The following is a 274,750-nucleotide window of genomic DNA, read 5'->3' as shown; positions in this document are numbered from 1 at the left end:
TTCTTAATGAGGGTGAATGGCTCACCTATGTTTTTTGTAAATTGTTAGCCAGTCACATATCCCTGTGCCATAGTTTTAGATCTGCTGTCTTTTTTTTCCTTCTGTTTTCTTCCCAGGTGTAGTATCTGCCGCTATTTCTCCTTTGTTTTACGGCATGTGATATGAAGTGCTTGTGTGGATCAACACGAGTGCTGGAGTGAGTGAGTGTGCCAAAGGTTGTAGCACTTTTATCCATATTCAATTCTGTTAATATTTGTGAGGTCACTGACAACTTCCCCATTTACATGCTTCAATCCACAGTGACAGATTTGTTATTTTTATGATTATGATATCATTCTGTTTCATGCATGGAGATTTGAAAGGAGTGACTATTTTACCTCAGGAATATTTTACCCAAGGCATTGCCATGATGTTTAGACCATACAGTAGAACTGCATGTCCCCAGGGCCTAAAATCAGCTGCCGTTCTCCTATGCAGTTAGTTGGTTAGTTACTTGTTCCATAAATCAATAGAACAGCTATTCACACCATGGGTGGTTGCTGAGTTATGGGAATATTTTAGGCCATTGCGGAGAGAGTAGATGTGAGAGAGGAAATGCTGACATAATCCACGATTGGTGTTGCCAGCACAACCATTACTGCTAGGTTGTGGCAGCAAAGGAAAAACAGTAAAGTCGACGTGAAGTATTCCAGACTGAGCCAATATGTGACAAAGATGCCCAGCTGCCACCTTTTCTTGCATAACTTATAACTTGGTCTCATTTTTTGAATGTATTCCTGATGTACTGTAATCAGCAACAAGATTGATTGTCCACCTTTGAAATTCAAACACTGAGTCTCAAAGAGTGTGCTTGGTCAGAATTAAGGAAATGGCCATTTACAGCTAGTGAGCTTTTATTGGCTGGCGACTTGCTATGTTATCCAACAGCCAGCGCACTAACACGTAATAAGTTTACAGACCAAAGCCTATGAAACATTTGAAATTCATAAAATATTGTATTATAAAGTATAAACAGGCACAGAAGGTATAAATCAGTCGGTGTGAGAATTTCATTCCTCTCCTCCTAAATAGCAATTTTACCAACACTCATAACATCAACTGAAATAACCAAATCGCAAATCCATAAACAAATGAGAAAGAAATTTCAAATTTTTATGTTGTATAATAGACATATTAGGAAAAGTAGTGGGTTTTGCCACTAGTAATACTGTAGGGTATGTAATTTAAAAGACTGTAACTTTTGCTAATGATGTAAGGGGTTATTGAGCTATTCCCCAACACACTACGGCCTCAAATTATACCTTAAAACACATAGTTTTGAGAGTTCTTTTATTTTATGTCCGCCTCATAAATAACAAAAATTTATAGCCTACATAGTGAAATAAACTGAAAACACTGGAATACGGTGAAAATTGCCAGATGGTAAGATCTCAGATGTTTGTAACATCTTGCATGTTTGTTTTCCACTTGCAGCCAGACATAACACTAATGCAGTGGCTTCTAGCATATACAGTGATAAACAACAAACTTTCTTGGTGCCATGTTCCAGTGTACAGCTAATGTGACCGGTGTGTAGAGAACTGAGTGACCACGGCTTCCACTTATGTTCAGTCTGTATAGTTATACCTTGTACGCCCTTTACTACTGTATATTAATTTTACTTACAGTAGATCTGCTCAGAGCCTGTCGACAGAATCTGGAATGTATCGTGCCTCTAACAACTGCAACCGACATAGGCTTCTCCATTTGCTATGTGTGGAATCACAATTAAAAAAGACGTGTTCAGTAAACATATGTGCAATGGATTTTTCGTATATTATTTGAATGCATGATGTCTGTTCCTTTGAAAGAACAGACACCACACAGATCCCACAGCCGTGAAACACCATAAGTAAATTGAAGGGGGACACTGCCAGCAGCTGCATGGGACATTAAGCGGAATCTGTGGCGATGAGCAAAAATGTGTACTGGACCGGGATTCGAACTCGAGATCCCGTGCTTACTAGGCAGGTGTGGTAAACACAGCGCCATCCAAGACACAGTGTTATCGCACTTCACGGACTATTTCAGTACGATTCCACAAATGCGTCCGACCTCCTGTGGGAATCTCTAAGTAGCGATCAGGAGTGTAATGGACATGGCTGCAGATAGGTAGCGCTCGGTGGGAGTGTGGATCGGCCGTGAGGTGTACTGTGATAGTTTGTGCAGTTGCAATAACGCTGTGTCCTGTATGGCGCACTGGTTACCGCACCTGCCTAGTAATCATGAGATCCCGGGTTTGAATCCCAATTCGGCACACATTTTGATTCATTGCCACTGATTCTGTTTAATGTCCAGCTGCAGCTGATAGCAGTGTTCCCCCTCCAATTTTTCGTATCCATTGCAGTCCTGAATGGTGTTTAATGTGTTGTGATGGCAGACAGATTCTTATAAATGTAACAGATTTCTGGGACAGAGAAACACTAAAATCACTGCAGACTTAACGTTATTTCATATTAATTGTTATAAATAAGTACCTGTTGTGAAGGAAAACCTGTGTGTATACACATGCTTTCACGAAACCTGCTGTTTTTACACTAGAGCAAGTGACAAGTTTGACATGTAAACAATGCACATTGGTAATACTACAGAATGGTCCACTTTGACTCCTCAGCGCAGTCACAATCTAATAACTATGTGTCTGTCTAGGGACAGCAAATCTTGGTGCCAATTGGGTGAGCCAATCAATTGCACTCGGCTGACTTTGGGTCTGCAGCTCGTAGCGCTTTCTGGTGGCAGACAGTGAAAGCTCACAAACAGTAGTCTATACTGCTGGGTTGTTTTGGTTATTGTTATTTGTTTATGGGAAGACAACTCTCATGTGAAAAATGGAAAAATATAGTTGCAGTCTGTGCACTGCAACATATGGCATTAATAAAACCATATATCAGCTAGTTGTCCAAGATACAGGGGCGATAATCAAAATTTTCCCAATGAATTTGAAACTCGCTTATGCAGAAAATTATGGAAAGAACGATGTTGCCATGACGTTCTTCTCCTCTCATACCAAATATATGTGTAATGTATTCCAAATTACATCAAAATCGGAACTGATGAAATAAAAATACTGTATATGTATTTGAACAATCTGATACGGAATGCCTTAAATGTCTCATTTGCTGCATGTACAGTTTAACATCTCATTTCTGAGACATTTATAAGTTTAAAACCTGTCTCAAAGAAACATGTCTTCATTAGCAATGAAAATTTTCTTTGCTTTTTATTTATCAGCAAAAACACTAATGGCAATCAGATGCCATGGCAGTTTTATTCAAAAGCTCACAATGATGTACAGTACTAAAGTAATCTTCATAATCAATAATCATGAATTTCTGCAACAAAATTTGCAACTTACTAGCAATTTATGCGAAATATCTTTACCAAGAAAATTTCCTAGGTCACTACCACTGAGGGCACTATGAAGACAGTTCACCCAATTTTCAAAATGTTAAAATGTTTCGTACTCTAAGAAAGCTATGTACAGGATTGCCACAAGTTCTAGAAATCGGAATTTCAAATATGTCAGGGAAATTGGGGAAATATCGGGTGGGGGGAGCAGAAAAATCTAGTTTTTGTCTCAGTAGATATAATGGTTTGTTTACTGAGATATCGTGCATCGTCACTGGTTGGGCGCAACTTAGTACGCGCATGACTTCCCTACTCCCTCATTCTTACTACTTCTCCCCTTTCTGCCATTCCCCTCAGCTTGCAGTCACTGCTGCCACCACTTCTTGCCGCTAGCCTAGCAGCTGCTGATTAGAAGCAGGGAGGCATGAGGAGTGGTTTGTTTGGACCTGAGTCTCAGAGACGGTTGACGCAGCGGCCAGAGATGGCGGTCATGTGTGTACAAGATGTGTCTGAGTGATTGTATGAATATGTGTGTGCTGTTGTTTTCTGACAAAGGCAATAACCAAAAATTTAGTTGTTAGAGAGTGATTGTCTTTTCTATGTGCCTGTCTGCGGCTCAGCGATCATCTTTACGGTGAGCAGCTACTTATTTTTATTCCTACTGATTCTCAGAGTATTTGCGCAACTTACCTGTTGCATGGAGTGATCACCATGATCTCATTTCATTAACATGGTGTCTGTGGCATGAGTGGACTTCCATAACAGCCCAAAACTGCAGGTCATTTCTACAGATATCTCTATAAAGGATATGGCGTGCTGATCTGAAGCCATTCGGTTCCCATTAATGTGCAGGCCCTGCCCATCGAATCTAGTCTCACCGATCTGCCCGCAGTCCGGGTCTGTCCATATGTCGCATAATGCATCGGATTTTTGTGGTTTCCCTGGACTAAGGACTGCAGTGCTCCTGGACAGGCCAGAGGCCACGGGCGATGGATTTCAGGAATTGCGACTGTCTCACCACAAGTACATTGTACAGAGTGGCATTTCATAGACATTCTATTTATTCTAGTACATTCTGACACTTCAGAAGTAGTTTATATATTAGAAAGTATGGAAAATAAGAAGAAGAAAATTGTGCCAGTTGCTGGTAGTTTGCATGCTATGTACTCGTGTCTTGAAAGAAAAACCATACAATATCTGTAAAATAATAGACGTAACACAGTGGGTAGTAACTCACAATAACGAACATAGTAGAATCAACATTTTACTGGCAGTCACCTATAGTGTTTGTTTAGACAACTGTTCCCTGTCTTATACGCTTCTTTCAAGAGGCCTACTTTTTTCCAAGGTTATTTCTGAAACTAGTGAAGGTATTTTAAATCTGTCTTGCGGCTCCAACGAAATGCGTATTTTTGTCACCAAGTGAGTTTCGCTGTATTGAAATAAAATAATATCAGTGGTCTTAATGAAACAGATATACCATTTCCCTTGCTTTCTCCATCTGAAAATAGTTCATTACAAAAGATGTTGCAATGTTAGTACTTAAGATTTTTGCGCACACCTTTGGAAATACAGAAGTCCTTATATATTTTTGTTAACTTACGCTGTTAGTTACCCTCGATCTCAAAATTTGTCAGGGAAAAATGCTAAAACTTGTCAGGAAATTAGGGAAATATCAGGGAGTTTCACTTGGGGAAACTTGTGGCGACCATGATGTATAGACCATCCTATAGTAATAGACTCATTAACCTAACTAGCTTGTATCACAAAGACTGTCCACTGAATTTGATTCTTCACTCCAGTGCAATACACCAGTAAATACTTCTGCACCTCCAGGGTTTTGAAATATAATTACAAGGCTTTATGTTATTGGCAGATTCAACCTACAGAAAGGAATTTTACATAAAAATACAAAGCTACTTGTAAACTGCTGTAGTTGTATACTAACTTCTCGAGAGAAGTTACTTAAAGGTCAAATTCAGCTCCAGGTTAATGAAAGAAACATGTGTCCATGACATTTGTGCAGCCATCAGTGATAAACATAGGATTCAGACCAATCTATTTATGTAGTCTGTAATCTGAAACTTATAGTTTTAGTTAAGGTAATAAGAACTGGAACACTTTCCTTGTGAAAAACTGCTTGTAGTTTGGAGAAAACTTTCATTTGCTTCTAGTTATGGGGTATACTGTTGAGAAAATTTTGTTAAGTCCTTCATTACTGTAAACTGTAGGTCCTAAAAACTGCATAAGCAGCCTAGGAACTTCGATACATCTTCAGTAATTAACATACAATTTTGAATTTCACGTGGAATGAATCAAAAGCTCCTTGTCCTAAAGGCCACTTAAGCCTTGACTATCTACCATCACGAAGTTCTACGAGCTGCTGATCCATAAAACCCGAAGTCAGCCGACCACAACTGATCAGCAACGAGATTTGCTGTACCTAGACACAAATAGTAGATGGTCACGACATTCTCTGATGTGAAAGTTGTTACCGTTTGACAGTTAGAGTGATACTAGCGCTCCAGGCGGTGAGAAAGCAGTCAGTCACATGTATCGTTAGGATAATGGTTGTTTCTAATTATTTTCTACTTCATTAATGGAGTAGTTACATTTTTGTATTCTATGCATTAGTAAGTCAACAAGAGACACAAATTATTGTGAAATACATCTAAAAATAGCCGAATCCGCTGACACAATGACATAAGTTGCAACTCGTTAATGAGGAAATACTTTTGAGTATGTGCGTGTATACTGGCAGGTTATTCCACTGAAAACAAGAGAATGTAAACACATTTCATGCATGGGAAGCATATATTTCTGTTGTTGTCTGTTGTTATTGTCTTAGGCACTTTCCTTGATTCTTGAAAATTTTTTATGGAGTTCTCCCGTTCTTACACCTAACTTGACTTTTTAATACGTGAGTGTTTTTGTATATGTAATTACTTTTGCTTCAAAAGTGAACGTGTTAAAGATTTTCACAAGTTGTGGCTCAGGTTTAGCAACAATTGTGAGATTGGTTCCTCCTGTGTTGGGAAACAGTTTTATGACTTTTGACAATTTATCATCATGTTTGTTAGGTTTCCCCTTAAGCTACAGTTCTGGTGGCTTATTTGATATGTCAAATAATGTGAGTATTACATTCCATATAAGTTTCCTTCTTTCCACCGATTTGGCTGAAAATGTAGTGAACAAAACTGTACTTCGTTGGGTAGGTATACAAGGTCTTTCTGTAAAAGGTCAGGTCTTCTGGTAGTTACTGGCAATTCGGTGTTGTTAAAGGAAAATGGCATTATTCAGTAAATGTCTGTATGTTACAAGAGAATAGTATATAAACCGTCCTGTAATGCACCATTTCTGATCTCCGAGGGTCCTTACAAAACTAAATAATCACAGATGTGGTGTAATTTTGTAGTTACTATCGATTGTTATGGCACCACGTACATTCCTTATTATAATAACTATGTTACAAATCAATGATGCACTCATGCGACATCGTGTTCAGAAGTAACATTTGCTGCCTGCTTGGGGCACCATTATCAGTGGGGATAACAAGATAGAGATGGAGTGGCACAGTGAATAAGGAAAAGTTTACAAGCAATACACTAGAGGTCACTGCACTCATATATTACCAGAGTATGCTTCACTGCCATTGGCTACAGTAGGAAAATGCACACCCCCACATGTTACAGTCTGACGCCTTTCACTGTACTTCACAGTTTTCGGTTTAATTACCAATGTTGGTCAATTTTTATTTTTTTTATGGGTAAGGACCAAGGAAATATCTCTCAAAAACATGCATGTTGATGTGTAATTTGTTCTCGTAGCATGTCAAAAAATAGCTTGATTACCTTGTACCCAGATAACAGCGTTAATTTCGTGACGAGTTTTGATTTGCTGTTACATATCTATGATTTTTTAAGAGCTGATGAAATTTATTACCACAAATTATTGTGTAAACAATGTATTGCATGTTTAATTTCCTTCACTTACACAGATTTTAAACAATTTATTGCTGAACATTAAGATTTTTAATCATATATGCCAATTACACATGGTTTTGCTCATATTTAGGTTTTAATGTTTTCCTCATTTCTGCATTTTTCTCAATTTGTTGTTTTTTAAGGCTGGACCACACAAAATCTATTTTAAGTTTTTGTGTAGACATTTGTCAGTGGAACATGAGGAGTTCCCCAGGAGAGATTATTTTGGGTTAGATTTGAAACTTGCTTTGCTACCTGTCAGACATTTTATGGTATTGGACAAATGATAATAAATTTTTGTTGCTGAATGTTGACCTCCTTTCTGAACCACTGACATCTTGAGTAATGGGAAATAAAGATCATTTTTGCCTCCAGTGTTGTCTGTATGGACATCACTGTTCTTATTAAATTGTGATGGATTATTTATGATGAATCTCATTAGTGAATGTATATGTATTGGATGGCACAGTTAAAAATACCTAGTTCCTTGAAGTGGTACCTACATGACATTGGTTTGGGAACACCACACATTATTCTTATTGCTCACTTTTGTGCAATCGGTACTTTGTTTCTAAGTGCTGAGTTACCCAGAAAATTATTCCATAAGACATTGAATGGGAATATGCAAAATATGTCAGGAAATTAATTAATTTGTTTCGACATTTGACAATTGTGTGAAGAGAAAACGTAACTGAACTTAATTGTTTGAGAAGCTCAGTAATACACTTCTTTCAGTTAAAATTTTCATCAATATACGCCCAAAAAATGGGAGCATTCTACCCTATTCGCTGACTTCTGCTCAGGTGCTACATCAATTGTTGGTATGACTCTGTATGTTGTAACAAAACTGAATATACTGTGTTTTTCTCAAAATTTAGGAAGATTCCATTTTCTGAGAATCACTTATAATTATTTGTTAAATGTCACTTACAATTTCTACTGTTGCTTTCTATCTGATGGGAATTATTATAACACTAGTATTGTCTGCAAAAAGTACCAATTCTGTTTGTTGGGTGTTAAGTGGAAGATTATTCACATATATGAGGAATGGGAGTGGACCCAAAATTGAACTTTGTGGGACTCCCATTGTGATCTCTCCCCGGTCGCTCAAACTTTCTACCCTTCCGACATGTTTGAATCATTCAGCACACTTTTTGCATTTTGTTTTCTATGTATGATTCAATCTAGTTGTGTGTATGCTCATCAGTTCTATAAAACTTGAGTTTTTGTAAGAGAGTAACATGATTTACACAATCAAATGTTATGGAAAGTTCACAGAAAATGCCAACTGGCAATATTTTATTACTTGAGACTTTTACTATTTGATGAGTGAAGGTGTAAATAGCATTCTCATTTTAGCAACTCTTCTTGAATCCAAACTGTGATATGCTAAGTAAACTGTTTCTACTCAAGTGTGAGACTACTCTTGAATACATTACTTTTTTGAGTATTTTGGAAATATCTGTCAGTAAGGAAATTAAACAATAATTCTTTAAGTCTGTCTTGTTGCCTTTCTTATGAAGAGGTTTAACAGCTGCATATTTTACCCCGTGTGGGAAAAATTCCCTGTTCCAGTGATGCATATTGCATATGTAAATTGAATTTGACAGTAATATCTCTTTCTATATATTCATCATCTCATGTCACCTCTTTTAAAACAATGTATCCTATTCTCATTAATAATTGTATGAACCTGCCTCAGAGTGGTGAAGTACAATATTGTTTATTTACATTAATTGTGCATCATGAGGTAGAGCATTAACAATTGGGTAAACATTAATTATTTCAGCCTGAAAACTGTATACAAAAATGTTATCAATCAGTGTCCTACTATCATGCTGCATATGAGTTGAAAAATTGACTACAGAAATTAAATTGAAACACCCAAATATTGATGATAGGTCATTTTTCCTGTCCCTATCTTTTAAAAAATCTACTTTGAAATCTACCCAAACTGCTAACTGTTCTTATCTGACAGGTAGCTCAATAATGCATCTAGATTTCTCATAAATAACTGAAATTTCCCATAGAGGACATCTGTAGGCTGTTAAAAGTGTCAGAGAAGTATTCTGCAGCAGGAACTCGTAAGCACAAGCGTGTAGATTGTGATCAACAAAAAACTATTTGTTTCAGTGATTGTTGACTTCGTGTCCAACTTTTACACACATTGCAACTCCTACATTTTCCATGATAGTATTACTTGGAAGTGATACTAGTCTATAGCCCCTGATACATAACTTTTCGATCCCAGTTATTATGTGATATTCAGAGACGCACAGAACATCTAACATTCAGCTGTGCTGCATGACCATTGTAGCAAGACTATGTTGGCTAATGTTAAAAGGCCAGCTAAATGAACCATCCAGACTGTTGTTCCCACAGTTACTGAAAAGATGTTAATCATCTTTAAGAAGCTCCACCAATTACCCACCAATGTTGTTGAACCTACTCTATGGCTATCTGTGTCATTTAGCCACACAAGCCAAGCCACAAGTTTCGGGGGATGTGTTATTTAAGCCGTGTAAAGTGACTTTGCCTCCAGTGGTATTATTAGGCTTAAAACTTAAACATTTATGAAATTCATTTGACCCCAGTTCCCGGCCTGGTATCCCCACTCCATTTTCTCAGTTCACGCACGCCCTCCCACAGAATTGGCTGGCACAACCTGTCCCAATGCCAGTGTCTCTGGCAGAAGTCCATGTTGGGGATTTTTCTCTCTCATACATTCTTGAGCTTTCCGTGCTTGGACATGGTATATTAGAGTATGAATGCTTGGAGGAAGCAAGCTGTGGTTGAATGGAGAACTGTGGGGTTTGGAGGGCAGGGCCGCCCTGTCATGCAGCAAAGCAAATTTGGAAACAGTTAAAAATTTCTCAGAAAAACCAAGCAACCACCAACTTTTGTAATAATGGTCAGTTTGCAGCATCTAGAACATGTCAATAACAGAAAAAATGTATTGTAACATTTAAAAACTATGTCCAAATTTTATATCAGTTGATGTCACTTAATGTTAAAGTAAATGTTAACTCACTTTCCAGACACTCATGAGAAGATATCATTTTCTGAAAGCTGCTGGACGTACTAAGTGTATGCCCCTTACTCGTTATGTTTCGAGTCATTCTCAACCAACTGTAGAAACTTTTTGGATTAATAATTAATTCTTCTACATCCCAGTTATCCAGTACTTTCACCTTTCCTGCTGTCTCAACTTTCGCTTCAGCAAAAGAGAATTGTCTTACAGGCAGGAATCCATTATGTCACCTAATGTACATCCGACAATCTGATGAATACACATGCTGTGTACGAGCTCAAGTTGCTTCCAGTGTTGCATGCAGACTTAGAGTGGACATTTGGGCCATTCAAGTATGGGGTGATTGAATGAGCGTGACAGAAGTCGAATGCAGGTGCTCCCTGCATCCAAAATGAATATATTACTATCTGCCGGACTTTTGTGTAACAGTATGCTGCAAGCATTTCAAGCAAGCATAAAGGCCGGATGCAGACATCTACTGCCCCCTCCCTCTTCCCCCCTTCCACCTCTACATACCCGGAAACTGCCCCCCTCCCCTCCCCTCCCCTGCCGTATTATGTCACTGCAGTATCATCTCCAGTTTTTCCCGTCCACTCCTATCACCACAATTCCCACCTCCCCATCCTGGCTAGGCATGTGTCATCCAACCCCCACTCGTTCCCACCCTTCAAACTATTCTCTCGAGCATTCCACTCTCTTGCCATCCATTTGTGCCCTCTTTCCTTGTTTGGTTCCCTCCCAGTATCATTAGATTTAATCACTCGTCCTTTTCCTCCTTGTGTGTGTGTGTGTGTGTGTGTGTGTGTGTGTGTGTGTGTGTGTGTGTGTGTTTTCCTTATGCTGTTTGTTTCTTGTGTTGATTTTACTGTGTAAGTCTGTATGTACTGTCCATATTTAGATAGACTTCTTTCAACATATTTTGCAGAGTTCCTAATTTTGCTGTAAACCTACAGGTGTTGCAGATGTCCACCCATCTTCACGTGAAAGATCAGTTAGTGTGTCAAAAGAAGCTGAAGATGTGAAATACAGGCCTAGTAAGTTTTATACCTGAGAGTATTTTATGATCTGTAACTGTCACTTTGCAAGCAGAGATGGACTAGAAAATGTGGCATCTGTTTTTGATGAAGTTAACATCAAACTTTTTGCTTGTTTGTAAATAAATGATTAGACTTATAAATTTAAAGGGTTGTTGTGCTAAGAACATAAATGCAAAGCCTCAAAGTTTACTTATTTTCTAAAAAAGAAGTGGTGATTTGGGAGTTTTTTGACTCTAATGTTTGCTTTTGCAAAAATTTCGCTCCCCCCCCCCCCCCCCCCCCCCTCCCCCAAAGGTCTCTCCTTGTTTCCTTCTTTTGGCTGTGTTTAAGCTTCCAGCCGATGATGGTTTATTTTGAGAATCAGCGGTATTTTCCCACTGGTGAACAGAGTGCTTCTCTGATTTGAAGTGTTTATCAACATTATTCTTCTTTGCCCATCCAATTCGATAATTATGAAATCTCCAGAATTTTGATTATGACCTTTCATTGCCATTCATAGCTGTGTGACCCATGCTTGACAACTCTACAGATAGCACTGGGAAAATACTTGGCGTAAGTAGAACCAAAAATATCTCTATTTACACAGCTAGGGGAAGAGTTTCAGTGTGGTCTAAAAATATTTATCGATTTTGTTTTTCAGTCACTGTAATGCAGAGTTCCAGACTAGAGTATTGCACATGTGTTCCATATATGCGTGCTATTTACACTGCTTTTTTTTTGTGTGTGTGTGTGTGTGTGTGTGTGTGTGTGTGTGTGTGTGTGTGTCTACGACCCAGCGACCCAGGACAACTGGGAGATCAGGGAAGAACCCAGGAATTTTTTCATCTGGGAGAAAACCGGGAAAAACTTGGGAATTTTTTAGAATTCTGGGAATTTTTCATTGTTTTAGTCTTCAGTTACATTTTTGTAATTTTGACTGGTAAGAACCGATACTCTAACAAAGGATATTATTGTACCCCACTACTGCAGAATAATACTTCAACAATAAAAGATAAACGAAAGAAAAAAATGAAAATAACTTAAATTGCAAAGGAAATGCGCCATATACAACAACGACACACACTGCTCATGCAAGCATCTGCCAACAGCAAAATGTGTCAAAGGCTTTAGGAAGACTATACAATGCTTCATAACAACAAGTTGCCTCCGATGAACGTGAAGTCACAACAGTTTACATTAGATTTGTCTTAGCAGTTATGAGCGGGCTCATGTGCATGTGCAGTTGAGTCTTGTTTGAGCAGGAATGTGGCTGTTGGCTGTGCAATCAGTTGCAGCAAGCAGCTAGATGCTAGCGGGAAAAGGGGGTGCCAAATTCATATTCTTGAGGAAAAAACACTTGTTTCACAAAGCGCCTAGCATTCAGCGCATGTTTGTCTGTCGATTATTCATATGATTTTGAAAGACTTCCCTGTTGGTTTTTGAATACATTTTAAGTTGATTTCGGTATAAATCATTAATCTATTTTTGAATGCGTGTATAGTGTGCGTGATGTCTCTGTTAGGAGAATCCTTGTCACATCTAGAAATGAACTTTCCGGAGACACAAGGGGACGGGGCTATACGAGCTGAGCGGAGTAAAGCCGAATGGATGAATGCCAATCACTGTTTGATTATGTGGTTGATTGGGTTTGTGAATGATCCGCATTGTTATAATTACTAGCGAAATCCATAGATTCAGACTACCAGAGTGGAAATAAACGACTGACAGGAATAACAGGTGAGAAAGATTACGTATTATCTTCTCAGTGTATCCAAGAAAACGTATTTATGACAGAGAACTTTTGGCCAGATTGCTACACTAGTAAGGACCAGTTATACAGTCCCTGGCTAGCAGCCACGTAAGTTCTGTTCTGTAAGTAACGCAGAAAATGTGTTGTACGAACTCGTAATAATGCCTAACCGGAAAATAATCATGGGATAAGTAAACCTGTGATTCTGGCAGGCTTGGTGAAGTTAATCGGTGAACAAATTTTGACAATGACAGGAATAGCTGCAGAATTGGTGATGACAAGATTGTTTGTTAGAACGAGGAAGAATAAGATGATTCCAAATTTGTATAAAAATTTCTTAATACTGTTTTTAGATCTCATTCTTGAGAAGCTGGTGTGTATGAATGAAATGTGAAACTATTTCCTAACATAAAGCTTTTTTCTTGTAGCAGGCTTAACAAGCATTTGATATTGGTACTTCGGGAATTATATTCTGTCATATTATAAAAATGTCCATTTGTGCCAAAGCAGTCTCGTTTATTTGGTGCGTGTTACAAAATTGCTGCAGTATTAGAAAGACCTATTTTGTTTTATCTAGCAGACAGTGACAAAATAGACGTAATCAGTTCGAGAAACCACACCAGTCTTGGGTACTATTTGTGTTAACAGCTTTTTGAATATTAGATAATGATATTTCGATTTTTCTTGTAGCAAAACGTTTGACGATCTTTCACAGAAAGGAAAGCACGCCATGTAATGCTGTAGCAAGATTAGAGAGAAAAAATGCTACAAGCTAAGGATTGAAGAAATTTGTACTTTCTTGCTTGTCTCTTGTCTTTATTGGTTTTATGTATTCTATATTTCATTTCACAGAAAACAGCAAGTTATTAGCTAATAGGCAGTAAAGAGTGCAAATTTTCTGAAGAGTTCTTGTTCTCCTGTTTACAAATAATCCCATCTGCTATCGAGGTGGTGTTGTTTTTTTATTTTATTTTTTTATTTTTTTCAAAAAAAGAGGAGCAGGCTGCTACTACCAAACTGGCCGACTGGGAGCAGGAGAGGCACCACAGGACGTTTCAATTTCCACTGTCCAGAACATAGTTTGATGGCATCCATTAGAAAATATACACATTTCCATTCCACAGAGCGAAATACAGTGACGTGCGATAGAAGAATGCTTTATGAAGAGGTGTGGCACTACACTTTTGCATGCATGTCGTACATTTCCTCGAATACACGCTTCATGTTTCAGACTTTTCAGAAAGATGTGCACTACAAGATGAACATATTTTTGAAAATTCGATAATTTTTAGTATTTACCCGGTTCGCAAATATCGCAGATCCGGGATTGTCTGAGTTATAGTGGGTAGTCTCCATGTGACCCGTGTTTACATTTAGTGATTTTGCTGTTTTCTGTTTGTTTACTCTCATGTCAAATGAAAGCAAAATGGATATCTGTATCCGGGAGCTATCAAGTGAATTAAAATACATTCACATAATTACGGAAGGCTAAAATATGTCATTAGTTTCATATTCTATTTTATTTCCACATTTCTGACAATCAAGCATTAATCGCCTTCAGAACAATGAAGTTATTTTTGTCCGTTTGCTAATGAAATTTGGCTTTTATTAACCTGTTCCACAGAGGCAGTCAATGTAGTTGAAACGAAATGTGTAATTCCACACTAATGGCTAGTTTCAACTGTTCGCTGCATTCCAAGGGCACATTTTCATCTTCTAGCACAAAAGGCATTATGCCATAATAAAGAACCAAACATGATATAATATAGTACTGGTGCTTCAAGAAAATTTACATCCCGAAAACCACACTGAAAAGCTTAATATCAGGTCAGGGTCTACTTCATTGGGAATCTGGACATACAAATGTCCCATTTAAATGTGCACACTTTAGTATGGTTCATGAAATTCGAATGCTCTTGGAGTATCCTCTGATGTCTTGTTTCTTTTATGACATAATGTATGATCATTCAATATTTTTACACGTACGTATATATGGGCTTCCTATGTCATGGTAGCTGCACAAGTTCGGTGTCACCTATTATCTGCGCTCTCTTGCAACTGCTGAAACAAACCTATTTCTATTAGGTTGCGGGAAAATATTGCAAATGGTTGTTTGAAAAGCGTTACTTTCAAAGTAAATATCCTTTTATGTAAGTTGAACTATGTGCGAGAATCTACCATGAATTTCTTAAATCACAGAGTGTTTGACTCTCATTTAAAAATCAACTCTTTGATGACGAGCCATTTAGAAGAATTTTGAACCCTGAAGATAAGACATTTGTCATTATTAAAAATTTTACTGCCACATTTGTGTGATATATCTTGAAGTGTAACACACACAAAAAAAGATCAACATTATATGCGAAAGCTTAGCTTCTCTTGCAGCTTATTAACCTTAGAGCCCAACATTGTATGTGGAAGCTTTGCTTTTCTTGTAACAACACTATGTGTATTAATTTAAACTATTAACTTTCCCTGTTTGTGTGTTAGTGGTACTTAACAGTGTGTTGCTGTTGGCTGACTACATCACGTGCCCTATGCTCTGAATATCTGCTGTCATCGGCTGGCGAAATCACATGACATGAGCTATAACTGGCTTACAGAAGCGCATCGCAATCTCGATTTCAATGATTCGGAAAGTAACATGCGGTGTTTGGTGGAATTCCAATGTATACTTTCGTTATACGAAAATATGCAGCGTACATGTTGCTGCACATCAAAGATATTTCCAAAATGTGTCTTTTTCTCTGAGTTTTGTTTTCTAAAGTGCCAGGAAATTCTACACCTGTGTCTAAAACCATAACTATTTAGAGGATTAACAAGGGAAAATTTAACACAGAAAAAGCGAGTTTTCACCCTGGAGAAAGTGTATTTTTAACCTGGAAATCCAGGAATTTTTTTTCCTTGTCCGTGTATACGCCCTGGTGTGTGTGTGTGTGTGTGTGTGTTAGAGAGAGAGAGAGAGAGAGAGAGAGAGAGAGAGAGAGAGAGAGAGAGAAAGCTGTCTCGCTCCGTGAAAGCTGGGTGAACTTATTTACATGGCCACTTGGATCCCAAAGCCAAGTGAGTGGACATCACTGGCTTGCAATCTCTCCCACATAGGCTGTGAATTTGCAGTGTGTGCATGTGTGTTACAGTTTGCTGCAATCAGGGTTGGACAAAATGTACACAAATGATGAACAATGAATGAAGATAATTTTGTTTGTTATTTGTGAATGACAAATAGTATTCAAAACATTATTCAATTACATGGATAAGACATTTATTTCTCATCTGTAAATAAAAAGTGTTATGAACCGTAGACGAGTTTGCAATCAAATTACATTTATTGCTCCAATTCTTTGTCAGCTATGAAACAAATGTGCCTTTTACTTTTAAATTAGTTTCGAGAACAACTCTTTATTTAAAATGCCTCAGCAGAAACTTGATTCGATGTTTGAAGATTTACCGCTGTGACACTAAAGGAAATATATGGTCCAGTCACATTAATGTTACCACCATCTGTTAAAATGTCAGTGTGCAATAACTGTTCACAGATGGCATGTGGCCGCACTAACAATGGAGGGTATATAAAGTGGATCAGGGGGATGCAGAAAACAATGCAGTCATTGTTGAAATGCAGAAATGGAGTGATGTATTGGACATCCAAAACGGTATGGTCATTGACTTTCAGGTCAAGAGTGAAAGCATTTCCAAAATGGCTAAGTTTTATAAACTATTTGCGTGCTGCTGCAGTGAAAGTATGGCATGGATGGCAAAATGCCCCTGTCCAAAACTGGTGTTGAGGCAGGCCACAGATGACAGGTGAAAGACAGCAGCGGAGGCACGTACGGGCAGACAGACATGCAACTGTTGAACAACTGACTGCCCACGTGGACCAAAGGGCTACCAACAGTGTTTCCTTAACGACCATTCAGTGAATGTTACTGCATACAGGCCTGCGAAGCAGATGTCCGATTCATACAGCCATGCTAACTGCTGTTCATTGGCAACGAAGAGTGGAATTTGCCTACCAATACAACTCTTTAGCAACAGAGTTCTTACGTTGTCCGCACATTTTGTAGAACTACAATCACAACCCAATTGCATATTTATACCAACAAGACACCAATATCTGATAGTGTTATAGTTCAATTCTTTCATCTTGGCGGCTCGCGCATGCCCGCCCAGACACGGGAGATTGCTGCGTTGCCAGTTGCACACGACGCACGCGCCAAGAGAAGCAGCGCCATAGTATAGTATAGTTTGCAAACTTACGTTTAGGGGGGAGCACGCAGTTCAAGACGTAAAGCCACCACCGCCGCATTAACCCTTTCGCTGCTACAAAGACGTGCTCCCTGCATTCCGCACTGTGCGCGATTTTGTCACTGCGCTGCTTGCCTGTGCAGATACATGGTGTTCCGACTGCTTTGACACACTTATCATTTGATTTCACAAAAACTATTTGGCCCAAAAATTTGATTTTTACACATCTTCTTGACTGATACCTTCCCCTGATAAATGACTTAATTTTGTTTCGATGTTCAACACAGTTATTATGCAGCATTAAATGTGGTAAACCATTGCACGAAATTTTGAAGAGTTTGCAGAGGTAAAAGTCCATAGCGTATACTTTCCGTATGGTCGATTTTAGTTGCCACAATGTTCAGAAAGAAATGTGGGCAAGATACCTAAATTTCATATAAAATTTACTGTATAACAATATCTCATTTAAGTACCACATAGGTGTCGTATGTAATATTGAGAAATATTCCATCTTTCGCGACTGTAACAAAAGTTTTATTTACACCAGCGTGATGAGCTCTGACACCACATTCAATCACATCCCAGATGTGTTAGATGGTTTCAGATCTGGCAAGTTGGGGGGCCAGCATATCAATTGGAACTTGCCACTATGTTCCTCGAACCACTCTATCACACTCCTCACCTTGTGACATTGTGCATTATCTTGTTGAAAAATGCCATTGCTGTCTGAAAACATGATCGTCATGAAGGGGTGGATGTGGTCTCCAAACAGTGTATGATTCTCTTTGACTGTCACGGTGCCTTGCACGCACTCCGCTGGAGCCATGGATACCCACGTGAATGTTCCCCACAGCATAAAGGAGCTGCTACCAGCTTGTATCCGTCCCACAGTACAGGTGTCAAGGAGCTGTTCCCTTGAAGCGACGACGGATTTGCACCCTCCCATAGACACAATGAAGAAAGTATCAGGATTCATCAGATTGTGCAATGCTCTACCCCTGTGCCAACGCCCAGTGCCAATGGTTACGTGCCCATTTCAGTCATAGTTGCCGATGTCATGGTGTTAACATTGGCACGTGCACGGGCCGTCAGCTGTGGAGGCCCATAGTTAGGAATGTTTGGTGCACTGCATGTTCAGACAAACTTGTACTCTGTGCAGCATTCAAGTCTGATGTTAGTTCCACTATAATCTGCTGCCTGTCCTGTATTTCCAGTCAGTGATGTCCGACATCTGTAATGACGGGTGGCCGCCCAACCCAACAACGTCTGGATGTGGTTTCACCTTGGTTTTGCCATGTGCTGAAGACACTCACCACAGCAGTCCTTGAACACCCGACAAGTTGTGCAGTTTCTGAAATGCTCATGCCGAGCCTCCAGGTCATTATAATCTGCCCTCAGTCAAACTCCGATAGATCGAGCGCCCTTTCCATTCTACTCACAGTCGGCATGCTCACTGATACTACGAGGTGCATTCAAGTTCTAAGGCCTCCGATTTTTTTTCTCCGGACTGGAAAGAGATAGAAACATGCGCATTGTTTTAAAATGAGGCCGCGTTCATTGTCAATACGTCCCAGAGATGGAAGCACCGTATGACAGATGGAATTTTACCGCCAGCGGCGAGAATGAGAACTGTTTTAAACACTTAAAATAGCGACATTTTCCTTACTTGAACAGCGTGCAATCATTCGTTTTCTGAATCTGCGTGGTGTGAAACCAATTGAAATTCATCGACAGTTGAAGGAGACATGTGGTGATGGAGTTACGGATGTGTCGAAAGTGCGTTCGTGGGTGCGACAGTTTAATGAAGACAGAACATCGTGTGACAACAAACCGAAACAACCTTGGGCTCGCACGAGCCGGTCTGACGACATGATCGAGAAAGTGGAGAGAATTGTTTTGGGGGATCGCCGAATGACAGTTGAACAGATCGCCTCCAGAGTTGGCATTTCTGTGGGTTCTGTGCACACAATCCTGCATGACGACCTGAAAATGCGAAAAGTGTCATCCAGGTGGGTGCCACGATGCTGTCGGATGACCACATGGCTGCCCGTGTGGCATGTTGCCAAGCAATGTTGACGCGCAACTACAGCATGAATAGGACTTTCTTTTCGTCGGTTGTGACAATGGATGAGACGTGGATGCCATTTTTCAATCCAGAAACAAAGCGCCAGTCAGCTCAATGGAAGCACACAGATTCACCGCCACCAAAAAAATTTCTGGTAACCGCCAGTGCTGAAAAAATGATGGTGTCCATGTTCTGGGACAGCGAGGGCGTAATCCTTACCCATTGCATTCCAAAGGGCACTACGGTAACAGGTGCATCCTACGAAAATGTTTTGAAGAACAAATTCCTTCCTGCACTGCAACAAAAACGTCCGGGAAGGGCTGCGCGTGTGCTGTTTCACCAAGACGACGCACCCGCACATCGAGCTAACGTTACGCAACAGTTTCTTCGTGACAACAACTTTGAAGTGATTCCTCATGCTCCCTACTCACCTGACCTGGCTCCTAGTGACTTTTGGCTTTTTCCAACAATGAAAGACACTCTCCGTGGCCGCACATTCACCAGCCGTGCTGCTATTGCCTCAGCGATTTTCCAGTGGTCAAAACAGACTCCTAAAGAAGCCTTCGCCGCTGCCATGGAATCATGGCGTCAGGGTTGTGAGAAATGTGTACGTCTGCAGGGCGATTACGTCGAGAAGTAACACCAGTTTCATCTATTTCGGGTGAGTAGTTAATTAGAAAAAAAATCGGAGGCCTTAGAACTTGAATGCACCTCTTACATATACCATGCGTATGTCTGACTAACAGTGATTCCTCGCCAGGTGACGTTGCTATCTCCTGGATGGGTTCATATTGATAGTAGGTCGATGATCAAATGTTCTGGTTGGTCAGTGTGGATAACTCACATTATTCGTTGGACACAAGCTACACAACTTAACACTTGTTTCTTTGTCATCTTTCACTATTCCTGGACTGTATATAAAAACATCTAATGTGGCCCTCCTTGTTACATCAAAAGCATTTCACGCTCGATCTCCCGAGTACATTCTGCCAGTCTCTCCCGTTTCCATAGGGATCTCTTGACAATTGACCTTGTCTTTGGTCATTGTACTCCACACTCTCATTTTGCCTGACTAAAGGTCAGGTGGCTGGTCTTTGACATAAGACGGCTCTTTATATGTTATTTAGGATTAAATGTTCAGTAACATCGTCAATGACTTGCCACTCACTAGATATGAGACTCAGGGCCTTAATGCTCTGCTTCAGTCTGCAAATATTATCAGCAAGTAGTTCTTTCAACCCTTGGTCTTTACTGTAATGAGAATTGTATCCACAGTAATACCGGCTTCCTAAGATTGCCTCTTTCGGTAAACCGCAACAACACCTCCTAAACTTGTGTGACAGTTACAGATAACAATTCCTGGTCACTCATTCCCAACATCTAACTCTTATTCTAGAGAACCACCACCATAGACAAGAAGTCAACTATATTTGAGTTGTCATTAAAGAATAGTGTAATTGTAACAAAATCCTGAAGTGGGTTGGCAGTTTTGTTTAGTATCATAACTTTGTCACTCAGTTATGATAATTGGTCCACATTTGGTCTTTGTACTCTGTCTTGCAATTTACCTTTAGCCTCCCCCACATACTCATGTATCTGCTCCTGTAATTCATCAACCCAACCAACTGATCATTCACTTAGGAGTCTGTTTTTCTGTTCCTAATTAACACTGGCTACACACTTAATGCTTGGCAGCTAATCCATCCTTGACCTTTGCACTCAATATTGCAATTCACCAAACCTTCCCCCACACATGCATTTACCCCTTCACTCAACTCATTTAATTGATATCTCATTTGTTCGGTACAGAGCACCTGTTCCTGTCGACTAAATCCTGCAGTCTATTTTGATAATGCTTTATTCTAGCTTCAAGTCTACCATTAATCTAGCTTTAAGTCTGTGCTGACATTGGGGCCACTCCACTCCCACCCTTTTAACCATCTCATGTGGGATCATGATCAGAACTACCGTCACCTGTCTTAGCCACTAAAGTTACTCAGTTATGGTGCCATCACCGTTGCCTCCCCTGATCCACAACTCATACTGTAGCTCCTGTCTTCTCAGTAGCTGGGGATTTTGTATGAATCGAACACATGTACTGGAACACACCAGATAGCTTTAGACAGGTTCCTAAGAGTCTCTCAGGACAACCCACCCCAGTCTCCCATTATGAGTAACCACTCTCTACAGCTATCAGTCCTGTTTTGCAATCCAGTGTAATGTGATTTGGGAGTGGAGCACTAGGATTTTTCTATTATTATTATTACGTTCCTTTCTATGTTAAGGACTTCTAATTCCCAAATCTCAAACCTGCGACATCCGTGGAAGTAGGCTGTACACCAGGTGCCAGAGCTAGTCACTGCTTGCGCGACGTGACTGTGACAGGAACAGCAGGACTGCCAGAGCACTTGTGGCAGAATCAATTGGAAACAAACAACCTTGCTCTGTAACAGAAAACTAAATAAGTAATATGCTAGGTTTCAAGCACTGTCTGCTTCTGTCAGCATTGCTAAACTGGCAGACTGGGTGTTTACAAATGCAATCAGTAAAACAATAAACTGACCAAGCTTGTAAATTCCCTAAGTAAAATAAACATTATAAGCTCTTGTTAGGCACACTATTGAGTGATTTTAAAAATTATTAGACTCAGAAAAGTCCTCTGATAATGAAACATTGCTTAGAATTCACTATTAGGTGATGCCACATGAAGATGTGATATTTACAGCCAATAATTCTTCGATGAGCAGTATACTCCCGTGTTACACTTAACTGAACTCTTTAATAAGTGAACCTTAGGCACCAATCTTAACTATGTTGGACATGAAGCTTCACGGGCTAGGGACACACCACACAAATAGCAGGATTAATTACATGTGAAATATGTACCACCAAACACCAAGTTAGCAATGATGATTTCTAGCACAGACAGGTTAGTGGCCACTGATTCAGCCACACCCAAACCACTGTCCATATAAAATGCTCCTTGACCTATCTCGTCCAAATGACTGTAATGTGACTTAAGCCTTCCACTGCTACAGACATTCCCTCTACATTCACCGCAGAGCGTGGCTTTGTTAGGGCTGTACTTCTTGCGAGACGCTGTTACCTGTACTGAGAGACGACATTGTGGGCACTGTGAAATACTTGTCATCCGAATTTAAGAAAACTATTGAGTGGAAAAAAAAAAATATTTTTGCACAGCTTACACTCTGACATCTTTGCTTGATAAAGGATTGTATTTCTCTTTGTTATATACCATAGTTACACCAAATTAAGCAAAACATTGCATGATATTTTAAAGAGCTTGCAGAGGTAAAAAGGCATTGCCTAAACTTTGCTAATGATTGATTTTAGCTCACACAATGCAGTGTATGAAATGTAGGTATGAGGGTGGTTTGAAAAGTTCTTGGAAAAGAATAGAAAAAAGTACTTACATCACTGAAATTTTTTTTTATTTTTCAATGTAGTCCGCTTGTAGATTAATGCACTTGGTCCAATGATGTTCCAGTGCCTTGATCCCATCTCGAAAATGAGTTTCCTCCAGGGCTGCAAAAGTAGTTGTCAACTCCGGCTATCAATTGTTTGTTTGAAGTGAATCTTCATCTACCAAGAAACATTTTCAGTTTTGGGATGAGATGGAAGTGTGACGGAGCCATATCAGGTGAATAAGGCGGGTGTGGCAACAATTCATACCTTAGTTTGTGTAATTTTGCCATGGTGACGACGTGTGTGGGTGTGCGTTGTCTTGATGAAAGGTGCTTTTCTTTCTTGCTAAACCTGACCTTTTTTCACGTATCTTCAGTTGCAGTTTGTCCAGGAGGTTAGCATAGTAATCTGCAGTAATTGTTTGCCCAGTTGGGAGATAATCTACAAACAGAATCGCGTTTCGCATCCCATAACACTGATGCCATGACCTTTCCCGCCGAAGGAATTGTCTTTGCTTTCTTTGTTGGTGGAGAATCAGCATGTTTCCACTGCTTTGACTGTTGTTCTGTCTCTGGGGTATAGTAGTGCAGCCATGTTTCATCTGCGGTCACTAACCGACGCAAAAAAATCTTGTTCGTTTCTCCTAAAACGGGCCAAATATTGTTCCGATGTGTCCATTCTCATGCATTTTTGATCCAGCATCAAGAGTCATGTGGCTAGGGCCTCCCGTTGGGTAGAGCGGTCGCCTGGTGCAAGTGTTTTTAGTTGATGCCACTTTGGTGACTTGCGCATCGATGGGGATAGAACTTGAGGATGATAACACAACATCGAGTCCCTGAGCGGAGAAAATCTCCGACCCAACTGGGAATCGAACCCAGGCCCCCTTGCACGGCATTCCGTCACGCCAACCATTCAGCTACCAGGGCAGATACCCTTTCAGATGACATCTGGCAAGTGTGAGCAATTTCACGCGCTTTCAATCGGCCATCCTCCATGATAATTTTGTGCACATTTGCAATGATTTCTGGAGTAGTGACACATCTTGGCCGACAACTGCGTGGATCATCATCTAAGCTCTCCCGACCAAATTTAAATTCATTTGTCCATGTGGCAACAGTTGAATATGAAGGAGCAGAGTCTCCCAGTGTGTTCTGGGAATTGGCATGAATGTCCTTTGCTTTCATATCTTTCTTTACGAAGTACTTAATCACTGCTCAAATCTCGAGTTTTTCAATCTTTGCAAATCACTACGCGGGAACGACAACAGAGTCACGTCACTGCCAAAGCTCTCTTGCAAGAGCACTGTCATGGCACGTGTTTACACACAACAGTCCAATGAATGTCACGTGAACAACTCGCGTTAGTGCTGACCTGTTGTGGTGATTTCGAGAACCTTTCAAACCAGCCTCGTAAGATATTGAAACTTTACTTAAAGTTGAGATCAGAATGATATCTCCTTTCATTCATGAGTTACTGATTTTTATATCCAACGGACAGATGTGCACATGTACCCACTTCTGTCGCTGCACATTGCGAATAGTGTGGTCACAACAATCATCACATTTCATAAATGGTTCAAGATATCGAAATGAGGTTTTTCACAAATAATATCATACCAAGAGGCATTTATGTTGAAATGTGGAAGTAAGATGTATGCAGCGGTGAGAGGTTGGCATAACACGACATGTAAACACGTGGAGTAGAGTGGAGCATGACACATCAACTCGTCCACAACATTTAAGGGGTTAAATGAAGGAATTAGCCCCTATGAGATCTTACGACTTATACTCAACAAGTGCTAACCTTTTCATGCTATCAGCTCTAACCATAGTTTTAGATCTTAATTCTTGTTGGGGGTTAGCCCTTTATCACAAGGCTGGCACTAACTAGCCCAAATAACCCAAGGTGGTTCTGGCACATGGTGGTAGCTTACCCACGAGCAGGGAAGCAAGTCTAATTTATCTCTTATTTTAATAATCATAGATTAAGAGACACATTCACTAGGCAATGTGATGTACACAGTGATCATGCATTACCAGAGAACACAACAATGAGACTAAAACTGCATTGCACCACCCGCAGTTACAGTCGAGTATAGAGGGAGCAATATGTGCATGAAATCCAACTAAAAGCCCCAAATGAAAGCTCTCCTCAGTCATTTACAATGAAACAATGGAGCAAATGCGGTTGAAATCAATCAAGAGAACTTAAACTAGGTATGGCAAAAGTACGTTCATTATAGGCCATTCAAGGAATACAAGGACGAGCAGCAAAAAATTAATGTTTGCAGTGCAACTCAAAAAGTTCACACTGATTCTATTCTGGCACAGTTCACGTCATCGACCACTACAAACAAGACAGCTTGACCATGAGACAAAGTTAACTCAGCCAACCTCTCACAAGGTGGTGAACGAAAACTTTAAATACTAAAACACAGCAGACTTACTAATAATGTCCTCTGAATGATTTGCCAGCTTCACTCGATGTCACTTGACTGCTTGCAGGGATATCACATTCCTCGTGTAACGAAGCCAGTACAAGTCTTGCCTCGATTCCATGACACTAAACTCTACAAATACCCCTGACTGAACAAGATATTAGACCAGCAACTATAGCTCATGGACTCAACAACAGTTTTGCACACACAGCAGATGTGAACGTCTCCCAGTTAGCAGCAACGTGTTAATGTGGAAACACTTATATAGGAGCAAAATCCACTTTCCAAATTCATGATACAATTATATATGGAGATAGTAACTGTTCTCGAAAGAACAGATACCATTGATGACTGTGCAGCTTCTCTAGAATAAATGATAATTAATCGAAACCCCTCAGCTGCCGAAAGATGATGTTGATATACCTCAATGGGGACAGCTGAAAATGTGCGCCCTGACTGGGACTGGAATCCGGGATCTCCTGCTTACTTGGCAGATGCTCTATCCATCTGAGCAACCGAGGAGAATAGCGTGACTGCAGTGACTTATCCCTTGCACGCTTCCCATGGGACCCACATTCCCAACTGTCCACAGTTGACATATGTAATGTTCCTAATAGATATTTGCCCATCTACTCATTACACGCGCCAACTAAGGTGATGATTCCCATAAGAGTTCAGACAACCTGTACCCATTCGCACGGATGGAGGTCAGTGGCCGGGTAGCTTGTGGTGTAGTGGCTAGTGGTGCTGCCTCTGGATCAAGGGGTCTCGAGTTTGATTCCCAGCTGGATCGTGGATTTTCTCTGCCCAGGGATTGGGTGTTTGTGTTGTCCTCATCATTGCATTATCATTTGGGAAAGTGGCGAGACTGGACAGTGAAAAGATAGGGGATTTGTACGGGCACTGACAATCACGCACAAACCAAATATAAGCAAAAATAGTTCCTCAACACACTCTCTGTCAGCCGATGAGAAGAACATTGATGTGCACAGAAGCCAGCTTTAGCAGTGTGAGAAGAATTTGAAATTTTCTCTCCCTCTTAGCCAGACTGTATTTCACCCTCTTGTCTTCCAGTCCAGGCCTCTTTTTCCAGCTCACTTCATACCCACTGGTAATTAATTTATTTCTATGTGCGTATGTACTTACCTTGTATTTTTGGTTTCTTGTTTAGTTTCTACCATTAAGTGTATGTTTATTTACTTTCTAATTTTGTTCCCAATCAAACAGGAGTTGCAGATATCCGCTCCTCTCCATTTAAAAGAACAGATGATAAGTTGTATAGCTGAAATTGTTTGATGATATGCAGTTATCACCGGTAACAGACAAGGTGCAAGCTCATTGCTCACCTTGCCCACAATCCCAATTCCCCAAAGTACCCTGCACCACCTAGATCTCCCCACTCGCCACACACCTTGCTTTCCCCATCCCACCCCATACGCCGCACTCCAAACTTTTTCCATCCCACCCCACTGACACCTGGCCCACACCACCTCGGCACTCTGTTTTATGTCGTCTCTGCATTGGTTATATTAGTTTAACCCAGAGTTTTATTTTATGTTACCAAACCATCCTCATGTTCTGGTTGTGGAGTCTTACAGACAGTAGCGCACATCGTGGTGGAATGCCCCTTTCCTCTGGAGCTCTATGCTAGGCATGGTCTTTTGGGTTGTTTGCTTCTAATATTGGTGGGTGGCTAGCAGGCAATTGAACTTGTTCTCAATTTTCTTCATGAAAGTGGTTTTTATTCTCAGATATAACATTTTAAACTACCTTCAGGGTGAAGCTGATGTGTCTGGGGTTGGAGCACATCTGCTCCTGTGCTGGATTTGGAGGACCTTTGACACTACCTCCTTTACCAGCTGCCTTGGTCATACCTCTTTAACCCAGTTTTAATTGATTTTAAATGCATTTAGCTGCTTCTTTATCTTGCACCATATTTTCTGTTTCTGTTTCTCATCTGCTTGATCAGTGTATCAGCCAGACCTATGTATTTTTACTTCTCCTAAAATTATTTCTCAGCTTTCACACCAATATTGCTTTCAAAGCCTCAATATTATCACTCCTACATACTTTCATAACTCAATCTAAATTCTAGTTGACATCACTAATGATTTTGCTGTTTGGTCCCCTACAACTCTGTCCTTTGATTCATTCACTCTCTCACTTTCCAGGAATGTATACTCACACTCGTTTTGTTCCTGCCCTCTTAGCCAGAATACATTTCACCCTCTTGTCCTACAGTCCAGGCCTCTTTTTCCATCTCACTTCTGGCCCACTATTACTTACATCTACATCAATACTGTGCAAGCCACCTGACGGTGTGTGGCGGAGGGTACCTTGAGTACCTCTATCGGTTCTCCCTTCTATTCCAGTCTCGTATTGTTCATGGAAAGAAAGATTGTCGGTATGCCTCTGTGTGGGCTCTAATCTCTCTGATTTTATCCTCATGGTCTCTTCGCGAGATATACATAGGTGGGAGCAATATACTGCTTGACTCCTCGGTGAAGGTATGTTCTCGAAACTTCAACAAAAGCCCGTACCAAAGCCCGAGCATCTCTCTTGCAGAGTCTTCCACTGGAGTTTATCTGTCATCTCCGTAACGCTTTTGTGATTACTAAATGATCCTGTAACGAAGTGCACTGCTCTCCGTTGGATCTTCTCTCTCTCTTCTATCAACCCTATCTGGTACGGATCCCACACATGTGAGCAGTATTCAAGCAGTGGGCAAACAAGTGTACTGTAACCTACTTCCTTTGTTTTCGGATTGCATTTCCTTAGAATTCTTCCAATGAATCTCAGTCTGGCATCTGCTTTACCGACGATTAATTTTATATTGTCATTCCATTTTAAATCACTCCTAATGCCTACTCCCAGATAATTTATGGAATTAACTGTTCCCAGTTGCTCACATGCTATATTGTAGCTAAATGATAAAGGATCTTTCTTTCTATGTATTCGCAGCACATTACACTTGTCTACATTGAGATTCAATTGCCTTTCCCTGCACCATGCGTCAATTCGTTGCAGATCCTCCTGCATTTCAGCACAATTTTTCATTGTTACAACCTCTTGATATACTAAAGCATCACCCGAAAATAGCCTCAGAGAACTTCTGATGTTATCCACAAGGTCATTTATATATATTGTGAATAGCAACGGTCCTATGACAATCCCCTACGGCCCTCCTGAAATCACTCTTACTTCGGAAGACTTCTCTCCATTGAGAATGACATGCTGCATTATGTTATCTAGGAACTCTTCAGTCCAATCACACAATTGGTCTGATAGTCCATATGCTCTTACTTTGTTCATTAAACAACTGTGGGGAACTGTATCAAATGCCTTGCCTAAGTCAAGAAACACGACATGTACCTGGGAACCCTTGTCTATGGCCCTCTGGGTCTCGTGGATGAATAGCGTGAGCTGGGTTTCACACGATCATCTTTTTTGAAACCAATGCTGATTCTTGCTGAGTAGATTTCTAGTCTCTAGAAAAGTCATTATATTCGAACATAATACGTGTTCCAAAATTCTACAACTGATCGACGTTAGAGATATAGGTCTATAGTTCTGCACATCTGTTCGACGTCCCTTCTTGAAAACGGGGATGACCTGTGCCCTTTTTCAATCTTTTGGAATTCTACGCTCTTCTAGAGACCTGTGGTACACCGCTGCAAGAAGGGGGGCAAATTCCTTCGCGTACTCTGTGTAAAATCAACTGGTATCCCATCAGGTCCAGTGGCCTTTCCTCTTTTGAGCGATTTTAATTTATTTTCGTATGTGTATGTACTTACCTTTGTACTGTTGGTTTCTTGATAAGTTTCTACCATTAAGTGTATCTGTATATTTCATTTCCAATTTTGTTCCAAATCCACAGGAGTCCCACATACCCGCTCCTCTCCATTTAAAGGAACAGTTACTGTGAAGAGAGAGCCTGAATTTGAGACAGGCAGTAAGTTGTATAGCTGAAATTATTTGATGATCTGCACTTATCAGTGCTAACAGGCAACATGCATGCTCATTGCTCACCCTGCCCCCAACCCCAATTTCCCAAAGCACCCTACACCATACCCACCTAGAACTCTCCACACAGCACACACCTTCCCCATCCCACCCCACATGCTTAACACCTAACTTCCTCCATACCACCCCCATACTACCTAGCTGTCCCTAACCTACCCCACACGTCCTTCCCATCCATGGCCCAGTCTTTCTGTCCCCGGCCCACACCGCCCAGCAGTCCTGTACAGTGCCCGCCTCACTCGCCCAGCCATTCCATCTGTGGCCCACGCCGACCAGTCGTCCTGTCCATGACCCACCCCACCCTGCGGTGCCGTTGTCGGCCTGCGTTGCCCTGCTGTCCCCTTACAGCCTCGCCATCCCACCCTGCCCTGCCCCCAATATCCCAGCTCAACCTCCCTGCACCTAATTAACCAGACCAACCTCTATGCCTCGCCCTGACCTTACAATTGGTCCCTGCCCCCACTTTCCCATTCCACCCAAGCCTCTCGTGCCCCAGTTTCCCTTCCCATCCTTGCCTCATTTGGTCCCAATAACCTTTCCTGCCACCACTTGGCCTCCCACCCATGCTTCCCTTCATGTTACTCCCACCAATGCTGTCCTGTCATGCTACCTCTAGCCCTGCCCTGCCCCAAGAACCAGCCTGGGCCAACTCTTGCCCCACCCTCCCACACTGCCCTGCCCATGCCACCACTCTCCCACACTGCCCTGCCCATGCCACCGCTCTCCCAGCCCACCCCACTCTCACACTCTTCTTTTTCTCAGGATCCACAGATCAGGTCTCTCTACCTACTCCATTTTTCCTCATTCTTCATATCCCCTTTCATTCTGCACTTTTCCCTGTACTTGCCAATTCTGTTCTATCTCCTCCCACTCTTCAGGTATATCCTCCCACTCCCACATTCTCCCATCTCCCTTTTGGCTGAAACATGTTTCACCCTCTTATTCTTCTCTCTGGGCTTCTTTTGCTCGCTTCTGGTCCACTATTATTTCGTACTTCTCAAGTGTGTTCGTATTTATTTTCCTTGTACTCTTGGTTTCTTATTCAGTTTCTGTGAAGTTGATGTGTCTATTGCTTTACTAATTTTTTTACAAATTTGTAGGTTCTGTAGACATCCGCGCGTCTCCTTTTACAAGATCACTTAGTGTGACGGGAGAGACTGAAGCTATGATAGACAGTAAGTTGTACACTTGAAATAATTTGGTGAACTGTGATTATTATGCAAGTAGACAATGTGCTAGCGCATTGCATCTCGTGTTATTAAACCTGTTCAGAATTTCTGAAATTTCATTATTAAGATCGCATTAGTCAAGCGACATAAAATAAAATAACTTCCATCTCAGGAGAAATCCTTCGTTGTTTTTGGAACAACTCATGAAATTGGTACTAGCTATTTTTTAATTGTGTGTCTGTGGAAATTATGATACTGAAATACTACATATGTATGTGGGAAAGCACTCCGCACATATAATCTTTATAGCAATTGCATGTCATTCTGAAATGAGCATGGTGAATTTATAAATAGAATCTTTACCAGTAAAATGTTATGATTGTCTTCATCTTCTAGCCTGCCCCTTCGCCCTTCCTGATTTCTTCCACATCTCTTCTCCTTTCGTCCCTCCTGTCCCTTTGTCCTAATGTGCATTCTACCTTTCTTTTTGTACTCATTTCACCACACAACGAGATTGCTCAGCATGTCCTCTGCTAACTAACCTATTTCATTTTCATTTTCCTTCATGTCACTGTTTATGCTTTCACCCTTCTTTTGCATTTGATATATATTTTTTTTAAGTAGATCTCTCTGTTATGTTTATTTGTTTAGAAAGAGTTCAACATTTGCAGTGTTTAAAATTTTGTTACATATCCACAGATACTGGAGATGTCCGCCAACCACCATCTAGGGCATCAGTTAGTGTTACAGCACAGACTGAAGATATAAAAGGTGGTAAGTTGTGTTCTTGAAATTAGTTGTTGACCTTTAATTTTGCTGTGTTTAAAGACACAATGTGTTTTTAAACCTAAAGCAAGAAATGCATTGGTTTTGACATGTAAAATAATCTTTTGTAATGTATGTATAGTCCCAGCTCATATCTTAAGAATGAGCATTCAATGGAAATCATGATATTCCCTTAACACGAAATGTTATTAAAAATTACTCATTTGGTATCACTAGAACAGCTTTGCTTAATTGATAATAATCAAAATTAGTTTCATAATGATTTTGTACTGTTTTAAAGACATTTCTAATTTGTGTTCAATTTGTGATACATTAATTATAGAATAAACTAAGAGAGTTGACTGAAAAGTAATGCCTCCACCTTCATAACTCTCCAACAGTTGGCAGCATTGGTATGTTCTGTAACCTCTTCTCTACAACTCCAGTTGGCGGGAAGCCTTAGCATTGAATGGTTGTGTTGTTACAGTGTAAAGTATAGACCCCTGCGCAAACTGTCGGTCAGTGCGATTTAAACAACGTGCAGTCATTGAATTCTTGACAGCAGAAGGTGTCACCCCAAACGAGATTCATCAGAAGATGAAAGCAGTTTATAATGATTGTATTGATGTGAGTAGTGTACATCTTCGGGCGAGTAACTTTAAAGATGCTGAGGTGGGAACATGTGACCTGCATGACAAATAAAGAGTTGGACATCCTGTGACAGCAGCCACCGAGTTTCACAAGCAAAATCTTGACAGATTGATTCAGGATGATCGTTGTATCACTCAGAGAGAAATTGCAAGCGCAATTGGCATTTCACAAGAATGTGTGGGTCACATTATTGCTTTGCTTGGCTATCGGAAGATTCGTGTACGATTGGTACCCCAGATGCTGACTACTGAAATGAAAGTGCACAGACTTGAAATTTCCCAGGAACTCCTCTCATGTTATGAGAATGAAGGTGATGCCTTTCTCCATTCAATTGTGACAGGAGACAAAACGTCAGTCTATGGAATATCGACTGTGAGACTGTAGTTGCAGAAACAAAGTGTCGACTTCGTTCGTGACGACTTCAGAAAACTTTTCCATCGTTGGCAGAAATGTATCCAACTGGCTGGTGATTATGTGGAAAAGTGAATATTGATAATTAAAGTTCACAGTCTAAGGATTATTTCTGCGATTGATTTATTAAACTATTCCCATTCAAACCCAATTAATGAAGGTGGATGCATTACTTTTCATTCAACCCTCATATATATAGGCTGCTCCTGCTTATCACTAGATTAGATAAAAATTATTGGAGAGGTCAGTGATCATTCATGACATTCACAACCACTGTTGTCTAGATCGCATATTAATTAATCTTAGTATGACCCCTTTCAACATACTTCAGATCAGAAAAAAATAAAGGATACACAAGGAGCACTTTAAATAAGCTGATGTTCAAGCTGGTTATCAGAAACTTCCAAAATCTGGACATATACCAAAGCAAACAAAGATGGACAGTGTGTATCTCGTCAAACATAATGGTAAGTGTCAAACCGAGCTCTGTGACAGGTGACTATTGAGAGGTTGTCGTGAGGTGGTGCTTCAGCCAAGTATGGACTGACATACTAATAGAACATTAAACAGGTGTAGTCGTAAAATGAAACATTACAAAGCATTTATGAATTAAAAACACAAGAACTTACTCTCTCCATATACAAAATAAGAAGTATTAAATGTGATTACACATTAAGGTGTTTGGTAGGTCTCTTGTCTCAATTATTATTGTTAAAAACAGAATTGTGAAAAGTAATATTCACAATCACATTCCAAAAGGAAAGAAAGAGAAAGGGCATGGGATGCATCTGTTTTGTTAATTAACGTATTGTAAAAGTCAAATGTGAATTCACTCATCAGAAGTACTGAGAAGCACTATGGCTTTAAATTAAATGGAGATAAAAATATATACCTTACAGACACTGTATATAATACAGATATCATAACAGATGGTTGGAAAGCCATTTATGTTAGATTACATTTGTTAAAAAAATTGGGTGAAAAAAGAGAGAGAGAGAGAGAGAGAGAGAGAGAGAGAGAGAGAACAGGGCAGCACCAGTAGACAGTCCCCCTCTGTAGTTACAGTACAACCGTCTGGTCAAACAAACTCTGATCGGACTGTGCTCTCATTAAAAAGAGAGAGATAGAGATAGATAGATAGACAGATAGAGAGAGAGAGAGAGAGAGAGAGAGAGAGAGAGAGAGAATGACTTTGGTATTCGATTTTTGGCAAGTGTGCTTTTTTAGAACAAGGAGATTCATTGCTTTTCGATTCGGAACTTTCCATTTTTGTCTCTGGGTCATACCCATATACCTAAGTTTTTTCTATGGTTACACTTGTGGACATGAAGCCCGGATCTGAATGAAGACGATCCTTCAAACTGTGTGCAGACTGACACACGATTTTTCTTCTATTCATCACTCAAAAGTCTGGAAACAAATTTTACACTTACTCTTCACATTTGCAAATTATCAGTTAAAATGCTTTGCATGGACCTGTACAAGATGCTAAGTTTTTTGGTAAGCTCTGGAATAGTTATTAGCCTGTTTGAACGAACAATTTTTGCCACTTCTTACACATTTTCTTCTGTTTTTGAGGTTGATGGATGTCCTCAATGTTGCTCATCTAATACCGACTCATTTGTGTATTTAAATAGGTCATATCACTGGCAAACTGTCTTCAGAGTTACAGCATTATTGCCATACAATACTTTCAACAATTCATGTGTTTCTTTGACTCTTTCTTGAAAATTGAAACATAACTTAATGTTCACACATTGTTTGAAATCCATAATGTGCATCAGACACAGTAAACACAACCTCATTGTAGCTTCTCTGGGTGCTGACTGACAAGTCAGAACATTTTCCAACTTGATGCTGTCTATCTCAGTGGATCAGACTAGCAGAGAAATTACATAAAATGGTTGTAGTGTCAATTGTGGCTGCTAAAAAGAAATATATTCACCATATTTTTTTCTGCCGGCCTTTTATGTGTTGTTTTATTACTTTGGAGTCATGGTGTGTGTATGTTATCGTCTAGTAGATAAAAACAAAACATTATTTCAGAGCATGGCTCTGTGGAGATCTGTGACTAAAGATTGAACATAAATGTAAATTTGAAAGTAAAATAACTAAAGTAGAATACCTCCAGTGGTCACAGACTCCTTTCTCTATCATGATACGTCACATATAAACCATCTCAGTTTGTGACTACTGGGTGAACAGAGATGATGTCTATAAAGAAATATGTGCAAAGAATGTATGAGGTGTGTTCAAAAAGTATTGGGAATTTTCATTTTTTGGAAGTAAGTTGTTTTATTTGTCTGTATGAATGTAGCCTCCTTCAGAGTAGTCCGAATCAGATATTACACATGTATGCCAGTGCTTCTCCAATCCCTGAAACACTTCTGCAGTTCGATCCTTGGGATACTACTTAGCTAGTTTAAGCAATGTGGTTTTTATCCCATCTATGCTTGTAAAATGAATGCCCTTTAAGATTGTCTTTACTTTCTGGAAACAGAAAAAAATTATGTTGGGGCCATATCTTTCAAATGTGAAGACTGCTTCATCATTACAGTGTTGTTTCTGGCCAAAAATTCACGAACAAGCAATGAAATTAACATTAATGAACAGTTGCATTTGGCAGTAATTTTGTGATTACACATTTCATACCCACAACATCTGAAAAGACTTCATGGTATGAGCCAATTGAGCCAGTTAATACACCATCATCAGCAACTTCTCCGATTGTTATTCGGCGCTCGTTCATACTCATTTCTTTCACTTTTGCCACATTTGCATTGGTTGTTGCTGTTGTGTGGGGGTGTCCAAAACACTTGTCGTTTTCAGTGTCATCAGTGTCTTCATGGCCATCTTGGAAATGCTTACACCACTTGTAAACCCTTGTTTTACTATAGCAGACCCACCAAAAGCAATATTCAACATTTCTAATTTTTTTTTACATTTTTCCCATTTTTTATAGCAAAATTCTCGAATACAGTTTTAAAACAAATCAATAATTGATACTCGCAACCCCACATATGTAACCTTTTTGACAACTAATGACGTACTAGACGTCTAGTATGGCTACCATTGTATGGCTACATTTCAGACATATTTACCAAAACAGCAACGAAACATCTGACTAATACAACCCTAAAATTAAAAAATATTACCAGTGCTGTTTTAATGCACCTGTTATAACAAAACAAAAGACTATTTCAGAGCAAGTCTTAAAGCATTGTAGAAATCTTTGGTTGTGTAGATGAATAGATGTGTTGGTGTAAATATCTCCAGAGGGAAACACATTCTTTTGTGTCAGGTTTTTATAGCATAGTACTTTGTACACATTTATATAATCAGGTGACATGCTGAAAACAATATGTGTAATGATTACGTTGCAAACAGTGGCAAAATTGTACATAAATAAGTTTTCTTTAATTACTATGTTACATTGTGTGTGTGGGGGGGGATTCAGAGAAGAGAGAGGATGAAAGGAGTGACAGAAGGAAAGCAAACACTTTTGTATGTCAAAGCAGTGGGTTGTTAAGATTAAATCTGTTACATATTATAGCTGAGTAAAAGTTGAAGTACTACATTGGTTACCGAGCGACGTGTCGCAGTGGTTAGCACAATGGAATTGCATCTGGGAGGATGATGGTTCAAGCCCCACGTCTGGCTATCGTTATTTATGTTTTCTGTGATTTCCCTAAGTAGCTTCTGGTAAATGCTGGGAAGGTTCTTTTAAAAGGCCACTGTCGACTTCCTTCCCCATTCTTTCCTAATCCGATGGGACCGATAACCTCACTTTTTGGTCCCCTCTCCAAATCAACCAACCAACCAGTATGAGATTTTCACTCTGCAGAGGAGTGTGCACTGATATGAAACTACCTGGAAGATTAAAACTGTGTGCCGGACCGAGACTCGAACTTGCCTTTCATGGGCAAGTGCTCTACCATATGAGTTACCCAAGCATGACTTGCGATCCGTCCTCGCAGCTTAAATTCTGCCAGTACCTCGTCTCCTACATTCCAAACTTCACAGAAGCTCTTCTTGCAGAACTAGCCTTGCAGAACTAGCATGCCTGGAAGAAAGGATATTGCAGAGACATGGCTTAGCCACAGCCTGGGGGACGTTTTCAGAATGAGATTTTCGCTCTGCAGTGGAGTGTGTGCTGATGTGAGTATCCTTTCTTCCAGGAGTGCTAGTTCCGCGAGGTTCACAGAAGAGCTTCTGTGAAGTTTGGAAGGTAGGAGATGAGGTACTGGCAGAATTGAAGCTGTGAGGACAGGTTGTGAGTCGTGCTTGGGTAGCTCAGATGGTAGAGCACTTGCCTGCGAAAGGGACAGGTCCCGAGTTTGAGTTTCGGTGCAGCACACAGTTTTAATCTGCCAGGAAGTTTCAACCAACCAATACATTGATTATGGTTTAAAATAATATATGCATATCTGTGTACTGACAGGTGATACAAACTGTTGGTATGATGGGTCTGTTAGATTTTGCAAGTCAGGCTGTTCCATTGTTCATTTAGAAAATATCATAGAAACATGTAAATAACCAATTTATGGTAATTGTAGGTTTGAATGTTTATGAATGAAACAGTTGCAGTCCAAACATTCAATTTTGTATACACTTGTATTGTGTAGTGGGTTTCTTTGTGTTGTTGTTATAAGTTACTCACTGGCCAGTCTTGCTGTCAGTAGTGAAAGATACATTTAGGACTTTTGATTTGAAGACATTACAAATCTGATGTGAAATGCTACCCAGAAATGGGATTGTATGGAAGATCTTTCTTTGTGTTTGCATTTTGTGCTTTAATTGTTGGGCTACTATAGCTATTTGCAGTGGCTGTTTGTTGTATTATTTCCATTTCTTGTTTGTAATTAACTTCAGAGAGTGGCAGTTCGACTGCTCCATTGACCATGTAGTGGAATGCTACTATTTTGTGGGCTGTGGGGTGACGAGAGAGGTTTTATGAATGGTAGTCTGTGTCGTGATAGGTTTTTGATAAATTTCAAGTTGTTGTATTATCCATTATTCTAATGGTCAAGTCTAGAAAGTTTATGGTGTCACCTACTTGGTGCTCAACTATGAACTTTACATTTTCATGGAAGCTGTTTAATAATTGGTTAACTCATTGATATCATTTTCTGTGCCTTTGGTTAAAATGATGACATCATCTACATATCTGTAGTAAAAAAATATGTTTTTGAGGGTGTGGTACTAGAAATTTCATTTGTTTGCATACTTTTCATGTTTTTCACTTGTACATGAACCATGACTCGGGTTGCCAACTTTTTAAGGCAAAAATGTATTTTATTTCAAGGAGAGGTAAATAAAAAGTATATTTCTAAAAATGCAGTATTTTCAAAATTGTACGTATTTATTTACTGAAATACAAATTTCTCGTAAATGTGAATTTTTTGTTTGTTTCAAAAGTTTAATAACTGGTGCTAAATTATAAATGAAGAGTTAGTGGTGCTACATTATGAATAAACAGTTGCTTTTTTAATTAAATTTATTGAAGCTCTGTCTCCCTCTTCTCGCTGGTGTGCACAAATGACCATTAATTCGATTTTGTTCAATGCTGAGGTGACATGAACGGAAAGCATATAAGATAAATTATTTTTAATTTTTAGGTGACTTAATCACTTGCTTTTTATGTAGGTACTGTCACTTTTCAGAAGTATTTTGTTTGGCAAGAAATATTTGTCTTCATTCATTAATTTTCTTAACTTTATTTAATTAATGTTGTTTCATAGTGTGAAACATCCTTTCAATATTTTATATGATATTGAATTTATCTTGAGGATCACTTTTTATTTAGTCATATGATTTCTTTCATTCCCACACCACTGAGCATTTAGGCATTGTGGTCACGACATAAAGATCACTATTAAGAAAGCACCTATTCATAGACATGGATGAAGAACTAAACTAAAAACTACTTACTGGCAGTCAATAGAAAGCTGGTATCAGAATTGCAATAAGAGTGACAACTGGTGATAACAGAATGCAGTAAACAATAATGACTTAACAGGGTCAAAACAATTGAATGTTACAGATTAGTAGTGAATGTGTCAGATTGCTTCTACAGTCTGGTTTCACTCCAAAAGAATGAACGAATAATAATCCTACAGATATGTACAGCTATCACCATCTGAGTCAATTGTTTTTAATTGTTTGTTCCCATCACTAGTCCTCCGCCTCCTCTCCCACACCTCTGGCCACCTCCACACATGCCCTCCCTCAAACTTTGCTGGTTGTCCACCCCTCTCCCTCACTGCTCTTGCCAATGTCTAACCTACTTGTGCTATATTCTCTTTATTGTTGGTTTCTTCTTCAGTATTTATTCTTTATCTGCCCTGTTTGTTGTAGTATTTTGTATTTACTGCTTAAATATATTTGTGTTGTTTTTTTTTTAATTTATATAAACTAAATTGAACAGTTTTGCCTTTTAAAATTTTGTTACAAATCCACAGGTGCTGAAGATGTCCGTCCTTCGCCATCCCGAAGATCAGCTACTGTGGAAATACAGAAAGAAAGTTTCACACGTAGTAAGTTGTGTTCCTGAAATTAGTCAATTATTTATTATTATCACTATATGAATACCCAAGCTGCTAATTCACTGCATCTAGTTCTTGTAAAACAGTCAAGCTTTCTAAATTTTCGCTACTGTGCGGGTGTGAAACAGAGTATGAGACGACGGGCACCACACCAGAGAATGGCCAAGCTGGATGCGTACAGCGGTCGAAGCATCTGTGGCATGAGAGAGGAATGAGAGCCACTGCAGGTGTGCATGGCCCGTAGATGGAGCGCTGGAGGCGGCGTGGACTGCAGACAGAGTGCTCGATGAGGCGTTGATTAAAAATGGAGTGCAAAGCACCATCCCGGCTTAAATACTGGACCTGAGCCACCTGATCACCAATCTCAGGGAGTGCCTGAAGACGACATTGAGTTGACCGTCAAAATATCGTGAGAATGATGCGAATAACAGGCAGAAGACCCAATTATTCAGAGTATTGCTGGGAAAACCGGAAGAATTATGTGATAAATAACTTTATACAATACTACCAGGAGAGTAATTTCCATAAGATTGGAGCATTCGATTAACTTCATACCTGTGCTTTCATTTGTATGAGTATTCATATAGAAAATATGAGAGTCACAAGAATGCTAAGAACCTTGACTGGCAGCCTCTGGATCAACTGCAAGCACCGTTATTGTGTGAGGCTTATTCAGGCCAGCAGTTCTCTGCCTGGGTGGATTTTTTTATGTTCATAGCAAACTGTGGGGTCGGAACAATTTTTACAGCTCAAATTTGGCCTTCTGGTAGAAAGGAGTGCTAACACTCAACTAATAAAAAACAGCTCAAATGGACAGATCTCTTGAGGAAAACACCGTAAGAATGATGGTAAAGAAAGTAACAGGGCATAAAATTGCCAAAATTCATTTATAGTAGTAAAGAGAGGGAGAGATATTTCAAAAACATTCACCCTTTCTACACATGTAAAACTTTAGAAGCAATAGCCCATCTTTGAAAGGAGTCAGACAACTTCGAAACAGCTACACTGCAAATTTCAAAGCTTTTAAGTTTGAAAAAAAATTGGTGAATACCCAATTGTAACAGAAACGCATAGTATCCTTAATTTCAGCATGCGGGTAGTCATCTGCCTAGGTATAATGGCTATTGAATGAAAGGAAGAGTGGTGAAACGTTGGCTTCTAAGCCACGAAGAAAATTGTTAAGAGAGATTATTGGGTTATTAGAAAAAAAAAATAAAGCGTATGTTTTGACATTTAACTCCCCTGTATTACCAGAGGATATCAAAGCTTGGTTTATCTGCCCCGAAGTTAGAACATGTATGCCAAACCCTGTGAGATCCTTTAAACACCAAAAGTTTGGATATACAACTCTTGGTTGTAACAGTGGGCTCATATGCCATAGATGGTGCCAAAGGCACTTAAGGCAAATTAACCCTGTACATCTATAATGTGTGTCAGCTCTTGAGGTGATCATCCCATATGAAACAAGGACTGATGTGCATTAATGCCGAGAAAAGCAAAAAGCAGAAACTGAAGATCATCAGAATCCCAAATGGTGAGCCGAGAAAGTCTTTAAAGTTATATAACGTCTAGCATTCACCAAACCTTTTATTATATCAGCTGCAGAAATCAGTACCATCGGATAACTGAGCAGTGCTACTTTCCATTGCTGAAGTCAATGTTGTGGACATGATGTTACCGTGGACGAACTAAAACACACTACTACCCTTTCTTCTAACACTTCCTGTTCATCATCACGGCAGAGGGAAAGGGGAAAAGAAAACTCTTACTGAAAGATGGTTCTTGTAATACAGTGAAATGTGAATGGGTTCAAAAAACATATGGAGGGGCTCAAATTCCTAGCACAGAAAAAGCCACTCTGCAGGAGAGACAACTGAAAATGATTGATGTCCTTGTGTTAAAAACTTCTCTCTTCAAAGGGAAGATGACATCAGTGGCAACAGAGCTAAGATTAGGGTAGCATTATTTATTATTGATACATGCACAGTTCACCTGTTCCACTCTCAACCAGCTTGCTTTAAGTAGCTGTTGTCATCCATCTGTCACTGAAAATTAATGTCTGCCCAGAGTACTTGCCACCATAAGACTCACTTGATAAAGATTCTATTGTAGGTCTCATTGGGCAACTCCCTAAATCATTCCTACTTGTGTGTCATTTTAATGCACCTGCCCCGGGATAGAATTACTGAGAGCCCGATTGTGTCAGAAGATATCTGTCTTCTGAAGAGAGCGACACAATTTAGCTCTGCCGTAGATTTGTTCTTTGCAATTGAATTTTTCTTCTGTTCCCTGCATTACAGATATTGTAGTGTGGCAAGTGGATATCAATACACACTCAAGCTACCACTTCCCTACCTGGACACACATTCTGAATAGAAGAGAACACAAAAGAAGCCACCAAAATTGATGCTCAGCAAGGCAGACTGGATTCTGCTGGGCGAAGGGGGTGGGGGTTGGGGTTTGGGTGGGGGTGGTCATGTGCCCATTTCAGCCGTAGTAAGATTGGAACACATTGATAAAGATCATTAGCATCTGTAAATTGTGGGATTATATTGAATGCATGATTCACCATATTGCTGAGACATCCACATGAAATACCTCAGAACACCCTAAAGCTGTCCTCTCACGGTATGTGAAAATGTATGTGGATGAGGAGACGGTGATGTCACAGTGTGGTATTCCATGTTCCACAACACTGCGAAGTGTGAAATGAAGAATCTGGCATTTCACATTTATATCCCATGAAGAGGAACACAGCCAATGAGAGGCATCATCATTTTCGCATCACAAGCAGAATGTAGGAGTCACTGAATTTTCTGAATTTAAACTCCGTATTTTATGTTTTTTTAGTATTGAGTATGTGGTTGAATATAAGCTGCTTCAAAGCATCAGCAAATTGTGAACTCTCAAAAACGGGTCATTTTAGGTACGATTTGTTACAATGAAAGACAGGATACTTTATATCAGTAGTTAAAGGCTTCCTGTATTTGATGCATTTAATGTTATAATTTGTGTGCAATGAAAGTGTACTGTTTCATTGCTACAGCACAATGATGATCTATCAAAAGTGCACGGTTTAGTAAAACCTAATGGAATTTTTAGACACAGCCTTTACACAGTATATACCACATTGAGGAGCGGTGGCCATATCGAAGCTGTAGCGAAGGTTACAGTACCATGAGTGTGAAAGGTAGCACGTTTGTGTCCAGCTCCTTCCAAATCCCCCCCCCACCCCCCCCCCCCACCCCCCACCCCCCCAAAAGGTTGAGGGGCTTTCTTATAAATGTAATAGAAAGGTTATTGGCAACAGTCAAAGTTATTTATTAGAATCAATGTATTAGCTGCAATTCTTGCTTCATAGGCCATCGACTAGAATGTTTCCCCAGTGCATAGTAATCTTAACATGACTGACAGTCTGTGTCAGAAAGTTAACACAAGTTACACACTGAAAGTTTTCGCTGTTATGAAACTGTTTGAAATACACACTGATCAGCCAGAACATTATGACCACGTACCTAATAGCCGGTAAGTTCGACTACATCTGCACACACAGATCACCTCATTTCTGTAAATTCCAAGGACACCATGTCAATCACATCCCCGATGTATTCAATAGGGTTCAGGTCTGATGAATTGGTGGCCAGCACATCAATTTGAACTCACCACTGTGTTCCCCAAGCCACTCCATCACACTCCTGGCCTTGTGAAATGGCGCATTATCTTCTTGAAAAATGCCACTGCTGTCGGGAACCATGATTGTCATGAAGGGGTGTATGTGGTCTGAAACCAATGTATGATATTCTTTGTCCATCATGGTGCCTTGCACAAGCTCCATTGGACCCACTGATGCCCACTTGAATGTACCCCAGAGCATAACGGTGCTGCCACCAGCTTGTCTCTGTGCCACAGTACAGGTGTTAAGGAGCTGTTCTCTTGAAAGTGACGGATTTGTGTCCTCCCATCGGCATGATGAAGAAGGTATCGGGATTAATCAGATAATGCAGTGCTCTGCCACTGTGCCAACATCCAGTGCTGGGCGAAGGGGGTGGGGGTGGGGGTTTGGGTGGGGGTGGTCATGTGCCCATTTCAGTCGTAGTTGCCAGTGTCATGATATTAACATTGGCACATGCACAGGTCATCGGTTGCAAAGCCTGTTATTATGAGTGTTTTGTGCACTGTGTGTACAAACAAACTTGTACTTTGCCCAGCATGAAAGTCTGATGTTAGTTCTGGCGTAGTTCAGCGCCTGTCCTGTTTTATCAATCTGCCCAGCCTATGACAGGCGACATTTATAAAAAGGCGTGGCCTCCAACCGCATGATGTCTGGACGTGGTTTCAGCTTTGTTTCTCCACAGTACTCCTTGAACACCTGAGGAGTCATGGATTCTTCGAAACGCTAGTGTCAAGCCTCTGCATCATCATAACCTGCCCTTGGTCAAGCTCAGATGAATCACCCGCCTTCTCCATTCTACACAAGGACAGCCCACTCACTGATACTACATGCACTGTGCATGTGTCTGACTAGCAGTCATACCTTGCCAGTTGGTGCTGCTATTGCCTGGATGGGTTTAAATCGATAGTAGGTCGGTGGTCATAATTTTGTCACTGATCAGTGTATATACCTATCTCTTGGTTTTATGAACTGTCTCGTGTTAGTGTCTTGCCAGTAGATATCTTTGCCATTGATGGTGAGCAAATCGAAAATTTCTCCTCTTCCTTTCGAATGAAATTATGAAACTAATCCCAATCTTGAAATCTGTGCGATGAAGTATGTTACTTCAATGTCATGATAGTCAATATAACATCGAGAATATGGATATTATATATGTGCAATCTGACAATAGAAATGAGACTAACTATATTCGGTTTAAAACTGAAAATAGGATGGAGATTTAATTGAGTTGACAATTACTTCTGCTAGTATGTATCTCAGATCGTTGTACAGCATTATATAGTGTTCCTGTATCAACTGTTCATTGTTCAAGCTATCAAAGAGTCCAGAATCTTCTTTGGAATTTTCTTCACTATTATTTCACTGTTGCTAACAGAGTTAATGCAGCTATTTTATGCGCATCTATTTTTGTAGAGAATCTGTTAGATTTACGTGCCAGATGCAGCTGGGAATAGCTACTGGAGAGTGCTGTAGTCACAAATCATGATAATGACAATGTTGGTTTGTGGGGCACTGAACATTGTGGTCGTCAGCACCCATGCAAGTTCCAAATCTTTCCATTTCCAGTCTTGACACTTCCCAAATGATGAGACAAATCATGATGCGGAACATATTTTGTGAGATGTTGCATGTTGCTTCAGAGCATGCAGCAACCATGACAGACACGACATCTGGCATATTTCATGATGAGAAACATGTCCCTTGTGAGGATTGCTTAAGAGGCAATGGTGTAATGGAAAATGCCGTAGTGCAGTCAGGGACAAGTGGGTGGCACAGTGAATGTTCAGAGTGAGAATAACAGGAGAGAACCATTTAGTCTTCAAAGTTATGAAAGCACAAGCATGGTGAATAATTAAAGCAAGCAGAAAAGTGTCAAGGCAAGAGTTTTGTAAAACCATTAATCATTCCACACCAGCTCCTATAATATGCGAATCAATCAGATGGGTCACTGATAAAGGTTGTGCTACTCTCATCCCTGCCTCAGGACCATGGACTGTTTTGTATAGCATGTTGGGACAGCTGTGTAAACAACTATGTGTTGTGCAGGTATCAGACCGACAAAAGGAGCTAAAAGAACAATGCCTATCCCTCGCCTCTGCGTCAAAGTTAGTGAGCCACCATTTCTATCTGACAGGGGTCCTGACTGTGCAACATGCCTTCAAAGCTAAGTCAGCCAAGAATCTCCAACATACAAACATTCCAACAGAGTGACTGTTGCTGACCATATGTGAGCCACAAAGCCATTACGAGTCCAGGCAAAACAGCTTTTAGTGGACAACAGTATAGGACATCAAGGTTCTCCTAGAGCAGTGGAGCATTCAGCTCTTGGATGATAGACATACCCAGGAAGAACTTTAAATTACTTTCGGGGGGGGGGGGGGGGGGGGATATTGGTATGGCATATTTTGTCAGCAAACATTCTTTTGTATTTTAAACAATCACTGTAATGATTCAGTGGTTTATGCAGATGGTCCCAAGCAAGGGACTTAGGTGACTTTTCATTAGCTTTTCCAGGCAGCATCCCAAGCATTCACTTGCCAACAGACTTCAGTGTCTAGGATGCATGGTTGTATGCAATCTGGATGGCTCTTATGCAAATGAGATGTATGCATATGAAGATTTTCCTTATCTGTTCCAACTCACAAAGTGCTATGCAAAGCATCGAGAGAATATATCTAGCAGAAAATTTTCTACAGAAAATTTTGGCTACCCTGTTTTCTGTACCGAACAGGACAGGTCAGATTTTGGGGTAACGAGATGACAGATACAGTCAAACAAGTTTGTGATAAGAATTCAGTGACATCAGTTAAGTCACTAGTGAGAAGGACAATCATGGGTACGTGGGGAAGAGTGTGACTTGAAATGAGTGGAAATAAAATTCAGACACTTAAAACAACTTACTGACTGTGACGTACTACTCACTCAACAAAATGAGACCATTTTTACTGGATCTACACTCCTGGAAATGGAAAAAAGAACACATTGACACCGGTGTGTCAGACCCACCATACTTGCTCCGGACACTGCGAGAGGGCTGTACAAGCAATGATCACACGCACGGCACAGCGGACACACCAGGAACCGCGGTGTTGGCCGTCGAATGGCGCTAGCTGCGCAGCATTTGTGCACCGCCGCCGTCAGTGTCAGCCAGTTTGCCGTGGCATACGGAGCTCCATCGCAGTCTTTAACACTGGTAGCATGCCGCGACAGCGTGGACGTGAACCGTATGTGCAGTTGACGGACTTTGAGCGAGGGCGTATAGTGGGCATGCGGGAGGCCGGGTGGACGTACCGCCGAATTGCTCAACACGTGGGGCGTGAGGTCTCCACAGTACATCGATGTTGTCGCCAGTGGTCGGCGGAAGGTGCACGTGCCCGTCGACCTGGGACCGGACCACAGCGACGCACGGATGCACGCCAAGACCGTAGGATCCTACGCAGTGCCGTAGGGGACCGCACCGCCACTTCCCAGCAAATTAGGGACACTGTTGCGGCGAGGACCATTCGCAACCGTCTCCATGAAGCTGGGCTACGGTCCCGCACACCGTTAGGCCGTCTTCCGCTCACGCCCCAACATCGTGCAGCCCGCCTCCAGTGGTGTCGCGACAGGCGTGAATGGAGGGACGAATGGAGATGTGTCGTCTTCAGCGATGAGTCGCTTCTGCCTTGGTGCCAATGATGGTCGTATGCGTGTTTGGCGCCGTGCAGGTGAGCGCCACAATCAGGACTGCATACGACCGAGGCACACAGGGCCAACACCCGGCATCATGGTGTGGGGAGCGATCTCCTACACTGGCCGTACACCACTGGTGATCGTCGAGGGGACACTGAATAGTGCACGGTACATCCAACCGTCATCGAACCCATTGTTCTACCATTCCTAGACCGGCAAGGGAACTCGCTGTTCCAACAGGACAATGCACGTCCGCATGTATCCCGTGCCACCCAACGTGCTCTAGAAGGTGTAAGTCAACTACCCTGGCCAGCAAGATCTCCGGATCTGTCCCCCATTGAGCATGTTTGGGACTGGATGAAGCGTCGTCTCACGCGGTCTGCATGTCCAGCACGAACGCTGGTCCAACTGAGGCGCCAGGTGGAAATGGCATGGCAAGCCGTTCCACAGGACTACATCCAGCATCTCTACGATCGTCTCCAAGGGAGAATAGCAGCCTGCATTGCTGCGAAAGGTGGATATACACTGTACTAGTGCCGACATTGTGCATGTTCTGTTGCCTGTGTCTATGTGCCTGTGGTTCTGTCAGTGTGATCATGTGATGTATCTGACCCCAGGAATGTGTCAATAAAGTTTCCCCTTCCTGGGACAATGAATTCACGGTGTTCTTATTTCAATTTCCAGGAGTGTATAAAGAGCCTGGCACTTTGACCACAATTTCCTCCTGCGTCAAAAGTGAAACGTGTGGCGTAACTGTAACAATGTGCCATATTTTATGTATATGTTGTTTGTATGCTGATATGAGAGCATTAAATGGCTTGGCTAGAGATTTGCATTTTATTTTAAGCAGTGGTTGAATGACTATGGCACGTGTTTTAAATTTTGTGACTACATAATGAGTTTTTTCGCTACATAAAATACACCCATTCATACTCAGCAAGGGTGCTGATAACCAAGCCATCGAGCACCGAGTGGTGGTGGTGGTGGTGGTGGTGGTGGTGGTAGTTAATGTTAAAATAAGGCCGTCATGAGAAATGTACCAGTAATATCGGACCATTTTAGTATTATCTTCAGAGCAGCTTCACCATCAATAATGAAGGGTTTAATTACTTTTTTGTTTATTTATTGAATATTATGTAAATTGTGATTTTCAATCCAAAGTGCATTTGTGACACCTCTCATCTATTACAATTGCAATGCACAAATCACTTAAGTGGAGAAGAAAAACTTCTTTCCTTGTTGTATCTTTACAATAGAGAATTAAGTTATCATCTGCATTTCACACACACCTTGTGCTATCAGAGCAGTTTCTGCAGGACAGAATCTTTACTTGTGAAGTGTAAGTGTTGGGATGCAAAGGTGGTTTGTTCTTGACCATATACACTTTTGGGCCCTGTAGACTTATCTAGGTTGATGTGAGATAGTGTTAATAGCTAGCCCTTTCTCTAATGTTATGTAAGAAATGGCACTGACAGGATTGCAGCTGGAAATGGTGGCTGAATACAGAGATTGGACTGCATGCTGAATACAGAGATTGGACTGCATCTACATCTTTCACAGAGTTACACCTGTGGATTGAGAGCACATGTTGCACAGGAACATGCAGGGAGACTAGTTAGATAATGTGGATAGTGGAGTGCTGATGTGGTAAGAGTGAGGAGGATGATTTTGGAGGATATTATCATTTCAGGGATGGCAAGAGATGTCTGAAACCCTTTTGGAGTATTTTGTTTGGTTCGTCCTGCACTGATTGATACTGTGTGACAAAGGAAATGCTCTTACGTGTCTGGTTAGCAATGTGGGTGGCATATTAGTTTTACACGGGAATCAACATGGGAGATCCATTCCCATAGTAAATGGAAAGTGTGAATTCATTATGTGAAAACTAGTCAGATTTTCGACTTTGGGGGAAGTGAACTGCTTGTCCCATGGGTTCAAACCTTTGCACACTTATCACACTTGTGTTCTGACTACTTAAGTCACCATTTTTGCACCTACATAATTTCTTTTCACAAACATTTCCAACCAATCAGGTTCCAACAGACAATAATTCTCATAAGTCTAGTCTTCCAAAACCATGTCAGCCAACCAGAACCATCTTTAAACTACTTGTGCTCCCCTTGTTAAATATTCCTTCTCTGGAATTCCAAACTCCTACATCCCATCTGCTTGCCACAAAATAATTAGACAAACACACTTGACACAGAATGTGTTATCATCATACTGTGATCATGAATCACTCTCAATTTAAAACATTACATGCAGTTTATTCATATTTAAGACTACCCACAGTTGCTATTGGTGTTTTAGGTATGAATTAAAATGCTAATTACTGAGAATAAATGAAAAATTTGCATGGAAAGCATGTAACTGTGAAATAAATGTTTTTGCTTTTAATACTAGGAAAATTAGTTTATTCCACAGTTTTGATGATCTTCCATGTTTTACATTACATACTTCAATTTGTACTCTGCTACAGTTTTATTATCCTCAGACAACTTACACTACCTGACTAAAAAGTTGAAGCACCTAGAAGGGAGGGAAGCAACAAAACGAAACTCCTAGGTTTGAGAGGGTATGTGATGTTATTCCAGTGGTTACAGTATTAAGTCAAATTTACAAAGAACTTGGATGCCTGAGTCCATTTATCAGTATGACATCGTATCCACTCTGGCCCTGATGAATGCTTTGATTTGGACGAGAAGGGTTTCTTAAAGCCATATTATTCTCTCCTGAGGTAAGCTAGCACACAACTGTTGTAACTAGTCCTTTCCCATAAGTGTTTTATTGGAACAGATGTGGGGATATTGCTGACCATGAGAGTAATTCAACACCACGTTTGCACAGTTCGTAGAGACATGTTGCATGTGTGGATTAGCATTGTTCTGTTGAAAAATGGAACCACGATGCTGTTGCACAAGAGGTAACATGTAAGTACACAGGATGTTCGTGACATAACATTGTGTTGTTAAAGGTCTCTCAGTCACTACCAGCTGCAACTTGAAGTCGTACATGATGGCTCCTCATACCATGAATCCAGGAGTAACATTGCTGTGCCTCTTCAAAACATTGGAAGAATTGGAGCTTTCTCCCCAGGTCATGTTGCAGGTACATTACATGTTTTCAGATGGCAGGTGAAGAGGTAAAGGAGTTACAGTGTGCTTAGTGCTCAATACAGTGATCCTCCCTTTTGATGGTCAGATGTGGTTGACTGGAACCTTGACATTGAGTATCCCTGGTTCGTGTTCCAAAGCAGTCCAACCTTTGGGACCAAGCCACACCCAAATGCCACACAAATCAGATTATTGAATGATTCAGCCAGCTGGCCAAATGTATATACCAACAGTGAGGTCCCTTTCAAAATCTGTCAGGTCTGGCCTTTCTACTTGTCATAGAGAATTGCAACTCTTATTCATTTCCATACCGACGAGTGGTGTGTACCTCTGCGAAGTTACATTGACATATGACCATTAGTTATTGTAGCAAAGCCATAAAGGTAGTGGCGTGGCATCTTATCTAAATAAGGACATAGAAGCTTAAAAAAATTTCCTTTCTTGAACACCACACCAAAGAAGGATCAATTGAAATGACAGGTATTGTACTCCCACAGTAATGATCTTAAGTTACCAAAGCATAAAGTGATTGGAGTAGATAGGCCACCAAATGCTATTGTAATGCTGTTTATGGATAAACTTAGTAGTGTTGTTGGTCAGTCCAGTTCTAATGACCTTATTATGTTAGGTGACTTTAATATAGATGCAAACTCAAATAGTATAGTAAACTTGAAACTCAGTGATATACTGACCTTATACAGTCTTGTAAATATAGTGAACTCAGACGCCAGAGTGACGGACACATGTTCCACTAGAATAGATCATGCTATAATCAACAAAGATGTTATAGATAACGTAAATTACAGTAACTTAGATTTTCTTTATTCTGACCACTTCTGTCAGGTGTTAGAATACAAAAATTCAGTTGTGCCTAAAATAACAAAAATTGTGCTACAGAAACGAATGCTGAATACCTCAAATATTAATGCTCTTAAACACAAACTAGCGAATGAGAGATGGGATTCTGTGTACCTGGTAAAACGGTCGGATGAGAAATGGAATGAATTCTACTCAACCCTACTGCATCATTATGAATATAGTTGTCCAATCAGAGAAATCCAGAAGGTAGTTAAACACTGTCAAAATGGAAGTAATCCTAGACTAAAACTCCCAACAAATCTGATTAGGCTCAGGCAGCAAGTGCATGATCTAAACCAGCTTTATAAAGCCATTACTATGCCGGTTTTCAAGGAAAAATACAATAGGACCAAGCAAACTTTTAAAACTGAAATTGTTAACCTAAGGAAGCAGATTAACAACAAAACAATAGAACAGTCTGACAACATAAGCAAAGCATCTTGAAGCTGTTTGACAAATAGTGAAAAGGTCCCAACAAGATGAACATGGAACCACTCAGCATAAGACAGATGGTAACATTATAAAAAACCCAGATACTATATTAATATTTTTAATACCAACTACATTTCTGGTGAACAATCAACTCATATTATAGATTCACAGTTAGAGACCCGATGCCATCTCACCCAGTGTACCGAATTTGAATTTGTGGAAGGGAATGAGCAGGAGGTTTGCAGGGCAGTATACATGCTAAAGAAATAATTTTCATCTGGATGGGATGGCGTATCCAGTGCTATTACTAAAGTGTGCTTAAAAGAAATCTCTAAACCTCTTACCTGATTAATTGCAACATTAGAGAGAACATGTATCCAACAGTTCTAAAAATAAGTGTAGTGAAACCAGTGTATAAAAAGCGAAGTAAGGAAGATGTCTCCAACTATAGACCAATATCATTAATTCCCACTTTTAGTAAGATATTCGAAAGCATTATCCTTTCTCAGCTAAGTGCCTTTTTCACAAAACCTTGTAGATTCTCAGCATGGCTTCAGAAAAGAGCTAAGTACAACCACAGCAGTTACACAGTTCATCCATGAAGTTTACTGTCTGTTGGACCAGAATATGCAGACTGCAGGTATATTTTTGGATCTGATGAGCATTTGATACGGTAAACCATAGGGTACTTCTTAAAAAGCAAAAATCTTGTAGTATTGGGGATAAAGCCATGAATCTTCTAACCACATACCTGCTGAATTGTAAGCAAAACACTAAATTGTCATACAAACTAGATAATAAAATCATGCACTCCCAGACCACCAGTGAACCTGTGTTACAAGGTGTACCACAGGGCTCAATCCTTGGACCCTCTGCACAACCCATTAACTCCCATATTGTAAGCTATGCAGATGACATGTGAATCTTATTGTACGCGAGTGAATGTAATGAGCTAGAATCTCTTGCTACTAGTGGTGTCACAGAAGTGACAAAATACTTCAGTGATCAGGGACTCAAGGTGAATGTCACCAAATCTCAACTACTGACATTTAAAACAGGCTGTTCTCACCACAACAATATGAATAGTGTGTGTAATATCTCTGCAACAGAAAATGGTAACTGTAAATTCCTGGGTGTGTATGTTGATGAAAATTTGCGGTGGACATACCACATTAATTTTGTATGCGGAAAAGTCAGTAGTGCCATATATCTCCTCAGCCAGCTCGCAAAGATAGTTCCTAGCCAAGCACTGAAATTAGTATATTATGGAACACTTTCACCCCTTTCTCAATTAAGGAATTGAACTATGGGGCTGTGCAGCTGATGTACATTTAAAAAGAATAATACTACTACAGAAAAGAGCAATAAAACATATACATGGGATGGGACATAGAGATTCATGTTGTGAAGTGATTGTGCAGCAGAAATATCTGACAATATATTCTCTGTACATCTTCAATATAGATGTATATTTTTATAATTCAACCAACAGAAGCTATCAAGGGCAGTGATGTACATGATCACAACACTAGAACAAAGTGTAACTATTTCCGTAACAGAACAATGTTAAAAATGACTGATAGAAGTCCATATTATCAGTGGTTTGATTTGGTATAATAAGTTACCAAACTCTCTAAGAATGTACAGGGGAAATGTTTTTAAAACAAAATTAAAATCTTTTCTAATAGAAAAATGTTTGTATTCTTTCAACGAATTTTAAGACAGTGATTGTAACATGAGGCATTAGCATATCAGTTGTAATGTGATAAATGAAAAAAAAATACACATAAGAAGCAACAGCTACAGAATATAGTGTTTGTAAATGTAACCATAGTATTAAGTCTGACGTTTGCAAAAGCCATCATTACGATGGCTCCACGCAAAGAAAATGTAAATAAATAAATATCTTCTGGGTATTTCAATTTCTTTGTCAAACAGTGTATATCAAGCATAAGGGATATTTCTAATGGAAAATTTGAGCACCTGGTGTCTGAGGTACTTCATATACCTGATTCCAGAGGTTATGTACACTCTCATGAAAACTGTTGTTCATACTGTACGGCTATTCACAGCTGCACCATGGAGCAAAAATGAAACAATATTGAAGTGGGGGAGGGGGGTAGAAAGCTCATCATTTCAAAAACATTCTGTAAGATACATACATCCCCTGATATAGCTAAGTAGTTGTCAGCTGAGGACGCTTACTATCAAAGGAAGTGTGTGACCACGAACGCTAAGAACCACACCAAAATGTGCGTAGAATATAAATTTCTCACCCAAAAAACTGTGTTATTGGCCATTCACATACAAAATGCAGGTGTTGTCTGCTAACACCATCCAATGGTGGCACGTGATACCTGCACTAAAAAGTATAGGGTGTTTCATGTAAGACTCCTGGGAGGAGTCTGCAGGTAGCACAGCACACTCACTGGCTGCTGCCACCGCATCTGCGTCTCGGACACTAATTTTCTGGTAGTCGGCTGCAGGCGCACTCCCCCTGAGTTACGCATAAAGAGTGTTGCCATATTATTAACTGAAGCTTGCCTTTATTTACAGTAGGTGCTCAAAATGATGTCACTTTCTGGTAAGACCAGCCTGACATTTCCTGAACACATTAGCAAACACTCGACAAATTTCTGCTGCCAGAATCTGGGAAATGACTATCCGAAACCCTGTCTTCCAACTCTTCGAGTGTGGGGAGATTGGTTGCATACACCTTGTCTCTTAACATTCCCCAAAGATAAAAATCACACGAATTTAGATCTGGAGAACGAGGAGGGTGGACAACTATCCTGTCGTAAAAAAAACCTCCGATTTGATGCATTGACGATGTGTGGGCCTGCATTGTCCTTCATGAAATATCGGTACATCTTTTCGTTAGGTGTTGGTTCTTGAAAAAAAGGATACATTATATTGTTCACATACGTTTACATTTACACTCTGCAAACCATCGCAAGGTGCATGGCAGAGGGTACATTCCACTGTACTGGTTATTAGGGTTTCTTCCTGTTGAATTCACATTTGGAGCACGGGAAAAATTATTATTTGAGTACCTGTCCAAACTTATTGTTTTATGGAAAAAGATTGGTCCAGTAATTCTTCTTGCAGTAATTGCATACCAAACTCCTGTTTTCAGCTCATGCAGAGGTTGTTGATGTAAGTCATGATGATTTTCAGAGCTCCAACGTCGATTGTTATGAGAATTAACATACTCTGACAAATGCAGCCATGCTTCATCAGAAAATAAAGCATTTAAGGATCAACTTCCCCATCGTGCACAGACTGTAACAGCCAGTTGCAATAACGAGATCGAGCAACTGTATCTGAGTTCCTCAGTTGATGCACTACTGTGATTTTGTATGGTTTCAATTTCACTTTGTGCACAGCACTGTGAAGAGATGCTCTTGACACACCAGTCTTAAGTGCCAAACGGCACAGAGACTTTCTAGAGCTTCTTTCCAAGGCCTCCCCTGTTTTGTCTAATTTATTTTCGGGTAAAACACTAGGTTCTCTAGACATTCATTTGTGTAACCAGATCCAGTATCTTGAAATTTTTTCACTAATCTGTGTATTGTCGAATCATTGGGAACATGCGTACTGGGAAATTTTTGTATGAATTCAAGCCAACATTCCACATACAATTCTATTTCTGTGTAGTTCAACAAAAGAAACACTCATTGATCCTTCATGTACACCATACCGAATGGAAAGACGACAGAAAACACTCAGTCACACAGCATAGAAGACACACACATGGTGTTCTGAGGATGAGGCCCAGCTACACACAGACAAGGAAAGCCCCAGATTCGGTGCAGTGGCAATAATGACATCTAACAACAATATTTAAAGCAATTAACCTTAAAAAAACATCGAAAGAAAACACCAGTACACAGAGTCGCACAACGTAGGAGGCACACGCTAAGTATTGGTGTTCGAGAACTACGCATATTGACAGCCGGCAGACACGGCGGCAACAGACAGCAAACGCACCACACAAACTGCGGACCCCCTCCTGGGCATCTTTCATGAAATACCATCTGTATTGGTTGTGTGAATAGTATAGCTGCAATAGGGGGCTGTCTTTTAGTGTGTTAGGTTGTGGGGTAGAGACTGAAGAGTATATATTGGTATCATTAGGTGAGTTATTCCCATAAATGGTGTCAAAATGTTTGAGACAAAGTTGTAATGTGTTGTATGTGTAAATGTGATTGGAGTTGGGGATGTGGTGTTCACTAATATTTTATATAGCATAATAATTCACAGATAAAATTGGGATGATGTGGAAATGCAAGAAGATATACTGGACAGGTGTAGAAAGACAGGAAGAGCCTGTACCCAAAGTTTGCTTGTCCAGTAGTACAAGACTTTTATCTCCAGAGCAATAGGCCCCTTCAACTAGAAGTGAGTATGAACCATCACCACCTAAAATGTCTAGTGCCAGTATACTGATGACAACATACTGGAAAATGTATATGGAGACAGTTACAGTCGTGGCTTGAACTCCTATAGTAATCTTACGAGGCACCGGCAGATTGCAGGGTAATATTAGATTATGCCTAGCAGAAGATGACATCAGGGTCACTTCGAGGGAAACAGGCTGTCACAATTAAAAACTTTAGAAGAGTATGTACTCTTAACAGTTTGATAAGGACAAGACCATATGGTACTGCTGTTCATTATGGGCATCTGCAAATGTGGACATTAGAAGCATATAAAGTGGTTGGCATGGACAATTTCACAGGTTCAGTTACTGTTATTAACAAACCTTACACTGAATATAACATTCCTACCAGATATATTATTGTGTTCATCACTTGTAAGAACATAGAAGTGTTGTGGCGTAACAAGCTTGCTACGCCACACTGGGAAGGGAGCCGAAAGAAAGGCACGCGTACACACACGCCGACTGGCGTCAAGTCTGGAACAGGATAACTATTGAATGGTAGCAAGAAAAGTACGTAGCTGCTTTATACTTAACTTTTAATCTTTGTTGGTGTACAAAGTTCTTCTTGTGACATTTATACGATAACTCTCAAACTAGGTAAGGCTAATGGCGCCTTGCTAGGTCGTAGCCATGGACTTAGCAGAAGGCTATTCTAACTGTCTCTCGGCAAATGAGAGGAAGGCTTCGTCCGTATTGTCGCTAGCAATGTCGTCCGTACAACTGGGGCGAGTGCTGTTTCGTATCTCGAGACCTGCCTTGTGGTGGTGCTCGGTCTGCGATCACACAGTGGCGACACGCGGGTCCGACATGTACTAAACGGACCGCGGCCGATTTAAGCTACCACCTAGCAAGTGTGGTGTCTGGCGGTGACACCACAAGAAGATCATCATAGTGTTGTCCAGAAGGAACAAAAATCTGTGGAAGAAGTGAACAAATAGGTAACAGACTTGAGTGTGGATAAATAAAATGTTTGGAACAGTGATAAAAATCAATGTAATTATGAAATGTCTTCATTGTCCACACTGTCTCCCAGAGGAGAGAAAAATACAGATATTGTATTACAATTTATACGTAGCTCTACACCCAACCATACAATTAATGTGGCCATATCAGTGAGAGGTAGTTAGCTAACAAGTCCTATTATCTGATTTCAAGAGCTGCAAGGCATTTTTGGCCCAGATGTTTCAAACAAATTTGAAGCAACATGCCTATGAAACATTCATGTGGAGGCAAGCAAAAGTGGGAAAAAGATGGAAGAGCATATGAAAAGATATCTAATTATAGTCTTGGTGCAGATGTACATGATTATGTGAAGAGCCTGATGCTGTGTGTTTGTTGGTCGGATCATAAAAAATTGTACTCTGTTGGATGAAAGTTTTCTGAACAGTGAATTTAAACCCAAGACGACAAAATATTACCATCCTCTTGACGTGTACTTCGTTAGGCAGTATAAGCTATACATGAGGAGGATTGTTGATTCTTGTAAGACTACAATGTGAAAAACTGCAAGTGAAGTTGCACAATTGTCATGTTATCATCAGACTACACTCTGTGCTTTAAAACAAGCTTTCTGAACCGAAGTAAAAGCCTATCTTGTAATATGCTTGCCAAAAGGCAGGTTATGACATAGACATACTGATATCATCATTTAAAAATGGCAATATTGCAGTGTTTGATATTGGACTGCTTTAATGCAGGAGGTAAGTTTGATATGAAGAAAGTGGCTTTAGGGGCTGTGAATATTGTTCTGATCCACTTTGTTTGGACAATTTGTTTGAAATCCTACACTTGTACTTTAAAGTTTGAATATCTATGCAACAGTATCAGGACAGTAGAAAAGATTGCTTTTCAAATAGTGTGATTATTTTAAGCAGAGGCAAATATGGCATTTGAAGTCACAGCATTGAAATATCTGTGCTTTTGTCTTGTTGCATCAATATTTTGTTTCTTCGTGTTACCAGATTTCTTCTCTTAGACCTTGAATAGGTGATCGTTCAAATGTGTCTTATGCTAAGATGCCTAATTTTGCATGCAAATGGCTCATACCACTGTTTCTGATATGAACAATTTATACTCTAACCACATTTTTGTGCAGTTCAGAGCGTTCAAGGTCACAGCTTCCACTGCAACAGCAAAGGTGTGTGGCCACCCTCTACCACTAACATTACCAAATGTGAAAATTAACATGTCAACCTCATAAAGATACGGGAGAAAGAACAGGGAAAAGAAGAATAATTATTAATGACTGTGGACACAAGTCTCTCATTCATCATGTTTATGACATGTATTTACCTGAAGAAAGCAATAGTTCGTAATTTAACTTCATTAACATGTTGAAATTTGATACATAAATAACTCTGTTCCCAAAATTGCAGGTGTGAAAACGTATGCTGCATCATATCTTGACAGAGATTTGCGCCACCTGTCATATCTGGACAGAGATATCCCCAGCCGACTTTTGAAGGAAGGTTCTGTTGGTGAGTAAATTTGGTTAGTCCAGTCACTGAATTAAGCATGTTGAAATCACTCGTCGTATTTTCACTTTGAATCATTCGAGTCACACTAGATTTAACCTTGGACCAGCCTTTGAGATGTCAGTTCATTGGTTTAAGTACACAGCTTGTGGTCATTATGAGAAAACATTATTGATTATGAGTGGAGAGTTCACATGCAGAATGAAAACTCTGTTATGGTTTGATATTTCAGTTTATACAAACCTGTATCTTGTGTAAACTACCAGACAAAAGGTGTGCAACAATGTAGAGGAAAAGGAACTATCGTACAAAGTTTGTGGCCACATGTGTTTCATTATTCATAGTCATAGGTAATGGTTTACATTTAATGTGGAAATTAATTAAAATAGTTGCATAATAATGACACTTAATTCTTTCACAATTCAAGAGATTTTGAAAATTATACTGCAAGAATATTAACTGGCATTTGGTTTAAATAGTAACATTATCTGCTACTTTTGCTGAATTTCTTTGTTGTCATCGCAAGACATGAGTCACTAATGGAAGGAGAAGAAAGTTGTCCGAAATTAAAAACACTAAATATTAGGTGTAGTAAGTGGCCCAAGAAAAAAAAGAAATGAGACAAGTCCAATTTTTAAGGAACTATTTGTTATAGAATATTGGTGCACAATGTTGTTGTGGTGTTTACTTTGAACTGTGTCTTTATTGTTTAACAAGTTCATTTTGCTGGACTGCGTCTTTGGTTGTGGCCAAGCAGTTTACCATAGATGAGCGCTTGTATTCGGATGGAATCTGTATAACATCTTGGCAAACAATATGCAGAGTGTTTCTAAGTAGTGGAATGAGGAACAGTTGACAGTTGAATTCAGATACGTGTGTGTGTGTGTGTGTGTGTGTGTGTGTGTGTGTGTGTGTGTTGGGGCGGGGGGGGGGGGGGGGGGGTGTTAGAGAATTCGGATGCAGGCTACCATCATAGTGTTGGGGACATTAATACATTCTACTATGCATTATGATAAAGATACAGTGATACATATGTCATAAACAGTAAAGGATAGATTGAGAGTATAATTAAATGATGCAACAGCTGCCACCAATATTCCCAGGTAATTGCTGATAAAAATTTAGAATCATATACCCAAAAGCAACTAATATCTACACTCCAAGGGGGAAAAAAGACACACCAGAAAGGAATTATCCAAATGGGACAGAAATCGGTTGATGTGATGCACATGTACAGACAAACAAATGATTATAATTTCAGAATAATTGGGTGATTTATTCAAGTAAAAGGGTGTCACAAATTGAGCAAGTCCTTAATGAGTCTGTGCACATCGGGTCCATATGGAAGCAGTTATTCAGCTTAGCATTGATTGATGGAGTTGTTGGATACCCTTCTGAAGGATATCTTGCCAAAATCTGTCCAGTTGGTGCATTAGATCGTCAAAATCCTGAGATGGTTGGAGAACCCAACCCATAATGATCCAAATGTTCTTAACATCGGGAGAGATCTGGTGACCTTGCTGGTCAAGGTAGGGTTTGACAAGAATGAAGACAATGAGGGTGCCATTTCTTTTCATAGCAGGAGCCCTTTGGTTGTCATCTGCAGCATCCTCATAGCACAGCAGTATGTTGATGATATTAAATGCCCTATTTTGTTGCCCTTCATGGCAAGCCATCCTGGGCTTAAAATTTTAGCCAGCACGGGGCGAGAGTTTCTGCTGCTTGTCTTAGTGCTTGCCAAATCCTTCCTTGGCCAGCAAGTTCACCAGATCTTTTCCCAATTGAAAACATTTGGTGCGTTATGGGCAGGCCCTCCAACCACTCCTGGGTTTTGATTGTCTAACATGCCAATTGGACAGAATTTGATGTGATGTCTGTCTGGATGATATCCACCAACTCTCTCAATCAATGCTGCACTGAAAAATTGCTTGCATAAAGTGCCAGGGGTGGACCAACGTTTTACTGACTTGCTCAATTTATTAAGTTCTTTTTAATGAATAAATCATCCTATTTTCGCGATATTGTCATTTGTTTGTCTGTAGGTGTACATCACACCTACTGAGTCCCACCCATTTGTATTATTCTTTTCTGGTGAAAAGAATCTTTTGTTTTAGAGTGTAATTAAGGTAGTGTTATAGGTTTTCAATCTGCAATAATTTAAGAAGATGAATTGTTAGCTGAAAAATATCATAAGTAATACATGGCAGGAGGCAAAACAAAATTAATAGGTCAAGATAATATCTGGGTTAAAATGAAATTGCAGACAAATGTACTAGTGTCTAAAAGGAAAATGTGCTGTAATTTGGACCATATTAGTAAACATTTTAAAGGGCTATAACACTGTGTCAAATGTGGTTTGATGCAGGAAAGTGTAAGTTAACATTATTTGTGTGTATTCACTTTGACAAGGGAAATTTAACAACATACTGAAATTGTCTAATGTTCTTCATACTATGCCAAATATATGCACATGCTGTGTGCAACAACTTTTTCTTTAAAGATGCTGTCTCTTTCACTAGGGTACATTCACAATGGAGCTTCACTGCTAGCCATTTCTGTGGCATTCGATAAGCCACATGTGACCCCCAGGTCATGCTAAATGGTAAGCACCTCAGCGAGCTCAGTATTTGTTTGCTGGGTACGGGCTTCGCAAATCAATTTCCTGACCTGGGGGCTGGTAAGTGCTGCAAGTCCTCTGTAACTGTGTAACAGTGAGTGCTGGGCATGCTTCAGCAAATACCATGTAGCGTGGCGGTGGAATATTGTGTGTCACAGGGACTGGGGATCTTGGCTTAGCTGCCTGGATTGTGAGAATAGTTAAAACCTCAAAAACTCTTAATTTCAAGGTGCGACAAGGAGGCTCATGGCTGTTTAGGTGGAACAGTCAATTGTCAGCAACCTCTGAGGAACTTGCTACATCTCAGTTGTACAGGGTTTACTCAGGAAAGCAGGGGGTCTATCTGAGTGGACCATTATTTCCCTAGCTGCTCGTGGTACCAAGATAGGACCCTCAAACACAAACTTATTGACTACTAGTGTAGATAGGGGTACCGCCTGGGAGTAAACAGCTTTCAAGGAATCACAAATACAAGGATGGTTTGAAAAGTTCTCGGAATCACCACGAGAGGTCAGCGCTAGCGCACCGAGTTGTTTACATGGTATTCATTGGACTGTTGCCTGTAAACACGTGCCACGTCAGTGCTGTTGGCAGAAAGCTGTGGCGGTGACGTGACTCTGTTGTTGTTCCCGTGTAGTGATTGCGAAGGTGGAAAAAATAGAGATTTGAGCAGTGATTAAGTACTTCGTAAAGAAAGGTATGAAAGCAAAGGACATTCATACCAATTTCCAGAGTACACTGGGGGACTCTGCTCCTTCATATTCAACTGTTGCCAAGTGGACAAATGAATTTAAATTTGGTTAGGAGAGCTTAGATGATGATCTGTGCAGTGGTCGGCCAAGACGTATCACTACTCCAGAAATCATTGCAAAGGTGCACAAAATGGTCATGGAGGATCGCTGATTGAAAGTGTGTGGAATTGCTCATGCTTGCCAGATGTCGTCTGAAAGGGTATATCACATTTTAACTGAAGAATTAGAAATAAAAAAGTTATCTGCAAGGTGGGTGCCGCGACTCTTGACCCTGGATCTAAAACGCGTGAGAATGGACATATCGGAACAATGTTTGGCCCGTTTTAGTAGAAATGAACAAGATTTTTTGCACTGGTTTGTGACCAGAGATGAAAATTTGGTTCACTACTATACCCCAGAGACAAAACGGCAGTCAAAGCAGTGGAAACATGCTGATTCTCCGCCACCAAAGAAAGCAAAGACAATTCCTTCGGTGGGAAAGGTCATGGCATCAGTGTTATGGGATGTGAAGTGGATTCTGTTTGTAGATTATCTCCTCACTGGGCAAATAATTACTGGAGAATATTATGCTAACTTCCAGGACAAATTGCAACAAAAGATTGCGAAAAAGGTCAGGTTTAGCAAGAAAGAAAGTCATCTTCCAACAGGACAATGCACGCCCGCACATACGTGCCATCGCCATTGCAAAATTACATGCACGAAGGTATGAATTGTTGCCACACCCACCTTATTCACCTGATATGGCTCTGTCGGACTTCCATCTATTCCCAAAACTGAAAATTTTTCTTGGTGGATGAAGATTCACTTCAAACGAAGAATTGATATCCGGAGTTGACAACTATTTTTCAGGCCTGGAGGAAACTCATTTTCGGGATGGGACCAAGGCACGTTGGACCAAGTGCATTAATCTACAAGGAGACTACATTGAAAAATAAAAACAAGTTTCAGTGATGTAAGTACTTTTTTTCTATCCTGTTCCAAGAACTTTTCAAACCACCCTTGTAAAAATGTGTATCTGTTGATCAAGAGGAAGGAGGGGATGTTTGAAAAAGTGTCCCTTTCTATATTCATAAAGGTTTAGAAGCACTTACTGGTACCGTAAAGCGTGCTAAGTGGACGCGAAATGGTTCTGTATTGGTTGAGACTAACAAGACAAAGCAGGTGGAACTTCTTAGGGCATCACAAAAGTTGCATAACACACTTAGGTCAAGCAAGGGTGTAGTCACGTGCCATGATATTCTGGACATTGACATTGCAGAACTCAAAAAAGTATGGGCATCACAGGGGATAGTGGATGTGGAGCTAAGGATGTGAAGGAATAATGGAGGAGTTGAGATGACTACCACCTTCATTGCGACCTTCAGTTCTCTGACACTGCCTGAACACATTGTGTTCTGTAAATCTGTGGAATCAGAAAACTCGCCCTCGCCCTCGCCCTCGCCCTCGCCCTCGCCCATCGCCCATCGCCCATCGCCCATCGCCCCTCCCCCTCCCCCTCCCGCTCCCTGCCGGTCTGGGGGTTAGGATAGGCACCTGCCTGTCGTAATAGGTGACTAAAAGAAGTCTCAAACTTTTTGGCCCTGTAAGTTCAGGTCCCATATTATGGTTTGACCTGCCACTTTCCAAATTCTACAGAAGTGCGGGCCATATGGGGAAGGATGCCGCAGGTAGCGCATGAGTTATCCCTAGTGCCCTTACATGCGATCTCTGGAACCTCTTGTCATGGCTTTGCATCTCCATGTGCAATTCAACTACACTCCTGGAAATGGAAAAAAGAACACATTGACACCGGTGTGTCAGACCCACCATACTTGCTCCGGACACTGCGAGAGGGCTGTACAAGCAATGATCACACGCATGGCACAGCGGACACACCAGGAACCGCGGTGTTGGCCGTCGAATGGCGCTAGCTGCGCAGCATTTGTGCACCGCCGCCGTCAGTGTCAGCCAGTTTGCCGTGGCATACGGAGCTCCATCGCAGTCTTTAACACTGGTAGCATGCCGCGACAGCGTGGACGTGAACCGTATGTGCAGTTGACGGACTTTGAGCGAGGGCGTATATTGGGCATGCGGGAGGCCGGGTGGACGTACCGCCGAATTGCTCAACACGTGGGGCGTGAGGTCTCCACAGTACATCGATGTTGTCGCCAGTGGTCGGCGGAAGGTGCACGTGCCCGTCGACCAGGGACCGGACCGCAGTGACGCACGGATGCACGCCAAGACCATAGGATCCTACGCAGTGCCGTAGGGGACCGCACCGCCACTTCCCAGCAAATTAGGGACACTGTTGCTCCTGGGGTATCGGCGAGGACCATTCGCAACCGTCTCCATGAAGCTGGGCTACGGTCCCGCACACCGTTAGGCCGTCTTCCGCTCACGCCCCAACATCGTGCAGCCCGCCTCCAGTGGTGTCGCGACAGGCGTGAATGGAGGGACGAATGGAGACGTGTCGTCTTCAGCGATGAGAGTCGCTTCTGCCTTGGTGCCAATGATGGTCGTATGCGTGTTTGGCGCCGTGCAGGTGAGCGCCACAATCAGGACTGCATACGACCGAGGCACACAGGGCCAACACCCGGCATCATGGTGTGGGGAGCGATCTCCTACACTGGCCGTACACCACTGGTGATGGTCGAGGGGACACTGAATAGTGCACGGTACATCCAAACCGTCATCGAACCCATCGTTCTACCATTCCTAGACCGGCAAGGGAACTTGCTGTTCCAACAGGACAATGCACGTCCGCATGTATCCCGTGCCACCCAACGTGCTCTAGAAGGTGTAAGTCAACTACCCTGGCCAGCAAGATCTCCGGATCTGTCCCCCATTGAGCATGTTTGGGACTGGATGAAGCGTCGTCTCACGCGGTCTGCACGTCCAGCACGAACGCTGGTCCAACTGAGACGCCAGGTGGAAATGGCATGGCAAGCCGTTCCACAGGACTACATCCAGCATCTCTACGATCGTCTCCAAGGGAGAATAGCAGCCTGCATTGCTGCGAAAGGTGGATATACACTGTACTAATGCCGACATTGTGCATGCTCTGTTGCCTGTGTCTATGTGCCTGTGGTTCTGTCAGTGTGATCATGTGATGTATCTGACCCCAGGAATGTGTCAATAAAGTTTCCCCTTCCTGGGACAATGAATTCACGGTGTTCTTATTTCAATTTCCAGGAGTGTATTTGGGCGAGGATACTTTCCGGAGTATGTCATCTTCTTCCATTGTCCCATGTCCTCTTTCACCCCCATGACAGTATTGGATATCTCTGCACCCAATATCCAGCACGGTAGCCAGTCCATTGTGGTGGGGCCGTCATGTACCCATTTGGTGGTAGCCCCTTGACAACACAAGAATGACACTGCTGATGCCTGAGCTGTAAACTCCCCACATATGCCAAGGAGTAGATGCCTATCTTCCTGGGGTATTAGGACTCCCAGCAATGGCCATCATGCCAGGTAGCCTTTGCTGTGGCTGGGTGTTGCCCGTGGCGGGAGGCCCTGGTCGGAGTGGGTAGCATCAGGGCAGATGACCCACAATGAAGTGGACTAAGTCATCTCATGCTGGTGACCGTACAGCACCAGCAGTCTCTAAGAAGGGCAAGATCGAATACAATGCCGACTGGTATGACCCTAAATCGTTTCCTTTCCTCGCTACACCATGGGAGGAACATAGGTCTACAGAAAGAAGAGAGCCATATTCGCCTCAGTATTTAGTCTGTAGCAGAATGGATGGGGATTCGTGTCTACCTATGAAGCCTCAGTTTTTTGTTGAATATTTTGAGAATAAGTTTGGGGAACTGACAGCACTGTCCAAGATGAGAAAAGTGGTACAGTCTTGATTCAGATAGTATCCCCTGCCCAATCCCGAGCATTACTCCCTTGTGACCGGCTAGGTGATATTCCTGTTTCTGTCACTCCCCATAAAAGCCTCAACATGGTCCAGGGGATTATTTTCTATGGCTACCTCCTCTTGCAGTCCGACGATGAGCTCCATGGTAATCTAGAATGGTGGTGTGTTCATTTCATCCGGCATGTTTACAGGGGACCCAAAGACAACAGGTTTGCTACCAGTGTCTTCATCTTGGCCTTTGAGAGTGATTCATTGCCTGAAAAGGTCAAGGTGATGGTTTACCCCTGTGATGTTAAAGCTTCTTAAGTTCCTCATAAGTTAATAACAACAGGAACTGTCCATATAGACTGTTCCTGCTGATGATCAGAACCTACTGTGATGCTATATTTGTGGTCATCATCTGCTTCACAGCCAGTGTGTGAGGGCATCACCTCTACTATGCTCCATATGGCAATATTGTGTGTGGTGTGCAAGATTTTGCCCTTAAGGCTAATTGAAGGAGAGTGGATTTTCGCTCTGCAGTGGGGTGTGCGCTAATTAGAACATTCTGACATTCTGATACATTAAAACTGTGTATTGGATTGAGTCTTAAAACTAGGCCTTGTCCGGCACACCGTTCCAGTCTGCCAGGATGTTTCTTACAGGAGTAATTGGGACCACCCCATTAGAGTTGTTGTTTGAGATTTTATGTATATTTCCAAAAGATACTACTGACAAGTGTGTTGAGGCCTCATCTTGGATCAATAAGAGCAAGCAGGATGAATGTAGATGTTAATCACTAACAGAATTTCCTATTAAGTCTAGGAAAGTTACTGGCATAAGGAAGTATGTGGTAAAATGTTTGTGACGCTTTGGTTATAGTTGGTGGATATAAAATCTTCTCTAACCTTCAGGAAAGGCCAAAAGTTACATCGTGCTGCACCCAGGCAAGGTTAGCTTGCTGCGTATGTCCTGTATGTTCACCCCAATGGTACGCAGTGGATTACAATGTAATATATTGAAGATTTCTTTTACTTTAAAAGTACAATGAGTGTAGAGCATCCTATGTTTATAGAAGCCATAGTTTGTTATAGAAAACACATGGGAATTCCACCAACGTGTTTTAATATATGGTTGTTTGTGCGCATAATTACTGCTAACAATAACTATAGTCACTGCTACCAATACAACGAGTGCTGGTGAGAGAGCAGCCCTTAAGACTCTCACACAGGCCATAGCTAGCAGTAATATGTAGGTTAGCATCTTGTTCTCTTGTTTTCATTTCATATGGTTGTTCACTTCATGTTATCTTGTTTTGTTTTTAGTTCATGGTGTTTTTCTCTTTGTTTAGCATTTATGTTTCTAAAGCACTGCTGGCTGTAATTTGTAGAGATAATGAAAAAGATTTCATGATGAAAGTTAATCAGCCACATTGAGAGCAGTATCAGTGAAAGTGAGACATGGCTTGCTACCTGCCTTTCCTAACTAAATGTCAGTCCCATTTGAATAGATATGTGTCCCAAGTGTTAGCAGCCACTATTTCAGCAGTGACTCTTCCGTTTCACCAGCTGAAACTAAACTTATGTGTAGTATTAATAAAACCAAGCAGTGATTCATTGAGATGTGAAGTGGCACTCAGTTCACTTAAGCCACATCAGTTGGCATCTCACCATGTCAGAGTGAAAAGCTGTATGTCATGTCAGACTCTGTAATGGTGTTTCCTTCACAAAGAAGAAATTATTATAAAATATGTAGTTATGTGGAGACCAAATTTTTAAAGAGCTTCACAGATTCATGGAAGACCAATGGCTTAGTGATTGTCTCCTTGTCGAACCAACAGAAAGCAAGATTTCTAGCTCTGAGAGTGTTACAGCAGCTTGCCAGCTGGGGTGGCCAAGCGGTTCTAGGTGCTACAGTCTGGAACCGCGCGACCACTATGGTCACAGGTTCGAATCCTGCCTCGGGCATGGATATGTGTGATGTTCTTAGGTTAGTTAGGTTTAAGTAGTTCTAAGTTCTAGGGGACTGATGACCTCAGAAGTTAAGTCCCATAGTTCTCAGAGCCTTTTTGATTTTTGTAACAGCAGATTAACTCTTGTCACAACAAGCTGGAGACTCTGGTTCTCGATCTAGAGCGTATGTGCATTGTGCACAGTTCAGAGTGAAGGTTTGGGTGTGAGAGGTAGATAAGGGAATCTTGTTAAGGGTTAGTTATGATAGAGTAAGAAAGTATAGCAGAAGGGGTTATGTTTTGGTGGGTGAGGGGTGAAGTTATGATGAGGGCAGTAAGGTTTAATGAGATGGTGATGGGCATAGAGGTAGGTGAATGAGAGGATTGGTTATCATGCAGCAATGAAGTTTGAACCTAAAGTAATGTGTTCATGATGCAAGCAAGAAAGTGTATCGAAAACTGGTGGTACTGTGCCAATTATGGGAATGAAGTTTTTCATGTAAAAATTGTTACTATTTCATTGTGCTATTACTCTTCAAAAGTTGGTGGAAATGTTTAATTAAAAATAATTGTGGACACAACTCTCTCATTCAACATGTTTATGAAATATATGTAACTGAAGTGAGCGGTAGTTGAAAATTAAACTTTGTTAGCATGTTGAAATTCGATACATAAATAATCCTGTTATCAAAATTTCAGATGTGCCAAGATATGGAAAGTCATACTTTGAGGGAGATTTCCAAAGACGACTGTCGAAGGAAGGCTCTGTTGGTGAGTAAATTTGTTTAGTTCAATCACTGAATTAAGCATTTTGTAATCACTCATGGTATTTTCACTTTGAATAATTGGAATCATGGTAGATGTAACATTGAATCGGTCTTGAAATGTTGTTTCATTGGTTTAAGGACATAGTTTGTGGCAGGTATAAGAAACTATTCTTGATTATGAGGAGAGGGTTCACTTGCAGAAAGAACTCTGTTATGGGTTGATGTTTCCATCCGTGCAGGTCTGTATCTTTAGGTAAAGAACCAGGCAGAAGGTGTTAAACAGTGGAGAGTATAGAAAGCTATTGTACAAAGTTGTGGTGACATTCTTACTCATAAGTATAAAACTGTTCCATAAAGAAACATTTTAATTCTTTGTGATCCCAAAGATTTTGGGAGTTATACTGCAAGAGCATTAACTGACATTTAGTTTAAATAGTTATGTTATCTGCCAGTGCTTCTGAATTTCTTTGTCATCACAAGACATGATATTTTTTAATGGGAAGAGAAGGAAGTTGTGTGAACTTGAATACATTGAATGTAAAGTATTTTAAGACGCCTGGGGGTTGGGGGGGGGGGGGATAAAAAGCCACTTCATTTTATCCAGTGTTTCTTTATCTACGTCACTTTTTTATATTTAGATTGCTTCTGGTCCTTGTAGGATTACAATGGTGTATTGTAAAGTGGTACATTGTGAATATAAATTTACAAAATTAAGAAAAATCGAAAAGTAACTTAGGTTCCAGTAGTGATGACATGATTTAAAAAAGAAATGAGACTACTCTCATTCATAAATATTTGTTGTAATGTAAATCTGTGTAGCCTCTTGAAGGATGACAAGCAGAAAGGTTATGAATAGCAAGGACAAGCAGAAGGGTTCTATGTAGCAGAAAAGTTGAATTCATTCTCTCCTCCCTCTCTCGCTGCCTGCCTGTGTCAAGTGCAGTGCAGTGCAGTCCAGTCCATCAGTCACTTACTCTACACCTTCTTCCCCTTCCTGCCCCCCCCCCCCCCCACCGTGCGCGCGTCCTTTTGTGTGTGTGTGTGTGTGTGTGTGTGTGTGTGTGTGTGTGTGTGTGTGTGTGTGTGTGTGTGTGTGTGTGTGTGTCGGGGGGGGGGGGCGGGGGGGGAAGGCGGCAAGTGGCCCTACTTTTATCTTTTATGCTAGTTGTAAATGTTTTGTAAGCAGACAGATTTACAACATTTATCAAGTTTGTTTTGTACCATGCCTCATAGATTATTTTTTCCAGCAGAGTGCAACATAATGAGTGTAGTAAATTGTTTGCCTACTGCCACAGATTTGACTGATGAACAATAAACTTGTTGCAGCATAGTGACAGAGTTCAGGCATGGACTAACGTGCTATGACAGATAGTACCTTAATAATGGGAGCAATCAAGTATAGTGTAATAAGAAGATACAGAACTAGTAGTCTACATTATGCCTGAAGTCGCATGGACAAACGTGAATATGTCATTTATTTAGGAATAGTCAAACAAGAGGTTTTGGAAGATTTTTCCTTTTTATTTCTGTATCGTACAAGAGCCTTCATTGTTTAAACAATTGCTTGTATCTGGTCAGTGATAAATCAAAAAATATTTCAAACAGTGACATCTGACGAGCTTTTTTAGGTGTCGCTTTGTAAAGGCCTTGGGGTTTATGGCTTTTATGCACTTTACTGGCATTGTAATGTGTCTTGGGTTTGAGCTGGAACCAGAATTTTTAACCTGATAAAATGTATTCACAATAGTTAACAAATATTTGCTGCCAGAAGTCAATTACATAGCACAGCTTATCATACCATTCAGCAGAACATACTCTTATACTGTGACGTTACTGTTAAAGTATCTTTGAATTCCATGTATGTAAAGATTCATTGCAATTTAACAAAATGATATTCTCTTGAAGTAGGAAGTTTTGAATTGAATAACTGTGGCCTGAAAAACAACATTTGCCACTTCCAAGGGAGTTGTAATGACGAAGAACTTAGTACAAAATTACATGGCTATTTGTGTTGCCCATTAATACTGACATTTTGAGTGCTTACGTGTTTAATGCATCATTTGAATACTTTTCTTTTCAGAACTGCAGTATTAGTATTTATGACTGAGGCAGGGACTAGTACATCTCACATTTAGAAATTCTTCCTTTGCATCTGCTATGTAAAATTGGTTGCTAGGTCCAATAGCCTTGTGCTGTTAGAATCAATCATGTGAAGATCACTGGGGCAATGGTGCAGTTTAGGTGTCTTTTTCTTCAGGTATAAGTTGTTACTGACAGTCAATGTTTGAACTCACATACATGTAATGTATTTAATATTGCAATATGAACATCATTAAAATTTTAAATTGCAATTCATTTTGCCACTTTTGTGGAGAGACATCTGATCACAAAGAAGAAATTACTATAAAATATGTAGTTATGTGGAAGCCAAATTTATAAAGAGCTTCACAGATTCATGAAAGAAACACCGGAAGTAAGATTTATAGCTCTGAGAGTGTAACAGAAGTTTATCTCTTGTCACAACAAGGTGGAGACGCTGGTTCTTGATATAGAGCGTGTGTGCATTGTGCACAGTTCAGAGTGGAGATTTGGGAGCGAGAGGTAGATAAGGGAATCTTGTTCAGGGTTAGTTATGATAGAGTAAGAAAGTATAGCAGAAGGGGTTATGTTTTGGTGGGTGAGGGGTGAAGTTATGATGAGGGCAGTAAGGTTTAATGAGATGGTGATGGGCATAGAGGTAGGTGAATGAGAGGATTGGTTATCATACAGCAATGAAGTTTGAACCTAAAGTAATGTGTTCATGATGCAAGCAAGAAAGTGTATCGAAAACTGGTGGTACTGTGCCAATTATGGAAATGAAGTTTTTCATGTAAAAATTGTTACTATTTCATTGTGCTATTACTCTTCAAAAGTTGGTGGAAATGTTTAATTAAAAATAATTGTGGACACAACTCTCTCATTCAACATGTTTATGAAATATATGTAACTGAAGTGAGCGGTAGTTGAAAATTAAACTTTGTTAGCATGTTGAAATTCGATACATAAATAATCCTGTTATCAAAATTTCAGATGTGCCAAGATATGGAAAGTCATACTTTGAGGGAGATTTCCAAAGACGACTGTCGAAGGAAGGCTCTGTTGGTGAGTAAATTTGTTTAGTTCAATCACTGAATTAAGCATTTTGTAATCACTCATGGTATTTTCACTTTGAATAATTGGAATCATGGTAGATGTAACATTGAATCGGTCTTGAAATGTTGTTTCATTGGTTTAAGGACATAGTTTGTGGCAGGTATAAGAAACTATTCTTGATTATGAGGAGAGGGTTCACTTGCAGAAAGAACTCTGTTATGGGTTGATGTTTCCATCCGTGCAGGTCTGTATCTTTAGGTAAAGAACCAGGCAGAAGGTGTTAAACAGTGGAGAGTATAGAAAGCTATTGTACAAAGTTGTGGTGACATTCTTACTCATAAGTATAAAACTGTTCCATAAAGAAACATTTTAATTCTTTGTGATCCCAAAGATTTTGGGAGTTATACTGCAAGAGCATTAACTGACATTTAGTTTAAATAGTTATGTTATCTGCCAGTGCTTCTGAATTTCTTTGTCATCACAAGACATGATATTTTTTAATGGGAAGAGAAGGAAGTTGTGTGAACTTGAATACATTGAATGTAAAGTATTTTAAGACGCCTGGGGGTTGGGGGGGGGGGGGGGGATAAAAAGCCACTTCATTTTATCCAGTGTTTCTTTATCTACGTCACTTTTTTATATTTAGATTGCTTCTGGTCCTTGTAGGATTACAATGGTGTATTGTAAAGTGGTACATTGTGAATATAAATTTACAAAATTAAGAAAAATCGAAAAGTAACTTAGGTTCCAGTAGTGATGACATGATTTAAAAAAGAAATGAGACTACTCTCATTCATAAATATTTGTTGTAATGTAAATCTGTGTAGCCTCTTGAAGGATGACAAGCAGAAAGGTTATGAATAGCAAGGACAAGCAGAAGGGTTCTATGTAGCAGAAAAGTTGAATTCATTCTCTCCTCCCTCTCTCGCTGCCTGCCTGTGTCAAGTGCAGTGCAGTGCAGTCCAGTCCATCAGTCACTTACTCTACACCTTCTTCCCCTTCCTGCCCCCCCCCCCCCCCCCCCCACCGTGCGCGCGTCCTTTTGTGTGTGTGTGTGTGTGTGTGTGTGTGTGTGTGTGTGTGTGTGTGTGTGTGTGTGTGTCGAGGGGGGGGGGGGGGGGGGGAAGGCGGCAAGTGGCCCTACTTTTATCTTTTATGCTAGTTGTAAATGTTTTGTAAGCAGACAGATTTACAACATTTATCAAGTTTGTTTTGTACCATGCCTCATAGATTATTTTTTCCAGCAGAGTGCAACATAATGAGTGTAGTAAATTGTTTGCCTACTGCCACAGATTTGACTGATGAACAATAAACTTGTTGCAGCATAGTGACAGAGTTCAGGCATGGACTAACGTGCTATGACAGATAGTACCTTAATAATGGGAGCAATCAAGTATAGTGTAATAAGAAGATACAGAACTAGTAGTCTACATTATGCCTGAAGTCGCATGGACAAACGTGAATATGTCATTTATTTAGGAATAGTCAAACAAGAGGTTTTGGAAGATTTTTCCTTTTTATTTCTGTATCGTACAAGAGCCTTCATTGTTTAAACAATTGCTTGTATCTGGTCAGTGATAAATCGGAAAATATTTCAAACAGTGACATCTGACGAGCTTTTTTAGGTGTCGCTTTGTAAAGGCCTTGGGGTTTATGGCTTTTATGCACTTTACTGGCATTGTAATGTGTCTTGGGTTTGAGCTGGAACCAGAATTTTTAACCTGATAAAATGTATTCACAATAGTTAACAAATATTTGCTGCCAGAAGTCAATTACATAGCACAGCTTATCATACCATTCAGCAGAACATACTCTTATACTGTGCCGTTACTGTTAAAGTATCTTTGAATTCCATGTATGTAAAGATTCATTGCAATTTAACAAAATGATATTCTCTTGAAGTAGGAAGTTTTGAATTGAATAACTGTGGCCTGAAAAACAACATTTGCCACTTCCAAGGGAGTTGTAATGACGAAGAACTTAGTACAAAATTACATGGCTATTTGTGTTGCCCATTAATACTGACATTTTGAGTGCTTACGTGTTTAATGCATCATTTGAATACTTTTCTTTTCAGAACTGCAGTATTAGTATTTATGACTGAGGCAGGGACTAGTACATCTCACATTTAGAAATTCTTCCTTTGCATCTGCTATGTAAAATTGGTTGCTAGGTCCAATAGCCTTGTGCTGTTAGAATCAATCATGTGAAGATCACTGGGGCAATGGTGCAGTTTAGGTGTCTTTTTCTTCAGGTATAAGTTGTTACTGACAGTCAATGTTTGAACTCACATACATGTAATGTATTTAATATTGCAATATGAACATCATTAAAATTTTAAATTGCAATTCATTTTGCCACTTTTGTGGAGAGACATCTGATCACAAAGAAGAAATTATTATAAAATATGTAGTTATGTGGAAGCCAAATTTATAAAGAGCTTCACAGATTCATGAAAGAAACACCGGAAGTAAGATTTATAGCTCTGAGAGTGTAACAGAAGTTTATCTCTTGTCACAACAAGGTGGAGACGCTGGTTCTCGATATAGAGCGTGTGTGCATTGTGCACAGTTCAGAGTGGAGATTTGGGAGCGAGAGGTAGATAAGGGAATCTTGTTCAGGGTTAGTTATGATAGAGTAAGAAAGTATAGCAGAAGGGGTTATGTTTTGGTGGGTGAGGGGTGAAGTTATGATGAGGGCAGTAAGGTTTAATGAGATGGTGATGGGCATAGAGGTAGGTGAATGAGAGGATTGGTTATCATGCAGCAATGAAGTTTGAACCTAAAGTAATGTGTTCATGATGCAAGCAAGAAAGTGTATCGAAAACTGGTGGTACTGTGCCAATTATGGGAATGAAGTTTTTCATGTAAAAATTGTTACTATTTCATTGTTCTATTACTCTTCAAAAGTTGGTGGAAATGTTTAATTAAAAATAATTGTGGACACAACTCTCTCATTCAACATGTTTATGAAGTATATGTAACCGAAGTGAGCGGTAGTTGAAAATCAAACTTTGTTAGCATGTTGAAATTCGATACATAAATAATCCTGTTATCAAAATTTCAGATGTGCCAAGATATGGAAAGTCATACTTTGAGGGAGATTTCCAAAGACGACTGTCGAAGGAAGGCTCTGTTGGTGAGTAAATTTGTTTAGTTCAATCACTGAATTAAGCATTTTGTAATCACTCATGGTATTTTCACTTTGAATAATTGGAATCATGGTAGATGTAACATTGAATCGGTCTTGAAATGTTGTTTCATTGGTTTAAGGACATAGTTTGTGGCAGGTATAAGAAACTATTCTTGATTATGAGGAGAGGGTTCACTTGCAGAAAGAACTCTGTTATGGGTTGATGTTTCCATCCGTGCAGGTCTGTATCTTTAGGTAAAGAACCAGGCAGAAGGTGTTAAACAGTAGAGAGTATAGAAAGCTATTGTACAAAGTTGTGGTGACATTCTTACTCATAAGTATAAAACTGTTCCATAAAGAAACATTTTAATTCTTTGTGATCCCAAAGATTTTGGGAGTTATACTGCAAGAGCATTAACTGACATTTAGTTTAAATAGTTATGTTATCTGCCAGTGCTTCTGAATTTCTTTGTCATCACAAGACATGATATTTTTTAATGGGAAGAGAAGGAAGTTGTGTGAACTTGAATACATTGAATGTAAAGTATTTTAAGACGCCTGGGGGGGGGGATAAAAAGCCACTTCATTTTATCCAGTGTTTCTTTATCTACGTCACTTTTTTATATTTAGATTGCTTCTGGTCCTTGTAGGATTACAATGGTGTATTGTAAAGTGGTACATTGTGAATATAAATTTACAAAATTAAGAAAAATCGAAAAGTAACTTAGGTTCCAGTAGTGATGACATGATTTAAAAAAGAAATGAGACTACTCTCATTCATAAATATTTGTTGTAATGTAAATCTGTGTAGCCTCTTGAAGGATGACAAGCAGAAAGGTTATGAATAGCAAGGACAAGCAGAAGGGTTCTATGTAGCAGAAAAGTTGAATTCATTCTCTCCTCCCTCTCTCGCTGCCTGCCTGTGTCAAGTGCAGTGCAGTGCAGTCCAGTCCATCAGTCACTTACTCTACACCTTCTTCCCCTTCCTGCCCCCCCCCCCCCCCCCACCGTGCGCGCGTCCTTTTGTGTGTGTGTGTGTGTGTGTGTGTGTGTGTGTGTGTGTGTGTGTGTCGAGGGGGGGGGGGGGGAAGGCGGCAAGTGGCCCTACTTTTGTCTTTTATGCTAGTTGTAAATGTTTTGTAAGCAGACAGATTTACAACATTTATCAAGTTTGTTTTGTACCATGCCTCATAGATTATTTTTTCCAGCAGAGTGCAACATAATGAGTGTAGTAAATTGTTTGCCTACTGCCACAGATTTGACTGATGAACAATAAACTTGTTGCAGCATAGTGACAGAGTTCAGGCATGGACTAACGTGCTATGACAGATAGTACCTTAATAATGGGAGCAATCAAGTATAGTGTAATAAGAAGATACAGAACTAGTAGTCTACATTATGCCTGAAGTCGCATGGACAAACGTGAATATGTCATTTATTTAGGAATAGTCAAACAAGAGGTTTTGGAAGATTTTTCCTTTTTATTTCTGTATCGTACAAGAGCCTTCATTGTTTAAACAATTGCTTGTATCTGGTCAGTGATAAATCGGAAAATATTTCAAACAGTGACATCTGACGAGCTTTTTTAGGTGTCGCTTTGTAAAGGCCTTGGGGTTTATGGCTTTTATGCACTTTACTGGCATTGTAATGTGTCTTGGGTTTGAGCTGGAACCAGAATTTTTAACCTGATAAAATGTATTCACAATAGTTAACAAATATTTGCTGCCAGAAGTCAATTACATAGCACAGCTTATCATACCATTCAGCAGAACATACTCTTATACTGTGACGTTACTGTTAAAGTATCTTTGAATTCCATGTATGTAAAGATTCATTGCAATTTAACAAAATGATATTCTCTTGAAGTAGGAAGTTTTGAATTGAATAACTGTGGCCTGAAAAACAACATTTGCCACTTCCAAGGGAGTTGTAATGACGAAGAACTTAGTACAAAATTACATGGCTATTTGTGTTGCCCATTAATACTGACATTTTGAGTGCTTACGTGTTTAATGCATCATTTGAATACTTTTCTTTTCAGAACTGCAGTATTAGTATTTATGACTGAGGCAGGGACTAGTACATCTCACATTTAGAAATTCTTCCTTTGCATCTGCTATGTAAAATTGGTTGCTAGGTCCAATAGCCTTGTGCTGTTAGAATCAATCATGTGAAGATCACTGGGGCAATGGTGCAGTTTAGGTGTCTTTTTCTTCAGGTATAAGTTGTTACTGACAGTCAATGTTTGAACTCACATACATGTAATGTATTTAATATTGCAATATGAACATCATTAAAATTTTAAATTGCAATTCATTTTGCCACTTTTGTGGAGAGACATCTGATCACAAAGAAGAAATTATTATAAAATATGTAGTTATGTGGAAGCCAAATTTATAAAGAGCTTCACAGATTCATGAAAGAAACACCGGAAGTAAGATTTATAGCTCTGAGAGTGTAACAGAAGTTTATCTCTTGTCACAACAAGGTGGAGACGCTGGTTCTCGATATAGAGCGTGTGTGCATTGTGCACAGTTCAGAGTGGAGATTTGGGAGCGAGAGGTAGATAAGGGAATCTTGTTCAGGGTTAGTTATGAAAGAGTAAGAAAGTATAGCAGAAGGGGTTATGTTTTGGTGGGTGAGGGGTGAAGTTATGATGAGGGCAGTAAGGTTTAATGAGATGGTGATGGGCATAGAGGTAGGTGAATGAGAGGATTGGTTATCATGCAGCAATGAAGTTTGAACCTAAAGTAATGTGTTCATGATGCAAGCAAGAAAGTGTATCGAAAACTGGTGGTACTGTGCCAATTATGGGAATGAAGTTTTTCATGTAAAAATTGTTACTATTTCATTGTGCTATTACTCTTCAAAAGTTGGTGGAAATGTTTAATTAAAAATAATTGTGGACACAACTCTCTCATTCAACATGTTTATGAAATATATGTAACTGAAGTGAGCGGTAGTTGAAAATTAAACTTTGTTAGCATGTTGAAATTCGATACATAAATAATCCTGTTATCAAAATTTCAGATGTGCCAAGATATGGAAAGTCATACTTTGAGGGAGATTTCCAAAGACGACTGTCGAAGGAAGGCTCTGTTGGTGAGTAAATTTGTTTAGTTCAATCACTGAATTAAGCATTTTGTAATCACTCATGGTATTTTCACTTTGAATAATTGGAATCATGGTAGATGTAACATTGAATCGGTCTTGAAATGTTGTTTCATTGGTTTAAGGACATAGTTTGTGGCAGGTATAAGAAACTATTCTTGATTATGAGGAGAGGGTTCACTTGCAGAAAGAACTCTGTTATGGGTTGATGTTTCCATCCGTGCAGGTCTGTATCTTTAGGTAAAGAACCAGGCAGAAGGTGTTAAACAGTGGAGAGTATAGAAAGCTATTGTACAAAGTTGTGGTGACATTGTTACTCATAAGTATAAAACTGTTCCATAAAGAAACATTTTAATTCTTTGTGATCCCAAAGATTTTGGGAGTTATACTGCAAGAGCATTAACTGACATTTAGTTTAAATAGTTATGTTATCTGCCAGTGCTTCTGAATTTCTTTGTCATCACAAGACATGATATTTTTTAATGGGAAGAGAAGGAAGTTGTGTGAACTTGAATACATTGAATGTAAAGTATTTTAAGACGCCTGGGGGGGGATAAAAAGCCACTTCATTTTATCTAGTGTTTCTTTATCTACGTCACTTTTTTATATTTAGATTGCTTCTGGTCCTTGTAGGATTACAATGGTGTATTGTAAAGTGGTACATTGTGAATATAAATTTACAAAATTAAGAAAAATCGAAAAGTAACTTAGGTTCCAGTAGTGATGACATGATTTAAAAAAGAAATGAGACTACTCTCATTCATAAATATTTGTTGTAATGTAAATCTGTGTAGCCTCTTGAAGGATGACAAGCAGAAAGGTTATGAATAGCAAGGACAAGCAGAAGGGTTCTATGTAGCAGAAAAGTTGAATTCATTCTCTCCTCCCTCTCTCGCTGCCTGCCTGTGTCAAGTGCAGTGCAGTGCAGTCCAGTCCATCAGTCACTTACTCTACACCTTCTTCCCCTTCCTGCCCCCCCCCCCCCCCCCCCACCGTGCGCGCGTCCTTTTGTGTGTGTGTGTGTGTGTGTGTGTGTGTGTGTGTGTGTGTGTGTGTGTGTGTGTGTGTCGGGGGGGGGGGGGGGGGGGGAAGGCGGCAAGTGGCCCTACTTTTATCTTTTATGCTAGTTGTAAATGTTTTGTAAGCAGACAGATTTACAACATTTATCAAGTTTGTTTTGTACCATGCCTCATAGATTATTTTTTCCAGCAGAGTGCAACATAATGAGTGTAGTAAATTGTTTGCCTACTGCCACAGATTTGACTGATGAACAATAAACTTGTTGCAGCATAGTGACAGAGTTCAGGCATGGACTAACGTGCTATGACAGATAGTACCTTAATAATGGGAGCAATCAAGTATAGTGTAATAAGAAGATACAGAACTAGTAGTCTACATTATGCCTGAAGTCGCATGGACAAACGTGAATATGTCATTTATTTAGGAATAGTCAAACAAGAGGTTTTGGAAGATTTTTCCTTTTTATTTCTGTATCGTACAAGAGCCTTCATTGTTTAAACAATTGCTTGTATCTGGTCAGTGATAAATCGGAAAATATTTCAAACAGTGACATCTGACGAGCTTTTTTAGGTGTCGCTTTGTAAAGGCCTTGGGGTTTATGGCTTTTATGCACTTTACTGGCATTGTAATGTGTCTTGGGTTTGAGCTGGAACCAGAATTTTTAACCTGATAAAATGTATTCACAATAGTTAACAAATATTTGCTGCCAGAAGTCAATTACATAGCACAGCTTATCATACTATTCAGCAGAACATACTCTTATACTGTGACGTTACTGTTAAAGTATCTTTGAATTCCATGTATGTAAAGATTCATTGCAATTTAACAAAATGATATTCTCTTGAAGTAAGAAGTTTTGAATTGAATAACTGTGGCCTGAAAAACAACATTTGCCACTTCCAAGGGAGTTGTAATGACGAAGAACTTAGTACAAAATTACATGGCTATTTGTGTTGCCCATTAATACTGACATTTTGAGTGCTTACGTGTTTAATGCATCATTTGAATACTTTTCTTTTCAGAACTGCAGTATTAGTATTTATGACTGAGGCAGGGACTAGTACATCTCACATTTAGAAATTCTTCCTTTGCATCTGCTATGTAAAATTGGTTGCTAGGTCCAATAGCCTTGTGCTGTTAGAATCAATCATGTGAAGATCACTGGGGCAATGGTGCAGTTTAGGTGTCTTTTTCTTCAGGTATAAGTTGTTACTGACAGTCAATGTTTGAACTCACATACATGTAATGTATTTAATATTGCAATATGAACATCATTAAAATTTTAAATTGCAATTCATTTTGCCACTTTTGTGGAGAGACATCTGATCACAAAGAAGAAATTATTATAAAATATGTAGTTATGTGGAAGCCAAATTTATAAAGAGCTTCACAGATTCATGAAAGAAACACCGGAAGTAAGATTTATAGCTCTGAGAGTGTAACAGAAGTTTATCTCTTGTCACAACAAGGTGGAGACGCTGGTTCTCGATATAGAGCGTGTGTGCATTGTGCACAGTTCAGAGTGGAGATTTGGGAGCGAGAGGTAGATAAGGGAATCTTGTTCAGGGTTAGTTATGATAGAGTAAGAAAGTATAGCAGAAGGGGTTATGTTTTGGTGGGTGAGGGGTGAAGTTATGATGAGGGCAGTAAGGTTTAATGAGATGGTGATGGGCATAGAGGTAGGTGAATGAGAGGATTGGTTATCATACAGCAATGAAGTTTGAACCTAAAGTAATGTGTTCATGATGCAAGCAAGAAAGTGTATCGAAAACTGGTGGTACTGTGCCAATTATGGGAATGAAGTTTTTCATGTAAAAATTGTTACTATTTCATTGTGCTATTACTCTTCAAAAGTTGGTGGAAATGTTTAATTAAAAATAATTGTGGACACAACTCTCTCATTCAACATGTTTATGAAATATATGTAACTGAAGTGAGCGGTAGTTGAAAATTAAACTTTGTTAGCATGTTGAAATTCGATACATAAATAATCCTGTTATCAAAATTTCAGATGTGCCAAGATATGGAAAGTCATACTTTGAGGGAGATTTCCAAAGACGACTGTCGAAGGAAGGCTCTGTTGGTGAGTAAATTTGTTTAGTTCAATCACTGAATTAAGCATTTTGTAATCACTCATGGTATTTTCACTTTGAATAATTGGAATCATGGTAGATGTAACATTGAATCGGTCTTGAAATGTTGTTTCATTGGTTTAAGGACATAGTTTGTGGCAGGTATAAGAAACTATTCTTGATTATGAGGAGAGGGTTCACTTGCAGAAAGAACTCTGTTATGGGTTGATGTTTCCATCCGTGCAGGTCTGTATCTTTAGGTAAAGAACCAGGCAGAAGGTGTTAAACAGTGGAGAGTATAGAAAGCTATTGTACAAAGTTGTGGTGACATTGTTACTCATAAGTATAAAACTGTTCCATAAAGAAACATTTTAATTCTTTGTGATCCCAAAGATTTTGGGAGTTATACTGCAAGAGCATTAACTGACATTTAGTTTAAATAGTTATGTTATCTGCCAGTGCTTCTGAATTTCTTTGTCATCACAAGACATGATATTTTTTAATGGGAAGAGAAGGAAGTTGTGTGAACTTGAATACATTGAATGTAAAGTATTTTAAGACGCCTGGGGGGGGATAAAAAGCCACTTCATTTTATCCAGTGTTTCTTTATCTACGTCACTTTTTTATATTTAGATTGCTTCTGGTCCTTGTAGGATTACAATGGTGTATTGTAAAGTGGTACATTGTGAATATAAATTTACAAAATTAAGAAAAATCGAAAAGTAACTTAGGTTCCAGTAGTGATGACATGATTTAAAAAAGAAATGAGACTACTCTCATTCATAAATATTTGTTGTAATGTAAATCTGTGTAGCCTCTTGAAGGATGACAAGCAGAAAGGTTATGAATAGCAAGGACAAGCAGAAGGGTTCTATGTAGCAGAAAAGTTGAATTCATTCTCTCCTCCCTCTCTCGCTGCCTGCCTGTGTCAAGTGCAGTGCAGTGCAGTCCAGTCCATCAGTCACTTACTCTACACCTTCTTCCCCTTTCTGCCCCCCCCCCCCCCACCGTGCGCGCGTCCTTTTGTGTGTGTGTGTGTGTGTGTGTGTGTGTGTGTGTGTGTGTGTGTGTCGAGGGGGGGGGGGGGAAGGCGGCAAGTGGCCCTACTTTTATCTTTTATGCTAGTTGTAAATGTTTTGTAAGCAGACAGATTTACAACATTTATCAAGTTTGTTTTGTACCATGCCTCATAGATTATTTTTTCCAGCAGAGTGCAACATAATGAGTGTAGTAAATTGTTTGCCTACTGCCACAGATTTGACTGATGAACAATAAACTTGTTGCAGCATAGTGACAGAGTTCAGGCATGGACTAACGTGCTATGACAGATAGTACCTTAATAATGGGAGCAATCAAGTATAGTGTAATAAGAAGATACAGAACTAGTAGTCTACATTATGCCTGAAGTCGCATGGACAAACGTGAATATGTCATTTATTTAGGAATAGTCAAACAAGAGGTTTTGGAAGATTTTTCCTTTTTATTTCTGTATCGTACAAGAGCCTTCATTGTTTAAACAATTGCTTGTATCTGGTCAGTGATAAATCGGAAAATATTTCAAACAGTGACATCTGACGAGCTTTTTTAGGTGTCGCTTTGTAAAGGCCTTGGGGTTTATGGCTTTTATGCACTTTACTGGCATTGTAATGTGTCTTGGGTTTGAGCTGGAACCAGAATTTTTAACCTGATAAAATGTATTCACAATAGTTAACAAATATTTGCTGCCAGAAGTCAATTACATAGCACAGCTTATCATACCATTCAGCAGAACATACTCTTATACTGTGACGTTACTGTTAAAGTATCTTTGAATTCCATGTATGTAAAGATTCATTGCAATTTAACAAAATGATATTCTCTTGAAGTAGGAAGTTTTGAATTGAATAACTGTGGCCTGAAAAACAACATTTGCCACTTCCAAGGGAGTTGTAATGACGAAGAACTTAGTACAAAATTACATGGCTATTTGTGTTGCCCATTAACACTGACATTTTGAGTGCTTACGTGTTTAATGCATCATTTGAATACTTTTCTTTTCAGAACTGCAGTATTAGTATTTATGACTGAGGCAGGGACTAGTACATCTCACATTTAGAAATTCTTCCTTTGCATCTGCTATGTAAAATTGGTTGCTAGGTCCAATAGCCTTGTGCTGTTAGAATCAATCATGTGAAGATCACTGGGGCAATGGTGCAGTTTAGGTGTCTTTTTCTTCAGGTATAAGTTGTTACTGACAGTCAATGTTTGAACTCACATACATGTAATGTATTTAATATTGCAATATGAACATCATTAAAATTTTAAATTGCAATTCATTTTGCCACTTTTGTGGAGAGACATCTGATCACAAAGAAGAAATTATTATAAAATATGTAGTTATGTGGAAGCCAAATTTATAAAGAGCTTCACAGATTCATGAAAGAAACACCGGAAGTAAGATTTATAGCTCTGAGAGTGTAACAGAAGTTTATCTCTTGTCACAACAAGGTGGAGACGCTGGTTCTCGATATAGAGCGTGTGTGCATTGTGCACAGTTCAGAGTGGAGATTTGGGAGTGAGAGGTAGATAAGGGAATCTTGTTCAGGGTTAGTTATGATAGAGTAAGAAAGTATAGCAGAAGGGGTTATGTTTTGGTGGGTGAGGGGTGAAGTTATGATGAGGGCAGTAAGGTTTAATGAGATGGTGATGGGCATAGAGGTAGGTGAATGAGAGGATTGGTTATCATACAGCAATGAAGTTTGAACCTAAGGTAATGTGTTCATGATGCAAGCAAGAAAGTGTATCGAAAACTGGTGGTACTGTGCCAATTATGGGAATGAAGTTTTTCATGTAAAAATTGTTACTATTTCATTGTGCTATTACTCTTCAAAAGTTGGTGGAAATGTTTAATTAAAAATAATTGTGGACACAACTCTCTCATTCAACATGTTTATGAAATATATGTAACTGAAGTGAGCGGTAGTTGAAAATTAAACTTTGTTAGCATGTTGAAATTCGATACATAAATAATCCTGTTATCAAAATTTCAGATGTGCCAAGATATGGAAAGTCATACTTTGAGGGAGATTTCCAAAGACGACTGTCGAAGGAAGGCTCTGTTGGTGAGTAAATTTGTTTAGTTCAATCACTGAATTAAGCATTTTGTAATCACTCATGGTATTTTCACTTTGAATAATTGGAATCATGGTAGATGTAACATTGAATCGGTCTTGAAATGTTGTTTCATTGGTTTAAGGACATAGTTTGTGGCAGGTATAAGAAACTATTCTTGATTATGAGGAGAGGGTTCACTTGCAGAAAGAACTCTGTTATGGGTTGATGTTTCCATCCGTGCAGGTCTGTATCTTTAGGTAAAGAACCAGGCAGAAGGTGTTAAACAGTGGAGAGTATAGAAAGCTATTGTACAAAGTTGTGGTGACATTGTTACTCATAAGTATAAAACTGTTCCATAAAGAAACATTTTAATTCTTTGTGATCCCAAAGATTTTGGGAGTTATACTGCAAGAGCATTAACTGACATTTAGTTTAAATAGTTATGTTATCTGCCAGTGCTTCTGAATTTCTTTGTCATCACAAGACATGATATTTTTTAATGGGAAGAGAAGGAAGTTGTGTGAACTTGAATACATTGAATGTAAAGTATTTTAAGACGCCTGGGGGGGGATAAAAAGCCACTTCATTTTATCTAGTGTTTCTTTATCTACGTCACTTTTTTATATTTAGATTGCTTCTGGTCCTTGTAGGATTACAATGGTGTATTGTAAAGTGGTACATTGTGAATATAAATTTACAAAATTAAGAAAAATCGAAAAGTAACTTAGGTTCCAGTAGTGATGACATGATTTAAAAAAGAAATGAGACTACTCTCATTCATAAATATTTGTTGTAATGTAAATCTGTGTAGCCTCTTGAAGGATGACAAGCAGAAAGGTTATGAATAGCAAGGACAAGCAGAAGGGTTCTATGTAGCAGAAAAGTTGAATTCATTCTCTCCTCCCTCTCTCGCTGCCTGCCTGTGTCAAGTGCAGTGCAGTGCAGTCCAGTCCATCAGTCACTTACTCTACACCTTCTTCCCCTTCCTGCCCCCCCCCCCCCCCCACCGTGCGCGCGTCCTTTTGTGTGTGTGTGTGTGTGTGTGTGTGTGTGTGTGTGTGTGTGTGTGTGTGTGTGTGTGTGTGTGTGTGTGTCGGGGGGGGGGGGGGGGGAAGGCGGCAAGTGGCCCTACTTTTATCTTTTATGCTAGTTGTAAATGTTTTGTAAGCAGACAGATTTACAACATTTATCAAGTTTGTTTTGTACCATGCCTCATAGATTATTTTTTCCAGCAGAGTGCAACATAATGAGTGTAGTAAATTGTTTGCCTACTGCCACAGATTTGACTGATGAACAATAAACTTGTTGCAGCATAGTGACAGAGTTCAGGCATGGACTAACGTGCTATGACAGATAGTACCTTAATAATGGGAGCAATCAAGTATAGTGTAATAAGAAGATACAGAACTAGTAGTCTACATTATGCCTGAAGTCGCATGGACAAACGTGAATATGTCATTTATTTAGGAATAGTCAAACAAGAGGTTTTGGAAGATTTTTCCTTTTTATTTCTGTATCGTACAAGAGCCTTCATTGTTTAAACAATTGCTTGTATCTGGTCAGTGATAAATCAGAAAATATTTCAAACAGTGACATCTGACGAGCTTTTTTAGGTGTCGCTTTGTAAAGGCCTTGGGGTTTATGGCTTTTATGCACTTTACTGGCATTGTAATGTGTCTTGGGTTTGAGCTGGAACCAGAATTTTTAACCTGATAAAATGTATTCACAATAGTTAACAAATATTTGCTGCCAGAAGTCAATTACATAGCACAGCTTATCATACCATTCAGCAGAACATACTCTTATACTGTGACGTTACTGTTAAAGTATCTTTGAATTCCATGTATGTAAAGATTCATTGCAATTTAACAAAATGATATTCTCTTGAAGTAGGAAGTTTTGAATTGAATAACTGTGGCCTGAAAAACAACATTTGCCACTTCCAAGGGAGTTGTAATGACGAAGAACTTAGTACAAAATTACATGGCTATTTGTGTTGCCCATTAATACTGACATTTTGAGTGCTTACGTGTTTAATGCATCATTTGAATACTTTTCTTTTCAGAACTGCAGTATTAGTATTTATGACTGAGGCAGGGACTAGTACATCTCACATTTAGAAATTCTTCCTTTGCATCTGCTATGTAAAATTGGTTGCTAGGTCCAATAGCCTTGTGCTGTTAGAATCAATCATGTGAAGATCACTGGGGCAATGGTGCAGTTTAGGTGTCTTTTTCTTCAGGTATAAGTTGTTACTGACAGTCAATGTTTGAACTCACATACATGTAATGTATTTAATATTGCAATATGAACATCATTAAAATTTTAAATTGCAATTCATTTTGCCACTTTTGTGGAGAGACATCTGATCACAAAGAAGAAATTATTATAAAATATGTAGTTATGTGGAAGCCAAATTTATAAAGAGCTTCACAGATTCATGAAAGAAACACCGGAAGTAAGATTTATAGCTCTGAGAGTGTAACAGAAGTTTATCTCTTGTCACAACAAGGTGGAGACGCTGGTTCTCGATATAGAGCGTGTGTGCATTGTGCACAGTTCAGAGTGGAGATTTGGGAGTGAGAGGTAGATAAGGGAATCTTGTTCAGGGTTAGTTATGATAGAGTAAGAAAGTATAGCAGAAGGGGTTATGTTTTGGTGGGTGAGGGGTGAAGTTATGATGAGGGCAGTAAGGTTTAATGAGATGGTGATGGGCATAGAGGTAGGTGAATGAGAGGATTGGTTATCATGCAGCAATGAAGTTTGAACCTAAAGTAATGTGTTCATGATGCAAGCAAGAAAGTGTATCGAAAACTGGTGGTACTGTGCCAATTATGGGAATGAAGTTTTTCATGTAAAAATTGTTACTATTTCATTGTGCTATTACTCTTCAAAAGTTGGTGGAAATGTTTAATTAAAAATAATTGTGGACACAACTCTCTCATTCAACATGTTTATGAAGTATATGTAACTGAAGTGAGCGGTAGTTGAAAATTAAACTTTGTTAGCATGTTGAAATTCGATACATAAATAATCCTGTTATCAAAATTTCAGATGTGCCAAGATATGGAAAGTCATACTTTGAGGGAGATTTCCAAAGACGACTGTCGAAGGAAGGCTCTGTTGGTGAGTAAATTTGTTTAGTTCAGTCACTGAATTAAGCATTTTGTAATCACTCATGGTATTTTCACTTTGAATAATTGGAATCATGGTAGATGTAACATTGAATCGGTCTTGAAATGTTGTTTCATTGGTTTAAGGACATAGTTTGTGGCAGGTATAAGAAACTATTCTTGATTATGAGGAGAGGGTTCACTTGCAGAAAGAACTCTGTTATGGGTTGATGTTTCCATCCGTGCAGGTCTGTATCTTTAGGTAAAGAACCAGGCAGAAGGTGTTAAACAGTGGAGAGTATAGAAAGCTATTGTACAAAGTTGTGGTGACATTGTTACTCATAAGTATAAAACTGTTCCATAAAGAAACATTTTAATTCTTTGTGATCCCAAAGATTTTGGGAGTTATACTGCAAGAGCATTAACTGACATTTAGTTTAAATAGTTATGTTATCTGCCAGTACTTCTGAATTTCTTTGTCATCACAAGACATGATATTTTTTAATGGGAAGAGAAGGAAGTTGTGTGAACTTGAATACATTGAATGTAAAGTATTTTAAGACGCCTGGGGGGGGGATAAAAAGCCACTTCATTTTATCCAGTGTTTCTTTATCTACGTCACTTTTTTATATTTAGATTGCTTCTGGTCCTTGTAGGATTACAATGGTGTATTGTAAAGTGGTACATTGTGAATATAAATTTACAAAATTAAGAAAAATCGAAAAGTAACTTAGGTTCCAGTAGTGATGACATGATTTAAAAAAGAAATGAGACTACTCTCATTCATAAATATTTGTTGTAATGTAAATCTGTGTAGCCTCTTGAAGGATGACAAGCAGAAAGGTTATGAATAGCAAGGACAAGCAGAAGGGTTCTATGTAGCAGAAAAGTTGAATTCATTCTCTCCTCCCTCTCTCGCTGCCTGCCTGTGTCAAGTGCAGTGCAGTGCAGTCCAGTCCATCAGTCACTTACTCTACACCTTCTTCCCCTTCCTGCCCCCCCCCCCCCCCCCACCATGCGCGCGTCCTTTTGTGTGTGTGTGTGTGTGTGTGTGTGTGTGTGTGTGTGTGTGTGTGTGTGTGTCGGGAGGGGGGGGGGGGGGGGGAAGGCGGCAAGTGGCCCTACTTTTATCTTTTATGCTAGTTGTAAATGTTTTGTAAGCAGACAGATTTACAACATTTATCAAGTTTGTTTTGTACCATGCCTCATAGATTATTTTTTCCAGCAGAGTGCAACATAATGAGTGTAGTAAATTGTTTGCCTACTGCCACAGATTTGACTGATGAACAATAAACTTGTTGCAGCATAGTGACAGAGTTCAGGCATGGACTAACGTGCTATGACAGATAGTACCTTAATAATGGGAGCAATCAAGTATAGTGTAATAAGAAGATACAGAACTAGTAGTCTACATTATGCCTGAAGTCGCATGGACAAACGTGAATATGTCATTTATTTAGGAATAGTCAAACAAGAGGTTTTGGAAGATTTTTCCTTTTTATTTCTGTATCGTACAAGAGCCTTCATTGTTTAAACAATTGCTTGTATCTGGTCAGTGATAAATCGGAAAATATTTCAAACAGTGACATCTGACGAGCTTTTTTAGGTGTCGCTTTGTAAAGGCCTTGGGGTTTATGGCTTTTATGCACTTTACTGGCATTGTAATGTGTCTTGGGTTTGAGCTGGAACCAGAATTTTTAACCTGATAAAATGTATTCACAATAGTTAACAAATATTTGCTGCCAGAAGTCAATTACATAGCACAGCTTATCATACCATTCAGCAGAACATACTCTTATACTGTGACGTTACTGTTAAAGTATCTTTGAATTCCATGTATGTAAAGATTCATTGCAATTTAACAAAATGATATTCTCTTGAAGTAGGAAGTTTTGAATTGAATAACTGTGGCCTGAAAAACAACATTTGCCACTTCCAAGGGAGTTGTAATGACGAAGAACTTAGTACAAAATTACATGGCTATTTGTGTTGCCCATTAATACTGACATTTTGAGTGCTTACGTGTTTAATGCATCATTTGAATACTTTTCTTTTCAGAACTGCAGTATTAGTATTTATGACTGAGGCAGGGACTAGTACATCTCACATTTAGAAATTCTTCCTTTGCATCTGCTATGTAAAATTGGTTGCTAGGTCCAATAGCCTTGTGCTGTTAGAATCAATCATGTGAAGATCACTGGGGCAATGGTGCAGTTTAGGTGTCTTTTTCTTCAGGTATAAGTTGTTACTGACAGTCAATGTTTGAACTCACATACATGTAATGTATTTAATATTGCAATATGAACATCATTAAAATTTTAAATTGCAATTCATTTTGCCACTTTTGTGGAGAGACATCTGATCACAAAGAAGAAATTATTATAAAATATGTAGTTATGTGGAAGCCAAATTTATAAAGAGCTTCACAGATTCATGAAAGAAACACCGGAAGTAAGATTTATAGCTCTGAGAGTGTAACAGAAGTTTATCTCTTGTCACAACAAGGTGGAGACGCTGGTTCTCGATATAGAGCGTGTGTGCATTGTGCACAGTTCAGAGTGGAGATTTGGGAGCGAGAGGTAGATAAGGGAATCTTGTTCAGGGTTAGTTATGATAGATTGGCTTGTGGGGTGGGGGAGTGAAGTTATGATGAGGGCAGTAAGGTTTAATGAGACGGTGATGGGCATAGAGGTAGGTGGATAAGAGGATTGGTTATCATACAGCAATGAAGTTTGAACTTAAAGTAGGGTTCTCTGAATAGTAATTCATTCATGGTGCTTGCAAGAAAGTGTATCGTAAACTGGTGGTAGTGTGCCAATTATTGGAATGAAGTTTTTCATGTTACATTGTTACTATTTCATTGTGCTATTACTCTTCAAAAGTTGGTGGCAATGTTTAATTAAAAATAACTGTGGACACAACTCTCTCATTCAACATGTTTATGAAGTATATGTAACTGAAGTGAGCGGTAGTTGAAAATTAAACTTTGTTAGCATGTTGAAATTTGATACATAAATAATCCTGTTACCAAAATTTCAGATGTGCCAAGATATGGAAAGTCATACTTTGAGGGAGATTTCCAAAGACGACTGTCGAAGGAAGGCTCTGTTGGTGAGTAAATTTGTTTAGTTCAGTCACTGAATTAAGCATTTTGTAATCACTCATGGTATTTTCACTTTGAATAATTGGAATCATGGTAGATGTAACATTGAATCGGTCTTGAAATGTTGTTTCATTGGTTTAAGAACATAGTTTGTGGCAGGTATAAGAAATTATTCTTGATTATGAGGAGAGGGTTCACTTGCAGAAAGAACTCTGTTATGGGTTGATGTTTCCATCCGTGCAGGTCTGTATCTTTAGGTAAAGAACCAGGCAGAAGGTGTTAAACAGTGGAGAGTATAGGAAGCTATTGTACAAAGTTTGTGGTGACATTCTTACTCATAGGTATAAAACTATTCCGTAAAGAAACATTTTAATTCTTTTGTATCCATAAGATTTTGGGAGTTATACTGCAAGAGCATTAACTGACATTTAGTTTAAATTGTTATGTTATCTGCCAGTGCTTCTGAATTTCTTTGCCATCACAAGACATGATATTTTTTAATCGGAAGAGAAGGAAGTTGTGTGAACTTGAATACATTGAATGTAAAGTATTTTAAGATGCCTGGGGGGGGGGAAATAAAAGAAAAAGCCACTTCATTTTATCCAGTGTTTCATTTGTGACTGTATTACATTCGTAAAATAAAGAACAACCGCCTTAAGTCACAATCATGCTTTTATATCAATGCACAGTGCGTTTCGTTCCATGGGTGCTCATCTATAGCTGTTTTGACAGTCCACATCAATTTTTTTTCAGATTTAGATTGCTTCTGGTCCTGTTATGATTGCAATGGTGCATTACGAAGTGGTGCATTGTGAATATAAATTTACAAAATTAAGGAAAATTGAAAAAGAACTTGGTTTCCAGTAGTGCAGACATGATTTAAAAGAAAAAGAGAGAGAGAGAGAGAGAGAGAGAGAGAGAGAGAGAGAGAGAGAGAGAGAGAGAGAGAGAGAGAACTCTCATACTTAAATATTTGTTGTAACGTAGAAACAGCAGAGCTCCTATATATCCTCTTGGAAGATGACAAGCAGAAATTTTATGAATGGCAGTGACAAGCAGCGGATCGCTAGACTACAATTCAAGCAAGTCGTATTAATGAATTTTTATTACAGTAAGATAAATGACAATACTTAACTGTGAAAAATTTACAATGAGATATCGCAAGCAAAGGGTGACATGAAACACAACCAGTCTCTTTAGTATATACAATTTGTAACACAAGAGAAGAAATACAGTTCCTAAGTCACTGCAATAGAGCTCGTAGAACGGCTAGTCTTTAACTGGGCCATGGCCAGCCCGTGGCACTTATGTGCTCTTTGTGTAGATGCCGCTGCTGTCTCGTCGTCGTCCTAGACAGGGGTCAGTCAGCGTACTATTGGCTGACGTCTTCTCCACAGCCCTCTCTGCTCTAACATTCTTGACCACGTGTTGTATTGTCGCACAACATCAGCATGCCACATCTCGTCTGCTGCATCAGGAGTTATCAGCTGCAGACAAGAGCAATGGTAACGTTACCAGTGACAGTGCCACGAAATCAAAGTACCTGAACACGGTTTTGTTGTGTCTTACCCACTCGTCAACTATGGGGTGCCTTGGAAACTTGCTTTGTTGGATCCCTAGACAACAATTCAAGCAAACTGTATTAATGAATTTTTATTACAGTAAGATAAATAACAATACTTAACTTTGAGAAATTTACAGTGAGATGTTGCAAGCAAAGGATGACATGAAACACAAGCAATGTCTTCAGTATATACAATTTGTAACACAAGAGAAGAAATACAGTTCCTAGGTTGCTGCTATAGAGCATGTAGAATGGCTAGTTTTCAACTGAGCTGCGGCCAGGCGGCGTGGCACTTATGTCCTCTTTGTGTAGTTGGCGCTGCTGTTTTGTTGTCATCCTAGACAGGGTTCGGTCAGCGTACTATTGGCTGACGTCTTCTCCACAGCCCTCTCTGCTCTAACGGTTTTGACCAACATGCTGATACTTGACGTTACGCCGCAACATTCCACCCCTCAAAGCGATGGACCATCGTTGTATTCATAGCTCGACAATGGCAGGAGAGCAGTAGTGTGGATGCTGTGCTGGACCGGAATCTGTGGCTACAGGCTACATCAGGCTTCCGGTTGTACACTGCCATCTGGCCTTTGCTCTGTCAGAAGAGTCCCCCGGAAAATGACCAGCAGGGTACGCGTCCACCTCCTGAGGACCATAACCAGATGTAGAAGGTGTCAGCTGCAACGGCGTCGTCAGGTCTAGCTCCATTGGTAGGCCGAGAGGAGGCAGAGGCTCAGACTCCATTGGGGGATCCCGCGGTGTTGTGATGACACCTTCTGGTGGCTGCGGTGGCCGCGCTGTCCTCGAGATCCATGAGTCTGGGGGGAGAGACACAGATGGATCACCGTGCACATGACAGTGACGAATTTGATTGTGATGTCGGCGCTGCAATCTGTCTGGGTCTGATAGGAGATAAATGCATGTGCTGCTTCACGCGCGCCTTCTGCTACTGCTAAAAACCTTGTAAAACACAATATCATGCAGCGCGAAACGTTACTTGTGGCCTTCCTTTGGTACCGGATGCTGAGGAGGGTGGAGCAGTGTCCGATGGTGGCGGCCGTGAAGAAATTCTGCTGGCGATGGTCCATCTCATGGATGCGAATGATAGGAGGCAATAAAAAGTTGCAATTCATGCTCCCTGATTTGTGCAGTGTGAAGTATGGCCATCTGCTGCTTGAAGGTCCTGACGCAAACCTTCAGGGCAAAAAATAGAGGGCAACACCTGAATTGTGCTGCATGATGCTGTCAAGGTCATTGGCACAGCAAAGGGAAACTTGCGATAAGAGTCTACCACAATCATCCAACGAGTGTTCTGAAAAGATCTCGCAAAGTCTATGTGCACACTTTGTCATGATGATTGCCACTTAGGCCAGCAGAAAATTTTTGTGGTGGAATGGACTGATTTTCCTTACAAGTGTGACACTGTGATGTCCTCTGTTCTTTTTGGGTGTCCATACGCTGCTATGTACAGTGGCGATGCACTAACTGTATTGTACGAACAATCCCCCCGTGTCCTTGGTGAAGTAACTGCAACACTCCGCCCCCCCCCCCCCCCCCCCCAAAGCTTTGGGGATCAACACACATGACTGTCCACTGTCATTTCAAACAAGAATCACACCTTCCTGTATAGCGAGGCTATGCCGAAGTCCAAAGTATCGGCGCACTACAGCATTCTTCATGCTATACAGTGAGCGAGACCAAGTTGTATGAATGTGTTTTAGCAAAATGTTCAAACCTGAATCAGTTTCTGTGGCCTGTGCAATTTTCCTATAGTTCAGAGGAAAGGATTGAAGCAATTCAGAATCCTGAGCATTCCATATCAGGGCCAACCAGAAGACATGAAAGTGCATCTGCATTGCCATGTTGGGCTGTCTGACGACATACAATCTCGTACTGGTATGGAGACAACAACAAAGACCATCTTTGCAATTTTAGGGCAGTTCATACAGGAACTGGCTTGTGATCTATTACTAAGTAGAATATCCTGTCATACAAATAGTGGTGGAATTTGGTGACACCATACACAATAATCAATGCCTCTTTCTCCATTTGCGAGTAGTTACACTGAGCTTGGGACAATACTTTTGATGTGAAAGCAGTAGGTCTGCCGTTATCACCAGTTCTGTGCAAAAGTAATGCGCCAACTCTATAAGAGGAAGCATCAACTTGCAACACAACTGGTTTGTCGGGATCAAAGTGCACCAAACATCGATCACTAAGCAATGCATCTTTTAAGTTTTTGAAAAGCTTCTTGGCACTCATCTGTCCAAAAAAAGGGGACATTCTTGCGATGCAAGCGAGCTGCAATTTGTGGAGCATTCGGTATGAACCGAATGTAGTATTTAGTTTTCCCTAAGACTGACTGCAATTCTGCGACATTGGGAGGGACTGGCAAATCTCGTATCGCTAACAAATGCAACTGAAGAGGATGTACACCTTAGCTGTTTATGAGATGACCAAGATACTACAACTCAGGTTTAAAAAAATAACACTTGCCCAGTCTACACTTTAGTCCTGCATTAGATGACACACGAAACAAAGCACTTAAATTTGCAATGTGTTCTTAAGATGCACGACCTGCTATGACAATACTGTCCAAATAATTTCAGCAGTTTGGCACTTGAGCAGTCAGCTGTTCCAAATACCGTTGGAAAATGACCAGTATTACAAGCAGACAGATGGAGTTATGATGGGTAGTCCGTTGTCTCCTGTGATCGCAAATTTGTTTATGGAAGACTTCGAGGAACGTGCATTGGAGTCGACGCCTTCGAAACCCGCCTGTTTCTTTAGATATGTTGATGATACCTTTGTTGTTTGGCCTCATGGTAGGGAGAATTTGAATGCCTTTCTAGAACATCTGAACTTGATCCACCTGAACATTCGTTTTACGATGGAGGTGGAAGAGGATGGTTGCCTTCCCTTTCTTGACGTGTTGGTTAGGAGGAAGGATGATGTATCATTGGGACATGCTGTCTACAAGAAACATACTCACACCTATTGTACTTACAGGGCTAATAGTTGTCACCATCCGGCTCAGAGTGAAGGGGTACTTCGTACCTTGGTACACAGGGCACATGTCGTTTCTGACACTGAGACTTTGCCAGCTGACCTGTCCCATCTTGAAGTTACATTTCGTCAAAATGGTTATAGTGATAGACAGATTGAACGTGTGTTGCACTATCAACCAACTGTACATCGGATGATTAATGGTAATTCTGAGTCGACACCTAAGTCTACTGCCTTTTTACCATACATAGGAAACACTTCCAACAAGATCGGTTGTATTTTACAGAAATATGATGTGAAATGTGTTTTCTGACCTCCACTTAAAATTAGAGCATTTTGAGTTCTGTTAAGGATGATCTTGGTCTGCATGAGACCAGTGTATATCGCATTCCTTGTAGCTGTGGCATGGCATATATTGGTCAAACCATCAGGACCATGGAGGATCAATGTACTGAGCATAAATGGCACACACGATTACAGCAGCCAAGTAAATCTGTTATTGCTGAACATTGCTTGTATACTTGTCACCCCATGTTATGTAACAACACCGAGATATTGGCATGCACGTCCAGCTATTGGGACAGTGTTATTAAGGAGGCAGTTGAGATTAAATTAGCGAGCAACCCCGTTAACAGGGATGGAGGTTTTTGTTTAAACTCTGTTTGGAATCCGGCTCTCTCCCTTGTCGAAAAACAGAGGGACAGAGCCAATGCTACCTCACCTCTGAGTTCATAGTCTATCGATAGCTCTGACTTTGGTCATCTTTGGTGGCACTAGTGTTGAGCGTGTGTATTATCTTTCATGCATCAGACCGAGAACTGAGGATTTTAATTTGCATATACATCACCTGTCCATTGCAGTTTGCCTTGTAAATGGCGCGGGGTGTTCTCCCACTGAAATATCGGCTGTCGCTGAAAGTGTTACCTGGCTGAATTCCCAGAAGTTATTTGAAAGCCTAAATGAGTGTTCACAACACACACTTCTTGAACTCCTTCATTTAGTGGTATTTGAAGATGTACATCACGAAAATCAATTTTTGAAATGTAACGACCAACACCTAATCTGTCCATGAGATCCTCTGGGCATGGCAATGGATAAGTATGAATCATAGTTCGTTGGTTGACTGTACACTTTAAATCAACACAGAGACGAATGCGGCCTGAAAGTTTGGGAAGCAAAACCAGTGGAGTCGCTCATTGACTAGCTTGTGTGGGCGCAATAGCTCCACTATCTTGCAATTCTTTAAGTTCAGCAGCAACGTTGTCCCATAATGGAATGGGAACATTTGTGGCCTGGAAAAATTTCGGCTGAGCAGTGTCTTTCGTAGTAGTATGTACAAAAAAATTGTTAGCCTTGTCTAAACCTTCAGAAAAGAGTTCAGGGAATTCCTTCAGCAAGCTAGGTACTCCATCTTTTGCATTAAATGCAGACACTGACAAGACATTGTCCTGAATTTTAAAGGCAAACAAATAAAAAGAATCAAGGCCAATATGTTCTCACACTCACATGAGTGTAGCACAGTGAAAGTCACAGGTCGCATATGCGATCGATACATAGCAGGCAAAGTACATTTTCTGAGAACGGGAATGTCTAGTCCATTTTATGCTATCAAATGCATGCTAGTTTTAGAAGAGCCTAACTGTTCTTGTGTGTTACGATCCAGCAATGTAACAGAGGCACCCATATCCAACTGAAATTTCACACACTTTCCACTAATATGCAAATGTACAAAAAGCTTGTTGGGCTGGCATAGCACTAAAGAAATCGTTCGGAAGCTAGTTTTGCTAATGCCTGTAGCAGGCTTTGAATACATGGCATTGATGACATGAACATTGTGACTAGATTTGTGTGAGTGTGTGGAATTGTTAAGTTTGTTCTGTTGCAAACATACGGATTGTACATGTCCTTTCTTTCCACAAGCATAACATTGTGCTTGTTTGGACGGGCAGTCTTGGCATTTGTGTCATAAATAGCACCGAGGGCATGATTTAATTTTGTTCGCCTGTGTAACTGCCTGTTTAGAGAACTGTTTACGCAGCGTAGTGTGTGCAAGGTGTTGCTGCCTAATGGGTCGGTTGCGAGCAAGGAATGACGTGACCTGACAAATTGCTGGCTGCTCAAACTTACCGGCCTACGAGGCATCGGAATCATACTGATCTAGTATTTGCACTGTGTGCTGAGATGATGGATCGGACTGTTTGAAAATCTGTTCCCTCAGTTTGAAATCAGTTACATTGTATACGGTCGCATCACACAACATAATGTCTGAATATAAAGCACCACAAGCACATTTGAATTTACATTTCTTCGTCATACCTGCAAATCTGTTACCCACATGCGATAAGTTTGTTCTGACTGTTCCTTGCAACTAAAGAAATAGTACCAGGCTGCTACCACATTCACTTGTTGGTCATAATAGTTAGTTAGCGAATCTACAACTTGATCATACGAAAGTCCACTCGGAGTGGCATTAGGAAATAGTTTCTGGATGAGTCTAAACACTGCACTTCCTACCGTGGACAGTACCTGGTTTGTTGTGAGCAATTATGTGGCTTCGAAATGTTGCTACCATTCGAATTGGATCTTCTAAAGCGACTAGGTTCAGAAACTTTTGCAATCAGAATAATTGCCAATTTTGAGAATATAGAAATTAGTAAGCTAACATACTTTCACTTTCTGATGTCATACGGAATAATATTTTGGGGTAACTCAACCCTTAGACAAAAAGTTTTCACTGCTCAAAAGAAAGTGGTTAGAATAATGTGTGGAGTTCATAGTCGCACATCCTGTAGGCGTGTTTTTGAAAGGTTGCGAATTCTAACAACAGCCTCACAGTACATTACTCACTAATGAACTTTGTTCTCGACAACATGGACCAGTTTAAAAACAACAGTGACAGTCATGATTATAGTACTAGAAAAAAGAAAGACTTACACTATCCTGTACTCTACCTGTCTTTGGCACAGAAAGGGGTAAAATACGCTGCTATAAAAATTTTTGACAAATTACCAGATGAAATAAAATGTTGACAGACAGCAGCAATAGCTTCAAAAATAACTGAAATTATATCTCCTTGACAACTCCTTCCATACCATAGATGAATTCTTGAATAGTAATAAATAAATCTATTAATATAGTATGTGCATGTTGTGCAATTTAAGGTCATGGGGTATATATATGAAGGGCTTATTTCAATAGTGGTACAAGTCAATTTTTGCTCATTCTGAGATACAGAGTCCTAAAGTTAAATGAGCACTGAAAAATCTGCAGTTGAGATACCAGAAATATTAAAGTACATATACTTCAATATTTCAGGTATCTCAACTGCAGATTTTTCAGCGCTCATTTAACTTTAGGACTCTGTATCTCAGAATGAACAAAAATGGACTTAGACCACTATTGAAATAAGCCCTATGCGTGGCGTGGCACACATTGTGCTCTAAACTATTGTAACCCCTTCTTCTATCCCAGGCTGCATTTCCTTTCCTGTGCCCCTCCCTTTCTGTCCTCTTTCCTTCCCTTCTGCCCTACCTTTCCCTCTCTCGGTGTTCTTGCTTGTGTCGACCTCTCTATCCACACAATGCCAAAAATCTCTTTTCATATGTGCATTTCTTGTGCACTTGACACATTCCACTTCATAACAGCTTCCGTACCATGCAATTGATCAATGGAACATGCAACTAACTGTATGCAGTGTGTTGTCAGGCATTAAGAACAGGCTCAGTATGCACAACATTGATGCTACTTGAGGTATGGTGCACCTCTTAACAGATCATGGTCCATACCCTAAACATCTACATGGAGTTGTGAATGTGGAGTGGAAGGTTCTGCTAACCGTGTCATTTTAAATTGCCCTTGTTTCAAGGTTGAGAGGGAATACAGACAATTAGACTGTAATTCGCAAACAGCTGTAAATGATCAAAATTTTTAGGCTAGAGTTAATTTGCTGCATTTTGAATATCTAAAAGATTGTTCAAATAACTTACGGGATTGCTGCCGGGTGACGTCGTTGACCACCGCCGATATTTCGACAGGAGCACACCCTGCTATTGTTGAGAGTGGCAGGGTCTGCTCCTGTCGAAATATCGGTGATGGTCGACTACGTAACCCGGCAGCAAACCCGTAAGTCATTTGAACATTCAATTCGCCGGGGAAAGTTAAGGTCTCACATGTAAAAAGTTGTTCCTCAACTTTAAAATCAAGTGGACACTCTCAATATCAAAATGATGTCAATGGATCTGAAGGGCAAAGTAGAAGACTAAGAAGAAATGTTATCTTTCTGCATGATTGAGAATGATATCCATGGCTAAAAAATGGTTAAGAGAAAGATTAAAGAAGTTGCAGTGTTCACCCAAATGGGTATACATAGACTTGAGGATTGCCAAGGTATTCACATACCAGTGAGGACAATATAAAACAGTGTAGTAACAGTAGGTCTAAATGCAGATATAGTTGTAGTTAGTTGGCAAACTCGGGTGGTTCAGAGGCAGCCAATAACAGATACAGTAATATAAGTTGAAAGTAATTCAATCAGAATTTTAATTAAATTCCTTTTGGTTTAGTGTTTTATTTAATCATATTTTCCACACACTGTTTATTTCTACATTATAAACCACCTGACAAAAGACAGTGAAGCATGCAGGAGGGAGGAGGAAACAAATTGAAACTTTAAGGGAGGACAGGGTATGTGATGTCATTTCAGTGATTACAAGACTGAGTCAAATTTACAAAGAACTTGGCAGTATGAACCAGCTTATCAGTATGACATTGCACCCTGTCTGGCCTGGATGCATGCACTGATTCATTTGGGGAAGACGTCATCAAGACTGTTGTATCCACTTGTGAGACATGCTGGCCCACAACTGCTGTAATTGGTTTGTGTTATCCTGGATACTGGCTCTGGGGTGGAGTTGACATCTGTGTTGATCCCACACTTTCTATCAGGGACAGACTTGAGAATCTAGCTAGCCACGGAAGTACCATGAACATTGTGAAGACAATTCATAGACATATGTGGCATGGATGGATGAGCACTATCTTCGAGAAAAGTCACACCATAATACTGTCATATGAAAGGTAACACATGAGAATGCTGGATGTTCATGTCATACTGTTCTGCCATCAGAATTCCCTTAGTCACTACCAGACATGACCTGAAGTCATTCCCAATGGCTTGCCACACAGTAACACCAGGAGTAACACAACAGTGCCTCTCCAAAACATTGGAAGAATGAGACCTATATCTAGGTTCCCAGGTTGCCGACATTATTGCTTACAGTGGTCATCCAGGAATAGTGCAGATCTGCGATTCATTACTGAACACAATGCAACACCATTCATCTGTAGTCACAGTATCGCTCCAAGCACATCCAATTGTATTGTGGTATCACCAGCAGTCTACACATGAGATAGTAATTCCACAATTCGGTGGCTACTAGTCTCTGACTGATGGTCTGGGATGACACAGAATGTTGCAGGGAGTACACTACTAGTTCTTGGATGGCAGGTACAGATGTGGTATGGTTTATGATGTGCTTGGTGCACAATACAGTGATCCTCCCTTGGGATGGTCAGACGTAGTCAACCAAAACATTGTCAATGGGTATGGACACCCTGAAGATAACTGTTCTTCCGGGAGTTTGTGCGTGGCATGGCACACATTGTGCACTAAACTATTGTGACCCCTTCTTCTGTTCCGGGCTCCTGTGGCATGGATCTTCCCCGCACCCCCTCCTTCCCATCTTCCTTCACCACCGTACCAGCATCTCCAGTATCGCTAGGCTACCAGCACATGTAACCAGTCCGTGTCTTGGGGCTGTTATGTACCCATCTGGCTGAGCCCCTTGACAACACAGGGATCATACGTCTGATACCTGTTGCCTCCTCATGCATGCCTAGGAGTGGTTGCTTGTCATTCTGGAGCATCGTAACATGCCAGACGGCCCTTGCTGTGGCTGGATGGCGCCTTTTGAGGAGGGACCCTGATTGGAGTGGTTGGTATCAGGATGGATGCTTTGCGTATGAAACATATTAAACTCCAAAAAACTAGCCATTCTTCTATGGCCATCTCTTTTGTTGGTAGTGGCACATTTAATGCTGTTTCTTATGACCCTGCAGCCTTCCCTTCCCTGACTACACTCTAGGAAGAGGGACAGGCTTGCCGGCTTGAAGTGAAACACTTGTCCGATACCCTGGCTGCACTAGGACTGATGGGGACACGTTCACTGCCATCAAGCCAGTATTTTTTTGTGGAAGATATTGAAGACAAGTTCGGTGAAGAGGAATTTCTCAGTGATGTGCGGTCGGGTTTGCTGTTGATCATAATTACTACTGCCATTCAATCAGCAGACCTGAAGGCGTGAGACCATCCTGGTGATATGCTGGTGTCCATTACTGGTCCTCAGTCATTGAATATATATTTACATCCACATCTACATGGATACTCTGCAAATCACATTTAAGTGTCTGGCAGAGGGTTCATCGAACCACCTTCACAATTCTCTATTATTCCAATCTCGTATAGTGCACGGAAAGAATGAACACCTATTTTATCGTGGTGATCGTTCCTCCCTATATAGGTCAGTGTCAACAAAATATTTGGAAGAGAAAACTGGTGATTGGAATTTCGTGAGAAGATAACCGTCACAATGAAAAACGCCTTTCTTTTAATGGTGTCCAGCCCAAATCCTGTATAATTTCTGTGACACACTCTCCCATATTTCGCGATAATTCAAAACGTGCTGCCTTTCTTTGAACTTTTTCGATGTACTCCTTCAGTCCTATCTGGTTAGGATCCCACACTGCGCGGCAGTATTCTAAAAGAGGACGGACAAGTGTAGTGTAGGCAGTCTCCTTAGTAGGTCTGTTACATTTTCTAAGTGTCCTGCTGCCAATAAAACGCAGTCTTTGGTTAGCCTTCCCCACAACATTTTCTGTATGTTCCTTCCAATTTATGTTGTTCGTAATACCTAGGTATTTAGTTGAATTTACGGTGTTTAGATTAGACTGATTTATCATGTAACCAAAGTTTGAGTTCCTTGTAGCATTCATGTGGATGACCTCACACTTTTCGTTACTTAGGGTCAACTGCCACTTTACTTCAGGGAATCATTTTTAATAAGGCCCTTGTGTTTCAAACTGATGAGAAACTCCAGGCCAGTCTCGAGCAATGGGATGTTCATTTTGTTTGGCGTGTTTAGATAGGTTGTAAGGACAATTGTACCCATACCAGCACCTTTATTCTGGTATCGTAGGGAGATAACCTCCCAGAGAAGGTCAAGGCTATGTGTTATTGGTGAACAAGAAGCCGTACATCCTGCCACCCATGAGGTGTTTTCGGTGCGTGCGTTTCAGGTGCATGTCTTCCAGCTTTACAGCAGACCCTCTATGTGGTGAATGTGGATATCCACTTCATGAGGGGAGCCCCTGTATTCTGCCACCCGTGTGTGTTAATTGTCAGAACCGTCACTCTCTGTGCTCACCAGACTGCTCTTTTTATAAGAAGGAAAAGAAGATACAGGAGTATAAGTCCCTTGATAGTTTATCCTATGATGAGGCCAACAGATACATGACTCACTTCACCCTGTGTCGCTGACATCTAATTTTGCCTCTTTTACATCCTTTCCCCCCTACTCCCTAACCCAGTTCTCCCCCCATCTCCCCTGCAGTTCCCATGCCTTCCCCTCTGGGTGCCGCTTCCCCTCCCTGGCTGGAGAAATGTCCCTCTTCTTTGGCACCCACTGGTGATGGGGCTTCCTCCCAGGGTCCTTCCCCATGGTGTCTCCCGGGCCAGAGGCCTGCTGCCACAGCTCAGCTGTAGGACCCACAGTCCATGCGCCCCGAGGTTTCCTGCTCACTTTCAGTTCTGCATCTTGCAGAAGCCTGCTCTCCCATTGTGGCCTGCCCTCCTCGACCTATGAAAGAGGAGTAGGAGGAGGAGGAGGTGGTGGAGGAGGGGGGGGAGGGGGAGGAGAAGAAGTGACCCCAAAGCTGCCACCTCCCCCCTCGCAACCTGAGTCTGGTTGCTTATTTATGGATGTCACCCTGTCCTTGTTGGTAATGGATGGTGACCAGGCAACTTGATTGGATCCTGCCCTTTCACCTCCCATTTGGATCATTGTTGCCTTCTTATTCAGTGGAACTGTAATAGACACTATTGTCATGTCCTGGAGTTGCACTCCTTTATTTCCTTTTACTCAGCAGTGTGGGTCATTCTCCAGGAATCTCATTTTACTGATGCTCACTCACTGCTTCTTTGTGGGTTGTGTGCTTTCTGTTGGAACCAGGTTGGCTCTTTGAGGCTTTTGGTGGCTTTTGCACTTTGGTCCGCACAGGCGTTGCTAGTACATGAATCCCCCTTCATACCACATTGGAAGCAGTTGCCGTCTGGGTTCACTTGTACTCTGCGGTCACTGTTCGCAATCTCCATATCCCTCCTGACAGGCCACCTATCCCGACTGCCCTAACTGTCATTCTTCAGCAACTGTCCCCTCCTTTCACCCTCCTTGGGCTTTTAATGCCCATCATTCTTTGTGGGGCAGTGCTTTTTCATCTAGTCGGGGGCTCCTTAGGGACCAATTTCTTGCGGACCACGACCTGCGGCTTCTTAATGATGGTTCTTGTACTCATTTTAGTGCCACATACAGCACTTTCTCTGCCATTGATTTTTCTCTCACTTACCTTCCCCTTCTTCCATCCTTATAGTGGTCACCACATGATGACCTCTGTGATAGTGACCACTTCCCATTGATTCTCACCATCGTGCCTTGCAACGCCTTAAGCAACACTTGTCCTCTGCCAGTCTTATTACCTTTAAATGCCTTCATGTCAAAGCATGTTACTTAATAAAATGGATCAAGCGAGTGTGTTGGGAACACTTTGTTTCCTCCCTAGATTCTTCTGTCGGTTCCTCACAAGAGTGGCCTAGACTCAGCACCCTCCAAGGTTGTCAGCGGCAGTCTTTTATTCTGAGCTTTGCCTTTCCAGGTAGCCTTTGCACAGATCCATCAGTTCTCATGGAACACCTCATGCTCCATTTTGCAAGGGCATCGACATTGGCCTCCTATCCAGTCGCCTTCCTCACCCGGAGCCGACAGGCTGAAGCTCCCCATTTATGTTTTACTCCTTGTCAGGTGGAATTCTATAATGAACCTTTTACTGGGTGGGAACTTTTTCTATCCGTCTCTTCTTCCCACAATACTGCCCTTGTACTTATACCTGATTCCATCCAGGTGTGTAACTGTATTTGACTCTGAGGCATTTTCCGTTCTGAATGGGGAGACGGTATTGTGGTTCCTGTCCTGAAACCCAGCAAGAACCCGTCCTCCCTTGACAGTTGTGGCCCGTCAGTCTGACTAATGTCCTCTGGGAGTTACTTGAAGATATTGTGGCTAATCGACACAGTTGGATTCTCAAATCTCAGAACCTTTTATCTCCTCACCAGCGCAACTTTCAGGAGGGATGGTCTCCAATCGATCATCAGCTTTGATTGAAAACCTCAGTTCAGTTGGCCTTCTCTCAGTACTGCCATCTTCTCACAGTCCTCTTTGCCCTTCATAAGGCCTACGACACAGCTTGGCACTATCCTATCCCATGTATTCTCTGTGACTGGAATCTCTGGGACCCCCTCTCAATTTTTATTCACCATTTCTCTCCCTTCAGTTGTTCAGAGTTTGGGTTGGTTCTGTTCTCAGAACTAGGAGAATGGTGTTCCATAAAGCTCTGTATTAAATGTCCTTATTTTTCTCATTGCTGTTAATGGAATTATGGCCTTTGCTGGACTGTTGATCACCTGTGCTCTATATGCAGATGATTTCTGTATTTGGTCTAGCTCCCACTCAGTGGCCTCTGCACAACGACAGCTTCATGGTGTCATCTGGGACACTTCCATGTGAACACACACAGTTTTCAATTCTATCCCCTCAAGTCGAGGGTGGTGCATCTCTGTTGCCTTATTGTGGTCCATCTTGATCTGGAGGTCTACCTCTATGCCCAACAACTGACTGTGGCACCCCAGATGCGTTTCTTTGGTGGTCTTTTTGACAATAAGCTTACTTGGTTGCTCCCTACCCTCCTTCTGAAAGTTGGCTGTTTTCGGGTTTTAGCCAACAGGGCCTTTCGCACTAGCCCTGTCAATAGCCTTCCCTCCTCCTTCAGTTCGGCACTCCCAGTTCCTGGTTTGCAATGCAGTCACTATCCACTCTTATCCTGCCCCGACCCCCTCTCTCTCTTCTTCTTCTTCTTCTTCTTCTTCTTTTTGCAGCTTCAGGGCATCACCCACCCACCCTCATGTGAGTTCAATGCTTTTGTTCCACCTCGCTTCTCTTTGCAGCAATTTCCATCTCCCCTCCTTGTTCTCTTCCCAACTTCCTCTCCCAATCACCACCGCTTGGTTAATCCAGGATTCGATTGGGTCTCTTCCAGGGTCCAAAAGCCTCCGTTGCTCCAATTAGTGTTCAGTTGTTTGTTCCATACGCTCTTAAGGAAGTTTTAGGATGCCACTGTTTTTTACACTTATCGCTCTAAATCTGCTGGTCACGTGGGATATGCCTTCATGTCTTTTGTTGGCACAGAGCTCCCTTGCCTGCCACATGTGTGCTGTTTACTTCGGAATTAGTGATGAACTATTGGGCCCTCTGCTTTATTAAACAGTTCTCTGTCACCCAAGTTTTATTATGTACAGACTCAATGAGTGGCTTTCAGTCTATCACTCGGTGTTTTTCCTTCCACCCCTTGGTCTCTGCCATTCATGACCTCCTTGCTGATCCTAGTGATGCTGCTGCTTTGGTTGATTTCCTCTGGTGTTTTTTTTTTTTTTTTTTGGGGGGGGGGGGGGGGGGGGGTTTGGTATTCCAGGTAATGAGCTACCAAATTGTGTGGCTGGGGCTGCGGCCACATAATGCCTGTTCTCTGTGATACTTTTGGGGATGGATTTGTGGCTTTATGTCAGATCCCTTTTGTTAAATCATGGGCCAACTCTTTGGGACCTACCCCTCTGTCTAATAAACTTCATGCAATCAGGGAGACTGCCACCATATGGCATTCTTCCCTCTGCCTCTCCTAGCAGGAATCAACCACCCTCTGCTGTCTTCGTATTGACCATACTAGGGTGACCCATGCTTTTTTTCTCCACAATGAGCTGTGCTCCCCTTTGTAGCTGTGAGGCACCCATCACAATGGTCCATATTTCACTGGACTCCACCCGCCGTTTGGCCCTTCGCACTAAATATGCTCTCCCTGGGTGCTAGTGGATGACCCTCATGTAGTTAGGTCTGTCATTGGATTTCTTTGCAAAAATGGATTGTCGTACTAGGTATATGTCCTTGAGTTTCCCCCTTGAACTGAAGTCCCTCAGTTAGCGTTGACGTTGGTTATGGAGGCCTTGGCTTAGCCTCCACACTGGCCAGGTACCCCACTGCCTTTTCCTCTTTCACTACATTTTGTCTGGTCTTTAGTGCCATTTTGTTTCCCTTTTCGTGTGCCATCTTCCCTTGGTGTTGTTCCTGTTGTGTTGTGGTCATGGTATGATGCGGGGATTGGGAAGGGTTTTAGGTGGTGCTGTTGCCATATTTGTTTTACCTCTTTGTTTGCCAGCTTTCCCGTCTCCTTGACTGAACTTTGCAGTTTATGTTGTTCCTTCCTTGGTTTCTGCCACATTGGATCATGGGATCAATGACCTCACTTCTTGGTTCCCTACACCAAACAACCAGCCAACCAGGTTTGCTGCCCTCATGTTACCATGCAGTCCATCATCAGTGCAATGCCACATCCAAATGCCCAATGGATCTGGACATTGCACAATACAACGAGCTGGCCAAATGGAGACCCACAGTGAGGCGCCTTTCATAGTCTATCAGGTTCTGATGACTCTGTCTTACAAAAGTATTTACCAGCTTTGTGTCCTTGACAGTGATTACTCAACATTTGATTCTGTTCACACTCCTTATATACCCTTTCAGGCCTGGTAAAAACACTAATGCACACAATTGGCCATTCTATCTGTCACAGAGAATTGGAACTCTAATCATTTGCCTGCTCTCTGATGGTGTGTACATATACAAAGGCCCAATATCATGGCATCATGGCCACGGATGCTAGCAAAGACTCGGAGTGAAATTGAATATTGTGTAGACATTCTACGGACAACAAATGCAGCAGATGTGGGAGTGTATCCATAAAAAACTTTGCTGAACATCTAAAAGGTTTTTAATTATTATTATTTTTGTTAAATATACATATCTGAGTTAGTAATAATTCCTATCCTCCACCTTTTGTACATTACAATAATGGAAATTCCCCTACAGAATAAAAGGAGTTGTCAAGGAGAAACTTTTTCAGTTTGTTTTCAGATTCTACCTTTTTGTGCTAAAGACAATCTTAAAGTGGAGTAATTAATGTCATTTTTCCTTCTGGTATTGTAACTGTGTACATCATTGTTCCTTTGACTGTTAGCATTTGGATCATTATAAATTTCATCCCAGGTTATCTCTTATAAGCTATTCAAAAAAACATTTGTCCTGAAGTCATTAATTACTCCAACCATTTCCACTGATTAGTATCTATACTCTGAGGCACTATAGTATTTATTCTATTCTTATTCCCTCTCCTCATGTTGGAAAGTTAATTACTGAGATCAAATTGTAGGATCCAAATAATGTTTCCAGATCAGTTTTGCTGTGAGAATCCTTTTGAAAATCGACATTGAAGTCACCACAAAGTATTAGCTGCTTGCTGCTGTCTGACAAATTGCTTAGTAAGGAATCCGGATTCCTCATAAACAGTTCAAAATTTCCCACTGGTTATCTGCATATAGTTGCAATTAAAAGTGAACTATTTTTCAATTTGTTGTTGATGTTTTCTTTCATCGGCTTTTTTTTTTAATTTTAGTACGGACCAAGATGGTGAAATAAGCAGTGGGTCTCCACATTTATATTAGCACCAGACATCTTTCCTCATTATAAAGCTTGGTTAAACTTTTATGTATAGATAGCATGACAACTGAATCAGTTCAGAATCTGCAGACAAATCCTTCATAAAGTAGCTACAGATTAGCATTCGAGTGAGTACTACTGAAATTTGTGGCCCTTGTGGTTTGATCACAAACTAGCAAAGCTAATTTTCACTTTCATTTCCACGTCAAAGTTGTGTAAGTTAAAGTGTTTCAGTGATGTTAATACTTTTGTCATTTTATTGCAAATGTATTTCACTAAAAAGTTTTCCTTATACAGAATGCTTTCAGTTGTTAAGGATGCAGAAAGAGGATGATTATCTGAAAAATGTGTGTCTAAATAACTACAAATAATATGATGAGACTATAACAAACACATTTATACTCTTTTTATAGTATGAGAAGCAACAAAACTAAAAGAAGAATGATCTTGCCTTATCACAGCTGAAAACTAATGTACAACTTCCACACTGCAAATTGCAGCATTTTTAAATTGTCTAAATCTAACCACGCCCTGGCTCAAAATGATTGTTCAGTGGTTCCCAACTCATAGCATTTCCATTATACTAAATTTGGCTATTTTTTACCAGCTTCAGTATGGTCTGCTTACCTCATTTTTCTTCCATTTGTGCCAATTTAATATTAATGCTTCTGGAATTGCGGCAGTCTGGCTTTCACTGTCATACCACTGCAACTGTTTGAAACTGACTTAGACGATGGCTAAATAGTAACTGACTACATTCTACTTGCATATCACGACGCTCATTCTACCTAAAACATTTGTTCTTACCCTATCTTGTGATAGAAGACCACCTAGGTCAGGTGTCCACCTAGGTCAGGTGTCCACTATACGCAGCAGGCGGCTACACGGGTAGCAGGGGGCTGTGTGGCATGGAATGGGCAGTTTTTTAGGTTAGAGGGTCTCGGGAAAACACTAGAAGGGCTTCAGTCACAAAGGGTGCAAGCCGAACACAGGAACAACGTAAATACGGGAACCATTGGTATAACAGTTGTAAATTGTCATAGCTGTGTTGGGAAAGTACCAGAGCTCCAAGCGCTTATAGAAAGCACTGATGCTCAAATCGTTATAGGCATTGAAAGCTGGCTAAAGCCGGATATAAGCTTAGCCGAAATTTTTGTGAAGAACCTAATGATGTTCCGAAAGGATAGGCTAAACACAGTTGGTGGAGGCGTGTTTGTTGCTGTTAGAAGTAGTTTAACGTGTCACGAAATTGAAGTAGATACTCCCTGTGAGTTTTTATGGGCAGAGGTCACTGTTGGCAACTGGACTAAAATAATAATAGGATCCTTTTACCGACCTCACAATTCAGATGATACAGTTTCTGAAAGGTTCAAAGAAAACTTGAGTTTGGTTTCAAACACTTACCTGACTCATACGATAATACGTGTGGTTACCTCTTCTTGAAGCTATGCGTCATCATCAAAACGCTGCATAGCCAACCACTTCTTCATTGCTGGGAATAAGTGGAAGTCGCTCGGTGCCACGTTGGGACTGTGAGGCGGATGAGGAAACAACTCCCACTTAAAAGATTCGAGAACGTCACAAGTGGCATTTGCCGTGTGGGCCCGGGCGTTGTCGTGAATCAGCAAGATTTTTGAGCCCAACTTTCCCCTGCGCTTGTTTTGTATTGCTCTTCTGAGGTTGTGCAGAGTTTGGCAACACCGTTGAGAGTTTATTGTAGTGCCTCTTTCCAGGAAATCCACAAAAATCACACCTTTTCTGTCCCAAAAGAGGTAACCATGTGGTTGAAGGCGCAGGCGGCCGAATTTTACGATGAAGGAATTTCCAAGCTCATCCATCGCTACGATAAGTGTCTTAATTTAAATGGGAACTATGTAGAAAAGTAGTATTTAAGTGTGGCTTTCATCTGTATATAATAAAAAAATTTCCAATACTTTATTTATTTTTAATTCCAAAACGTAATGTACTTTGTGGATAGCCCTCGTAGTTGGTGGTGACTTTAATTTACCCTCGTTATGTTGGCAAAAATACACGTTTAATTCCAGAGGTGTGCGTAAAATATCATCCAAAATTGTGCTAAATGCATTCTCTGAAAATTATTTTGAGCAGTTAGTTCATGAGCCCACACGAATAGTAAACGGTTGGGAAAACACACGTGACCTCTTAGCAACAAATAATCCTGAGTTAATAACGAGCATCAAAACTGATACAGGGATTAGTGAACACAGGGTTGTCGTAGTGAGATTGAATATTGTAATCCCCAAATCCTCCAAAAATAAGCAAAACACATACCTGTTCAAAAAAGTAGATAAAAATTAATTTGACGGCTTCGTGAGAGACAATCTCCACTCATTCCAAATTAATAATGTAAGCGTAGACCAGAAGTGGCTTGAATTCAAAGAAATAGTATCGGCAGCAATTGAAAGGTTTATACGAACTGGTACTGCGAACTGGTAACAGTAAACTTGTTGTTTCATTTAAACCAAATAAATTAACAAACAACGGAGCTGATCCTCCTTGGTACACAAGACGAGTTAGAAGACTGTTGCAGAAACAATGAAACAAACATGCCAAATTTAAACAGATGCAAAAATCCCCAAGATTTGTGATCTGTTACAGAAGCTCGAAATTTAGTGTGGACTTCAATGCGAGATGCTTATAACAGTTTCCACTACGAAAATTTGTCTCAAAACCTGGCAGAAAATCCATAGAGATTCTGTTAGTATGTGAAGTATGTTAGCGGCAAGAAACAATCAGTGCCTTCTCTACGTGATGGCAATGGAGATACTATCGAAGACAGTGCTGCCAAAGCAGAGTTACTAAACACAGCCTCCCGAAATGCCTTCACAAAAGAAGACGAAGTAAATATTCCAGAATTCAAATAGAGACCAGCTGCCAACGTCAGTAACGTAGAAGTAAATATCTTCGGTGTAGTGAACAACTTAAATCGCTTAATAAAAGCAAGTCTTCTGGTCCAGACTGTATAGCAATTAGGTTCCTTTCGAAGTATGATGATGCATTAGCTCCATATTTAATAATCATATACAACCGTTCACTCGACGAAAGATCGGTTCCCAAAGACCGGAAATTTGCACAGGTCACACCAATATTCAAGAAATGTAGTAGTAGTAGTCCACTACATTACAGACCCACATCGTTAACATTGATATGCAGCATGATTTTGGAGCATATATTGTGTTCAAACATTATGAATTACCTCGTAGAAAACTGTCTATTGACACACAGTCAACATGGGTTTAGAAAACATCGTTCCTGTGAAACAGAAGTAGCTCTTTACTTACGTGAAGTGTTGCGTGCTATTGACAAGGGATTTCAGATCGATTCCGTATTTCTGGATTTCCGGAAGGCTTTTAACACTGTACCACACAAGTGGCTTGTAGTGAAATTGCGTGCTTATGGAATATCATCTCAGTTATGTGACTGGATTTATGATTTCCTGTCAGAGAGGTCACAGTTCGTAGTAATTGATGGAAAGTCATCGAGTAAAACAGAAGTGATTTCTGGCATTCCCTGAGGTAGTGTTATAGGCCCTTTGCTGTTCGCTATCTATATAAACGATTTGGGAGACAATATGAGTAGCCGTCTTAGGTTGTTTGTAGATCACGCTATTGTTTATCGACTAGTAAAGTCATTAGAAGATCAAACACAAATTGCAAAACGATTTAGAAAAGATATCTGAATGGTGCGAAAATTGGCAGTTGACCCTAAATAATGAAAAGTGTGTCATCCACATGAGTGCTAAAAGGAATTTGTTAAACTTCGGTTACATGATAAATCAGTCTAATCTAAAAGCTATAAGTTCAACTAAATACCTAAGTATTACAATCATGAACAACTTAAACTGGAAGGAACACACAGGAAATGTTGTGGGGAAGGCTAACCAAAGACTGTGTTTTATTGGCAGGACGGTTAGAAAATGTAACAGATCTACTAAGGAGACTGCCTACACTATACTTATCCGTCCTCTTATAGAATACTACTGCACAGTGTCGGATCCTTACCAGATAGGACTGCAGTGGACATGGCAGTAGAGTGTCAAGCTGTCATTGTTGTACCAGGCTGACAGCTGCTTGTGGAATATATGAAGAAAGTAGTAAAAGAACAGCAATAAAACTAGATGCTCTGCAGAAAACTGCTGCTACATTTGGTAGAATACTGAGAAAGACTGCATAGAAGACAAAATAAGGTGGATTCTCCTAGCGTGCTTCCAGATGTGAAATATATACTCATGGCTGTGAAATTCATATCCCGTTGACAAAAAACTAAGACTAACAAGATGTCTGGTTGTAATTGCTTTCCTAACATTTCTATCTTTTTCTAAATAACAGTGGTGCCATATTTTCCAGAAAACCAGGAAGTTTCATATCAGTACACACTCCGCTGCAGAGAGAAAATTTCATTATAGAGCTCTCTTACATACTCAGTTCCCATATGACGCAAGCTTTTCCCACCAGTTGTTCTATGGTGTGTTTTCGCTCACCAAAGATGATGATTGTATGCAACCAAACAAATAAATATCTTACAACTAATGTTACCAACTTTTATACAAACTACATATATTGCCAACTATATTACCAACTACTATACAAACCATCCATAAGATAATAATGTAGTTTTAAAACCAATTACGAAATTCTTTGATAAATGCAACCTTATTCTGTTAAAGTACGGAACACTGATAGATGCTTACGGCCTTCAGGTCACAAGTCACAATAAATAAATAAAAAAATAATGAATGGCAATGAAAATTCACTAAGAAATCTCCACACCGTAAATATGATGTACAAAAAATAAATGGCAATGAACAATTTACAAAAGAAATGCAAAATTTAAAACCACAAAATTGGCAACAACTGCAAGCAGGACTTTTAAATGCAGCTGAAACTGTAGCACCGCAAACAAGAACACGTAAACACCCATGGTGGACAGATGAGTGTGACCAACTGATAAATCTCAGACAACAGGTGTGGCAAAATTGATTGTGCAACAAAAATCAAAAGACCCTGGAAGATCTCAAAGATACCAGGAAAACAGTCACAAAAGCAATACGTACAGTCCGTAAACAACACGAAGACAAAAGATTGCAAGACATAGAAAATGATTTCAAGAAAAACAATTCCCGTAATTTCTACAGAGTATTCAAACAAAAATTAACAAAGTACTCTCCTCCATCACTCCAGTTCAAAAATGACCATGGGGAAATTGCTCATACCAACACCGAAAACTGTGAAATTCTTGCAAAATACTTTTCTAAATTACTGAATTGTGAAAAGCCTGCAGAAAAATTTGAGTTCCATCATACACAACGAAACCCAGACTCAAAGCCACCAAGTTTACAAGAGATTAAAGAGATAATTCAGTCACTGAAAAATAACAAAGCATCAGGAGACCAAATCATCGCAGAATTATGGAAAAATGCAGGAGAAAATCTTATTGCAAAACTCAAAGAAATTATACATGAAATCTGGAAAACTGAAAAGATCCCCACAGATTGGAAGACTGCAATCATACATCCTCTGTACAAAAAAGGAAGTAAAACAGACCCCAACAACTATCGTGGAATCTCTTTATTGTCAATAACATACAAAATTCTGTCTAAAACCCTACTAAACCGCGCAGAACCTCAGCTGGATTCAAAACTAGGCGAATACCAAGGTGGGTTCAGAAAAGGTCGATCTTGCGTAGAACAAATCCTTAACTTGAAAAACTCAATGAAATATTTACATAGTACTTCAAACAAAAGTTATGTCATCACGTTTGTCGACTTTAAAAAAGCATATGACAGTATAGACCGAGAATCCCTTTTTGAAGTATTAGCAGAATTTGGACTAGATCAAAAGACAACAAACATCATAAAAGAAACACTCACGGAGACCAAATCCAAAGTAAAATTTATGGGAGAATTGAGCACAGAATTTGAAATAGACATAGGAGTACAACAAGGTGATGTACTGTCCCCAGTGCTCTTCAATTGTACTCTTGAAAAAGTTGTTAGAGAATGGAAAAAAGCAGGTGCACCAGCACACAGACTGGGACCAAGACATAAGGGCATAGAATTAGACTGTTTAGCATTTGCTGATGACATGGCACCGATCGCACAAGACATTACCGATGCACAGAAACCGCTAGAATTATTACAAGAACAGGCAGCTAAAATAGGATTACAAATTTCATTTGAAAAAACAAAATTTATGACTGACGTCAAAGATGCACCTTCTGATCTCAAAATTGGTAATAACTACATCTCTCGAGTAAAAGAATTTAAATATTTAGGTGAATGGATTGCAGAAAATTGTAATGAAAAGAAATCTGTCAGATCAAGAGTCCAGAAAATGGAGACGGCGTTTCAGTTAGCAAAAAACATTTACAACAAAAAGAGTCTCTCGTGGAACTGCAAAATACGACACTATACAACAGTAATTAGACCCGAAGCTCTCTACGCATCTGAGACACTAAACCTTCAACACAGAACACTAAAAGAGGAATTAGAAGTGAAAGAACGTAAGATAATGAGGAAAATCCTAGGACCAAGAACTAAAGATGGGGTACATTATCCAAAACCCAATGCAGAAATATATAAAAATATCTCCAAACTAACAGACACAATGCGCATGAGAAGAATCCAATTCATGGGGCACTTAGAAAGAATGGACTCAAACAGGTTAACGCACAAAATCCATACATTTTTAAAGAACAAAACTAAAAGACCGAACTGGTACAAACAGACGGAAAAAGACCTGAGAGAATTAGGGTCTCCAAATCTACATGATAGAAATGAAATCAGAAAAATCACAAACACGTGGGGTTTTGAGGAAGAAGAGAGAAAAACTAACAGACATACATGGTCTACGCAACGAAAGCTAACCCATTCGTTGTTTATGAAGGAATACTGGGCGGAAAGGAAGGCCAACAAATGTTGATTACGCGTGGTCCTAAGTGATCCATCCGCGAAGAAGAAGAAGAATGACAATGATGTCGTGTATTGTGTTTGCATGAACCTTCAAGTATTAATAATGCAGCAACACATATTACACTTTCCTCATCTCTAGACATGACCTGGCAGACAATACAAAAACAATGCCTGGTACCCATGGCTGTTCCCTTTAATTGTTGGTATGTCTGGCCTTCAAAAGTGAAGAAGTTGTGGGTCAGGATGAAGCTGGCTAAGGTAATGAGGAAAGAGGTTTTAGGTAGGGTGGCAGGTGATCGGCGTAAAAGGAAGTGCTCCATCGCAGCGAGGCCCTGGATGTGCGGAATATTTGTTTATAAGGAAGTGGCATCAATGGTTACAAGGATGGTTTCCGGGAGTAATAGATTGGGTAAGGATTCCAGGCGTTCGAGAAAGTGGTTGGTGTCTTTGGTAAAGGATGGGAGACTGCATGTAATGGGTTGAAGGTGTTGATCTACGTAGGCAGAGATACGTTCTGTGGGGGCTTGGTAACCAGCTACAATGGGGGGTTACCAGGATGGCCCCCTCGTACGCCAACCAATTCATGGGTCGCTTAGAGGAAGACTTCTTGGTTACCCAGGCCTGCCAACCCAAAGTTTGGTACAGATTTATTGATGACATCTTCATGATCTGGACTCACAGTGAAGAAGAACTCCAGAATTTCCTCTCCAACCTCAACTCCTTTGGTTCTATCAGATTCACCTGGTCCTACACCAAATCCCATGCCACTTTCCTTGACGTTGACCTCCATCTGTCCAATGGCCAGCTTCGCACGTCCGTCCACATCAAACCCACCAACAAGCAACAGTACCTCCATTATGACAGCTGCCACCCATTCCACATCAAACGGTCCCTTCCCTACAGCCTAGGTCTTCATGGCAAACGAATCTGCTCCAGTCCGGAATCCCTGAACCATTACACCAACAACCTGAAAACAGCTTTCACATCCCGCAACTACCCTCCCGACCTGGTACAGAAGCAAATAACCAGAGCCACTTCTTCATCCCCTCAAACCCAGAACCTCCCACAGAAGAACCACAAAAGTGCCCCACTTGTGACAGGATACTTTCCGGGACTGGATCAGACTCTGAATGTGGCTCTCCAGCAGGGATACGACTTCCTCAAATCCTGCCCTGGCATGAGATCCATCCTTCATGAAATCCTCCCCACTCCACCAAGAGTGTCTTTCCGCCGTCCACCTAACCTTCGTAACCTCTTAGTTCATCCCTATGAAATCCCCAAACCACCTTCCTTACTCTCTGGCTCGTACCCTTGTAACCGCCCCCGGTGTAAAACCTGTCCAATGCACCCTCCCACCACCACCTACTCCAGTCTTGTAACCCGGAAGGTGTACACGATCAAAGGCAGAGCCACGTGTGAAAGCACCCACGTGATTTACCAACTGACCTGCCTACACTGTGAAGCTTTCTATGTGGGAATGACCAGCAACAAACTGTCCATTCGCATGAATGGACACAGGCAGACAGTGTTTGTTGGTAATGAGGATCACTCTGTGGCTAAACATGCCTTGGTGCACGGCCAGCACATCTTGGCACAGTGTTACACCGTCCGGGTTATCTGGATGCTTCCCACTAACACCAACCTGTTAGAACTCCGGAGATGGGAACTTGCCCTTCAGTATATCCTCTCTTCTCGTTATCCGCCAGGCCTCAACCTCCGCTAATTTCAAGTTGCCGCTGCTCATACCTCACCTGTCTTTCAACAACATCTTTGCCTCTTCACTTCCGCCTCGACTGACATCTCTGCCCAAACTCTTTGCCTTTACAAATGTCTGCTTGTGTCTGTGTATGTGCGGATGGATATGTGTGTGTGTGCGAGTGTATTCCTGTCCTTTTTTCCCCCTAAGGTAAGTCTTTCCACTACCGGGATTAGAATGACTCCTTACCCTCTCCCTTAAAACCCACATCCTTTCGTCTTTCTCTCTCCTTCCCTCTTTCCTGACGAAGCAACCATTGGTTGCGAAAGCTAGAATTTTGTGTGTATGTATGTGTTTGTTTGTGTTTCTATCGACCTGCCAGCGCTTTTGTATGGTAAGTCACATCATCTTTGTTTTTATATATATAATAAAAAAGGTTTTACTTACATGAGCTTTCAGAGCCAGTGGCTCCTTCTGTCAGCAGAAGAGTTGAAGGGGAAGGAATATGGGTGAAGGAAAAGGATCTGGAGAGGTTTAGGAAAGTGGGTAGAGTTGGAAAAGCCGCCCACAGCACCCCAGATAAGAGGAGACTTTATTGGATGGGATGAGAAGGAAAGACTGATTGTTGGGGACTGCACCGGACAAGAATTGAAAATCTGGGATCCTAAAGGTGGAAGACAGGATAATATGCAAGACGGAGATTACTGCTAAAAAATCGTGCACGAGTTAAGAATGAAAAGGTAAGTGCATTGTATGTAACAGAGTTGGGAGGGGAACGGTGAAAAATAGACAGGTCAGAAAATGAAAGGTGTTGAAATCTAAAATGGAGTGAAGAAAGGAGTAGTTACTGTGAAGAAATACTGAGATGGAAAAAATTAACATAAATGAAAGATGGATGGCGGGAACCAAAGATGTGTTGTAGTGCTTGTTCCCACCTGTGGAGTGGTGGTGGGATGGTGAATACGGCAAGTGCTGCAGCAGGGACAGTCACAAGGGTAGGAGCCACAGGTAGGGAGATGGGTACAGAAGGAGCATAGGGTCTGTCAAGGATATTGTGGAGACGGGGAGGGCAATGGAAAGCTGTTCTAGGTGTGGTGGCCAAAATCTCGGACAGAATGGATCTCATTTCAGGGAGTGATTGTAGGAAGTCATAGTCTTGTTGAAGTAGCTAGTTAATACATTCAAGACCAGGATAATACTGTGTGACAATTGGTGTGCTCCGAAGTCGGTTTTGGAGGAATCAGCAGTATCTGTATTGGATGTGATGGCCAAGGAAATCTGTTTTCAAACTATGCTGGTGGGGCAATTGTGTCCAGTTAAGACGGAGGTGAGAATGGTGATATATTGCTGTAAAGAGTCTGCGTCTGAACGAATATGTTTGCCTTGAATGCCTAGGCTGTATGGGCGGCAACATTTGACATGGAAAGGGTGCCAACTGTCAGAATGTAAGTACTGTTGTTTGTTAGTAGGTTTAATGTGGACAGAAGTGTGTAGGTGACCTTCGGTGAGGATGAAATCGACATCAAGGAAAGTGGCATGGGATTTGAAATAGGACCATGTGAAATTTAATTGGGAGAAGGTATTTAGAGATTCCAGAAATTTAAACAGGTCAGCCTCACCATAAGTCCATAAGGCAAAGAGGCCATCAATGTATCTAAACCAAACCAGGGACTGAAGGCTTTCGGATCCCAGTAAAGCCTACTTCAAGCAACCCACGAGAAGGTTAGCATAAGAAGGAGCCACCTGTTTACCACGGCTGTACCCCCTGATCTGTTTGTATGTCTGCACATCAGAGGTGAAGTAGTTGTTGGTAAGTATAAAGTTGGTTAAAGTGAGCAGGAAGGATGTCATAGGTTTGGAATCAGATTGGCGCTGACTGAGGAAACGTTAAGCTGCAGACAGACCATTTATGTGGAGGCTGTTGGTAAAGAGGGATGTGGCATCAGTGGTGACAAGCAACTGTTCAAGGCAGGGTTCTATGTCAGGTTCACTGTTGGAAAGTTTTGGGATTGGGTTGCAGAGATTTATTTCCAGTTCACATTACGTGTGAAGGAAAGAAGGACCTTCACCAAAATGCGGGTTTAGGGCTGAAAGTGAGAGACCCTGTGATAATATAGATAATTCAGGAGGGGAGAGTGTGTTAGACTAGAGGTTGGGAACACTGTATTGTTGTGACTGGTTCTTGTGCTCATGAGTTGTTATTGGTCTGGTGGGCAGTAGTGAAGGCTGTGGGATGTTGAGGAGGTTGGTCAAGTTCTTTTTGTACTAGAGGAGTGATGGTTGATGGTGTGGTTGTTTAAGGGAGCTGCAGAGGGACAGGAAGGGAAACACCACTGTTGAGGTAGTTTAGAAGGTGGGATAGCTTTTTGAGGCGAAGTCCAGCATGTTGTTGCAGTTTGAAGTTGACTTAGGAGATACCATCCAAGGCAACATGAGGGGCAGACAACTGCAGGATTTTGTAGGAGGAGAGAAATAGGGTGGAGGGGAAATTGGCATATTAGGCGTACAGGTCACAGTAAGTGCAAGAGGTTGCTATATTTGAAACTGTAAAAAAGCCTGATGTAGAGTAAGATTACATCCAGAAACAGGGACTCTGTGTCAGGCCCTAGGCAGTAACTCCAATGGATGAGCTGGTTTCAAGATACAGAATGTGGGACCATAGTTTTGATAGTGCAAAAGCATGTTTTCTCAACGAATGGATGTAATACATGATGGCATACATATGGCAAGAGAGGACAGTTTGGAGTTTCATAAATGGTGGGAGTGGCAAAAAAGTGAAGCAGAGTGTGGAAAAGGATAGGAAAATGGAAGAATAGCAAGGAAAAAATCCAGAAAAATCAGATAAATTTGTACGAACTCGAATTTCTCACCAGCAAAATGGGCTATATGGTATGAAGAAAGAAAAAGTCGATAAGAAAAGTTGTCAAAAGAGAGAACATTTTAAAAACTGTGCAATCAAAAGAGGAAGTCATGGGAGAAAATGTAAACTACTTTGCTTGACAAATAAAGTAATCTAGGAGATAGAAGTAAAAGTTGATCAGAGTAGTTTGGCACAAATCAAACACACAAATGTGAAAGAATTACCTATAAACAAGGTAAGTGGAGGGCAGAAAAGAAAATAGCTGTCAAATTTGCAAATAAATCAGCAAAAGATGATCGTGAGAAGGCCCTGCAGTGTAGTGAATCCTAAACAAATTATTGTAGGCAACTTCGTAAAAACGTGTCTACGAGCACAGGTATTAGTACTCCTAACCCTGTGACCTTCCCCGCTGCGAGACTTTGCCTATGCACCCCACTACCACCACCTTTACCAGCCCTGTAACTGGTAAAACATGTACTATTAAAAGGAGAGCCACCTGTGAAATGACACGCATCATATACCAGTGTTAATGTGAACACTGGTCGGCCTCTTATATCGGTGTGACTAGCACCATGTTATCAGTAAGGGGGAATGGACATATGCAGAGGGTGTATACTGGCAACACACAACATCCTCTTGCACAGCATGCTCTACAACATGGCAGTCTTTACCTCAGTGCCTGTTTCACTACACACACCATCTGGATTCTTTCCCCAGACACCAGTTTCTCACAACTCTGCAGGTGGGAACTACATGTCCTTGGTTCTCGCCACCTACCTTACCTTCATTTACATTAATTTCTTCTGTCTCAGTATTTCTTCACAATAACTACCCCATTCTTCACTCCGTTTTACTTTTCTATGTCTTTCATTTTCTGACCTGTCTATTTTTCGCCATGCCCCTCCCACCTTTGTTGCATACAATGAACTTAGCTTTTCACTCTTATTAACTTGTGCACAATGTTTTAGCAGTAGTGTCTGTCTTGCATATTATGCTGTGTCCCACCTTTAAGCTCTCAGGTTTTCAAATCTTGTCTGGTGCAGTCTCCAACTATCGGTTTCTCCTTCTCATACTAACTGGTAAGACTTCCCTGACCTGGGGTTCTGGGTGACTTTTCCGAACTCTACCCCTTTCATTAACCTATCGAGATCCTTTCCCTTTCTGTTGGAAGAAGGAGCCACTGGCTCCAAAAGCTTGTGGAAGTAAAACCTTTTTTTTTTTAAAGTGCGTGTTCTCCTGCCACTGCTTGATGAGTAGATTTTTTATTTAGCCACTTACATTATACTGTCACAAATTGATTATTTTCGTTGTTAAACTCAATGAAAAGTTAAGGCAGAACTAGAAAATATTTTTAATAATCATTTTGAGGTGTTTTAGAGAAAATAGGACCAAGCTGATCATTAGAAATGTCAAGGTTGTGTATGAAAGAGGCGATACCTATCAATTTGATAAAACTGAAATTCAACCCACCTTTCCTACTGAAATTAGGAAAATAATAAATTCACTCAAAAGGTAAAGCTTGTATGGAATTGATATCATTTCCAAGACAGTACTAAAAGATTGTTCCCAACCGGTACATAGGATTCTCAGCCACTCGTGTAGTAGCTCACTGAAGCAGGGCATTTTTCCAGGTAGACTGGAATATGCTATTGTTAAACCATTGCGTAGAAAAGGGGATAGGTCTGATGCTAACAATTACTGCCCAATCTCACTTCTGACAGCTTTATCCAACATTCTTGAAAAAGTGATGTATTCAAAAGTAGGTTCTTATATTTGTAAAAATGAAGTACTTACAGAATATCAGTTTGGTTTTCAGACTGGCTTTTCAACAGAAAATGTTATATGTGCTTTCGCTGATCAAATATTAAATGCTCTGAATAAAAGAACATCACTCATTGGGATTTTTAGTGACCTCCCAAAGGATTTTGCTGTGTGAATCATGAAATTATTCTAGATAAGCTTAAGTATTGTGCTATGAGAGGACAGTGCGCAAATGGTTTAATTCATATTTAACTGGGAGAATGCAGAAGGTTGAAATTAACAGTACAGATAGGCTGCAGAAATCAGCAGAGTCCTCTAACTGGGGAGGTATCAAGAATGGTGTCCCACAGTGTTCACACTTGGGTGCCTTACTGTTCTTAATACATGTTAATGACTTGTCACTCTTATGTTCACGAGGATGCAAAGCTACTGCTATTTGCTGATAATACAAATATAGTAATCAAACCCAACAAACAAAAATTAGCTGAAGAAATTGTAAATAATGTCTTTCAGAAAATCATTAAGTGGTTGTTCTTTGCAAATGGACTCTCACTAAAATTTGAGAAAATGCAGTATATACCGTTGTGTACAGTAAATGGCATAACACCTTGATAACTATAGACTTTGAACAGAAGTCTGTTGCCAAGACAAAATATTCAAAATTTCTGGGTGATGTGAAATTGAATTGGAAGAATCACATTGATGATGTGCTGAAACACATAATTTTGGTGATAAATGTATCAGTAAATTAGCCTACTATGCCTATTTTCATTCACTGCTTTCATATGGCATCATATTTTGGGGTAGTTCATCATTAAAAGAAAAAATAACCATTGCGCAAATGCATGTAAGCAGAATAATAGCTGGAGCCCACCCAAGATCACCTTGCAGGGATCTATTTAAGGAACTTGGGATATTCACAGTGCCTTCACAATACATACATTCACTTATGAAATTTGTTATTAATAACCCATCCCAATTCAAATTTACCAAATAGCATTAAAAGTCTGACAGATAGCCAAGTGTGACCAAGGTGCGGATTTCTATCGTCAATGAAGTGAATGATTGATACAAAATTCCAACCATTGTTTACAGAAACTTGGTACCCGTGTTGAAAAATAATGCCATGGATCTGTGTGTCATTTTGGAGTGTAGTGCAGCATTAAATAAAAATTGGTCTACTTTAATGATACATAACTTACTTTTAGAAGTCCTTGTACGTTCCTCCAGCAGTAATGAAAATAAAATAGGGTTCATCATATCCACTGAATGATCTAAAGTTATGTATTTAACAACATTCCTTTCTTTTTTGCCTCAGATTTTTAATTTTAAGTTCAGACACACATTTGTGTGTGTTGTAATCCTTACTATAAGTCTAGTATCAACAGTACACTAACTATTTTCTGCAAATCCACAGGATTAGCAGATCTCCACCCATCTGCAATTAGAGGATCAGACAATTTGCTGAATGAGAGAGGGAAAGTGACACCTGGTAAGTTGTATACTTAAAGTTACCTGGTGAACTGTAATAGTTACAGTACAAGTAGACAAGGCTCAATACATTTTGTACCTTTAAATTTTGCTATCATCTTGCAATATCTAATCTAAAATCTAATGGTTGTAGGGTTGCTTTACCTATACAATGTAAAATTGCCTTCATAGAATACAAACAGATTCCTGCAAACCAGGAAAACAGTTGCTCATTCAGTTCTGTACCACATTTTATGTGAGACTTCATTGTGGTAACTACCTTACCACATTTTGTGTCGTCAAGTAATGCACTTGTAAGTGAAGATAAGGCTATTCAGCAGCTGTTTGAGATACTGAATGATTCAATAAAGGCAGAAATTTTAGATACTGTTTCGTGGATGAAATATGTTTAAACTATGGTTTTCATGATTAATTTGGAGCTGATATGACAAAGGTAGAGTATGGCATACTACCACCAATTGGACATAGTTAAACTGTAGTTCATTTACTGAGTCTCCTTTGATTTGTATTTGTGGAACATGCATTACAGAAAGATAACTATAACAAGGAAGCCTATGAAGATAATTCTAAGTACATAGGGATTTCAAAAAGTCAGTTACACGTGTCATCCTATGCTAAGACCATTGTGGGGTAGGGGGGGGGGGGTGCATTGTCAGAAGAGAGTACATATTACAGGTTTCCTGCAGGCACAGCTCTGCTGTTGTGTGGATAACAGGTACATCACTGTGTGGGAATGAAATAGCGTGAAAACTGGAAACATAATCCAAAGTTTAAATACCTATGACAGTAAAATTCTTGCGGGTGAAATATCTAAATTGCACACAGATTCACTGTGGAAGTTGGGCGATATATGGACCAAATACAGCAGTCTCTCTGGCTGTAATGAAATTGTGCCGACAATTGACAAAGGCTGCACAGATGAGAGTGATGCTAATTGAGATGTCCAGATGTTGCACCTTGCAATTTCCATCTTGTTGGCAAGCTAAAAGAAAACCTGGGGGGGTTTTCCAATGAGGAGGGCATTCACACAACAGTTCACAAATGGTTCTGTGACCAAGGTGTGGATTTCTATTGTCAATGAATTGAATGATTGATACAAAATTCCGACCATTGTTTACAGAAACTTGGTGACTGTATTGAGAAATAATGTCATGGTTCTTTGTTTCACTTTGGAGTGTAGTGCAGCATTCAATAAAAATTGGTGTATTATAATAATGTATAACTTACTTTTTGAAGTCCTTCTATGTTCCTCCAACAGTAATGAAAGTAAAATAAGGCTCATCATTTAAAATTACATCTTAACAACATGACTTTCTTTTTTGTCTCAGATTTTCAATTTAGGTTCAGACACATGTTTGTTTGTGTTCTAATCCTTCCTGTATAGTCTGGTATCAACAGTGCTCTAAATATTTTTTTACAAATCCACAGGATCAGCAGATCTCCGCCCATCTGCAATTAGAGGATCAGGCAGTTTGCTGAAAGAGAGAGGGAAAGTGACAGCTGGTAAGTTGTATACTTGAAGTTACCTGATGAACTGTAATTGTTACAGTGCAAGTACACAAGGCTCAAATACACCTTGCACCTTTAAATTTTGCTATCATCTTGCAATATCTAGATCAAAAATGTTATGAGTGTAGGGTTGTTTTCCCTTTACAATGTAAAATTTCCATCGTAGAATAAAAACGAATTCCTACAAACCAGGTTAACAGTTGCTCATTCTGTTCTGCACTATATCGTATGTGAGAGTTTATTGTGGTGACTATGTTACCACATTTTGTGTCATTAGGTAATGCACAGATCTCCTTATAGTGATCACTCCGAAGTGGTGAATAAAGTAAAACCACAGATTATCCCATTTCTTCACTGGACTAATCAACAGTTCTTTAAGACAGTTAATGATTCAATGATGACAGACATTGTAGGTACCTTTGACAGTTTTTGTTGTCCTTCAGTGTTTTTGTGCCTGATATCACCACCAGACACTTGGACATGTTATATTTGGAGACTTGAATGTTTCACATAAATAATAATTCAGAAAATAATCCCCTTGACATAACATGAAATCGGTGGTTGTTACAGAATGTTGCGAATCTTGACATTTCCCCCAGTTTTGTGTAACAATGTAAATCTGGGGACATTCATTTACTGGTATTGGTAGCTGATATTGTGTAATGATGTAACTGGTCTCAGTTTATTTTTTGTTAGTTTTTTATGAATTACCTCAAGGATGTGGTTTTGCGTATCATTTTTAAAATAACCATCAACTTTCTGCATAAAGAACTCATGTCCTAGATGTGACTTCAAATGAAGATAACCTTTCTCCAATTTTTTGGTTCATTTTCATAGCAAATTGTACCACAACTGCTACTTTCATGTAGAAATCGTTAATATTAGAACTGCTGATGGACCATTTTTGTCCCACTAAATAAATTAAGCACTGCCAATTACCATACATTGTAGATAGCCTTATTTGTGTCTGCTGCTACAATGTGGATATGAAACTGTAAGTGCAGCATGTAAATGTTCTTCAGGAGAATTCTGATTGTCCTCCATACATGTAAAGTTGTTATCAGTGATTTTCTCTTCTGTGGTTGGATTTCGTTTATTCATGAACTTACTCTCAAACACATTCAAAAATGCACAGAAACAGAGGCATGTAATATGTTGAGAAATGATGAGTGGTCATTACCACTAGAAGAGTTGATGCAGTCCTTATCTTGCATGTGCCACTGAATCCAAAGGAATAGAATTGGAACTGGCTGATCAGAGAATCGGGTAATATTATTTTACAAATCTGTAATGTCACGTAATCACTTCGGTGAAATCATGAGGTTCCTCAGATCTGATTTGAGCCCAACGCAGTTGGAGTGACTAAGAAGTGTCAGTTTTTGCTTCCTCTCAGCTGTATAGTAGGATTCATCATATATTTGTGGCGATGATCGGTTGTTATTGTTCAGGTACAGATTTTGATTCACTCAGTTTGTGGGTTTAAAACTTGACAAGAATGAGCAAAAATACTGGATGGCTCTCAATAAAGATTCCAAATATATGCTAAATGCTTTCCCATAATTTGGTAATGATGAAACTCGTTCTGGTGATGAACATCTTATTGAATTTAAAATGAAGAAACTTTTTGATCCAAACCTAAATAAAGAAAGGAATGTGACCACTACTTCACCTCAGTTTCACTAGCATGAGATCTGAAAACAAAGTGATAAAACTTGCTTGGTGTAGTAAATGAAATTAGAAGGCAAGTTCCTGAATGCATGAAGGAAGCTAGGGAGGAGCTATACAACACTAACCTTCAAAAATGAAAATATGATCCTTGCATCCAGCTGTACACATTGGAACTGACACAAAGTCAAAGTGTGACACAGTGACATGTTACAGTGAAACTAAGTAAAGAGTAGATGCTGTTGACATGATGGCCTGCAAGTATTGAAAGATGGTGGAAGAAGTGATGCCCTGTTAATACTTTTTATAGTGATTCAGCAGGCATCAATGCTTGGGTAATCTACAGAGCAGTAACAAATATCAAAACAAGATGATGAGATTTCCTTCTGAAGGTCATGGAGAGACTTGCCAAAGGCTATGCATCAACTAGGACCAGTACTCTTAACGCTATTCACATTGAATCATCAGACATAAGTGAATGTCACAGCAACTACCAGGTATGAGAATCTTGCAAAGAAGGGAAAAGTGTTTAGAAACGTGCATTGAGTGCCAAACCAGTTAGTAAGAACTGAGTTGTTACAGTTTCCTATCCCTGCAGATCACAAAGCTCTATCTACAGGCAGACAACAGTGCCCTTTGGGTATCTAAAAGAACATATTTGCTTACACAAACTATCAAAATTTCAATAATTGTACTGAAAACTTTTTGACTTGACTTTATTTCTATAAAAATACAAAATTCATTTCCATATTTAAATTGAATTGGATAAAAATTAAGACAATATTCCTTTGTATTTTGCTGTATTAGAATTTTCTAACTAATACGAAAGTATCTATCATGACTGTATTTGATGTTTAGAATTAAAACAAAGTAACAGACAATTGGAGTGACCATTTCTTACAAAACAACTCATCTCCTAAAATACAAAGTTGAAGAACAAACTGCAGACAGATGAACTAGAGATGGGACTTGTCCCTGCATTGGTTTCAGGGGCTTCGAAAAATCTGACAGTTCCTGTGCTGATGCAGTCATTCAATTAACCTGCATATTTTCATAGTATGCTAGTATAAGTAGGAAAACCACCACATATGGTACTTTCATTTTACAAACGTGCAAATCAGCGTGTCACATGCTCAGTTTTCTTCTCTCAGCCATTTGCAGTATGTGATCTTGCAGGTGCCATTTTGGTTTACATGTTTGTGTAGCTATAGTGCAATATTTGATGGTTTTTGTATTTATGCTTGCTCATTATGACAATATGCTGTTTAATTTATGCACCAGATTGAAAGTCTGTCAAAAACGCATCATTTTTTATGTTTTGCCGTGCAAAAATCAGGAAATGTTACATCAGCAGATATAACAGTACCTCTATTCCAAGTTAAGCATTGGATAATAGCTTCATTATTATTAGAAAATAAAGATTTAGTGATGAAATGGGAAGCTTATGGAAAACATGAAGACAAATATTTCAGGCTCAGGTGGAGGAAGCACTGAAAAAAACTCTGTGTTGCATCTTCAAACTAGGCTGCAGCTGTTAAGTGGCTCCGGAAAGGCTCAAAATCATGAAAAGTTCAATTTTTACTTTTTTGCGTTTTCTGAACATGCAGACTATTACCTTTTAATAGATATATAATTTATTCAATTCCGAAGACTACAACTATTTTTATATATTTTTTGAAATGTGTTCTACATGGGCGTGACCCACTGTGGCGTTGTTAAACTGCTGTCAAATGGTGTTATTATTAACGTCCGTGTTCATCAGGTACATTTTAGTGATGTGAGATAAAGTATGTGTTGTGGCTAACCTGTGATGGTTCAATATATATCGCTGGTGTGATTGTCGATTGTTTCGTGTTTATTTACTCTGTCGTTATCTCGAAAATATTCGTAATTAATTCTGTTTCTTGAGTCTCTGTTTTGTTGAAGTATAATAATGAGCAAAAGTAAAGTTATTAGAAATCCTCTGAAGGCTTTTAAGAAAAGGAGAAATGTTGGAAAGCCAAAGGTATGTGTTATTACTGTAAACAATAAAGACGATAACCAAGTGAGTGAACCTAACCTCTCAAGTACACCTGCCCATAGCAGTCAAAGTGGGAAAGAAAATACTTCACAGAAGAAGCTTGGTTCAATGAGTGAAAACTATGAATGTTTTATGGGCGAATCGGATGTGAATGAAATATTTGATATGTCGGTTCTCAAAGGAATTTTTTCAAACTGTGTAAGATGTATTCATTGTAGTGAAGTTGGTCTGGAACTCTCCATAATAAAGCACGTAGGACTTGCTAGTGAAATACAACTGAAATGTGATAAGTGTTCATACATGACCGCCTTTTGGAACAGTGTTGCAGTAACTGCAACTGACGAAAATGGTAGCAAAATCTACGAACACAACAACGAGCGATGCTTGCTTTAGACAAGGAACGCCTTCGGGCTGCAGACAGGGCTGTAAAGAGTCTAGAAATACAAGCAAGAGTAAACAGGAGGAGGAACAAGAGGAAGCTGGAGGAGGAGTTTGCAGAGGATGAAGATAATCCATCCTATGGACCTGGAATGCACTAAAAAGTTAATCCAATCTTTGTCGCTCGATTCCCAAAACTTTTATTTTCTCATACTAATTACATGTTTTCTAAGGATCTTCCAAACATATTTGTTTCAAACTTTCAGTAAATGTTACACAGTACCTTCTGCATAATTTAACACAGCCTTTTTCCAAAAAACTGTATATTTTTGAATATATAAATAAAAAATTGCAAAAAAATGTAGTGAATTTTCATTACAATTGAAAAAAAATCATCTTTAATAACTGAACTAAAATTTTGTAAAATCCCTGTGTTAAGTTGTAGCCCATATTCCAATAAATAATCTGTAAAAAGTTCAACTTCATACCTCAAATACTTTGTGAGGAAAGATGTAATTTATAAGCGTTATTTTAACATTGCAAGTATAGGGCGTTCCGGAGCCCCTTAAAGCCACAAATTCATGCATGTCTGTTCACAGTCCAAGGTTCCTCTTCCAACACTGAGATGATAGCGATGAACTCTATTAGTTGTGATATGGCAAAGAGTTTGTGAAGTATACATTCAGTGGCAGGTTTCAGCAGTGTAAATATTTTGAAGAGCTACAGATCTGTGCAGACTTTAGCCATAAACCAAGTGCCTATGTTATCAGGAAATGTAGACATTGTACATTAGATTATTGGTAGACAGATATAGTTACTTTTTTAACATCACTAGGGACATTGTTGAATTTCTGTTCATGTGCTGAAAGACAGTTTGTCTTCCATTTTCAAATGTAGATTGGAGTGGTTGTTTTCATACTGCCATGGAGTTTGATGTATTAGTGGACTAATGTCTCGGACGAGAACTTTGAAGTTACAACAACGTTGTTGTCTGAAAACCTTTAAACCTTTCAACACTGTACAGTTGCAGAGTTACTTCTGTAATTGATTACATTTAATAGGTTGAACATGAATCTTTCTTTTTCTCAATATACAAATTTGATGTCAATAAGTATAATTTATAAGTATATTTTCATTTTCAATGTAACAGTGGAAAAACATGAAATAAGACAGAAATAATGAACTTGACCATAAAATAAAACAATGTTTTCCTGTCTGTAGTTCCTCCGACAGATATGGCAGTTATAAAATCACCAATAAGGGATGCATGTTAGGGTTGTTTTTTGACACACTTTTTGGGTCATTTACATCAAATTGCCCCTCACATTTACTGTTGAGGATAAAATCACCAAAGAGGCGAGAACAAATACAATCCTTGCTCAAATAGAGTAGTGGTGTAGAGACAATAAATTGTCCGTAGCAGTTAACAAAACAATGCACATGCTGATGGAGGTAAACTTTCCACGAATTGGAACCTCCTTCATAGTGTCACAAGATAATTCTATGTATGCATGTGGAATACATATAACTAGTGGTATACCCAGACAAAAATTAATCTTGCAACAGCATTTCACAAATGCAGCACTAAAAGCAGCTTAAGTGCTGCATAAGTTAGTAACAGAAACTGTCCCTGCATAAGTTAGAACAGAAACTGTCCCTACAGACTGCCGCTGCTGATCGGAACCTACCATAATGCTATATTTATGGCCATCACCAACTGTGCGGTTTGTGTCTAGATGCACCACCTTTGCTAAGCTCAAAAGTGGGAATATCTTGTTCAGAGTATAAAGGGGTTTGCTGATAAGGCTTACTGGAGTACCTGGAACTACTGCTGCTTGTGATTTTAAATATATTCTCAATAGATATTGCTGCCAAGTAGGTTGCTGCCTAACTTTGGGTCAAGAAATATGAGCTGGAAAGTGTGAAGTCTTGATGTGGCCATGAAGGTTGAATGAGATGGAAACAGGACTGGGCGCATTGTAGCAAGTAATGATGTGGATGATATTTTTGTGCATGTGGAGGGAGAGAGAGAGAGAGAGAGAGAGAGAGAGAGAGAGAGAGAGAGAGAGAGAGATCATGTAGCACCCATTAAATTAAATTACTTGATATTGAACAGCATGCTGTTCAGCTGATATCTAGGGAGTATTTAGCTACTGTTTGGTTGTGGCCCATCTTCCTAGTGAATGGTTGCTTTGTGGTTACATAAACAAAGAACACTCAATTTTATAGATGACATGGGTGCTTTCCAAGGCATCTTTGCTTTTGAGTGGGTAGAAAATGTCACTGATAGATCTGCAGTAGAAAATGGCAGATAGCAATATGAGACCAATCCATTTTTTTTTTATAAGTATGTAGACCTGTTTATTTCTACAATGGTTTACATCAGTTTATATCTTGAACATTTAACTATTTTTCGACATAATCACCATTTCTGTCGATGCATTTTTGTAGATGCTGAGGTAGTTTTCTTATGCCCATGTCATACCAGCTCGCCACCATGCTGTTCAGAAAGTTATGAACCTCTTCTTTCACCTTGTCGTAGGAGCTGAATTGCTTTCCAGCCAAATGTTCTTTTAACCTAGGGAATAGGTGATAGTCACTGGGTGCCAAGTCAGGACTATAGGGTGGGTGATTATATTCCACTGAAACTATTGTAGGAGAGCAACGGTTTGCCGAGCGATGTGTGGGCGAGTGTGAATGTGTATGCCCTGGCTGAAAATTCCTCTTGTCTGGTTCTGAATTGCCCGTTTGAGTTTTTTCAGAGTCTCACAGTACTGGTCAACGTTAATTGTGGTCCCAGCGATTCAGTTATTATCCTTCTTTTCACAACTACCTCCACCCATACATATTCTGTCAGACAATCTTTATTAGTTTAGTCCCACAAAACTAAGCCAACCTTACTGAAGAGTCCATAAGCTACCTGTCCACAGTTAAATATTTTTTCTGTGGAATTCCTAATTGCTACATCCCAACTTGAAAATTGAAACCTGTGCCACACAGACTCACAGTCACAACCTGTCAGCCTCATATATTCATTGTGTGATACCATTGCTTCACCATTACCTCCATAAAATTTTGCAGCCAGCTTCTCATGACTATTATGCTGTGCCCAGGTGACCACCTCTGCCCACCAAACGCACTGAACCTAGCTTCCCCACACATCAGAACTCAAACAGACCTGTGACATTGTCATCAACCTTTCTTCAAAAGGCATCAGTGCTACAGCAGTTTTCCCACTCCAGACTAAATCATGTTACACTTGTCAAAGACCATTCTCTTTTACTTAATTCCCACTTTTTTTGCCATAACCAATGACAGTGGTATCACTGCTGCCTCACTGAGCTTATTCTTCCATACAGTGTTGATTCTTACACGCTCCCACATGAGCTTCTCCAGATAACCTTAAAGGGATTCTTAACCTGCAGTATTGCCTCACTTTCCATCCCTAAATTGCTGCTGAGTTGGATCAGCCTCACAACTATGAAACAACATAAATATGGTTGACCTTCCCTACCAGAATACATGACAGCATGAGTCATGTACTTAAAATACTGGTCTTATGTACTAAACCCTGTACAGTATATTAAATGGCTATGATTTTGGATATATAATCAGTATCATGGAAATTGTCATAAATCAGCCAATTAAGTTTGAAGTGTAAGTAGGGCTTGTATTTCACTGTGGTTGCACTTGGAGGAGGAGATGATACAGGAAACTATCTGACAAGAGTCTGCCATATTCAGAGGGTCTGAATTGTACATCAACTTGTAGAGAAAGTTATGATGGTGTCACAAACATGGAAAAGTGCTATACATTTAAATAGCTGTACTAGAAAATTAATTTACAAAAGTCACAAACTCTTTCCTCCAGGCTGCCAAGAAACACTAAATGCATCACTAGTGCACAGGTAACCATGTCTAATTTAAAGAGCATTGTGTTTTGTATATCAGTAATGTGACAACTATTTTTGTATTTCCCTGAAATGTACAGGTACCAAGATGGTTTAATATGGAAGAAGAGGATGGAACTACGCTTCCAGAAAAAAATAATAATATTAGTATACCTGGAAGGAGAATGTTGGTTTCAATCTGATGATGGCATATGCCACTTGGAGGATAGCAGTCGTACCGATAATGGTTTCGTCGTCGTCCACAACAGATAGTGTAATGGCATAGCAGCCAGAGTGCCATCTGTGTCTATCCCTTAATAGGGAGTGCTCACAGCCAGAAGGCTCAGGGTTGAGCAAACGTGTGAAGCTAGCAGGAAACTATGCCATGGAGGTGCACTCTTGCCTCCTACAGATCCAATTGAGCGAGTTTGAAAGGGCTCAAATTGTGGCCTTCTGAATGTCGGGGTGGTCCTCCCAGAGAATTACCACACAAGTGTGACGTACTGCTTCAGTTGTGCGACAATGCTGGTATCTGTGGTCACATGAACATTTTCGCACTTTGTGATGATGTTCTGGACGTCCATGCAGCACATACGCCCACCAGGATCATCGTATTTTAAGGCAGCATGTGAGTCCAGATAGCTCGACATGAACTGTTGCGAACCAGTTAGTAGCAGTGGGACTATGGGCATGCACTCCTCTAGCATGTCTTCCATTCACACCACAGCATCGATGTGCACGGCTCGACTAGTGCTGTCAGAGGATCACTTGGAAGATAGAGTAGTGTAGAGTAGCGCGCAGTGCACTTCAGTGATGAAAGCACATCCTGCCTTCAAGTGAGTGGTGGTTGTTTGTACATAAAATGTAGACCCGGTGAGCACTGTCTCGTAGATTGCATTCGCACAAGATGCACTAGGCCTTATGGTCTGAGGTACAATAAGGTGCAATGTCGTTCACCTTTGGTGTTTCTAGGGGGCATGCTAACCAGCTATTGGTACTTGCTGAATGTTGTTAGACTTGTTCTTTTGCTATTCTTGCAACGGGAATGTGATGTGTTGTTCCAATAGAATAATGCTCGCCCACCCACACACTGCCCTTGAAACTCAACATGCTTTGCAAGACATGCAGCAGCTTCTCTGGCCAACACAATCTCCAGACTTGTCTCCAATCAAGCATTTGTGGCACCTGCATTGTCACCCATGGAGGCTACACAACATACTGATATGGGTGTTTCAGCATGGGTTGATACCTGACACCTCAGAACTGCCTGCACTGTTGCAACAGTAAATCTTAAGTCAATTGGAAACTTCTAAAAGAGTGTACTAGTTTTTTTTCAGGCTGTGTAAATTGTAAATTGGGATGTAGTTCTCCATGTTACCTGTGTAAGTAGTTATTAAGAGGAAATAATGAATAACTGAGGACTCAACTCTCTCTTTTAACATGTTCATGAAATTTATTTACCTGTAGTAAACAATGTATATAAATTAAACATCATTAGAATTTTAAAATTTCATATCTAAATTAACACATTACTAAAATTGCAGATTTGACAAGACACACAGCATCAAATGTGGACAGAGGTCTCCAAAGACAGCTGGTGAAGGAAGGTTCTGCTGGTGAGTAAATGTGATTAGTGCAGTCACTAAAATGAATATGCTTTGTACTCTTATTTGCTTTTTCTCTTTTTATTTGTATTCGTGTTTTACTCCAGTGTTTGGTTCTTCTTTTATCTAGTAGATAAAGTAGAGGTTTGCTTTGTCTTTGTTTAGACACACAGATTTAAACATTTGTGCTCTTTAAAATTTTATTATAAATCCACAGGTACTACAGGTGTCCATTCATTGCCATATACAAGATCAGTTAATGGGACAAAAGGGGGCAAAAGTTTGACATGTAGTTGGTGGAATGAAATCGGTTTATCTGAAAAATTTGGTTTATGCAGGAGTGAAGGGAAGGGAATATGAACAAATGAGTATCTGTTTAGGGCACATTCTCTTGTAAACAGTACAAGAGTGTCAGCAAGCAGCATTCACTCATGACCAGTTTGTATTAGCAGAGGCTTGCTAATATTTCATCTGTTTTAAGTCTCTGGGCAAATCATCAAAGAAAGTTCTACTCCTAAGCACTCATTCTATTGCAAACAGCGTAAAGTTTTCATCTCCACAGTCAGCTTTGTCTCTTTTACACATTTCTCATTGTTGTAACCTGCCTTTTACATGTTTTTCTAAAGATGGAATTGATGAAAAGTGGTAGTAGAGTGGTGGTTGCTGCTGCTGCTGCTGCTGCTGTTGTTGTTAATCAAAGAATATTAGGATCAGAGACATCAAAAGCTAAAGGAGGGAGAGAGGCTGTAAAAAGAGAAACCAACAAACAAACTAATAAATGATGATAACTCTTTGCTTATCGTAGGTGGAAACAATCTAATGTAGACATACACCTTTTCTTCCTTATGCCATTTTGCTTACTCTGCCACTAACAGCAGACTTACTGTATGTAATACTTCGTTAGTTAATTACATGCTCCATGAATCATTTTGCATGATAGATCATAATGATGTGGAATCACATTTTACATTCACATCGCAAAGTAATATATGGTTACATTCTGAACATTTCTAACTCTGTGTGTGTGTGTGTGTGTGTGTGTGTGTGTGTGTGTGTGTGTGTTACAAAAAGATATACAGATGTGAGTTAGTAATTCCTACCCACCACCTCTTACACATAACGATAGTTATAGAAATTCTGCTATGAAATAGAAGGCGTTTCTACAGTATCGCAACAAGGAATATCCAAATTAAAACTGTGTGCCCGACCGAGACTCGAACTCGGTCGGGCACACAGTTTTAATCTGCCAGGAAGTTTCATATCAGCGCACACTCTGCTGCAGAGTGAAAATCTCATTCTGGAAGGAATATCCAGCTTCTTGTAGCCCTGTTACATAACCTTGTCCAAACGCGGTGAGTTGTTGATAATGGCATCTTTATCACCTTAAAGGCATTTTTGACTGACATCAACTCGCCATATCCAATTGCGAAGGTAACTAACGCTCACTACCATGACAGTGTGTATTTAAAGTAAACCTAATCTGCATCCTCATAGTGACACTGTCAGCGCCACTGTTATGTGACTGCTACGAAATTTGAATAGGCATTGTCTTTCAAATGTGGAAACACACCTTCCAACTTTCGTTTGTGTCGCTCAACTCCTTGGTGTTGCAATATTTCTTTTCATCAGCATATGCGCCACACATCAGTTATGATGATATTATCTATATAATTGGAATCAAAATTTCAGGTGATGCCTGGACATCTAACAACTGTTTTTTGTGACCATTTTATAGCACAGTTATTCAGTGTATATCTCACATTTGTTTTATTCCTGCCAGACATTTTACCATTGTGTTCTTGTTTTTATGCTGTGACACATGCATTATATATAAAAATTTAAGGTATTTCAATGATGATGACTTTGTTTATAAAAGTCTGGTCATGCCCAAAATCATGGTACTTGAAAATGGCCAGGGGCCAAAATCATGATTGTACAGTAGAATAAACAATCTATACAGGCAAACAATGGAACTCTCATTAAAAAATAAAATAAAATAAAGTAGGCTGATTTAATGTCCATGAGCAAAGGAGCATGTTGAGTGGGAAACCAAGAGAGAGAGAGAGAGAGAGAGAGAGAGAGAGAGAGAGAGAGAGATATTTCTGAATGGAATTAATCAACATTATTTATTATTTATGTTCCTGTTTTGATTTGAAACTGAAAATGGATATTTTATTATGCTGGGTACAATTTATAGGTGGTGCATATTAGCAAACGTATTAATGCTGTTCTTTGTTGTAATGCTTTTCAAGTCATCGTGATTGATTTATGGGCTTTGTGTGAGCTTATCACCCTGAAGCAGTTGTCTTATCTGTGTTGCACTAGGGATCAGTTGAAGAACTTAATACAGAAACAGGCCATGTCAAAAATATATTTCTTCAGGAAATTATGAAAACCATTTAAAACCTCAGATACTGTCTTGTTCTAAAATATATCTTTTAAAGTTTCTTCCTGAATATACTTGAAATGTTCTTTCACCATCTAAGTAACTTATATTGCAGGCTAATTACAATAATAATTGCGAGAGAGATAGATGGGGTGGTGGTGGTGGTGGGGGGGGGGGGGGGGGGGGGGGGAGGAATCATTGACAGTCTGCTTGGAGTTTCATCTTAAGTCAAGTCAAATGGACTTCAAAATAAAAAGGGGGACACAAAAAAGAGAACTGACCATTGAAGTTGCTTCATATTTTCATCACTAATTTCTCTTTTGGGAACTGTTTCGCTAGGTTGTCATTGCTTGATATGATGAAGTGGGGTAAGAACAGTCAAATAATAGTCTTGTCTAATGTTTGACTCCACACTGTAACGCTTAGGAAAAAGCTGTTTCGTTTGCTGGTTGTCACCTCACCCTTCCTTCCTATTAAGAAATGAAGAAGATTAATTTTACAGGCAAGAAGAAAAGATAAAATGAATTATGTTTACCTGGAATTATCTGAAACACATTTGGCTGAAGCACTTTTTCCTTCTTGATAAATGTGTCCCTTGGCTTTTTAATAGATTCTGATTTCTTTCTCGATATCTGCATATTTTTTACCAGTGAAGACTGTCTTCAGAATTCATTACCAGCTCAAGTACAAAGATTTAACATAAGCAGCATCTCTCTTAATAAAATAAAATAATTACCAGGCACATATGAACACACACAAGCATGCCCACCGTCACCCTAACTGTGATGGTGGCATTAGACATGGCTGTTGCAACAGTGCTTCTCGATTACAGGTCAATTAAAATATGAATAGTAATAACATAACTAATTATGTATTTGTTGAGTCCTATCCATTGTTCACATTTTCGATTTTCTGCTCTTTTTGTAGATTGCAGCAACCACATGTGAGTTTCAGAACTTTATTAGGATTCTGAAGTAGTTGCAGCTAATGTTAAAAATATCACAGTGTTTCTGAAGTTAATGTACAGTGACAAATACATTTGCTTGCCACACTTGCAATATTGAAATCACAATAACTCAGAGACTGGAATATTTTAAAAGAAGTTTGCCACAAGCCAAAGGAGAGGGGTGGAATAGTGCATGCTGTATTTTAAATTCTGTGCTGGATAAGGGTTGAATGGTTTAAGAACTGTTAGGTCATTACACCAGAAGGCAGTTGCTGCCATTCACTGTGAAGAAATTTTGCTTACTACTGGGACATTTAAGGGTGGCCTGACTGCCTCTTCTGTGTGTTTTAGTAATCCATTTTGGGATTTGTACAAGGCAGTTTAGAAGGGTACATGTTCTAAGCCAAGTCTGGAGTTAATCCCCATCTGACCTGATTTGGAGACTCACACATGTTTAAATTGACAACATTGTTAGAAGAATCCACTTCCAATGTAGTTTTTTGTATCTTGATTTTATAATACTGTAGATAAACATTGGAATTTTATTTTTGTGTATGCTGTTATGTCAAGACAGTCCTCCGTGGGACACTCATTTTCCATGCTCATTGCGATCAGTATTTATACAAGACCTTTAAGGTCCTGGGATTTTAGAGATGTGTTTGTAGGAAAAAGTTTCTCATCTTTTCTGATTCAACAAGTGACCTCAAAATGATTAACACAGCCCAGATTTGTTTGCAAAAACAAATGACACAATTTGCACTGAAATTTGTAAAATATGCATAAATGATATGCAGATAAAAATCGTACAACTAACAAATATTGTCATCAGTCCTTCACAGTTAGATTATTTGTACTTAGTTACTGTAGAAAAGTATTGCACTGCATTAATTTTTGCAACTCTGTATGTTTTGAAGGACAGTGCCTGCAATACCTAATTTTCTAGAGCAATGATTGTTGCAATGAATTATTCCTAGCCTTCAATTCCTTTATGATTTCTGGTAGCATTGAAAAGCAATTACGTATGTACTGCAGTTTATTTTCTGTATAACTTGAGTTGAAATGCTCTTGAGCAAGATATGGTCTCCAACCAGAAACCTGAGGAGGTAATGCTAATTTTGGAGCAAATTCTGTGAACTCCAACAGGTGCTTTACTGAAAATTTTCTTGACATAGGAAACTAGATGGTCAACTTGTGGATATTGTGGTCTCATCATTTCAGTTATATGATGAAGCTCTTGGGCTAAACAGGTCAAATGTATTAGTCTGACATAAAGAACTTTTAATGCAGGTCTTCAGGCTTTCCCAGCAAGGCATTGTCATCTTGGGAAATTGGGTTTTCTGCCGCCAGTTCACATCATACTTGCACGATATTTCGATCGCATAACTTGTGCAATTTTCATTGGGTATCCTCTGAGGGTGAATCTATTGTTGAACGGGTCCAGTATTTATGCGTTTGTGGGTGTTACGCGCTCCATCATTGATCTTCTCTGCACCAGGCGCTCTATCCGAGGTACCCGCCAGTCAGTAGCAACAATTGTACTATTTTCTAGCCATAGCTGTTCTGACTACTGTGGACATACATTTTGGCTGTTGTCAGTTCCTTCACATTCTGTCTGGTAAGTCTCCCCTGACTTGGGGTTCTGGGTGCCTTTTCTGAATTCTGCCCCTTTTCCTAAACCTCACCAGTTCAATTACTTCATCCTTGTTTCTTCCCCTTCAACCCTTCTGCTAGAAGATGGGGCCCCTGGCTCCGTAACCTTGCATGTGTGATACCTTTTATATGTGTGTTCTCCTACCTCCACTTGGTGAGTGGATTTTCCCATTACATTGTATTTTCAAAAACTAATTGTTTTCATTGACATATAATCTCTTCACCTGATGTTGTATTCTGCCTCCAAGTTGTACAGGGTGCTGACTCATGTTCGAATTGCTGTTCTTTCTCAAAATGACCATTCTCAAGTACTTGATTTGCTGTTTGAAATACCTCTGTCTGTGCGCCCAGTGTTAGTTGTGCTGGGTTATTTCCCCCCGGAGTTCGGATGTTGTCTTTGTTGCCTGTTTAGGTGATCGAGTGCTGGAGTCCAGATGGAGCTAAGCTGATATCCCATGTCACGGTTGGTCAGATTTTGTGTGACCTTTATTTCGATGGATTCTTTAATAACGCTATCCCAGTGTTTGGGTGTCTGTGTCAGAATCTTGACATCATAGAGTGATTTACTTCCAAACAGTGTTCTGCTATAGCTGACTTGGAAGTCTGTTTGAGTGTGGTGTGTTATTGGTGCTCTCTACACCTGATGTCAACAGTCTTGGTGGTCTGACTGATATATGACGTACCACATTGACACGGTATGTAGTAAAGGCCCGGTTTCTGTAAGCCCAGATCATCCATTACATGCTCTCACCCCAAGCCTTAATGTTGGTGAACAGAAAATGCTCGTATTATATTTGAGAATAATTCTGCTGATTTCTGCAGATATTTGGTCTAACATATGGCAAAGAAAGCAATCTTCTTTGCTTTTTATTGTACTTCTACTGACCCCTTTGGCAGAGAAGCAGGCCGCAGTGCCTTCTGAATGTCTCTGGAAGAATCTCTGCTTCCAGAGAACACAAACTGCAGGTCTTCTTTCTCTGTTGTCAGATGGACTGGCTATGAAAGAATTTGTGCCTTATGAACCAGAGTCTTGAGTACACCTTTCTTCAGTGCCGGATGATGGCAGCTATTGGCTCGGAGGTACAGATCAGTGTGAGTTGGGTTTCAGTAAATACTATAACCATTCAAGCAGACGGCGTGACAATGGGCAGCCCGCTCTCACCAGTGGTGGCAAACCTCTTTATGGAGAGACTTGAAGATGAGCCATTTGCACCGGCCTGGATCAACCGAAATGTTTCTTCACATATGTGGATGACACCTTTTTATTTGGTGCCAAGCCAAGAAAAAGATGCTTGTTTTCGTGGAACACCTGAACTCATACCACCCTAACATAAAATTCACAGTGGAAATGGAGAATGATGGGAAACTCCTATTCTTAGATGTTCTAATCAAGAGGAAGGCAGATGGCACTTTCGATCATAATATTTACAGAAAACCACCTCACATGATCTGTACCTGCAAGTCAGTACCTGTCAGAACACCTTGAGTCAGTGTTCCACAGAAACGTACATTCTTCTACAGACATTCAAAAGGCTCTGTGCCTTGCTTCTCCGCCAGGGATTGGTTGAAGTACAAGAAAAGCAAAGGAGGTCGCTTTTTTGCCGTATGTCGGATCAAATATAATGTCTAGAGTGTTTTCTGCCCACCAAGCAAGATTGAGGCTCGTCATTAGGAATGTAAAGGGTGATCTGGGCACACAGAAACCGTACATTTACCACATACTGTGTCAATGTGGTGTGTCATATATTGACCAAACCACCAGGACGATTGACACCGGGTGTAAGGAGCACCAACGACCCACCAGACTCAAAAGGCTTTCAAGTCATCTATAGTAAAACATTTTTTGGATCTAAATCGTTTGATGAATTACGGTGATCTCAAGATACAGACACAGATACCCAGATACTGTGATAGCGTTATTTAAGAATCCAACTAAATAAAGATCACAGAGAATCTGATCAACTGTGACGATGGGATATTAGGTTAGCTCCACCTGGACTCCGGCACTTGATCTCCCAAAAGACACAATGGAGGCAACATCCAAACTCTGGGGTAAGTAGCTTTGGAAATGGTGACAGAGCAAATAACCCAGCACAGCTAACACTAGGTACACAAGCAGTGGTACTTCAGACCGCAAATGAAGTACCTGAGGATGGTCGTTCCAAGAACGAGTGGCAATTTGAACACCAGCGGCCAGAAAATAATCCGACAGCCAGCCCTAGGAGGCACCTGAAGTGCCCAGCTACAGTAATAGGACAGCATATTTAAGAGGAAAGCTTAAATGATGTATTCAATGCCCAGTACAACTTGTAGGTGAAATAGAACATGAGATGACAAAATTATTAACTGACAAGGGCTAAAAAGTATGTGCACAGCAGTTGCAACAGCTATGTCTAGAAAATACTAAGGTTACTGGTACTGACTGGTACATATCTCAGACGGAGTGTGTGGCACAGCATGGATTGATGATGGAGCACCTAGCCCCACATAGGCATAAATACTAGACCAGTTCGAGATTGGATTCAACCTCAGCACCTGATGACGACTGGAAATTATGCGATCAAAATATTGTGCAAGTAAAACGTGAATTAGTAGCAGAAAAACAGTTGTCCATGTTGACAGCTTTTAATGCATTTACTGCATGTTCAATGTACTGAGCATTATATGTAAGGAATAACAGCACTGAGACCTGCTAATTAAGGAAGGCAGGATTGGGTTACGATTGTGGACAGGGCCCGGATCAATTACTATTGGTTTGCTTTGCAATTTTGCTCATTTATTTTAATAAATAATTTTTGAAAACAAGCCGATGAGGTCGCAGTCAGAATTTTAAAGCAAGTAACCACAATCACAGCTGAAGGCCTTTTAACGCCGACGGTGGCGCAGTGGTTAGCACACTGGACTCGCATTCGGGAGGACGACGGTTCAATCCCGTCTCCGGCCATCCTGATTTAGGTTTTCCGTGATTTCCCTAAATCGTTTCAGGCAAATGCCGGGATGGTTCCTTTGAAAGGGCACGGCCGATTTCCTTCCCAATCCTTCCCTAACCCGAGCTTGCGCTCCGTCTCTAATGACCTCGTTGTCGACGGGACGTTAAACACTAACCACCACCACCACCACCACCACCACCACCACCACCACCACCTTTTAACGCCAAAATGGCAATTATAAAAAAATTTAATAGATATACTGTCAAATGGCAAATAGCATCGCAAAAGTTAAAAAAAAAAAAGAAGAAACAGATCACCAAGCAGGTGAGACAAATGATGGTAACTTAATAATACAATAATAAAATAAAACACAAGGGCCAGTGACAGACGGTGCTCCAGGGATCGACCTCTGAGTAGGTCACACCCAAAATACTTTCACGAGGGAAGAGAAAGGCAGCCAAGAATTGCATTCAGATCACAAGATGGTAACTCGGACTAGTGGCAGTCTAACAAGAAACTAATGATAATCTTGGTGAGGCTACCTGACATCCAACAAAACGAATGCAAGATGTCAAATTACACCAAAGTCGGAACTGGCAGTCTGGGCTCTGCCCGCAGAATACTGTGTTTAGAGCGCCCAGAACAAGAAGGAATGACTACCACTAAGGTAGAAGAACACCAACCAACTTACAATCAAGAAGCTGTTAAACTTACATGCCTCACCGGACAGCGGCAGCAAGGCGAGGAAATGTACACTGCCGTTACATACACGAACCCCCAGTGTAGGTAACTGGGGCGTTAGCGGCCAGAGGACCGCGGGTTCAACTCAACAATGTAAGCAGCTGAAAATAGTAAATAGTAATTAGAAGGTTAGGAAGGCTAATCAGATCTGCCTTCCCCAAGTACTCCACTCGCTGCTTTTTGCCTCGGTGACACTATGAGCAGCAACACGAACCCAAGTCACTGGAGAATCGTTAAACGTCACAGTGGTGGAGGTTTCTTTACGTGAATTGCAATGCACTCAAATTAAACATGCAGGATCCAGTTTCGACGAGGTCGTGCACCCTTGTGACCACTGCCCTTCGATCCGGCAGTCCATACATGCCGCCAGCGGTCCCGGCGTGTTGTCGCTCTGTGTGGACCTCGCTGCTCCTGTGTCCCCAACTGAACTCTACACTCACACCACACGGAAGAAGCTAGGTTGCCTCAAAGATAGGGCAACAGAACTACTTATCAATAAGTGCCACTGTTGCCACTAGCAGACAGGCAATGCTTAGGAAACTGAGTGGCGCCAGTGATCAGGAAAACAAGCAACGCAACCAGCCAACTAAATGATATGGTCTGGCAGAAACCTACACACGGCACCAACGCAAGCTGCAGCACGGCTCAAGCACATTGACATATTTTATACTATCTGGCCACAAAAAAGCTAGGGAATAAGTAACAAATTTTTCAAGTTTAGAATGTTTTATCCATTCCAATATTTGAATATTGAACAGGCAAATTTTACTTCCCTATTTCATTGCTCTGATCAATCTACTACATCTACACTGGCCTCCAGTGTTAGTGGTCTCATCCATTGAAATCCAAATGTTTTCATGTTTCAATGCTCCCCAGATATGATGAATAACTTCGTTAAAACACTCAGGCACACTTTTTTTTTTTTTTTTTAATTTATTAAGGGTAGATTAGTAAGGCACTCTTTTATTAGTGTGTTTTTCTAAGAAAGGTTTAAGACAAACATTATTTAATTTCCACAGAGGAATGTTTGTCCTTATAAATGCTGTGCGTAGTTCCTTGGCAAATGTGTCAGTTGAACTTCTGTCGACATCGATCTGTTCCCTAAATGATGTACTTACAAATTTTGAACATAAAGTGGATTTTCTGGCTGCATTTTGTCTATGCTTTGCTGTGCAGATGCTGTACTACATAGAACTTTTTGTCACAAGCAATACATCATCCACATGATAAACAAAATAATACTTGTCCATCCGCACTGACATTATCATTCCCAGAATCTGTATCATATTTATGCAACACAGATGATTGTGGTAGTTTCACTGGTGGCATAATGAAGCAAAGTATTATTCACCCCATATACTTGATTTGAACTGTGATTGCAACTGCAAATAATTGCATGCCACACATCTGGAAGATGTGATCTTAAGTCATACCTGAGATGATTCAGTATCACGCTGTAAAGAAGGCGAACCCCAACTTCTGTTGCAGCATGGCTAAACAATTTGACCCTGCAACAAAATCATACAACTACAGTCAGTAGTAGTCAGTTAAAGAAAATAAAGTAAGTAGAACTTTAAATACCGTACTTTATAATTTAGTGATAAAATATTGTTCGATTATGAATAGGAATTTTTATTTTACCTAGAAAAAAAGGAAAATATACATTTAAATTTTAATAAATATGCATGCAAAATAAATTTTCCCCAAGATATGCAATTGCGTGTACTTCGAAACTTCACCAGTGACGACGTAAATGTGAAGAACACTGCTAATGCATACATTAAGGCTATTCAGAAACTGTATGTATCTTGCATACAACTCTGGGTTATAGTGATTAAATAGATGTACCCAGTACATTAAGTGACCCAAACAAATCAGGAAGCCCTTCTTTTCTCACAAAAGCATTGAAAGGTTTGTACATTTAGGTACTAGAGCATATTGAAATACACAGAAATGAGCAAGCTTATAGCATACCAAATTGACTTGTTGTGCATATACACTTATCTCCCATTTGCTGTTAACCCAGTGTTTGAAATGTATGATTGGGTTACTGGGAGGAACAGTGACTAGAAGTGAGCTACAGCAATCTGCAGTCTGCATAACTAATTAAACGGCTGTGACATTCCTTGGTTTGTTGCCAGAATGTGTAAAACTATCACTTTCACTTCTCTTCACATGGCACATTGCCCTCTGGTATAAGGCTATTGTAAAACAGTGAGAAGCTGCCCTAAGATTGTGTTAGTTACATAGTATGTGTTATAGAACGTCACATTTGGGTTAGTGCAGCTATATATTATGATGAGGGCAGCTGTAAATTTAATTGGAGATCTGTCAAAAGTATTAGCCAATAACGAGATGATAGTGATGTAAATTTTGAAACTCTGTTAACAAAACGATTTTATTGTATTTAGAGAATGGATTTTATTTTCTGGTTCTGTAGGAACCCCCCCTCCATCTGCTGTGTGTTGTGTTGTCCTCACGTGTGCCTCTGCGTGCCTGCCTTTTTCTTAATACCCTGATGTTGAGTTCCTGGTCATCATGTGTCACCAAAAATTATTTGTATACAGTAATCACAGTTGTTAGTATTATTCAGGAAACTATACATAACAATGGTCTTTTATAAGAAGTAAGGTGTACCGGTGACAGAACTGAGATATTCAAGTCTAATATAAAAAGTATTCCCCTGGTTATCATTTGAGTGAAACATTTAAAAATTTGAGGAAGTGTGGACCTGGGACCAGGACTATCTGGCTATTTTGGCTGGTGTAGCAAGGGATGTGAAATATGGGTCTCAAAGTCATTGTTATATGTTTGGTGTACCTTGATACAAAAGAAATGACTGGGTAAAGGAACTATTTGTCATATCATAGTTTTGTGTATCTATTTTTCAATCTGGAGCTGTGTCTTTACACTGTGACAAGTTGAATCAAGATTGATCATTTCAGTGGCAGTGAAAACAAGCAGTTTACTACAGACACATTTGTGTGCTCCATCATAAAATGTTGTGTACTATATTTGGCACAAAAGAATGAGGACTGAGTCTGAAAATTTGTTTACTTACCAAATGCATTCAGTTGGTAGTGGTCCATTGAAAATAGGAACCGTTTGAATCATATTTGCCTGTTATTTTTTGTGTGATTGTACAGGAGTTCCACTGTCTCCACCATCTGGTAGTAAACTGTTTGTCGTCTCTCACTGAGTTATCAATTTTGGTTGAACTTAATCACATTATATGGAGACAGTCAAGTATCAAAAAGCAAGTTCTACGCTAGTAGTCATAACAAATAATTATTCAGTAATGTAAGTAGTGCAGTTTAATGCATGTACAGGAATAACTAGTAAACAACTAATACTTAAGGACTACAATTACAAATTATTTAAATAAAAGAAACCTCACATGTTTTATTAGTAGAACACTTACAGGGTGTTTCAAAAATGACCGGTATATTTGAAACGGCAATAAAAACTAAACGAGCAGCGATAGAAATACACCGTTTGTTGCAATATGCTTGGGACAACAGTACATTTTCAGGCGAACAAACTTTCGAAAATACAGTAGTTACAATTTTCAACAACAGATGGCGCTGCAAGTGATGTGAAAGATATAGAAGACAACGCAGTCTGTGGGTGCGCCATTCTGTACGTCGTCTTTCTGCTGTAAGCGTGTGCTGTTCACAACGTGCAAGTGTGCTGTAGACAACATGGTTTATTCCTTAGAACAGAAGATTTTTCTGGTGTTGGAATTCCACCGCCTAGAACACAGTGTTGTTGCAACAAGACGAAGTTTTCAACGGAGGTTTAATGTAACCAAAGGACCGAAAAGCGATATAATAAAGGATCTGTTTGAAAAATTTCAACGGACTGGGAACGTGACGGATGAACGTGCTGGAAAGGTAGGGCAACCGCGTACGGCAACCACAGAGGGCAACGCGCAGCTAGTGCAGCAGGTGATCCAACAGCGGCCTCGGGTTTCCGTTCGCCGTGTTGCAGCTGCGGTCCAAATGACGCCAACGTCCACGTATCGTCTCATGCGCCAGAGTTTACACCTCTATCCATACAAAATTCAAACGCGGCAACCCCTCAGCGCTGCTACCATTGCTGCACGAGAGACATTCGCTAATGATATAGTGCACAGGATTGATGACGGCGATATGCATGTGGGCAGCATTTGGTTTACTGACGAAGCTTATTTTTACCTGGACGGCTTCGTCAATAAACAGAACTGGCGCATATGGGGAACCGAAAAGCCCCATGTTGCAGTCCCATCGTCCCTGCATCCTCAAAAAGTACTGGTCTGGGCCGGCATTTCTTCCAAAGGAATCATTGGCCCATTTTTCAGATCCGAAACGATTACTGCATCACGCTATCTGGACATTCTTCGTGAATTTGTGGCGGTACAAACTGCCTTAGACGACACTGTGAACACCTCGTGGTTTATGCAAGATGGTGCCCGGCCACATCGCACGGCCGACGTCTTTTAATTTCCTGAATGAATATTTCGATGATCGTGTGATTGCTTTGGGCTATCCAAAACATACAGGAGGCGGCGTGGATTGGCCTCCCTATTCGCCAGACATGAACCCCTGTGACTTCTTTCTGTGGGGACACTTGAAAGACCAGGTGTACCACCAGAATCCAGAAACAATTGAACAGCTGAAGCAGTACATCTCATCTGCATGTGAAGCCATTCCGCCAGACACGTTGTCAAAGGTTTCGGGTAATTTCATTCAGAGACTACGCCATATTATTGCTACGCATGGTGGATATGTGGAAAATATCGTACTATAGAGTTTCCCAGACCGCAGCACCATCTGTTGTTGAAAATTGCAACTACTGTAATTTCGAAAGTTTGTCTGCCTGAAAATGTACTGTTGTCCCAAGCATATTGCAACAAACGGTGTATTTCTATCGCTGCTCGTTTAGTTGTTATTGCCGTTTCAAATATACCGGTCATTTTTGAAACACCCTGTAGAAAGTGCAACAAGTTTTCTAAAGAGACTACCTGCAGGACACTTGTCTGACCTCTTCTGGACCACTGTTGTGTAGTATGTGACTCACATGTGATATGATTGATGGAGCACCCTGAAATAGTTCAAAGAAGGGCATCTTGTTTTGTATTATCGTGAAATAGGGGAGTGTGTGTAATGGATATGATACACAAGTTGGGCTGGCAGTCCTTAAAACAAAGTTTTCTTTCTTTTTCTTTTATCTTTTTTTTTCGGTATGTTGTCGAGAAATTCTAATCACCAACTTTCACCTCCAAATGCAAAAATATTTTGTTTACACTCACCTTCATACATAGAAATGATCATCATAATAAAATAAGAAAAATCAGATTTAAGAGTTAGTTCCCAAGGGGTATTAGACACTATAATGGTAAAGAAACAGCTTGAAGGTGGTTCGATGAACACACTGCCAGGCTCATAATGAGAATTGCATAGTAGTTATGTAGAGGTAAGTATTAACTGCAGCAGAAGCACAGAACTTTATCTCTGTTATATTACATGTACGAGGTCTGTTCAAAAAATTTCAGAACATTTGTAATTTCTTGCCAATGATGAGTTGAAGCAAAATGTGGTTGGTATCCCTGCACATGCCTGTGTTAAATATGTAACTACCAGAAGTTTCAGTGTTGTATGTCTGTTAGTTATTGTTCATTGCTGTATTGAATAGAATGTTGTGTTGTACAGTTTGCGAATTTTGAGATGGCAGAGCTAGAGGAGCATAGTGGCTGCATTAAATTTTGCGTGAAACTCAGAAAACTGTTACAAAGACACACCACATGATGCAGGAAGCCTATGGTGATAAGTGCTTAAGATTAGATTAGATTAATTATTCATTCCATAGATCCATAAAAGAGGGAATCCTCCTGGGTGTGAAACATGTCAGATAAACGCATTACAAAACTGTAATTAGAAAAACTTGAGTTTCATTAATTTTAATGATCCTCAGTCAATAAACAGTAAAATTATGTACATGAATTAAATTTAAACTTTTAATATTTACAGGTTTAATACTTACATCTGCTTTCATTAAATCCATCATTCAGACATTTGCTAGTTTCTTGACTATTACAACCAAGTATTGTCAAAAACTGAAATAAATTTTTCAGTGATCCTCAGTTAAGAACAGTCAGATTATGTACAAGATTTAAAATTAAACTTCCACTATTTACAGGCTTAAGACTTACATCTGCTTTCCATACATCCATCATTCACACAGTAGGTAGTTACTTGGCTGTTACAACCAAGTATTGTCAAAAATTAAAGTATAATAAATTTTCATTAAAATGGTCTACTGCACTTGTTGAGAAACTCATGGATGGAATAGGAGGAGTTGGCCACCAAAAATTCTTTTAAATTATGTTTAAATTGTGCCTTGTCTGAAACTAAACTCTTAATGGTTGCTGGTAACTTATTGAAAATATGCTTTGAAAATATTCTGTACTTGGTGTTACAAATGTTTCACATGGTTTAAAAATGGGCAGACAGAAGTTAAAGATGACCCTCATTCAGAACACCCTTTGATGTCTACTGACGATGCTCATGTCAGTAACGTCAGTGAAATTGTGCATGCCTGTTGAAGACTGACTGTCCGAGAGATTGCAGAAGAACGTGGATCGTGTGATGAAATTCTGACGCAACATATTGGAATACATCGTGTTGCCACCAAGTTCATCCCATGCCTCATGAGTCAAGACCAGAAAAACCTTTACCTCACAATCTGTGAAGAGCCTTTGGATTGCCCAAATGGGAACGAGATGTTCCGTAAGAGAATCATAACTGGTGATGGGTCGTGGTTCTATAGTTATGATGTTGAGGCCAAGGTTCAATCTTCACAAAGGTGGTGAGACAATTCATGGCTCTTGCATCACAATGACACACCCACACATTCATCCCTGTTGGTGTGTGACTATTGAACAAAAAACAAAATCACTGTGCTGCCTCATCCTCTGTACTCTCCAGGCCTGGCCTCTGTGGACTTTATTTTTGTTATTTTTTTTATCTTTGTAATTTTTTTATTTCCAACATTGACAACACCGTTGAGAGGACAAAGGCTTACAACTATAGATGAGATAAAAGAGAATTCGCAGATGGTGTGTTGTGCAATACAGCAAGCACCGTGCTAAGACTCTTTCCGGGAGTGGAAATCGCATTGGGAGCAGAGTATCAATTGTAGAGGAGAGTATTTTGAAGGAGACCAGGCACAATAAGTAAAAGGTAAGCTTAGAAAACGTTTATGGACAAAATTCAGGAATTTTTTGAACAGGCCTTGTGTACGTAATGAAATTTGACAGCTAGTTATGGAAGATGGCCGTTTGAATGGTGCTAACAAAGAGACAGTCAAGAACTTTACACATGTACAGAGCTCTTGCATGCCTGCATATCTCTCTCACCCAACTGCAAGCTTCTCTCACCACCCTGCCATGTTGTCTAAATGGGAAGATTCGGAAACTGCGAATGTGCTGCCTTAGATGTTAATGCAGCCGCATAAGGAACAGTGAATAGCTCGCACACGCATGTTGTATACGCTCCAGGAAATCCAGGAAAAACCCGGTAATATTTTCAACCGGGAGACAACTGTGAGAAACCCAGGAATTTTTTAGAATTCCAGGAATTTCTTGTTTTTAGTTTTCAGTTAAATTTTTGTAGTTTTGTTTGCTAAGAACTGACACTCCAACAAAGAATTTTACTTTAGTCAGTCCGCTACTGCAGTATAATACTGCAGAAATAAAACATGAAAGGGGGGGGTGGGGACTTTTACTTTTTACAGCAACAAAACAGTGCACACACAAGCGTCTGCCCACAGCAAAATGTGTCACAGGCTTTAGGATGAAGACTATGCAATACTTCATAACAACAAACTGTTTCCAGTGGGCATGACGTCACAATGGCTTTCATTAGGTTTGTTTAAGCAGTTGCCAGCGGGCTTATGCGCATGCACAGTTGAGTCGCATATGACAAGTACCTTCTCCTGCTTCTGGCTACTTGAAGTGCAACTTTTAGCTGTATCCAAGGTAACTACACACGAACTGTATCAGCAGTAGCAACAAGCAGACAGATGCCACCCGGCCAAGCTGCCAGATTCGTGCATTCGCAGAGCAGTCTTAGTTGTAGTGGAATGAGGGGTAGTCTCCATGTGAATTGTGTTTACATTTAGTGATTTTGCTGTTTATTTTTGATTTACAGCTCTCAAGTCAAATGAAAACAAAACAGATTTTTGTGGCCGGGAGCTATAAAGTGAATTAAAATACATTCACATAATTATTAGTTTCTGTTTTCTGATTTTATTTCATTTCCAGGTTTTTGGCAGTCTGGCATTAATTGCTTTGCAGAACAACGAAGTTATTTTTGCCGAATTGCTAAAAAGATTTGGTTTTAATTAATCTTTTCTGCAGAGGCAGTCAATTTATTTGAAACACTATTATCTAGTGTCAACTGTTGGCGGAATTTCAAGTGCACGTTGTTATCTTTTGGGACGTATGGCATCATGCCATAATAAATAACTAAACATGAGAATATAATACTGCACCCCGAAAACCACACTGGAAAGTTTAATATCAGCTTGGGGCCCACCTCTTGATGAATCTGGACATAAGAATGCGCTCTTTAAGCTGAATTATGCAATTTAGTATGGTTTACAAAATTCTGATGCTCTTGGAGTATCCTCTGATGTCCATTCTCTGGGTCTCTCTGACAACTGCTGAAACGAATTCTAATAAGTTGTGGGAAAATATTGTGATTTGTGGTGTGAAAAGTGTTACTTTCAAAGTACATTTCATTTTACGCAGTAAAAGTTATGTTACATGTGCGAACATGCTTTGAATTTCTTAAATCACAGAGCGTTTGATTCTCATTTATAGCTTAACACTCTGAGGGCCAGCCATTTAGCAGAATTTTAGGCCCAGAAGTCCAGACATTTATGTCATTACTTAAAATTTTACTGTCACATTTATGTGATGTATCGAAGTGTAAAACATGCAAAAAAGACAAATATTATAAGCGAAAGCTTGATTTTTTCTTGTAGCTGCACTATGTACATTAATTTAAACCATTAACTTTTCCTATTTGTGTGTTCGAGCTACTTAACAATGATGTTGCTATAGGCTGACATCATCACATGTCCTATGCTCTGCTTCACTACATTTACATGCGACACATCTTCCGAAAGACAAAATTGTTTTTCACTGTTGTGTGTGCATGTTAAGGTCTGAAGCACATTTGCTAGACCAGTTGACTGCAGCACCTGGAAAACAGCAGTTATAGTTTATGATTTAGTCAGCACAGTCGTTACTCGTCTTCAGTTAGACAAGGGGTAAATAGCTTCAGTCTAATATTTCTACTTATCCTTCACTGTACAAAAAGCCACTCTGTCAGTATTAGCCGAAGTTTTTAAAAACAAGACGAAACCTGACAGCCTAAGCCCGTTTCAATACTGGCTGCATTTACATGGGAGCGAAAATTGATTGTGGAATTGGAAAACTGGCAACCAGAAGCAGATTTCCATAATCAATTTTGAAGTGTTTGCATGACTGCCCAGAAGCGGTATTGGGAGATTGGTTTACAAAATCCGGTTTTGGGAGCCCCATGTAAACAGGATGATTATCTGCTATCATTGACTGGTGACTGGTGACATGAGCTATGATTGGCTTACAAAAGCACACTGTGATTTCGATTTCAATGCTTTGGAAACTAAAATTCTGTTTTTGATGGAATTCGACTACACACCTTCGTAATACAAAAAAATGCAGCGTACATGTTGCCGCAAATCAAAGATCTTTTCAAAATGCCTTTTTTTCTGGGGTTCGTTTCCTAAAGTGGCAGGAGGTTCTACGCTGGTATATAAAACCTTAACCATTCAAAGGATTGATAAGTTTTAAAATTTGGAGGGAGTATACTGTCACTGAACATGGAAGAAGTGTATTTTTGCCTGGGAGAAAGTGTATTTTTTAACCAGGAAGCCTGGGAAAAATTTGGGGAACTTTTTTTTCCCTTGTCTTTGTGTACACCCTGACACAGCATGGTTTCAAATTTCTTATTTCTTGACAACACAGATCACAAAAAAGAAATTTTCAGTATTATTTAATTACTTTTGATTCAATGAAGGGACAATAAAATTTTATCTGCTACAAACTGTCTACATATGGAAGACATAGACAGTTTCGCAGATTTTCTTCACTCAAGTTGTCATGTAATCGTGACTTATTTAATCTCGTAATTGAAAAAAGCCTTTCACACACACATTTTGCTCAAAACATTTATGTCATGTTTACAACCTAATTATATAGATGTGGAAATTCTTCTTGAAGAAAACTTTGTAGAACACCTGTACAATTTTAATGAAAAAAAAAAATCTTTTAAAGTTGAATTACATTGCAGAATGATCAATTTCACGTGCAAATGCACAGGGGCATTTTGAACAGGAATGACAAACAGTCCCAAAAACAGATGTTAGACAGACTGGTGGTGTCCTGAAAAGTTTTAAAACTGTCCTTGTAATTTGTCATAATTCACATTTTCTTTAACACCTGTGGGCTTTCAGAAACAATAGTGGTTTTTGTCAGAAGCAGTCTTTTCCACAATGTGATTTTCTTTTTAAATACATCCCCTTTCCCATTATATGAGAAACAAGTTCCTTCTCATCTTATATTGCGCTACTAAGGGCAGTATGCAGTCAAGTCCATTTGAAATGAGGTCTGCAACCCATTCCAGATCTTGTAATTTTGGTTCCTACTTTAATTGTTCTTTTTTCAGAACTTCAAAAATAGTGGATCTTAAATTGAAAAACCATTCCTGGCACGCTTCCTGGTGTAACCAATATCTTAAACAGTACTACATAATGTCTCCGTGATCTTTATTCAGTTTCATGAAAAGCTGTTGAAACTGAAGTCGTAATAATTTGTGTGCTTCAGAACTACTTGTACCACCAATTTCATCATGCCTGCGAATGTAGCACAAAGAGCTCCTTGATATGCATAACCATGAATCCCTTACGAATCATTTGTTAATAGCTTTATTTTGTTGCCATTTCACCATGAGTTAAATTTTCAAATTCCTTGTTCATGTTTTATAACAGTTCTGTAGCAAATTTGTGCTGTGTGTCGATTATGGGAATGCATAGTATAGATTAAGTCTCATCATCCTTCTCTTCAGAAATGAAGTGTGATTTCCAGTTACTTTTAAAGGTTTGTGATGATGAATTACTAGACTGACTCTTTTTGTCAGTCCGTCACTGGAACTGTAAACTAATTTTATACAATGAACAAATAGTGTACAATAAATGGCACTGACTCTATGATTGGTGCGAACTGAAGCAAGTTGTGCCAAACAAATAATGCCACACAAGATATCGGAAGAAACATTGCCACATTGCACTGCTAAATGAATGTACCAGGTAGTTCCAAGAGCGGCGGTGCAGAAGCTGAAACATTCAGTGGTGTGCTAAGGCACACTGAGCTCTGGACAGCTGTTAGCAGGTGAGGCAGCTAAAAATAATGAAGCTGATTGAACCCCCCCTCCCCTCCTCACCTCTTGGGTATCATTGACTGGTGTGGAGTACGTCTTGGTCTCAGAAGCAGATGAAGGCAGGATACTCTGAGTGAGTTTCTTGGCCCTGTTTTGCCATGGCAAAGGACCATTTCTGGTCACTTAGATGATCAAGGTGCCTCAGCAGTGGGCTGTGGCAAGTGATAATTCCACTTACCATTGTGGCGGCCTGAGTTCTTCCACCATACTGTGTCAAAACAATATTCCAGTCCTGGTAGCAGGTTTCCACAAGCACCTGTCTTAAATGCGTGGTTACGGGTTGCGCAGTCTGTGTTGGTGCAAAAATGACGTTACTTTCACCAGCAAGTAGTGGTTGCTCTTAAGACTGTATACAACATGTATGCTTTATGACAATCAGTGCTAAACCTTGTGCTCCATTTTGTGCTGGACTGGACGAGAAGTGCATTAGGCAACAGTGGTATCAGGTGGCAAGAAGTTGTTTGTCTTACGTACCGTAAATTATAATTAAGATGGTAGATGACTGCTGTATTTTTGCACACACCCTTGAGTGTCATACTTTCACCTGTAGTCTTTAGTGGAATTAATGTTGTGCTTTGATGGTAACCCCATTGTTATCTCTGGACAAATAATATTTTGCGCTAGTATTCCCACTCAGTGCGATGGTCTTTTTCAGAGAACTACAACCTGTGAACTGTTGAAACGTGAAGACGTTTACTTCGCCATTGACTGTTTAAACTGACAAATTATATTTACTTTGCATAGTTTTTTCAGTCTTGTGACTTAAAGAAAGTTATGCGTTACTGTTTTTAGAATCCTTATGTTTTCTACAATTTCCTTTAACAAGACTGAAATTTTCTTTTCCCTTACCGTGGGACATTAAACATTAATGGAAATATATCTATTTTACCCCAGCAGTATTGTGTATCATTTGGTGCGGTTTATTTATTCTTTTTCTTTATGTCTCATAAGGAACTTTATCTGCAGTAGTGTTATTTTTTTCTCATTTACTCTTCTTGAGAAACATACAAAATAAAAATGAATACTAGAAAGCAAATAGTGTGCATAGCACACGAACAATCATGGGGCACATTCATAAATGACAGAACACAACTTACACGGTAGACATCAATGTCCATTCAAAGTCATGAAAGCTTTGAACCAAGAAGGAAGAGGCACTGCACTGAAAATTGTACCTAATGAACAATGGATAAATCATTACATGGTATTACGGGGTCCCCATAGGACTGAAAATTACACTGAAGGAATGATACGATTAATCCAATTACTATGGAGGAACTACAAGAAGCTTTGAAATGTATGGAAAACAGGAAAGCCTCCATAATGCATGAAATAAATGCCAAATTACTTGAATATAGAGGCATATCATTAGCTAAACGTCTTTCAATGTTAGTAGGTGAATCCTGGAGGATTTGCAAGATCCCAGGCCATTGATATATGGCAGAAGTAATCTCTCTCTTCCAGAAATTGAAATCCGATGACTATTAAAACTGTCATGACATCAGTCTCTTAGAAACTGGCTTACAAAGTATGTTCAAAGATGTTATAACGTCAAGTTGAACAAATATATTTCTAGGACGACACAATACATGTAAGTCGCAGATCAAGTAAACAAAGTAAGATGTGTGTACACTGTCACAGTCAAATCAGCACTCAGTCCAAGTCTAGCGGCCGCTGGCTGGCTGCCCGCTTAGGTGGCGCGGCTGCTGTACGGCTGGCAGACAGCGCCGCATGTAGAGGACGCGTGTAACTGCGTGGCGGCACTTTGAAAGATCGGCGAGTCACAACACTTTTCCCCCCTTTGAATTTTTTGCACTGGTCTTGATAGAGGTGGCCTGTAGATTGCTAACGTCCATAGGTGGTGTTTGACTGACCGTAAAGTCTCGAGGAGGAGGCTTCCCGTACGGACTGAAGTGTCCCCGATGATAACGGGTTGAGATGACTGGAGACATGGGGGTCGAATCTGCTGGGGCCCCGTGCCCCAATCTACCTGTTGTGGCAAGTCCGGTTGTTATAACAGGAGACATGGGCGATGTGTCGGCGTCCGTAGGAGGAGGCGAGTAGAGTTGCTCTGACAGATGATGGTCATCTGGTTCCTGCATGGGCATGTCTCCTGGTGGCGTCAGTTCTTGTGCTGGCACCGACATGATGGTGAGAGGGCTGCGTTGTGAATAATGAGAGATTCCAAGATCCCGAGCGTTGGGTAGAGCCGGAGGTGGTGTAGCGGCATTCGGAACAGGCGTTGCCGGCACACGAGGTCGAAGCTGATCTGAATGACGCACTGCGACACCTGTGTCCGTCTGGATTTCATACAGGCGTCGGCCACGATGTCGTAAGATGTGGCCAGGACTCCATTTTGGCCGCCTGCCATATCCCCGTACCCATACAAGGTCGCCGGCGGTGAACCGGCCAAGCGAAGGCATCCGCGGCCGTGAAGTGGAAGGCCGCAGAAGATGAAGTAGCGTGCGGGGCTGTCGGCCATGTAAGAGCTCAGCTGGGCTGTGGTCGCCCATGGGGGTGAAACGGTAAGAAGCCAGAAAGTGAAGAAGCGCATCATCAGCAGCAGAAGAAGTCAGGACTTCCTCATCTGAGCCTTAAATGTGCGGACCAGTCGTTCAGCCTCACCGTTTGACTGTGGATGGAACGGAGGGGCCGTGAGATGCATGGTGCCATGATGGGCACAATAATCCGCAAAATCGGAAGAAATCGGAAGAGGCAGATTGCGGACCATTATCAGTAACAAGAGTAGAGGGAAGGCCTTCCAAAGAGAAAATGCGAGCTAGAGCATTGGTGGTTGACGCGGTGGTAGGCGTCGTGCAACGGACAATGAAAGGAAAGTTAGAGTAGGCGTCAATAACGAGAAGCCAATAAGTACCTCAAAAAGGTCCCGCAAAGTCAGCATGAATACGCTCCCAGGGCTTCTCAGCAAAGGCCATGGTGACAAAGAGGACTTCGGGGCGGCGGCCTGTGACGCAGAAGGGCCGCAAGCAGCGACCATGTGTGCGATTTGAGAGTCGTTGCCGGGCCAGTACACATGATGGCGCGCCAGAGATTTTGTGTGAGAGACACCCCAGTGCCCTTGGTGAAGGAGGCACAAGACTGAAGCACGCAAAGACTCAGGTACCACAACACGCGGCGAAGCATTGTCAGTGGAAAGGAGGATAGCATCATCCCTAGGTGCGAGGCGGTAACGCAAAACGGTGTAGTTCCGCTATGGATCAGAAGTCTTAGCGGACGGATGATCTGGCCAACCCTTCTGAATACAGCGTAAAACACGAGAGAGGGTAGGATCAGAACCCGTAGCAGCCGCCAACCGGTCCCCGGTGACGGGGAACCCGTCCACAACCCGCTGCTCGGCTGCCACATCAGGACCCATGGGAAGGCGAGACAGTGCATCAGCATTCGCATGTTGAGCCGTCGGCCGGAAATGTATCTCATAATTGAAACGTAAAGAGCCCAACGCAGCGTTGTCGGGAAGCGACGTTGATGGATGAAACAAGGAAACAAGTGGTTTGTGGTCCGTAACAAGATGAAATTTGGATCCATAGAGAAAAACACCAAACTTATGTAGAGCATAAATAATGGCCAAAGCTTCGTCTAGAGTTGGATTTGCCAACGGAAGGGCACGTTGCCTAACTTCTTTGTTGGGTGCCGACCGGATAATAGCATCCCGTACCATGGAATCGGCGTAGGATTCTTTGTGAACGTCAGTAACAAATTGACACTTTTGACTGAGTTCAGCAGCCCAAGCGCGATAGGATTGATTTGGTTGTTTTTGACAACGATAGAAGGCAACATGAGAGGCTACCACATGCGTATGCTTTTGAAAATATATGGACAGAAGTGAGCACATTTCAGCAAAGGACAAAGACGCAGGATCTTTCAAAGGAGCCTATTGCGACAACCGATACATTTGAGGTGAAATCCACGAAAGGAACAGAGACTTACATGTTTGGTCGTCCACGACATGAAATGCCAAGAAGTGCTGTCGAAGACATTTTTCGTAATCAGACCATTCTTCTGCTGTCTCGTCATAAGGAGGAAAAGGAGGTAGAGACAACGACGAGAGACGCCCCGCATTGGAAGCCGCGACGAAATCACGAATCACAGATGTGAGAAGCATTTGCTGTTCAATGAGACCTTGCAATAGTTGCTCTAAAGTAGCCTGTGAGTCAACGATGAAAAAATAAAATTCACTACCTCGTCGCCAATTGTTATAATGTCAAGTTGAACAAATATATTTCTAGGACGACACAATACATGTAAGTCACGGATCAAGTAAACAAAGTAAGACGTGTGTACACTGTCACAGTTAAATCAGCACTCAGTCCAAGTCTAGCGGCCGCTGGCTGCCTGGCCGCTTAGGTGGCGCGGCTGCTGTATGGCTGGCAGACAACGCTGCATGTAGAGGACGCGCGTATCTGCGCGGCTGCACTTTGAAAGATCAGCGAGTCACAACAAAAGATTATCAATAACTACATAAAAAATATTGTAGAAGCTATCATTTCTTAGGAACAAAATGGGTTTAGATCAGGTCGTTCATGCGTGGATAATGTGTCTGGAAGGGCATTAAAATGGCCAAAACCTTTATAACAATGCCAACCCCATAGGGAAATGGAAAAAATCAAGGGAGAAGGAGATTTTTTGTTAATGGAAATGTAAACAAAGAAATTAGGATAGTTAGGATAGAGACTTAAGAATACAGCACTGTGCTTCTGTTTGCAGGTGATATTGTTATTCTTCAAAAAAATGATGATTACCACCAGAGATCAGTATACAATCTGAACAAAATATGCAAGGAATCTTTTTCTAGTAATACAACAAAAATAATAGCATTCTTAGGAAAATATTCACTTAGATCAAAAATTGTTTTAGATATTTCAGTTGTAGGCCAAGTCCCTTGGATCTCAACTTCCAACTTGTCCGTGGTACAATTAGAAGAATTCTGGACCATAAAAGTGCAAAAAGAGACCACCATGAAAATCTGTAAAATGATGGCATAGAAGCCGAATGGGAAAAGAAATATTGGAAGCCCATAGAAAAGATGGAAATGATTTTATTTGTGAGTTTGGAACAGGCAATAGCCTAATCCTTGGAAGGAAGACAGTGACGATCTTACAAATCCATACATCAGCACTGGTAACTGTTTCTGAAAATATTTTAAAACTTTCCATGAATCCAGGCAAATATGCGTATCACAGTTTACTGTGTTGTTGTATTATGTTCTCAGGCTTCGTATGAGAATCATAGTAGTGAACCCAAAATTCAGGAAATATTCATTAGCTTGTGTAGCATTTCAGGCATGTATTTTACTTCAATTTCAAGCTAGTAAATCAGTATTACAATTTGTGACTGTTCAGAATTTCATTTTCCAATGCAGAGCTTGTACACAGCTCATAGTCAGAGTTGTAGATTCTTTTCAATGTGTGACATATATGTGAACTTTCCAGGCAGGTTAAAGCTGTGATATATGGACATGTGAACCTAGAAATGTGCTTTCATGTGCAAAGTCTTTAAAGTTTACAGATGTGGGTTCAAGAAAATAATTTTAATGTGTCTAGAAAATTTTTACATTGCATACATTGATGGAAAAAAATCTCTGATTTCGAACAAAATGTGATACACAGTTTTAATAAAAATGTTTTTGTGTGGTGAACGCAATGAACAGGACTTCATGTGACATGACCATTTAAAAATTAACAAAGTGATTTGACTCAAGTTATTTACAGTACATGACTGGTTTAGTCCATGGTGTAATTTTGCCTCACTATTTAAGTTGCATTACATATATATTGTACCATTCAACTTACTTTTTGATCTCAGATTATTTTTCATTGATATCAAGTAAATCAGTTATTCCTTCTTACCCATCAAGTGACTGTTTTACAGAGTATGTATTAAATACATGAAATCTGTTTTTGTTACTCTAAAGGTTATTGTGTGGGCTGCCACCCAGAAGTGAACATCTATTAACACTATATGTGATTCTCTTACAGATTCTACACTTGCTACCAAGTACGTGAAAGATAATGAAAAAAAGTATCTGAATAAATATCCTATGGAATTTGGAGGAAGACTTGGTACTTTGTTGCTGATTTTGTTCCTGCCTTTATATGTCTTGAGTTTGTTTAGTTTTAATTTGGTAAGTACTACATATAAATGTAGTGAGCAGTATATTCTCTCTTATCAGAAGTCATCTTCCCTTGATCTATGTGCTGTTGTACAGCATAAGACATAAAGATAAATGCTCTGAAACCTTTGGTTACAGAAACTGAATCCTTAAAAGTCCTGTTTTGCAGCTAACAGTTTGAAAAAGACATAGTTAAAGATCACACTGCTAATACTCTATGGTTATGTTAATGAATCTTAATTTCTTCTCCTACAAGGTGGCAGCTCTGCAGGACTCATCAGTTTTTTATTTTTTATTTTAATGCATAATTGAGCTATTCGTTAGCAAAATCAACTCTTTAACTGTGAACTTTGAATGCAACTTATTAAATATAATGAAAGGCTTGATGTTGAAATGTAAATTTGATAGCTGGTCGAAGAGGCTGAGCGGTTCTAGGCGCTACAGTCTGGAACCGCGCGACCGCTACAGTCGCAGGTTCGAATCCTGCCTTGGGCATGGATATGTGTGTTGTCCTTAGGTTAGTTAGGTTTAAGTAGTTCTAAGTTCTAGGGGTCTGATGACCTCAGCAGTTAAGTCGCATAGTACTCAGAGCCATTTTGTAAATTCGTAATTATTGTTTCTTTGTCGATCAGTCAAGGAAATTTCATGAATTTCAGTTCAATGCCATACAACAAAAGTCTGCCTGCATACCATATGGAAATGCCGACTTAATATGGGGTACAAAAGTGTCTATGTCACGAGCACAAAGGTTAATTTGGTATGAGAAAACTGCCATTTGCAGTTTGAAGTGTGGAAAAAGGTTATTTGTACTTATTGGTAAAAGTGTGTCATAAGTCATTTTTGGGGGGTGGGGTGGACAATAAATAGGTCACACTTGCCAACAGAAATTGTGCTATTCTCATAGAGATAATATTTGCATGGAAATGAATTGGATCCCAAATATATCACCCTCATTATTTTCCACCTCCCTCTCATTCAGGGATTTGCTGGTAGATCATATGCACTTCGTTCATCTACAGCACCCTACAGGTGACAAATGCACCACACCATTAGTTCTGAAATGAATCAGTGTGGTTTGATTGGCTTGATAAAGACTTCTTGCTTGATTCTCAAGATCATTGGGCCTCAGTGATGTTGAGCCACACTTCTTGGAATACTGCCTTGTGTTCATACTGGATCATTTTCTCTTAGTTGTGAGTTGAAGGGTGATGGTGATGGATGATTGTGGTTTCCTGCTATTTCCACTGTGTAATGGTGTTTGTGTCACAAAGTGTCTCCATTGTCATCAAAGTAAAATGGGGACAGCATATTGCTAGGGACTTGTGCTGTTGCCAGTTTATGTTGCTTAATTACTATGTGCATAATTTGCTAATTTCCAATGAGAACTTAATTTCAGATGCTAATAGTTAATTTCAGATGCTAATAGTTAATTTCCTCATAATGACAGTCAGGTGATATCTGTTTAACAGATTCCGCAGAAATTGGTCTACTGTGTAATATCATTAATGTAATCTGTGGTGAAGAGAAAGCTAAGTTTTGAGGCCTGGGGAGTACCATTACATATTATTTTACTGTTAGACCGCAAACTCAAAATCATGGTATCATATGTTTGAAGAGTCTTTTTGTACCATGCTCATAATTTGTTAATTGTGTATATAGAATATGCATCAGTATGTTTGTGATATTGTGTCATTTCAGTTGGGATAAGAGTTATCCATGGCTTATTGGAAACATGGTTACTATTTGTATGGAGTTGTCTAAAAGCTGTTAATTTTGTGGAAGGTAAAATACACAAACTCTAAATAATTTTTTTCCCGTTTTGAAGTGAACATTCATATGTGATAACAGGCCCAAAGATTTCTTTGAAGGTGGAGGTGCCATTTGTTAAAGCATTGTTCTCATTCCTCTTTTAATTCTATGCTTTGATTATTTTCTTTTCTAATCTACAGTGGTGTGCAAAATTTAAGGAGAAAAGTAACTTTCACATGCTGTATCACTGCCAAGTAACATAGCTTGATGAAGCTTGGGCTGTACATAGAAAGAACTGACATTTGATAGTACCCAATGAGACGAACAGAAATGACAATTTTATTCAAGAGAATAATTACGCTGAAGTCAATGCGAGTTATGTACTGTGTAGAGTGTACCATTCCTCCACCAGCATGGTTGACAACTGCTGGATGGTTATTGATGCCAGTGGACATGATGCAATGCATCATCCCACTTTTGCTCAATGTTATTTAAGTTCAGGAGGAGGGAGGCCAGGCCAGTACATTTGCCACGAATATCCTCTCATTCACCTGCACAGTTTGATGTGATAGCTCATTGTCATCCATTAAAATGAAGTCATAGATGAATGCACCTATGAAAAGAAGTACATGGGGAAGAAGTACAGTGTCACAATGAAGTTTACTGGTGAGTATACCATGTTCAAAGATATGGAGGTCAGTACACTCATGTAACATTTCCCTCCACCACACCATAACATCTGGACCACCACAACAATCGTGCTCGACAGTGTTCCTGGGTGCATTACATGCCCTCATATGACAAGAGTTGAGAATACGTAATGCACCCAGGAAAACTGTCAAACATGATCATTTTGGTGGTCCAGGTGTTACAGTATGGGGAGACATAAGGTTCCACAAGCATACTGATGTTCAAATCTTTGAACGTGGTACACCTACAGAGCTGTGTTATTGTGACACTGTACACCTTTCCCACATGCATCTTTCCAGGCTACATTTCATCCGGAATTCCATTTTTATCAATGACAATGTGCGACCACATCGAACTGTGCAGGTGGAAGAGAGGATATTCGGTGAATGGACTGGACTGCCTGTTCCCCCCGACTTAAATCCCATGGAGCACTTGTAGAATGTGTTTGGCATACATATTGCAGCATGTCCACATGCACCAATGACCATTGAGCAATTGTCAACTTTCCTACCACAAGAATTCCCTCCCAGCTTTGTGCCCAGCATACGAGCATGTTACAGAGCATGCAGTGCCATCCTGCATCTATTGGTGAAGAATGATTTGTACAGTGAAAATCTTCTTTCAGCATCGTATGATGTCTCAGATACATGTGAAACGTACCACAGCTCTTCTTTGGCAAATTCCTCTTCAATATTTGTTTCTTCACCAGAAAGGCTTTTAAAAATTTGACTCAATGTTTTGTAACCAGATGTATTTTTTCCCTTAGCGCCTGATTCAGTTTCACAAACACAAGTTTTGCAACTCCAGTTGTTTCTGACAGCATTTGTCTATCAGAAAAAGTGAATGTTCCAAGGAATTATTTTGGGCTTCCAACTGCTTAAAATATGAGGTATTTTGGAGAAACGATTATGAATGCAGTGTGTCTTTTCTAGGATGCCATTTTTAGTAAAACATTCTTGGACTGTGGCAGAACTGACTGTACCTTCCACATTTAGGAAATTCAATACACTTTTCGCTTCACTGAAGTGTTGCATTTTATAAGACACAACATGTAACCATGTTCCTCACTGAGTTAAAACTGGCCGAGGAGGTACAGCCAAATTTGCAAGGAGGTCACAAAATTTTTGAATTCTAATTGGTGACGTGACAAACACTGCCTTCACACTAGAAACAAGAAGATCCACATCATTATACTGGCTTCTGATGATTTCAGCAATACAATGTAAACTGTAAGCAAGGCACATCAGGTGAACTAATTTAGGGTAAAGAATTTTTAATCTGGTTCCCACTTTAATGATATACAGAGCAACATCACTGACAAATAACAGTACACTATCACATCATGTCATTGAAAAATCTGGCAACAGTAGGGTGATTTACTTGGTTGAGAATTTGTATATTAAGAAGTGACCTGCTCCCTGTTTTCATAGCACCAACTACAGCACTATGCATGAACTGTCCCAATGCATCTGTGGTTTCGTCAGTGTGTTTTTGTGATTTATCATATTTTGAATATTACAAATCACTTCTTGAAAACATTGTGCTATATCGTTTTTGCACTATGTAAATTTGTCTGATACTCTCCTATTTATGTATTTTTAGAAAAATACATGAAGTTTCACATTATTCGGTTTCCACAACTGAATGTCGGAACCCACTAATGCTAAGCCCAAGTCTTTGAAAAATATGTCACTATAACTCGATTGTTCACCAACATTGTTTTTGATCAGTTGCTGGTTTAACTTAGATTTATTCTTAACCCTCCCCTCAGGTCACCTGATATTAATTTGCTGCACAATGTCATATTTGTTCTTTCTAGATACACTCTTTTCCTGCAGAAAACATATTAAGACACTGTCGTCGTCACTGAAAATATTTCTTCCAGACGTGTTTACATATTTGCGTAAGAATGCTGATTGAAAGGTTTTTGTGAATGGCATTCCCTACTTATAACAGCAAGCAATCGTGCACACTGAAACCAATGAGTGTTGCATGACACACTGCAGCTTGGAACTCAGGGATTCACCACATGTGCCATTCTCATCATGTCAATACAGTAACTGACTGATGAAGTGATGACTCATCTACCTAATTGCAGCATGTTCTTTCTCCTTGCAGTGTTATTTCACATCATCCTAGCTGTACCTGAGAATTTCTTTCTCGCATATTTGACTGAAGTTAATTTTTATAAACCGTTAAAAAAGATAATCACTGATTGATAAATGATTGCTAGGAGTCATATAAGCATTTTAAAAATGACAGTTTTCAGTGAAATATGCTCTTTTTATTAAAAATGATAAAATAAATAAGCAGAAACATTTAATTGCAAAATAAGCAGAAAAAGCCCAGACAGACATAGTTAAAACTGCTTATCTAAGTGTGTCTTATGAAGTATAGCCTTTCTGCTTATTCCTCAAAGTGTGGAAAAAAATGATGTGTTTTACTTAGAAATCTGGGCTTTAGTGAGGTACACTCCATTAAGAAGTATGTCCAGCCCTTTGTAATGTCCAGACAACCATCATAAATCACAATGACTTCAGGATAATTATTGTCTTTGAATAAAAGCGTCATTCCTGTTCATCTCGTTGCATGTTTCATTCTGTTACCTTCTGTGCTACGCTATAGCAGTTCTTTCTGTGGTCCAAGTTTCATCAAGCTAGTTTATTTGGTAGCGACACATAATGTGAAAGTGACTTTCATCCTTAAGTTCTGCCCATCAATCCACTTAGACAAGACTTGTCTTTTAATTATGCCAAAAAGATGCAGTGCCCCAGCAACAATACAGAAAAGATGACGTTTTATTTGGGCATGATGCTGTAACTTAATGTTATAAATTTCTCAGTGTAGTGTTCATGTTCATGGAGCATCAATAGTGCCCATAAATTAATATAAAAGGATTGAGATGTAAGCTGGCAAAGTTTTTATTGGTTTACTTTGACTTGTTTCCCAAGTTTTCTTGGCTAAATAGAATTTGTCTTGGAAAAACTTGAACTTGGTTGATTTATAAAGTTGTTGCAGATCCTGTATATTCTGCAAGAGTCAAATCAGGCTGGTTGAACATGTAAGACTACAATTATTTCCTCTCTCTGTGTTAATAAATCATCAAATTCTTTAACGAGGAAACAGCAAATAAAATGTCTCATCAGATTTATATAGAATTCATTCAGTTTGTTACATTTTTCATGAGTAATTCCTTGAATTCTTACAGAACCTAAGAAGAAATGATGATTGACAATTCTTTCTGCAGGAGGTGTGGTAACTTTTGCAATATCTAAAGATGTTTCACTCATAATAATGATCCTTTGTCATTTGGATGTAACAGTTAATGGCAAGATTCATATTATTGGTTAAAAAATTGGGGTATTGTCAGGAATCAGAGAGATAAATTATTATTTTTTATGGAGACTTTCTTCAATACAGAAGTTTCTCTCCAACATAACAATACGCTTACAAATTATTATAATGAGTATTGCACAAGTGCTGGACACACTTTCTTCAAGATGTTCCTCCATCTCCTTCAATCTTATGTATCCCCTTCTGCCCATTCAAACAACAAATGCTCTTGCACATCTCTTGCAATATAGCATTGGGAAAGTATTCGCACAGAGATTAAAGGCTGTAGATCGCTCCAGAGGTGACCTGGTTTGTAACTAATTAAGCTTGTAGTATGAATTAAAAATTTAATTGTAGTTATATCAAATAATCTAGCTCGCTTGTTTGTTAAGTATTGCTTGGGGTAGTTGCTTTTTGGTTAGGTTTTATGAAATTAGATAGAAAATGGCAGTCTCTGGTATTAGAGACAGCAAAGTGGAAATGTGAGGAGGTGAAAGTAATGAACATAGTTACTTTAGCATTAGAAATCTTTAGAACACTGTTCATAATATAATAAGTAGAATTGTGTGGAACTAACACAGTTCATTTTATTATCTGGGTAACAGATGGTAATGTATGACTGTATTGATAGATACGTGGCACTATTCTACAGCCAAGGTAATGAAACTACCACTACCAGTAGTAGTAGTATGTACGTACAATGGTCTTGAGGCTTCAGTTTTTGCTTATGGTGCAGCTATGAACTCTCTCGTACACACTTGAAACTACTGAAAACATTGGAATGTGTCTGAGAAAACTGTATAGGTCAGGCTGTTCAAACTGTTCTCCGTGAGCATGAGTGTTTGCAAGTGCCAAGTCATATGATCATGTTGGCAACAACCCAAATCCCTGACTGCCTTCAAGTGAGCTGTTTGTATACCCTTCCCTACCTCTCCCCTGGCTGCCCGTGGGCAAGCTCTTGACCTGTAACTGCCTGGTGTAGGTTGTACACTGCTGTTAGTGGAAAATGCAGTATTCATTGTTAATTGTCTCAGGGAAATAAAATGTAATCCCTAGATCACTTCTGGCACAAAACACACTCAAAATTCAGTAGTGCGCAAAATCTCATCACAAAAATAATTTTTTAAATGGTATTACAGCAGCTGTAGGAAGAGGAATAAAGAATTGTTTCTGTTGCAGGTAATGCAAAACTGTTTATGCTTGTGAACCTGCAGCCATGGATTAGTGGCATTGCTATACTTCTAGGGTGACACAGGGCTGTGTATTGGAATACCTACCGGAACATTGAAGTGAGATATCCATCGATATTTATCAGGCAGACTTGCAAACAACACCCTGTGGCACTCCAGACCGGATATTGTGTTGAGCTACTATTATTCCATTGAATGCAAGTCCTTTGTTGTTCAAAATTAAATCATGCGGGAGAGGTACAGTGGGAAAACAGCAAAGGAGCTGCTACTCCAGGAGACAGTGTTGAACATAATATCTGGCAGAAGCTTCAGTCAGCATTTCGCATGAAGCTTGCTTGTTACTGGTGATCTTAGCAGCTGTTTGGGAAGGGGGTGCTGGTAACTCGTGACCAGATTACAAGAGCTCATAACTGAGGTGACTCAAGCAAACTCATAGTGGAAGGGAAATGAGAGTAGTGTCATAATAACTTATCTGCAGTGAAAACTGCATGCATGATAAGTACACATTTAATGAATACATTATTTCATCATCATAACAGTATCATCTTTGAATTTTCTTCCCCTCTTGCTTACAGACATCATAGAGTCAGAAAATAGCCACACTTTTTGTTCGTTTAGCATGTGACTAGCAGCCAAATTTTTGTCTTCTGTACTCATACTCAATTTATAAAGTACTTTCATGTCTATTAAGTGGAGGAAATTATTTTCTTTAGCTTAATATGGGACTGAGGTAACTTAAATAAGACAGTAAGCATCAGTTTTTATTTTTGTAGCTCACCACTGCTCACTAACTATAACAGAAGTGAAAGTGAACTTAGGTGCTCTCATTTCATATGATTGTAAGACTGAACAAGGAAGACTTCAGGAAAATCCGGTAACATTGGTTTTGGCATCTCATTCATCTGACATTAAATGACACACATTCCTAATAAAATTAAACAACTACTAGCTTGAATATATACCAACTAGAAACGTGCTCGCTTACTCTGGGGTTGTCCAGTAGAATGTACATCTCTGTTAACTTTTGTAGAATGTCCTTGATCATCATAGCACTGTGACAAACAGCACTTGATTATCAATGAGTCTTTCGAACACAATGGATACTTACAGGCTCACTGTGCCAAATGCCTATCACTGGCTCTTACCCCATCATACCTTGTGGCCATAATAGTCCAGTCAAATAGCAGATATACCTTGCAAAAGGTGGGATAGAAGAGTTTATTTTTTCAACTCGTTCATATGGTTGGAAAGATTAGAAAACAGAGTTTTACCAACAAAATTTCGCTTGGGAAAACTTTCTGCAGTCAAAAAACTTGGAAAATTTCGGACTTTTTTCAGTTTTTTCAAAATACCTGTTTTTTTGCTCCTATCGCTTTAACGTCTATTTCCTTTTTTAAAGAGCACAAAATTCTCTACAAATTTGATTCTTGCCATTTTTTTTCTACTCCCAATATCTAAGGCGCTACAGTGCCTCAAAAAATACCAATTATTCAAATTTTGAGCATAGTGGCAAGACTGCTTATTTTTGAACACTTTTTTCAGTTTCTGTTTGTGTAGTATAAATACATTATACATCATGTTATATGTTGGAATTTACCACCTCACTTTCAGGTATTCAATTTCTCTGTATGCAACATGAGGATTGCTGGGCACCCAACTATTGTCATTCTTACATCACTACCTGAAGTTCACTATGGGCCACCTCGGCCCTGGTATTTGTAAAACTATAAATATAAAAATACATCATTAAGACACACACACACACACACACACACACACACACACACACACACACACACACACACACACAAACAAAATAAATTGTCTCAGGATACTGAACTATTATTAGCTGCAATAGCCAACCTAATTAGGTAGGTAATTATTCTTGTGTATAAAAGCCACACAGTTGACATTAAAAATAAGTAGCTTTATTACAATTAAAATGAATTGTCAGTTACTAAAAAATGTTGACAATTCTGGGTATGTAATACTTGTAATATCGCACTTTAGCGCACTTGAGACAGATATGAGCATCACTTCAACGTTTTGATGGGCCAGGTTCCTCAGTTTCACCAGAAATTCCTTGAGTTACATATTCAGGGTCTGTACATAGAGTTGATCCCAGATTGACCTCTTCTTTAAACAGCGAGTCAGCCTCAGCAGGTTTGTTGATTTCATCAGCGGTTTCCTCGACATCCTCCATAACATCATCTTCACTGTCTTCATATAAAAATTTTGGCACGTTTTCACAGTTGACCCCAATACATTTATTGCAAATTGAAGAACATTTCAAACCCGCTTTTCTGCAGGCGCACGCTCCGCCACAGTTCAGCTTGCATGAGCATGAAACAATGTGAAGAAGTGCTTCAGGTGCTATATCTTGGCTCATTATAACGGACATTGGACTGTGAACACTGTGATTCCAGCCCCATTTCTCAGGAGGTTTCCAGTTTCCCATCCAACTTTGGACTTGTTGGTAAGTCCGCAATGAATGATGTTGTGCAGTTGTGTAGGTGGCAACCGTGCAAGATTCAGTTTGCTTTTTGTGGCAGACTTGGCGAATAGCTGGTACCGCAAATGGTCTAGTGTGTGGGAACTGCTGACACCTCCACTATAAAATGCGATAGTAACCTGTTCTCCTGCTGTTATTATTTCTTCACGGGTAGCATGTGGTTTATTGAACGTGCAAAGCGCTGAGGTTGGGTGTTCATTTTTCGCAACAATATTACAGCACTTAATTTTTCCTTGACCAAAAAAGCGGATGTTGTATCACATCCGCTAAAAGTGTGAGTGAACAGAATATATTCACTGTCAAACTTGTAAGATGCAGCGGAAAACCACTTGTCTTCCGCATTTCCCCTTCCTGGCTTTAAGAAAAATGAGTTTTCAGTGCCTTGCCCCAAACCGGTCATGAGCACAAGCAGGTCAACATCATCTCCTACAATGACAACACTTCCAAAATCTTTGGTTCTTGAAATGGCAGATGCTACAATCATAACATCAGCATCTTCTTGCACCTGGTGCACTTCAATGCTACACTCCAGAAATTCCTTTTTAAGAAGTGTGATCAAACGAATCTAGCTTCATTCGTTGTACAAGAACTTGTCCTGAGGGACTTGGTTCACCATCTCTTATTCAACCACAACGTCAATCGAAGAATGTTTTTTGGACCTACAAATTCTCTCAGCACTCTTTGTGCTACATTTGTCTCCCTCACATGGATACCCATCAAATACAACAGCAAATTCAGATCAAAAATTGACGTTGCAGGTAAGAAACATAGCTTTGGGCTATTGACTTGAAGCAAACATTTCGAGTCTAAATCACTTTGTGGATAAGGTACTCTCCATCAATGACAAAAAATTTACCCGGTCCACCTGACTTCACATCTTCCACTGGAACGAAGGCACTGTAGAATGAAGATTTTGTTCCTTTTCGCATGCCTTTTTCTGAGAATAGGGACATTGGGTAAGGAGCAAGTTCATATTTCAGAAAGGCTTTTAACTCTTCTTCACTTTGTTTCATTAAACACTTCCTTTGGAAAAGAGTTAAAGGATCAACAGGAGTAATTTTAGTGCTCCCAGCTTTTACAGAATTGAATGCAGAAAGGAGAGTCACAACTTTATCTTTTCTACGGAACTTTACATCGTGGAAATTGTCACCAACTATTCTTTTCATGCTTTTTTCCCCCTCTTCGTGACACATATGACAATTAACATCCTCCGTTCCGACAACACCACTGCTGATAGATGTTATAAAATCACTTTCAGGGAAGGCAGGGTGCACTGAAAACCAATCATGCAGCTTACGCAAGTCTATGCCATCTCGTTCGATGCGACAACTTTTTGCATCTACATGCTGGTCTGATGTTACTGCGCTCACTTCGCAATACGACTCAATTTCTTCACAAATGTTCTGCATGTGAATCATACCCAATGTCCATCTGGTTAATACACTATCCGTAATTCCTCGGCCAGAAGTAAGTCCTCCAGAACTCTTCATGGTTCTCATCAATGTTTGTTCTATAGTCATGTCAGAAGCAACCCCTGTCCAATACTTTTCTGATCGCCGGATTGTAAAATGTGCTTTCGGTGTGAACTTCTCATATTCTGATAAATCCATTTTTTCCTCGAGTCTCAACATATCCTGTAAGTAGAGGTGGCCACTTTTAGCATACATAAAATGTCCAGCTGAATGGAAGTAGGGAAGCATTTTTCGCATGCTTTCAAGATGAAGTTTCCAATTGCCTGATCAATCCGCTTCAATAAATTGTTTCATGAGAGTGACCATCTTTTAGTACTGAACCCATAATTTTGCTGTGGGTCTCTTACTTTCAATCATTTTCAGGGCAGTTACAAAATTTTTTATGACTTGTTCCCTGAGAACACTGGTATCCTGGCCAACTGACAGTTCTGACTCACCACAAGGAGAAGACAAGTTATTCAGTATCCCACGTTCATCTTCTGTTAGCTCAATGTGATCCCACACTTGACAGACCAAAGCAAGGTGACACAATAAATGCGCTCGCACAGCCGTGGAATATGCATGTCCTGACAAAATCTATTCAACGCTGTTTTCAGTGAATATTACACCAAATAAGTCCTTCAATCCACTTCCACCCATGATCATACCGATACATCCCATGAACGACATAAGGAAATGGAAACCTCCAAGTTGGACCTCCACATTATGCAATTCAGGAAGGTCAATCTCCACAATATCCCTTTCCTTCCAATACAGCGGCTGATCAAATGTGACAAAGCATGTAGTCTGATTATGTCTTTTACATGCATCTCTAGCTGTCATCAGAGCAGTATATATGGCATCATAATGGCTTGGTGATGAATTAAGAAATGGAAGACACTTTATTTTAGAACGTTCATATTCTTTGCCTGCCGTCGAGCGTTGCATGTAACCATTCCATCCTGAAACAACTGAATTCTGAGACCATTTACAATATAACCACGTAATTTCCGCTGTTGAGATGACCATCTCACCTTTTGCAGGAGCAATTATGTCCAAATCTTCAATTTTTATAGCCTTCAGCCCTCCAACTTGTGTTCTGTGGAATGTCTGTATGTCATTTTTTCTGGCTTCACTAACAAGTTGAGCTGAGGGATGATGATTCAACTTTTTAATATTTTTCTGAGGAAGCAATGCATCATGAGGAGTAACACACATTATACCTCCTATTGCATGAAGAGTACCAGTTCCATCTAGGGTGTTTACATTGAAATCGGCATTATCAAACACAAATTGGCAAAATGTGTCCCTTCGTTGTCAAGCTGAAGGATTGAAGACACTTCCAATAGGGCAGCTTCCGTATAAGATGCTGCAAAGCCAAGGGAAGACAAAACCTGGATGAGATGTTTTGAGCCAAACTTCTGGTACAAGTATGCACTAATAGCAGTCAAAAGTGATGAAATAAATGAACGTGGCCTCGCAGCACTTATGAGTGCATGAGCAAGAGAAACACATATTTTCCCCCATTTTCTGGGAGGCCGCTTGTGTTTCAAAATTATAGTTTCAAAGAGCAATCTTACAGATTCTGGTATGACAGACTCTACATCTCATAAAAAATTATCAGAGGGAGGGTACTGTTTTACATCGTACACTACAGATCTTATATAATCTAATATGATATTTGCAGCTGCTTTGACGATTCGTAGTCTTTCTTGCTGAGGATCTGAATTTCTTTTGGTGTACCAATTTTCACTGAGTAGTTGGTGCCCAACATTCTTGAAACATACGACTGCTGGCTTTGAAGCTGTTTCAGCTACCACCACATCATCACCATATTTCTGGAAAAGGCGAGCCTTGACAGTTCGAATATCAGGACAAGGTGATGTGGGTATTTGCTCTAACAGATCGTCCATAGAAAACTGATATTCTTCCGTATTGGTTTCCAGGTAGGCAGATATAGCCTCCATGCCTTCATCTACTTGTGTTGCAGGTCTGTAACCTCGTTTCTGTCCAGTAGCTGAAACACGGTGAAAGAACTTTCTGTAGCAAAATCTGTGGTACCACCCATCTGCAGCAACCAAATCATTTACATTTTGAATCCGCTCTATCACTTGTTGACCAAATTAATCAGCATGTCGTTTAGCCTGTTCTAATACTGTCGATTGCACTTCCAATTTCATTACTTTGTAAACAAAATTTCGTTTGGCATATGGCAATCTTAACTGCTTGGTTAAAAAGTTACCAAAATTCCCTTTTGCACATAAGAAGCATTTCTCTTTGAAATTGAACTGACCTTTTTCTTGCGACCAATGTAGCACGCCTGTTGGTTCCTGAGGATGTTGAAGGCTAACTGCTATCATTCTCTCATCAATGTACTTCTTGTAGCATGCTTCATGCACCATCACTTACTGAGCGTTTTCAAAAAACGGGTGTGAGCAGACTCCCTGTGTTTAGCACTACAATCGATAAGTGTGCTCAGTCCTTTCTTTTTCACATTGCGTCCACCACTCACCACAGTTTTTTCGCAAAAAAATGGTTCAAATGGCTCTGAGCACTATGGGACTTAACTTCTGAGGTCATCAGTCCCCTAGAACTTAGAGCTACTTAAACCTAACTAACCTAATGACATCACACACATCCATGCCCGAGGCAGTATTCATTTTTTCGCAAATGAATCACAAATTCATGTCAGTCGTACTCATTTTCAGCACCACAACTGAATGGAAGCGACTCCAAACTGTAGGACCCTTATTGTTGTGTGCTAATAGCTGTCAGCGCACTGTGGACAATCACCACAGATAATCGCCTTCTGCCTGCCAAAGAATAAGTGCGCTTTTGTGCGCTAAAGAACAATTCCTACATACTTTTTCTTATAACTGATCATTAACGTCAATCAAGTGTAGAAAATGTACGGCACCTGCATACAGTCGTATTACATATTGTTACACAAATAAACTTCACGCAATCCGACGTGAATGTGTTCGTAGCTACTGAATATGATGCTGTTTGTCCTGGCCCTGCAGCAGAGTGAGATGGTAAATTCGAATGAATAACATGATGAGTAATATGTTTATACTACACAAATAGAAACTGAAATAACAGTGTTCAAAAATTAGGTAATTTGCCACTTTGCTCGAAATTTGAAAAATTGGTATTTTTTGACACGCTGTAGCGTGTTAGATACTGGGAGGGGGGGAATCAAATATGTAGAGAAAAAAAATCAAATTTGTAGAGAATTTTGTGCTCTTTAAAAAAGAAAATAGATGTCATAGCAATAGGAGCAAATGAAACTGAGATATTTTGAAAGAACTGAAAAAAGTCCAAAATTTTCGAAGTTTTTTGACTGCAGAAAGTTTTCCCAAGAGAAATGTTGTTGGCAAAACTTGGTTTTCTAACCATTCCAACAATATGAAGGAGTTAAAAAAATAAAATCTTCTACCCCACCTTTTGCAAGGTACAGGCTTTTTTTTTCTGACAGTTTCACTGGACTATAAGTGTGACACAGCAGCTCCAAGCTTACAGATGATTCCAAAAACCAAGATGACCAACTCGTCTGGCAGACATTTAGTGATCTATAACTTTATTTCACTGCTGGATTAACATATTGGATATTACTTAACACACAACGAGTACTGTGTGCCAGTCATCTCTTCTTCATGTGTAGTTGGGACATCTTGTTTATTGCCACTGATAGACTTGAACTTTTGTTGTCTTGTGACTTGATATCTGCATGATGTGTTATTGGGGCTTTTGTAATGTACTCTCTGCTTACACTGCTTGCAGTTTACTCGAAGAATGACTCTACAAGCTTAGATAATTAAGGTATTGCTGCTGCATAATAGCATGAGGAGTGGTGTTCAAGCTTTTCCTCGTGACAGACTCTTTGATTTGGAGAGACCTTACTTCAGAATCAAACTACAAATCATTTCCAGTTTATTTCAGTTTGCAACTACATGTGTTGACTGTGCTTGTTCAACACAAGTTTCAAGTGCTTGTACACACCTGTAGAAAGTTTCATGGCCAGCAGTGTACTTTATAGTTACATGGATTTCAGTAATACTCCCCTGTGGAAGTTTTGATTGGTTGAAAATTTCAGTAAACAAATAATAGCACTTTTTGTAGTATTTTCCAAATGCCAGATTAACAAACTGTGTATCTGCTACACTGAACAGCATGGTTGTGGATTTCTTGTGCTATGCTATTCTTGAAGCAGACACGCCAAGAGTCATACTGTTTAAGAAAATCAGACGATAGGAAAAGTACATCATTGTCAAGAAAGTACATCTCTTAATCACTGTGTAAAGGAAATAATACTGGATTTGAAATCACATTTTTCTAATGAACATTGATGTAAATAAATAAGCTTTCTCATGTTTGGAATTCCTGTCAGATTAAGACAGTGGACCTGACTGACTCAAACCTGATCCCTTGCCTTTCTTTGGTTGTTCTTATATCAGCTGAGCTATCCAGGCATGCATAATGTTGGTGAGTGTGTCAGTCTCCCAGTACCTTTATACTTTTACTTGATGAAGCTTTCTTGGTTTTTCACACTTCAGTTCTATTTTTATATTCTAAGCTTACCCTCATAACTTTTTTTAGTTTTTCATGTGATTATTTCCTTTTCTGTGTTACATTTTGAAAACAGTAGTATCAATTCTAAACATGTGTCTGATGTATAAGGTGCAAGGTTTATATACTGATTTTTATGAATTAGTAACTAAAATAGTTGAAAAATCCAGATGTGATGTGCACATAATAAGTCTTTTACATTATATAATACTTTGTAAATATTTTAGGGGTTTAGCAGGGAGCACTTGCAAAGGGATTACCTTGTTGCATTTTGAGCAATGTCTTTGTAATTGTATATAAATTCATTAACTTGCTCTTTTCATTGTCTATCAGGTACCGGACCCAACAAAATTTGAAGTATTGTTTCAAATGCAGCTTGTACTGATTCCTCAAGTGGCTGTTGGAATAATAATGCTTATAATTTTCCAAGCTTTACTTAGCATTGTGCCTATTGGCAAAGTTGTCAGTGGACCTCTGACTAAGCTTGGGATTTTGAAAATGCGGTGTAATGGTAAGCTATCAAGAAATTTTGGAGAGGACAGCTTCCAAAGTGTGTGTACTTCATTAATGAGCTTTCTCCTGCTAGGATTACTTTTAATACCTGCACTGTTATCTTCAGGGGTATAATCACAGATGAAATCACTTTGATATTTTGCTTTCTTTAAGTCAACAGATTAAGTTCTCAGGTATGCATGTCTAATTTTTTTCTTGGAACCTATCTGTTTATAGTAGTGTGATAGATCAACTGATCAGCATTTCTTAACAAACACCTGTGACACTTTTTCTTCACGGATTTGCTTGGAGCATTATGGGTAGTAGAGGAAACCCAATCAGCAAAAATAATAGGATACCAATTTTCATGATCACTTTTTTGTATCAAACGGTACAGAGTAGTCTTTTCTTTAATTTCTTATCAAATATCTCTCTGTTTAATTTTATAACTCTTCGATTTTAGTATGAGTAGACATACGGAACTTGTGCGATGCATGAATCTGTCAGATAGCTATTTCTGACAGCCACAATGCCTCGATATACAGAAAATCTTATCTTGCAGCTAATTATATAGTTGTAGATTGTGATAGTAGTGTCATTTTAGTGGTATCCTAAATTTCTGCTGTGGGGGGGGATCTGTGGAACACCACAATGTAGTAGACAGTATAATATAGCCTCACCAAGCAAAGGGGCACATTGATTAAGACACTGGACTCCTATTTGGGAGGATAACAGAGCGAATGATCAGCTATCCAGTTTTAGATTTTCTGTGCTGTACCATGAAATTGATATTAAATCCTATCTGACCCTTTCCTTTTTACGTTAAGGCCAGGTTGCCTGTGGTTATAGTCATAATGTCACCATTCCACCTGTCTCCTACTGGTCCCCTGTACACACACACACACACACACACACACACCTTATGAATGACAGTCATTAGGTCCAAACACCCCTGCACCCCCTCTTGACCTGCTAAATATGTCATATTGTATTTACCTGGGCTTTTAATAACGTTGTTATGTCTAAGAATAGTTATGCCAGTTGTTATCATTATGGTAGATGTGAATGTCCAGGTATGTACCTATGGATAAGATACCCTGATCAGCCAGAACATTGTGACCACTGACCTACTGTCAATATAAAGAATGTAACAGTATAATGAAAAGGATAGTTGCTGCTCACAATATAGCAGAGATGCCGAGTCGCAGAAAGGCACAACGAAAAGACTGACAGAAAGTTAACTTTCAACCAAGAAGGCCATTGTCAAAAATACACACACACACACACACACACACACACACACACACACACACACACACACACACACACACACACGCGCGCGCGACCACAGTCTCTGGCGACTGGCTCCAGATGCTAGAAACAGTGGTCATGTGTGAGTTGTGTTAGTAGTGTGTGTGTGTGTGTGTGTATGTTGTCTATGAATTAATAGTATAGAATATTAATAGTATAGTCTTTACGCTTGCCAAAAAACAAAAAATCCCAAAGTAACTGCCAGGGGCCAAGATTAAGTCATTTTAGATACTATCATTGAGAATCCAATCGTGTCAACTACAGAAATGGGCAGAAACTTCCATCTGGCAGTGAGTGGAGTAACTGGCCTCTGACACTTTCCTGTTGCTGGTTTCCATCACCCAAAGCCTGGAATTAAACTAGCCATTACATCTCTTCAGCAAGAATCTCACATAGTCTGCTTGTGTCTGTGTATGTGCGGATGGATATGAGTGTGTGTGCGAGTGTATACCTGTCCTTTTTTCCCCCTAAGGTAAGTCTTTCCGCTCCCGGGATTGGAATGACTCCTTACCCTCTCCCTTAAAACCCACATCCTTTCGTCTTTCCCTCTCCTTCCCTCTTTCCTGATGAGGCAACAGTTTGTTGCGAAAGCGTGAATTTTGTGTGTATGTTTGTGTTTGTTTGTGTGTCTATCGACGTGCCAGCGCTTTCGTTTGGTAAGTCACATCATCTTTGTTTTTAGGAATATGAATGTTGTCTATTTTTGACAAAGGCCTTGTTGGCCGAAAGCTAACTTTCTGACAGTCTTTCTATTATGCCTTTCTGTGGCTCAGCATCTCCGCTATACGGTGAGTAGCAACTATGCTTTTCATTATATTGTTACATTCCATCCTGGATTCTCCATTGTTTGTAGAATGGGAAAGGCGCATTATCTATCTGAGTTTGACCGAGGCCAGATTGTGATGGCGTAGCATGAGAATTTCGGAAACTGCATGACCTGTCAGTTGTTCAAGGAGCACTGTGGTGAGTGTCTTTAACACATTGCGAAGCCAAGCTGCCTCTGGATCACGAGGTCCCGGGTTTGATTCCCGGCTGTGTTGGGGGTTTTCTCTGCCTGTCGACTGGGTGTTTGTGTTGTCCTCATCGTTTCATCATCATCATCATCATCATCATCATCATCATTATCATCATTTGTGACAGTGGCTGGATCTGAATAAAAATTAGAGTGTGTAAAAATTATGAATTTGTACAGGTGCTGATGACTGCGCAGTTGAGTGTCCCACAAACCAATCATAATCATCATCATCATCATCATCATCGAGAAGGCAAGGTGAAACTATGTCCAGACGCAATGTGTTTGGGCAGGCACTCCTCATTACAGGTGTTAGATGTTGTAGGCTGGTAAAACAGGACAGACGGCAAACTGTAGTCGAACTAACATCAGCCTTTAATGCCAGGCAGAGTACCAGTATGCCTGAACACACAGTGCGTCAAACGCCTCCGCAGCCGATGACCCATGCATGTGCCAGTGTGAACACCAAGACATGGGCAACTATGACTGAAATGGGCACATGACCATTGGCACTGGACGTTGATGCAGTGGTAGGGCGTTGCATGGTCTGATGAATCCTGATACCTTTTTCATCATGCCAATGGGAGGATGCAAATCCATCTTCTTCCAGGGTAACAACTTGACACCAGTGCTGTAGGATAGAGACAAGCTTTTAGCGGCTTCATTGTGCTCTGGGGAACATTCATTTGGTCATCCATGGGTCCAGTGGAATTCGTGCAAGGCACCAAGATGGTGAAGGAGTATCGTACATTGGTTCCAGACCACGTACAACCCTTCATGGCGTCATGTTTCCCAACTGCAGTGGCATTTCTCAACAAGAATATGTGCCATGTCCAGAGGCCAGGAGTGTGATAGAGTGGTTTGAGGAACACAAAGGTGAGTTCCAATTGATGTGCTGGCTGCCCAACTCACCAGATCAGAACCCTATTGAACACATCTGGGCTGTGATTGAAAGAGGCATCAGAGCTCATCACACCCCATCTCTTCCCAGAATTTACGAGGATTAGCCAACTTGTGTGTGTGTGTGTGTGTGTGTGTGTGTGTGTGTGTGTGTGTGTGTGTGTGTGTGTATGTGTGTGTGTGCGTGCGCGTGCATGTGCGCCCAGATGTGACACCAACTCCCTCCAGCAATCTTTCAGGGCCTCACTGCTTCCATGTTCCATGCCATGATGCATCTCCACTGTTATCTGTGCCAAAGGTGGACATACTGCCTATTAGGTAAATTTTCATAAATGTTCTGGCTGATCAGTGTAAGTTTAATGATTAAGTATGGCAGGCAGGCAGGCACAGCGTGGATACTTGTTTCTGGATTTGGGCTTCAGCACTACATATAACAACAAGACTATTTATATTATGACTGTAGCACAACTCAACAAACTGAAAGTGTTCTAAGAACAAAACTGCTCATAGCACAGTAAATGGTAGTTTTCATTAATCATCAAAATTAGTGTCAGCTGTGGTGCTCAACCTGATCAGAGAAGTACCTAATAAAATTTCTTGTTGTAATTGACAAACCTCTAAAGGGAATCAATGAAGGGATGAATACCGTTAATAGATAAGTCCTTCTAATTATTTCGCTAAATATTTCTGGCATCATTTACTTCATATTCAATTGTAGTGTATATAACCCTAATTGATGCATGAATTCTGCATATAATGAGATGATGGTTCACCTACTTGTTTTCTGAACCTCTTAAATGTGCATGTGTGTCCACCAGAAAGTTGTGATATTGTCACAACTATATACCAGTGTTAATGAAGCAGATTACTGACAAAAGGAAATATCCACAGTTGTCAGGGTGTTACACAGAGCATGAAGAGTCAATGATAATTATTTATCCAATGCTCAACCCACTGTTGCTATAGATCTATAGTATTTTGTTCAGCAAGACCTTCGTACTTGAAAAGAATATATGAAGATAGAAACTTTGGGTGACTTTTAACTTGCACTTTACATCTAAAACTGTTTATGTTGTTGGCAGTAGAGATGTCCCTAGTGCAGCTAGCGTATTTGTTACTCGGTGAGCTGCAAGGTGAGAGTGTAGTAACACAGCAATAACAAGTGTTTGCATTCTCTGTATTCTACCTCCACAATCTAAAATAGCTTTTGGTGACAATTGTCTGTAATTTCATCTGTGGATAGTCCTCCTTGCTGGGATTTATGAGTAAATATGATCTGCACAAGTGCGTTATTCCTGTATTGCAGTAAAAGATTTCTTCAAGTATTATTACCTTTGAATTATGTCAGCAGCTCTATCAGGATGATTATTTCAATGGGGAGGTGTTCTTTTCAAATCATTGTGAATATAGGGTTGTTTGATCACTTGTATTCCAGAAACAATTGGTGTCTTGGAAGCAACTGTAAAAGTGTGGGTAAGAAGATATCAGCAAGAGGGTGAAGGAAGTCTTTACGCTTGCCAAAAAAACAAAAAATCCCAAAGTAACTGCCAGGGGCCAAGATTAAGTCATTTTAGATACTATCATTGAGAATCCAATTGTGTCAACTACAGAAATGGGCAGAAATTTCCATCTGGCAGTGAGTGAAGTAACTGGCCTCTGACACTTTCATGTTGCTGGTTTCCATCACCCAAAGCCTGGAATTAAACTGGCCATTACATCTCTTCAGCAAGAATCTCACATAGTGTTTGACCTCCAGTTCCTCCCAGCTGGTAAAGACTTTTAGGACATTGTAGTATGGTTTGACAGAAATGTTTCATATTTTTATACTCATCTGGGCCTGCTGTATCGCATGTTCAGGTATGTTATTTCGTGTTCATGTGAGAATGACAGACCATCTCTGAGGACCTGATAACACTCACTTTCCTCCAAATTGCTAAGTGGTCATAGTGCAAAGTAGAAGGATAAGCTTTTCTGTTTGGGATTGACTGCCTAAATTTCATCAAGGATGGATGTGGAGGAATGCACCCATATGTTAGAAGAGTGTATGTTATCATTTGTCCCTGATTGTTTGAGACAGTGATCTGCAGCAAGTTTGTACTAGTGGTATTCTTTGGAATAGTGTTCTTTTATATGTGGTAGAGTGTTAGGACATGTCAAAATATTTGTAGCTGTGTATAGTTCAGAATTACTTTCGTAGCTATTAAGGTGGTAATGGGGAGAGGCCCACGAGGAAGGCATGACCTACATTCAACCTGTCCCATGAGCTGTCCCTGTAGCTACAGCAACCACTTTCAGTTGCCAGATTTTCAACCCCCACCATTATAACACTTCGTGCTTGTATTATGTGGTAGTGCCAGGCAGTTTGCTATCTTGTGGGATTGTTCGTAGTGCACTGAGATTTTGTTTCCCTTGTCTAACAGTTGTTATCTGTTGTTACACTGCTGTGAGATGCTGAAAAATCTCGGAAGCGAATTCATCAAATGTTAAATGTAAGTACACTCTGAGAAAGGCGCCTTGCGACAGTTGCTGAAACGTTGGAATGACCTGCATTCAACCTGTCCCATGAGCTGTCCCTGTAGCTACAGCAACCACTTTCAGTTGCCAGATTTTCAACCCCCACCATTATAACACTTCGTGCTTGTATTATGTGGTAGTGCCAGGCAGTTTGCTATCTTGTGGGATTGTTCGTAGTGCACTGAGATTTTGTTTCCCTTGTCTAACAGTTGTTATCTGTTGTTACACTGCTGTGAGATGCTGAAAAATCTCGGAAGCGAATTCATCAAATGTTAAATGTAAGTACACTCTGAGAAAGGCGCCTTGCGACAGTTGCTGAAACGTTGGAATTTTATAGTTGACAATGAGGTCTCAAACCCAGAATAATTTTACTGACTGTCTCATCAAATGTTGTTGGGGGGGAAGTGTTGAATGTCACTCTCTTGGCTTGGAGATTGCCGTATGAGGTCAGTTGAGAGAAAGGGTTTGTGTGTTATGTGCCTGCACCATCAACATTTGTTTTTGATAATGCTCTCATCCATTGTGTTGTTATGGACAAGATGCCTACCATGCCAGAGCCAAAGTAGGAGTCGACTAGCCTTTGTGTCATCAACACTTGAAGTAAGTGTTAAAATCTAAAAGGCTCTGATATCCTGCCATAAAACACAGATCCCCATATGCTAAATCGACAAGCTGGCAAAAACATACTGGCCGTACAGTAACTAGTCTGCCATGTTGTCATAGCCATTTCAACCCAATAGAATTTATACAGACACATATTAAAGATTACATTTCCAGCAATTAAAAAATTCTGTCTGCAGTCGAGGCCCTCTGCATTGAAGCTGTTAGGAAAGTCACCCCTGATGACTGGAAGAAAGTAGTCAAGTCACACACAGCACATCATGGAAAAGCGAGGCAGGATGAAATTAATAAAAGTAAAATAAGTGTTCATTATTGGAAACGATCATGTTGCTAAACAACAGCAGTGACAGTGTCACTTCAGATGTCTACAATAGTGATGAGAGTAACATTAGTAGAATTTTTCATTGTCATAAAAATTTTGCACAGACATATTCAGCTGGTGTGTGTGTGTGTGTGTGTGTGTGTGTGTGTGTGTGTGTTGTGGGGTGGGGGCTGGGTTAAGTACCTGTTGCAACAGTGTCAAGATGAGTTGAGTGTTCATTGACCTCGTTGCAGGTCAGGAAAGCGTTGCAGCATGGTTTCCAGGGCAGCTGGTATATAGAGCTGGGTTGCTGGCCATTGCAGATTCAGAGAGGCAGTAAGTTTATTGATCAGAATTTGTGCAGCAATCAAAGGCTTTGTCTTGCTGCAGTTAGTGTTCAGCGCTATGACTGGTCCTGGATGGTGGTGCTTTCTTAGCTCAGCACACTGCAGCAGGATGCAGCCAGTGCACAGAGCTGCCAGGCCAGACTTGCATGTCATAGTGTAGAAGCCAAGTCAGCTCCTTGACAGGAGCACCGTTTCACACACATGTGTGACCAGTCAACAGCTTGTGGTGGGGCTGGTGCAGGAGGCACTCAAGCCAACTGTTGACCAAGGACCCACGATGAAGGATGCAGTGTGAGCAGTCCACGGATGCAAGCCTGCGGCAGCAGAGCGTGTACACGCAGAGTAGGTGGCAGTTCAGCAGCAAGCAGGTGCAGGTGGTGGCTGAGTGTGGGTTGCAAACCATGGACCCCCAGATAGGTGCCCACAAGTTCATTAAAGTCGGCCAGTAAATGGCTCCCAACTGGAAGGCACCATTTCAGCTTCTGGCAGCAAAAGGACAAGGCCCAGCATACAGGTCAGCATCTCATGGAGGCAGTATCAAGAAGTAGATTGAATAACCCACATTGGGTCAATGACTGGTGGGAGTTGTACTTCTCAGAGCTGGCTGCACACAATTACAGATACTTCATAGCTTGAGTGGGTGATATTTATGGCCGTTCGACCTGCCCTGTAGTGGTAGTACATCAGTTTTTACTCTAAAGACCATGGCAGTGACACAGAGCCATATGTGGACAGGGTGTAATCCAGCTGACCACTGCGACAGTCTGGCCCTCATCCTGTTTGTGTTGACAATGTTCCAGCCTCAGCAGCAGGCTGCGGGGCTAGTCGAAAGGCACCCAGACTTGCTTTGGTGCCAGGGCAGAGACTAAACCCTCGCAATACCAAGAGGGGGGGGGGGGGGGGCGGTACTTTATGCCCACCTTTTGAAAATATTGAAATCTACTCAGGTACTTTATTTTTTCAAGTTTTGTAAAAATATTTATTGTGTTTATGAAGTGTTCTTCCAGATTCTATGATTGTTTTATGTTTTTTGTTTAAGCTTAATCAGAAAATTTAAATTTAAGAGAGGTGGTCATAAAGTCTCCCCCCACTTGGTAGTAGATGTGACTTCCCACAATGGTCATCTTACTCCACAAATAATAGCATTACATGACCTTAGAACAAATGGACATTATATTTCTCTTGGTTGACAGCAGCAATGGTCTCAACAATAATTTCTTTCCCTTTGGTTCTGTATTGTTTCCTGTTCAATGGTACTTAGTCCAGTGTTAGATACAACTCTGATTGAAAATGTATCGACAGTCACTTACTGACAGAGAAATATCACAGATTTTGGAAGAATCTACAGATTCTCAAATTGAATTTGATGAAACTGAAGATGTTGTGAGTGAACCTAAAGAGGAATGTCTTGTGCACAAAGATGTGGACAGTGATAGAGTACCTACAGATGCTGAAGATGATACCTGGGCATCTGAAACTGATGATGACACAGCTTTTGAGGTTAGTGACAAGTATATGACAAGTACTGGAAAAATTTATAGCTTGAAACCTCCTCACATTAGAAGATGAGTAGCACAAAATGATGTGTTGGTAAATGTGCCAACACCTTGTAGATAGAGGAGGCCTAAATGCACGCTATATAACGCAGACGGGCGTGAATTCTGGAACAGGATAAGTATGCAGCTCCTCGAATACTTATCTTTTATTCTTCGATGTGAATACAGCATTCTTGATGAGACATTTCATACGATAACTATCAAACTATGTAAGGCTAATGGCGCCTTGCTAGGTCGTAGCCATGAACTTAGCTGAAGGCTATTCTAACTGTCTCTCGGCAAATGAGAGAAAGGCTTCGTCAGTGTAGTCGCTAGCAAAGTCGTCGTACAACTGGGGCGAGTGCTAGTCCGTATCTCGAGACCTGCCTTGTGGTGGCGCTCGGTCTGCGATCACACAGTGGCGACACGCGGGTCCGACATGTACTAAATGGACCGCGGCCGATTTAAGCTACCACCTAGCAAGTGTGGTGTCTGGCGGTGACACCACATTCCTCCCCCGCAAATCGGCGAACGGTCGTGTTATAAGGCTTCCGCCCGCCGTGGGGAGGACCCCATGTTGACGTATGCGATGAGGTGGGGAGCCTAACAACAGGCGAGGCTGTGCCACCCGCACCTGGCCATTCGGTCCGAGGGGAGCTAGGAAACGCCTGAAAACCTAGTCCAGGGTGCACGTCAACATGCGGCGTATGCGCCCGTAAAGAGACAGGAGGGGCCGAAGGGTCAACCTCCATTGCGTCGGGGTATCCGACGCGTGAAGACGCCATGTGGTCCGGAGAGGGCAAGAGTTCCATGGCGGAGGACGGCTGGTCACGGGAAGCGATCGGCGGCGCGTGACCCAGGGAGGCGCTTGGCGGCTGCAGCGAAGCATCGAATGCGGGCGGCGGCGGCGGGAGAACAGGCGGCGGCGGCAGCGGCGCGTCACCATGGGGCAAAATGGAAGGCATCGTCGGTAACACCTGGGGATGAGGCGAGCCAGTAGATGGGTCCCCAGGGCGCTGACCGGACGGCACCGTCGCTGAAAGCAGACGGCGAGCGGCAGAACCCGTGCGACGACAGAGGCGCAGCTGATTGAGATGCCGACGCACCTCACCAGAGGCCCCCAAAACCAAATACATCGCGCGGCCGAGGCAGCGAAGAATGCGCCCTGCGAGCCAACGCCGTGAACCTCGATAGTTGCGATAAAATACAACGTCGCCTGGAGCAAAAGCAGAAGTCTGCCGCTGCACAGGAACCTGATGCGGCAGGTGCAGCAAAGACATCAAGGTTCGATGAGGACGACCGTGGAGCAACTCAACTGGCGAGCGACCATCTCGAGGCTGAGAGCGATACGACGACAAAAAGGGCAACAACGCGTCCTCCCGAGAATGCGACTCTTTCAACTTTAACATCTGTGACTTGAAAGTCCGGACCAATCGTTCAGCGGCACCGTTGGACTGAGGCGAAAACGGCGCGGATGTCAGATGTTGATTACCATTGGCCTGGCAGAATGACTGAAATTCTGCGGACATGAATTGTGGGCCATTGTCGGAAACAATAGTCTGCGGAAGACCTTCAATGCAAAAGATGGCAGACAACGCTTGGATGGTGGCAGAGGACGTCGTGGAAGACATTCGGACAACAAAAGGAAAATTACTGAAGGCATCTACCAGAACCAACCATCGAGCATTCCAGAATGGACCAGCAAAATCGATGTGCAAGCGTTGCCAAGGGGAAGTGGCTTTTGGCCATGCAAAGACTTTCCGCGGCGGTGCGGATTGTTGTTCGGCACACGCCAAGCAAGAAGAACAGATAGTCGTAATCGCAACATCGATTCCGAACCAAGTACAGTGCTGACGAGCAAGTTGTTTCGTTCGCACTATACCCCAATGTCCTTGGTGAAGAAGCCGTAAAACAGAGGACTGTAACGAACGTGGGACCACAACTCTGGACTGATCATTATCAGAACGCAACAACAAAACACCACGTCGTACAAAAAGTCTCTCCTTATGAGCAAAAAATCGGCGAACCAACGGATCCTCGATCCGAGACTTTGACAAAGGCCATTGCGTAGCAACAAAACGCAAAACGGTAGCAAGGACCGGGTCAGCAGCTGTGGCTGTAGCTACTCGACGAAAATCAATCGGAAACGATTCGACCACTTCATCGGTTTCCGAATCAATGAACATGCAAGCAAGTTCGGAAGAATCGAATGCTTTATCCTCAGCAACAGGCAAACGGGACAACGCATCGGCGTTTCCGTGCTTAGCAGTGGACCGATACAAGATATCGTAGCGGTACTGCGAGAGGAAAATAGACCAGCGAATGAATTTCTGCGCTGTACGTGGAGGTACAGGCTTGTTCGGATGAAAAAGCGACGTCAAAGGTTTGTGGTCTGTGATGATGGTAAAGTGACGACCATACAAGAAATCATGGTACTTAGTAACACCAAACACGAGAGCCAAAGCTTCTTTCTCTATCTGTGAGTAATTTCTTTGCGCAGACAAGTGCAATTTTGACGCAAAGGCAATATGGCGCTCATATGAGCCAACTTTGTGTGCAAGCACAGCACCGATCCCGAAATCCGATGCATCTACCATCAACAAAAGGGGTTTCTGGGGATCGAATGGCGGAAGGCAAGTATTTGAAAGCAACGCCGATTTCAACTGGCGAAAGGCGCGTTTGCATTCCGTCGTCCAGACGAACGGAACACCTGTACGGCGTAAGCGATGAAGCGGAGCTGAAATCGAAAAGGCATTGCGCACATTCACGCACACCTTGTGATGCGAAATCGTTTAATGTTCTTGCGACCTCATCACGCAATGCGTGGGGAACATTGCGCTCTCGGAAAAATTTCGGTTGCGCGTTTACTTTCAGTTCCAAATGTGCTTCATAGTTCTTAGCGCAACCAAGGCCCGGTGCAATTATGTCTGCAAATTCTTCACACAGACGAGAAACACTGTCTGAAGGCACAGTCTGATTCACTGATAGGACCTGATTTACAATAGACAAGTTAAACAACTGAAATAAATCTAAACCAAACAAGTTCACTGCAGTAGAGGAACGAAGAACGTAACATGACAAGTTTTGTTTGTCCCTTGTATGTTGCAAGAAGAGTGCACTGTCCTAACACAGGGATGAGCTGTCCTGAATAACTTTTTAACTGAACATGTGCGGCACGCAACGGAGCTTTGCCCAGTTGTTTGTACGTGTCGTGATTGAGCAATGAAACTGCAGCTCCGGTATCGAGCTGGAATGGTATGACCTTGCCATTAAAGTCCAATTCTACAAAAAGTTTATTGTCCTGCTGACGACAAGAGCGACTGTTTTGTGCAATTTGAACAGACACTGGTACAGAATCACTTGCTAATTGACGTGATTTCCGGCAACGTCGACGCACACTTTTAGTGGGACGAACACAGTCACTGTTAGAAAGAGTGGCACTGGGCGGAGTGGAGTTACCTACATGAATGTCCATGGGGGAAGGTCCACGAGCCTGAGTGTCCTTGGTTCGATTCCGGCGCGAAGCAAAAGGCCTGGAATTGTTGTGATTGTCTGATCTGAGCTTTTTCTGGCAAACACTTTGAACATGTCCTTTCTTTTGACAGAAAAAGCAAATAGCTTGGCGTGACAGGCAATTTTCACGCGAATGTCTAGTAGCACACCGCGGGCATGATTTCACTGCATTTGTGTGCTGGCGCGGCACAACTGGTTTATAGCGTGGCGGCAGCTGTGCTGACGTGTGCGAGGGCAGTTTACCGGGCCGTGCTGCGCGCCCGGCGGGCCGGTTAATGTTACACACGGCTGGCGAAGTTGCAAATGATTCCTGAGCAAAGTCAAGCGTGTCTTGTCTATCCAATATGTCTATCACTTGTTGAAGGGAGGGATTAACTAGTTTCAAAATCTGTTCCCGTATGCGAACATCAGAAACGTTCTGTGAAATTGCATCACGTACCATTGTATCTGAATAAGGAAGGCCACAGTCACATTCAAACGCACAATCCCTAGTAAGGCCTTGCAAAGTTGCAACCCACTCCCGATTAGTTTGACCGGCCGTACGTTTTGTATGAAAGAACGTATACCTTTTTGCAACTATATTAACTGTTTCCTTGAAATAGGCGTCCAATGCCGACAAAATTTCTTCGTAGGACAGAGTTGCTACGTCGCGTCGGGGAAACCATTTCACTATCACACGGTACGTTTGCACGCCTACACACGCCAATAAATGAGGCTGCCGCTCGTTACCTTGAATTCTGTAGGCGGCGAGATGAAATCCAAACTGGCGTGACCATTCCGTCCAGGATTCCACGTCTGGGTCGTAGGGCCTAAAAGGCGGTGCAACTGCATGTTGTGGCTGCGGGAGCGATGAAGCGGCGGCCGCCGCATCGGTTTGAATGGCACGTTGACCCTGGACGAGCTGTCCAAGGGCATGCAATAACGCCTGCATCTGCTGATTCTGCAAGCGATAAAATTCGGACAGTACATCTGGAGATTGTGGCGAAGCCATGACACAAGTAAATGTAAGCAATTAGAAAGAGCAAGACCCTTTCCCTCGTCGCCAATGATGTGTTGGTAAATGTGCCAACACCTTGTAGATAGAGGAGGCCTAAATGCACGCTATCTAACGCAGACGGGCGTGAATTCTGGAACAGGATAAGTAGTGAATTCTCATAAGAAAAGTATGCAGCTCCTCGAATACTTATCTTTTATTCTTTGATGTGAACAACAGCATTCTTGATGAGACATTTCATACGATAACTATCAAACTATGTAAGGCTAATGGCGCCTTGCTAGGTCGTAGCCATGAACTTAGCTGAAGGCTATTCTAACTGTCTCTCGGCAAATGAGAGAAAGGCTTCGTCAGTGTAGTCGCTAGCAAAGTCGTCGTACAACTGGGGCGAGTGCTAGTCCGTATCTCGAGACCTGCCTTGTGGTGGCGCTCGGTCTGCGATCACACAGTGGTGACATGCGGGTCCGACATGTACTAAATGGACCGCGGCCAATTTAAGTTACCACCTAGCAAGTGTGGTGTCTGGCGGTGACACCACACAAAACATAGTGACAGAAAGAGAAGGCATAGGGGACGTAAGTAAAGTAGAACAACAAGAGAATCATTTGAAAAGTTTTTGTCTCCAGAAATTGTCACCATCATAATAAAGCATACCAATGAAGAGGCATTGAGGCAGAAAATATCCAAGACACACAGACTTGAATTCATGGCATATGTAGGGCTACTTATTATGGGGAACGAAAACAACAGTAAGTCATCTGTTACAGATTTATGGTCCTACACTTTAGGAAGATTTGTTTATACTGCTACCATGAGCCGAACCAGATTCCAGCAGCTTACTAAAATAGTAAGATTTGATGACTGAGAGTCGCAAAGCGATTGCAGAAAACGTGGTAAGTTTGCTGCAATACGAGAAGTTTTTGATAAAATGAATGAATTACTGCCAAAATATTATTCTTTTGGGATGCACACTGTTATTGATGAAATGTTGTTATTGTTCTGTGGCAGGTGTCTGTTCAAAATCTTCTTGAAGGAAAAACCCGGTAAATACAATATACTTATACACATGCTCACAGCGCTAAAACTACACTCATGCTCATACACTCCTGGAAATTGAAATAAGAACACCGTGAATTCATTGTCCCAGGAAGGGGAAACTTTATTGACACATTCCTGGGGTCAGATACATCACATGATCACACTGACAGAACCACAGGCACATAGACACAGGCAACAGAGCATGCACAATGTCGGCACTAGTACAGTGTATATCCACCTTTCGCAGCAATGCAGGCTGCTATTCTCCCATGGAGACGATCGTAGAGATGCTGGATGTAGTCCTGTGGAACGGCTTGCCATGCCATTTCCACCTGGCGCCTCAGTTGGACCAGCGTTCATGCTGGACGTGCAGACCGCGTGAGACGACGCTTCATCCAGTCCCAAACATGCTCAATGGGGGACAGATCCGGAGATCTTGCTGGCCAGGGTAGTTGACTTACACCTTCTAGAGCACGTCGGGTGGCACGGGATACATGCGGACGTGCATTGTCCTGTTGGAACAGCAAGTTCCCTTGCCGGTCTAGGAATGGTAGAACGATGGGTTCGATGACGGTTTGGATGTACCGTGCACTATTCAGTGTCCCCTCGACCATCACCAGTGGTGTACGGCCAGTGTAGGAGATCGCTCCCCACACCATGATGCCGGGTGTTGGCCCTGTGTGCCTCGGTCGTATGCAGTCCTGATTGTGGCGCTCACCTGCACGGCGCCAAACACGCATACGACCATCATTGGCACCAAGGCAGAAGCGACTCTCATCGCTGAAGACGACACGTCTCCATTCTTCCCTCCATTCACGCCTGCCGCGACACCACTGGAGGCGGGCTGCACGATGTTGGGGCGTGAGCGGAAGACGGCCTAACGGTGTGCGGGACCGTAGCCCAGCTTCATGGAGACGGTTGCGAATGGTCCTCGCCGATACCCCAGGAGCAACAGTGTCCCTAATTTGCTGGGAAGTGGCGGTGCGGTCCCCTACGGCACTGCGTAGGATCCTACGGTCTTGGCGTGCATCCGTGTGTCGCTGCGGTCCGGTCCCAGGTCGACGGGCACGTGCACCTTCCGCCGACCACTGGCGACAACATCGATGTACTGTGGAGACCTCACGCCCCACGTGTTAAGCAATTCGGCGGTACGTCCACCCGGCCTCCCGCATGCCCACTATACGCCCTCGCTCAAAGTCCGTCAACTGCACATACGGTTCACGTCCACGCTGTCGCGGCATGCTACCAGTGTTAAAGACTGCGATGGAGCTCTGTATGCCACGGCAAACTGGCTGACACTGACGGCGGCAGTGCACAAATGCTGCGCAGCTAGCGCCATTCGACGGCCAACACCGCGGTTCCTGGTGTGTCCGCTGTGCCGTGCGTGTGATCATTGCTTGTACAGCCCTCTCGCAGTGTCCGGAGCAAGTATGGTGGGTCTGACACACCGGTGTCAATGTGTTCTTTTTTCCATTTCCAGGAGTGTAGATTAAGGATAATTGCAGAATGTGGTGCTACACAATGTGGCACTACACAAAACTGGCACTAATAGCATAGGCACATAGGGAACACACATGGCACAGACCTGTAAGTCCACGGTATTGGTGATAAGATGAGAAAACCGTCCCGAAACATGTGCTACAAAACGCCACTGTTTCCTGCCCATGAATTGCGAGTGTTAAGGTTCTAGTTGAAAAATTTGGGGACAGCTTTCTGCTCACTTGGCCACAGTTTACAGGCACTGGTTTGAAAGGCAATGGCACATTACGGCTCCCATCTTTTGAAGATTTAGTCCAACAGATCATTGACTGGGATAATTTTTGAAAATCACGTAGAATACATCTTTACATTTTCACATGTATGCACATTTTTATTCAGGTTTCTCTTTTGCTACTGCAGCCTGAATCACAGTGTCCAATGACTAATTCTTACAAGGGAACCTCCCCATCGCACCCCCCTCACATTTAGTTATAAGTTGGCACAGTGGATAGGCCTTGATAAACTGAACACAGATAAAGTGAGAAAACAGGAAGAAGTTGTGTGGAACTGTGAAAAAATAAGCAAAATATACAAACTGAGTAGTCAATGGGCCACATAAGCACCATAATGGACTATGAGAGATTAGGAGTGCCGTGGTCCCGTGGTAGCACGAGCAGCTGGAAAACGAGAGGTTCTTGGTTCAAGTCTTCCCTCGACTGAAAATTTTACTTTCTTTATTTTTGCATAGTTATTATCTGTCCATTCGTTCATTGACATCTCTGTTCACTGTAATAAGTTTAGTGTCTGTGTTTTGTGACCGCATCGCAAAACCGTGCGATTAGTAGACGAAAGGACGTGCCTCTCCAATGGTAACAGAAAACATTTGTCGCAAGGTCATAGGTCAACCGATTCCTCCACAGGAAAACACATCTGATATATTCTATACGACGCTGGTGACAGCATGTGCGTCACATGACAGGAATATATTGTCGACCCACCTAACTTGTACACTTGGCGAATGGGTAAAAAGATTCTTCTACCTTGCCCGATTTAGGTTTTCTTGTGGATGTGATAATCACTCCCAAAAAAGTGATGAAAACATAAGAGTTTGTCACATAAACTGAAAATAAAAAATTAAACTTTTCACTCGATAGAAGATTTGAACCTAGGACCTTTCGTTCCGCAGCTGCTCATGTTACCACAAGACCACAGCGCTCCTGTGTTCCTATCGTCCTTAGTGTTGCCTATCTTCCCTTGAACTACTCAGTTTGTATATTTTGCTTATTTTTTCACAGTTCCACACAACTTCTTCCTGTTTTCGCAATTGATCTGTGTTCAGTTTTTCAAGGCCTATCCACTGTGCCAACTTATAACTAAATCTGAGGGGGGTCCGATGGGGAGGTTCCCTTGTTAGTAAGGGCGACTCACTCAGTTGTCACATGGTGTACAGGGAGTTTGGAAGGGTGAGCAGTTTTCTACCATAAATGGATACAGGCTGCACAGATGAGAGTCAGAATCCAGACTGTACCTGAGGCTGAAATTCTTATTACCTGAGTTTGTGATGGTAAATTACTGTGTAATTGTTGCACATGCTGAAGCAGCTATTAGCTCATCCAGATGGTTAAGGAGGTTGGGTGCTAAGGTACTGTTTACGAAGTTCAAATTTTGGGGGAGGTAATATATCTGGTTTCTCAGGCCAGTGTAATAGAGGACATGTTATGTTTAAAATTGTAGTTCCTGTTATGATAGCTAGAAGATAGAAAGTTGGTCTTGAACTATCACATATTGTACTGTTTACCAATATGCTGCCACCTTGCAGCTTCAACCATTCTGTACCCTTAGGTCATCCCTGCTTGTAACAATTCGCAATAACTGCTGTTGGATTGTATAAGCGACTTGCTTTTTAGAAATAGGGTTGTGGTGCCAGAATGGGCATATGGTGGCTTGCTCTTGCTGGCAACGCCAAAGCTCACATAGCAATATTAGCACATGGTTTTCCCGCCTTGCTTCCCATGCTGTTCTTCATGGGCCTTGTGTTTTCGCTGGTGGCCTTTTGAATTTTTCTCTTCTAATAGCATGATAAATTTGGTCATTGTAGTGGATGGCTTATCGTGGTTATTGTTCGCTGTAGAGATATTGAGAGTACTGGTAGCCTTGAAAGTTTTACTTGCTCTATGTTTAATGTCTCTGAAATTTTTAATAAGGCTATTGGTAAATCATATTTCTACTCCTCAATACCTTTTGTTCTGAGGACCCATTGTCATTGTAAGGATCTAGTGTTTGTGAAGCTGTAAAACTTGTTTGTGATTTGACAGTATATTACCATAGATAAAAAAACCTGACCCCCCCCCCCCCCTTGCAAAAAAAAAAAAAAAAAAAAAAAAAAACCCTACATATTGATTTTGCCAAAAGCACACAAGTGATTCTTGGTGTTGTCGCTCTCAGGGGCACTCTTGGTTGCTCTCTGTGAGAGGCACCCCTGTGCATCTTTGTGAATCGCAGCTCGATTGCATAGCACAACACAGAACTGTATGCTGTAGTGCTGTTGTGCAGGTTGCCTATCACAGTTGCTGACTTGAACAAATTTTTACAGTCTCCCATCTGACCTGGTATGGGCGAATTGTATAGTACACATACCAGGTATTGCTGCTTGATGCTGGGAACCAGACTAGCACATGTAGGCAAGCACATTCGGTGCCAGCTTGGACTATCACAGGGTGGTAACATAGTGATAGGGTTTTCCTGTCTGGAGGATTAATAAACTCTAGCATAACTGCTATCTCTTCATGTGCTTTATGTAGCCCATCCACAAACTTTCAGGGATTTTAGAATTGTATGCCGCTGCTACATAAACCAACGAAGAATCCCAATCATTGCTATAGCTATTTGCATAGTGGCTTAGAATTTTCCCTCTCATTTGATGTACACATTCAGTTCTTCTGTTAGCCTGTGAGTTTAAAGAGATCATCTCAGTTTGTGAATAAGCAACAAATGGCATAACTTCTTCAGCAATGCTAACATAAATTTGGTGCCCTGATATGTGATTTTGTTTCCAGAATACCAAACTGTAGTAACCAATTACGCATCACTACGTTTCTACTGTGGCAGTTTGCCGGTTCTGGATAGCAACCATCCACATGTAATGTGTAAAATGATCTACAATTGATGAAGGTTTCTCGGGCTGCCAGCCGGATGGTAGTGTTGATTTTTCATGACGTTACGGGAAGTGTCATACTGCCCATCTTCTGGCGAAGTGTCGAGATTCACAGAGAGTGGGATATTTGTATGTGCGGTCACTCCCCTCCATTATACCTTGGGAGGCTGTGGTGGACCAGCAGCATGCGCGTGGTGGTGGGGGTAGCCGCCCCGGCGGCCGTGTTAGGTTACATGCTGCAGTCGGTCCGTTCCCACAGATAGGCTGGTAATGTCCTTGCCAGTTGTAGTGTGTGTGAGGTCATGCTATTCCTGCAAACCCTTGGATGAATTTGCTATAATAGTTTGATGATCCCTAAAAGACTGCAATTCCTTGCCTGCCTGAAGAGGTGTTGGAAAACTCCATACAGTGTTTACCAGTCTTGAACCTATTCTCATTTCGTCTTGGCTTATTAAATGCCCAAGTAATTCACTTCTTTGGCACAAAATGACACTTATATATGATAAGAGTTAGTTGTGCTTAGTGCAATTGCTGAAAAATGTCCCTCAACCAATGCACATCCCCTTTCATATTCCTAGCAAACACAACAATATCATCCAGATACGCCATACACTATTTCGGCTTTAGTCCCTTCAAAAACTGTCCAACTACTGTTGAAACATCACTTGTGCATTTCTTAGACCAAATGACATTTTCCAATGAGGTACTGAATAAATGCAGTTTTTGGTTGGTCCTTGAGTACTATTCCTAGTTTATGGTAGCCACTTATTAGATCCATAGTGGAAATATACGTACAGTTTCCCAAGTTATCAAGGGCTTCTGTTATATTTGGTTGGATACTCGCCTGTAATCGTACGACTCTTGAGGTATCTGTAGATGCTGCAGAACTGATACTGCTTCATTCCGTCAAGAACGTTTGTTGAGTACTATCACCACAGTTGCACCCTCTAGGCTGGTACTTGCCTTAATGATACCATTGCATAATTATTTGTTAATGAATTTCTCTATTACCAATTTTAGGTGAAGGGGCACCCTGTATGGCTTAAAGTACACAGGTGGTCGATTCCTAAATTGGAGCCTGTGCTTCGTCATTGGGATTGGTGGTAAAGGGCCATGAACTTTAAATAGATCATCTAATTCTAGCAGTAACTTCTCCATAAGAAGTCCCTCCATTCTTTCTTAATGCTTCACCCTTTCATGTAATGCAGTTATACTGGCAGCTTGGTCGTGGATATGGTCCGAACGTATCCATCTAGATCAGCTTTGTCTAGAACATCTAAATTAGCAACCAATAATTCCATAGACAAACTGATGATGCCATCAGTACCAAAATTATTGAAATCACTGGGCACTTCTGGTTCGCCACCCATCTCCTGTATGTATACAGTGCTTCTGTACACAAAACAGTGTGCTTCATGTAGCTCATAATTTTCCACCAATGGTTCCACCACACAAAATATGTTTACAGATAGTTCTGTTTCTACATTTGCTCATTGTAGTTTCCCTATGCCTTGCTGTACTTTATCATACAGATTGGTGTTCAGTGGCCGTGCACATGTTTTAACTGATTCATGGGTCACGAGTGGCAACCCTTGTGGCAGTATGTCATCGACAGAAGTTTTCAAAGATTGAACAATGTTTCCATGAGTTATACAATATGTTGTCCAAGGTCAGTTTTAGTATGATGCTTATACAGGAAACATGGCCCTAGGATCACGCAGTACCTTTCACCTACATGGGAAAAACTTCCATAGTTTCCTGGAATTGCTTTGATTCCACCTGAAAATTTAAACACTGGTGAACCTAGCAACTACACTTTGTTACCATTGACTCCCCATACATCTATAGCATAGAAGGTTTAACTGCATGTTTCCCGTGAGGTCCTGAGTTGTCTCACATGTGAGCTCCTGAGTGTAACAAAAATATATGCTCCCTACCATTTGACAATGTTGACTGGAATACTCTCTTTCAAATTCTAAAGGCGGCACGGGTAAAATACAGGGAACGAAAGGCTATTTACAATTTGTACAGAAACCAGATGGCAGTTACAAGAGTCGAAGGGCATGAAATGGAAGCAGCGGTTGGGAAGGGAGTGAGACAGGGTTGTAGCCTCTCCCCAATGTTATTCAATCTGTATATTGAGCAAGCAGTAAAGGAAACAAAAGAAAAATTCAGAGTGGGTATAAAAATACATGGAGAAGAAATAAAAACTTTGAGGTTCGTCGATGACATTGTAATTCTGTCAGAGACAGCAAAGGACTTGGAACAGCAGTTGAACGGAATGGACAGTGTCTTGAAAGGAGGATATAAGATGAACATCAACAAAAGCAAAACGAGGATAATGGAATGTAGTCGAATTAAGTCGGGTGATGCTGAGGGAATTAGATTAGGAAATGAGACACTTAAAGTAGTAAAGGAGTTTTGCTATTTGGGGAGCAAAATAACTGATGATGGTCAAAGTAGAGAGGATATAAAATGTAGACTAGCAATGGCAAGGAAATCGTTTCTGAAGAAGAGAAATTTGTTAACATCGAGGTTAGATTTAAGTGTCAGGAAGTCGTTTCTGAAAGTATTTGTATGGAGTGTAGCCATGTATGGAAGTGAAACATGGACGATAAATAGTTTGGACAAGAAGAGAATAGAAGCTTTCGAAATGTGGTGCTACAGAAGAATGCTGAAGATTAGATGGGTAGATCACACAACTAATGAGGAGGTATTGATTAGAATTGGGGAGAAGAGGAGTTTGTGGCACAACTTGACAAGAAGAAAGGACTGGTTGGTAGGACATGTTCTGAGGCATCAAGGGATCACAAATTTAGCTTTGGAGGGCAGCGTGGAGGGTAAAAATCGTAGACGGAGACCAAGAGATGAATACACTAAGCAGATTCAGAAGGATGTAGGTTGCAGTAGGTACTGGGAGATGAAGAAGCTTGCACAGGATAGAGTAGCATGGAGAGCTGCATCGAACCAGTCTCTGGACTGAAGACCACAACAACAACAAACAACAACCATTTACCATGCTGGTCAAGCAACATTCTGCTTGACATAGATTATGCAGCATTAAAATTCACTGGGAGTACTGCTCGGCAGACTCTGAGCTGAATACTCATATTCCGCCCTTTACTGTTATGCCCTTTACTTCTACACTACTGGCCATTAAAATTGCTACACCAAGAAGAAATGCAGATGATAAACGGGTATTCATTGGACAAATATATTATACTAGAACTGACATGTGATTACATTTTCACGCAATTTGAGTGCATAGAGCCTGAGAAATCAGTACCCAGAACAACCACCTCTGGCCGTAATAATGGCCTTGATACACCTGGGCATTGAGTTCGACAGGCTTGGGTGGCGTGCACAGGTACAGCTGCCCATGCAGCTTCAACACGATACCACAGTTCATCAAGAGTAGTAACTGGCGTATTGTGACGAGCCAGTTGCTCGACCACCATTGACCAGACGTTTTCTGTTGGTGAGAGATCTGGAGAATGTGCTGTCCAGGGCAGCAGTCGAACATTTACTGTATCCAGAAAGGCCCGTAGAGGACCTGCAACATGCGGTCGTGCATTATCCTGCTGAAATGTAGGGTTTCGCAGGGATCAAATGAAGGGTAGGGCCACGGGTCGTAACACATCTGAAATGTAATGTCCACTGTTCAAAGTGCCGTCAGTGCGAACAAGAGGTGACAGAGACGTGTATCCAATGGCGCCCCATACCATCACGCCGGGTGATACGCCAGTATGGCGATGACGAATACACACTTCCAATGTACGTTCACTGCAACGTCGCCAAACACTGATGCGACCATCATGATGCTAAACAGAACCTGGATTCGTCTGAAAAAATGATGTTTTGCCATTCGTGGACCCAGGTTTGTCGTTGAGTACACCATCGCAGGTGCTCCTGTCTGTGATGCAGCGCCAAGGGTAACCGCAGCCTTTGTCTCCAAGCTGATAGTCCATGCTGCTGCAAACATCGTTGAACTGTTCGTGCAGATGGTTATTGTCTTGCAAACGTCCCCATCTGTTGACTCAGGGATTGAGACGTGGCTGCACGATCCGTTACAGCCATGCGGATAAGATGCTTATCACCTCGACTGCTAGTGATACGAGGCTGTTGGGATCCAGCACCGCGTTCTGTATTACCCTCCTGAACCCACCGATTCTATATTCTGCTAACAGTCATTGGATCTCGACCAACGTGAGCAGCAATGTCGCGATACGATAAACCGCAATCGCAAAAGGCTACAATCCGACCTTTATCAAAGTCGGAAACATGATGGTACGCATTTCTCCTCCTTACATGAGGCATCACAACAACGTTTCACCTGGCAACGCCATTCAACTGCTGTTTGTGTGTGAGAAATTGGTTGGAAACTTTCCTCATGTCAGCACGTTGTAGTTTTCGCCATTGGCGCCAACATTGTGTGAATGCTCTGAACAGCTAATCATTTGCATATCACAGCATCTTCTTCCTGTGGGTTAAATTTCACATCTGTAGCACGTCATCTTCATGGTGTAGCAATTTTAATGGCCACCAGTGTATACTCTCACTCTTCCATACCTATTACAGTGAGACTGACAACAGTTTTTTTGTATGTAGCCTACCGTATTTACTCGAATCTAAGCCGCACTTTTTTTCCGGTTTTTGTAATCCAAAAAACCGCCTGCGGCTTAGAATCGAGTGCAAAGTAAGCGGAAGCTCTGAAAAATGTTGGTAGGTGCTGCCACAACTAACTTCTGCCTTCGAATATGTGTAGCGCTGCACAGGCATGCTTTGCAGGCACAAAGATAAATACTGGCGCCAAAACCTCTGCGTCAGTAAAAAAAATTTTAAAGAAAGGTGGAAGACAAGCTTTTTTCTCCGCCCCGAGTTTCAACCACTTCATTTTCATACATTATCCAACGAAGCAAATACAATTTCCGTATTGTTCATCTTTGAATGTAGCAGCATTTCAATGTACTACGAAAATCTGACTGGCAAGACTGGGATGTTTCTCAATATGGCCAACTCTACGTTCTGAATTTTTTCCTACCTGTGAGAAGAGATGGTTGCTAATAGGAACTTCTATGAATTGTGAATCACACGCAGTATTCTCTTCATCATAAGAATAATACGAATATAAACATTTTACCATGCATTCTTTCGTATTTGCTGCTATCTCATTTAAATCCTGTCTGTAATAAGCTACGAAACTAGAGTGAGACAACAACAAACGCGGAAGAATATACATATCATGTCATGTTTATATTCGTATTCTTATGCCTAATAGTGATACAGTCAGAATTGAAGCATGGCAATTGACTAGATTTTTAAATCTAAGATGAGTAATTTCTGTGCAGAATATAATGTACTAAAGAGGCGTCTGCAAAGATTTTCAAACAGAGAAAAATTTTCGCTAAACTCTCGTTCAGAACATCTGCTATCATACGCAGTCTACTATTTGGTTCTTGTTGATAATTATCAAAGAAAGCAGCAGCGTAGTAACAACAAATAGCAGTCTCTTGCCATTGTTTCCATAATGAGACGATTCCTCTCTTTTTAAAATTGTAAGCGGCGGCAGGGCGCACAAAAGCAAGCCATGCCGCGAGCGGCGACAGGCCGTAAACTCATTATCAGAATGCGATAAACAATGTATGACAGTACAGTAATGCATTTTCAGCTTAGTGACGTAAACACCTATAACAAAGAGAACGGCACTTATCAGATCAAAGAAAAATAAGCAATCGATTCAAACCAGACGAAGCACATGAAAAAGGAAGGGTACCCGTATAAATACGGACGGAGCGACTGACGCATAGCAATGGCTACCTGGTACAGCTTAACTGCTAAGCTTACGACTCGAACCAAACTACTGTAGCTGTATCGTCATTTATTCGACCTAAATTGTGTCTCATATTACAATGGACCAACTTTGTTTCGATTTGGAGGTGTGGCCTAAAACTTTTCTCTCCTCTTGAATTTCGAGTCTCAAACTTCAGGTGCGGCTTAGATTGGGGAAAATTTTTTTTCCTTGATTTCGAGTCTCATTTTTCAGGTGCGGCTTAGATTCGAGTAAATACGGTAAACATCTACATTGATAGCACTTAACATCAGTAGAAGAGGCAGTACATTAGGTGGTAGTTACCATAGAAATGCGTCTAATGCTCTCTGTTCCACATCCGGAAGAACAATCTTATTTGTTTTGTCACTCTGTGTTAATTCATAAGTTTTAATGTTTATTTTCTGTATCATAGCTGCAAAATTCTTACCTATTCACTGTGATTCTGCGACATTCCATTTAACTGTTCGCGATAGTATCTACAGCAATTCTCTCTCTTCCATTGCTGCACCACACCTTGCCATATTAGTCCATTGAACAATTGAGCATTTTGTAGGTCCTCATGCTGCATTACATAACTTTTCATGTCTCCTGCCAAACATGACTTGGTCATTTGCAGCAGCTGTTCATCTGTCCTAGATCCCGGCTTTGTAGCTGTCAACAGCTTTTCTACAATTGATAATATATCCTCTCCTAAATAACATTATGGCACTCTCAGAAGGTGCTACATCCAGAGCTGCCTGAAATGCCATAGACATCAGAAGCAGCAGCAACTCTCTCGAGAACAGCAATTGCAGCTGCAGCTTAAGTGCAGGGTGACACTTCATTTTCCTCCTCAGAAGATGACAGTAAAGCAGTATTTTTCTCTTCTGCATCATCAGCAGAATTGATGACTCGTTCTTCAACAGTACAGTTTTCGTTGTCTGCCAGCATCCATTCTTCCAGATTGGCAGTGCAAGAGGGTACCAACTGGTGTAAGCCTGTCGAAGAACAACATCAGAATCCAAAGTTGTATTTGCATTATGAGTAAGTTCAGATGCTGCATCATCATTTTCCTCTTCAGTCTGTGCTGCATTATCAGTCACTGTCCAGGCCTTCTTAAAACATTAGTTATGGTGTTTGTTGTAACTTCATCCCAAGCAGCAGAGATTTTGAGGACAGGTTGCAGTACATTCCAATGTGGAAAGGTTTTCTTGTAGTCTGATTGAATTAATGGCAGCCTTAACAAGAAGGTGCTGTAATTATGCTTCATAGAGGTGATTATTTCTCCAGTGACTGTAGACAGCTTGTAGTGTTAGGTGGTATGAATACAACTTCTAAATTCAGAAGTTCCAGGTCATCGAACTGATGTGCCAGGCAGTGGTCCAAAGTTGCCAAAATACTTCTCTACCTCACAGCCATTTGTTGTTGAACTTTTAAGAGCCAGCTGTGGGAGGGAGTCTGGTCATCCAAGCTTCATTGTTGTTCTCATAGTGGCGTACCAGATTGAACAGATTGACACATTTTTTAAAAAATGTGGATTTTTGTATTTTTCAATCATTAATGGTTTGAGCTTATGAGAACCATCTCAATTACAACACAAGACCACCACCAGTCTCTCTTTCCTGCGTTTGCCTCTTGACAATTTTTTCACCCTTGATACATTGTGTTTGTGCCGGCTTCATCCATATTAAATAAATACAGATACAAATGACAGAGCTTGGATTAAAATTCCCGCACCCTCTCATTGGCATCTTCCTCATTTCATCAATGTGTTTTCCCACAAACATTTACAATATACATTTTATGCCTCTTCTGAAAATGCCATAGCCAGCCCTCAGAGCACACAAACCCTTTTTTGTGGGCGATTTCACGAGCATTTTCTTGAAGCATGGGGCCAGATGACAGAATTTGCTGTGAGTACATGTGTTGGAATAATTCAAACAGTGAATCGTTCATGGTTGGCTGTCCTCATGCACTTGCTATTGCTGCAAAATGAATAGCTTGCCAGACTCTCCTCTATTTTCTGTCTTGAAATAGACTTTGAGATTTGAAAGTGTCTGCGACATGTGTTTTAGTCTTCCCTTCACTATTGATTACATGTAGAATTTGATGCTTTTGTGTTAACATCAGAGAATTAAGAGCTTGTTGGTAGCATTAAGAGCTCGTTTCTATTTCAGCACCATATTGTGTGAGATAGGAGGGGGGGGGGAATTGGATTTCACTGTTCGTAATAATCAGAGACAGACAGATCTCTGCATTGTTGTACATTTCACTCTCTTTGTAATCTACCAACCAACCCTGTCTTCCCCTTCCCTTGTGTCTTACACTGTGGTAATGACATGAGCAGCAATCAAGCGATTGTGCCATTGTTGTGAAATTACAATACAGCAAGCTATTGAGGAAAAGTATGTGAAACACAATGCACTACATATGTATGTATTTATTTGGTTTAGGTAAAGAATGAGATGTGGAACATGTAATGTGGGGGGTCAAATTTTAGTTTGTAGGACGAATTATCTGAAATTTTGTTTGTCATATTGGGAAATAGTGAGGGTCTACTACATATTCCATTTTGTACAGCAAACTTGAACTGGAAGAAGGATATTACTGACAGATGCTCAAACAGTCAAGTTCGGCTACTTTTGCTCTTTGTGTAATTACTAGTCTTGGAAACAAACGAATCAGCCTCTTGACATAGTCTGCATTTTTCCACTTAATAAAGTCTTGCAGAACAATTGTCTGGTGTAACTCGTCACTTACAAAGAAAGTATTGAGTGCACAAAAATATATGGTGTTTATCTGCAGTTGTATAGGTACCTCATCAAGGAGTCAGTCATTTTAGCTGCACCATCACAGTACATATATTCACTAATGAAATTCGTCTCTCATAATTTTTCACAATTTGAGAAGAATAGTGATGTCCACACCTATATTGCTAGATGAAAATATGACTTTTATTGGCCATTGTTAAAGCTGTCAGTGGCTCACAAGTTCAAGATGAGCAATAGAAAGTTTGGTCATTTGCCTGATAACATAAAATGTCTGACAAGTAGCAAAGCAAGTTTTAAACCTAACTTAAAATAATTTCTCGTGGAGAACTGTTCCTATTCCGTGGACTAATGTCTATTAAAAGCTTTTAAGTATAGTTACCTGAATAGGACTAAAATATAATATGTTCATTAATGTTAACATTAACCATGTATATGTATCCTGTAAAATGATTAATTCCAAATAATTTCAGCGGAAGATATCACTGAAATGATCTATGGAACATGTAAGCAACTAAACCACCCATTATGTTGCTTGAATCTGCTGTTTGCTTCTGATGCCAGTTGTAGAGGAGTCAAGATGGCTCTAGTATTTATTGATGTTGTTACAGGTTGCAGAGGTGTTGCAGTATGGCTGCCAGGGCACTACATACATAGAGCCAAGTGGGTTGGCTGTCAGTGCTTGCTTAGCTCAGCATGCAGCAGCAAGTGGCACCCAGGATACAGAGTTGGCAGGCCAGAGAGACACACCGTTGTGTAGAAGCCAAGTCAGTTCCTTGCTGGTCACGTAGAGCTGGGGGGGGGGGGGGGGGGCGGTCAGGCCCAAGTAAGGGGCAGAAATAAAGCCCTCCACACCAATCAGGGCCTTATTACTGAACACACACTAATATCTCAACAGACAGGCAACAGGCACATCATGGCAACAAACTGTGAAATAATCCAGTCACACCGTTTGATGCATATGTGTGACCAGCAAGCAGTGTGTGGGGGGCCCAATGTAGAAGGCACCCAATCGTGTTTTCGAACCAAGGACCCCCGACATAGGATGCAGCAGCCTGAGGATGGAAGCATTCAGTATTAGAGTGCCCACATGCAGGGCAGGCAGCAACTCAGCAGTAAGTCAGGTGCAGATGGTACCTAAGCATAGGCTGTGAACCATCTACCCTCTGGTGCATGCCTTTGAGTTGGTTCAAGTCAGCCAGCAGATGGCTTCTGATAGAAAGTACCATTGCAGCTCCTGGCAGCATCAGGACCAGGTGTACCTCAGACCTGCAGCTAGTGGAGGCAGTGTCTTGTTGTAGTTGGGCTGGATGACCCACATCAGGTCAATGACTGGCATGGAGTACTTCTCAGAGCTGGAGTGGATGGTACTTACAGCAGCTTGTCCCGCACTGTTGTGACAGGACATCATTTTTGACTGCATAGACCACAGAAGTGGTGCAGTGCTGGGTTCAGACATGAAGTAAACCACGCCACTACTGCAACAATCTGGCCCTTGTACTACGTGGCGTTGACAATGTACCAGCCTCGGCAGGAGACAGAGAGTCTAGTCATGTGGGGGGGGGGGGGGGGGGGGGGTCAGGCCCAAGTAAGGATTGAACATCGTTTGTGATCAGAATATTTATTGAACAATGTATGGTTGAAAGAGCAATTAAATCAATTCAGAAAAAATTACTTGTGAGCTTACAACACCATTACACTGATCCAAATTGTACTGTTAAAAACACAGGAAACCGAAAATGTTGTACATCGTAATGAAAATTTATGTTCAAAGACAACAAATAAGCTTTTCACTTAACTATGACATTTATGGAAGCAAATACTTTCAAAAACCAACTTCACAGAAGCGAAGCAGTTGTTGCAGTTCCTTGAGAATTCATTGCTTATCACTAAGTTTCTGTTCCTATAATGAGATACCATGTAATTATGGGGACACACAAATTTTTATTAGTACAAGCTTAAGTGACAGAAGAACGATGAAAAAATTTAATACAGTATCGGTGCTTCAAAGCAACAGCTACAACAAGAAGAATTTGTATAACAAACAATTTAGCAATTCACCTGATCGTATTTTCTGACAGCCAGTTACTGATTTACAGTTGCTTGGTATCACAGAATGTTGTACAAGACTACTGACCAAAGGAATGAAAACTTAATAAAACCATGACCTTAAAAATTTACATTCAGTTTCCCAAACACACACACACACACACACACACACATATATATATATATATATATATATATATATATATATATATATATTAACTGCTGGTATTGTCTGGCAAGAAAAATGACCTTTAAGTTTAGGAAATAATCAAATCATAAACTTAACCCGTTGACCATGAAACTAAACACAATATGGCTATCAGCATAATTACACACCCACATACCAGTAGAAAGGGGCAGAAATAAAGCCCTCCACACCAATCAGGGCCTTATTGCTGAACACACACTAATATCTCAACAAAGAGATAAAAAGATTCGCTTACCGACCGCAATTCAGTTTCAAAACGGCACATCTGGCATAACGGTAGCAAGGGAACACCACATAGGACAGAAAATCGACAACATTTGAATGGATGCACACAACTGGGAAACAAATTTCGATTACATTCACAGACAGTATCTTAAATACCAAGAAATTGGCACGAATCCTTTTCCCCAAAATTAACAAGTTAACTAGCAAGCATCAAAGCCACTCACAGCAGTGAATGAGGTAACTTATGCCAAAGTCCACAAAGCTGTCGTATATAACAAGGTAAAAACACAGTATGTTATAATTATAGAAAATTGCTGGTACAATAAGCAGTTGGTACAAACACATGAAGGTCTCTTGAACTCACATTCAACGTACCTATGACCAGAGCTTAAGCAAACAGGAAGATTGAACTGGTATTTTTGTATTTCTAATTGCCGTGAAGGTGGGTAAGGCACATAAGCAGACAGGCGACGCACTGGGAAAGACATTGGAAAGGAACATTTTGCAAATCTCACACAGTCCCCAAATTCATTCAACAGGCTTAAATACCAAACTTCTGCAGTAGGAGTAGCTTCAGCCGCCTCTTGTTCTCCGGAGCCTGTAGGATTTAAGCTTATTGTCGGACATGTGATGCCAAGTCCAGTTGTCCAACAGAGAAATCACACAGCCCAAATCACAACACACTGTGCCTGAAGAGCCCTTCCTTCTCCGTCACCTGCCTCTGTCTGACTCACTCCTCACACTGCCACTTGATTATGTCAATACGGCACACACTTCGATACAGGTAAAGATGGCATGGGGCAGATGTACCATGACCTATCAACACGGTATGGATCAGACTATTTTTGTGTTTATTTTAATGTCCAAATTTTGTAAATCTTACATGAAAGTATTGCAATTTTAATGCACACTTTCTCTTGTATAATTATAGGTTTCATATCAATATAAGAAATTCAGCAACTGGATCATATCTCGAATCAGTACACACAGCACAATCTTATCAAATAGGTAAAACAGTTGTTTGATTTTTGGAGAAAAATTCAATGGTACACCACTTTTAACAGTTACTTATTATAAACCCATTATCAGATTTTGCAGACATATGAGAATAATGTCATCTCATTTTTAGGTGTCATAAAAAATTCAGAAACTGTTTACATGTTACAAATGTGAATCTTCATCTAACAAACATGTGATCTTGTGCACATTTCAACACTGTCACATCATATTAATATTTACAAACTCAACAAATGTGAAATAGTGTTACATTTCCCATAGTGCATGTTCTTTTCTACGTATTATACAAAAGGACAATTTAGAAAATGACAACTTCTGTTGGTTAATGTGAAAAGTATGTATTACATGGGGCTGTCTTATTAAGGAACTGTCTTTAGCTCTTTGCGAGAGAGTCGTCGTCTTTTTCTTTTGCCTTTATCTCGTACCTACACAGGGTTGGCGTGGTTATCAGATTTGGCATTGCTACGAGGTTGGCTGGATGCCCTTCATGTTGCCACAAAATTTTCCTGTCATTTTTATCAAGGCTTGCATTTATATACATTGCATGCAAGGAAATCTCTTGTGAAAATGCAGGAATTGTAGATGTGTACTACTTGATTATTGGCAGTGTTATACATACCTAAGGGCTGCACACAGCCACACTTCTTTTCAACATGTAGATATATTTCTTATCAAAACAGCTTTCGTAACTATTTGGAAATCCAGTAATGTTTGATAATTTAATAGATAAACATATAAGGATGTCTTAACTAGTTACAATAAAGGCATACCTTGGTTAACAATATTTCAGTTGCTGAACGAGGTAGCACTCTCTTTCTCCATCCTTCCCCAGTGTGAACTTGGACCTGATCTGTAATTGTCAGTAGGACAATGTATAGTGCTGCTTTCTACAACTAGACTCTCACTTTTTAAAGCACTTTATATTCAAAGTTAATGATCATGTGTTTGCCATTTTTTGTGCTTATGTCAACATATCCAAGAATTAAAGAAATGAGGGTGTGCTGAAAAGTAATACCTCTGAATTTTCATGTTAAAATTTAAAGCTGTTTAAATAAAGCAAACTTTATTAACATTCTACATCTTTGTTCTTCATGTCCTCTGCCGCTAGAGGTCTCTGAATTTTAACTTAAAACATGATGGTGTATAACAAAGCTGCTGGTACGTGAGAAACAGCGTGCTGTAATAAAGGTTCGAATTCAAAGCTTTTCTCTGCACATGAAACACCCTTTCCTTTAGCAAGACAATGCTAGACCACATATGAGCATTGCAGTGTCTGCAACAGTCCGACACACTGCATTCACTGTCATTGATCATTCTCCATCCAGTCCCAACTTGGTCCCATCTGATTTTCATCTGTTTTTCATCTGTTTGCAAAACTTAAAGAACACCTTCGAGGACTTCGATTTGATAATGATGAAGCAATGCAAGAATACGTGAGATTGTGGCTCCATCAACAATGTTAAACATTATACAGTGACAGTATCAACAAACTAGTCTCCTGTTGTTGGGGAAAAGCTTTTGTCGCCAGGGTGACTATGTTGTGAATTAAATATTGTAGACGCAAAGAATACTGATGTAGAATATTAACATCATTTGTTTTATTTAAAATCTTTTAAGAATTTTCACATAAAACCCCTCACAGCCGTGCCTCGCCACCCGCCCCTCACAGCTGTGCCTCGCCACCCGCCCCCTCACTGCTGTGCCTCGCCACCCGCCCCTCACAGCCGCGCCTCGCCACCCGCCCCCCCTCACAGCCGCGCCTCGCCACCCGCCCCTCACAGCCGCGCCTCGCCACCCGCCCCTCACAGCCACGCCTCGCCACCCGCCCCTCACAGCCGCCCCTCACCACCCGACCCTCGCTACCGCCCCCCACAGCTGCGCCTCGCCACCAACTCCTCACAGCTGCGCCTCGCCACCCACCCCCTCACAGCCCCGCGCCTCATCACCTACCCCCTCCCCTTCCCTCTCCGTTATGCCTCGCCACCGTGCCCCCCTCCTCTCCCCTCCCCTCTCCGCTATGCTTCCACCACATGCCCCTCCTCTTTCCCTACCTGCTATTACTTGCCACCTGCCCAATCCCAGACACATCTCTGTACCCATCCCAGTTGGTGGCCATAGCAAGGGGATTGTGGGGTAGTTGTGTCGGGGAGGGGACTGTTGGGGTGGTGTATTTAAACAGTGAGTACTTGTTCTTGATCAGTCATTGAGGGATTTTTCTTAATTCTGGTTGTGATTTTCTCCCTGGTTTGTAATATGAAGCCTGTTGTAATGACTACCATATAAATCTTGCAATTGTAAATTTCGTGGAGTAAATTTAATTAATGTTCTCAAGGAACATAAAGGTTATCTCTTTCTATATTTTGTTCCACAGGAATTTTTGGCAGCCCTGTTTGCACTGGTTCTAATTTCATCAGTGTGCTACTTCAAAAGGGAAGTTGCTGACATTGTAGTCAGTGTGTATAGTGAGGCTGCAGTTTCAGCAATGCTTGTGGGAATTGTATTTTCTCTAATTCTGTACAGAAGAGGTGGTAAATTGCCTATCTCCTATCTTAATCCATATGGATCAAAAGGCTTTATGTGGTATGACTTCTGGATGGGACGAGAAGTTACTCCTCGTATTGGAAAATTCAATGTAAAGCTCATCCTTCATCGATTTTCCATATTTATTGTGGTAAGTAAATATTATTTTTGCAGCAAATGTGATACTATAACTTCATTATGAGATCATTTCTGTGTATGTGACGTAAAGAAATTAAAAGGCAAACAGAAAAGCATCAACTTCATGCCAAGGTGACCCACCTCTGGCCAATGCGGTTTATCCCCAGTGACAAGATAAATCTTGATTGTAGGTATATGTTTTGATCTTGTTAATTGAATAAATTATCTTCAACATTTGTTCTGGTACCATGATGTACGTGTAAAGAAATTTGCACAGTACTTCAAAATGGGATATTAACATCATATCTATGTTTGTGTCAACTTTTATTGTCGTTTGAGGGGAGGTGTGGGATCAGGATCTCCAGAAAGGTCCCAGCTTAATGTTCCTACTCTGAAGAGTGTTGTGTGTGTCCTGTCTAAATATGGAATCTGACTCCAAATATCTTGTATCTGTTGAATAAAAATAAATGTCATGTTCAACAAATATGATAAAATAAATATTAACATTATATTATGGGTGCCTGGGCATGGCCTATGATTCTGTAGACTATAGCCAGCTGCATGGCTGAACCTGTGTGAGCTATTTGCCTACGCTGGCTGCAGATGCCTGTTTGCCCATATGTTGGTTGAATAGTGTCTGGACAAATTAGAGCACAATAATACGCACAAAAACACTTACAGGCACTAGAAAATATACTGTTAACAGTAAAGGAAATCTAAGGATTGAAATAAGAACCACAAAATATCTTTATTTACTTTAAAGCTGTTGCATTACATGGCACTTCAGCAAAATATAACAAAGTTTATGTCACACTTATGAATACCATCTCATTTCTGGAACTTATTCAAAGTCTTTCATGTCTCTCTCCATACATATTTCCCTGTTGTAGAATGCTTCAGTATTACCTGACTGGAATTTTTGCTGTGGTGAAAGTTCATGTGGTATGGTAAGCGTATTATACCATCTTCCTGTTATGGTGTTAGAACTTCTAGGATTCATTAAGCTGCTATCCAAAGCCAGCTGGAACATCCACAGCTTATCTGTGGGTTCCTGAGGACACACGCACAGTAGCAGTCACTGACAGAAAGTCCTGTGCTACATCATTTCCACTTTGTGTAGATCACCTCCTTCCAAATTTCAGGGATACCAGCTGCTTTGCTTCTCATTAATGAAACTGAGCTATTACACTGTTGCCAAAAAGAGAATTGTCATACTTAACTTCACAAGCTGCATCAGTAAAGGGCTCTCATGCAAAGTGGACACCTTAAATCAAACATCAGAGGGCACACACAGTTGTACAGACAAGTGATTTCGAACTGACCATAATTATGAATCTTCGTGGACATGGATTTGTCGTATGGTGTCATTTTAGTTTGAACATGGTATGTTATTTGTTGAATGAATGTGTTGATCACACCAAGTGACCACAACTTAAGATGACCACCATTTTGTTTGCATGACCATAATGGCAGTATAGTATTAGTTCAATTCTGAAACATTGCAGCTGGTGCAGATGTGTTTGATGGTTTGAACATTGTCTTACTGCAAACTGCATTGGTAATATGTGTTGTCCACATAGGCATTGTCACCAGAATGGTTGAGGAGTCTTGGTTTAACATATCCGATTGTGATGGCCACATATGAATGAAATGCTGCCACTGCCACAGTGATTGCAATCCTGCAAATGATGTGGGACATCACTGGATGCAACTTGAGTTCTCATTTTGTACATCTCAAGTGCAATCTAAAGAATAACTAGTAAATCAACTATGTTTTTGAAGTAGAAGACTTACACCTCCAGCAGACAACTCAGGAGCCTGTATTTCAACAGGACAAGGCTTGGATTCTTATAATGAGAAATGTGGAAGCCATACTAGAAGAAAGATGTGTACCACTCCTTCTCTGGTTTGCACATTTGCGTGACATGTCACCCCTGAACATGTATGGAATGTGGTTGGTTGGTGACCTTTTGTGGTTTTCTAAGACTGGTGGAACTTCACGGAGTAGAGTACAAACTCTGAGTAAGGAGGTTCCTCAGTATCCAGGTGCTGTTTTGTGCAATGTCAAAGTGTTTAGAAGCATCACTGGGAAGCTTGATGTCGTACTAAATTCAACAACCCCGAGTTTATGTACAGTTGTGTTACCTTAGAGATTTATCTTCTACTATCAGTTTTAGTGTAATGTAATCATATTGCCATAGCAGTTTTATCATCTTCAATAAATAATCATCAAGATATTTCTTTATTTATGAGCCAAACCAGCAAAGTATTTTATTCTTTTTTCTGGCAATCAAATCTTCATATTGCCACAATTGTACCACAGATTGCTCATCTCTTACGTAATGTTTTATTCCAGTATTTTAAGTGCTATATTTAAAACTACTTTATCTTTTGAGATATGAGTGCTATCTGCTCTGTATTACACACATTTTTCTTGCATTGTCATATCGCAGTCAGTTTATCCTCACAATTGTTCAGTTAGTAGTGGTTTGCTTCATTGCCTTTTGTCAGCGGTGGACTGCCTGATATTTTTTTGCATTTGGTCTTCAACTCCACATTTTCCAATCTCTAAGTATTATAAAAATGTGTGTGTGTGTGGGGGGAGGGGGGTCCATTTGTGTTTTCCCCATCTCCTCCTGAACCAGTGGACCAATCCAACTGAACTTGGTACACATGTCTTTTACTGTCAGGCAACAATTGCAGTGAATGTAAGACCCATAGTTCAGGTGATACAACGTGGCGATCAGTGAGGTGGGTGAAAAAGAGCTGCATCATTCATGAAGTTTTAATGCATTTATTCTTTAGTGCTAAGACACTCCTACAGTTGAGTCAACTTGAGGAAATCCCTGACAACTGGCACCGCTTTTGACATCTTTCAATCGTGAAGCGGAGACGGCTGCAGGCAAAAATTGTAGCCATCTACAAAGCTATGAAGAGGCATTGTCATAGAGACTGTTACAAAATCACTTTGTAGACACGTGAAGCAGCAGTGACCAGCGTACAGAAACTGTTCGGGATCGTGTTCCTTAATCTGGATACTGTTCCTACAAATTTGTACATCGTGCATATTTCTTTACATGACTGTTTGATAATTTACAAAGCGTTTTCATGAACACATAGTAATAAATTTTTTAAAAATACTGTACTTCAAACACAGCTCATTTTTTGTATTCATTTCTAATAGAAAATTGGCAAAATGAATACCCGAGCAATGCAGCTAGGTTTCTCAGCTAGTTTTAGAAATAAAGAAAATTGATTAGTGTAGAGACACTTCTCTATATGATTCATACCTAGAAAAGAGCAAACAAAATTCTCAAAGTAGTTAGGGTTTTAGGATGTCAATGTGGACTGTGATGTGAGAATTAGTAGAAAAATCCTTTAGCATAGTAACCCAGATTCCACACCTTGATTGACCCTCATAGTCTAAGTCCACCATTCAGTCACCTGGCCTGCTGATACCTATTTATATGCCGTGGGCTCAACATTCCAGAACTATGCTAAACAGTCTCCAAGCAGCTTTTTTTTTACTTTAATTTCACATGCCGCCATATCACGTGTCACAACATCGATTACAGTGATGTCTAGTAGTTTGCCAGCCAGAGTGGCCGAGTGGTTCTAGGCGCTACAGTCTGGAACCGCGCGACAGCTATGGTCACAGGTTCGAATCCTGCCTCGGTCATGGATGTGTGTGATGTCCTTAGGTTAGTTAGGTTTAAGTAGTTCTAAGTTCTAGGGGACTGATGATGACCTCAAAAGTTAAGTCCCATAGTGCTCAGAGCCATTTGAATGATTTGATGTCTAGTAGTTTCTGTAGTGGCAAGAGAATCTATACATTCTTGTCCAGCCTTGATTGGGCATGTATATTGTAACAATTACTATTTGTGTTCTACAGCTGTTGCTCACATTTGTATTTATTTTGTGTTTAACTTAACACTACACATTTTGAACATGTTCTCCTCATGGAGAGGCTGTTCGGAGAGTGGGAGGAATTTGCCAGAAGTCGATGGCTAGTGGTATCTGCTGTTGTTGTTGTTTTGATTATCTTGACATATCACTTCTGACATTTACATAATTACCTGTAGGCTATGTGTGCATGCCTTATAGTGTTAGCTGTAGGGTTAATGCCTTCATCATCTGTGAATAAATAATTAATGTAATGCTGTAATTACATTAGTAACAGAAATTGTTTAATTAGCTGTTTTTGTTTGTGTTTCAGATTGCACTGAACATGTTGATTGCCATAAAAGCATATTTGCAGGGAGTGGAAGAAGAAATATTAAGATCTGTTATAATATCTACAATATTGCAGTCGTTATATTCTTTACACTTTATTTTTCATGAAGACCTGTATCTGTATTCCTTCCTAGCTATCTCAGAAGGTGTTGGATACATGATAGCAGTGGGACTTATGACATTTCCATTCATATTGATATTCACTACAAAAGCTATCTTGGACTATAGGTTAGTCTCTTACATATATTAATTGCTGTTGACATCTCTCTACTTACTGAAGAAGAAAAAAATTTTTTATCTTGTTTCACAGATTAAAGGCATCACTGACAGAAATGTATATTGTACTGTGTTCCTATACAATTGGACAAATATTATTACAGTCGAGCAGCCACAGGAAAATGCTCTCTCTAAAAAATCCAGTCACCTCAGTTTGGAGGGTGAATGTGCTGCCTAAATGGAGTGCTGCTGTTCAGATCAGAGCATATATGGGAGAGATCATTATATACTGGGCTTTGGCTTTAGTTGCTGGTAAGTCTTATGTCCAGTTTTCAGCAATGTTACTGTAACTAGAGGACCAGATTCATGTATGAGTGATAAAACACTACTGGTTAATCTGTCATGATTTGTTGTTTTTGTGAATATAGTCGCCATTGTTCTTAATAAGAAAATTAGAACTCATTCTTTTAACACCTATAACTACAATGGTGTGCAAAACTTTAGGGTGAAAGTAACTTTTGCATGATGTGTTACTGCCAAGTAACATAGGTCGATGAAACATCGACCACACATAGAATGAACTCCTACAGTATAGTACAAAAGGTAACTGAAAGACAGACAAACAGAAATGACACTTTTATTGAAAGTCACCACGATTTATAATGGTCTGCTGGACATAAGGAAAGATGGGATGTGGTTCTTAATAGGGTGTGTGATCACCACAGATGGCAATGAATGTTCTGCAATGTGCTCCCATGCTGGCCACATGGTTGGTAGGGAGTTCTTGTGGTAGAGCATTCCATTCCTCCACCACCACAGTTGACAACTGTTGGATGTGCTATAATACATCTCCCCAATGCATCCCACATACATTCGATGGAATTTAAGTCAGAGGAATAGGCAGGCCAGTCCTTTCATTGAGTATCCTCTCGTTCAAGAGCTGTCCCACCGTCACAGTTCAATGTGATCACACTTTGTCATCCATAAAAATGAAGTCAGTGCCAAATGTACCCTGAAAATATGCACTTTGGGAAGGAGTACAGTGTCACAATGTTGACTGGTGGGTGTACTGTGTTCAATGATTGGCAGGTCACTGCACCCATGCAACATTATGACTCACTGCACAACACATGGACCGTCAAAATGACCATTTTCAACAATGTTCCTGGGTGCATTGCGTGTTCCCACCTTTCACCAGATGAGGATACGCCCAGCTTTGTCGAACATTATCACTTTTGTTAAAAGTGTTGGGAGGCATGTTGTTGCATGGACGTACTGACCTCAAAATCTTTGAACATGGTACATTTATCAGTCAGCATTGTTGTGATGCTGTGCTCTTTCCCCATGTGCACCTTTTCTGGGTTCATTTCACCCTGTCTTTGTTTTTATGGATGACAGTGTGTGACTATATTGAACTGTGCAGGTGGAGTAGTTCTTGGAATGAGAGGATATTTAGCAAATATCGCTCTGCCACAATAATTCTTTACCAACCTTTTGCCAGTACATTGCAGAGTATGCATTGCCATCCATGATGATCACATACCTTATTAAGAACCATTTTCCATCTTTCCTAATGTCCAGAGGACCATTATAAATCACGGTGACTTCTGTGTGATTATTGTCTTTGAATCAAAGTGTCATTTTTGTTCTTCTCATTGTGTGTCTTTCCGTTACCTTCTATACTGTACTGTAGCAGTTCCTTCTATCGAGCTATGTTATTTGGCAGTGACACATTGTGTGAAAGTTACTTTCATCCTTAAGTTTTGCACTCCAGTGAATTTTCAAGATTTTTGTGCAAATTTTTGTATGTTCCTGATCGCATTCTGCTAGATGGCCAAGGATGTTAGTGAGGTCTGTTGTGTGTCTTGTTCCAATAGTTTATGTTTGTGATTGTATTGTTGGCTGTCAGTGTTGCAAACTATAACAGGAGTTCCTGCAGCCTATATTACTTACGATAATGCACTGATGGGAAAACCAGATGTAGCTGCCATATTTGATAGGGAAAACTCCTGCTGCTTCAGTAAAGAGGTTCCTTTGTGACAGTTGTGTACAAACCCTACAAAAGAAATGACAAATTGGTGCTCTTTATTGTGCCCAAAAAACTGAGATACTAGATCTCGGACATAGTCAAACCACGGAGCTTTGAACAGAGTTTGTGCCTCACTGTGCCAAGTGTCTACAGTTAGAATCTTGGGCTAGGTAAAATTTCCTCTGCCAGGCAAACTGTTGTAGTTAAAAATGTGTTAATGACAGAGATTGCTTATGGTTAACCCTGATAATAACTATTGAAGGGCAAGCCACTGGCCAGCAAATCAACCCTGAACATTTATGACATGAGCAGTCATCCGTCCAGAACACTTTTTAACAATGCAGTGGCACCATATACGAGGGAGTTCTTTTTATTTTGGGAATTCAGGTTCATCTGTTATGCAAACAACTGTTTTCAAATTCCCAAATATGTTTCAACATCTTTGTGCTATCATCAGTGTGTACTTTTATTCAGTTCTTATTTTCTATTTTGTTGGGTTTTGTAGAACTCTGTTCACATTATTATATGCTGGTAGCTGGCTATCTGTAAAGTTATTTTAGTAGTTTTTGTCCTCATCTGCATTCTCATCTGTTGTGGAAGTATACACAGAAGCACAGTACAGGTTTCTGAGTAACTTCCCTCACAAGTTAGACTTTTGAACTTCACAAACCAGTGTTTATGTTGGTGTTGTGTCTGATTCCTGTCGATGTTCATGTTAAAAAGAACAGTTCTTTTTATAATAGGTGGACATGAATTCCTGTAATTTAGTCTGCAAACACAGTTATTGCTGGAACTTCAAAACTAAATGATTATTTGTCTTGTTCATTTACGAATGAAGTGTTTCCAGAACTGCCAAAAATGATGATGAAGACACGTATTCCATATTTGGCTTGAGGCAGCTTAATGTTTTGCAAAGGTAGCACACACCCTACAAGTCATCGATTTTACTCCTCTTTCACACATTTGTAGGACATAGATCGGTGTAGCAAATGATGCTCAATATGATGTGCTCCTCCTGCATTTTCAAGAAGTCGAAGGTCATAGTTTTAGGAGCCTATTGAACACCATTTGAGAATGCCAGCTGTTGAGCAACAATATTTGCACAATCAGGAACTGTGGATTTAAGGCAGCAGGCTAGAAGTCTCCTAGAGTTATGTTTGAGGCTTGTCATCCCCCCCTCCAAATCTTCCACCAAACGCTTATATCACTACAATGAGTAGTTTCTTCAAGAAGGAACTGTAATGATATCCCCCTAATCCCTCTCCCACTCCCTCACTCTCTTGTGGCCTTGCAACTCTTTTCTGAGAAAACCTGTGGCGAGCATGGGGTCTCGAGTCACTGCATTATTTTTTTCCTTTCCAGCGTTGCAGTCTTACTTTCTGACTATATCTTTTCTCGTACTCTGTCTGTAGACAGATTGCCTATTGACAACCTAGCTTGTCGCAGGACATTGATTATGGCTTTTCCCATTTTACTTATTTATTTTCAACCACTTACTTTCATTAAGTCCCCACATCCAGGTCTGTTCTCCACCTTTTCTAATATTGTTAGAGACATGTAGGCCATGCAAGGAACCTGACTACGCAGGGAATGCACTATTGAGGCCTGAGATATTACCTCTCTGTAAGTGCTGAGGAACAGGTGCCTGTCTGGTGGTATCAGGACTCTGGGCAGTGGCCGTCAGTCTGGCAATTGCTCTGGCTTCACGATACTTGTGGGGAGAGCCCTTTCTAGGTTGTTTATGCAGTATCATGACAAATATCTCACACAGTGGAAATACGACAGTCATCTGCCAGTGGCTGTGGGGTAACAACTAATGTCCGCCTGTTCTGCGATCTGTGTTAATTTCCATGAAATGCATTTCAGTTATGATCATCTCCAGTCCTTTGAGGATACCATGCCCTCTGTCAGAACCCCAGAGCATCTGGATGGGTTTACATGCTGGTTAACACAGATACTGTCAGTGAGTGAACCAGCCCGGGTGGAGGTAAGTGGTGGAGGGTAGTACTATGTTGGTGGAGGGTAGTACTACTTCATCATCTCGATCTCTGTCTCTTCAATGCACCTACCCACATTTGTGTTGCCCATGACACTTCTTTGTCTATTAAACTTACGATCTCTTCCCTCAATCTCATGGCATCACTGCAATTGATGTTATACCTCAGTCTTTATGACAGTGATCACTTTTGCCAATCCAAATGCTGTATGGGCAGAATAATAAAGAAGCATTAAGTGGGTGTGATCTTCCACACACCAGCCAAGATGGCAGCTCTTCCCGGATCTGTGAAAGATGATCTGCTTTTACGAACTTATGAAATTCCTTGTCAGTATGTTAAAAGTTGCATAGAACAAACAATATGCTCTGTACAAGAATGTTGCATCAAACACAAGCTATATATCCGCTTTCTACAGCCCAACAAAGCTGCAATGCCTGAACATTGTATTTCCATTGGCCATTGCATGAATTATGGGAAAGTCAAGATACTGTTCACAGCCTCATCCTATTGGGATTCAGTGATCAAGAAATCTGTCGAAATACAATTAGCAGACAATATGCTCAGCTGAGGAGATAGTTCGCACCTCGGCAAATAACAGAAACTACTCATTTCATGTCTGCGCTCTCAGAAAAATTATTGTTCTGAGTCTTTGCTGTCTGACATTCCAACACTTCACACATTTTAATAATTAACCACATGATTCCTAAGCACATTGGATTCACTTCATCCATTTTAATAATTAACCACATGATTCCTTAGAACATTAGATTTGTTGACTCAGCACTTTTTTATTCTGAGAAGCCTAATGAAAAATCTATGAGTGTGCTCTTGTGCCGACTGTCTTATCTCCGATGCACACACATTTACTCACAGTGTATCATTGTGACAAGTGGCTTTAATTCAGTGATGGCCTCACCTTGAAGAGCAAACATGACAACACCCCAAGCCACATGACCACTTCCATCATGGAATTTTTTACCATAAAAGGCATTCTTGTTGTTCCACAGCCCCCCCCCCCCCCCCCCTCATTTGCCTCATCTGAGTCCTTATCACCTTTTTTCTTCTCCCGAAATTGAAAAATGTCTTAAAAGGATGTCATTTTGTGATTTGCAAGAATATTCAAACGAATGTGATCAAACTGTTAAAAAAAAAGGCCCTACCAATTGAAGCCTTTTGGAACTGCTAGCAGGATTGGGAATGACAACTCTGCTGATGTATAGCTGCCAAAGGGAACTACTTTGAAGGGGACATTGTTGTTGTTTGAAGAAAAATGGAAACATTGGTAGATAAAAAATCAGTCTCACTGCTCTTCTCACACACTTCGTATGTGTATCATTGCGAAGTGTGTGACAGAGGGTACTTTCTACCATACTATATACTGAAGTTTCTTGTATTCTATCCATGTACTGAGAGTGGTAAGATTTTGTGTGTTTTGAGGTTTTTTTTCTGCTACACATAAAAAGTCTGTAACCATTTGCACCATCCCTTGATGTTCCCTGTAAGTCCAACCTGATATGGGTTCCATACACTTGAATATTACTCAAGTATAGGGCATAAAAGTGTATTTTAAGTCCCCTCTTTTGTAGGCAAACTGTGTTTTCCCAATGTTTTATCAGTTAACTATCGCCTGTGATTTGCTTCAACTACAACTGAGCCAAAGTGGTTGTTCTGTTACACATCTCTACATATTGTTGAGGAAAGGGGAAAAAAGGCATGGAGAGTTAAAGCAGTCCTCATCACGAAGGTTCTTTCAAACAATTCAGTGCTGTATTAGGCACGGTCATATTGTAGATAGTATGCTCTTGGCCTCCTCTGACCTTTGAGATGACTAGATACAGGTGGACCCCGAACTGTGGTGCCATTTGGTATTTTTCACTTTAACAAATTATTGCTAGATATGAAAGAAGTGATAAGTGACAGGAAAAATTCTTTGACTTTACTGAGATTTGAAAGCTCGACCTTTGGATTTACTGTCTGGCACTTGCTCACATAGCCTTCAAGGCACACACATTTATGATATGACTGACAAGGTGTGACTCATTAATCTTATAGTTAAAAGGATATCACATGTTTATGTTCCACGAAGTGCACCACTTTGTATTTAGATATTATGAGCAAGTTGCCAGTCTTTGTGCTTGACATATTTTGTCGAGATCTAGTCAGATATTATGGTAATTTTTACCAGATCAAATTTCTTCATAACTAACAGCATGATAGGTGAAAAGCTTGAGACAGCAACTATTATTATAGTTGAATGCTGTCAATTTGCTGTGCTGGCCACCATTGTTAGGATTAAACTACCCTTTTATTTTATATGTTTCAGTACTACATAGTTTTGGCTGTGTAGCCATTCTCAAGTGTCTGTTACACGTATCAGCTCCAATAGTTTGGATTAGATTAGATTACTACTTGTTCCATAGATCATGAATACGACATTTCGTAATGATGTGGAATGTGTCAGGTTAATAAAAGGTGTCTATACAAGATATTACATTAGACAAAATATTACATGACACTCAATATTTTAAATTTTTTTTTTTTTTTTTTTTTTGTTGGGGGTTAGGAAATTACCCACTTACTATATCCAACAATTCATCTAATGAGTAGAAGGAGTTGCCATTAAGAAATTCTTTTAATTTCCTTTTAAATGCTAATGGCTATCTGTCAGACTTTTGATGCTATTAGGTAAGTGACCAAAGACTTTTGTGGCAGCGTAATTTACCCCCTTCTGAGCCAAAGTTAGATTTAACCTTGAGCAGTGAAAATCATCCTTTCTCCTAGTGTTGTAGCCATTACCCTGCTATTACTTTTGAATTCCTTCGGATTGTTAATAACAAATTTCATAAGTGAATATGTATATTGTGAGGCTACAGTGAAGCTTTCTAGCTCTTTAAATAAGTGTCTGCAGGAGGATCTTGGATGAGCTCCAGCAATTATTCTGATTACACGCTCTAGTGCAATGAACACTCTTTTACTCAATGATGAGTTACCCCAGAATATGTCATACGAAAGCAGAGAATGAAAATAGGTGTGGTAACCTAATTTACTCAGATGTATGTCGCCAAAATTTGCAATGACCCTAATAGAATAAGTAGTTGAACTCAAAACGTTTCAGCAGATCCTCAGTGTGTTTTTTCCAGTTCAACCCCTCATCAATGCATACACCTAGAAATTTGAATATTCTACCTTAGCTACCGATTTCTGATCGAAGTCTATATTTATTAATGGTGTCATTCCATTTCCTGTGTGGAACTGAATATACTGTGTTTTGTCAAAGTTTAATTAGATCCCATTTGCAGAGAACCACTTAATGATTTTCTGAAAAACATCATTTACAATTTCACCAGTTAATTCTTGTCTGTCGGGTGTGATAGCTATACTTGTATCATCGGCAAAAAGTACCAGCTTTGCATCTTCGTGAATATAGAATGGCAAGCCATTAATTGCATCTTTGTGAATATAGAATGGCAAGCCATTAATATATATTAAGAACAGCAGAGGACCCAAGACCGAACCTTGTGGCACCCCATTCTTGATTGTTCCCCAGTTTGAGAAATCACCAGTTTTTTGCATGTTATGTGAACTGTTTATTTCAACTTTCTGCACTCTTCCAGTTAGGTATGATTTAAACCATTTGAGCACTGTTCGATTCATACCACAGTACTTGAGCTTATCTAGAAGTATTCCATGATTTACACAATCAAAAGCCTTTGATAGATCACAAAAAATCCCAACGGGTGACTTCCGGTTACTCAGAGCATTTAATATGTCATTAGTGAAAGTGTATATAGCATTTTCCGTTGAAAAACCCTTCTGGAAACCTAACTGACATTTTGTGAAAACTTTATTTTTACAAAGGTGTGAAGCTACTCTACAATACATTACTTTTTCAAGAATTTTGGATAAGGCAGTCAGAATAGAGATTGGGCGGTAGTTGTTGACATCAGATGTATCCCCTTTTTTATGCAGTGGTATAACAATGGCATACTTCAGTCTATCTGAGAAAATACCCTTCTTCAGAGAGCTATTACATATGTGGCTAAGAATCCCACTTATCTCTTAGGAACAAGCTTTTATTATCCTGCTGGAAATGCCATCAATTCTATGTGAGCTTTTATTCGTAAGAGTGTTTATTATCTTCCTAATTTCAGAAGGAGAGGTGGGTGGAATTTCAATTGTATCAAATGGTGTGGGTAAGGCCTCTTCCATTAACTGCCTTGCTTCTTCTAATGAACATTTAGATCCTATTTTCTCTACAACATTTAAAAAATTATTATTCAAAATGTTTTTGACTTCCAGCTTGTTGTTTATCAAGTTTCCATTCACTTTGATGGTAATGCCGTCATCCTGTACTCTTGGTTGCCCTGTCTCCCTTGTAATAATATTCCAAATTTTTTTGATGTTGTTATCAGTCAGCAACAAAAAATTAGAAGAAAAAAATTGTGTAGTTGCAAATTTTTGTACAGTGTTTGGAGGATGTGTCATGAACAACATATTGAAAATCCCCACCGGTGGAGGGGGGGGGGGGGGGGGCAGTTAAAAGTAATTTTTTTTTTAGAATAACTTAAAAACTGCAGGTTCCTGTAAAAATGCTTTCCAGTACAAAATTGAAATACATAAAACTTTATATGGGAATGGTGTTCCTCATTTTCTTTCTAGGACTAATAGTTTCCTCATTGCCTTGTTTCTTCTATTCATAGTACTGGTAATATCATATTTGAAGAAAATAGATTGGTTTGCATGTGATCAGTCTTTTTATAACTGGCGCTAGTTTCCACAGAGTAAGTCATTTTGTTGCAGTTAGGTCATAATGTTTGAACTCTTAATGTCTTCTAGTATTCTGATAAAACTAGATAAGTCTTTTAGGACTTCTAATACCTATAAGGTATAGCCTTATAAAAGGAGCTGTCCCATAACATTATTTTCTAGTAGAAAGTATGTTTGTTTCTGTGTTCTCTATAATCTTTCAAAGCTGGAAATACTTTTTCCATGTTGAGTATACAGTATCAGTCAACTGTATTTTTGCCATTCTCATCACCACTTAACTACTTAATAGGCATCATGAATGATGTAAACACTTTTTTTAATCATGAAAAAGAAGTACAGGCGCAGTATCTCACTTTCATTTGTAAGCAATGAACCATAAACTGATCATTCTGCATAATGCATCTATTGTTTACTATGTATGTTAACATTTTATATCAAGTGAGATACATTTGTTTGCATGTTAATGTTCTTGGCGTTAATGTGCTTCCGTTATAATGTGTTTAGCTGTAACTTCAAATGTTAAGCTTGTTGCCAAGTTTAATCACCATGACATTTCATTTTATAGCTGTTATTTCTTGCAGGTACCACTTACCTTGGTATTTTCATAATACCGTCAGCATTTACAGTTACTGTGCTTTCAAGAGCCTTCAGGGAATATAAACGTTCAGCAGCCTATCAAGCAGGTGAAGTTAACACCAAACAATAATAAGCTGTAATTCTCAGTAACTGTTGTGAAACAAGATCATGCTAAATGATTGTGAATATGGGGCTAACTGCCATGTTCAAATATGGAATCATTTATAAAATGTTTTTTTGTGATAACTACTGTGCACTAATTGAACTGTCTTTGTTTAGCAATTGAGCACATACATTTTCTTAAAAAAGAGTTTTCAAAGATTTTAAGATGGTCTAAAATTACAAATGATCTTTATGTAGCACTTTTTATGTTCTTGTAAGTAATCTGAAAGATTATAGGAGCATCAACATTTATTGTGGCAAGTTTAGTTTTTATTGATCTAAGAAGACTGTTAAAACAGTATTTTTTTAAAAAATATGTCTTTGGCTAGTACTTATAGTTAATTACTTATTATTATTATTATTATTATTATTATTATACGTATCACTCTACAATGTTATTATTAGTATTATTATACGTATCACTTTATGAGAGTACAAATTAAAGCCCTTACTGATTGATATGTTATAAACGCCATTCAGACTATGGCACGAACTGAACAAATATCATTTCATGCTGTGTATTTTATATTTGGTTATTTTCTATATTTTTGTTGTAATTATTTTCTAATTGTGTTGTTTAAATAAATAGGTTTAGGTTAAATGAGTGTATGTGTATTTAAATGTTACCTGTATTCTAACATTGTTTTTGGAAACTCCACTTTAGTGTAAAGACTGCTTGTAAGAAAGACAAATTGCAAGCCTTTGCTCTTTCAAAGGTTGCTAGTCAACTGCATTGATATGATCTGTGTGTCTCCCAGCTGTGTGAAATGGGACACTAAATGTGCGCACGGAATGACCACTCCCATCATTAGTTTGATATTCATCTCGTTTGAAATTAAATTTTTTGTTAGCAGCAGTAATTTGTACGCCTTCCAAATATTTAAAGAACTTTATGCTACGCAATTACACAAATATATTTGAATCTGTGTTCACAAATCGGAAAGACAGATTATAATCTCGTGGAGAAGGAGCATTTGTTGTAACAAGCAGAAACATTAGATCCAGTGAGTCTAAAATAAATTGGACTGCAAACTAATATGGACAGGAATAATCAGGTTTGATTGACTTCTTTTATAAATCAGATATTTCTACCAACAGATCCACACTCGTTGATCATATCATTATCCAAAGTAGCCTAAACTTGATATCATGGAAATACTCCCAAGTACACAATGGTGGTATCAGGTGGTGATTAACCTACCCAATATCAATTGGGAAAATGTACATTAATGTTACTGACAATAAGGACAAACAATGCTGCAAAATAATGTCGACTTCATTGTCTGACAACTACCCTGAACAACTAGACAAACAACCCACAGCTGAAAGAAACATTTTAGACCTTGTGGCTACAAACAGAACCAATCTTTTTGTGTCATCAGTGAGAGAGGGATAAGTGACCATGGTGTTATGAGAAACAATGATCACCAAAAGCAAAAAGGTCATAAATAAAGTTAGGAAAGTATTTGTGACTGGCTATCAGCTTACTTAAAGGGTAAATTGAGAACATTTACTTCAGATCTGGAATATGGGGAACAATTGTGCATTAATATACCATGGTTTGCATAAATACGTATCAAGGAAAGTAATAAAATGTGGCAAAGACCCAGCTTGGTTTGATGGTACCATTTGGAGAATACTGTAAAAGGAAAAATGGACTACTACACTGTCCATACAAAAGAAACTGTAGGGAAACCAACAGACAAAACTTAATAGTGCGAGAATGCTTAGTCTCATGGCAGTAACACTGAATAAAATGTTCTTGCGCTTTCAGCCATTGAAGTTAAAACATCACTAACTTTTGATCAAGCACTTCTTTTCCATTGTCAAGTTGAATGACTGTAGATTGACTGCTGGTATGCCCTTATATACTGTAGCTGCTGGCTGTGATATCACTGGTGTTCACAACCTTGCCACATGTTAACTCTGCATTCGATGTGCCCGTTTCAACATCATGCTCTCTGGGTGCAAGCCGTGCTGAGCTACAGGCTGCTGTCTTTATTAAGTAGCTAGTGATCCTTGAAAATTCTGAATCAGCCGGGCATCTTACATAACCTGAGAAAAAAGTCAGGAAATTCAAATGGAGTCCTGGAATTTAAAACATTCTGCTCTATTATTACTGTTTCATAATAAACATTAAAGTCAATATTTTCTTTTCTTAATAAAACAGGCACAAAAAATTTTTCTTCCGTGTTCTCATTTCTCATTTTGTCGCAACACAACTTTGAAAGTTGAGATGATGTGGCCGAGAGTGTATTGGGAATGTCAGCTTAATGAAATAAAACAATATTGAAATTAAGTACTTTACATGAAATTGTTTTATGTACAGTATAACAAGAAATGCTGTGTGTTAAATCTAGACACTTGGTGAACGAGTATAGTGCATTGCTTTTTCCTTTATTATTTTCAGTTTTGATATACAGGGTGATTCTTATTAGCAGTTAAAAACCCTTGAAGTAATGTAGATAATGCTGAGACAAATAATTGAATATAAGACGTGAGGGCCAAAAATGTCGGGAAATACCTGAAAAGTGGATGACAGATGTTGACCATGTGAAGCCACCAGATGACGTACCTCGCAGCACGTGCAGCAGTTGGGCTTGTCAGTCCTACCTTCACCGAAAAGTGGCAGTGCTACATATCGCTCCACTAGGCTATTCTGTTTTCATTCTTGAATTATCCAATTGATATGATAGTGCTGGTAGTAGCTATACAAGACTACAATGATTCGGGTTACATTTATGAGTAGACTAGCAGAGTGATGTGAAGCACTTACCTTTACCAGCGAGAGTAGGCTTGACAAGCCCAACACCTTCACGTGCGGCAACGTACATCATCGTCATCTGGTGATGTCACGTGTTCAGCGTTTGTCATCCAATTTTGGGGTATATTCTGACATTTGCAACCCCATGTGTCTTATATTAAATTACTTGTCTCAGAGTCATCTACGTCATTTCGGGGTTTTTTAAATGTTAATAAGAATCACCCTTTATAATCCTGACAGACAAAACACCTTTAGAAAATTTGAATGTTTACAAACATATTTTGATAAGAAGTAGACTATAAGGCAATATTATTTATATACTAAAACAGAAATAAGAGATTGATAAAAAGTAAAACTGAACCTTGAAAACATGGAAAAAACCTTGAATTTCAATTTGTGACTCTGCTAACCATCCTTTAAGGGTGTTGTCAGTGGTTTTTATTTCAGTGGGTTCTTGAACTAAAGAGTCCCAGAAGCCATTAGTGTGAATCAGGATAGAGGTTTTATCAAATCTGATCTGGTCACAATTTTCTAGAGCATGCTCAGCTAATGCAGTTTTTTCAGGGTAGTGTAGGCATCAAAATCTAATTCTCTTTTTTGCATTGTTCTACGATGTTTGTCTGACAAAATATTGGGTGCATTCTCTAAGTATCTTTTAGATACCGCGTGTTCTGAGACCTGCCACACCTTTAACTGGTCTCAGTACTGTCCGTATTTTTTTATGAATGCCCAAAAATTGGTCTGATTTTGTGACTTTTCAGCAGGTGGCTTATCTTCTACATCTACATCTACATTGATACTCCGCAAGCCACCCAACGGTGTGTGGCGGAGGGCACTTTACGTGCCACTGTCATTACCTCCCTTTCCTGTTCCAGTCGCGTATGGTTCGCGGGAAGAACGACTGTCTGAAAGCCTCCGTGCGCGCTCTAATCTCTCTAATTTTACATTCGTGATCTCCTCGGGAAGTGTAAGTAGGGGGAAGCAATATATTCGATACCTCATCCAGAAACGCACCCTCTCGAAACCTGGCGAGCAAGCTACACCGCGATGCAGAGCGCCTCTCTTGCAGAGTCTGCCACTTGAGTTTATTAAGCATCTCCGTAACGCTATCACGGTTACCAAATAACCCAGTGACGAAACGCGCCGCTCTTCTTTGGATCTTCTCTATCTCCTCCGTCAACCCGACCTGGAGCTACTGATTGGCAGAAAAGCAAGTTTCTTTTCCTACTTCTTGTTGGTGGTCTTATTGCAGTTCTTACGTGACATCACTTCCTTTATTTGATGATCATTGTTCCTGAAGACTTCAGATAGATGTCTCATCTCATGGGACAAGTTATTGGCTATGATATTGTAATTAAAGGATATTTCAATGTTTGTAACACAGTGTGCTTCTATGCTGGGTGGTGATGGCTGATGGCATCCAAGTACAGCTCAGTGTGCACAGGTTTTCTGTAGATACTGTGGCCAAGACATCAGTTTCGTTTGTGGTGGACTAGAATGTCAAAAAATAGCAGTGTGTTGTGTTTTTCTACATTCTCTGAACTGGATTTTGCTGCTAATGTTGTTGAGTTGTTCCAAGAACCAAATTACGAATGTGTTGTTAATGTATTGGAAGAATCAACTAGGCAACCACAACAGATGGGTATCAGTGAAGATGTCAGAGTAACATGTGGTTTTTGAAGAAGGGGAAAAGTCTTTTCTAGTAGTTGAAGGGGAAAAGTCTTGAGGATTCACTGATATGACATTCTAATATTAACAAATAGGCTCTTGCTGTGTTCGTACTGTGATGGCTGAAAGCAGTTTGAAGCTATAGCCATTAAATTTTCTCAGGTCATAGAGCTCTGTTATATGATTTAATAATTGTGGCACCCTCTTGGATAAAGTATTTCAGTGGTAAAATAGTCCCCACTCAGATCTTCAGGTGAGGAGTACTCAGGAGGACATTGTCATCAGGAAAAAGAAACCTAGCACTATTCAGCTCGGAGGGTGGAATGTTAGAGGACTCAGTTGGGGTTACAGAATTTAAAAAGAGAAGTGTATAGGTTGAAGTTAGATGTAGCTGGACTTGTAAACTTGTAAACTGTAGTGACAGGAAGAACAGTATTTCTGATGATGTGAGTAAAGGGTTATCAACCCAAAATCAAATATTTCTGAAGAATATGAATAAGAACAGATGAACTATTATGAACAGCATAGTGAGCCCATTACCAAGGCCAAGATAGACACGAAGCCAATACCCTCAGTAGCAGTGCAAGTTTATATACTGCAGTTGATGAAATAAAAGAAATTATTCAGATAGTTAATGGAAAGAAAAATTTAGTTGTGATGGTGGACTGGAATTCAATAGTAGGAAAAAGAAAGAGAAGGAAAAACAGTTGGAGGACAAGGACTGGGGGAAAAGAATGAAAGGGGAATCCTCCAGGTAGAATATTGCACAGAGGACAGTTTAATAATTCATACCGCTTGAAAGAAGAAAAGAGACCTGAAGACACCTGGAAGTTCCAGGTTGATTATGTAATACAAGAATTTCAAAACCACATTTTAAGCTGTAATACATTTCCAGGGTTCAAAATGGTGCAAATGGCTCTGAGCACTGTGGGACTTAACATCTATGGTCATCAGTCCCCTAGAACTTAGAACTACTTAAACCTAACTAACCTAAGGACAGCACACAACACCCAGCCATCACGAGGCAGAGAAAATCCCTGACCCCGCCGGGAATCGAACCCGGGCGTGGGAAGCGAGAACGCTACCGCACCATTTCCAGGGTTGTTTGTGGACTGTGATCATATTGGCTATGAACAGCTGGTTAAATCTGAAGAATTTGCACAAAATTAAAAAATTAATTAAAAGAAACTGGTGGTTGAGGTTATCAAAGAGAGCATTGGGCAACAATTGACTTTAACAGGAGAAGGGACTACAATATAAGCTGAAAAGGCAAATTAAAGAGATGAAATAGCGAATGGAACAGAGGATCAAAGAGGCAAAAAGATGAGGCCTAGTAGAAATTGTTGGATAACACATGGGATAATGAAGTAGGCAGAAGGGAATACATAGACCTAAAAAATGAGATTGACAGGATGTGCAAAATGGCAAAGCAGGAATTGTTTGAGGGGAAATGCAAAGCTGTAAAAGCATGCATGACTATGGGAAAGATAGATGTCACCTATAGGAAATAAAAGAAATATTTGGTGAAAAGGAAAATAGCTGTATCAATATCAAGAGCTCAGATGGCAAGCCAGTATTAAGCAAAGAAGGAAAGGCTGAAAGCTGTAAGGAAAATATAGAACTATGTAAAAAGAAAAAGACGTATTGAAGACAAGTTATGAAAAAAGGAAGAGAACATAGATGAGAATCAGATGGGAGGTACAACGGTGAGAAAAGAATTTGAGAAAGCAATAAAGACATGAGTTGAAACAAGGCTCCTCGAGTAGACCTCATTCCCTATTCCTCCTGGTATGGAAGGTAAATGAAATATGTGAAAGACCTTCAGACTTCAAGAAGAATGTAGTGTTTCCAGTTCCAAAAAGAACAAGTTCTGACAAGTGTAAATATTACCAAACCATCATTTTAATAAGTCTTGTTTTGCAAAATACTGACATGATTTATTTAAAAAATAATTGAAAGACTTGGAGAAGCTGACTTTGGGAAAGATAAGGTTGGATTTGGGAGGAATGTAGAAACAAGAGTGGCAATACTGACTCTCACTTACCTTAGTGGAAAGGTAGAAGAAAGGCAAGCATAAGTGTATAGCACATAGAGATCTAGTGAAAGAGTTCGACAGTTTTGACTAGAAAACATCCTTTGAAATACTGAAGGTAGAAGTCATTAAATGCAGAGATTGGAGGATTATCTACATTGTGTACAGAAACTGGACTACCTGCCTGGATAGCCGTGCGTCTTTTAAAGCGATGCTTTCACGACATTTAGGTGTGCTACCCCAGTTCAAATCCTCTCGGGAGGGGGGTTATGGTCTCTAGTCCACACCCCACTAGGTGAGTACTGGGCTAGTACACAATTCCCACCTTATTTACTTCATTGGCAAACATTCAGAAAATTTTTGCTCTGTTTCACATGAAAAACACTACAAGCAGATAGTTGCAGTACAAACATTCTGTCTCAGGTGATAAAGGGGTGGTGACAGGAAGGGCATCCAGCCACCGTAAACTAACCATGCCACACACACTAATAACCATGCCGACCCTACACTGATGTGGGACAAAGGCACAAGAAAAGGTATTTGTACAGAAACTAGAGAGTAGTTATACTCATAGACATTGATAGACATAAAAGGAAGGTAGTAGTTGAGAAAGGAGGGAGACAAGATTGTAGCCTAACTCCATGTTATTCAGTTTGTGCATTGAGCAAGTAGTAAAGGAAATAAAGGAGAAAATTGGAGAAAGTAATTTAAGTTCAAGGAAAAGAAACACTTCGAGGTTTGCTGTTGACATTTTAGTTGTATCAGAGACAGTAAATGACATGGAAGGTCAGTTGAATGATATGGACAATCCTGAAATATTCCACCACTGCAGCTTTTGAGGCTGGAGTTCTATAAAATCATTTGGTTACACTGTTTGATATATACTCACTTCTGATGAGTCTCTGGCACTGCCCATTTATAACCATAAACTCGGTGTTTGAGTCTTGTCAAGTACAAGTGATTTCTCTATCAGCATAGAAAAGAGAGAAAAGTACGCTGTGTGTGTGTGTGTGTGTGTGTGTGTGTGTGTGTGTGTGTGTGTGTGTGTGTGTGTGTGTGTGTGTGCGCGCGCTCGCGCACGTGCGCGCGTGTGTGTGCGTGTGTGTAAAACAGGACAAAGGTGAGGATCAGATGGGAGGTACAATACTGCAAAAAGAGTTTTACAAAGCAATAGAGAGGTAGATTGAAGCAAGGCTGCTGGAGTAGACTACATTCCTTATTCCACTGTCTTCAGGTCAGGTGGTGACTTTCCCATTTGCTAATTTTTTTGTCTATGTGAGTTTCTGTTGACAGGTTATGATGGACTTATATGACCCGTTTCTAAATCCTTTAACATGATTTATCCAGGGTATAACTTGGGGAGGGAGGGGGGGGGGGGGGAAGAGAGAGGAGGAGGAGAGAATACATGTATGTATGTATATGTATTTTTATTTATATAAAAAAAAGATTGCTGTAAATTTATTTTATACATACACTTGCAACACATTACAGAGTGTGTGAAAACAGTACAAGAAAACAGGGCACAAGGATGAAGTTTATTGTCGAAATGCTGATTATTTATCACGCTAAATTCACAGCAGTCTTTGGAAAAGTTGCAGAAACGAATTATAAGCTGCACAAAACACTGTTAGTCCAGAAATGCAAGATACCATGACTAAAAGAATACACAAGTAATGTGGTTTTGGATGGCAGGGAGATAACAGTGACGTTACATTGTACCCTGATGATACCAGTGTTATAATAAATCGCACTAGAGGCTAAGCAACACAAGAAGCAGTAAATGATATTTTCCAAAGAATTATAAAGTGGTTCTCAGAACATGGACTCTCCCTAATTGTTAAAAAAAAAAACACACTACATTCTATTCTGTACAACAAACAGTCATACCAACAATTGATGTAGCACGTGAACAGTAGTCAGTAAATAGGGCAAAATGCTCCAATGTTTTTGGTGTACATATTGATGAAAACTTGAAGTGGGAGAAGCATATTACTCAGCTTCTCAGACATGAAGTTCAGCTACTTATGTTCTTCGTACAATTGCTAATCTTGGTAATAGATGAAATCAACCTCCTGACATATTTTGCATATGCACACTCTGTAGTGTCCTATGGAATAATTTTCTGGGGTAAACTCATAACTTACAAAGAAAGTATTTACTACACAAAAGTGAGCAATAAGAATAATATGTGGTGTTTGCCCATGGACGTCATGTAGGTACATATTCAAGGAGTTAGGCATTTTAACTGCACTGTCACAATACATATATTTGCTAATCAAATTCCTCATAAATATCCCATCACAATTGGAGAAGAACAGTGATGTTCATACCTACCAAACTAGAGGGAAATGACCTTTATCCTTTATCCATTATTAAAGCTGCCAGTGGCTCTGAATGGAGTTCAGTATGTAGCAATTGTCCAATAACATAAAATGTCTGACAGGTAGCAAAGAAAGTTGTAAGTCTAATGTAAAATCATATTTCCTGGATAACTCCTTTTATTCCACTGGTGAATTTCTACTTTGAAACTGGAAGCCAGGAGTGAAAAAACCCTGGTTTTTAAGTGTAATTGCACGAATAGGACTATAATAATGTGTTCATTAATGTTGACACTAATCATGTATACATAACGTGTAAATGACTCGTTCCACATAATTTTGGTAAAAGAACTATTCAAATGCTATTTGCAACATGTAAGTAACTGTATTTGTTTCACAGAGCACATTTGTTTCTCATGGTGGAGGTAGAGTAAACAAGAATACAACCATAACATTTGCATTGGATGAACTTTGTATGTTTTTCATGTGAAGGGAAGACTGCAACATCAAACAGCGTGACAAAACACAGCTTTATTACAGGCCATCTGATACCGACAATCATTTATTTCGCCCCATCAGTGCTACATTACAACAGGAAGATTGTGCACTCCACTTTCATACTAAGTTGTAACTTGTCTTGCATCCCATCACCCATTAGAAAGAGAGAACGAGTCAATTAGTAGAAAATGATTGCAGTGCCACCATTCTCAGATTCATCATACTAGTACAACTGCATTGGGTAGGAAGAAGCCAATCTGGCAGTAATGTAACAGTGGCACCTGATTTGTAAGGTGCGCAACCCTCAACATTTGACTCATACTTTCTTCAATTCTGATCCCTAATGGCCAGGTGACTTGTCTACCATACCAGTAATGTTGTCTACAGGCCATTGCATTGAGTTACGATTAAAATTCAGAGAACAATATGAGTTAGCTGTATATTAACTCTAAATTGTAGTGTAACTTACATCATTTAAACAGCACATGACAAGAAACATCTCAGGAGACAAGAGTTAATTAACGAACATTGTCATAGTTCAGCCAATTTGCGTGAAATATTTATAAATCATATACCCAAACCTTCCTCATAAATCAGTGTCCCTTATTAGTGAAAAATGTATCATATCTCTACAGTAGTTCCTAAGATTAGCCTTCACATACAGACAGAAAAACACGGCAGGGGACTTTAATTTGTGAGATGTAGTTATTTGTGATTGGTAATAGCCTCACTAGACATGATTGTGTTCTTGATGGAAATGAATACACCTTCACCATTAGTGCATAGCCTATCCTTGTGATTTATATCTCAATGAGAAATTAAAAATTCGCTACTGTGAACTCCTGGTTTTACTACAGTTCAAAACTGAGACTAATTTTGAGACATTTTAACATTTCCTCTTCCTGATATGCAAGGACAAATGGCCTCTGTTATCAATGTTATGGATATACTCCTCTCTTTGGATAAAGCACATATTTGAGCATTAGGCTCTTGGAAGAGTTTATCTAACATATAAGAAACCCATGTGCATGTCAGAAGCACACTGCTACTGGAGTAACCACTTTTCTTTCATGTTCTATTCCCCATATTCCAGACATCTCAGCATGATGTGCAACATGTCATTAGGTTCACAAATGAAATGCACTTTCCCCATGATAACTGGTCATTTACGTAACTAGGTTTTAGTTTAACTCTAATCTGCAACAAAATTTGTCAAGTGTAGGCCAACCACTTACATACTGTCTACTCAGAAATTTATCTATGGAGTAGGAGGAGTTGCCAAATAGAAATGACTTCAGGTTGTTCTTAAAACTTTCATATATATCAGCACTTGTTCTTAACAAGGGAGGCAGTCAGATATTTGCATAGTTACGTATTAGGTTCTGGGTGGTGGAAGCTAGTTTTGTTCTTAGAGTCATACTTAAAAATTCTATTATCATTTTCAGATAATGACCAATTTTTCACAATAAACTTCATAAGAGAGAGAATGTATTGTGAAGTGGTTGTTAGTATGCTTAATTTTCGAAATGGACATACTTACAACTCATTTCTTTGTTATGAATACTTTCTGCCTATGTGTGGAATTGGCTCAGAAAACTATTGCATATAACATCAGCAAATGAACGTATGCAAAGTAGGCTAATTTTTTGTGGTTTTTGTCACCAAAATCAGTCCAGATGTTGCTGTACTGAAGCATCTGAGAAGATCTTCAGCATATGATTTCCAAATTAAGTTCCGATTTGTATGCAAACCCAGGAATTTTGAACAATCATTTTTATTTAGTACAGTTCCCCTGCATTTTGTTGTTATGGATGAAGTTATATCCTACTTTGTACAGAACTGAATTACCTGTGTTTGTTCTACGTTAAATGAAAGACTATTTGTGAGGAACCAATCTATAATACACTCAGTGACAAAAAAGTGAAGCAACCAGAAGACATGGTTGGATGTTATTGTAACTTCATGTACGTATGTGCCATTGTCGGGTGTGTGAATGATTAGAGTTGTGATTCTTGCTACAGAATGACCACCAGAGAACATTAGTATTGTTCATTTTTAGTGTTGTTACCAGGCCTTGCAGGGTGTATAAAGGATAAAGGACACGAATAGTGTCAGATATTGACTGACCACTGTGAATGACACGGAAAATTTGTGGACTCCTGTGTGACTCCTTTATCAGCACCAGAAAGAGTTTGAAAAGAGCCTCATTGTGGATCTGCATTTGACCCCAGGGTTGAATTATAGAATATCCCAATTTGTGGGGCATTTAGATGTGACAGTGACCCATTGGGGGCTGCATGGGAATGTGAAGGATGGGATACTCATTGTCAAAGTTTGTCAACCACGTCTGAGCACCATACGGGGGGATTGCCATATTGTGCACAGAGTATATCGTAACCCTTTCACATCTTTGCCTGCCATCCAAGAACAAGTGATGGACTCCCAGCAAAATTATGTGCCATCCTGCACCATCCCACCAATGCCACAGCTCGCTTGTCCCAAAGCTGGTGCAGCCTTCATGGTTGTCAGATTTACTTTCCCTATGCAACACTGTTGAATCCCTTTCTATATGAAGTCACCAGAACAGCTCACGTCAGGCTTTGCCTTTGAGTTAGTCTCATACCCATTAACTTTTTTTGTGACAATGGAATAATGCACTAGAAAATAAAATCAGACCTTTTTAAATTGTTCAGTCCAGTCAGTCTTAAATTTACACAATATAGACTTAGTCCTTGACGGTGTGTTCCTCTTACACAGAGTTGTGTGGAGTACTGATGGGTTTTCCTCCATCCTAGAACTGCATCAAAAAACAATTGGGGTCCAATTGCACCATAGTGTTTGGTAGATATCCTAAGGAGTGATCTGAGAAGAGCATAAAATCTGCTGAACATGCCCGAAGAGCCTGTGCTATGCCATTTGCTCCTGTTTTATTTGATGAGACATTGTCATCAGCTACGCGAGGTCAAACAGACCATTGAGGACATGGACCCCTTGATTGTTGACACAGCCATAGAAAAGTGCAGACAGGGAGGCAATGTCTTTACTGTCAGGGAAGATACTGATTTGTTGGTCCTGCTGACGGGCTGATCAGAAAGCTGATAGTAGTGAGCAGTAAGAATGCATCGCCAATATCTTTCTCATGAAACCTGGAAAAGGAAACCAAGACATTCATTTATGCCCATAACATTTCTGTGTGCTCTGAAGAAGTGAAAAAACGTGTTATTTTTTCATGCCTTCGGTGGCTGTGACATCACTTCTACACTTTTCTGACAGGGCAAAATGAAATTTATAAACAGATTAAAAAAAGAAAGAAAGACGCGCAAACCTCCACACGTTGCTTCAGACATCGTGGATCCCAACGCCATTCTTGATAGTCACTAAGATAGGATTGAAGCTCATTGTGTGTTTGTATACGGGTTGCAGCTCCAAACCTTTGAATGAAATTCGTCTGCAACTGTTTTAGAGAGCTTTATTGGAAAATAACAACTTCAGTTTGGCATTTTTGCCTACGACTGAAGCTGTTGCTTGTCAGCACTCCATCAGGGTGTACTTACTGATGCAGGTCCATAAGAGCAATCATCTGGATCTACTGACATGGGAATGGAAGACCGCCAAAAACGGTCTGATACCCATTGCAACCAGCAGCACCCCAGGAACTGCTCAACAAAATATCGTGCACGTGCAAGAAGGGATGCCAAGCAGCTTGTTCCTGAGGGAAGTGTCTATAAAGTGCTCAGCTGTATTCAGTCATTGCAGAGACTTATGTTCCTTAATACTCTGACAAAAGAGGACACCTCCCTTGATTTGAGACAAACTGACGATGGTATTGGCATCAGTGACTTTTCCTCCCCAGGACTGTCTTCCCTGAAGCACAGAAAAATATGAAAGAAATAAATTCTAAATGTATGGAAATAGAAAACAATAACTGCTTAAACAACATTTGTAAAAATGTCTCATCAATTTTATATTGTACTGGGTCTACAACTTTGCTTCCGCCATTTTTTTCTTGAAGTTTGAGACTTTATTGTGAAAAACTTACCAAAAATTTATGATTCTAAGTACTGGCCATCGTTGGCCATTGCCTTCTCCTATTTTTAGGGCAGCATATGAATCCCGCAGTGTATAAACTGGGCATCTTTTAAGGGGATCCATGAATCGATCCAGTTTTGCACTTGTTCATGTGACCGCAAGTGCTACTCAGCTAGGTCCTGTGTCATAGATCGAGAAAGGTAGCAGTCAGAAGGAGGAATATCTGGAGAATGCAGTGGGTGGGGTAGAACTTCCCATTTCAACATTTCCAAGTATGTATTGACGTGATTTTCGACGTGGGGTTGCGCATTGTCATGCTACAAAATCATTTTTTCCTGTCAATCGCTGTAGTGTGGCCGTTTGTCTTTCAGTGCTCGGCTCAAACACATCAATTGTTTTCGATAACGATCTCCTGTGATTGTTCCCGCCGGTTGCAGTAGCATCGAAAGCTTTCTCTCTTTCACAACCATGCTGGTCTTCAATGTCAAAATCACCATTCTTGAGGCATGGAAACCATTTTCTGCGAAGTTCTGGCACTAACAGGCATCTCATCATAAGTCTTACCCAGCTTTTTATGAGTCTCAGCCGCAGATTTCTTCATATCAAAGCAGAAAATTAAAACCTCCCGCAAGGGACGAGAATTGGGCTCATAAGTTGATGTATTCAGTCGAGAATAACTTTAGATGCAATCAAGAATCGACTGATATTTTGATGGTGTTATGTTCTCAAATGCCTAAGCTTGCTGTATGACACTTACGATGGACGACTTGCACCACTACTTTCTACTATTGCTGTCTATTGCAAAACGGCGGAAGCAAAGTTGTAGACCTAATAATTTAAGTATTTGTGCATTAATAATACCTCAAAATATTTTCTAAATCCATTTATCACCATCTTGGTCTGATGTGGTAATTAATTAATATTAATACATAAAGTTAACTACCTAGCTAGGTAGATACCCAACTAAATTTCCCTTAAATTTGAATATTTGGATGAATGTAGGTGATTCAGAGTTCAAAAGTAATTTGACTTCACAAAAAGTCGTAGCAGGAATTTAGAGCTATGAAAGCTTTCAAATTTTTACTTGTATTTATGCAAAGCAGTGAGTGAATTATAAAATGTAGGCGCTCTTTTTGCGCAGAATATGATGCTCTACAACATTCGTGCATGACATTGTTCATTTGGAGTAACCGTTTTCGAGTTTCATGCTTAGGAATATTCCAGTCTTTTTCGATCGACTGTGGCTAAATGGCTGAACTGATTTTAACTTTTAAGGCTCTTTCACTTTGGTGTCTTAGAAATTTTCTGTGGCATGTGTAATTTTTTAGTTATATGTGAAAAATTGAAAAATGTCCAAAAATTCCGTGGATTTTCAGCCCTCAAAAGTTTAGCAAAAGCCAGAAACCATTGCACACTAATTTAACTCTCATTTGGGATGCCTGATGTTGATTTTATATTCAGCTTGTGCTTTTTTTATAGATCAGCAAAAGTCTAATTTGCCTGCAATAGAGTCAGAAATGAATTTAGTCTAATTTGCCTACAATAGAGTCAGAAATGAATGTATATTGGAGGCAGCAGAAAGTAGTAAAGTGGGGATGGGGCAGGGGGATCATCAACTGCAGAACCCCATCACATTCATTGGAAGTGTGAGTAGCACTGAGGCTGAAGAACTTTTCTTCACTGAAAAGTAATAATTTTGATTAATTTTAGTATGAAAATAAAAATAAGTATATGATCGATTAAATAGATCTTCTTTGTTTAGGAATGGAAAATGTCTAAAATATAGCGTGACGGGGTGGGTGATTACTGACAACGTCGTCTGAAGCTTGGTAGCTATACATCAGCGTCAATGTGGGTGCGCAGTTATGAGCGTATTTGTTCTTTTTTGTGTATCAAACTATATGAATTCACATTAAGTGAATACATGATTGTCTGTAAACTATGTTTCATTGTACCTGACCTCCAAGTCTTGCTTATGCATAATTTCATCATTGCCATCATTTGGGGCACATAACAGGCCATACAATATAACCCGTCGTAGTAGTGATGTGTACAGCGATTTCTTGCTTTCCTGAGTTACAGTGCATGACATGTATAGGTGGTTTAAACTGCAGTACACCCAGTTCACATTTACGGGGGTAAGTCAGTTGTTTTCCACAATTTAGTTATATTTTTTTTTATTTCGGGAGTACTGTCATTTTACGCTGATGATGCATGCTTTGTTTATTTGTTGTTATATCTTTGCAATTTTCAAGCTGCTGGGTTAGTTTCGTTATTGCTGCCATGCCATTAATCATACCAGAATAACACATGAATTGCAATATCATATTTATCTGCCAACACTGAGCAAGCTACTTTCAAGTAAAATGTCTTGCCTGTATGGGCATATACGTAATGGATGTACACATACAGGTTGTCAACACGTGGTTGACGACATATACAAGTTTGGGTCTGACCATGTGTCACGCACAGATAACCAAAGGGTATGGTGACTGTTCACGATAAGCAGGAAATTCGGGTTCGAGTCCTGGTCTGGGACAAATTTTCGTTGCTGGCATTCCATTCTACAGGTGATGGTTGTCCATATTCGCAATTGTGAATACATTTATTGTAAGTTTAATGGAATGTGCAGATATGTTAGGTTGCGGTTTCATAGTTCCTTCATTGAATTCAGATGTTCATATGACAGGATCCCTTTCTTTGTTACAAGTTGAAACTTAATGTCATTGGGATGCGCAGCTCATGATAGGCCATTGGAAAGTGATATATATTTCTATGTGATATATATTTCTATGTGCTCTCATCTAGGACACTAACATGATCTCTGCCCAGACTGAAACCAATCAAGTGCTCAATAATGAAGTAGCATAATAGCCACTCAAATAGTGTGTGTGAATGGGGGGAGGAGAGAGACAGGTACGTGACTTAGTGGACTGCCCTGCAAAATTTACTGATTAGATGGCAGTAACCAGTAAGTGAGTTTTTGCTGATATTTGCTAATGGTAGCCCACAAATACAGAAGTTAACTGTTTCTCATACAATGATTCAGTTTCCTGCCTGATAGAGGAATGTTGGCATGATAAAGCTCATTAACTTCCTCTGCAGTTGCTTGAAGCTCAGAGACCATCTCGCAGGATCTTCCCCATTATACAATTTAAAATAATTATGACTCGAGATGTTTGAATGTACAACTTATGACACTACTGCAGACAAAAGTGTACTTCTCCTTGCGTAGAAAAATTCTTAAACTACAAGATGTTTTTTTTTTGGAAGGCATCTCTACAATTATCGGGTTCTGGGTAAGGCAATCCCACTGGTGCTCTGTTAATATCTCATGCAACTGTTAATATCTCGTGCAAATAAAATAGGTTAAGACACCTAGAACAAATATGTACTTTCGCTTCCTTATTTACAGCAAGGCAGGACATGATCTTGCTCCAGCAGTAACGTTGCTCAATCCCCTCAGAGATAAACAACAAATCAGCAAAAGGGAAAAGTGGAGGGAGCCAAACAGCTTTATGCTCAGTGTTCTTCTTCTGCATATGATCTTGCTTGTCAGGCTTGCTGTTCTCCAGGCCATATGCATTAATCCATGTGTGAGAAATCTGCCTCTCAAATACTGCAATCTCGTGGTGCTTGATGGGGAATTCAGTGCCATCATTTTTATAATGCCCAGGAACGTCATACATATGCTGTTGACTTGTACACTAATGATGTATCTTAAAATTTGTCTTGCAAGCCAGGAGGGACTACACAATTAAATAGTTGCTGTAATTTTTGATATTAATGATGCCCTTCATATTAGTTATATCCTTTGGAAGAGGATAGATGGAGACCATCTATGTAATGGATCATAAATATGCATGATCGTCAAAATACGGGATTCCATTTAGGGCTTTCCTGGAATCTTTTCCCTGAAATTCAAAGAACTGGGTCGGTGTTCATATTGTGATATATCCCTCAAACCACTCGACAAGTTTTCAAATCTGATAGCATGCATTCAGGAATAGGATCGAATCACAATATCCATCCAAATTCTCAGCCCAAGCAAATAATATTCTGTTCCCAAGTGCACCCCAAATCACTGAATATGGCAGTACTGTGGCACAACATGCCTCATGTGCCTTGTTAAAACAACCAGTGGAGAAGCTGCTACTGACTGACGGAACATTACTATTCCTGTTACGGCTCAAGGGGAAAAAACCACGGCATATGAGTATTGTGTGTGTGTGTAAGCACAGAAAAAATATTTAGAAAATGATGCTGATGCAAACACTGAGCTGCCATCTCGTACCACTCTGTATGTGATGCACATCCATCCATCACATGATCGAGTATATGCATCTAGTCCCTGACATTGTGCCTACACCGCCAAATCATCATGTAAAATACTTAGACATCCTTCCACATTGTGTCGGCAGACCTGTGAGCTCAGTGTTGTCATTTGGATTACATTATCATCCAGTATTTGTAGAAAAAATGACAGTCCATAAGAATCATGCATAAAATACTGATACTTATGCATACGCTACATGTGAGTAATTTCTGTTGGCTCAGCAATGCCCATCAACCACCCATTTCCAGAGTGGCTATCTGCTCCATCAACAGGGACAGTTTGCTGCCATCAGCATGATCTGAAATAGTCATGATCAAAGCTGCTGCTGCTGTTATGCTTCATGATGGTGCCGCGATGAACAGTGATATAAATCCTAGGTGTGACCTTGTATTGCCCTAGCTGGGGGAGGTGTAGTAGGGGTAGGGGTAAGAAACCTGCACAAGTGAGAGAGAGCATCCACATAGGACGGACGTGCGCCGTGGGAATGCACAGGTGTAGTGGTGATGGAGGTATGTGCATGCAGTACAGCCCTCAGTGAGCATAGAGAGAAATAATAATACAAGAGATTGTTTTAAAAAATCATTTATTTTTCATCCAACTTATTAGCACTTTCAGAGTATCTAATGCACAAAAAAGGGGGAAAAAGAAAAAAAAAACAGGAACTTTCCTTTTTGTGTGTAGGTGGTTTACTGGTGGACGTCCTTACAATTCTAGATTTCTAATTGCAGCATTCTTGTAAATATCATGTAAACATAATAATTTGTCACTGACTTTCACTTAGACAATCAAATCATGATCAAAAGTTGAAAATGATATCATATCTTCTCACGTCATTCCAGGATCATTACAATGTGTTCCATTATAATTACATGTTGACTGCCAGACACATAGTGATAGGAGTTTCACCACCAAGCCAGTTCAGTTCATGTTAACAAAAAGTTAGAAAGCTCATAAAATAAAGTTATTTTACGCTATACTCGTTTAACAGCTGTCCCTTGTATGTCATTAATTTGAAAACAGAAAGAATCTGGGACATATGCCGACACATGGCATCTCAGTGTAAGCTTAAAGTACTTTGTGGAGGCCAACTGCTGCAGGTCAGGTCAGTTACTGCACGATGAGAATTGGAAACAAAAACTAGTTTTAAACAATATGTAAACAATAAACCAAAAGAAAGGAAATGGACATGTATACAATGTACAGTTGATGGAATAGGTGAATAGAATTGAGTGTATAGGTAAACAGAATTCAGTGTGTCTAATAACTAGGTGAGCAGAGTCATTTCTTGCACATTTCACAGAATGTGGCTACCTTCTTCACTCATTTGAAAGCTTCAGACCTTCCATGAGTTTCAACAATCTTCATGTAACACTCTGACATCTCTTTCGCACTTTTCTATTTCTGTTACCTTATTCTTGTGTAACTGTCAGGCAGTGTGGCCTTTTTGCATTGCCTGATTTTGGACCATGAGATTGTGGTAATTTTTGTTGTCTCCTAGTAACTTGCAACAACCCCTCCTCAGTTGACATTCCAAGTAAATGTTGCATAATTTCCTTCCTGAAGTTATTTATTTGCATCATGTTTCTATTTAGTTTTATATACAATATTGATGCATTTGCCACTGAGGAGGTATTCAAGAGGAATTTGAAGACAAATTTCTGGTACTATCAAATAGCTCTTGCAGGGGTGAGAAGTAAGTAGGCATTTGATTTGAAACATCTACTCTTTGCTTTCCTTTGTTTTATTCAGCAATGATTGCTGGTTGTAGTTTTCCATTTGCAGATGATTATACAGGCCAAAAAAATTTTTTTTAACTTTTTTTACTTTTATAGCTGACCTCTTTAGATTTTTATGAGCTGAATCAAAATCTAGCCTTAGTTTTTTTGTATCACCCATAGTTTTCGAGCAATATGCTTTTTATTATATATTACAAAAATCGTATGCTATACGGTAAATGGGGAAATTAATGATATGCTTTGTTACAACATAAGCGTGGGTTTGTATTTACAGTAAGCTACGTAAAACAACGATATGTGTTAACAGAAGTTTCACTAGTCAGCTGGAATTGGTTTGTATTTTCTTTCTCTTTTTTCTTTGAAGCTCCTTGTGTAGCTTTTTCTACAGTGAGTTGCTTGCTGAACGTCTCGGTGAAGTGACCAACAGCAGTCCCCCATCATGTAGGTGTTCCAGTGGCCTTGGTAGCGTTTTTCCATCACTACTTTTGGATGAATCAATAGACGGCCTCCAGTCTTCCTTTTTGTATTCAATACCAAACTCATTCATCAGACCGAAAATGTCTGAGCAGTACACTAAATCACCTTCTTGTTGAACAAACTTGGAAAATTGCTGCTGTCTCTTCCTATACATCTACATGCTGATTCTCTAACCACATAGTTAAGCTCAGTCTGAGTAAACAATTTGGGCTCTAGACTTTCTGTAGTACAATGGAATTCATCATCATCTGGTTCATCTAAATCAGATTTTACATCAGAAAATACTTCTGTTGGAATGCAATTTAAATCATCTGGTTGTTCAGGAACCAGCAAATCTACACCATGCTGTTCTGGTCAGATGGCGGATGGAAGGTTAGGGAAGCTTACTACCTTCTTGTTTTTCGAATTATGACCAGTAATATCAACACTGCAAAAGTAGCAGTCATTGGAATGATTTCTTGGCTCCCTCCATATCATAGAAACAGCAAATCTGAAGGCTTTTTTCCTCCTTTTTGGACCATTTTCTCAGATCTTCAACACACACATAACATACCTTATGCGGCGCGACAAGATTTATCTTGATCACCAAGTTTAGATCCAAAGTATGATAGATAAACCTTTTTCACAAAGTCTGTAATGTTTCTTTGGTGTTTTTTAATCACAAATTCACCACAAATATAGCTAAAACTGTCAACAGAGTTTTTACAACCATGGTTAGACATTGTACTGAGCACATGTACAGGAAACGGGAAAGTGAGGTTAAGTTGTCAGTAAACAAAACACCATCTGTTAACACAAAAGTAGAATCGACCTTTTTTTGCCAGCAAATGTTTTTAAGCAGTGCTACCAATGTCATCTACATTCATTACACCTCCTTTTTAAATTATTTTAACTATATGAAAGCTGTTAAATTCTTTAAAAAATCGCTTAATTTAACAAATTTAACTGTAAAATGTGAAGAAATGGTGTATGATACAGTTTCTTAAGCATCATATTTGTATTTCCCACCCTAAAAACATAAGAATAAGGTATTTTCATCAAAAAAAGTTTTTCCATCGTTGGCCTGTGTTATTGGTTGGTGGAGCTACATGTAATGTGTTTCGATGGAAGAAAAAAAAAAAAAAAAAAAAAAAACTTCCTTTCTGTCCTTCCATTTTGCAATTGCAGTGCCATCACATGACTCTTCAATTACCTCTTTACCCTTTTTTATGCTATTGTTTATAAATTGATGGGAGTCGCTGTCTATTCTTTCTTAGTTCCCCTACCAAATTTGTTTTGTTTTCAAGTAGTTGCTTTATGAGAGGAACAGATGTGTAATTATTATATGTAACAACTGTGTGGCCCTCTCCAATAAATTTTGCAAGATACATTCTGCCAAGATTGTAGACACAACAATTTGTGCATTGTATGTAAATGACCATGCATAGAGAACATTCAGTACTGCTGTATAATTTGAAAACTTTAACGGCATCTTTATGGCTTTTACCTGGCATGTACAGGGTGATCAAAAAGTCAGTATAAATTTGAAAACTTAATAAACCATGGAATAGTGTAGATAGAGAGGTAAAAATTGACACACATGCTTGGAATGACATGGGGTTTTATTAGGAAAAAAAAAAAAAAAAAAAAAGGGTTCACAAAATGTCCGACAGATGGCGCGTGAGAGATCTCTTGCGCGTGTCGTTTCGTGATGATCATGTGCTCAGCCGCCACTTTCTTCATGCTTGGCCTCCCAGGTCCCCAGACCTCAGTCCGTGCGATTATTGGCTTTGGGGTTACATGAAGTCGCAAGTGTATCGTGATCGACCAACATCTCTAGGGATGTTGAAAGACAACATCTGATGCCAATGCATCACCCTAACTTCGGACATGCTTTACAGTGCTGTTCACAACATTATTCCTCGACTACAGCTATTGTTGAGGAATGATGGTGGACACATTGAGAATTTCATGTAAAGAACATCATCTTTGCTTTGTCTTACTTTGTTATGCTAATTATTGCTATTCTGATCAGATGAAGTGCTATCTGTCGGACATTTTTTGAACTTTTGTATTTTTTTGGTTCTAATAAAACCCCATGTCATTCCAAGCATGTGTGTCAATTTGTACCTCTCCATCTACATTATTCTGTGATTTATTCAGTTTTCAAATTTATACTGATTTTTTGATCACCCGGTACTTTAAAAATGAAAATTGTCCTATAAAAAGTACCACAGTTTCATTTATTGCAATTGTTTCACCTGCTGTATATTTTGTACAAAACCTTTACAATGTCATGATGTCCCATTGGTTGAAGATATGGGATCTATTCGAGCTCATATTATATGATAAAGCATATCTCACATTCATAACAAAATATAAATTGGCATTCAAATTTATAATGGATGTTGACTGATGTTGAAATTTCTTAATAATTAGTAAAAAAAAGTTCTGTAGGAGGTAGAAATGCAAAAAGCAAAATAAAAAGCAACCGTTACTGTACCTGATTTCCTGTACACCAGCATCAACTCAGTCAAGGAATACAAATTAATATGCTGTTCTGCACGAAGAAGAACCGTAAGAAGCCACACGTGGGACTATGGCTCAAGTGATAATACCTTACTAACACAAGATCATATTTTCAGGCAATGTTCATCCACAGTACGTATGTTATCAGCAATTCACATGTGACTATGAATATTACAAACACTCCATTCAAAGGCATACTGTACTGAACAGACTGAAGCTTGTGGTAACCATTAAGCACACAGTATCTGGTGTTAGGCTCTGGTGTGACTGCTGGCAGCATTGCAGGAATCGACATGTTAACAATAGCACACTTTTACATGTCTTCGTGCATTTAATGTCTCTGACAGGTTTTTGCGATGTAGAATGTCATGATAACACGGCCATCATTTGCGAGGGCAATACAAATTGCTTGCATTATTGAGGAAGCCTTGAATGTGTATTATAAGGCTCACACTTTGAGGTGCTGTCATGAAATGCTTTAGATATGATAGTGCATATATTAATTTATATATGACACTGTATAATTCTGGTGAGTGGAGAGTAATCAATCACATTATCATGTAATATTAATGGATAACAATGGGGCCTGTTTTTACAGTTTCATTCTGTTTTGCAGGATAAAACCTTGTGTATACATTGAACAGCAAGCTGTAAACATTATTACTCTAATCACACTATAAACTATCACACAGGTAGAACTCCGAATTAAGGTAAACTTCAGCGTTTGTTAATGTACAGTTGCCAAATTCACTTGAGTGAAGTTTCAAGTTCCCCTTTCTGGTGGTTTGAAGAGTGAGTGTAATGAATTGAGATGTTTCTAACCGAACCAATGTTCTATTATTAGCCCATGATAGTGAAGAGGCATTTGGTGGTACAGTGTGTTTGAACAGCTGCCATGAACGAAAATTTAAAGACAATTAAATACCAGCACATTTTTAAAAGCTATGAGCATTCCTCATCGGTTACAGAGATATGAGGCAGTTTCCACATTAATTTGTCAAACACTATCTTATTCTCTTCAGGGTCAGCTGCTCTTTGGAAATGAGTGTTACCACCCAGTCTGCTTCATACCAGAATGTGTAGGCGATTTACATCGGCGTGAATATGTTTCATGTCTTCAAAATACCTCAGTGGCATCTTGAGAGTTACATGTGCACTAAATTGTATTATTCAGCTGCTGTCTGTTTTTCCACAAACCATTCTTCATTTTCTTAACCAAGGAAGTCTGCATTTGATGTGGAAATATATGTATTTAAGGTCAATGTGATTCCTACATTCTGTGTACAGTCAATTTCAACCCCATACAGTTTGTTGTCTTATTTACTGAAACAGGAATGCAAATGCACTATGTAATGTGTGATTTTGCTTGTAGCACCTCCATTCACTTTTTTCGCAAATTTGCCCTCCAGTTAGAGAAAACTGTTGCTTGGAATGGTTAATACATCCTGGTGTTGAATCACAATCATAATGTCATTGTTGTTATGAAGACTAGTGCGAGGAAGTATTGTTAACATGTAATTCATTTGCCATTCCCTCAGGAACTCCACATTCATTTGCTGGGCATGGGGCTTCCTGAGCTGGGGAGTGGTGAGTACCACCAGTCCCCCGTCACTGTAAGCTCTGGACATGCTTCAGCGACCATCGTGCAGTGCGGCAGTGGAAATTGTGTATCAAAGAGAACTGAGAACTGCCCAGATTGTGAGGATGGTAGAATCTTTATAAAAAAAAAAAAAAAAATGCTCAATCTCAAGATGTGCTGCATGCTGATGAGATGCATGGCTGTTGACGTGAAATAGTCATTTGCGGTCAACTTCTGGGGAACCTGCCACACCTCAGTTGTATATGGCTTACTCAGGTACAAGGGGTTGTGTAGCTGCTCCTGGGACCCTCAAAATCTTCTTCTTCGCCTCCCAGTATGATGGGTGCATCACCTGGGAGTACCCTCACCCATTAATCCAAACAAATGAGGTGGGGGGTAGTGCTCCTAATAATTAGAATAAGTTTGACATTAGTAACAGAGCTCAAGGAATCATAAATCAAAACGTGTTTCTGTTGATCAAGAGGAAGGAAGGATGTTTGAAAAAGTGTCCCCATTCTGTATCCATAAAGGCTTATAAGGATTTGCTGGCACTTAAAATACATCAGGTAGTTGCACAATGGTTCCCTTTCAGGTGAAACTAACTGGTCAAAGCAGGTGGAACTTCTTAAGAATTCACACAAGTTGGGTGGCTATGATATCGTTGTTGAGATGCACACCTCTCTCAACTCGAGCAAGGGTGTGGTCACATGCCATGATATCATGGACATGGATGTAGTGGAGTCGAAACAAGAATGGACATCACAAGGGATAGTGGATGTGGAGCAAAGAACATGAAGGAATAATGGAAAAACTGAGAAGACCCCCACATTGTCACCTTTAATTCTCCAATGCTGCATGAACATATTATGGCAGAGTCCCTCTGCCTTACAGTTAGGACTTACATGCCTAACCCTATTCAGTGCTATAAATGCTAGCAGTTTGGCCATACAACAATGAGTTGTAGAGGTGAAGCTTCCTGTGGGAAGTGTGGAAAGGCAGCCCATGACGCTGGGACTAATTGTCTCTGGCAATGTGCATCACTGTTCAGAGAGCCACCCAGTCTGAAGCCAAGGCTGCCCTGTTTATGCTGAAGAATGCAAAATTCAGGAAATAAGTGACCAGATGGTTCCCCAGTGCTGAAGTCAAAAAGGAATATAAGGCAACAAAACCCCATGTCTTTGCCACTTTGTATACTTCCATGGTGCAGAAGTGTGTTCCCAAGGTGGACGCTTTGGTGCAGACAACATCCAGCATACCACTATCCACCTGAGGCGCCTGTACTTGCATCTGTATGTTTCAAAGCAAAGTGAGTAAAGACATAGCAATCCCAGCAACTACAACAAGAGAGATCAGCAACAGTTCTGCAGTGAGCATCAAAAGGCACAGAAAAAGCAGAGTGCCTCTCAATCCCCCTGTCCCTATCATCCTTGAAGGGACAGGGGTCAGGGAAAGGGTCATTATGTCCATGTCAAAAGCTGTCCCGGCCGCCATCAGCTGTCCTTCTGACATGTCTGACTGATGAGGAGGACATCATGGAGTTAGATGCCTTGTCACTGGACCCTGGCAGCCCCTCCAATAGCCCTTGCTGTACATGTGCATCACCCCCTGGTGCAAAGATGAAACCTCTATCTCAGGCATGCCCCTTGTGCTTGTGTTTACAAGAAACACATTTTAAAGATACTGATCCCCTGTGCTAGAGAGCTATACCTCCACCAAAAGGATGACCTGACTGGGGAAAGAGCCAGGGGAGGGGTCACTATGTTTGTCAATAACACGCACCACTCCTCTGCTTTCCTCATGGCTACTGACTTGCAAGCAGTCACAGTTTAAATTCATGTGTGTTGGAGGATCACTATTCACTCATTATATTTACCTCTGCAAGATGCAATAGACTGAGGCTCTCACAGATCTTATAGAACAACTCCCCTGACCATATCTCCTACTGTGAGACTTTAATGCTCATCATGTCTTGGGGGGGGGTTCAACCTTTACTTGCTGTTGTGGTCAGGGTTTGGAGAGCCTCGTGGTGTCTCATGAATTGTGCATCATTAACACAGGTACTCCCACTCATTTCTGTGCTGCTACTGGGTCATTCTAAGCCATCAACATGTCTTTCTGCCTTACAGCCCTTCGGACTCTGTTTAGTGGGAAGTTATTGATGACTTTCATTCCAGTGACCGCTTCCCACTTTGCATTCACCTACTGGATGTAGCATCACCTGAACGGAAGCTACCAAAATGTGTAGTCAGCAGGGCTAACTGGATGCTGTTTAGCCAGCTGGCTGTGTCTGAACACCGCAGCAGTGTCCAGAAATGGTTGGACCCATCACACAAGTCTTCCATCCTGCTGCTGACTTATCCATCCCAAAGTCTTCAGGTCCTCTTTGGAGGTGACCTGTAGTTTGGTGGTCCAGTGAGTGCCGCTCAGCAACCTGGAACAGGCATGCGGCTCTTCAGTGGTTTAACTGCCACCCAACACTAGACAACTTCACAGCCTTTTGGATTGCAAGAGCCAAGGCTCAACACGTAATTAAAGAGAGCAAGAAAAGGTCGTGGTAAGTGTTCCTGTACCCCATCAACTGCTCCACTACTTCTACAAAAGTATGGGAAGCCATCAGGAGGATTTCCAATAAACACTGTCATTTATGGATAGCAGCAGTGCTGAAACAGGGGTGTCTCCAAACAACGCCCGGAGAAATCGCTCAGACAATGGCAGAGCATTTAGCAGCAATTACTGCTCATGCCAGTCAGGACCCAATGTTTCACTACTACTGTGTGACTGTAGAGAGGTGCAAATTTGTATTCAGATCCAACTATTTTGAGTCTTATGACTACCCTATCTTCTTGTGAGAGCTGGAATTGGCTCTGTCTGAGACCCGCAATACTGCAGCTGGTCACGACCATATCCAGTACCACGTGCTTCATTTACCTACAGCATCAAAAAAAATTTTCCTTGATTGTTTGAATTTCATATGGCAGGCAAGTTACTTTCCCAACTCTTGGAGAGAGGCAATTTTGATTCCACTCCTCAAATCGGGAATGAACCAGACATGCCCCAGTAGTTACCAGAATAAGTTAACCTTAATGTGCAGTGTTGGAAAGACCCTGGAGTGAATGGTTAACTGTTATCTGGTTAGACAACTCCTTAACCACTCTCAGTGTGGATTCCAAAGATTTCACTCCACTGTCGACAACCTGACCCTGATAGAGGCAGCTATTCAGCAGGCCTTCCTACGTAAATATCGCTGTCTCGGTATCTTCTTTGATATCGTTAAGGTGCCTGACACTACTTAGAGACAAAGTATTCAAGAGCAATTTCGTCAATAGGGCTTTTGTGGCCACCTGCCCACCTTCATGCTGTCTTTCCTGTATAAGCAGTTTTTTAGGTCCCGCATTGGTGATACACTGTTGTATGGATTTGAACGGGAGAATGGAGTCCCTCAGGGCAGTGTTTTAAATGTTACCCTCTTTGCCATAGTCATAAACAATATTACACCTATAGTAAGGAGCCCTGTACAGTGCTTCCTATTTGTGGATGATTTTTCTGTTCCTCCTTCAGTGTCGCAGCAGCGACTCATCAGTTGCAAATTACTGTGTGGAGCTTAAAGGAGTGGGCTGCAAACACAAGTTTTCTGCAGATAAGTGTGTGTGTGTGTGTGTGTGTGTGTGTGTGTGTGTGTGTGTGTGTTGGTGGTGGTGGTGGTGGGGAGTGTTGATTTTACTCATTTTTGTTGTATTTTTAATTTACCTGACTTGCATATGAGGGATACCTTTCTACATTTTAAAATCGTGGTGAGGTTTCTGGGCTTCATTTTTGACTTCAAATTGTCATGCCACATCCAAGAGACCTGAAAGCCAGAACCCAGAAGGCACTGAATATCCTGAAGTTCCTTAGCTCCAGGGCTTGGGGAGCAGACAAGGTGCATCTGCTCCAATTTTATAGGGCTTTCTTGTGTTAATGGCTAGACTGTGGGGGCACAGTATATGGATCAGTGAGGCCCTCTTAAATGGAGATCATTGATGCTATCCACCATGAGGGGATTAGGCAAGCCATTGGTGCTTATAGGACCAGCCCCGTACCCAGTTTCTGTGCTGAGGCTGGTGATCGCCACTTACAATTCAACTGCAACTCCTCATGGCACATCAGGTGTGTAAGTTCCTCACAGTTCCAAATTCACCTATTTACCATACTGTTACTTGTCCACTTCTGGAATGCCTTTTCTCCAGTCATCCACGAGCAACAAGGCCATTTGGGAGTGGCATGTGCTGGAGTCACTTGGTGTGGAGCAAGTACAACTCAAATCCAGGGTGTTAACCATTTGCCACCCTGGTTACTACAGAGGCCCAGAGTAATTTTAGTTTTAGTGCAGTACTGGAGGGCTTGTACTACTGCATACGTTTTTAATACATTATTTAAGGACATTTTAACTGAGTTACACAACTCTACACCTGTGTGTAGAGATGGGTCAAAACTGGGGGACTCCATTTGCAGCTCTGTTGCATTTGCTGATTGTGTCCAACTGCCTCGTGACTTAACTGTCGTTGACGTGGAATTATATGTGACCTTATCAGCGCAGGAGCAGATGACATGTGATTCAAGTACTAAATTCCTTGTCTGTTCTGCCTGCCTGCACTCTGTACAATACTTGTTCCCAACAGATAAAGTAGTCCAGAATATCCAGGACACCCTCCTAGAGCTACAATGGCTGGGGTAGGAGGTGTTACTCTGCTAGCTGCCTGGGCTCGAGGGTATTTCTCGGAATGAAAGGGCAGATACAGTAGCCAAGGAGACATGTTGCAATCCTCATTCATTTCAGTGTGCCATCCCCCCTATATGCTATCACCTCGCTGATGAAGTACAGAGTCATGGGTCTATGAGAAGATGAGTGACTGGAAGTGACAGGCAACAAGCCCCATCTAGTAACATCCATAATGTGGCTTTGGTGTACCTCCTTCCAGACACATTGATGGAATGAGGTCCTTCTTACTCGTCTTTGCATAGGCCACAACCGTATGACGCTTAGCTTTTTGCTCCAGTGAATGGACCCTCCAGTGCGTGGCACTTGTGGTGTACAGATCACACTGTGCACCACATTTTATTACAGTGCATTTTATTTTCAAACCAGTAGGCAGCAGCAGATTCACTGACATATCTGCCCTCTATTTTAAGTGACTTCACAACGAATATGGGTAGAGTTTCAAGGCTTTGTGAATTTTCCAACATTTTCCCCAAGATTTTAGGGAGATGGTCTTAATGTGTTAACAGGCTGACTGGCTCACTCATGTGTTCTTGTAAGTGGTCCACCAATCACACTTGCCTGTGCCATTGTTTTATGTCTTACATCATTTTACTTGTGTTTTAATCCCTGGACTAGCAGTTTCCACCTTTTCTCCATTGTGTTAAGGCATGTAAGACAGAGTGATTGTGTGAGTGAATGTGAGTCAAGTGGGAGTGAGTGCATGAGTGTAGTTTTTTGGGTTTCACCCTCACTGTGTGCAGCAATTTTATCACTGGTTTTATATCATATTCTTCTTCAGTGGATGACGAGTAGTGTTTATAATTTGCCATAAGTTTAACCTCACAACGAGTTTCGCATGCATTGATTTATCAATGACAAGGGCCACAGTATGCTGACCTATACAAATACGTCTCGTTGCATGTATTTGCTTGGCTATATCAACTAAAATTTCATCTGCAGTATGACAATCTTTATTTGCTGCATATGCAATATTGTGTTCCTTGCAAGCCCCGTCCAGCAGACTGATACCTTCATCATTGCTGCTAGCTATTTTTCCAGCTTTGTTTCTGGTCTTAAATAGTTATATATGGGAATGTGTAATTCTATAGGTAGCTTGTTGAGAATGATAGTGTATCTTGTACACTTCCTATAATGCATGTTAAGCTACTGCGTCATGTTCTATACCAAATAATTTATGTCCATCCAAATTTCATGTGATGAAGGAAAGAAAGCCACTGAACCAAGGCTTTGTACCATTGGTGCTTTATGATGCCCTCTGTGAGAAACATGCTTGCTTCAGTCCCCTATTATTCTTCAGTGTCAAAACTATTGGCTACTCGACTACTTCTGATATCATTTACAATTTAAATTCTGGGATTCCTCTACTGAATTTTCAGCACTATAATATCTTGGCTGACCAGTTTGGTAGGTATGATTTTTTGAATATAGTATTGTTCTTAGAAATTTAATATGAATGTATAAGGTGTTTTTAAGCTTATTTTGATGAACATTAATTGATTTCATTGTTATTGTTTGATGTATGTTTTGGTTACACTTGCAGGAGAATATCAGCTGATTTGTATAATACTTGAAGCTTAAATGCATATTTTTATTGTTCTGTTAAAATGTTCTGTGATACTCACCTTCATTTGGAAGGTACTGTCTTGAAATATGTATTATAAAACACAGAGTTATGGTCAGTTTGAAGTTCATCTGGGCAGTGAATCCTTCCTGTCAGCAGCATCTGATCAATCATCTGTGCCTTACCCTTCTTTGTTTTCACAGCTAAGGCCCAAGCGAATTTGGAATATGCATCATGCTGGAATGTCTTGTGTGTTGATTTGTGGAGTTCTTCAACTACTGTCTTCATAATTATTAGCTGATAATACATATTTCTGAAAGCTTTGAGGTGATTTTTTTAAATCGATTCAGTGAGCAGTCTTAATCATTCAACTACACTCCTGGAAATTGAAATAAGAACACCGTGAATTCATTGTCCCAGGAAGGGGAAACTTTATTGACACATTCCTGGGGTCAGATACATCACATGATCACACTGACAGAACCACAGGCACATAGACACAGGCAACAGAGCATGCACAATGTCGGCACTAGTACAGTGTATATCCACCTTTCGCAGCAATGCAGGCTGCTATTCTCCCATGGAGACGATCGTAGAGATGCTGGATGTAGTCCTGTGGAACGGCTTGCCATGCCATTTCCACCTGGCGCCTCAGTTGGACCAGCGTTCGTGCTGGACGTGCAGACCGCGTGAGATGACGCTAAATCCAGTCCCAAACATGCTCAATGGGGGACAGATCCGGAGATCTTGCTGGCCAGGGTAGTTGACTTACACCTTCTAGAGCACGTTGGGTGGCACGGGATACATGCGGACGTGCATTGTCCTGTTGGAACAGCAAGTTCCCTTGCCAGTCTAGGAATGGTAGAACGATGGGTTCGATGACGGTTTGGATGTACCGTGCACTATTCAGTGTCCCCTCGACGATCACCAGTGGTGTACGGCCAGTGTAGGAGATCGCTCCCCACACCATGATGCCGGGTGTTGGCCCTGTGTGCCTCGGTCGTATGCAGTCCTGATTGTGGCGCTCACCTGCACGGTGCCAAACACAAATACGACCATCATTGGCACCAAGGCAGAAGCGACTCTCATCGCTGAAGACGACACGTCTCCATTCGTCGCTCCATTCACGCCTGTCGCGGCACCACTGGAGGCGGGCTGCATGATGTTGGGGCGTGAGCGGAAGACGTCCTAACGGTGTGCGGGACCGTAGCCCAGCTTCATGGAGACAGTTGCGAATGGTCCTCGCCGATACCCCAGGAGCAACAGTGTCCCTAATTTGCTGGGAAGTGGCGGTGCGGTCCCCTACGGCACTGCGTAGGATCCTACGGTCTTGGCGTGCATCCGTGCGTCGCTGCGGTCCGGTCCCAGGTCGACGGGCACGTGCACCTTCCGCCAACCACTGGCGACAACATCGATGTACTGTGGAGACCTCACGCCCCGGTGTTGAGCAATTCGGCGGTACGTCCACCCGGCCTCCCGCATGCCCACTATACGCCCTCGCTCAAAGTCCGTCAACTGCACATACGGTTCACGTCCACGCTGTCGCGGCATGCTACCAGTGTTACAGACTGCGATGGAGCTCCGTATGCCACGGCAAACTGGCTGACAGTGACGGCGGCGGTGCACAAATGCTGCGCAGCTAGCGCCATTCGACGGCCAACACTGCGGTTCCTGGTGTGTCCGCTGTGCCGTGCGTGTGATCATTGCTTGTACAGCCCTCTCGCAGTGTCCGGAGCAAGTATGGTGGGTCTGACACACCGGTGTCAATGTGTTCTTTTTTCCATTTCCAGGAGTGTATTTTATTGCGATTGTTGTAAGACATACATTACACAGATCAATTGTTCATTGTTTTATGCTGAATATTGATACTGGAACTGCCAAGACAACTATGTAATGCTGGTTTAATAATATTTTTTTGTATTTCACACTGTTTGGGCTTTGTGTTCCTCCATTGACCTACTTATTGTCAGCCATATGCAATATTTGAGCATGCATATCTTTTTTAAAATACTGGTCAAGGTTTGAAGTCCTTAAGAATTCAGTAAACATGGCATTGTTTCAGATTCTTTATCCTCAACCTGCATTGCATGCTTAGTTAAGCTTATTGGTTGCAGACATAGCATATACAGTTTTTCTCTGCTTACTCCATATATTCTATCTATCCTACTATCACTGTGATTTTTAATGAAACCACCTACTACATTTTCTTCTTCTTCTTCTTCTTCTTCTTCTTCCTCTTCTTCACCACAGTGATTATTTGCTTTCAAGAGTTGTTCAAGAGATTCAGTAACAAGTCTAAATGTGTCTCTGAGAGACTGATCTCTTTCAAATGCCCTTACTTTAGCAATAGTAGTTTTTCCCAGACAGCCTTGCACACATCAATGACTATGTTTTGTTGACTTGCTGTTATACACAGATTTTGAGATAGTATACAATTTATACTCTCTCATTTCTTTAACAACATCAATGCTTGTAACTAACACTTTATTTAACCTCAAAATTGTCAGAGAATGGGTTTACTCTCCAGCATTTACATCCCTGAGACTTTTTTTGAGTGTTTCAATTTTTGTGGTATGCCAGTTAGGACTTCTGTTAAACATTTGAATTTTCATGATACAGTTATGGTAGTATCACTGAGTGTCTCACTTTTTGTGTCACAGTACAGAGATGGAATGGTTTAATATATCTAATTTTTTTCATTATATACAGTGTGTCTCTCCTAAGAGTCATCAGGTGCATTTTATCTCATGTTTTAGCAGATTTTTGCAATATGTGAATGGAGTCAACCCAAACTAATACCACTAATCTGATGTTTCATGTGACAACCAGTGTCCATGTAAACTGTCAGTTTGTTTCCTATTACAAGGAGAATGATTTTTAAACTGGAAATTTATATGCCCATGCGAGAGAGTGGTCCAAGTTAGTGTAGTGTGACACTCATTCAATCAATATCTATTAACAGGAACAGTAAAACACAAAGAAATAACTGATATTTGGGCTGGAATTATGTTTTTCATAATGTGTATGAACTTATGAAATGAACTCAATCTGAGTGCATTAGCAATGATATAATAACATTCATCTTGCCATGTGTTGATGGACCTACAATTATTAATCGCATATTGTCAGGCAGGTATGTCCCCTTTTTTCTTCTTTTTCTTCTGTTTTTATGCAGTATTCTTGGACTAGTCAGTGAGTACAAAGTCCTTATGAAGAGGGTGTAGCATCCATCCAATCAGGGTGATGACTATGTGCTTACATTAACATGTTTGGAATTCAGTAGAAACATACACACTTAATACTTGGTGTATTTATAAACATGCTTAAATAAGAATGCAGTTCTGTGGTTACTTATAGTGTGCTACACCCATAGATACTTCTGCATATTGATGCACAGAATGCATCATAATACTGAGCTACAGTTTCTTCAGTAGGATGTAGAGTTTGCCATGATAGCTCTATACTACCCTACTGACTGTGCCACAACTCTCAAACATCTTTTCATTATTTTAAAAACTGTTAAATATCTGAAGACTAGTCAAGATTGGTTGAAATAAAAGTTCCACAGCAAGTGAACACATTCATTGAACTCATAGGTACATTTTTATAAAACAGATGTTGCCCTCATGACCGCCAAACACAGAGTGCTCACTCCTTGCTCTTGGGACCCCTCCCTGCTCTCCTTGCCTGACATCACATCCCAACTACTTGAGGGTGCATTTACTACCCAGATACAATGCAAAATATATCTCTGACCATCTACTGAACTACACTATTATCCCTAAAATTTTGATATGAATAACAAAATTGTTAATCTGATGGCTGCTACCGATAACATAAGTAACATTGAAACAAAGGGCTAAATAAAATTTTGAGTAGTGTTCAGAGGGAACAAACTGGAGCTTAAGTACTAAAAATAATAACAGTCATAATAACGATAATATTCTTAGAGCACCTAACTAGTAAACTATCAAAGTAAAATTGTAAGTTAATAGTAAAAATTATTGTAAACTGTCTGCAATTTAATTGTGAAAGTTTCACATAAAGTTAAACATTTTTTAAACATGTCTTTAAAGTGCCAAGAGTACAAGTGAATAAATATTTTATATCAATGTGGACTGTTAAGATGTGTTTGTACTTTGCATATTTTTGCATGGTTTACTGTATTTGTTATATTTACTTTGTACTGGCATCTCTGTTAATTTAGGCCTTGAATACCTAATATTTTATCTCAGTGGTATACACGATTATTTTATTGAGATCTGTCTCTTATATGAGGATCTGCTGTAATGCAGACATGGTTTCTTAGCCTCTTTTTTTCAGCAAATGGTACACGTTTTTATAACTGATGTGTTATTGACCTTTTGCTTTTATTATCACAGCTTGTGTGAACCCTTCTGGCACTCTACCTTAGTGCAATTTTCTGTTGTTATTCCAGATCTGAAGATGGCTGTATAACCAGCTGAGATTAGTTATCATTAAATGTTGTTCACTTGCATTAAAAGAGTTTATTAACTTTTTAACTTTATGTACAACTTTTCAATCACTTGTCTCCAGCCTGACTGTAAGGATTTCACAGTAATTGTGAAAGGCTGAGTCCATCTCATTCATGTTAACTGTATACCAACAGTTTTTATAATTGTGGCAGTCACTCTGTTTGCAGGTCAACAAATCAAACATTTAATAACTTGTAGAGTTAAAAAATCATGTCCTTTAATGAATGACTTCATTTTTGCCAACAAAAAGAAAAAAGAAAAGCACACTCTACCATGTCAGATGAATAAGGAGGTTGTGGTAGCATTGTGATGCACTTTAATGTAAAAAACTGAACAACAGTCAATGAAGTATCGGATGGTGTGTTATCTTGATGCTGGATCCAGTTGTTAACAATGTCTGAATGAACATGGCAGACATGTTTTCGAAAGAATTTCCTGGTGGTTGTATTGGTTTACTGTCTCACCTGGAGGTAACTACTCTTTGTGCATAAGCCCCATGGAATCAAGGAAACACGCAAGTATCTATTTCACCTTTGACTACGACATGTGTGCTTTTTTTGGTCTTGGCGATTCCTTCAAATACCATTGCAAACTTTGACATTTTGTCTCAGGACCATGCTGGAAAAACCAATTTTCATCACTAATAGTAGCTCTGTTCAACAAGTCTGGGTTCAGTTCCACTTGTTCCAATGGATCAGCAGTCATAGTCCTCAGGTGATCTCTTTGTTGCTTTGTGAGATTTCTGGGAACTATTTTGGCACAAAGTTTTCTCATTCACAGATTTGCAGTCAGTATCGGATGAACATTTTCCTCAATTAATGTTCACATCATTTGTAGTAATTTTCACAGTTAATTTTTGATTAGCTCGCACAAGTTCACTCACCCTGGCTGTGTTTTCATCAGTTCGTGCTGTTGATGGTTACGGTGTTTAGCTTCGACATCGGTTCTGCCTTCTTGGTCAAACCTTGTTCCCAAAAGCCTACTGAAGCTTCCACTATGTTACGGTGATATTCTCACTGAAATGCAAAAAGAGTTGGTATTCTGCTGCACTGTGTTTTGAGATTCCATTGTAGTGATGAGGAAAAAACACAGGACTTCTCTCTTCAATCTATTACTCCTGATAAACACTTAAGTACACACCACTTGCAGTTGAGGTGGGGAAAGGCTAAGATCACACACTTCTGTGGTGGCAGGCTGCAGGATGGCCACCCTAGGGAGGAAAAAGAAATCAGTCCCATCAGTTTATTGTCGCACCTCATAATGATACACAGTGGTCAAGAAAAACACTTTATTGCTTTTGAATTAAACAATTCTCCGTCATCAATGTAAATTAGGCACGAGCTGGCGATCGTCAGCAGAAGGGCAGTCTCCACCCAGTGGCACGGCACAGGCATCTGCACTCTGTGATGCTGACGTCAACTGGGCAGGATGCCGGCGGTCCTTTAGTAAGCCAAGATCCTGATGTCAATGGAGAACTTCTTGTTGCTGCATCTGCCTTCTGCTGTTGAATGCCCATGCTGAGGTGACTCAGGCGCTGCTCGCAACTTCCGTGGTGCTGAGGGAAGACTGCCATCCTTGAGACATAACCCTCTGTCACTGTCCCGGTGTCAGGCCCATGGACGCCTGCCCAGATGGGCTTTAAACAAGGCAGGTTTGGAAACTTTCACCTCTGCTGTCACTGTTGTATCTCCCCCACACAGTAACATCGACGTGATGGTTGAGTAGGTGACTGCAAGTATCATTTCTGTCGCAGAAAATGCGATCCCTCACTCTTTAGGGTGCCCGCGGTGAAAGGCAGTCCCTTTGTGGTCGCCACAAGTTGCTGAAGCAATTAAGGAGCGTCGGCGAGCTCTACAGCGGCACAAGCAGCACCCTTAACCTGGAGCACCTCATAGCCTTTAAACGGCTTATTGCCCGCATTCGCGATCTTATCAAATGATGGGAGCAGGAGTGTTGGGAGAGACATGTCTCGACCATTGAGTGCCATATGTCACCTTCCGAAGTCTGGGCAAAGATCAAACGTGTTTTCGGGTACCAGACCGCAGCGGGTGTTCCCGGTGTTAACATAAATGACGTGTTATCTACCGACGAAAATGCGATTGCCGAGCACTTCGCTGAGCACTATGCTGGATCCTCTGCGTCAGAGAATTACCCTCCAGCTTTTTGCACTCTGAAACAACAGCCGGAAGGGAAAGTCATTTCATTCACTACACGCCACAGTGAATCCTATAATGCCCCATTCACAGAGTGGGAGCTCGTCATTGCCCTGGCAGATTGCCGTGACACAGCTCCTGGGTCTGATCGGATCCACATTCAGATGATTTAACATCTCTCATCTGACTACAAGTGGCATCTCCTCGTCATCTTCAAACGGATCTGGTGGGATGGCATCTTTCCATCGCAATGGCAGGAGAACATCATCATTCTGGTGCTCAGACCCAGTAAAAGCTCACTTGATGTAGATAGCTATCGGCCCATCAGCCTCACCAACATTCTTTGTAAGCTGCTGGAACATATGGTGTGCTGGCGGTTGGGTTGGATCCTAGAGCGTGGCCTACTGGCTCCATGCCAGGGCGGCTTCTGCCAGGGTCACTCTACCGCTGATAATCTTGTGTCCCTTGGGTCTGCCATCCGAACAGCCTTTTCGAGACGCCAACACCTTGTTGCTGTCTTTTTTGATTTGCAAAAAGCGTATGACACGACCTGGTGACATCATATCCTTGCCACATTATATGAGTGGGATCTCCAGGGCCTGCTACTGATTTTTACCGAAATTTCGTGTCGTTTCATACTTTCCGTGTCCAAGATGATGCGTCCCATAGTTCCATCCATATCCAGGATAATGGGGTCCTGGAAGGCTCCATATTAAGTGTCTTTCTATTTTTTAGTGGCCATTAACAGTCTAGTGGCAGCTGTATTGCCATCTGTCTCGCCTTCTCTGTATGCGGATGACATCTGCATTTCATAAGACTCCTACAGTACTGGTGTTGCTGAGCGGCGCCTACAGGGAGCCACGCACAAGGCAGAGACATGGGCTGTAGTCCACGGCTTCCAGTTTTCAGCTGAGAAGTCGTGTGTCATGGACTTCTGTCAGCGTTGTATCGATAATCCGGAACCAGATTTTATCTTACTGTGATCCACTCACTGTAGTGGAGGCACTGGTTTTCTATGCCCGATTGACTTGGCTACCTCACCTTCATCAGCTTAAACGGAAATACTGGCAGCCTCACAATGCCCTCCGCTGCCTGAGCAACATCAACTGGGGTGCAGATCACTCTATGCTGCTGCAGCTCTGCAGAGCCCTCGTTCAATCCCGCCTTGACTATGGGAGTGTGGTTTATTGTTGGACGGCGCCCTCGGCGTTGCGTTTACTCGACTCAGTGCACCACTGTGGCATTCGTCTAGCGACAGGTTCCTTTAGAACTAGTCCAGTGACCAGTGTCCTGGTGGAGGCCAGAGTCCCTCCATTGAAGGTTAGGTGTGCACAACTGCTCGCCAGTTACATTGCACACGTTTGTAGTTCTGCGCATCTGAATTACTGTCTCCTTTTCCCACACGCAGCAGCCTGTCTCCCGCATCGGCGGCCCAGGTCAGGGCTAACGATTGCGGTTTGCGTGCGATCCCTTCTGTCTGAACTGGAATCCTTCCTTTTACCACCTGTACTTGAGGTTAATTCACGTACACCTCCATGGTGTACACCTAGGCCTCACCTACACCTGGACCTTTCACATGGCCCTAAGGACTCTCCGCTGTGACTTCGTCTCGATTCTTGACATGTACCGGAGCGAGGAAGTGGTTTACACTAATGGTTCGATGGACGACGGTCACGTTGGCGCTGCCTGTGTTCATGGAGGACATATAGAATGGCACTACTTGACTGATGGCTGCAGTGTTTTCACTGCAGAGCTGGCAGCCATATTTCATGCTCTTGATCATATGGGCTCATGCCCAGGTGAGTCATTTCTCCTGTGTACTGACTCCTTGAGCAGTCTACAAGTTATTGACCAGTGCTACCCTCATCATCCTTTGGTGGCGACCATCCAGGAGTCCATCTATGCCCTGGAACGGTCCAGTCATTCAGTGGTGTTTGTCTGGACCCCAGGTCATGTCGGAATCTCAGGCAATGAACTTGCCGACAGGCTGGCCAAACAGGTTATGTGGAAACCGCTTCTGGAAATGGGCATCTCTGAACCTGACCTGTGTTCTGACTTACGCCACAGGGTTTTTCAGCTTTGGGAGACAGAATGGCATAACAGTACGCACAGCAAACTACTTGTCATTAAGGAAACTACGGATGTGTGGAAGTCTTCCATGCGGGCCTCTCGCAGGGAATCAGTTATCCTCTGTTGGCTCCGTATTGACCATGCTTGGGCGACCCACGGTTACCTCCTGCACTGTGAAGACCCGCCTCAGTGTCGTTGCGGTGCCCCGATGACAGTGGCCCATCTTCTGGTGCACTGTCCCACTTGGACTGCCCAGCGACAGAATCTTGGGTTACTGGACTCGTTGCCACTAATTTTATCTGACAACACTTCATTGAGTGATTTAGTTTTACGTTTTATTCGTGAGGGTGAGTTTTATCATTTTATCTAAGTTTTAGTGCATGTCCTTTGTCCCTCTGTGTTCTCCACTCAAGTGCTTTTAGGGTGGAGGTTGTAATGTGTGAGCAGAGTGGCTGGCTTCTCCTTTTTATTCTCATGGTCAGCCAGCCATGGTCATCTGCTTTGTTGTTTTACTATCTTCATCCCATTTCTTATGTTTCTGTGGTTTTCTTGTCCCCCTTTCGTCCATTTACATGTTTGCTGCCCTTCATCATTCTTGTGATTTTTCCTTTAATTCCGTTTTGTGTTGTCAGTCTCATTTGTTTTATTCTCTCACTTGTGGCATTGTTTTATTCGGAACAAGGGACTGGTGATCTCGTAGTTTGGTCGCTTCCCCTCTCTATTAATCCAACCAACCAACCAACCAGGAGGGAACCATTCATTGTAAGATGAAATAATGTCTCCAGGCCGGCACAATTGTTACATTGGTAGGGCAGGTAGATTGTTTGGTATATGCTGCCATGAACATGTCAGCTGTACGCTAAAATTTACACCATTCATGTGCACTGGAAACTTGCTGATATAATAGAAACACCAAATAGAAACTCTAGATGTTACTAAGGATTTCTGCCTGTCATATGGAATCCACAGGTACATACTATAGGCACTCTCATATTGGCACTTAAAGGTACTGGCCAAGAGCTTTCTGTATAATAATTGAAACACCCCTCCCTCTACGTTGCCTAAATGACCCTTCCCCTCCTTTCACTACTCATCGTGTTTCCTATACCTCTTCCGCTTTCGGTTCCTCTACCATCTATTAACCTAGCTGTATGTCATGCCTACCTACATTTAATGTTGATTACTGCCATAATCAGACCTCCACTCCAGTCTCTTACCTTTTCCATTTGTTGGTTTTCCTGTCTCTCGTAGTAATTCTTAGTATGTGTTTCCCCATTACTCTCTCAGCTATTTCTCAGTGGTTGAATGGTTCTCACATTAACAGTCCATGTCCCATTAGTAAAAGTCAAATCTGACAATACATACAGAATGTAAACTTTGATTTTGAGACACATCGGATGCACGTGTTGCAAACTGATGCAGACGTAACTCTTTTCTCCTGTATTATTGCTTATTTGGGAAGACATGAGGTGATGGCTAAGATATTTTGGAAAATGGTAGTACCAGTTTGGACAAGGTATCAATTTTTATAAATTTGCACCATGTAGTATGTTTTTAAAAGGAAGAACATCTTATAAAATATGTTGGAAATGACAGAAAGATACCCACAACAGTAGATGGCATATGAATTAATTTTCATTATTATCTCTTTTGATGTCTATATGGCATTGGAAACATTAAGTTATCTGAAACCAAGTAGAGATCACATGCATTGTGCCAGTGAAATTCTTAACCTACACATCCCATTTGATGAGTGCTAAAGAAAAGCTAAGTGATGGATGGGTTGAGGCTTGAAGAGTGTGTGGTCTCCAAGCTGGGGCTAGTCAGCCCAGTCAAACTTCTAGTACTGGTAAATTTGGACATCCTTCATGTGGCAACATAGGATATGATGATGGAAGTTTGCGCTTTCCTAGTAGAGGGTATATTGAATTGACTGGCAGTTTGTACAAACTTTAAGAAACCACACCATCCAGGTAAGCTGCATATTAAGGAGGTGGGGGGCTGCTGACAGAAATTAGTCAATAGGGCGCACTTCATTGTACCTGCGCATGTCATTTGGCTTATAGATTACTCAGCTATGCCAGACTCTTTGTACTGAATGACAATTATATCTATAGTCGTTCTCCACAACCTGTTCAGCGGAGACTGTGTTGTTTACCACTATAATCATTCCCCGTTCTGGTCCAATTCACAATTGATGTCCTGAAAAAACAAAAACCAGTGAGCATCTGTAAAAGTTCAATTTTCTGTGATTTTATTGTATGACTATGTTGTTGGATATTATTGCGACAAATTAATGTGCTGTTGAATGCTTCTTGTTGGAATGTACATTCTCATCGTTACACAATTACTACAGGCAGGAAGATTTCATGTAGATGGTAAGGCAAGAAATAAAGTGGAGAAATTTTCTATCTGAAGTTTACGATAATTAGTAATTCAGTGTCAGCCAGAAACAGTTTTATCTGCTGGTGTTAAGTTTCCCAACCATTTTATCTAACAAATTGTAGCAAAACTGATACAGTTGGTAAAAATCTTTAAATCAGTGCATCAACTGAACTGCATAATTTTGTAGTACAAAAGAACAATAATGACAAAATATGACACTTTATCTTTTGTAAACACACAAATCAACATGGCATATGCCATGCATGCTATTCAAGATTAGAATGTTTTGAAGTTAGATTCATTATTATGAGGAAAAGGAATTTTTAATGATGAAATGAGCAAACATTTGAAAAAATTGGAGATAGGTATTTGAAGAAGAGGCGAAGGAAACGTTGTGCACTGGTTTGTGCTTTCAAACTAGGCTGACAACTTTAATGGCCACAGACCCATGAATGTTTGTGTTCACAATCCTAGGTTATAGTTTCAACCCCATGATGGTAATGATGAACTCAGGTAACGACACCAAGGCAAAGAGTATGGAACAGCAAGTCTCTGCAGTGTAGATTCTGTGAAGGAATACAAATCACTTCAGAATTTATTGATAAAGCAACTTCTACAGCTACGTACATACATATACATACTCATACATACTCTGCAAGCCACTGTATGGTGTATGGTGGATGGTAACTTTTACTATTAGTAGTCATTTCCTTTCCTGTTCCACTCGCAAATAGAGTGAGATAAAAGCAAGTGTCTATTCATATCTGTATGAGCGCTACTATCTGTTATCTTATCTTTGTGGTCTTTACGCGTAATGTGTATTGATGGCAGTAGAGTTGTTTTGCAGTCAACTTCAAATGACAGTGCTCTAAATTTTGTCCATTCCTTCCAGGGATTCCCATTTGATTTTATGAAGTGTCTGTAATACTCACATGTTGATCGAACCTACCGGTAAAAATATGTAGCGGTCTGTCTCTGAGTTGCTTCAGTTTCTTCCTTTAATCCAATCTGGTGGGGATCCCAAATACTGGAGCAGTATTCAAGAATGGGTCCTACTAGTACTCTGTATGCAGTCTTCTTTACAGATGAACCATACTAATTTAATTAATTCATTTTAGACATAAAACTGAAAAACAATACATTACACTAAATTAAAGAATGTACTTGAAAACTGAGCTGTCAGAACAAACTGAAATTGACAAAGATAACATTGAATTGAGCAAAAATAGATAAATAAAATAAAGAAAGAAAAAATGAGGAAAATATTTTTTTAATGTCCCTGGCTATCTCATTTGTGGATTAATGACATTTCCTTGGTATGAATCTTAGTGTGGTATCTGCATTCCTGTAACATTACTTTTTGGCCACAGCTCAAGATATTTGGCAGTTGACTCTTTCCAATGATAATAGCTTGTTTTGCAATCAAAAAGTGAGTTATTTTGCACATTTACATGTGGTGAATTACATTGTTTTATGCGGATGTTTGACTGTGAGTCCTTGCATCTATCAGTGGGTCTAACTTATGTTTAATTACCTAGCATTGCAACTTCAGTACATGTAACAGAATCATCCACAAATGGCCCTTTGGAGGCACTTACATTGAGAGTCTGAACTAGTCTTTTATAAACTGAGTGAATATTTGGAATACATGTGAATCTGTGTTAACATCTGGTGATATGTCTCTATTGAGAACAGAAAACTACTGCTTGGAGGGGATTGGGATCAGTTAATATAGAATCAAACAAGAATGTGACACATAAACTCTTTCTTTCATCTTTTCACCTATGTCAGTTGATTTTCAGTATGATCTTCTTCAGTGAGATAGTTTCTGGAGACCAAATTTGCTTTTTCAGCTTTCTCTGTATTGCCCTGTTGGCTTTTCATGGTTCAAGATCACTGAACTGCTGAATGGGGGTTACTGACTCATTGCCACGACCAAAAGTCTTAGTGTTTCTCATCACCTTGGCATTTAAGAGTATTATTTTGAAATCATTCAATGGTTTCCCTAAACACATTTGACTTTTTTCATCTTTTATTTGCTAATCACACATTGGCATTGTTTAAATTTTGGTGGAGCTCTCTCCCTGCTTTCACAGTGGTTTCTGGCATGGGTACAGAACAATGGCAGCCATCTCCTGGCACTTACTATGTTGTTCTACTTGCATATTGTACAATACTATTGAACTTTTGCCATTGATGCTCTGCATTTTCAGCCATAAAGATGAATGTCTGATATTGGCTACTCAGGAAAAAGCAATATCGTACTCATTGCTGTGGCTTAACAGAGATTTTTACCTATGTGGGTCAATCCATACCAAGTGGCCCAAGAAAAAAATGATCGGTTGCTTGACCCTCTCAGAAAAATTTTGTATTTGCTGGGTGAATTCCCCAGTATTTTTTTAAAAAAAATTATTATTATTTTGAAATGGTGGCCCTGTGTGTTCCAGGCCTCATGCGTTTTTTTGTATTTGCAGGCATCTACATTTTTTACAATTTTTCAGTAGTGGATTGTCCTAAGCCTTTCAGATAAAATGCATTTAGTTCAACACACTCTGGGCTACAAATGAACATCATTATCACTTAGCTGAATGTATTCTTTAATATATTTTTAGTAGTTCAAAGTTATCATCCATAAATTGAAAAAAACTCAGTCTTTGAACAGTGGTTTTTCAAAGACAGATTAATGTCTCAGCTTTAATATTTTTTTCTGCTTTTACACTGTATAGTATTGTTACTTTTTATAGAGTATCAATGGTGAGCAGCTTACACTTAAAAAATTACACTATTTTAAAAACGGATTTTTTTAAATTTTTCAATTTTGTGGCCTGCAATATCTATGTTGGGGGACTAAATAAAAATCTGAAAATTTCACAGTTAATAAGCCTTTATGATAGCAAACTTCAGTATAAATTTCAACTTTGAGATTCAATTGGAAGTTATGGAAAAAAGATTACAAACACAAGTCAAAAATAGGTTTTTTAACATCTGCAATATCTAGGCTTTTGGAATAAAATATATCAGTTACTGTATATAATTTAATCATACCTATGATTACTTACTTTTTTTATTGAAAATAATCCTACTAATTACATTATATTGTTCTCTTGTTGTTTGTTTTTAGTACATCACACATTGAACATTTGAGATATTTGTTCACTCAGTTTGGGTGTTAGATTATAAGCTCACCGAGTTACAGTTGTAAATTCCATGGGAGACAGCTTCCTTAGTACATTTTTGAGTGACATCCAAACTTGAGCCTTCTGAATTTTTTAAAGAGATGTCCTTGGTCCTGGAGGGTGATAAAATACAACATGTACATCTTGGTTTTGACAGTCAATATTCTTAACTTCGCCAGTCCGCCACTGTTCATGGTAAACACACGCCACTATGTCTTAATTTGGAAGAACCAATTGTATAAGTTTTCCACACTGATGAAGTTCACTATCAGGCGAAATTGATGTGATCTTACACTTCAGTACGTTGTGTGAATGGGTTACAAAACAGTGAAAAGATTGAGTGCCTTTAATCTTCTGACAAGTGTTGTATGTTTCCTTCAAGACACTGTCATAGACTTCTTGTATTTCCTCACATTGTACAAAAACATAGGTAATTCCTCTGATATGTTTTTTACAGAATTCAATCATTTCGTGAGGTGTTATGATATGTTTGTCATCAGTCTGCCACAGACTTGCTTTTTTGACAGCTCGCTTTGTTGTACCCCCGACACCATCACAAGCTACTTTGTCACTCCAGATACTATCCTAACTGGAAACAGGTACTTAACAAATATGCAGTGTTTTGTGGCAGACAGCTTGTTGACATTATTGCAACAGATATGTGGAAGGAAAGGGAATTTGAAGTTAGTGATGTCCAAAACATAATGGAAATGCTGTAACTACCAGTTTTGTGTGTGCGTTGCTTCATACACCGCACATGAAGTTTGTGCTTGATTTGTCCACTAGAGGCAACCCGTTTTTGACAGGTCACAGAAAATGCCAGTAGCCACTAATTTATTATCTAATGAATTAAGTACATTCTCACTGTAAATGTAAATAGCTTTCTCTATATCAGAACCCTTAAGAAATCCAAACTGTGACTTGGACAATATATATTATTTGCAGTCACATGCTTAAGGAGACGCTTGAACACAACCTTTCCAATATTTTTGAGAAAGTTGGAAAAGATGAAATTGGTCGATAGTCAGCTAGACTAGATGAGTGCATTAAGCCATTGTAATGGATGGAGAGGTGATGTCAGGCTTTGATATAACAACACATAAACACAGTGTCTTTCAACTGAAAAATCTTCTAAGACAGAGCAATTTACACTCTATCAATAATAGGTTCACAAGTGATGAAACATGTCTTGACTATATTTCGTCCATTTTCAAATTTCAAAGGAATCATGTGATGTGACAATGTTTCCATTTTTAGAACGCAGTTCCTTATCTTTAAATTATACAGGTAGATCCCATCCTGGTAAGAGTAATATAACTGCACCTCTCCCACCTCTTCTCACTGAACCTGTTGCTGAAAATAAAACTGTCGGGTTTTGTAAAGGCCAGTTCACACTGGTCGTCATATCACATTATGTCCTGTACCATTAATGCATTCCAAATGGCAGCATCCACACTGGCCGTCCTGTCCCACGGCATTACGGCGCAGCACCCTTCACGGTTTCTTGGTAAGAAAGCTTTGCTGGCTGACGTCATCCATTCATTGCTAATCACATGAACCCCAAACTCATTTCCTCTCGATACAAAGCCATGTACAGATCTCCGTATTTCGTTTAGTTGTAGTTTTCGTAGTTAATACCAGTTGTTCTTTGTCTTTGTTATAAATTGTTTCGTTTCGTTATTTCTTTTGGTAAAATTTATAGTAAGTAATGAAAGATTAATTGAAACAATGAGGCACCAGTTTGAATTGCATGACATGAGCATACTAAATTGCTTGCCATCTGTTACATTTATAAAGTGAATTTTTATATATACCGGTAAAGTATTAAATATGTTGCAATGAAATACATTACAATATTGCTCCATCTTGAAGTGAAAAAAATTACTGTCAGTAATATCAGATTGATTAGTAGGTGGAATTTGTTTCAATGTTGTCAGGAATTTGTACCATTTCATAAAGACACAACAGTTGAAAACCATCCTGTGAAGATAGCAACTCTTGCAAAATGAACAGTTGAGGACAGCCATGCGAACTGAGATAATGTTACTTGAATTGACTTGACATACCGCGACATAACAGACAATGTGACACCCTGATGTGATGGTGCCATGACAGCCAGTGTGAATCGGCCTTAAGTCCCTTGCAGACAGAGACTGGTTTTTGCCAATGTTGTGGAGACACAGACTATACTTTCAATAACGATTTGTCAGCAAAGATAATATTTGATAGGCTTCTATATCCTTTTTGACATAAATTAATGAAAGATGCTTCAAAACCAAGTTTCTGAACAGACAAAATCCATGGATACCAAAAGACTGACAAATTTGAAAAACTAAATTATACAGTTGTATAATATACACTGAGGTGACAAAAGTCATGGGGTAGTAATATACACATGCCGGTAGTGTTGTGTACACAAGTTATAAAAGGGAGGTGCATTGGCGAAGCTGTCCCTTGTACTCAGGTGGTTCATGGGAAAAGGTTTCCGACGCGGGTATGGCCGCACGACAGGAATTGACAGACTTTAAGGTGGAACAGTAATTGGAGCTAGACACATGGGACATTCTATTTCGAAAATCGTGAGGGAATTCAATATTCCGAGATCCACAGTGTCAAGAGAGTGCCGAGAATACCAAATTTCAGGCATTACCTCTCACCACAGACAGAGCAGTGACTGACGGCCTTCATTTAACGGCGATAGCAGGAGCATGTGCATAGAGTGGTCAATGCTAACAGACAAGCAACACTGCGTGAAATAAACGCAGCAATCAACGTATTCATTAGGAGAGTGTAGTGAAATTTGATGTTAGCGAGCTATGGGAGCAATGGAACGACGCGAGTGCCTTTTCTGACAACACAGCATCGCATGCAGTGCCTCCCCTGGGCTTGTGACCATATCTGTTGGACCCTAGACGACTGGAAAACGGTGTCCTGATCAGATGAGTCCCAATTTCAGTTGGTAATAGATGATGCTAGGGTTTGGGTAAGGCGTAGACCTCACGAATCCATGGACCCAAGCTGTCATCAAGGCGGTGTGCAAGTTGATGGAGGCTCCATATAGTGTGGGCTGTGTTTACATGGAATGGACTGGATCCCCTGGATGCTCAGCTACTTGAGGACCATATACAGCCACTCATGGACTTCATGTACCCAAACAACGATGAAGGGCGCTGATGACCGCCTAATTGAGCGCCCCACAAACCAAACATCAACATCAAACAACAATAGACTTTTTGTGGATGACAGTGCAATATGTCACCAGGCCAAAACTATTGGCAATCAGTTTGAAGAACATTCTGGACAATGCGACTGAATGGTTTGGCCAACCAGATGGCCTGACATGAATCCCATCGAACATTTGTGGGATATAGTAGAAGTATCTATTTGTGCACAGTGTCCTGCACCGGAAACATTTTGGCAATAATGCACGGCTATAAAGGCAGCATGGCTCAATATTTCTGCAGGGGACTTCTAAAGATATGTGGAGTCCATGAAATCGGGGCTGATCTGACCAGATTATGGTTTTCCAATAGTCTAGGGTCCAACCGACATGGTTACAAGCCCGAGAGAGGTGCTGCAGATGAGTCGTACTATTAGCAAAGGCACTCGCGTCCGTCGTCTGCCGTCATAGCCAATTATCGCGGAGTTTCACAGCACTGTCCTAACGGATACGTTCGTCGTACGCTCCACATGATTTCTGCAGTAATTTCATGCACTGTTGATTGTCTGTTAGCACTTACAACTGTACGGAAACGTTGCTGATCTCACTCGTTAAGTGAAGGCTGTCAGCTACTCGTTGTCTGTGGTGAGAAGTAATGCACGAAATTTGGTACCCTTGGCCTACTCTTGGCACTGTGGTTTTCAGAATACTGAATTCCCAAACGATATTCACAGTGGAATGTCCCCTGCATCTCACTCCAACTGCCATTCCATGTTCAAAGTCTGTTAATTACCATCGTGGGGCCGTAATTACGTCAGAAACCTTGTTATACGAATCACCTGAATACAACTGACAGCTCAGCCAATCGACTGCCTTTTTATACTCTGTGTATGCAATACGTCCACCATCTATATATGTACAGTCGTGGACAAAACGAGCGAGACCCCTCACCTTTTCGTCATGCTGATCCGCACAGCTTTAAAGTCTGCTATACAGCATAACAGGCAAGGTGACGAAGTGCTACCAACATACTATGCACAGGCGTGAAATTGAAAAACTATCCGAACTTTGTCAGACTGTTTTCAAATTTGTGTAAGACTATATTAATGCTGATTTGTGTGCTAAATTAGTAAGAACTGTACTAATAAAATGAATTTCAGCTTATCGAGATAACATAACTGTTTTAGTAAGACAAAGTACCCCAGATCGTTACGAATTAGCAAAATATTATGCGCATTCGGCCGCCAGTCACACTGGATTACTGTTGCTGACCTACCATGAAAGTGTGCAAATTTAGCAATGCGTGAAGATTCATAACGAAATTCAGATAAAAATCATTCAGTGCCACTGTCAATAATTGACAGAAGCGTAAATATTGGGCAGTAACAACTATGAAATTCTACAAGAGTTTCATATTGACATCCACGGGGCGCTGACACACAATACAGGTAGCAATAAATCGTATTGGGGGCGCGAGAATTTCTTATAATTGCTTTACTGATAATCTATCTGCCTCCGTCGAGATTAGGACCGAAAACAAACCAGGCCTCCCTTGCGGTAGCAAACACCTTTAACTACGCTAGCAGACAACCCAGGCAAACAGTCCTCTATTGTTACCCCAGACATGAATAAGCTGACAATTTTGCAATGAAAATGGCAAAATGATCTGCAGTTTCTGTTGCTTAGAGCTTTCTGGACTCAAAAATATGAACTTTCTACCTTTATGTCACCGCTTATATAACAATCATTCGGGATTTTTATCGAAATAACAAAATACTGTTATTAGTGAGAAAATTTAGTAGGATAATTCTGCACCACCCCAGGAAATAAACGACGACGTAGCTGCCAAACATATTCTACGATGTTTCGAATTCCCCATTAGACTCGCCACAGCCAAAAAACGTTGATTTGCCGCAGTGTTCCTTAAGCTAGCTAGCAATGGGAATGCTCGCACTTCCAAAACGCGGTGGTATTAATACTGGGATCTGAATTACCACGTGTATAGGCAAATGGATTTTATTTGCATTCCTGTAAACGTGATTTGGATCGAAAGCGTAGGTCCGATTAATATGCTGATGTATTGACTGCAACTAGAACATTTCGAATAAAGAGTATGTGGAATGATTAATGCGGCCCTCATCTTCAGTAACTGTCGTAGCTATTTTCATTGTTAGGATTTCGTCACCTCAATCGGTAACAATGGAACCCCACTAGTCTCTCTTTCTTGACCGTCTATCTGTCCACCCAACCTTTAAAACCCGTTTACCTCGAGTGCCGGTAGACGTAATAAGCGGAAATGTACCGCACTTCCTGCAGTATACGGTCTCCTGGTAGTGTAAAAAAGTGAGTTTCTGTGTCAACACAATCTAAAGGTACGGCTGTTTATGTAAAGAAAATTTACGCAAAAGGTCAAAAAATGGCTCTAAGAACTATGCGACCAAAGTGCTTAGGTCATGAGTCCCCTAGACCTAGAACTACTTAAACCTACCTAACCTAACACACATCCATGGCCGGGGAAGGATTCGAACTGACGGAGCAAGCAGCCGCGCTGTCCGCTATATGACGCCGTTGGACGCACGACTAACCCGCTCCGGCAAGCTGTTAATATCATCTGGGGTTGCTAAAAACTTATTCATTTCTGGTGAATGATTTTCTGCGCAGTTCATTTAAGATAGAATAACTAAAATATATTTCATGTTACAGAAGAGAAAGGACGCCTAATTCTTTTCCCCTTGTCTTTATTTATGATGTTAGATTCACAATCTTAGCATACGTACTGCCCATAGCCACACTTAGTGCCAAGTCGTAGTGACAGGTATGCGAATACAACACATTGGCTTATACTTGAGGTATTTTGTTTCTCATGAAATTGTGGCAGACGATGCTGTGGCGTCTTCGAAGCGCGAGCTTCGCCAGTGCTAGCTATCTCAGCACATCAGCTGAGCGAGCGTTTTCTTCCTGCTGCTAGTCTAATGGACGATGGCAACACCTTAGAATACGTTTGACGACTATATGACCATCGATTTATGTTTTTGAGTGGTTCATAATTATGTTAGTAAATCCACTCCATATTTTTATGTCCTTTAAATTACATTTGCTACATGATTCACACTGAAGACGTAGGAAATGTATTTATTTGCTCCAGGAAACACGTTACGACAGGAACTGCTGCTTACATTGACATTTATGTTGCGAATTAGTCTTCTTAGCCATCACATGGGCAACGAGGATTCTCTGTTTTGCTACAGTTGTTTCATAGCTTAGTGGCAATGTGTGTTGGTTTGAATCCTAGGATCGACGATTAACTTCAGAAATACAATTACAGAATAGTGGCATATCGATTATGGCTCCTCACCATCAACAATAGTTGTTACCCATAGTTTCGTATTTGCTATTTGACCATCGTCACCCTTTAGAGACCAACCTGATCTTTCCACAACGCCATTTTTGACTTGCTTCTTAGTATGTCCTATAACTACAGATTTCTTGAAAATATTAACTGTTCAATAGGCTATTCCACAAATTAAAACTTCCAGTTATTCTTTATATCTTGAAACTTACTACTGTTCATTTTCGCTGAAGAAAAGATACATAATAATAAAATTAAATCATAGATTAGAATCTCAAAGCATACTGTGAATGGTTAAAATGAAATGAACTAAAAATCATCTTCTTGTCTAAAACATGTCACTGTTCCAGAGAACTTCGGCACCTCTCAAAATTTTTTACGTCTCTGATGTTTAGCCACATGTGGACAAATAGTGGGTCTCATGAAGCAGCACTGTTGAGCCATCACAAAATAAAGCTTCAAAATTAATAAATAAAACTATTCTTCTACTGTTGCTTCGAATCGCGTATACCAACTGCCCTCTGCTGCGACAATGACTCGAAGTCTATTGGGTATTTGATTTTTCTCTTCTTTTTTGGGCCTCCTTACCTCCTCTTCTAACCCAACCTTCGCTCTCCAATTACTCCTTTATCAGCGAGCTCAATATTTTCCATTTGTGCTAAATTGCTTTTTACCCTTCTTGCATGTAAACGTGTTTCATATCTTTTTTAGAAACTGCATGAATACATAATGTATTTATTCTCTTAGCAAATTAAATATTAAATATCTTGTTGTGAATTAATTTGTTTGTCCAGATTCCACATACTGTGTTTCCTTAAAATTATATAAAATATACGTCTGTTAAAAAAAACTTGAAACATCTGTTGCAGCTGATTGGTTAAGGGCTGAAAAAGAAACACCTCTGCTGATGCTGCTTAGTATCGCGTATAGCCTCCTTCGGCTTCCACAACGGCTCGAAGTGTATTGGGCATTGAGCCCACAACTCTAGCCACATAACTGGAGATTCAAGTAATTCATTCCAAGCGTCATGAATCACATCAGAAAGCTGTCGGCGAGTCGACGGTGACTGTCCCTTGTTCTGTATTACTCTGACCATTTCTGCCCAAATACTCTCAATGAGATTCATGTCAGTTCCTTTAGGTGGCCATTCCATTACAGTAATATTACTAAATATTACTGTGGTCGTCGAACCACCTCTTAACCACACGTGCCATAGAAATAGGCGAGCGATCTTGTTGGAACACGATCTGATCATCGCCAAATTTTGCTGTCACAGAAGGCAACATCACGTTCTCCAGAACTGATATATAATTGCGCGCATCGAGTCTTCCTTCCACTTCCCACATGAGCCCACACCTTTCGACCGATATCTATGCCTATACCGTTACCGACTCTCTGCCACTCCTTCAGCAA

The 274,750-nt window shown here is 40.3% G+C and overlaps 2 protein-coding genes and 1 long non-coding RNA gene across 3 annotated transcripts; all 3 read left to right on the top strand.

Annotated features, from left to right (window-relative positions):
• Positions 1–31,251: 31,251 nt before the first annotated feature.
• LOC124573712 lies at positions 31,252–67,474 on the top strand. The gene is made up of 4 exons (XR_006972085.1): positions 31,252–31,306; positions 38,821–38,895; positions 57,472–57,573; positions 67,416–67,474. It is a non-coding gene; the product is annotated as an uncharacterized LOC124573712 (long non-coding RNA).
• Positions 67,475–85,693: 18,219 nt separating this feature from the next.
• On the top strand, positions 85,694–207,173 carry LOC124573711. The gene is made up of 9 exons (XM_047131140.1): positions 85,694–85,765; positions 86,052–86,169; positions 89,196–89,267; positions 121,418–121,492; positions 122,920–122,994; positions 132,497–132,568; positions 158,731–158,876; positions 174,692–174,869; positions 206,436–207,173. The coding sequence occupies exons 1-9, from the start codon at positions 85,694–85,696 to the stop codon at positions 206,480–206,482; spliced, it is 855 nt and encodes a 284-aa protein (XP_046987096.1). The 3' UTR covers positions 206,483–207,173.
• Positions 207,174–212,700: 5,527 nt separating this feature from the next.
• Positions 212,701–223,269, top strand: LOC124573710. Its single transcript, XM_047131139.1, has 3 exons — positions 212,701–212,764; positions 212,847–213,064; positions 222,127–223,269. Exons 1-3 carry the CDS (start codon positions 212,712–212,714, stop codon positions 222,249–222,251), a joined length of 396 nt encoding a protein of 131 aa, XP_046987095.1. The 5' UTR covers positions 212,701–212,711; the 3' UTR covers positions 222,252–223,269.
• The last annotated feature ends 51,481 nt before the right edge of the window (positions 223,270–274,750 follow it).

This window comes from Schistocerca americana, unplaced genomic scaffold, assembly GCF_021461395.2.
Source record: "Schistocerca americana isolate TAMUIC-IGC-003095 unplaced genomic scaffold, iqSchAmer2.1 HiC_scaffold_187, whole genome shotgun sequence".
NCBI lineage: Eukaryota > Metazoa > Arthropoda > Insecta > Orthoptera > Acrididae > Schistocerca > Schistocerca americana.
This window is presented reverse-complemented; position numbering and strand designations above follow the sequence as displayed.

What these genes read in the sequence shown, in the direction of transcription:
- LOC124573711 (XM_047131140.1), top strand. Translation starts at nt 85,694, where the DNA reads ATGTTTTGGTGGGTGAGGGGTGAAGTTATGATGAGGGCAGTAAGGTTT. An exon ending in GTCGAAGGAAGGCTCTGTTG is followed by an intron (nt 86,170 to 89,195) that starts GTGAGTAAATTT and finishes CCAAAATTTCAG; the next exon opens with ATGTGCCAAGATATGGAAAG. An exon ending in GTTTGTTTAGTTTTAATTTG is followed by an intron (nt 158,877 to 174,691) that starts GTAAGTACTACA and finishes ATTGTCTATCAG; the next exon opens with GTACCGGACCCAACAAAATT.
- LOC124573710 (XM_047131139.1), top strand. Translation starts at nt 212,712, where the DNA reads ATGACATTTCCATTCATATTGATATTCACTACAAAAGCTATCTTGGAC. An exon ending in AAAGCTATCTTGGACTATAG is followed by an intron (nt 212,765 to 212,846) that starts GTTAGTCTCTTA and finishes CTTGTTTCACAG; the next exon opens with ATTAAAGGCATCACTGACAG. An exon ending in GGCTTTGGCTTTAGTTGCTG is followed by an intron (nt 213,065 to 222,126) that starts GTAAGTCTTATG and finishes TATTTCTTGCAG; the next exon opens with GTACCACTTACCTTGGTATT.